Genomic DNA, 287,474 nt, shown 5'->3' with positions numbered 1-287,474 from the left:
ACTTTCTCACATTCATATTTCTTAAGTGTTTTTGGGGGCCAAAATACATGTTGCCCCCTTTCAGGGTTGGGGGCATGACCCCGTGGCCCCCTGGATCCGCTAGGCCGAAACTAACTAGGCCGTTTTCAAACGGTCTGATATTTCAGGTCATGGTTTGCAAACGGCCGGTGTTTTCAGGCTGTTTCATATGCCCTGACTGGGCCAGGCCGTTTGCAAACGGACAATTTTCATACGGCCTGTAACATATATTCATATTTCACCATCTGTCGCAGCATCAAATGCTGATGTGGTGCACTCAAAAGCCGGAATTGGTCCTTGGATGCCGTAAGGACCCTTTTAAGAAATAAGTGACCCGACTGACCCCTTAGAGATTGGCCTGAGTTCTGACCGGAATAAGTCTTTTACCGTTTCACGGGAAGGGACAAAAAGGTCCCTGATATGCTTCTTGTACAATTACCAAACAAAACAAGCTTTTCAACGCCAACTCAGTGAGTGTTCCTAAAAAAAATTATTGCGCATATTCCGTGAATGAAAAATTGCCGGGTCCTCATGTCAGGTCAGGCTGCCAGAGCAAGTTTGTTAACTTGACAGTTCAATCGATATGTATGCAATAAGACCTTCTCGGGTGACGACAAGACATGACGACACTTTATGAAGGAAGCTAGTAAACCCGGTGGTTTCTCCATAGGCACGGGAACCGGGGCAGTGGGGACAGCTTGCCCACCCCCCCAACTATGGGGCCGTGGGGGCGGTGCCCCCACAACTTTCAGACGGAATACCCCATTTTTTGCAAATGTTTTCTTTTTTTGTTGAAAAAAGCCAAGGGATGAAAAATAAGTGGCCCAAAACCGGTGAGAAAACTAGATTCGGGGGGACCCTAGGTTGATCTCTGTTATGGTGTGCCCCCCCCCAGTCTGAAAGTAGTTCCCGCACCCCTGAGTTTCTCTACGCTATTGAATCACGCCGGTGATTCTAACTTTTAGGTATCTACTACGCAACCTTCTCACATTAATTTTTCTTCAAGCGTTTTGGGAGGGGGGCCAAAAGATATGTTGGCCCCCCTTTCAGGCTTTTGGGGGGCCATGGCCCCGGTGGCCCCCTCCCTGAATCCACCAGTGGGGGGCGGTGCCACCACAACTTTCAGACGGAATACCGCCCTTTTTGCAAATGTTTTCTTTTTTTGTTGAAAAAGCCAAGAGATGAAAAATAAGTGGCCTAAAACCGGTGAGAAACTAGATTTGGGGGGACCCTAGGTTGACCTCTATTATGGTGTGCCCCCCCCCCCCAGTCTGAAAGTAGTTCCCGCACCACTGACTTTCTCTACGCTATTGAATCACGCTGCTGATTCTAGTAGGTATCTACTACGCAACCATCTCACATTAATTTTTCTTCAAGCGTTTTGGGGGGGGCCAAAAGATATGTTGGCCCCCCCCTTTCAGGCTTTTGGGGGGGGGCCATGGCCCCGGTGGCCCCCCCTGGATCCGCCAGTGTGCCGGCGCACGTTGCCGCTGTTTTGTGCCATCTTTCCATTACGCCACGTTCGACAATTAGCAGGAAGTGACGCATCGGTGCTGCCTCACATTCGCTTCTGTCGTGCGTGGTTTTTGTCTAGCGGTTACGGCACAACCCACAGCCCTTCCCCGCTCGGGCCCTGCCAGGGTAGCTACTCCAAACCTACCATCCCGCCTCCCCGCCGGGCTGTCGGGCCCGTGAACCTGCCGAGGGCCAGGCCCGAGGGCCGGGACTCCCAGACTCCCGGAAGCTCCCTCGGACTCCCGAGGACCCGGGTCGAATCGCTGCGCCACCTCCCCAGTCCCCACAGCGGGGCAGGTCAGATCATGACCGGACGTAACACTGCGGTGAGAATGCGGTGATGGTGCGGTGGAACTCTCACCGATTGCGGGACCCCGTGCTCGGTGAATCATGCGGCGAGGCGTTTGTATGTGTGTGTGCGTCTGTGTGTATAGTTATGGCGGATCTGCCTGCCACTCGTGGCAAGAGAAAGTTGAGGAGTTGACTGGTGACAGTCACTGCAGGGGTGAGCAGTTGCTGTAAGTTTTACAAACGTCAGAGCTTGTTGTTCGAAGCATTGTGATATAGGCAACAATGTAGCCTAACATTATGCAATAACTGTTGTAGTGTCTTTTTTAACCCTCGCCCGTATTGGTGTTTTTCCAGCCGCGAACGTATAAGGGGGGGGGGGTCCGTTGGACCCCTCCCTTGCCGTTTCGCCCCTGATCGAGCTAGAGCTTCGCGGAAAAAAACGAGCGTGTTGCCCGTGACGAGAGGAAGCCGATGATACCTAATTTTAAGGTCCTAGGTCATTGGTTGACCTTGCAGGTCAGGTCAATGACCCTAAAGTCGGGAAAATCGGGACCTGTTAGAACGTCGTAAAGTGTGGCTGCTATGGGGTTTTTCGGGGCGCTGATCACGAATATCATGTTAGTTTTGATCACAGATGATGTCTTTATGCAGTTTAGTCCAGGTCGGGTCAGGTCAGGTCAGGTCAACCAGTAGGGGTCCTGCCGGGTATTCCTAGTAGGTGTCAACCGCCTCTGACAGCTTCGTAACATGTTACGAAGGCACCAAAACTACTTCGTAAATGTTCATATGGTTGCTAAATTCGAATTCAGCTCCAAAAACTGGCCTAGAAACATGTAAAACTCGAAAAAAGTGAACCGAGGTCACCAAAGGTCAATGACCTGACCTGACCTTCAGGTGACCTTGACACTCACCCTAATGCATGGGGGCAACATCATATCACATGTTTGAACGCTTGAAACCACGAAAAGACTGCAAACGCGCGGCCAATGCGAGCCGACATACGCCGAATCGCGATTCCGGCCAAACATGGTCTCGAAAACTAGGTCACAGGTCAAAAGTCATTAGAGTCAGGGTCACGAAAATTTCAGGGTAGGTGTAAAATTGATTAACGCGAGGGTACTGAAAGTTTCGTTGCAATCGGCCGCTTTTTACGCGAGATATTCGCGAAAAACCATGGGGGGGGGGTCCGTTCGACCCCCCCCCCTATACGGGCGAGGGTTAAGTTTGAAAAACGTTTATAGTGATTGGTGAAGCAAATTTAGCTTTTCTCGTGATTGCCGAACGTAACAAGTTTGTTGTTTTGTATCACTAACTTTCCCGTCAAACCACTTCATCTATTGCTGGACTGGAATGATGCTGTTTTATCAGTGTCACTGTTTTGCCCCGGCTGCGGAACGCTGTCAGTGGTTTGTAGCTGCCCACAAACATTCCGTTTGCAGCTGAACTTTGAATTTTATGAACTTTGTGAACTTTGTGAGTGCAGAATCCATGACGGCTGCTGCGGTAGATCGTGACAGTGACTGACAGTGTGATCCGCAGCCCCCGGCCCTCGCTCTCAGCCCCAGGCCCTTCATTGGGCCGCAACAGTCATTTCCCTGGAATCCCCGTGCTCCATAGTCCGGGTGCTCTGATTGCTCGGTCAAACATGCCGTCCGAAAGGTGTGCCCACAACAAGCAGAGGGTCCTGGAGTTGCGGTTTGCGCTCAGTCATGCCGCTGACTCACGCTTTAGGTCACCCTCCATCCCCGTCATCTCAGTTCCGTTATACACGGCCATATCAGTCGGTGACACACCAGGGAAATAAGCTAAAATTAGAGTGCTCTATTTATTGCTCCCGCTACTTCACCGTCTCCCATAGGGTCCTGTGTTGAGCTGGTGTCGAGGCTCTAAAAATGACGCCGATTTTTGCACCCTTCTCACGAAAATCGCTCGGACCGCCTGGAAACCAATTGTTCCGCTCTAAAAATTTCATGATCGACGGGAAAATGAATGAGGAAAAGATTGGTCCTGAAATAATTCTGAACTCCCTGTAGAACATATCGAAATATGGCTGCAAACTAGGAGCATGTCAAAATCGACAAAACAATACAAATAAACTTACCGGGATTTTTTTATTTTCCATGCATCTGTGTATGAAATGAGTCGGTTTTTCGGAAAGATCATCTTCTGTTTAATTAATAATTCCACAATTGCAATCGAGAAAAAAAAAACATTTCCGCTGTGACAGCAGTTTTGGCATTGTGCCAGTAGTGTGGCGTTCGCGGTGCTGCGTGGTCGTCGGGACGGAGTTGTGAGTATTTTCGGTGTTTTAAATGGTTGATGGCCATTTGAACCAGCTTCATATTATTTCCTACACATTTTTGCATCAAATTATTGCTTTGAAAGACCATTGAAACCCCTTATCTCTTCATGAAACACGATCATATTCATCGTCGACGAAAATGGCGCGGGACTCCATGTGCATTCCGATCGAAATAAATCGTAAATTAAATAATATTCGATGATAAGTATCATATTCTAGTGACACATTTTCATAAAATAAGGCATAAACTTTGCAAGGAAGTCAACATTGGATAATTGGATTCTTATTTTGCTCACATATCCTTGTAGTAGTCAAATGGCTCAATTGTTAGATAGATGTAAGTATATGTTTTGGCTTGATGTTTGCTGTGAAACCACCCAGCCACTTGCAGGTTGAGTGATTTTCTGATAATTACCTGATAATCATTTCTCCTTTTCCTTAAAAGAAACTAAAATTCCTTTCAAAGTAATCCATTTTAAGGAATGGCGGCTTGCTCATTGGCATTTCATGTTCTTGTTTTGTTATTGCTGGCAGTATTTTGATACAATAATGCAATATGAATTTTTTGCAATAATAAAACCTAAGACAAACTCAGTTAATGCGTCAATCAAACACCCAACAGAAAGATTGTGAGTCCTTGTAATGTGAAGCATAATATTCTATGAATGTGTTATATAGAATATGCCAAATATTAAATTAATTATTATTTGATACTGATAGCTGAGCAGGTGAATTATGCCACAATATAATTTCATTTTCTGGTTTTGAAATAGCCGGCAGTATTTTACTTCAACAAATGTAATATACATGGAATACATGTTGTTATGTTACCTATGTTAAAAGTTTAATAACAGCCAACAGAAGGAGCTGTTTCAGCAGATAATGTTTGTACCTTATGCATTACCTTTCTTTTCTGCAGGGCCATGCTTCCGCTGGGTGGTCGACATTTGCCTCCTGAAGAAGTTGAGCAACATGAAGACCACCAGATGAGGTGTCTGCAGTTCATGTGGAACTCTGCAGACTACAAGTGTTATGCCAACCACAACCAAAGTGCTGTGATCATGGAGGCATGAACCTCATGACAACACTTCAGATTTGCAGTTGAACCAAAGTGTGATTCAAACCACCTGTGGCATCTCACTCAATGTGTGAACAGTGTGATTATTGTGCAGTGTTCAGCTGCAACTAAGACATTTTTTAGTGACTTGTTTGCAATTAGCCACCAAAAGCATTTTTGGGCTGGCTGCTGTAATTTGTTGTGCACACTGCACTGCACAATAGTGGTAGTGTTTTGTCACTTGTCAAGTTGTCAGTTGTGCATGTTGCATGTTTCTCTTCCCTCGGCCCTCATTATCAGTTAAGTGGTGAATTGGCATCACTCAGTCTCCCCAGATCTCCATTAGGCATTAACTGTCTGTCAACCACCTAACTTGAGATGGTATTTGCTAATAGTGTCAGAAAAGAAGTGATTGTAGACATTTTTAGGAATATGAGCTCCGTTTCATGCGTGTTCCAGTGGTCATTTTGTCACATGTCCCATAGTGTAATAAATGGAAACTGTTGTTCCCTTTTGAAGGTACTCGCGGATGCAGAAAGCGTTGGGCCTAATTATTAAACGCACCCTCCTATCAGCGACGCACGAAATCGACAAATATCATCCTTTTTAGAACAGGAGGAAACGAAAACTTGTGAACATAGCTGTACCTACAACAGTGCATAAGGAATTGAAATTCTGGGAGTTTTTGAAATTCGGAGAAACTCAAGTTGTCGACAGGTATGCCCCCGCCCCCCTTGCACGTCAAAGACCGCCTAAAAAACAAACGCCTACAAATGAAGGCATTATTCGTATGTTCGTTGTAATTGCAGCAGCCTGGCAACATGTATTGCGGTCCGATGGCGAATTACACTCGTGCTCAAAAACTGCCGGTAACTGCCAATGCACTTAGGTCATAGGTGAGGAGAGGAAGGGTTATGTCATATATCAACATCATAGAAATGGCTTCATCTGAGCTGTGCCTATTGTACATAATTCAACCAATATGTGCATTTCGTTTCTTGCAATCTACTCATGCTTTCACTCCAGCTTCAGAGTAATCATCCCATATGGTACGTCTTAAGATATTGATTTCTATGGCGGTTTGCAATTACTAGCCACGTCTCACCTCAGTTTGGTGGCCCCGCATCGGCCCACTCGGCCGCTCTAAAATTGACTTACGGAGGAGGATGGTGGCTTTTATTTTAGCTTCTCCGCCGACTGCGGGGAGCGCCGTCGCCGAGGTAGGAGCAATAATTAGCTTATGTTTGGGACTTATTTCCACGCTTAATTAACATTTTAATGTTATTTTAATTAATTCATGTTAATCTTTGACGCATTCTCTTTCTATTGATACCATCCACCGGTCTGAGAATTACTGCCTTGCTGCGTAAGGGCCGATAAAAGATCACGCTTTTAGGGGTATCTCTTCAACATGGGGCAGGAGCAATAAATAGAGCGCTCTAATTTTAGCTTATTTCCCTGGTATGTCACCAACTGATATGGCCGAGAGAAGTAGCTGAATCGTTCGTCCGCTGTATTGTCAGTCCCAGACTGCTACAATCCCCTAGCCGCCAGCCATTGAAGATCGGTGCGCTTGACCGAAATAGCAGACAGCAGTAGCTTTGAAAATTAACGTCGGAGATGTAAAGTTGAGGTCTTTCATAAAGTGTATAACATAGCCTTGGCCGAGACTGGCTGATCAAAGGCATTATTTTTTTGTCTTTTTACCCAATTGGCGGTCGCTTTGATCTAGGTCTTTGGTCCGATCCCAGTCTCTTCATTCTCCAAGGACTGCCGACCTGCCGACTTATACCTCCCTGCATCATTTTCCTTTGAGTCCACACGTGACATGAGCATTACCATACCTCGCTGCCTGCCATGGACCGGCTCAGTCGACTCGCCAGTCACCATGTTCACGATGACGACACAGGTGGCGCGTCACGGCCCGTCACTGCGTCACGTTCCGCGGCCGTGACGCAGTGACGTGCTGGGTCACACGGGGGTGCCAGAGGTGACCCCGTCCGTCACATGTGTTGTGCCCAGGCCACGTGGCAGCAATTAGGCTGGGCGACAGAATCAGTTGTTTGCGATGCTGATGTGGTTGTCGAGGGCTGCGGTGAAGACAGCACGCGTGTTTGGTTGGGTGTTATTGAACTGTGTATAGCTGTGGTGGCCAGTGACCCTCAACAGTGGCTGTTTTCGATGGTTGTCACGCACCGTCTATACCTTGTACAGCTATATTTACTACAGCCTTAGGTCTTTAGGTGTGCCGAATGCGCATCAGGTGCCGTTCTAAAAGCATCGTCTTCCCAAAAAAGCCACTATCTAACGTTGTGGCCAAAATGAATAACTTAAAACCTTTGTGTTAAATAAATTTTAAATGATTTGACCTCAGTGAGCACAATGCTTTTTGTTAGTCGAGCCCAGCAAGGACTATGTTTTTCAGTGTGCTGATTTAAGGATTATACCTTGCGTTTTCAGTTTAACATGCATCGATCGTTTCTGCTAGACGTAGACCTTGAAGTCTTTGATCCGATCATGACTTCTCTTTATGGAGACACGTATATATCTCGTTCGCGTTTTCATTATCGTGATCGGTATAGAACTATAGATAGGTAGTGGCTGTTTTCCTACCGGTCTTCTGAGTCACTTCAGATATTATCCGATCTGAAGGTTCTGCACTATAGTCTGCAAAACAAGGGTCTGTGGCACAAGTCATCATGACTGGGCACAATTACTTGTTTTCCTTTGTTGCTATTGCTTCTCATCCTTAATCCTTTCCGCTTCTCACATATTATGTTTATATCTGACATTGACTAGCCGTGGTCACCCAGTGATGGCAAAGAAAAAAAAGATGTAAGAATGATTATTCAAGAAGTTCGATACTAAGTTTGGACGCAGATCATCAATGACCGATCATGTGCGTTCAAACTAAGTACGTACCTATCGTCCTGTAGGAAGACGACCGAACCAACACGATTGATAATTTTTGCATCTATTTTTGTCAAGTGTGTGATGTGTAATGTGTATCCACTGCGTGTATATTTACGTCACCATGTAAAGGCCTGGCTACACTATGCGTTTTCTTCGTGCGTTTTTTGCGTGTTTGCGTGTTTTGCGTGATATCGTTCTAGAAAAAAGAACGATATTACGTTTTTGTGATGATTTTCACCTTAAATTTTAGTTACATAAGAGTTATATTAGCTTTTGTATATAACCAAAGTAAAAATTATATTGTTTATAACTTTTTTCCTAGAACGATATTACGCAAAACACGCAAACCTGCAAAAACGCACGCAGAAAACGCATAGTGTAGCCAGGCCTTAACAGTGTGTTTAAGAAGTTCTTATTGACTACGTGCATCACATAAAAAACTACCTACTACAAAGAAACATAAAAATATGCATGCAAAGATCGTCTGCATCCGTTCTTATCCCCAACCAAACATCACAGATAGCAGCCTTCGCCGTAAACATGTATGGTGTCCCGCGTGCCACAGGGCTGCACGTGCCGCACCGTCTCAACGACAACTCCAGCGCGTGTCTTACCACACCCGGCTGCCCCCGACTGGAACACGTATGGTCACGGACGGAAAAAGGCGCGTGGAAATGCCCCGGAAGTTCACTACCCCTGTGTGTCAGATCGACAGGTGCACTGCTATATCCGTGCTGAGAAAATCCGTGTCTTCGACGAATGGCACTGGAAAAAGCAGGCTATTTCTGATGAAGTAATGCGATGACTTATTGTCTGCATTTTGAAAATATGCATTGTCCTTAACATTTTATTGTATGGGCAAATCACAGCGATTCCAGAAGCCGATCTCATTGGTTTCAGTTCGCGTGACATTGTCGCTATCGCTGACGGCATTTAGACGGCATGTGACTCGATCACTTCGTGCAGTGAAGTGAGCACTCCAATTCAGCGAAGGGGAATATTATAAAAATATCTACAAGGCGATTTATGAACAAGGTGCGGTAGGCGGCTTCTCAATGCTTTTCTGTAGCTGTCGAGGCCTGAACAATTCCAGAATGAGTAACGCACGAAATTTTTCTCACCTCAATTTATATAAAGGGTGCAAAATGATCGCATTATTCGGCTCCAAACAACATGTTCTCGGTAGTTCTATTTTTTTTTGGGGGGGGGGGGGGGGGTAAACCACTTATCGCAGCTTGAATCTAGATATGGCATTGTGAAATAATTTAAGCCCTACAACTCTATACCTTTCCTGAATTATGGACAGTTAGTTGCTGCACATCTCCCTTGTTCACTTTTTTTTTTGTCTGTTTTGCTATGTCGAGACGTTTCCGATGACTGCTGGTTGCAAATGCTACCATACTCCCTAAGAGCCTCAGTGTCACTAATTACGCATTTCCTCCGTCACTGCCCCACATATGAGTTCCGACCATATGCCTTGCAGCGGTGAATGCATTATTGCATCACTTCACTCACACAACCCAAACACACGGTCCGTTAGCCTTTGTGAAGAACTGGGTGACATTGAGACCGGCAGCAGCACACGACAGTTGTGACCTTATCCACTAAATAATCCGTTAGCTGCACACACTACCAGCCCTCACCTCCCGCCCCCAGCCCTTGTCACGGACCTCTCTCTTCCTGACCTCTGTCGCCGCGGGGCGCTGCCGACGATATTGTCCCGGGTCGTCACCTGACCCTGCAGGTCATCACGTGACATTTGTTGGAACAATACGCCGGTAATGCGCCGCAGGGGGTGCAGGTCACGTGGCCGACAGCACGAGTCGCACGGTGTCGTCAACGGGTTCCGGGTTGGCGTTGATGATAGCGATAATGTTGTTTTTGTGGGGCGAACTAGAATGCCGTCAAAGGTCAGAGCAGTATCCCCTCACGGGACTCTTGCAAGCAGTGTAATCGGGTCGTCAGGCAATACAGAAGAAAAACTGAAAGTCGCACGACCCGAACAATCGGGCAACCTTCGCCGGTCCAGAGAAACGTTTGTGTGGCAGATAAAATTGCCAATTAGTTGGGGTAGCTGGGCAATGGGCATGGTTTACTGCTAAAGCCCCACCCAGCCGTCTGGCGGAGCACCGCTCGACAGCCCATAAAAAATATCTGGGTCGTTGACAGAAATGTTCACATTACTAGGTATTTACGGAATGCAGCCAGCTGAGAGTATTTAGTGAGAACACGATTTAGCTGTTTTCACGTCATACGTTCGGCAAATAGCCCGATCCTGACCGATCGTATCAGACTATTCCACAGTTCCCATGGATAGTGTAATATTCAGGTCCTTAGCAACAAAATGATCGTTCCCAAACTCGGCATCTTTGCACTCTTGGCACATTTCTGTAACTCGTCTCCAACGCTCGCACTGCCCGCGCCAATCTGTCCGCGACTGAAGCCTACAAGCCAACAGCGCCACCGACCCGAAACGCTGGCCGATTTCACATACACTGCTGAGTCATCCGTGAAGCACCCGACTCTCGACTCACAGCCCGCTCCTCCGTTTCAGATGATGGAGGGTGTCCGAAAACACAAGGGCGGCTGCCACTGCGGCAGGGTCAGATTTGAGGTCACCGCGCCGACCCAGGTCACCGTCTTCGAGTGCAGGTGGGTCGCGGTGTGCTTACAAGGGAGATGGAGGCCATTGGTCCGAATAGAAAAACTCTCCACAGGTGCGACAGGTTCCAGAATCTGGGCGTGGTTAGGCGATTTGTGGTTAGGCTCATTGTCGCATGAAATTGTAGTTCTAATCGCCAGCAGCTTATCTATTCTAAATAGTTGTTCGTCGAATCGGTAATGACGACCTCACGGACAAGCGTGAACAACCACCTTGTCTAAGTGTAACAAGGTGGACTAGGGGGCAGTTTTCGCTTGTTCCCCTAAATGTCTGCGACATGGGTATATTTTACCACATATCACGACTGACATGTTTTCTTGGCTAAATTTACAAAGCCTGCTTGGAAAACGTCACTCCCTGAACACCTCGCCCGCACCGTAGCCGCACTGTTTTCCGGTCCGTTACCTTGTTAGTGCCCGCGGCGCCTTCACGGTCCGTACCCGGCCACTTCCCCACGGGCCGGCGCGGTCAGGTCAGGGTCCGCCCGTGTTTATATAACCGCTGGGCCCACGGCACCGAGCACCAGGTCGCCGGCCGCTCGGTTACGTAATCGCCCTCCGGCGGTTCCTGCCCCGAGGCGACGAGCCGGTCACGGCTGGCTGCCCTGACTGGTGACCTTGACGGAGAGAGAGAGGGGGAGGGGAGGGAGAGTCACGGAGATGCGGTGACGCCGGTCGTGATATCTGGAGACACCCGCATGAGATGGTCGCCTCAGGCAACCGACGGCGAGGGTCATGGTCATTGTCCATTGGTCAGAGTCGGAGCGACGGTTGCGTCATTCTCAGCAGGTGGCAACTGTCGCAACAGGAAAAAACGGCTCGTTTGGATACAATGGAAGCTCTTCTTAGGCCGAACTGTTCTTTGGCGATACAAAGGAGTCCCGCGACCCCGTCATGCACAAATGAATTCCACGCAAGGAATTCGGGACGAGTTAAATGCCTTGCGGCACAGCATACGTTCAGGCGCGGAATACTAATGCCATCTAGCGGATGAATTGTCAGTTTGCTCACGTAAGGAATAAAACAGTGCCGAACGCCTCCAAATCCCAGCTGAAATTTTGACCTTCAGGTTTATTTCACGTCCTTTAAACTTTGATTTATAGGCATGACGAATTAATAACTTTGCTAGGTGCAAATTGCGAATTTTTACGATTCCTCACATAGGAGAGAGTGGGGTAAGATGCCCAGGGTGGGAAAGACGCCCCACCCCCTCTAGCGGCGAAACAAAGAATTGGACCCGGAAATTAATGTTCTTAGCGTAAAGCGGAAGCCTGCCTTGTTAACTGCACAAAAATTTGCGAAGCTCAGTTGGGCAGCGGCTGGCTGGTGAATGCATGTTTTTTATTGTCTGCTTTCGAAAAATATTTTGGTGTCAAAACATTGTAAATATCAAAGAAGGTAGATAATTTTTGCGTCCCTTGCTATAGTCGTGATACATTAACATGCGTGTACTGTGTCCCAAACAGTTTGTTTAAGGGTGTAGTCTTATGGCTAACAAATTGTACTGATTTAATGTTACTTTGGTACCTTGGGGTAAGGTGCCCCCTGTCCTGATGGGGAAAGACGCCCCCCTAAATCCGTAGGCTGTCCTTCAAGCAGCCCGTCAAATCATTTATTACATGCTTGTGATGAGAGACAAAAGCCGATCTGAGACTAATGAGAGTCCAATACGGTCGGGTGCTCCTCATGCCAGTCTCTCGGCCCACACAGCGACTTTTTGGGCGGCATCTGACTCTGAGAGCCCTCACGACGGCCTCGATGGGCCCCATTATTGGCTCCAGGGCCCCTCACGACATCCTTTGAGGGCTCCCACGTTGGCTCCACGGGCCGCGCTGGCATCTGAGGTCCCCACGATGGGCTCGAGGGCCCTCAAGCATCATGAAGACCTATAAGGGCCCCACAGTGGTCTCCGAACGCCACCACGGAAGCTTGCTTGGCCGCGCTGGACTATGATGACCCTAACGATGACCTCTGAAGCCCCTTACGACCACTTTTGAGGGCCCTTACGATGACGTTTGGTGTCTACTGCAGGCTCGAAGGGACTACTGATTCGTTCAGGCGATTCACGTGCCCATTTATGTCACTTATAGTGCAGGGGGCATCTTCCCCAACGCCAGGGGGCGTCTTTCCCACCCTGTGGGGTAAGATGCCCCCTTTGACTTCTTCAGGAAAATGCTTAATAGCAAAAACAGTTATCATAGTTCAGGCACGAAAGTGTGATATTTTTGGAGAAAAATGATGTCGGCTTCCGTTGAAACTCCAAGTTTTTGCTTTCCGATCGTCATTTCCGAATAATATATGACATAGTAAAATCCTGGGCATCTTTCCCCACTCTCCCCTACCTATTTCTCTTCTGTTTACAGCTGCGACATCTGCCAGAAGCGTCAGAGCCGGTACTTTATGGTGGATGCGGAGCGGTTTCTGCTTCTGCAGGGCCACGGCGACCTGAGCACCTTCGGCTCCAGCGAGGTCAAACACTCGTTCTGCACCACGTGCGGCGTACAGAGCTTCTTCATTCCCAGCTCGGGCGATAACACAGACTCAGTCGGTGAGTTCATGACCTCGGCCGTGATTCTGAGAAACTCCAGTAGAGCATTCTCCGAAAATTTGCTGAGGTCCTTGGGAAGCTCGCATGTTCCTATAGTTTATCCACCGGTCTAAAACGTATTACAATGCAGATGGGTGCGACCCTACCGGAGTCAGCTGTTGGTGTTTTGATCGAAGATGGCGTGGGAGTCACGATTCCCGGGGAGGAGCGGGCCGAGAGAGCGGGGGAGGGAGTGTGGTGCATGGCCAAGGTTTGCGGTCAGTCCAAAAAGCGGCACCGCTAGCTGAACTGGTGTGGGGGAGTGGAGAGGGTTTCTGGTCACGAGTGCCGACCGGTCGGCCCTGGACGTCGCGGAAACACCTGTGAGGCACGTCTGGAGCATATGGTCATACGTGGCACACCTCAGCAGAACAGTGTACTTACCGGGAATGGAGAGAGGAAGGTTCAGAATCGTGTCATCAGAGACTAGAGAGTTAGCTCTTCCGATGCAGACAATATATATTCTCGAGCATTCTCATTCTCGGTAACTCAGATAATATGCCTATATGCCGACAGCCAGGCCAGGCCAGCATAGATTATAGATGCACGGTTGGAGGGCAGCATCCATGCAAATGCTGTCAGCTTACGCAGAAAGGCACATAAAAGAGAAAACGCTGAAGGTGACATGCTCCCATCTCCCCCTTTAGCAATTAGCGGAGCCCGAGTCAATGTTCGTTCTTCCATTCCACCGTTTTAGCATATTTGTCCGACAAGTTATGTTTACGCACCGGATTCTAAGCAATGCGGGCGGTGTTGACAAATGTCAACCATCGGGGACCAGGCCCATTCGGGTTTGAATCATCGCAGCCGGCAGACCATGGCGAACAAGGTGCCTGACAGAGGTGTTACCTTATCGCCAGAACCATTGTCTCTCAATCCGTGGAAATGGCGGGCGGCGGAGTCGACCTCTGACCTTGGTCGGTACCTACCACGCGGGCGGGCGGGCGGGTCGGACGGGCGTGACCCACCCCTGCACCGGCGCCGGCTGTGCATGCTGTTCGTATTTACAGCCGGTACACGTGAGCTCCGTGCATGCACAGTCATCACGCCATAGACGTTGTTAGTCCCCGTGATCTCCGGCTGGGGAGAGACAGCGAGCTCCGACTGAGACGTGAACGAACAGGGCCCATAATCAGCGTCAACCCGTCAGTGCAACCGGTGTTAGAGGCGTGTCAGTTTTGACGGGTATTGCGCTGAACTGTCTGACATGTTTACGAGATCAAAACGGGTAGATGTATTGAAACGTATTTGACTGCTCATATTTGTTTTTTAAGTTCTAACAGTCCCAGTGTTTTGGTAGGACGGAATTTTATCGAAAGCAGCATGCTAAGTGACTGTTTTGCCCTTTTCAGGTATCATGCCGCACTGCCTCGACCCTGGAACGCTGAAGAAGATCAAGACCAAGAAGCGTAACCCGAAGAAGTCCAAGGAAAACGACGATCCGCTGCACAGAGCAATGGCGACCGCGTAAATCTAACGCCGGTGGTCGCCATGACAACGAAGTGCATCTCGAGCTGACGTTGTCCCATTCAACGATGTGAAGATAGTGAAGTCTACATATGGCAACAGTGATCCGATGATCGCTATTCGCTATGTGAGACACGTAAATAGGCTGTTAATCGGGGCCTTCCTGCCTTGTACTGTGCTGGTAAGCGTACGATGTAGTTTGTTAGTTTCGGTAGTGAGTTTACAAACTTCTACTGAGTTGTGACCATATTGTGTCAAATAGTTTGTCATCTACGATTAGATGTTTCAGTACCTAATCAACCGTAAGAGGATATATTTTGGTGCATTTTAGCACCATTTTATGTAGGTATAGGTAAGTACATGCATAGGTTCAGTTGTGTGTCTGGAGAGAGATTTTGTATAGCCAAGTGTTGGGTCTTAAGACTGCGTTTATGATGCCTGTCGTCTTCATGCTTTGTTTCATTCATTTTTTTCAAAATAAATTTTGTCACTGAAAGTACATTTGTGCCATGTAACATGGGGTGAACACTGAACTGTGTTAGTACCTACCTCTTTTGGGAGGAGGTGAACTGTAGGTACTCAGCCCTCTGCAAACTGCTACTTAGGTTATCACATAGCGCCCTGCCGTCAAGTCAGCAGGGCGCTATATGATGGGGAGAGCGCCGACAGGTCAGGAGGGCGCCGTATGGTGAGGAGGATGGAGGGCACTATACGAGTGAAGAGGGCAACTGGGGCATTCCACGTCAAATCGAACAAAAATCGGCTGTTTTGCACCTTACCATCAGCGATTTCATTATAAATTTGTGAGCGAGTTCCTGTGTGGCCCCAGACATTACATTGATGTTTTTTGCACATTCTGACCACAGGTCTTCTAAATATAGGGCATCAAATTTTTACAAAATGTTGCATCTTTATATTTTTGAACGACCATAACTTTGGTTGTACTTGTTTGATTTGAATGAAATAAACCTTACTGTTTAGGTAATTTCTTAAGCATTTGTTTAGAATTGCACCTACTTAAATATATGACCTTGAAACTTGCTTAACTTTGTTCTTAAGCACAAATATTGAAATAGCAAAAAACACGTCACCTTCGATTTGGCTCATTTTCATATATTTTATTGCCTACCATATTCTTAACAACCTGTGAAAAAATTAGAGTGGGCCATTCATAAGTTTTGAAGAAAATTGCACATATGCAAACGTATGTTAGCACGCGCAGTGGAGGGGGAAGAGCGAATTTCGCCCACCCCTCCTGTTTTTCGCCAATATCTCATAAGATTAATGCGAAATTAATTATGGCTACCTGTCAAGAATTGAATTGGACATCTCATCGTGCAAGCAATAAGAAAATCAGTTCACAACTGTTCTAGTAATAGCGGTGTAAAGTGAACATCCTGTCGCCGCAGCGACGCGGCGACTCGGCAGCCGGCGCCGACCGTTACGCGCCGCCTGAATTGTAGACTGTGCCGGGACGGAACGAAACGGTTCCGTCTTTACATCGCGCTCCCTGCCGCTGATTACGTTCGATTCGCGTCAAATTTTGTGAGAAGACTAAGAAATGTACAGGCAATCTTATGGTGAAAGAGTTTTGAAAATCGGTTTGTAAACAATTGAAATATGAACGTGTAAACACAAAATTGTGATTGCTGCGTTTCCAGCATCGGCCGAGCCCGCCTCAGCCGGCGACATGTTACTCTTAGCAGGCCTCTAACTGCCATATTTATTATTGGATTAACCCGCGCCCTGGTGTGGGTCTGAGCCACCTTCGCCCTGGTGGGGGGGGGCCAAAATGACCCCCCCCGTCTAACTCGAAAACGAAGAGGGCTAGGAAGACGCGGAAAAAAGCAAACGAAAGCCCATAACAAGTACGTTCGAAAGTATTTCAGTCATTTTTTCGCTAAGGTCAATATTGAGGTCGCTAGAGGTCATCATAGGTCAAATTTCAGTGTTTTCGGTGTTGCCGGACATATTCCGCTGTAGCTCGGAAACTAGAAGAGCTAGAGAGCCGCGGAAAAAAGCAATCGATAGCTCTTTTCAAGCTCTTTCGCCAAGGTTCGTCAGATTTGACCTCAGCTCAACGGTTTGGCCTACAGAGGTCATGCAAGGTCAACTTGGCAAATTTCGTTGAAAATGTTTTTAACTATAGCATGCATTCACGAGAAAATAGAGAAACGATTCATGCACCATCGTGCTTGGCTCGTCGAGACGCGTCGAATGATATATAGTTTGACCTCGAAAGGTCATTTTGAAAATTTGACCTCAGGTCAAGGTCATGACCTTACCGAAATAGGTCATGCTGCATATCATTCGATCCGCATTGACGAGACAAACACGATAAACGTCGAACGGAGTCTCTATCTCTATTCAATAACAAGTAAGTGCAGAAAAACCGCTGGTGACCTCTGGTGACCAGGGAGATGACCTAGCGTGACCTCAGCGAGGTCACAAGCAAATGGTTTCACATGGGCTGTGATTTGCTGACCCAAGACACTTCAATAACGAAATATAGGAACAATCACGCCCGATTTAGCTGAAAAACAACTACTTTTCGATTCTCCCATTGACTTATAATGGGGAGCAGCGATGACCTGACCTGACCTTAGGTCACATTTATAAAAAATCCGAGATAGCCATTTTGTAGAGCTGGGTGACATCTTCAAGTACTGTAAATTTTACATCGATCGGATAAAAGCTGTGCCTTTGAGAGAGCTTTGAACTTTTTTAGAGGTGGTGTCAGTTTTGGTGACCTTGTGACCTGACCTGACCTGACCCGAACCCCCCAAAAAAGGACATGATGTAAAAATGTTGAATAAACAGCTATACAAAGTTTCAGGGCGCTAACTCAAGTGGTTTCTGAGTTATCGCTGAAAAACCACAGGGGGGGGCCAAAATGGCCCCCCCCCACCAGGGCGAAGGTTAACTAGAAATTCCCCATACATACTAAAAAATGTATGTTCTTTCGTATAGTGAAGATCAAAAGACATGAAGATATCGTTGCGTGATAATGTTTTCGTTGAATTTACTTAATGATGCATTTCCACACGGCTCAAAATTCACCGCAAAATACCGTTTGCCTGAGACACTTTTACTATGGAACGTGAATGCTTGACTACGATGACTATGCATTTCCATTCTCGCAGAGTTTGGGATATCACTAATCAGCAATCATTCATTTCAGAAAGTGTGCACAAGCAAGCATGTCTTGACTCTGTCTTTCAAGGTCACGCGCGGTTGCGTGATGTTGATGCATGAAAACGGCGTTTGCCGCGAAAGTTATGAATGGCCCACTCCATTTTTTTTCACAGATGGTTAGGAACATTGTGACGGACATAATATGTAAAAATTACCCAAATCGAAGGTGACGTGTTTTTTGCTATTTAAATTTTTCTGTTTTAATTTAAGGTCAAATGCATTTCAAGGTCACTTCAATTTAATTTTATAATTAAAAAGCAAAGCCTCATCAATTGCCTATAAGACCCTGTTAATATCATTTTGATACCAGAAAAGAAACCAGAGTTATAGCCATTTAAAAAAATGATGTGTGGCATTTTTAGCTATATTCGATGACCTATATCTCAGCGATACGTTATCAAATTTCGAAAATATTATACGTAACTCAGTTTTGAACCATGCCCAGTCTGCCTACAAATTTTCAGAAAAATCGAAGGGGATGACGGATTTCGGTGTTTGATTTGACGTGGAATGCCCCAACTGACAGTGACAGGTCAGGAGGGCACTGTATAAAGAGAAGGGCGCGGACATGTGAGAAATCCTCCATTTCGTCGCTTCCATCCTCTGGATACTGAAATCCTTCTCCTCCACGTCGCAACCCCCACTCCGGGTTGGACAGGCTGAGACACCTTTATCTCATGCGGGCTGCTCCCGAGGGAGCGCACCCCGTAGCCGGGTGCAGAGAGTGTTTGGGGGGCTGGTCGGCCTGTCCATTCGGAAGGGCTCAGCCGGCAGCCCCGGCGACTCTCTAGGGTGCCTGCCCAGGCCAATGTCTCCCCCTAATCCTTTCATCCCCGTCCGGCTCTGAAATGGTCTTGTCAGACCGAAGGGGCCTAACCCCCCCAAAAAAAAACATGTGAGGAAGGCGATGTACGGTCAGGAGGGCGCCGACAGGTCAGGAGGGCCCTCTACGGTTAAAAGGGCACCGACTTGTCAGGGGGGGGGGGGAGGGGGAGGCGCTGAACGTAGAGGGCGCCGGTCTGGAGGGTGTTGTGTGGTTAGGAGGTCGCTTTAAAGTGAAGAGGATGGTGACAGGTCAGGAGGGTGCTGTACGGTGAGGAGGACGCTAAAACAGTGGCGCGGGAGCTACTTTCAGACGGGGGGGGGGGGCACACCTTAATAGAGATCAACCTAGGGACGGGTACCCCCGAATCTAGTTTTCTCACCGGTTTTAGGACACCTATTTTTCATCCCTAGTGGGTTTTTCAAAAAAAGAAAACGTCTTAAAAAAGTGCGGTATTCCGCCACAAAGTTGTTGGGTTTCCACCCCCACGGCCCCAGAGATGGGGGGGGGGGCAAGCTGCCCCCACTGCCCCCCCCCCCCGGTTCCCGCGCCCCTGCGCTGTAATAGGTACCGGATAAGGAGGGCGCTGCCAGGTCAGGAGGGTGCTGAGGCTGACATGTGTGGAGGGCGAGACAGATCAGGAGAATGCTGTGTGATAATGTCCATGAGGACTAAGGGCGCCGACTGGTCAGCCCGTAGGGAACCGAACAGGGGCGCGGGAACTACTTTCCGACTGGGGGGGCACACCATAATAGAGATTAACCTAGGGTACCCCCAAATCTAGTTTTCTCACCGGTTTTAGGCCACTTATTTTTCACCCCTCGGCTTTTTCAACAAAAAAGAAAACATTTGCAAAAAAAAGTGTGGTATTCCGTCTCAAAGCTGTGGGGGCACCGCCCCCACGGCCCCAGAGTTGGGGGGGGGGCAAGCTGCCCCCACTGCCCCCCCGGCTCCCGCGCCTATGGAACCGAATGTGAAAAGGGCGCCGACAGGCCAGAGAGCGCTAAAGGGCGAGAAGGGCGCCGACAGATCAGAAGGGCGCCAAACAGACAGAAGGGCGCTGATTACATAGGTGGAACCTTGTGCCGAGCTGGGAGGGTCCGAGGCCCGAGCCCTCCAAACTCGACGCCGGCTTGGCTTTGGAGCCGCAACAGACCGCGGAGGTCAAGGTCACCGCTAGGGCGGCGGCGGATTTGCTGCGCCCGGGCCCTCCCAGCTCCGCACAAATATCCACCCGTGGCGCTGAAGGTGAGGAAGGCGCTAGATGGTCAGGATATTGGGAGTGGATATCTGACTTTTCAGGATTTCAGTACAGCATCTCCCCCCTTGACTGAGCCCCTGAATTGATTTTACATTTTACACACTTCAGTCCTGTATTATAAAATATAGTAGCAGCGTCTTAGCAATCACCTTTGTAGCATTTTCGTTTTTTTTTTAAATAAAAATGTTTTCAATGAGATATTCAATCAATTTAATATTGAAGCTTTGCTTGAAAGTACGATTAAATAAAAAAGTGTTGTTGTTTTTGATGATATATTTTATTTCAAATACATTTTCAACGCACATGCTTCTTTTGTTTTACGACGTGCGCGGCGTTCTTTTGCGTCAAAATTGCCTCGTCGGCGTGCTGCAAGTTGACACCCAACGCGTTTCTGAAAATTATTTTTTGATTCTCATTGCTTCTGAGATAGAGTAGGTCTCAGAAAGGAATACTAGGATGAATAACATCGCTGGACAGTTGGGAAAAGCTCCAAAGGGTCTTGGGCTTGGTTTGAAGCTCCTTGGACTTGGAGGAGCGGCAGCCTACGGACTTTCACAGGCAACATACACAGGTAAGAAAATGCTAGAATTTGGTGTCACAGCAAAGTTACCATGATTGAAAAAATCAGTGTTTTCAATTGATTGTCTAGACGACCTAATAGACAGTGTGATCAGCAAGACTGAGAAAAATACAATACCGATCGGGGGAGGTTTGGTCAATCGCTGTCATTTTTAGCACATGCTATTTTTGGCACACATGCCAAAAATGACAATGATCTGCCATTTTTGGCAATGATGTGGCTGATTTTACTCCTTAGCTAGGAAATCACGATCTTGTCTAGCAAAAATAAATTCAAGGGTTAAGCCACTGCCTCAGGATTAAAGGTCTACTTTAATCCTGAGGCAGTGGCTGGTCAAATGGTCTACTTTTTCAACCAAGCATATTTTTTCATCAAAATCATGTTTACGATTAATATCAATCATTTTCAGATGCTTCAATTTTAAGTTCCAACTTTAGACCACAAAAAAGTTATGCCTCAATGTTGGACTACGGTAAACCGGGGAGTACCTAGCAGCGGAACACCTTCAATTAAGGGGGGCGCTTTTGATCCCATTCTTTCCATGCAATGCCCATAGGGCTTATGTTAAAATGGCAAAATCAAAGGGGGCACGGTGGCCCGGTGCCCTCCCCGTTCCAACGCCTAGGAGCGTGTGTTTGTAAATCAAACATAAACATTGCATTTTGATAATAATACCTTATCATTACAACCCATAATATGTCAGAATATTTTGTATTACCTAATACTTATCTATCGATTCATTAATTTTTCTGCTTTTTTTAGCTCAAATATTGACAGCAAGATGAAGACAATACCGGCAATGCCGGTCTGTCCTGGCCGGTTAGACGCAGTGCTGGAAATGAGGCCGCTTTCTGGTCCCGGCGTTTTATTCTCCGGTTGAGTTAGCCCCATCTAGCGCTTCGCCTTTCGGGACCCTCTCAGTGCCGCGGTTGTTTTCGCCGCTCGGCCCATTCGAGATGCAAAGTTGATAGTCGCACGAAGTTTATTTGGGGCTTCTGAATATACGACTTCGAAATTAATTGATTCTACAAAACCTTTTTCTTTCATCTATATGCATACATTTAACAGTAACTCCAGACTAGACTGGTTTGGCTGGCCCTAAATAAGCTTCGTGTGACTATTAACTTTGCATCTCGACTGAGGCGAGCGGCGAAAACAACCGCGACCCTGGCCCTGATCGGCGGCCGGCTAGTACTCTTGCCGGCGCTCACATACGTGCTGGTTGCCCCGGCAACGGGCTATTGACCAATGAGAAGCGAGGAAAGTGCAACGTCACTGCGATTTTTCATATACCTGTGCCCCCCGTAGCGCGCTTCTCATTGGTCAATAGCCCGTTGCCGGGGCAACGTGCACGTATGTGTGCGCGGGCTAGCGCGCTAGCCGGCCGCCGAACAGCGCTCCTGAGTGGGGCCCGAAAGGCTAAACGCTGGACGGGATTAACCCGCGAGGAGAATAAAACGCCGGGACCAGAAAGCGGCCTCATTTCCAGCACTGGTTAGACGTGTCAGGGAAATGCAGTGGTTGTGGTGTTTGCGTCACATTTCAATTAATTAATGCAACAGAAAATAATTGATTACCTGTTTTCGCTGGCTTCTGGCGATGGGCAATTGATTGACGTAGTTTCATTTGCAGATCGTGTTTCGCTTAACGGCCCCTTACTGCCAATGGTCGCGCAGTGTACGCAGGTGCGACCCATCATCTCGATGTCTGTCGTTTGAACCACTCACCTTTTCTGACCTTTCGAGTCACCACTGACCTGCCGTGACCCGGCCTGCCGCAGTGGACGGTGGTCACCGTGCCATCATCTTCAGCAGGATCGGCGGCATCCAGAACAGCATCTACACAGAGGGCCTGCACTTCCGCATCCCCTGGTTCCAGTACCCCATCATCTATGACATTCGGTAGGTGTCCGATAATTGGACCGCTGGGGGGGGGGGAAGGGGGGATGAATAGATTGTTGCGGAAAATGAGCGGTTTCCTGCCGTAGGTCTTTGTCCGTGATATAGCCGTGATGTCATTGCCTGATCCGGCCGTTCTCTGCAAAAAAAAAAAACCGTACTGTTAGGTAGCTACAACGAACAGCCTGATGCATTACGATTTGTGACTAAGTTTTACCTATTCAACTTCCTTCTTACTGCAACGTGAACTATCAGTACTGTCTAAAATGATTACGGAGCGAGCGAAGCGAGCGGAGTCTTACGTAGAATAACGGAAATTTCTGAGTATGAGCGGCCGGCCGGCCGGCCGGCCGTGCGGACGCTTTTGCGAGGCTTATATCTCAGCAACCACTTGACCGATTTACATGCGGTAATTTTTGTAGGGTAGCTTCATTCCTTCTACCAAGTATTGGACTATTCCCGATGCATATAGGTGACCCCTTATGCACGTGCCACGTGCAAAACGAAGAGGTGTCAGTTTTGTAATTGTTGCAATATCTCGGTAACTACTTGGCCGATTGCGCTGAAAGTTGGCATGTAGGTAGGCACCCACTAGGCACTGCATATCCATGTGCCAGAGTTGGGGTGCCGCTGCACGTGCGCACGTGCAGGGGTCGTTTCCAGATCTCGAGAACGGCTCGACCGATTGCGCTCAAATTTGGTACACATGAGTTAGGGACCGGTTACTAGGGTGCCGTGCACAAGTCATTTGGGACCCATTTTGCACGTGCGCACGTGCAGGGTGCCGCTTCCAGATCTCGAGAACGGCTGGGCCGATTGTGCCCAAATTTGGCACATCGCTAGAGACCAGTCAGTAGGGTGCCGTGCACAAGTCAGTTGGAGGTACCCCCTCGAAATTTCGCACGTGCAAGACTCACCCCCTCGCTCGCTCCGTTAGTCGCCCCAAAAGGCGCTGTACTGGTTAATATGCTAGCAGAAGCAGTTACTCGACACCAGACATACAAATTATTTGTTTGCAAATATTGGAACAGTGTGATGTCGGCTATTTCCCTCTTTCGAGGTCTTTTTCTCTCTTGACGCGGGCACGGCTCTCACTCCCCATTATTTTCTTTCAGCATTTTATATTGACACTACCCAGCCTCTTCTTCCCACCATCTCTGACAATCTCTCTCTCCCGGTACGCAGGTCGCGGCCCCGCAAGCTGTCCTCGCCGACCGGCTCCAAGGACCTGCAGATGGTCAACATCTCGCTGCGAGTGCTGGCGCGGCCCGATGCCCAGCAGATCCCGCGCATCCACCAGCAGCTCGGGCTCGACTATGACGAGAAGGTGCTGCCCTCCATCTGTAACGAGGTGCTCAAGTCCGTGGTGGCCAAATTCAACGCGTCTCAGCTCATCACCCAGCGGTCACAGGTGAGCCTCGTATACCATCCTGTTTTCTTTTTCCTAGGGAATGGCTGGGTGCGGATAATACGATGCTTGGATGTGCACTCAGTGCAGTGATGAACGGCAGGTGCTGTCGTTAATGTAATGTAGCTGTCTTGCATTAGGTACAATTTTTTTAGTTTTAGTCCAAACCTTTTGCAGTGAGGGATTCACAAGGACAAAGCCCCCGCTATGAAATAAATATGAATAGCCAAAACGCTTTAATTCTTCAAGAATTGAAGTGTTCGCATCAATAATAAGAAATTTAGATCCATAGTGGACATGTCCCACTGTCCCACAGGTCTTTCCGGTCGCTTATATAACTCTACTATTGCCTGCCAGGTTTCACTGCTGATCCGTCGCGAGCTGACCGACCGGGCGCGCGACTTCAACGTCATCGTGGACGACGTCTCCATCACGGACCTGACGTTCGGCAAGGACTACACGGCCGCCGTCGAGGCCAAGCAGGTACAGAAGCTGAGATTGTTGCATGGGCCTGGTCTGTGCTGCATATCCAAATAAGTGGAAGGGAATGTGTGGATGTGACGTCAAGGACGTGTGGAAGATGCAGCGTATCTGCTCGCAACTAGCAGATATGTAGATCCAAGTAGATGTTGAACAGTGAACAGTCATGCGATCTTTCTCTGACACTGAATGACTGCGTTTAGGTAGCCCAGCAGTAGTAGCAATAATTCGTGCTGCCATGTGTATCTGAAGCCGACGGGCTGTGATTTAAAAACTGTCAAAAGCGGCGGTGACCGTCAGCTGCCATCTGTCTCTGACACCTACTGTTTGTGTTTCACAGGTCGCCCAGCAGGAGGCGCAGCGGGCGGCGTTCATTGTGGAGCGGGCCATTCAGGAGCGGCAGCAGAAGATCGTGCAGGCCGAGGGAGAAACCGAGGCCGCCGAGATGATATCCTTTATCACACGACCGCCGCAGCGCGGGGCGTGGTGGCCGCATACCACCGTATTGCACAGCATCGCCTTGCAATGTGGGACAACGTTTTGTGCCTCAAAGGAAATAGTTGATCTTCCTAAGTTAGATAATTGCTTTTTTTTCTTATCGTTCGAGATCAGATTTTCATTATTGGCATGTAAAAGGGCGCCAAGTGGAGATGATTAAATAATGGTAGTCGATTTATCAGATGATTTAAAGATGCTACAATTTCTAATTTTATGTAGGCACTAATATAACAAAAGGTTATACGGAAAGGAAATTTATTTATGCATTCGCGATGATGAACTATTTCTTTCATGAGGTGCCAGATTAGGCATTCTGAGTTGATTCACTCTCCGAATGATGAACAAAGGCGAATCCGACTCTGTAGTCGTTCCGCCCCTCCCGGCTCTGCTCTGCCTACGTCACTATCGTGTGAAATCTTGGCGGTTGGCCTGAGATTCGCCCTCCGCTGTAAGGCCGCACGTAGAGTGTGACAGGACCGCCACATATCGGCCAGCTGGAGAGATACAGCTGCCAGCGCGGCCGTCCGATGGCGCCACTGTAACGTAACTGCCGGGGCTGATTTTTCTGTGGTGTCTGAGGACGGTCCGTGGCGGCCTGTGACATGGGGGGGAGGGGAGACGAGGCAGAACAGGGGACCGGGAGAGGGCGGTCGACTCGGGTGACGAGATCTTTGGTAATCTGACGACTGTCTGGTAGTGACTGGTTCGGTCTGGTTTTGGTGTTATGTTCCTTGACTCGGCCGCACGTTGGTAAGGCGATCAGCGAGAATCCCGGCTACCTGAAGCTGAGGAAGATCCGCGCCGCGCAGAACATCGCGCGCACGGTACGTTTGTGTTGCTGCGCTATCTATTTAACTTTTTGAGGCTTTTTTTATTCGATGGTTTAGTAGCGAAAGTCGGCCTCTCGCCTTTTTTTTTTTTTGCTAGAACCCAACATTTTGAGAAAAGGTACAACACCATGTGGATGGGAAGCATATTTCTGCCAATACGATTGAAAAGCTTTCTCGAGGACTCATCTATCGTAACTCGTTTTTAGATCCCATGGCCTGTGTGAGGCGTGTTCGGTTGGACTTCGTCTGATTTCACTCTCTGGTATTTCACAGATCGCCCAGTCACAGAACAAGGTCTACCTCAACACGGGCACGCTGATGCTCAACATCAACGACGACCAGTTCGACGCCAGCGCCGACCGACTCAAGAAGAAGTAAACCCCGCGCCCCGCCGCCGTACCAGAGGTGGGAGACGGTGCAGTGTGCCTGGGACAGTGAGCTGGCGGCGCGGGTTCAATTCCTGGCGCGGGCGGACGGTGCTACGACCGCGTGAACACGCCAGACGGCTGGGCCTCGTGAGTTGGGTGGTGCCAGTGGGTGAGCCGCGAGTGTAAGTGAGTTAGTGCTACACGTGAGAATGCGTCAGTCGTGGTGTGTGTGCCCGTTTTGGATGAGTTTCTCGGTGAGCGCTGAGCTGTGTCGGAGCTGGCGGGCAGACGCCGGGCGGCCGGCGCGTCCCGTCGATTAGCGTTGACCTGGAGCACGGGACCCGCGGGGCGCCGCGCGTCTGCCACCGCCCCTATACGTGATAGTGTCCGGAGTGCGCAGCGGCCGGCCGTTTACCGCCAGCTGCCGATGACCATATGAATACATTATTGTCATAAGTCAGTCAGTGCACTTTCGGTCCTAAAAACCTTAAAAAAGATGGATATTGATCATTTTAATCCTTTGTGAATTCCGTTCGTTCTGAGTTTCTGATTCCTTTAGAGACATAAACCATCATTTTGTTTCGTTGTCTTAGCCGCTGCAAAGTAATATTCAACCCTCGATTTTTGCATTATTTATTAAATATCCCCAGCCATGCAAAATACACTCACAATATGGCAGCTGAAGACGGGCACGATTTTGTACAGAGTTGTTTCTGCACACAAAACAGCCAACACGCTCGCTCAAACAAGTCATAGCTCCACACCCACGTACGCAGGGAGTTCCGGCTTTCTTTAGAAGGTGCAAAAACTACTGTTAGGTCACCACTTCATACACAGTTAAGGCCTGGCTACACTATGCGTTTTTTGCGTGCGTTTTTTGCGGGTTTGCGTTTTTTCCGTGATATCGTTCTAGAAAAAAGTTGAAAATAATATAACTTTTGCATTAGTTATATTCAAAAGTTAATATAACTCTTATATTAACTAAAACTGAATATAAAAACATCACAAAAACGTAAATACCGTTTATTTTTCTAGAACGATATCACGCAAAACCCGCAAACCCGCAAAAAACGCACGTAGAAAACGCATAGTGTAGCCAGGCCTTTACACCAGAAGCTGTTCATTTACGCTATGAGAGGTGGCTGTAGGGGATGTTTTACTCTGTATTCCTCAAAACAGACTTAGCTGTCGTAGCATGCATGTAGTGTCTTGACACAATCAAGTCTTGACAATTACATGGTATATTAATAACAAGGTAAATAGCAACAGTATCAATGCTTCTTCAGCCACACTCCAGACCAGTCTGTTGACCTCAGGTCACCGGTCACCAGAGGTCAACTCTTGGCGCCAAAACCGTACCACAATTGTCACGTGTGCGCCACCAATGTGCCATTGCTGCCACATAGGGAAATACCTTTATTTGGCAGCACCATGAACTCAACATGCAAACACTACATTCCCCTTCCCTTAGAAACAAAGCAAGAAACTAGTAATGAATGCCAACAGAAAACACCATTACAATGTGCCCATCACCTTATGCATCAATCACAGTATCACGCATCAACCACACTCCTCAATGAGCCTCTTGGGCCGTTTCCTTTCTCTACCCGATCTACGCTCAGGCGCGGGGTCATCACTCTGCTGATCACCCGACACCTCCGATGCTGCACTCCTGTTTGACACGTCCCCTGTTGAAGGGACTTCCTCGATCCTGCCGCCCGACGGGGTTACTTCTGCTGCTGGAGGTCGCATCATCCTCTCTTGTGAGGCTCCTGCCATCATCCTCGATGGCTGGTCCGCAGTAGATGAACCATCCTTGCAGACTGCTTCGACACCTTCCACCCTGTCCGCTCCTGCCAGAGGGGTTGCACTTTCAGACAAGGTACTTGAGCGAACTAGACGTTCTCCATGAACCAAGGTACCATCACTCAGCAAGAAGGAATGACAACCTCTAGCCTCCACAATCTCCAATGACTTTGAGAACTTGGGGCATCCCTTCCTGGGCTTAGGCATCAGTTTGTAGCGTACATAGTCTCCAACTTTGAAACAGTTCTCCTTAGCGCTGAACTTTGTGTCCCAGTATAACTTTTGCTTAGCCTGTTGTCTTTCAACTTTGGCTCTCACCTGTTCATTGGTCACAAACCAGTGCTGACCATCTGCTGCTGCTCGCAGAGGCGTGCGTAGCTGTCGACCACGGAGCAACTCTGCGGGACTCCGGCCGGTTGTGGCATGCGATGTCACCCGGTATTGAAGCAGATACTGCCTCACAGCTACCATCCAGTCCTGTCCCTCAAGAGTAGCTGTCTGTAGGACACCTTTAAGCACACGGTTAAATCGTTCCACTGCTCCTGCCCCTCTTGGGTGGTATGGGGTGACCCGAATATGTTTGACTCCAACTTCACTCAGATACTCTGTAAACTCATGAGATGTAAACGCAGTGCCATTATCAGATACCAGCTCCTCTGGATACCCTTCTCTCGCAGCCACTGTCTCCATGAAGTTGATTACTGCGCGGGATGAGGGGTGCGGACAGAATGCCACCTCCGGCCACTTTGAGTGGTAGTCTGTCATGACAATGGCGAATCTTCTACCTATTCCCCCTCCTTCTAGCGGTCCGATGAAATCGATTCCCAACTTAGACCAGGGTTTCTCCGGGAAGGGAACCGGTTGAAGCAGGATGTTGCGCGGCTTCGCACTCTTATCAACAGCGTCACATACTGTACATGACTTCACTATGTTCTCCACTGCCGCGTCCATACCTGGCCACCAGAAGATTTCCCGTAGGCGTTGTTTAGTCCTGACGATGCCTGGATGGCTTTCGTGGGCCTGTTCCAGAAGGTGTTGCCGTAGTACGGACGGGACGACGATTCTCTCGCCACGGAGTATGAGGCCTTCGACAACCGTAAGCTCATTTCTGAACCTGTAGTACGGCTGCAGGTCTGTTGGGCAGTCCTTCGAGCGAGCTGGCCAGCCAGACACGATCTGCCTGCACAGTCTGGTCAATTCCTCGTCCTCAGCGCCTGCCGCTCGTATGCTGTCTCTGGTTACCGCAGATTTACGCGCGATCCTGTCAGTGATCGCCGCCACCATCAGCTGGTCGTCATCCTCTGGGGTGTGTGTCGAGGCTGGCAGTCTGGAGAGGCCATCTGCAACATTTCTGGAACCACCAACATGCTCCACACTGAACGAATACGCCATGAGTCTTATTGCCCATCGAGACAGCCTCATTCCTGCCCTACCAATCCCCTTTGATGATAAGAGCGACTGTAGGGCTTGGTGGTCCGTCCGCAAGGTGAAGTGGGTTCCGAAAAGATACTTATGCCAGTGCTCAACTGACCACTTGGCCGCAAGGGCCTCCCGCTCAGTAACGCTATACTTCCTCTGGGTGTCTGATAGAGTGGCTGATGCGAAAGAAACAACTCTCTCACCTTCGGGGTAGATCTGACTCAGCACTGCTCCGAGGCCTACATCCGAAGCGTCTGATGTCACGACAGTCGGTCGATCTGGGTCGTACATCGTGAGCGCTGAGCTGTTGATGATCTTGGAGATAACTTCCCTGAAACAAGTCTCCAGCTCCTGCGTCCACTGGAAACGCTCTGCTTTCAGGGTGGCCCGAAGTGGATCCACCAGTGTGGAAAAGTCGCTCACAAACCTGGCGTAGAAGCCGAACAGTCCCAAGGCCGACTGTAGCTGTTTAGCCGTGCTGGGCGACTTCATGTCCCGCATACCCTTGACGCGGTTCTCGCTCACCTTGAAGCCGTTCTTCGTGACAGTGAAGCCCAGGAACTCTAGAGATGTGGTGCTGAAGGTGCACTTCTCCTCGTTCAGGGTTACCTGGTACTCCTTTAGCCTGGCCAACACTTGCTGAAGACGAGCATCATGCTGGTCCTGGTTCTCACCAAAGATGATGATGTCATCGACGTAGACTTGGACCCCCGACAGTCCAGCCAAGATGTTGTCCATCACCTTCTGGAAAGCTGCCGGGATAGAGGACAAACCAAAACAGCATCGGGTGTACCTTCTCAGCCCATCAGGTGTCATAAAGGCCGTCAAATTTCTGGACTCTTCATGCAGTGGAAGCTGATTGAAGGCAGACTTCATATCCAAGCTCGAGAACACTGCAGCCCCCTTAAGCTTATCGAGCATATCCATCATGTCAGGTAGCGGATACTTGCTGGGCATGACCGCTTGGTTTACCTTTTTCAGGTCGAGACATACCCGGATTCCGCCGGTGCGGCGCCTGGTGACCACCATCGGAGATATCCAAGGTGACGAGTCCACCTTCTCGATGACACCCTTTGCCTCCAGGTCTGCCAGGTGTGCCTTCACTTCCTCCCTGACTGAGTACGGCAGAGGCCGCATCTTCTGCTGGACAGGGGAAACACCGTCCCTCACCTTTACCCTGTGAACAAACCCACGAAGGGGAGGGAGACCGGGCTGGCTTGGCTCCGGTTGACTCCCAGGTGACACGGCACACACAGCATTGCCGTTCTTGACTGTGATCTGCAGACTGAGCTGTAAGTCACGCCCCAACAAAGGTACAGTACCGCCTCTCATCACATACAAGTCAGCGTCAGCTGACTTACCGTTACTGGTCACTGTGGCATGGATTACACCAACAACGTCAAGGCTGTGTCCCCCATATCCTCGTAATGCAACATCACATGCATGCAGTGGCAGTTGAGGGAGTCTCGCCTGGTGCAGATGCAAAGGCAGGAGGCTAACAGGCGAACCAGTGTCTACCATCATCTCCAGCAGAGTGCCATCAACATCCACATCAAGCATTGGACCAGACAAGCTCAGCAAGTCATGAACTGATGAGACTTCTACAGTCGAAACTCCGGGTGGGGCTCTCGTGGTGTCCGGTCTCTGTGATCTGGTCCTGCATACTCTGGCGAAGTGACCCACTTCATGACAAATGTGGCATTCCCTCTCCCTGGCTGGGCATCGGCTATCGCCCGACCTGTGACCACTGAAGCCACATGCAAAGCAAGTCTTCGACCGACGGCCATTGTCTGGGGATCTCGGTTTGCCAAACTTACCGGATGTTGCTGCCACCTCTTGATTGGCATCCTCAAATGCATCTTTAACTGGCCCTACGGCGCCGCAGACTGTGGTATGTCGCTCTGCAGTGATTTCTGCTGCTGCTGCAATCTCCTCGAGACGGGTCAAGGTTAGGCACTGCTCTGAACAAAGACGCTCCCTCAGGCGACTTGATGAACATCCCTCAAGAAACTGGTCCCGTATCATCTCATCTTCTAATTCCCCAAATCCACATCGCTGACTCTTCTCCCTAAGGTTAGCTAGGTACGTCTGGACTGTCGTGTTCCTGTCCTGCACGCACCTTCTGAATTGCACACGCTCAGTAATATAGTCATTTTTGGCTGCAAATAGTTCCTCAAAAATGCTACATGACTGCATGGCCAGTGACCTGTGCTGTGATTCATTCTCACCTTCAACTTTGGGCTGCTTCACAAGTCCTCCTGTTGGCAGCTTAGTCCTGTACAGCCTACGAGCTTCTGCACCCACACAATGAAGCAGCAAGGCCTGCTGGCGTTCTTCTGACCACTCACACCACCCAATAGCAAGAGCATACACCTCGAAATCAGCATACCACCCAGACCAGGGTACCTTTGGCTTACCAGCCGCCGGCAGGAAGGCAGGTGGTGGTTGGATCCCGTCCATCTTACCGCACCTCCCTTCCTCGATAACAGCTGCAGCCACTTGCCTCACTTGTACTCTACAGTCTACTTGTAGTCCGCCTTCTTCCTTGGCTCAATTATCAGAGTTAGTTTGACATCCTCGTCGCCAATTTATGTAGTGTCTTGACACAATCAAGTCTTGACAATTACATGGTATATTAATAACAAGGTAAATAGCAACAGTATCAATGCTTCTTCAGCCACACTCCAGACCAGTCTGTTGACCTCAGGTCACCGGTCACCAGAGGTCAACTCTTGGCGCCAAAACCGTACCACAATTGTCACGTGTGCGCCACCAATGTGCCATTGCTGCCACATAGGGAAATACCTTTATTTGGCAGCACCATGAACTCAACATGCAAACACTACAATGCATTATACATTTGCACGCGAAAGGTGACACCGAGGACAGGAAGGCTCTCTTTACATCAAATCACTGTACATACATACAGGGCAATATGCAAGCATACATGCTCCTTCCAATAATTGGGTTCTGCTTCGAACTACAACCTCAGCAGCAGGGGCTGGTCGGATAGCAGCAAGAAGTTGGCGTTGAAGGGACAACGGCGGTTCTGACAGGCTGACTGAGGTTCTGACATTCCAGCTGTTGATAGTGTTGGTTGTTCTATTAGGATTGTATGAAAACTTTCATACGGCACCCAACCACATTTGACAGACAAGACGTTGGGCTTATCGGGCGCACACACCTTGCTTAGGAAACACGCAATGCAACGTATTATTCTGGGTTAGGTGCTTGGTAAAGTTCTTTCGTTTAGAAAAAAAAAATAGAAAAAGAAGAAAAGGAAAAAAGGGGAAACATAGAAAGAAAATAAGGATCCATGGGATACAAATGAAGCTCTACCCGCATGAAATTCATGATCGTGAATCAATGGTGGTGCTGGATAGGGTTATTCACATCCTCTCAAATCAACCTATCGTTCACATAGGGGCTCCAGTCAGTCACCCGGCTTCTGGGGCAGTGTCATGTGATGTGCCGCATTTTGTACCCTCCCGTTGACCGCACGTATTCGGCAGTGGCTCAGGCAGTAAGGACTCGTTACGCCCCTATTGTCGTTTTTTGTGAGTGATTCATAGAAAGGCTAAGGCAATTCGAGGTCAAATTTTAGAGTCCGTTCTGGGTTGATGAATATTTAGGTGATGAGTAGTGGAATCCATATTGCTTATTTGGTGGCGTGCTCTGATCAAAGCTTCTCCGATGGGCGATGATTACAGATCAACGCTGGAGTGTTGAGGATTATAGTGTCCCGAGGATAGATCAGAGGGATCGGAGGTTGAAGTAGGATTACTTGTGAGATTTGAGAAGTCTATGGTCAAGATGATTGGTATTGTCGTTTTTAAAGTGTAGGTATCTGATTCGCTCTAAGATCATGTTTTATGTTTGATAACTATCCAGTTCCTATTTCTGGTACTAGAAGACCTGTTGTGCTAACAAGTCAGCACATAGTGTGAAGATGGAATCGTCAATTCATGTCACTTGAAAACAAAAACAAACAAATTCGTGCTGCCTCCGAGTGCTTCTCAATCCGGTGCACAGAGCCCGCCTGTCGGCCGACCCCATCACTCGAGCTTCGCTCTGCCGCCGCGCGATGTCGCTAGCAGACGGGCCTGCAGAGGCAGCGCGAGAGCGCCCATCACAAGGTGCCGCGGTGAGCAGAGTCGAGGCGCCGCTCCCGGCGCGACTTGTCTGAGGCGGTGTCCCGGGCTCGCACACACAGACTGGTGGGCCGGCCGTTCAGGGCCGAGGCCGCCGTCAGAGAGGTCGACATGGGCGTGGCGCTCCACTGTTTGCCCCGTAACAGGCGCTCCTGCCGGCGGGGTGGTTAGTGCGGTTAGTGGGCGGGTCATGCGCGTGCGGTGGTTAGAGGTTAAATGGGTTAGAGTGGGCTAGACTAGCTGATGCTGTGAAGGTGTCTGAGGGAGGCAAACTTGTTACTTGTTAATCATCGCGATCTCACACCCAGCTCACACCACCATCCTGTGGGGCGAAGTTAGAAGTCAGCTAGAAAAGAAATTAGTCTTGAACACAGCTGCAGTCATATTGAAAATGAGGACAAACTAGTATTAGTCGTAAGCCATCGGAAATGCTGGCTCTACCGACTGGCACGTCATGGTTGAAGTCGTCTTTGAAAAACATCACTGCTGAAAGCACGCTATCAACCCTGCTCAACCAACATTAGACTAATCGATCATCATCAATGCACTTGGTTCCGAATGGACGCTTAATCAAAAGTGGCTAGAGATAGGATAATCGACGCTGAGGACTTAGACACAAAGACACAAGCCATGCGGCCTTACCTCTCAATTTACAAAATAGGCATTTGATATTGCTGTTGCAGAGACATGAGCAAAGACCGTGATCGACATAGTATATTTGATGGCTAAATAGCAACCTCCTTTAGCGCAAAGTTGACACAGTTTTAGTCATTTATCAGCAATGTATGCCACATCGCATAAAAATCGCTTGCTTTATTAAAATTTTGACGCATATATTCCGACAAATATGGGCATTATGGCTACAATTATGGCGCAATCTAAAGGCCGACCGGCCTTTGACGGATTGAATCCAATCCAACGCAGGCGGAATGGATACACGTCGAGCATAAAAATAAGCCATGCGAACTATACGCACTTCTAAATATTTCTCATCACGCTGTGTCTACGAACTCAGTCGCTAATTATGGATGCCTGAGATCCTACACCTTAGCTAACACTAACTACCTATTCACCTATACCTACGCAACGATCCTAGTCTATCTGCATCCATAGGTAATGCAGAGTAGGTATAAATACATCGAGCACGCTGCTGCCCATAACACACGCTAAAAATAAATTGACACACTATAAACGTATGAAAATAGTATCGACCTCAATCGGTCGGTCGTCGTTTCGTTCGCAGCGTAAGCTCGCTCGTACTGCCATCTGTGATCAACCCAGGGAACTTCTCTATCAACACTTTGACCATTCAGCTCCAGACTTCGTCACTCTCCGCAACATTACCGAAACCTGACCGAAATCGCATCACTCCTGCATCAAGAGCCATGAAAACCATTTTCCACAACCTTACCGCCTCTCAGTGGCTTTCCCATCACTCAGGCCACACCGCCACCTATTGCCATCTTCACGAACTGAAACTTGTGCTGTCGCCTAGGAGCGGCGCCACGACCACCGGTCGGGACTCACCAGGCTGACACAGTGCAGCACGGCGGCGCCGACCGAGCTGCGCCGGCACGCCATCGGCGGCTCCTGCTTCCACCGGTTCAGACGGTCGTCGTAGCTCTCCACCGTGTTGAGGGAGGAGCTGCCGTCGTTGCCACCCACGGCGTACAGACGGCCACTGACGTGGATCAGCTCATGGGTGGACCTGACGGAAGGGGGAGGGGGAGGCACAGGGGAGGGCGATATAACTGTCAGTGGGAGTTTCGAACTTCGGTAGGCATAAAGAGCTTGTGTAGGCATACAAAAGCTCGTGTTACGAAGATGAACGGCAGTCGCAGAACATGTGCCAGAGATTGTATCTATATGAAGTATGCACGAATAAGTCTTATGATAGCTTACACAGTAAACACTAGTGGTGTCAAGTTCAGAAAACGTACCTATGTCCAAAGTCCGTCCAATGTCCAATGCTTGCGTCGATTGTCCGTCCAAAAATGTCCAAGCCAGCCATTTGTCCAAAGATGTCCGACACCTACGCAATAGTTTACACTCAACACTGTCATTTAATTTCCTTTTCATGTACCGTTACAAGCTCAAAAGTGTTAATCATATCGAAAGCGTAACTTTCTAATAGCCAATCAATGTTAAACACGACTACTTTTTAAAAATGTTGATGTGTAGCAAGCGATTGTCCAAAATTGTCCAAAGCCTGCTGCCATTGTCCAACCGAATTCCGAATTGGACATTGGACAAAATCGGAATTCCGAAGATTCAAGTTCCGATTGACACCACTAGTAAACACTGCCTTATCCTTCTACCATCTACAGCAGACACCCACTCCCCGGCCGTTCCCTCCGTGCGCGGTCACATCATTCATCCACTACCGGCGATAAGTCAGGCTCACGAGACATCCTGCCGCACCGGAGCACCAATAACACTAATGTCTCTCCGAGGGCGGATTGCGGCCGAGATTTCCCCGCGCACGCGAGGGTGGTAGTCGCTCCTTTCTGGGTAGTTCTCAGGACCGCCTGACGAACGGTCTCTGGACTGGAGCGCTCGTTTGGGTGGTTTATAGGGGGTTCGATCGGCGGCTACGATCTCATCACACGCCAGGAGGAGACGCCGAGGATGGATGTCCAGACGGAGGGAGAAGCGAAGGTTGTGGGTGAGATAAGAGGATCAAGTGATTGGGTTATGAAATGACACATATGTACTTGACTTGGAGGCTCCTGAAGATCTTGTGGAGCATTGCTCTCGATGGTTGCAGCATAACCATTAAATACAAATAAGGAAGGCAAGCATTGCCTCGAACCTTCATGTACACATCAGTTTCAGTTCGTGTCATATTCTGGATCACTTATCACGGGAATTGGCGATGCCAAATCGTACGTCAAGCCGGTATACGACATGCCAATATGTAGCACCCCTGTCCTCTGTCGGGATTTTAGGTCTCGTCGTCAGCGGGGTGATTATATGCGCCCGTCCCGCGAGAGCTCACCTGCGCGACTGCATGCTGGCGATGGTCTCCCATGTGTTTCTGCGGAGGCTGAACTTTTCGCCGGTGGCCTGGCACATTGTTCCGTCGTTACCGCCGACACAGTAGAGCCAGTCGCCCACCGTCTCCACGCCGCAGCTGCTCCGCCTGCCGAACGGAACGAGATTGCGATCACCATAAGACCTACATTATCAATGATATTATGTTTTATATCAGAAAACAACGCAAGGTGCCTGACCTGCATCCAAGAGATATGGAAGTGCGTACGGTGATTAGAAGTCGATGCTGTATGTTATTACCGACAGGTTCGGCTCTCAGCGCCACGGGCTCTTATTTGAAGACCTCGTAGGTATTAGCTTAGGACGTGACCTCTCTTCAAATTACAGCCTCTCAGGGACAAGCCCATTCTTACAAATCACAACCCTGCTTGAAAGAAATTAAATCGGCACAAAATCAGCGAGGAAGACGCCAAACTGCGATCTCTGCGGGGTTCATAGATCACCTGCCCCTTGGCCCTGAATTATGTGACTGAACCTGGGACAGTCATTAGTGCAACATTACTTTTAAATCGCACATTCTTACAAATCACAACCCTGCTTGAAGGAAATTGAATCGGCACAAAATCAACGAGGAAGACGCCAAACTGCGATCTCTGCGGGGTTCATAGATCACCTACCCCTTGGCCCTGAATTATGTGACTTAACCTGGGACAGTCATTAGTGCAACATTAGGGGAAGTTGGGGCAATGCCGGAGTTGGGGCAAAGCCGAAATTCGAGATATTTCGAAAACCGTAAGACATGGATGCCACCTGTCAGTGATGCTCTGAAGCTTAAGTGACTACAATTATCGCATGTTTGTTACGAGTCGTCATTCGGAATACTTCGGCTGTGAGGGCGCCAAGAGCGTTTTCAAGGTACGCGTTCCTTGTACTACATGTGCCTTTGAAGCTGCATTTCTTACTCATTATGCTACCGTTTGTCTGGCCAATTCGGTCAAGTAATCTTCAGCATGTCTTTGCATAAGTGTGCTGCCTATTTGAAATTTATACGGCACGTTGAAAAGTTATGGGCCTGCAAATGAAAGTATGGCTGGCTGGGGTAATGCCGAAAACGTGCAATTACGCACGTTAAAGCACGCTACATGGACTTTACTGCTGTAGAATAGCAACGCGAATTTTTAGTCACACAAATTACACTTTCAACCGACACAACGGCCTGTTACCTATAAGGAATTATTTACCTGGCATTTTCTTACTATATCACACAATTATAACTTCCAGTGTGCACCAAGCGTCCTCAAGCTCTTAAAACGCGTGTCAGCTTTGATAAATTCTGGATAAAGTTTGAGATAAAGTGGCAAAACATCAATGTCGGCATTCCCCGTAGATCATTTCTCCCATTTTCGGCTTTCCCCGCAGTCCGGGGCAACGCCGAAAAAATCACTTCTTTGATATTTTTAGTTTGTGCGCTTAACGGTATGCGAATTCATCAAATGCGCCTGGTATGTTTGAAAGGCAAAAGACTGGCCTCTCGAATGACGCCAGCAAGAATAGCTTATGTTGTCTACCTTGCGTGCTACGGGCGTCAGAAAAAAGTATTCGGCGTTCCCCCAACTTCCCCTACTTTTAAATCGCACCGATATCATCGATATGCATTATCGACGACGAAAGCATCCAACATAGCAGCTTTCAACAAGAAAATAATTGTCCTTGCATCAAGAATGCATCGCCTAATGTCTAGTCATTCACAAAAAGTTATCACAAAACACAGGAGTCCATTTGCTACGACACCACGAAGCAGCAATCACGCCAAAAGAACACAATTTCTTTGTGTGCTGGCGTGACACCAAGTTTTCCCCGTTTCGTGCAATACATCGCCGGCTCCCACGGGTGTTAATGGGCTTGCAACGCTGATGAGAAAGGTGCGTGACGGGGAAGGGGAGGGGGCGTCACATCGGTCACTGGCCCGGCGTCACCGCCCGTGACGCCCCTCGTCACCCCGTCACACCCCGTGACTAAACGTCACACAAAGAGCCTCCAAACGGGAGGATGACGCGGTCCGCCACGCCGGCGCGGTGGTGTGCTTTCATCCAGCGCCTGGGCAGCCTGGAGCTAACACCTTTAGTCCGTACGTGTCGATTTTATGTCCTGTAGGTAGTCAATACCCGTCTAAAGCTAACACCCTGCAGTGTAAGCTGCGTAACGCAGTCACTTTCTAAAGGAACTGTGAGAAGCGTAAAAGCAGACGCATAGCTCTAATGATGCAGCGTTACTACATGCCTGTGTTCGTTCGTACACGGCCTGACGCACCGCGCTAATGGGGGAATTGACTACTGTGGTGCTCTTTGACCAATATCGAACCGCAGTTACGTCCATAGATTATCACAGGTCATTCATGGTAGCAGTGGCGGATCCAGGGGGGGGGGGCAAAATGGGCATTTGCCCCTCCCAAACGGCATAATTTTAACATTACCCCTCGCATGTGTAGGGGGGGGGGTCGGATGGACCCCCCCCCATGGTTTTTCGCGAATAACTCGCGTAAAAAGCGGCCGATCGCGACGAAAAATTCAGTACCCTCGCATTGATCAATTTTACACCTACCCTGTAAATTTCATGACCCTGACCCAAATGACCTTTGACCTGTGACCTCTTTTCCGAGACCATGTTTGGCCGGAATCGCGATTTCTCGTATGTCGGCTCGCACTAGCCGCGTGTTTGCAAGCTTTTTGTGGTTTCAAACGTTGAAACATGTGATTTGATGTTACTCCCGTGTGTGTCAAGGTCACCTGAAGGTCAGGTCAGGTCATTGACCTTTGGTGACCTCGGGTCACTTTTTCGAGTTTTACATGTTTCTAGGCTAGTTTTTGGAGCTGAATTCGAATTTAGCAACCATTTGAACATTTACGAAGTAGTTTTGGTGACTTCGTAACATGTTACGAAGCTGTCAGAGGCGGTTGACACGTACTACGATTACCCGTCACGACGCCTACTGGTTGACCTGACCTGACCTGACCCGACCTGGTCTAAATGCTTCAAGACATCATCTGTGATCAAAACTAACACGATATTCGTGATCAGCACCCCGAAAAACCCCTTAGCAGCCACACTTTACGACTTTCTAAAAGGTCCCGATTTTCCCGACTTTGGGTCATTGACCTGACCTGGAAGGTCAACCAATGACCTAGGACCTTAAAATTGGGTATCATCGGCTTCCTCTCGTCACGGGCAACACGCTCGTTTTTTGCGCGAAGCTCTAGCTCGATCAGGGGCCAAACGGCAAGGGGGGGGGTCCAACCGACCCCCCCCCCCCTACACATTAGAAGCTGGCAAACGCCGCACACATGCGAGGGTTACGCCTATGGACGAGGCATGGAAAAAATCGATAAATTGTTATGGTTTGCCCCCCCAAAAAAAAACTCTGAGCTGGATCCGCCACTGCATGGTAGTGCTGAGCCAAGGGTCTGGGTCAAAATGTTGGAGGTTATCCGTGTGAAGAGAACGTTTTGGTCGGCGCTGAGTGCTGACTGGCGTCTAAACCTAGAAAATAATGGTACAGTGTTTAGCCTGCATGCTCCTGGCTCTTGCTCTTGCTCTACCTCAAACCCGGTCACAGTTCAGGGCTCACAGCCTTCCTTTCATTTCCCTCTTCCCATTATTTTTTTCTTTCCATCGTCAGTTTCCTAAACCACTAATCAATCCATTCAGTTCTGGGTTTTCAGCGACGATGTTTCCTTTAATTCCATCCCGTCCTCCGACTCGTGCCTCCGCTCTCCATCCTGCCTCTAACTCACCTCTAGCCCCTCCTGTGACCTCCTTCAGCTCCTACGACCTGCCCCCATCCCGCCTGCGGCCGACACTGGCGTGCGATAATGCTGAACGATGGAGCCATCGGAGGCAGGCAGACCGCATCGCTGCTGCCAAATCCAACTGGCGCCACGCCGCGCCATGATCGCCTAATGCGGCGTGCTGCCAACTCGTCTCTGACACCGTCCAGCGGCGGAAATGAGATGGGCGAAAATGGAACAAATGACAAAAACCCAATATCTGTTTATCGGACTGATCGCGCGTCCTGCCAAGTGCAGCGGCCTATTACGCTACGTATAGGCAACGTTAACGGTACTTCACGTACTAAGTAGATCAATACGTGCAAAGCCTCGTTAAAACTTCATCTAATTAAAACTTGCATTCTGTGCAGTTTCGGTCAAAGTCCTCTGTTATGAATCTCTCGAACAAGCGCGGTGCTCTATTTACATCTAGTTTCCAGGCACCCCATATATTGTCTCATGGTCTCTGGGTCAGTCCCTATCTGAAGACAAGCGATATCGCGTGTGGCAGACTGTTCATCTCGGGCACCGACCTGCTGGACATGGGCGGCAGGCTGGTCCACTTGTTCATCCTGGGATCGAGACGCTCCACGGTACTGAGGTAGGAGGCCGAGTCGAAACCGCCGATGGCGTACAAACAGTTATCTGTGAACGGGAGGAAAAGACAAAAATTATGTCCTTAAACGTTGGATTGATTTTAAAATCTTTGCAAATTGCAAAAAAAAAAAAAACTACAAAAAAGAACGATTTGAAGTAACACATTGCGAATAATGGTGCATCATAAATATACTCAGCGCTTCAATGTACAATTGGGGTGTCACGCGGGCTCGGTACTGACCCAGGACGGCGAGTCGGCAGTAGCGTCTGCGTGAGGTCATCTGGGGCAGAGAGGACCAGGTGCCGGCCAGGGGGTCGAACCGCTCTACGCTGCTCAGACACGAGGCGCCGTCGTACCCTGTAATGGACCACATGGTCAGACGGGTTAGGGTCTAGGGATTTACTTGGGAGGCGCGCCCTCTGACACCGTGGCAGCCCTCATATGGTTATACGGGTCGCTAGCGACACATGGGGTCGCGCAATGCATGTCTGTGACTATGAGATGTTTCTTCTGTACTTTGAGGTGATTCAGTGTGTTATACATGTATCTGCTTATTGCCTACCGACGTCATTATATGCATTCCGCTGCATTATTTGGCTTGACATTTGATAAAGAGAATCCCCTGAGCCCTTCCAAATAAGGAACATGGAGGACCGACTAAACCGGTGATATCACATGTGTAGTAGTCATGAACCGAATCCGTTTCTAATTAAATTGTCCTAATGTCCAATGTCCAAAGACCAGCTAGGTTTTCTGATGGCTAAGGCCTACTAGCACCGCGCCACAGTGCCACTGCCGACCAATCTGGCCGGATTACGGGAGTCCGAGTAGCGACACTAAACTGTAGTGTGCAGTGTCCATTGTCTCCCCTCCCGTCCGGTGCGCTATAAAGTTGGGCTATTCATCGTGAAGATGAGGCTGCCAGGGCTTTAATGGCTCTACGTTTATGAGAGACATCACCATTAGGCATCCAGCCAGAAAAAAGTGGTGACAATTCAATTCACTGCGCCCAGAGCCATTAAGCTGGACCACCCCCACAGAGTGATTTCAGTTTTCAACCATGTTTGGCTTCAATTCACGCTACGCTATTCCATTTCGATATTAAACTAGCCTAGTGTTGGGATTAGAGCTTGCTCGTAAATATTTGGTGTTCCGATTTCACATTTAAGCATACGAACTTTGGCATAAAACGACGGATGGATTGCAAAGTCATCCTTTTGTGACAACAAATCTGGGACACAAAATGTCTCAGCGGTCCGGCACAAAGGAAGAAATCGTCGGAATTTGGAAAGACAATGTAATAAATGGAATAACATTGAATGTCATCGATACATGTAAAAACACAACCTGTGAGTGTTGTACCTTTTCTCTTATTTAATTCAACACCGCACCATTTTTCGACCAAAGCAACACCCTTGCAACAGCCATCACCCTGCTCTCTGCCGCTCACCACCCCCGGGCCCCACGCCGCTCCGCTCTTACCTCCGCAGCAGTAGATGAGTCCGTTGAGGCCCGCCGCGCCGAAGCAGCTGCGTTTGGCGCCCATCGGCGTCACGTAGCTCCAGGTGTTGGAGAGCGGGTTGTAGCTCTCGGCCGTGTTGAGGTCGCCGCTGCCGTCGTAGCCGCCGATGACGTACAGGAGGCGGCCGTCGCTGGCCACGCCGGCCCGCGAGCGGCGCGTGTTCATACTGGCCACCGAGAGCCACCGCTCCAGGCGCGGGTTGTACACCTCGCACTCGGAGTGGACCGCGAACAGACTGCCGCCGCCTGCCGAGACGAAGGGACAAAGTCAGCCATAACTGACTTATTAAATTGTAATAAACATATATCTTTACAAAAATATAGCTGTGCCTTGGCTCTGATTTCTCCTAGAAGATAGGAACAAAACTAGTGGATCACAATAACTAGATCACAAACATTCAATTGGATAAATTCATAAATCTTTTTATGGTTGACATGAGTCGATACTTTTCCAAAAGCTAGTTGCTTTCTCCGTCCGTCTACCGAGCTACCTACGCGGTAGCTCGTTTATTTCGTCAGCATTTTGCTATTGCTGCTCCATAGCAAACAATGGGTGCCACCGACTAATACCAGGAAAACCAGTCACCGTGCTGGGTCAAAAAAAGTCCGACGAAAAAAGTGTTTATCCCGTGTGGTCTGAATGCTGGCAGCTGAGTGGAATTAATCTGTCTGCCGCGGGTCAGAGAGAGACAGAGACAGAGTCGGTGGAATGCAGACTGGGCATCAGGGTTCAGTGGTCGTTTATACGGTCGGTGATGGTAAATATCAAATAGGGAATACATTGCGCCATAATAATTGTTTTGGATGGGATGATTTGCGAAGAATAGGTTTTTATCCAGCAAGACAATGTGGTGTTTGGTGGGAAACATTAATCGCACTTAAGACCGCGACTTGAGTAGGTAGATAGTCGATTTGGCACATATTGTTTGCTGACCAAGTAATCAACAAGCAGCTCACATTCTTATGCCCGTAGAAATTGTGAAAAAGAAATAGCATTTCCAACATCTCATTTCATTTTAGCACGACCGTTTTTCCTCAGCTGATGCTGCCGAGACTAGCTCACTGATCTTCCCGTTCATAGATGGCGCTAGCGGTAAACGCCTGGAAGTATACTGTGTCGCACGGCTGAGACTGCTGCAGCGTTCGCGTCTTTGGACACGTCATCGTAAAACGTCCGATACACAAGCTAAACCGAGTAACTGTACAATATTCTCTAGCATATTTTATATGGAAGAGATCCCTTCATGTATGTGCTTTCACCGAATATTCATAGGACAGAATATACTTTTTCACACTGCCACGATAAAAAATGCCACATCTCTTCAGCTACTCAATCACTATCTCTCCTCTCCTCCATCCTTCCTCCCTCTCCAATTTCTTCTCTCCCTCTCCCTCCTCACTCCACCTCTCCATTTCCATCTCCCTCCCTCTCCCTTTCTCTCTCCTCTCTTCCTTCCCGAACTAACCGACAGCGAAGAGGTAGGGCGCGGCGGCGTCCGGTCGTCTGTCCGTGGTCCGTGAGGACACCATGGAGGCCCTCTGTTCTGGCAGCAGGTGGTACTTCAGGGCCTCCAGCAGCAGCTCGCGACACGCGGCGTCCTCTCGCAGCAGTGGCTCCTGGTCCACAGTACCGACTAGGAAGTCGCGCGAGAGCAGGGGCAGCTTCACGTGCGACATCAGCTGCGACATGTCCAGACGGAGGGAGATTTAGCGGGGAGGCTAGGTAATTAGAGGTTTTGGAGGTTTTGGTGATGTTAGTTAAATTACCGGGAGTGTGTTTGAATAAAACGATCTCGGTAAGTCACGCATATGGCGAAATTAAAATGGAGCATTCTTAGATTGCATTACAACAGCAACAGCACCCAATGTGCGCACAGCGCAAAGCATATTTAAACAGCCATAGCCTAAAGTCGAATGCCGTTGCATTGGACAATGGACATAGAACTTGGGAAGCGTGGCAAAAAAACCATCGCCAATCAATGATGCTGATTGATTGCGTTACTGGAGCGGACAATCAATCATCAGCGCAGGAATAATACATTGACATGCCCTGGCGATATGCCATTACTCACAAACGCTCACCAACCGTGAATGCTATCAATTTGTGCATATTTGTCATTGCGGAAAATACCGGGAAATGCTACTACCTTCTAAAAGCATCGAGCAGGCGTCACCATGGTTATTGATTTCGCGTCAGGACCTCTCAGCATGCAACGACCTAATCACTTATGTACAAAAATGGGTAGGAGCAGGCTCTGAGTGTTATGGGCCATAACATTCTATACCCCGCAGTTAAAAATGATAGCCGATCGGATACGAGTGGCCCCGGTCCCAGTCCCCTGGTGCCGAGTTCTGAGGACGCGGTGATAAACAGGGTGCCGGCACGCCACTGGTCGCCGCAGGAGAGTATAATATTCGTATTATTATCTGAGGGACAGTCGGAAATTCGGAATTCCTCTATCGCTGACCGTGCAGCCCCAGCGGAAATAGGCTATAAACTGATACGGGCTGATTTAGTATTGGGCGTGGCCATGTATTCAGATCAGTGTCATGAACAGCAAGGCGGCTTTTCTATCCGGAAAATATACTGAAAGATTCGCGCATCTGTCATTCCAGAAGAAAAGTAAGAACATCAAAGGGTCTGAGACTTGAGGGATTTCCAATGCTAAGCTGTTGGCCACTTCATTTAGCGACTAACCACGCTCCAACGCTAATTCATGAGTACGCTAGCGGAGGTTTTTTCACTGAAGTTCATCTCTCCCCGGCACATGCCACGTGGTTGCACTCACCTCTGCCACGTGCTGTTTCCTCTCGGCCTCGTCGTGCCGCACCCATTTGACCACGGATCGGAACACCGTCTCCTCGTCCGCCACGTTCATCTGGTTGCTGGCAATCAGCTCGTTCACCTGGGCACCAGGTGAAACGTCTCAGAAATCAGTCACAAAAAGACGTTTATTTATGAAATGCTGCGCTTGAGATTTACTAGTTTCTGAGAAACATCTCCAATCAAGCTAAGGTAAATATAACATCCAATGAAACAGCTATTGTTGTTGGCGATTATGAGACATATTTCAGCTGCCGCATCGTTATGTTTTCCAGGCTTTAGGCACAAGTCTGCATAGAAACTTGTTTCGTGTTCGGAAACTGGAAAACAGACCGTCACTCGTCATTTAACGCTTGAAGACCAGAGTCAACGTACGGGTTAGATGAAAAAGCATACAAAAACAAGCCTCTTAGAATCAATTCAGACATCTATGGAATGCCTACAGTTAGGTACAAGTTGTATAATAAGATTGTTATGGAAAAAATAATTATACCTACTGCGAAATGTACATACCAAGATATCAGAATGAAACTTTAAATTGCAATTTTGCCAAAAATGAATGACGAACTTTTCATTAAGTGATTGATTACGAGCGAGCGAGCGCAGCGAGCGAAGCGAAGTCTTTTCAATATAACGGAAAAATCTCAGTATGAGCGGCCCGGCCCGGCCCGGCCCGGCCTGTAACGCTTTTGAGAGGCTTATATCTCAGCAACCGCGGGACCGAATGGCCTGCGGTCTTTCTTGCTGGGTAGCCCCATCCCTTCTACCCCGTAATTGACTACTTTTGATACATCTCAGTGACCGCCGTGGCACGTGCCACGTGAAAAGTCAAGGGTGTTCAAGCAGTTTTGCAAAAGTAATGATTTTGAGAGGCCCATATCTCAGCAGCGGCTTGAGCGATTGTCTTGCGGTCATTTTTATAGGGTAGCTGCATCCCTTCTACCAAAGGTCGGATACTCTTCATCTATGTGAGTGACCCCCACTGCACGTGCAAAATACAACAATAAGAGGTGCCAAATTTGTTCCCATTTCAGTAACTCGGTAATTACTGGGGCGATTTCGCTGAAACTTGGCATACGGGTAGGCACCCACCAGGCAATGCATTCCCATGTGTTGCGGTTAGGATGCTACTGCACGTGCGCACGTGCAGGGGGCGTTTCCAGATCTCGAGAACGGCTGGGCCGATTGCGCTCAAATTTGGTACACGGTTGGGGACCGGTTAGTAGGGTGCCGTGCAAAAGTCATTTTGGACCCCGTTTGCACGTGCGCACGTGCAGAATGCCGCTTCCAGATCTCAGGAACGGCTGGGCCGATTGCGTTCAAATTTGGTACACCGCTAGCGACCGGTTAGAAGGGTGCTTTGCACAAGCCCGATGGAAGTACCCTCTCGCCCTTCTGCACATGCAGGGCTCACTATCTCGCTCGCTCGTTCTTCGCCCAAAAGGCGTTTTACTGGTAAGCTATATTGGTAATTCACTGTCAATTTTATTTCTCACGGGTTTATAACAAGGTCGCTGCGAACTGCGCCACCCTCGCTGTGTCCAGGCGGCTACCACGCCCAAAATAGGCTCCTTGTCTGGAGCGTGACTATCGGGCTCTGAAAAATTTAGCCCAAATCGATGCCGACAGACGAGTCTTTAGACGAGCTCGGCGGTCGTTTGTAAGTGATTAAACACGGTCCAATGCGGCTGACCTCTCAGGTTATTGAGGACACACCGCCCTACCGCGATCAATGAACGCTCTGATTCACGGCCCAAATTCGCACGCAAGCGCGCGGAAAGTTTTTAGGGCTCGTTTGACCGCTGTCAAGGGAGGAGCAGCCCCGCCCAAATTACCTGTTTGAAGGGCAGAAACAGGAACTCCTCAGTGCCGCACACTTCTTGGAAGTTCTGCAGCGCGAATTTGTGAGAGCGTATGTGAAGTTCGTCACAGGAATGGGTGTCTGAAACAATAAGATTCTTGCTAGGTGGTTTCAAGTATGTGTTAATGATAATTTTTACTTCTATCTACCTTAATTTAATTTATTTCTGTCAACTATTGATGTCAACCACAAAATGTTTTGTGATTGTGGTAAAGAATAAGAATGACCTCAATGTCTTTAGTTAACGTCTACAATCTTACTAAATCTTACTTATCTTACTAACAATCTACAATCTTACTTGCCTTTTTTGTCAACTATTGATGCCAACGACAAAATGCTTTTTGATTGTTATCGTCTAGTGTTGCGCCTCGTAACAATAACAACAAATCCGCTCTTTGTGGTCAAGGCTACGACCAATTACCTACACGGCTCTTCTAATCACGTTTTACCTGCGAAGCTGCGTATTCCGAGGCAGTTGGAGGGGTGCAGCTGTTTGAGCAGGAAGTAGCAGCACGCCTCCCTAACACCGGTGAGCTGCAGTAGACTGGAGGCGGGCAACAGGGCCTGGAACAGCCGCCGACCGCGACAGATTCGTGTCAAAGGTCAGCAGTCAGGTCCGAGGTCCGAGGTAGGGACTCAAGTTGGAGTGCAATCAGGGAATGGAGCCTTGCAAATTCAATCAATAATGCCTACAAAGTGAAGAAAAGTGGTTCTCTCCAAGTGAACAATGCACATCATCCTTCATATAGCACAGAAAGCGTAGGTAATTGCGTCGCTAAGAGCACGAAAGCCGCAAGACAAATAGCAAAGGCGAGTGCTATTTAGAGCTCGCAATTATCCATAACCTCACATGCTTACTGACATATTCCTAAGGCACTCTAACGTATTTCAATGCCTGTTGCTAAGCAACCTGTCCAAACATTTCCGCACACAAAGTCCCAAATGACCTTCCGTCGCACACCACAACTCCTGTCTGTGGCGAGTATTCACGGCACGAAGCTCTCTCGTATACGTGAGGCCGCCGCCAAGCCTTTCAGCGGTCGTTGACCCCGACCGTGACCTTTAGCTAGGCCGGGCTGAGTCCGTCCGGACATGTTTCGCCTAGCCAGTCACGGGGACTCAGCGCGATGGAAATCGGGACTCGCGAGGTGCGGGAATCAGGCATGGAACGCAAGGTAACCGTGAATTTAAAATATCCAGTACGGTAACAAACACCAAACTAGATTTGGAGCCAGGCACAGTGCAGAGCCAGTGCGAAACAACCGCGGAACCAGCGCGATATTTAATTCCAGCCACGATAACATGGGGTGATTACCAGACCTGGAACCAGTGCGTTAGCCAGACACGGAATCAGATATGAAGCTATTGCGGTAACCACACGCGGAAGTCACTCCCCGGCTGGCAAGACATGCGAGCGAGCTGCCACTGGCCATGGTGGTCGACCATGTTCGCTAGTCACGTAAAGGTCACTGGCAAAACTCAGCAGAGCGAGGGCTCAGGACTCATCCCACCGTGGCGAGATAATTGGAGACTAATCCCGCTGGTCCAGATCTGCTGATTCGCCATATGAGAAGAGAATTACGGGAGAGGATAAACCATGATTGGATTACTGTGTTTAGTTGGTTTGGTTAGAAAAGGTGCAGCAGTGTAAAAGATACTTTTTAAGTTCAAATACTAATGACAAGAAAACAACAAAATTTAGGCGCATTTTTATCGATACGTAGATGGCAGGCACCAAAATGAGCTACCATTCAAAACAAATCTAAATCGCATCAGGACGTCAACAATCAGGGCAGTATGCTGCCACGCTGTTCCAGCTCACACAAACAGATCCATTTTGATCCGGCCGTCGATTTTACTCCATCAACCCGCCCACAACAAACCGCTCTTAAAATATCTCCGCCCCGCCAGCCGACAAACAGCCAGGAGGCGACACAGAGACTGACAGACAGAGACGGCAAAAACCGACACAGTCGGCGACTCATTGCATCAGCGGACTCTGTCTGCCGGCAAAGGCTAAGTAGTTTCTTGTGTGCCATTAGCGGCGCGTTAGTCGCGCCAGTACTGCCGCAAAACAGCGTCCGGCGTCCATCGTGGCTACCGCGGCGAACTCGGCGGCCCCGTACGTCATATTCCTGTGCTGAGATCGATTGGAGCCGGGCTGCCGGCCGATCGCGGCTCGTCGCAGCTCTGTGGTCGGTTTGGGCTGGCTGGGTCGACCGGGCGCCCCCGGCTGGGTAGCGGGGCCGGCGCGGCGGGGGCGGCGGGGCTGGGACGTCCCAGGTGCCCGCACGCCGTCCGGCAGCTGCAGTTGGCAGCCAGGTATGGAGATGCTCACAAAGACGACCCTGGCAGTGTGACGAAGAAAACCTGGCGCGGCACCAGAGCCGTCTGACGCAGGCCGGCGGGGCACTGGAAATATCGGGGAGACGCAGTGCCGCGGACACAGGCACTGCGCAGGACACGGGCGGACCCCACACCGGGGCGGCCGGATGTTTGTCTGACTCGCTGAGGCTGGCCAACACTGTATGGATGCACACGAAAAGAAAACAATCCTCGCTGTTGTCTGATTTTTCTTGGAAGATAAATTTTATTATTTGAACATGTCATCATTACTTTTACCTGTACATGTTACCTATGTTTCGCTCATTTTATGAATAAAAATAGTGTTGTGTCTTAGGTAAAAGGTGCTAATCATCTAAATATGCAAGGCAGAGTTTCATTAGTAATCAGAGCTAATGAGATGAAAAATACTTGCAATACCAAAACGGAACAAATTTCTCACGCACCTCCACCCTATTACCAGTGAGGCGTCATGTGTGGTCTGTTCTTTTCTGCCATCGCTGACCGATGACGCCCGTTGCCATGGTGATCCATCACTGAGGACGGGTCGGGCGCGCGGCATATCGTGTCCACTGGCCGATGAGCACACATACATATAGGGCCGGCCGATCGGAACATGGAGCAGGGACTGAGGCGCCCAGGCGGTGATGTAGATGTGATTGGACATAGGGAATTATGGGAAAGATACATCTGCTATCTTTACAAAACCCATCGTGTACACCGTGTGACCATGACTAACGTAAAGCTCTATAAATAAAAAGGCCCTTTAAATGAACCACTTGATCCTTCCTTGAACCTTGTAGACGCATGGGAGTAATTATCTAACGTAAAATACTCTGGACGTAAGGTTACAGGTCAACGCCCTCTGCTACACAAAGTGTGCCGCCCTAGCAACGCAGCACCGCTGTGTCGCCACACAGACTGCACGAACCGACCGTCTAGCTGACTGATGACCTGAGGTGACGGGTCGCCGGCACGAAACACATTCAGCGACTGAAAAGGGCAGGAGGGAGGAGAGGTTACGTCTGTAGACAGTGCGTGCGGTAGTCTTTTCAGTCATCGTCGCCGTCATTTTTATCGACGTTCGTAACAATCGGCATCGTCGTCATCACGAGTGCCTGAGTGTCTGCATGCAGCCGCCACTGTCACCGGCTCTAGCACGCGACACTGGAGTCACAGCTGTCAGCGATTGCTTAGCAACAGGCATCACCGCCGCGACGCCGCATTAATGTGGTCACAGCTGCCTTCTGTGACATTGACATGGTACCATTGTAACATATCTGGTATTGGATGATGATGTAAATAATAAACCAAATTATTACAAATGCATTCAAATATATTCAAAATTACTACATCATCATCCAACCTGCCATGGATACTCAATATCTGGTATTTGCTTTTCGACTAAATACCACAATGTCATGGAAGACGTCATTTGTGGTTGAACTTTTGTCCGGGGCAAGGAATGAAATATAAAACAATGCTTGAAAATATTTTTGAACATTATAGGCGTGGAAAAGAAGCATAAGAACAGAAAGGCAACGAATGTCGAAGGTTACTTTTGAATGCGCAAACAATCAACGGTTTGCGATATTGAATGGTTCACCATGTTTCTGCTGATATAATTTACATGTCAGCTTTACCGAAATCGTTTTCGCCTTCCCTGCAGCATGGCCGTAACACGACCGTATAGCCTCAGGGCATTGTTGAGTTGTCGAGAGGCGATCGATGGTAATTTATCGTCCAGATAACCTACAGTAGCCGTGCCGGTGGCCGCCTGTGTCTCTTTTCCCGGTTATCGTCGGTTTCCATGGAAAACCACGGGTCATTGCTCGCCAGACATGGTGCCATTGAACTGGGCGGAACCACAGACATTTAGTGATTCATGCCAGACATATGCTGTCGCCAGCCAGACGTCTAGACGACCCCAGTTCCAGGGCTGCAAACAACAGTGGGTGATGATGAGGCTATCAAAATTCAGTCGAAACAGGGGCTACGACTTCTAACGATTTCTAAGGAACTGACCACCGAGCGGTGAGCTTTCACGGAAGAGAAAATCGCTTCCAAGAGGCAGTCACAAACAATCAGATCATCACTACATAGGGCTTCAACAACTTTAGCTCCTGCCGAAACCTTCTAAGACTTCACACACACGTGGGTCACCCCAACATGGTTGGATCATATTCTCGACGAAACCTTACCCGTTCAACGCCTGAGTGAAAATCTGCCACTCGCTTGAGCCTTCGTGACGAGACTCATGAATCCCGGCATAAAACGCGACTACGCGGAGGCGAGTTTAGCATTTCAGCAAGACAAACTGACAAAGCCATATTTTCTCAAAGTTTTCCGGCTGGGAAATCACCCAGTCCCGCTCGTCTGGGACGGCACTTGTTGCCGAATGCAGTGAGGCTCGCCAGTGCCCGTCGTCCTTGGCCGTATTTCAAACCGGCGTCAAAGGCGAATCGATACAGGCCTGCCGCTGACGGAAAGGCGGGTTTGGTGACTTGGGACAGACGCGGTTTGAACATACGGTGGCCGCGGAGTGAGGTCGAGAGGGCGCGATCGTCTTCAACTTCTCAAAGCTCACGACGGCTAAGCCGTGCCGGTCACGTTCTATTCACAATGGCATGAGCTGTCGTTTATTATTGAAAATCATCAACTACCCACACAGTCATTCACACAATTTCTTCTGTTATATTATTGAGCAGTTGAAGCTGCAACTCGAATCTCACTTAAGTTGATGGAAAATGCATTACCTAGATGATTCTGTTATCCGATGCTAATGTCATGCAGCACCAACGTCCCACAATAGTGTCATAATCAAACCAGAGTAACATTTGCACCAGCGTGGCAACACCATTTCATCTCGACATTTGAAAGACCACTGCTAGCCGAAGAGTATGCAAACTCCTGGGATTTACACAGCATGCTGTGAATATGATTTACAAAGTCCGTTCCAGTTATTGTACAGATACCTATGCGCCTAAATCCTTCACAGGTGGGTCAATCTTTTTTTGCAGTGATTTTTTTATAAGTCCACTCACTCGTTGTTTAGCAAAGTGTGCTTTTATTACGTAAGTGGTCCCTCTATCGAAGGCACGGGCTTTCCGTCAACGATCTCGCAAACAGCTCATTCAACAACAGCTCCGAAGTCAACGTCCCCAGATCTGAGGCCAGTTTTACCAAAAAATACCAGCCGGCCGCCGAAATAAAATATCCAGCCGAAAAAATAGACGCCGCACAGCCACGAGTTTCACCAACAAAAAATTCCAGCCGACTTCGGACGGAAATTATTTGTCGCCGCTAGTCAGCTGATATTCTGTTACGATATCAAATTACGATATGTCAAGGAGGTTTATAAATCATTTAAAGCATGTTTTCAATCAAATTGAAGCCTAGTTTCTAATGCAAATGCTATATACATTTCGAAATATTATTATCGTAAATTATTACATTATTTTCAAGAGTAATAACAACAAAGTAGAACATTATCAACTTTCCTATCTATATTAGAATTCTGGTGCCCAGCAAAAGCCGATACAATACAAAACTACCAAATTGTAAACGTAGGTACGTCATTCATAAAGGTGACGTAAGGAAGCTTGCATTTAAGGCAAATTTAAGATGGATCTTTTTTCCTGTCAGCCTATTATATTAATTTTTACAATACCTTCAACTTGCTATGTACCTTTTTGTCTGTTTTTAGTCGCACCTTGTAGAAAATCATCGTGTAGACCGAGAACGCAATGTGTGGACCTCCAGCTATGAGGTGGGGACAAGATGGGACCCACTCCAGTGACAGCGAAACACCTTCAATTAAGGGGGCACTGCCGACTTTTGGTCCCATTCTTTCCATGCAACGCCCATAGGGCTAATGTTAAAATGTCAAAATCAAAGGGGGCACGGTGCCCCGGTGCCCTACCCGTTCCGCCGCCTATGAGTCCCGCTCCCGAAAGATCCGGGAGCCGCACCTCTTTCCTAGCTTTCAAAAGAGCGGCAAACAAGCGGCCAACATTGCTCCCAGAGGCGCCACCTGAAGCTGGACGGACGACGGACAGTTTCGCTGCCGAGCGATTGAACTGCGGTGCTACGAGGCGGCTTCGCGTGCACTGCATTAGCACCTTCTAGCGGGAGTAAGAGGGCTAACGAACTCGCCAAGGCCTATATAAAGCATTGTGCCAAGGCGAGTGTCTTACCTTAGGAAAATACCTAGCCAGATTAACTGCACCGCGGTCATCGCAGGGCTGAGGGTGGTCGCTCGCTCTGCTTCGGCGAGGTGGGGGTCAGACTGCCCGGTTAGGTGGTTTTAGCCGATATGCAGGCCCCGTTTGCCGGGCCCGGTCGAGAAGAAGGAACGTCACACAGCAGAGAATATTCGCTCCGGGCCCGCTACACTGGTCCGGCTCGTAAGTCGTAACAAATTAACAGTACCTGCGCTAGCGTCGTCGACCGTCGTTCGACTGCGCCCAGTACCGCTCAGTGGAGAGTCCTGCCGAACTCCTCCGCGTGTGCCGAGATCATTCGTTGCGCGCGGACACAATCGTCCGACGGAGACCGCTCTGCATTATGATCGAGTGGTGACCACCTTGGTCGCCGGCTTTCACACCCAGCCGAGCCGTCTGGCTACGCCCCAAATGATCGTCTAAGCTTTTCGATTGGTTTGTAACTCGGGTCTAATATCGAAATGTTTGGGAGTTAGGACATGTTAAATCCGTGCTCATGAACAAATATACATTATGCAACTAAAACGCTTTACTTACTTTAGCTTTTCTAGGCTGATGAGTTGATGACAAGGCATAAACCTATTCATTGCAATATTTCTAAAATGTAAATAAATCATGAGCAATGAGCATAAAAAACAACAGCGATCCACCTAGAAGCTAGTGTGGAAATCCACTGACGTAGGTCGCCTCGTACTGGCGCAGCTCGTAGCTCGTCCAGCAGTGCCGGCGTCTCCCGCACCCGGCCGCCCGCCTTGCCCGCCTGCACCATCAGCCGCTGGAAATGGCTGCGCTGCCGCTCCAACATTAGCTTGACCGCCTGGCCGGCCCAGCTGATGCACGCCGTCCGACACACGCAGTGTACGTCTTCAACAGCGCCGGGATGTCGTACGACGAGAACGCGTCCACGGCGTCCACGTCAATACCGCGCGCCATAGCCTCGAGCACACCAGCGCGGCCATCTCAGCTAGCGCGCGCCGCCGCAGGCCCGCCGGCACTACCCCACAGAACTCAGTCACGCGCGCGCCCAGCACCGACAGCGGTAGCTCCAGCTGGTGCGCCGCCTCGTTCCAGTTGACCAACACGAGCGAGCGTCGCCAGTCGGGCTGTCGGAGCAAATGGTGCATCAGCAGCGGCTTCAGCGGCTGCGGCGCCACCACGTTGAACGACTCGCTCAGCTCGGCCGGCGTGGTAAACCTGCCGACGAACTGACCGGGCAGTGCGACGGCGGCGGCCGCCAGCAGTCGCGGCTGGAACAGCGACATTCGCTCCAGCTTCTCCGGCCTCCGGGTTCTGTGACAGGGTGGCCAAGAACGGCAGCTTCTGCAGCGGCAGGTGAGGCGCGCAGACGGCGGCGGCCGTCAGCCGGCCGGCGATGCAGGGCGGCGGGCCGTGGCCGCCGCCACCCGCTCCACCGCTTTCAGCCAGCCCGTCTCGGCCATCTCGATCACCCGGTCGGCTTCCACCAGGTAGCGCAGGTGCGCTAGCGAGAAGCCCTCGGCGCTGGTTATGTGATCCATCAGCCAGCCGGGAGTGCTCACCACGATCAGCCAGGGAGACCGGGCCGCGCGGCCCCACCGCCACCAGTTGGCGCCCCCTCGTGCCACTGTGTCTCCACCAAGCAGCCGGACGCAGAGCGGCGTGTCGGCGTCGCACTGGCGGAACACGGCGGGCACCTGAGCGGGCAGCGCCTGTGTGGGTAGCACAGTTAGCGCGCGCACCCGGCGGCCGGCGCCGCGCCTGCACCAGCGGCAGCACAAACGCCAGCGTCGTACCGCGGCCGGCCGGCGCCGAGATGCAGAGGTCGGCCGGTGGCAGCGGCGACTCTGCGGCCGCCAGCAGCTCGGGCAGCACGGTCACATGCACCAGGAACACCTGTTCGATGCCCTCGGCGGCCATCCGGGCGCGCATCTCGGCCTCGGGGCAGAGCGCCGGCAGATTGGCCGGCGCCGGCCGCCGGTCGCCAATCGGCTGCGGGTGCGCCAGCCAGTCGGGCAGCGCACGCGGTGCACGGCCTGTCGGCTCGAGCGCTCCACCTCGTCCAGCACGGTGAAATCGTCAGCGGCGGCGTCTCCGTCCGACTCGGAGGTGTCCTCGCTGTCGTTATTGGCGACGGCGGCTGCCGCTGTGCGCTCAGTCAGGTCGGCCATCACAGCAACACTCGCCGATGATTAGCGTCATCGAAACCGTCGGACGACGGTGGATTCACCACCGTTTTTGCAGCAGAGACTGGAAAAACCTCAGCAATAAACAAGGAAAAACCTCACAACATGCCACAGCCTGCAATTGTGCATATTGTCATTATATTTCTCACATGACATGACAGAAAATATTTGTTGCTTTATTCTAGGAACTGGCATGAAAAACATAAGCTAAATCAAGCTAAGTGAATTATTATTGTATTTCAACATGAGACTGGGAAAAAAAATCCTTGTCACTGTCAGCATGAGCAGTGTAACGGACGGGCTGCGTGAACATTTCGGCGCATGATCTGAAAACTCTGTGTGCAGAAATTTCAGCGCTGAGGTGAACAAATAACATTTTGGCCGCAATTTGCCTGGTGCCTCCACAATTTTCCAAAACTAGGTAACTCACAATACTTACAGCCAGTTTTAACATGATCCCTGCATGACTCAAGCATGCAAGATACACATGCATTCAATATCAGCACAGTGCACACACAACAGTTATGGATTCATTTACATTTTACAACATTACTATTATTTTCTTTTCCTTCAATATTGGCAGCATGACTTGCTGAGTTCAGTGGCACAAGCCACAATCTTATGACCAAGTTTGTTCGGGTTCGCAACCATGCAAACTTTGCACGTTTTGCTTCAAAAACAAGCCTTTATACATTTCTTTCATGCTATTCAATTTCTTTTTAAAAATTTATTGTCATTTATCTTGAAAATCTTGCCATTTCAGTCTTAGCAATGCAGTGGCGCGGGAACTTCTTCCAGACTGGGGGGGCTGAACCATAATAGAAATCAACCTAGGGTACCCCCAAATCTAGTTTTCTCACCGGTTTTAGGCCACTTATTTTTCAGACCTTGGCCTTTTTCAACAACAACAAAAAAAAACGAAAATATTTTCAAAAAGTGAGGTATTCCGTCTCAGCTGAGTGAAGAAACTACCGTTTTGGCAGCCTGGAGTAAAGGTTTTAATCTGCCAAATGAGTTGCCGAGCCAGTGAAATAGGTGGATTTTTCACTTACATGCTTTCTTCCTTTGTGACCCACAACCCCTAATTTGGGGAGGACAAGCTGCCCAACTTTTTTTTTTTTTATAAATTTAGCTCGAATGTTTGAATGGACGGATTGACAGAGCCGAAGCCCACGCTAAGCAGAGCTTGTTGCGTAGACCCCGACCCCTACCGTCCGATCGCGCAATTCCGGGTAACGGGAGAATTTAGATGCCAAAGTTTAACGTGCCCTTCAAAGCCGGACACGGCCTGTCCCACTCAACTGACTTCAACTGGCTGCGGCTGCTCCCACCAACCGCAGACCATCCCCGTCAGGAGTCTCAAATATCGAGCGCCGGAGCGTCTCGAACCCGGGCTCTCACTACCGGGAGTCCAATGCTCTACCAACTGAGCTACGGGACAGGCAACGGTTCCTGGCCTCATGAAACGTTGTGGGGCACCGCCCCCACGGCCGCAGAGTTGTGGGGGTAAGCTTCCCCCACTGCCCCCTCCCCCGGTTCCCACGCCTATGTATGAATCTATGAAATTATGTTGGTAGATTTCCGATTTCGATTCTTCCAGCTGGGGGGGCTCAAATACATTACGAGCCCCCCCAGCCAAAAAGCTGGGGGGGGGCTCAGCCCCCCCTAGCCCCCCCGGTTCCCGCGCCACTGTAGCAATGTCAATGCACCTTCCCTATTCCGCACAGCTCAAGTAAGTTCCACCCAAAAGTAGTAGTGGTATCAGTAGCTGGCGCATTGCCATGTAAAATATAGCTGAATATGTGAAAACAGTGACATATTTATTTAAAATCTTGAGTCCAATGAGCCTACCCTCTCTGCCTCTCCTTCCAGCATTTCTTCAAGCACCTTCAATTTTCGAAAATGACCTTCCATCATTATTTTCCACTTCCGTGCGAGCAATGAACTTGTAAGCTGACCACTAGTTAATGCGCTATCATCTTGCTGTTTGGTGCTTGTAGCAAAAAGATAATATAAACAAAAAAACTAACACCACAACACCAAACACCAGTCTTGTTGGTTCCTTTTGGTCCTGCCTGGTGACAAAGGCTCTTTCTTTACGCAATATCATCAGTATTCCTCTTCTAATCTTGAAGCCCAGATGCTTTACAAATTGGCCATGAATGATACTAAACTATTATATCAACTGAGAAGCGCAAATCACGATAATTAGTAACAAATGAGGCCAATTGTTCCAACACGACATCAAAAAAATAGACGGGGTCCCCCGTCTATTTTTTGGGCTGTTTTTCTACAAATAATGGCGCAAAATAACACTCCATTAATGCCGCATTTGCCGTTGGTGAAACTCATTGGCTATTTTTCTGGCTGATATTTTTTCACGCCGGCGGATATTTTTTCGCCTGGTTGGTGAAACTCGTCGGCTGGTTTTTGACAGAAAAATTGCGCCGGGCTGCTATTTTTCTGTTGGTAAAACTGGCCTCTGATCTGAATTCCGCCCGCCGAACGGTGATCTCTCCGCCTTTGTGAATCGCCGATCGGCCCACCGTATTCAGCCAGCAGCCGACTGGGAGAGTTAACAGCTTGATCCGGGATCTTCCACCACTATCCGGGATTTCTGGGCGCTCTGATCGGGTCTCGCGGCAGGGTATCGAACTGGCAGCGACCCGCACTCTCCCCTCCCCTCCTACACCCCTCCCTCTCGCCCCGGGCTGCAGAGTGACCCCGCACCCGCCTGAGCACTTGAGCCGCACACTTAGCCTGAGAGCACGGCGGCGATTCAGAGGGCGGTGACCAGCCCGGTGATGGACAGACTGGGTGGGGTCCGAGACTCCCTCGGACCCCACCGCTCCGTGAACAAATACGGTAGGGTGGTGGACTAGGATGAGAGGCTACCGGCAGAGATTACGGCAGCACACAGTGGACGGTTCTGCGATAATTACTGGGCAAAGCCTAAGCGCTATGATGCGCGGAATGACACGCGTTTGCGTATACCGTGACGCTAGTCGATCTGTGATGGGACTATATCCTGTTCTGCGGCGGGGCTTTACCCAGTTCTGCGGTGGAACAATCCCCTGTTCCGCGACATCTCGGCCGCAGCTGATCGAGTGCCCTGGGACGTGGTCTCCGCAGGATTGAGTTAGCGGACAGAGTGGAGTCGGGTGGAAACTGATGGCACGCCAGCGCCGAGCCTGGTGGGAGTAATATTGGTTTCCGGATACCTCGGTTAGATGGAGATATATGACCTTCATGCAGCTGGTGTATCAAGTAGAAGTATAGTCTGACAAACCCGAACTGGGAGGGGCTGCGAACTTAACCAACTTAAAAGTATTATCGCGACGAAACTGTTGAAGGTTCATGTGAACAAAGGAATGAAACACTGAATCTTTATGCAGTTTGGTGGTGGCGATGCAGTAGCTGAACACGAGTTCGGGAGTTTAAGACGCCAGAATGGCGTGATGTAAACATACAAATCGGATCATGATAGGATGATCCTAATTATATGTGACGTTGGCCCGATGCAGTTGTGGCATTGTTGCAAAACCGTTTGTTGGCTATTTTCTGAGGACGTTAATGGCAAAATATCATTCCATTAGCAGCGTTCCCAGGTATCTTCCGAGAATCGGCCCATCATTCTGGACATGATCGACGTGTGACCTTCCGACCTCTGACGAGCCACGGTCCGAGCACCTCTTTCCGGCACGGATATAAGCTAATCATTGTCGTGTATCCGGGATGATTACCGTATATCCCCACCACATCCCAACCCGCGGTCAGAAATGCCCCGTAATACCACCAGAGTCATCAGAGGGTCAGTCAGCAGAGGTAGGTCAGCGACCTCCCCATCACTGCCGGGGGCCGCGCGGTCAGCGTTGGAAGTTCGATCGGTGGGAGATTTGTGGATCTTCCGAGACGCGAGAACTTGGACAGGTTTCTGCTGACGTCAGGCCGGCGTAGCCAACACGTGGGTAAGCCAATAGCTGACCGTAGTATAAAAAAAAACTACTAGTCGCTGCGAGAAAAAGATGGCGGTTTGGTGGGAATGAATATGTCTTTCAGGGGCTCGGTCAAGAGAATCAGTGGCCTGAAACTGCCGTCCCATTTCCTCACCTGAACATTGTCCTCGCATATTTGCAGTTCTCCAGTGTAGGCGAAGTCTACCAGCAGCTGAATGGCATGAGCGTCGATGTCGTGAAGGGTGATCTGACACTGGCGCTTCTCCGCCAGGTCATCTGAAAAGGTCAGGTTAGGTCACGTTAGCTGGAGGAGGACGCCTTAGTCAACACAGAGCATGGCGCAGTCTAGGTAACATTTGTGACATGATTTCGCGTAGTAAAAATAAATAGTTATAAATGCCTAGGTATAGGTAATTATTTCACTACTCAAGCACGTAGCATTTGCACTTTTGTGCTATAGTAACTGTAAATATGTGTATGACCATTGCTTTCTACGGATTGTTACAACAGTTAGCAAGAGATGCAGATAACTTCATATCATAGACGTCCTTCTCATCCTCCTCCTGTGCCTTCCGTGTTCGTTGATATCCCGGCTGAGCTCGTACATCATTGTCATTTCCGTCTTCATGGCATCTTCGATTATCTAGCGATTCATTACCTCCCGCTATCGATGGATGACGGGGCTCTCCCCTGCACCACGATATGGCGCGTCCCTACTATCAGGAGTAATTAATTCCTCAGTGTCTGGGATACAATCAAACGATATAGCCAAGGCAATCAATTTTTTGTTTTAGGACTGAGATGTGACCATTGTTACATCAGCAATTTTTCACGGAATTCTGGTAAATACCGTCAAAACAATTCAAAGTTATAAAAGATAAGTTATAAAGATAAGATATAGATATATTTAAATATAAGTTATAAAGATAGAAGTTATAAAGATAGAAGTTATAAAGATACTCGTAGAAGTTAAAGATAAGTTATAAAGATAAAGATACAAATATTTTTTATATTTGTATCGTGAATTTCATAAGGTACTCTCAATACAATTCAAAGTTAGTTATCTAGATGCTACCGCAAAGCTGTTTTCAGATTAATATTGCAATGCACTAACTTCCATCTCAAGTTTCCACCACAACAGTCCCAAACGGGAATACCTACTCCTAGGACGTGGGGCGGAGGGAGGGGACAGGGGCGGGGCCTCCCGACGTCGGTGGCACAGCTTGTAGCCAGAGGGGAACGGGGTGGGATGGGGAGGGGTGGGGTGGGCACGCGGGTCTCCGAACAAAGGCCAGTTCCGAGCGGCTCGGCCTCGCTGGCGCGCTACTGCGTTGACCGACGAGTTACGCACGCGTCTACTCGGCCATCCTACCCCAACCGGTCGCGATGGACCGAATCGAAATGTTCGTCGAGACCGACGCGACATAGCCGACGGAGCCGACGGGACGGTCGGACGGGAGCTGTTATGGGTGGTCACAGAGACTGAGCAGGAAGTCACAGACGTCAGCGGTGATGGCTAGAGTGACGGTATGCGACTGTACTGAAAGGCAACGCGGAAATGGAGAGGGTGAAGAGAGGGAGAGAGAGAGAGAGAGAGAGAGAGAGAGAGAGAGAGAGAGAGAGAGAGAGAGAGAGGGAGAGAGAGAGAGAGGGGCTTAGCGATGCGACAGAGGGACGAAGAAGGGTTAAATCGCATACGGAAGAGGAGCGGTGGGGAGCGGAGCTGACAGGGGAGTTGCGATTGCCTTCCACCGGCTGTGCGCGAGCCACAGCTGCGGCCAACGGCCCAGCAGGGTGCCGGCTGGTCGTTTGTCGTGTCGGAAGGCTGAATAGCGCTTTGTGATGGCCCATAATACACAAGGCCGCTCGGACAGCGAGTGGAGTACGGCGTACGAGTGATGGCGACACGGAGACAAATGATCTCGGCGGCGGGGTACAAACCGCGTTCTGGCTGCTGGTAGCGTACGAACGGGACCGTGTCTCCTGGTGGTAGCGTACAAACGGGACCGTGTCTCCCGGCAGCAGCGTACGAGTCATGCGTTATGTATGCTCTGCCATTTTAGTGGCTGAAGTAAAATGACGGTCCACCACGCTGGAGATCTAGGAAATTGAGGGCGACATGCCGAGTGACGGTGGTGTCAAAATTTTATGACATTTCGCACGCGCGGTTGTCATCACTAATCTAGTTAATAGCGTGAGCGCTGCGTCCATGGTTCAGCCTGAAGTTATTTCTTTTTATCTGTCTGTAATCAAGCACCACAAAAACTGTTCGGTAGCTGTCAGCAGAAATTCGATTGTTAGCTTGACCTGACAAATTACTCTGAGCCCATAACGACAAAAACTGGGAGGAACTATCTAATACTGTGAGACAGGAGCTGAATGTTATGCTGTCCCGGGGCTAAACATCTGTGAGATAGGTTCTCATGAGAAACATTTGTGTACACTGTAGATTACGACAGCGCCTCGTGTCAACAGATGAGTTCCCAACGAAGCGAGCATGCATACATAATATTCATGCATGCATACATGTCATCTACAAGTTAGCATACTTCCTATTGCACATGTCATCCGAAGCACAATTATGAAGAAAAAATGTCAATAGGGACCTGACTAAGATTTTGGAATTCGATGCATTAATTAAAGTTTCTTATTCGGAAAGGCAACGTGATTGTGACATACCACTTAGCCACGTTAGCAGTGATGGTTACTAAATAGGCGATGGTTACTGAATTAACTTCATATCTTTTCTTCCATTGTCACCCATAAACAACACGTCATCTCCTCGGCGACAGCCTATTTAGATACGCGTGCCATTAAACAGCTGCAAAGTGGGCCGTGGCGAGTATCAACACATCGTCGCATTATCGTCTATTTGTCGGCACGCACCCTCATCCTCCATCTCTGCGTGACACATATCCGACATTATCTGTCGGCACTCCGCCGTCCACGGCAGAGGACGGGAAGACGCCGGCCGGGCTGGACCGTCCTCCGCGGCTGGGCCCAGCTCCTTTGTCCGACAGCTCCGACTCCAGCGCCGGGTGGGGAGTCGCGCCAGCAGCTCCGGCGGACCGGACGTACCCCACGTGGGTGCCGAGAGCTGGCCGACGCCCAACTACGTCAGAAGACGCGCGCGGGAACGGCGCGGGAACGGCGGCCGGCCGTGCTCGGTCACAGGAGAGTAGGACGGGGCGCCACAGGACACCGGCGGCCGGCCCGTGCTAATGGCACCGCGGCGCCGCGCTGGACGGCCTCTCGACCGGTCCAGATAGATCGGGGATCGATCCAAGGTTCGCCGGACCGACCCGGATCACCGGCCGACCGCCACGGCCGGGTCGTGATTAAGAGCGTATATTGACGGCCGGCTGATACTCAGATGGGTCTTTGTTCCGGGAACCCGATGGGCTGCCATCTCCGGAGACTTCTAGGGGATACAATAATCATCCACTTGTCATTCTGTTGCAAAGTCTACTATCTCACGGCTATATATAGGCCATAGCCACCGGTGCCGGTCACACCAACGCCACCAATACCACCACCGCCGTCGATGCCGCCACCATTGAGCGTGGCTCCCCGACCACGGCAGGATGATGACGCCGAGCGAGGGACGGCCCGGCGACAGCGGACTGCTTCCGGTCCACTTCCGGCCCGCGGCGGTCGCGGCATTCATGAGCTGTCGGCGCGTGCGGCGGTGGGAAAGGGACCGCCACCGATGCGTCAGTCACCGCCGAGCTGGCGTACTATGATGTCACAGCTGCCCGACAACAGCGTGCTGAGCAGATGCGGGTGATAATGGCGGCTCTGGGACATTGCAGAAGAAAAAGTATACGCGTTTCTGCAGAAACATTTTTTGTATATTTCTGCGCACGAGTTTTATTGAAATTAAGAATGAACCAGCACCGAATGCTGATGCCAACGATAAGCTTAAACTTCCCCAACTAGTGAAGTTGACCACTGGATGGAACTAAATAAATCTCCCGAAAGCCAAATCGCACCCAACTTTATGTCCCGTCTGCGAGTTCTAGCCGGCAGCTGACGACCCAGCGCCCGAGTATTGGTCGTCGTCAGGCGCTTCCAAGACCCGGCAGAGACGGCCGACCTGAGCCTACCAGAGGCTGTGACTCACGAGGTGGCCCGAAGTGCACTCAAAGCCGCTTGGGAGCTCCGAGCCCGAGCTGAGGTGCTTCCAGGGCCGACAGCCAGATATCTTGTTCCATTTAATACGCAGTATATAACCACCTGCGTAGTTTGGGGCTCGAGTCAGGGATGGAAAATACATTGAGGATATACGAGGGACGTTCAAAAAGTTCTCGGCCCGACCATGAAGGAGCAGAGATACGACGTCGACTTATTAGACCAAAAATGTTCATTTAGTCAAATAACCAGCGTTAAGACAAAAATATTTCGCGCAGCGCTTCGCGAGAGACCCCTAGGTCTCCATAGCCAAGTGGGTTTTGGACGCATCTGGCACGTCCAAGACGGCTGCTTTTGTCTCCTTGCTGTCAGCGAAGTTGCCACTGCTAAGCAATTTCCTTATGTTGGGGAAGAGGTGGCAACCTGAGGGTGCAAGGTACGGAGAAAAAAGTGGCTGTGACAACAACTCGAAGCCACAGCTCACTGCTTCGCTGATCGTCACCCTGCTCATGTGTGCTGGTGCGTGGTCCTGGATCAGGCGCACACTTTTAGTCAGCTTCCCTAGTCTGTCCTTGATAGCTGCTGCTCGTTACTGTTATCGAAGGGAGGTGTAGCATTCATCATTAATTGTGCGCCCCTGTTTTAGAAAGTTGACGAGCAGAGCCCCGCCAGCATCCCAAAATGCAACCACTGTCACCTTGCCGTCTGACTTAAACACGTCGCACACATTTGATGGCCTTTACTCAGTGTGCTTCCACTTGTGCAACTCGGTCACGCCCTTAGGGTCAACGTGTGACACCCACAATCCCTCCACGGTAACAAGTACCTAGTTCAATGAACTCTTTTCGATCTTTGATATAGGGGCCAAAATTTTCGCGTTACGCCTCCTTTCGAGTTTGCCTTTCCTCTGGAGTCAGCAAACGGGGGATGCATCTTGCAGAGATCTTAAACATATTAATACGCTGTCGAAGAATGGCTTTGAGGAACCTGATAGACACCTCTGCTTCTGCTGCGTTGTTCCAGACCAGAACATTTGTCATTTTTCACAAAGAAGTGCTTATTTTTCATATTTTCTTGAGTCAATGCTGTTGATGGCTGGCCACTGCGGGGTGACCATTAATGATCTGTTGACCAAAATTGAACAGAGATGCCCACTTTTTGACGCTACTGTAAGAAAGACAAACCTCAACATGTGTTGGCACTAGCTTTTCGTGAATAACGTTTGGCGCATTTTTCTGCAATACATGAACCAAATCACCATGTTCTCTTCTGGGTGTCGTCCATTCTGACCGGGAATGGCAAACTATGTTACGATTAATTAGCAGCCTGAACCAATCACAGGGCAGATTGGTTAATGGCTATGTAAGTGGACATCCCAATAACACATCATTGAACACACCGCGTTGCAGGCCGAAATTCCAACTCCTTCATGGTTGGGCCGGGAACTTTTTGAACGCCCCTCGTATCCTGAGTTAGCTGAAAATATATAATGAAATTACTCTCATCTTGTTAGTTACTGCACTGCACGCAGTCCATTCCAAAGTCCATTCCATCCGCGCGTAACATGCAGCGCTGCTCTGGAGACGCTGGTAGGTATACTGTGCCGCACTACATAAGCGCTCGGCGGGCCAGCCTACCACTGCAGGCACGTCTTGCGGGCCGGGCTGGAAGGAGCTGGCAAGAGGAATAGTGAAGAAAAACGGATGTGTGTGGAGGAATGGAGAGGGCTTGTGAGTGTTTTTAAGATATCATTTGATGCAAGGTTTTGGAGTTTTGTGATAGTCGTTATTGTAGGAGCTTGCGCTTTCCAGTGCTAACTTATTATGTGACTTAGCGCAGCGAAATCCGTCGATTTATATTTCTTTAAAACGGTATATTTTCCGACAGTAAACGATCTCGCAGGAACAAGATATGAACTTCTTCAAACAAACGTAACAGTGTATCAAGCAATAATATATAAAACTCAACACAATTGCTCTTATCCAGAGCCAACGATGACCAGATAATTTTTCGACCTCCCATGTGTCCTCTCTGCAAGACGTTTGGCACCCACTCGTCCCATACGGTCAGCGGTTCATCAGTCCCATCCCAGGGCTCTCTGACAATGGTCGCTACAGCAGGGTGTCCGCAGCAGTGACCATTAACCGCAGAGTAACGCCCCAGGGCAGCGGGCCGTGAGTCATTTCCTCGTTGACGGCCTTTCTGACCAGAGTGTTCTTGTCCCGCTTGACCACAGCAATAAGCGGAAGAGATTCCGGGAGTTCTTCCCGCTGTCAGCGACTCCGTTTGATTGCCAAAGCCGCGGAAGATATGGTGGTGATGTGTGGCTTTGGGTGTGACTGGGGTGTCGCTGGCCGGCCGCCCCGTCACCCCTCTCCCTCCCCCGCTCCTCCACAATAAGTGTGGACATTAGTTGGCGCGGCGCCGACGGCGACACCGCGCCGGCCCCGTCGATATTGACATTGTTTTTGTCACCAAGCTGAGCGGCTGGCTAGCCGGAGGACGGCGGTGGGGTTACTGACCTGAAGCCCATCGCCGCGCCGACCGTCGCCGACTCTCCGCCCCCTCCCTCTCCCCCTCCCTCCACAACAGCTCGGCCGTCCATCTTGCGTGAACGACTCTGATTCAACAGCTGGAGGCGGTCGTCGGTTTCTTTGTCTTGAACGTCTCGCATTGGATTAGACCGGCCCGCCGCGGTTCGTCCTTCCAGTCATTAATTTCCGTGGGCAAGCGGTCGACGTTAGGAAGTTGGTTTACGGTTGCGTACGGATATATGGATGGCGTACTGACTACATGCAGAGGAATTTACACGAGTCGAAGTTGTACCTGTGGTTGTTTGGTTGCACAATGCACACAAAAAAGTTGGATTGATGTTTGCTGGCGCATGTCTGTGATCGATGTGATACACTTTGCTGATGTGATAGCGCATGTCTGTGCTGCTATTTATCTACTTAAGGCCAAATAAAAGTTATTAGCAGAATTATTTGCATAGTTATGGTGGCGTGACTAATCGCGTAAGCTACAGTATGCTTGGATAAAAAAGCGACGCTGATTTTCCATAAGACGCTCGCTGACGCAGACCAGCCGAGCGAGACAAATTCATCCGGAAACGAACAGAAAGCGAGAGGAATGGAGGAACGATGTGACCTGGATGCTCAGCCGAGCGACGGAAAGGCGAAAACAAAAACAAGGTTTGGACGGGGAACTGACGACGTCATGTCACGTGACACTTAAAAACGGCACGTGCCAACAACAGCTATAATATGTGGCGAGGTAAAAATGAAGCGTGCGTGCGACGCTTTAGTTCTTACTTGTGAACATGGCGCTGAAATAGGGACTGCAGGCCGCCAGAACGATTCGGTGCGCGTTGATCTTCAGGTCGCCGACAACAAACTCCACGTCGCACAGCTGAAAGTGAAAAGTGTCTGTAAATTTCTTACATTACTCGTGCATAGTTGATAGTGTACGTATGGGTTGTTAACTGTTTTCATAGTGAATGAAATGAGTGAATTTCATGTCATGCAGTTGCATATTTTAATCATCCGATAACAAAATATTGGTGGAATAATTCCATGGTGGAATTACTCCGGATAACAAAATATTGCCATTATATAAGTGGCAACATCAGCATTTATGCTCCGTCCTCTTTTTCATGATGTGGTGCATCAATAAGAAAGTAGGAAACCTTTCTCACCTGTGAGTTTGACCGCATCTTGTGCATGACCTGAAGCAGTGTCTTCGAGTGTTCCGGTGCTGAGAAAAAGCTGTTTTCCAGCGGAGTCGTGGGTGAGCCGGGACTCGGCTGTGTGGCCCACGAGGCGACACTCATTGTTGCAGGTTGTCAGCAACAGCTTCAGCAGTTCTGTGGTCTCCGATGAATGGTTTCTAGAGGAAAAAGGGAAGTTGTGATGTGCGCCTCAAAACGGTTTAAATAGATACCTTTGAGAAAACAGATATGTATGTAAATGCTTTGGAGTTATATAATCCAAATCTACATACACGTATTATTGTAAAAATACTTGTCCTGAAAGATGACCGAATTTTCAAACAACGGGATTTTTCAGCTTCACCTACACATCAATCACTTTAATATCTTGAAGTACTATCATATGGCATATGACCTATATTTAGGCGTCTATTTTTATGCTATGTATAAACATATAAGCTTACAAAATTTAGCGGTATTTTCGCGCGCCAAAAAAGCTAACTACCTCGGTAGGCAGAAACACATCACTGGCCTAGTCACGTGCTCAACGCCTGTTTTCAACATCAAGCTCTAGTGCCTTGCGTAAATGAGGCGAACCGGTCCGGATTGCACAAGGCCCTGGAGTTATATATTGTGGAGTTTATATTATATACTGTGATTCCTACCACAGTATGTGTACTGATCACATATATTTGAATGCATACCGTTTTTGTTTGTGTAGCCTATGAACCCTTGTAATGATATTGTTTCTAGTTCTTGCGCGTGAAACTTTGATATGGTAACAGTAAATACCACACTTAGCTGAGTTTCAACTATTTGAATGTGTACGCATTTCATGCAAGGGATAAACATCGGGTCTATAGAATCCTTCGAGGGCCTGGCATGCCTTCATATATGGACTACTGCCTGGAATGTCAAGAAGACAGATTTCAATAACTGTAAGTATGCTTATCATGGCTGCATATATCATGGCTGCCGTAAATGTAGCCGTCTGTATTTTTGCCTTTAATATTTTTCTTACATACGCGTCAAAATTAAGGCGCAAAATAACATGAGGCAACTTATCACTTAGCTGCATTGCCATTATCACTTGCGCATTATGCATATGGAAGAAGGAAAAGGTTAAATCCGGAACTCGTTATTAATTAGCCTTATTTTGTGCTTATTTTATTGCTTTCATTTTATCGTCAAAGGATTCCCATGTTTTTCTGTACTTATGAAATGCAGTAGCTTAATAACAGCAGCTGAACGATTAACTGCCTTTCTTTTTTCTCTAGGAAATTCATCGCTCCATTGAATTCAGCAAGTCCGTTGAAGATGTGGAAGCTCAGCGACTCGGAGCGTCGGCTGGCTCTGATCGTTCCCAAGCTTATGTCACGCCATCAAATGAATCCTTCAATCAGAATCGCCTGTCCATCCCTGGAGCCGAGGCTCTGGCAAGCAAGCCGGGACTCAACGCATCTCAGCACGTCGGATTTGACGCCGGACAAAATCCCGCCAAAGTCATCGAGCGGGCATCCCAGTTCTTGCTACAGGATGATGTCACTCCAGCCGAAGATCAGCAGGACACTGGTGTGAAGGCGGATGATACACTCATGGTCCTTGCGCATCCGATGATGGACCCGGGGTCGGGAACTTGCAGCTATATTCAATGGGCCTTGAAAAAGGGCCTGGAACACATAGCACTTCGTCTTATAATCGCAGCGATGATCATTGCCGACATAACTCTGATCGTGATAGACCTGATCACACGGGACATGGATCAACACTTTTACTTCATCCAGTGCTCTTTCGTCTTCTCATGGTGTTTTGTACTTGAGCTTTGCTTGAGAGCATTTGCATTTGGGCTCTGCTTCTTTCGGTTCTGGTACAACATACTAGACATTCTCATCATTGTTGCTTCAACTGTGGGTACAACATACATATTGGTAGATAGAGTTCAAGAGGGAGAGTACTTCTTGCTTCAAGACAGACGTTCACCTGGATTTTGGCACTTCATATTTGCGCTGAGATTCTGTAGGCTGGCTCACTTCCTCCGGCTGCATTATGAAGCCGAAAATATCAAGCGTGCTGCAAGGCAGCTGGTTTCACAAAACAAGAGGCGTTACAACATCGATGGATTCGACCTTGACCTGACTTACGTCACCGATCGTGTCATAGCCATGAGCTTCCCTTCCTCAGGTCACATGACCTTGTACCGAAATCCCATTACCGAGGTTGCTCGGTTTTTCGAGACCAAACACGGTGGTCACTACAAAATCTTCAATCTCTGCAAAGAAAGAGGATACGACACACGGATTTTCGACGACCAAGTGGAAAGATTTTACGTTGAAGACCACAACCCGCCCACGTGCAAAGACATGTTAAAGTTTGCTAAATTGTCATCCGAATGGCTGGATCAAGACGACAAGAATGTGATAGCCGTGCACTGCAAGGGTGGCAAAGGCAGAACAGGCACAATGGTCTGCGTTTACTTGGTGGACAACGGACTCTTCTCCACAGCAGAAGACAGCTTAGACTACTTCGGATCCCGTCGGACGGATACCACTCAGGGTAACAACTTCCAGGGCGTTGAAACCCCTAGCCAGTGTCGCTATGTCGGATACTACGAGGCCATCCGCAACCACAAGCACAAGCTTCCCAATGAGGTGGAAATGACGCTCAGAAGTATCCGCATCTGGGGAATGTCAACGGTCGGAAAAGGAGACGGATCTGACCTAACTCTACTCATCGAGTCAGCAGAGGAAGGCAAAATCTATGAGAACCACTTTGGCAAAGGATCTCTGCGCCTCTACGACAAAGACGTAGACGAGCTGTTCGTGACGTTCCAGTCGGTGCCGACCTTCAGAGGCGACATCAGGTTCAAGTTCAAGTGCAGCTCTCGGAAAGTGCCAAAGGGCTACGAGAAAACGGCGTGGTTCTTCTGGTTCCACACTGGCTTCATCAACCACAATCGTCTGAAGCTAGAGAGGTCCGACTTGGACAACCCTCACAAGAACAAGACGTGGGATGTGTTCCGAGAGAACTTCAGTGTGGAGTGCTCCTTCCAAAAGGTGAAGAAGGAGAAGGCTGCTCCCCAAACTCGACATGGCAACTTCAGCAAACGGCTGTCGAGGATGTTCACCATAAAAGTGAACCCAGCGAAGATTACCAAGCGCAAGGATCGAGGAGGAAAGTGGTGAGTCCGTTCACCCGTCAGTGGTATGTGGAGTATCAGGCTATGTGTGTATGAGTGTTGAACGTGTGAAATACAGGACCTTCAATCTGTATTTTGTTCATTTTTATAATCACCGCGAATGAAGATGTTGGCCTATCACGCGTTGTTACCAAGAAAAGCTTAAGCTAAATGTTATTTTCAAATTTATTTGTCGTAACATTTTTCTGATAATCTTTAATTAAATTATCCTATAAAAATCAGTAGGTACACCGTACAACAAAAAAAATTATTTTAAAATTTAACTTAGTCTTTCAGAAATCATAATCTATCTTTCTAAACTTCCCCAGACCATCGCCCTCCCTAGGTAGGTAGGGGTCCGTGAAGTCTCGGCAAAGCGCCATTCCCCGATCGGCTGAGGGACGTGCCGTCCTGGCAAGACCGTGCTCGGCTAATTGAGACCACCACAGGGCCCTCTGGTCAATCGATGCGCGGCTTTACGCCCTCCCCACCCAGCTATCGTAACAATAGCGCCGGTCAAGAGACCACTTACCGCGGGATAACGGCGGAGGGTGGCAGTGCGCTGAAGGGGAGCTCCTGAACGGTCATAACCGGTGAGGGACGACTGCTCTCAATGAGGTGTTAGTTCAGGTATATGGTGTGATTTAGTGCGAGTCTCGAAAAGATCCTTCGCGTCTCGTGTCTTATCAATCTTACGATGTGAGCTACTCGTGTCTCATTCCTATTCTAATGGTCCCTTGTCGACTATTATTGGACCAGGAACGACAGCCCCCATGTGCGTGTGGTACGCGTGCGTTGCGTGTCTGGCACCGTCTGTGGACCGATTACCAGAGAGTCTGTTCGGGACGTATCGACAGCCGTGAATGGTAGCCAATCAAACTGTGATTGGAACACTGCGATTGGCCCGGGGTGGATATTGCGTACGATGAGAAAACGCTAAATAGTAGAGAAGGATCGGTTTCAAATCACAGTTGTCATGAGCGCGCCAAACATCAATATCACGCCTTACATATAACTTGAAGTTTGAACATCGGGCACCAAACCAATCTGTACGAGATAATGACAGCGCGACCACGGATCTCGGCCATCTACGGATCTCTGCTAGTCCGTAACGTCATACAGCACACAAATGAGTAGTTTTTACGGGACGGCAAAAACTCTTGGCGACAGGCACGGGTTGGATTGAGCCACAGAGAGCCGAACAGCCAGCCCTGTCAGTCAGCACATCACTCCCAGTTCGACAGCTGACGGTCGTGTTCCGGGCGGCAGCAGGGCTTCAGTCTGCCCGCCTGGCAGCAGCGGGCCGGCGCACACCTGTGTCCCGCGCCAGCCGACTCAGGCAGGGGTGGTAACCGTCTGCTATCGATCCCCGTCTGGGTCATGTGTGCCGAGCCCCCGACCCGGCGACCCGCCGGCCAGCCCTCCCAGCCGCCGGAGCCGGCGCCATCCGCGCCACAGCTTTGATAGCAGAGTACACAGCACTGGGTGACCCGGTGGGCATCTCATCACGGCGGCTGTTTTAAACTCTCACCGAGTGTCAACATCGAAAGGGCACGGCCGGTGGGCTGGCTGAATGGTAAACAATGCGGTGATTAGAGGACAGTGGATTTGATTGAATACTTACGAGCACTAGCACCAAAGGCAAAATAAAAAATCACAAACTCCTTTAAAACCACCAACCCGTAAGTAAAAGAGCATGTGTGCGCATCCCTCTACATCAAAACTCTACATACCGCTAAATACAACAACATTATTTTATCTCAAATTCAGCACCATCGTTCGTGGCGTTGGTCACCATAGGTAGCACTGTTAACTGGTCAGTTTCGATGACATTTTCCTTAGTTGCGACGTAATTCGTTTCAACTTTCATTGATAGTGGCTGAGATATCGTTCATTGATTCATTTACGACCGATTTCCAATGCTGTTCCCTGAGATTGGTTGCAATACCTGCGGAAAGACCTAGCCCGCGGTGCTAAATGTTTGATTGGGGCCTATCACCACCAATATCGGTGGCAATTTATTATTTACGTGTCTTGTCTGTCAAATTTACGTGGGTCAACATGCTTTTCTGATTTTAACAAAATAGTGATCTAAGGGGAAGTTTAAAATAAAACTCCGCCATTCGATGAAATTTAGCACGATTTATCTAGCTTTCAAAATGCGTATCATTATCTTAGAGCGTAATCAAGCATTTAAGATCAAGTATTAATTTTTTTCATTCCATAATCGAATCCAATCCAAATCTAGAAAAAAGTGTGATGTTGCAGGTACATACAACAAAAGACAGGTACAGAGATAAAATAAGGCATCATTCGTCAAAGCACTTGTATGAAAAGCGCATCTTTTTTCTCGAATATACATAAGACATTGGATTAGAAAATATTTGACTGTACGTCGCCTGAATTCACTAAGCCTGCCAAATACCAACAGGCAACATAACCATTTGTTATGACACCAGCAGGCGCTTACTGTCGGCTGAAGAAACACTTGATGTAGAACGCGGAAGGTAAATATTTGCACAGTCGATCCCCTCAACGTTTTCCTCATATCACGCGTTTTTGTCTGTAGGAGGGTCAACGATGTAGCTTATTTCCGTCGGCTGCACCTTATGTAGTTGTCACCGTAGATTGGTAGAGTTTTATAAATAATTATCTTTTACATAAAAGTGTGCTTGTTTGGGTTTACGGGTCCAAGCTTAAGACAAATGTTAGCGTGAGGTTTCTATCCTGGCAGACCGTAGGATGTAGACTCAAGACTGGCTTACAAATATTAATTTTAGATATTCCCTTTCAGGACACGAAAACACCGCAGAACGACGCAAACTATATTCGTCAATTTATTGTTAAATGCTATTTATTCTATTTATTCTATTTATTCTATTTATTCTATTTATTCTATTTATTCTATTCATTCCATTCTATCTATTATTTTATTCTATTTATTCTAAAAGCTTTTTCGACCGTCTCACATTAGGTACCGGCGTGATCATAAATATAATCCCATTCTATCCCAAACACAACACCAACTGCACCCCCTTCCTCCCCGCCACCTCCCTCCCTTCGACTCACCTCACACCCTTCCCGCGGCAGCTGCACGTCCCGGTTCGTCCGCGGTCACTCCGCTCACCGCCCGACACCGCCCGCACCGCCCACCGCTCTGCTCCGACCGCCCGGCGGCGGCGGCGGCGGCGGTGGTGGCGCACGCGCGTCGGTCGCCGCCGGCTATTGGTCAATAGCGGGCGGCTCACTATTCAAATGGCCTGCAAAAGTGGGTCGCCGACCGTGATGATGGGTCAGTGGATCTGATATAAAGTAAGGTGGCGACGAGATGGGGCGGAGGGGTTGATATTATTTATCCCGTAAGAAAATAATGATAGGCACTGTGGGGCGATCGCTTCGTCAGAACTCATAGGTACTCAACAAAAAGTAAATGCTTCATAACGACGTCAGTGCATGCTTCTATTTCTCTACTAGACATTTGATAAATGAATATCCCCCGTTCTCTGAGACTGAGCTCCCCGTGCCTCCTCGGTAGCTAATGACCATGTTCCTATTCCGTTCTCGACTGTCGTCCTTTCGTCCTCTGACTTATAATAGCCATTTTCACGACGGGCTATCCGGCGAATGCACCTGATTTGACCAAATCTGCAGCTATAATTTCTTTTACAGCAAATATCTTCATTTTATGAATTTATTTCAGTGTTTTAATCGATGATGCTCTCTGATAATATGACAAAGTAGGCATATAAGCAATTAGTGCAACCCTAGCTGATAGCTGCTAAGAGACACACTGAACCTAATTTGACCAAATCTGCACCTAATCTGTACCAGATGTGCACCAAATGTGTAAGTACCAGATGGCCGTCGTGAAAACGGCTAATAGAGAGTAGAGACAATGCGCAGCAAATGGCACACAGGGGATCGTGATAGGATAAAATGGCTTCAAACTATTCGGCAGCAATAGCTGAGATTCACTTAACATAGGAGAAAGATCACATAAGAATATTGCTCAAAGCGAAGTCTTCGCCAACTTGGGAGACACCGAGCGACCAAATTGAGATTATGCAGGCACGGGGCAGCAGCGGACCGAGCGGCGAAGGAAGCCGCGAGGCTGTACCGCAGCGCAGGCGTGTCCGGCGGTACAGTCTACCTTCCGACTCGCCGGCCAGCTCCGTCCAGGAGGCGTCAAAGCCGTTTTCCTCTGGATATCATATTATTCCAGCGAGAAGGACAGGATCAATAGGATCAATAAATTTGTTTTTCTCTCGCATTTCCTCGACCAGCAAAACAACATCTATTTCATGACATTTCTCGCCCATATGGGGAGGGGGGGGGGGGTCGAACACGAACACCCCTCGGTTTTCGCGAAAAACTCGCGTAAAAAGCCGCCGAGCATGACGAAACTTTCAGTACCCCCGACTCCCGAAGTAATCAATTGTACACCTACACTAAGAATGCCATGACCCTGAACTCAATGACCTCTGACCTGTGACTCATTTCTCTCGAGACCATGTTTGGGGCCGGAATCGCGATTCGGCGTATGTCGGCTTGCATTAGCTGCGCGTTTGGCGTTTGCAGTCTTTTCATGGTTTCAAGCCAACCGTTCAAACATGTGACATGATGCTAGTCCCATGCTTTAGGGTGGATGTCAAAGTCACCTGAAGGTCAGGTCAGGTCATGGACCTTTGATGAACTCGGGTCACTTCTTCGAGTTTTACATGTTTGAAGGCTAGGTTTTGGAGCTGAATTCGAATTTAGCAGCCATTTGAACATTTACGAAGTAGTTTTGATGCAAGTTCGACGTTCGTAACATCTTATGAAGCTATCAGGGGCGGATGACACATACTACGAAATACGAATACCTATCCGGCAGGACCCCTACCTACTCATAGGCGCGGGAGCCGGGGGGGGGGGGCAGTGGGGGCAGCTTGCCCCCCAACTCTGGGGCCGTGGGGGCGATGCCCCCACAGCTTTGAGACGGAATACCACACTTTTTTTGCAAGTGTTTTATTTTTTGTTGAAAAAGCCAAGGGATGAAAAATAAGTGGCCTAAAGCCGGTGAGAAAACTAGATTTGAGGGCACCCTAGGTTGATCTCTATTATGGTGTGCCCCCCCCCCAGTCTGAAGGTAGTTTCCGCGCCCCTGCCCCTACTTGTTGATCTGACCTGACCTGACTCGACCTGGCCTAAATGCACGAGGACATCCTCTGTGATGAGAACTAACATGATATTCGTGATCAGCATCCCCCCCCCCCAATAGCCATACTTTACGGCGCTATAAACAGATCTCGATTTTCTCGACTTTTAGGTCATTGACCTCATGACCTGGAAGGTCAACCAATGACCCAGGACCTTAAAATTGGATATCATCGGTTTTGTCTAGTCACGAGCAGCACGCTTGTCTTTTCCGCGAAGCTCTAGCTTGATCAGTGGCCAAACGGCAAAATGCGGGAGCGGGGAGAGGGTTAAAAGTTCGCTTCGGAAGATCCATGTGTTACGGAATCGAATCATAAGACTTTGTTGAATTATACGACACGACCGAAGATTGAAATTTTCAAAGCAACCGCTCAGTCAGCGCAGTCATCGAAAACAGTTTTCTTTCATTATGCTGTCATTGACGTGGCCTGGCTATCGCATCGACTTGGAACTAAAATGTTCACGAGTAACGTGTGCTTGCACCAATAGTTCAGGGGTGGTGTTCCACATTTACTGTATACGTGTGAGCCAGTGATGCATATCTTCAGACTGTCATGTTTCACCTAGGCAATATACCACAAAAGGCCAACGAGCAACCAACCGAAGAATGCCATTCGTCACAGATGATCTGCATCACAGAAGGGTATGTATTGGACGATTGGGGAAAACCACACGAATCATGGTCATCGCATCGAGCCCCCAGAGCTCGGTCAGTTCAAGGGAGGGGTCGGCAAGTCAGGGTGCACACAGGACCAAAATACAAAAACGTCGTCAAGGCACGTGCTCCACATACTCCTGCCCTTGACATCAGACGATACCGAGGCCACAAACAACATGTGACCCGAGCTTGAAGCCTACTTCAAACACTTGTTTTTATAAAACCGATCCCTAGTCTATGATTGCTCCCCCGCCACACAACTCGGCTGATCCTACCCAAACATGGCATAACACCACACACGACACCAAAATGCAAATAACGGTCACAGAGCGGCGCACGGGAATTCACTGCACACACACTGTCCCCTTCCACTCCCTGCAGCAGCCCCTTCTCCTCGAGTGGGGACCATTCATTCACTTTTTCAGTTTCTGAGCGCGCGCCGGTGGCGCCACCTGTGACAGCAGTCCGCCGGTGCGCCAGAGTCCAGCAATCAGCACCAGGTGGCAGCAGTGTAGCGCCGCCGAGCTCAGCGGCGTCGACGGGTAGGTGTTCCAGCACAGCTCGATGACGCCCAGCAGGCAGAGCCGCGTGACGGGCGCGAACGGCGCGCTCCAAAGCAGGTACGGCAGGCTGTGGTAGTACCACACGTAGAACTGGTAGTGCAGCGAGCGCGCAAACGCCATGCCGATCAGATTGGCGGTGAAGAGCGGCAGCAGCAGCAGCTGGCAGCTGATCTCCGGCCCGCCGGTGGCCTGCAGACGGCCGAACGCCGACAGGAAGCGCCGCCAGCGGCCCTGCGCGAACAACGCCAGCACGATCAGGTGCAGCGCTAGCAGCAGCACGTGCAGGCGCCGGTCGAGGAACACCTCCTCGGCCAGACAGCGCCAGTTGACCGTCCATTGGTACTGGAACACCCGGCCCAGATCGAACGCGCCGCGCAGGTAGGCCACCGGCGCGGCGGCGAGGAACGGCGCACCGAGCGCCACCTGTACGCCGCCGCAGATGGTCAGCTGTTTGACAGTGCCCCAGAACCCGAGCGTGTAGAGATAGGCCAGTAGCAGCGCCGGCGCGAACAGCAGCACACTCATCTTGACGGACACACCGAGCGAGAAGAGCAGACTGCCGAGCGACCAGCGTGCGTCCATGAAGCAGTTGATGGACGCGTACAGCAGCAGCATGGCCACCGGATCGTTAAACAGGCGCAGTACGTAGATGGAGTGGACGCGGTACGAGGTCAGGCTCATCACTGCCAGCACGTAGGGCGGCACCTTCTTGCTGCGGACGTACAGCCGGCTGACCAGAGCCCAGTTGGCCAGGTAGATGGCCATGAAGATGTACTGGGCCAGCCGCATGTTGGCGCCGCCCGAGGTGATGTGGTACAATCCGAGAAAGATGTACACAAAGCCGGCCGGGTACACGAGCGGGCCCGTGTCGCCGCCCAGGCGCGAGTAGTCGAGCGTGCCATTGTAGACGCCCTCCACCTCCTGCATATAGGCGCGCCAGTCGATCTCCGTGTATTTCACGCGCTCGATGACAGCCACGTTGATAACGCACTCGGCGAGCAGCAGCAGGGCCGCCATTGGCGCGCAAAGCTCCGGGCTGAACAGACATTGTTGCAGTCGGTCCACAGAGACGGCCTCCCGCAGCCGCCGCCAGCGCGACGGCGCCGCGCGCCGCACAGCCATACCGCCGCCGCAGGGAACCGAGTCACACCCTGCCAGAACACAGAGTGCAGCTGAAGAATGGCAGTTCGAGGAGTGATAAGCTTGGTGGCTTGTTCAATGCTTATTCAGTGTTCAGATTGTTTAAGTAACTGATATAATACAAAAAAATCCAGACAAAATAACGTGACATTTTTTTACTCGGTAGGTATTCTGATGAAGAGCTGTGCTAAAAAAATTTACAAGAAACAAGTGTATTGCTGAACCTTTTTTTATACCAGGATATGGTCATTTAACTTACACCATAGCCGATTCCGACTGATCCTTGACAAGACCAGGAGCTTGATGAAAACGGGTACCACAGCCCACAGGCTCTATGCCTAAAAAATCCTGATACCGTAAAGTAAGGTAAGGAAAGGTATAAACAAATTTTATCACACAAATTCAACTTGAATGTTATAATGATAGCATGGACAGAAGCAGCTCTAGATGCGCAGCCTGGGATCAGCGATCTCAACAGTTTCAAAGGGCAATTCCAGGTTATTTCGGTAGCAAAAGGATAAATGTTTTATAGCTTAGCATAACCTTCAAAATTTGACACAGCCTGTGCTAGTCCAAGTCAACTACTGGACTTCAACTGCCTGTAACTGCTCCCATCACTCATCAGCCCCATACAATTCAAATTCTCATTAGAAGTTGCATATACCCCATGCACCAAGGCGACACAGCTGTGCTCTCAACTTCAAGCATATTCCTCCCTAACCTGTGTGACTTCAGCCGGACAAATGAACAGAGGGCAACCAAAACTTATCGGTTCTCACAAATATAATGAAAATAAAAGTATTTTCATAAAATAATCGAAATAGGTACAGTTTAACCCAGGGCACTAAGGTTTAACCTATCGACCTATTGGCTTGCCGAGCTTGCCCAAAAAGAAATTGTAAACAATTTTTGTCCTTTGTGCGCCATAAGCAGAACATATAGCTGCTGCCAATTTTCGCAAATTCTATTATTTTGGAGTGAATTAGGTTTTATAGGAAGAAATGTGGTGAAGGGAAATTGAAACTCACGATATTTGCTCGGTGAAAATGGTGAAATGCTTTTCAAAATCACAGAAATGTATATCTTTGAGCAAATAAAAAGTGAAAAGTAATAGTGTTGATGAAACTTATGCTTTACAAGAGTGAAACAATGTGATCGCTTCCAAATTGGCAGCCAATTTGGTACCAAAATAGTGGACCAATCATAGCAAAGCTTTTCTGCAAGCACCATGGCAACGTGCCTGCGCCATGTTGGACAAGATCTAGAAGAGGGGGAACGCAACCACCGCGGGGCTAATCGGAACATCTATTTCCATCGCCAGCCAACACCATGGCAGATTCTAATAAGCAGCCTGACCAACAAGAGGCTGTAAAAGAAAAAGAACTAATTGGTAAGCCCCAATTCGCTGTGTATTTGCTTGTAATGCGATTAATTTGTCTGCGCCACTTTCGTATCGCGCCAATCTCAGGCCACGCGGTTTATTTACTCAATTGTTTTAGTTAATTTTTCCTTGTGAGTTGTGACCGGTATTGACTAAATTAACTCACACTGAGTTGATTCTGAATGCTATGCAATAGTATCAAATTTGTAAATAAAGGCAGAAATTGTGTAATCAGCAGTGCATTGAGTGAACCAACGCATGCCTTCATGTTCATTGGCTATTGCTGAGCCACCCATGGATATTGGCTAAAACACTTATTACACAGTTACAACACATGTGCAGTTATCTTTGCAGTTAGCGGTACAATTTTGGGGCAATTTCTTTATCAACTCATAATCCTAGCCTGGGGCAGCATATTGATATAACTCAGCTTCCATAAAATGGGGTTACTTGATTACCATGAGGGGTAACTTTGACAGGCCTGTGTAACTTTGGTTGAAGTAATCAGTAAGACAATGATTAAAGACAAGAAACTAGGCACATATCAGTTGGTGACATACCAGGGAAATAAGCTAAAATTAGAGCGCTCTATTTATTGCTCCTGCCCTATGTTGAAGAGATACCCCTAAAAGCGTGATCTTTTATCGGCCCTTACGCAGCGAGGCAGTAATTCTCAGACCGGTGGATGGTATCAATAGAAAGAGAATGCGTCAAAGATTAACATGAATTAATTAAAATAACATTAAAATGTAAATTAAGCGTGGAAATTAGTCCCAAACATAAGCTAATTATTGCTCCTACCTCGGCGACGGCGCTCCCCGCAGTCGGCGGAGAAGCTAAAATAAAAGCCACCATCCTCCTCCGTAAGTCAATTTTAGAGCGGCCGAGTGGGCCGATGCGGGGCCACCAAACTGAGGTGAGACGTGGCTAGTAATTGCAAACCGCCATAGAAATCAATATCTTAAGACGTACAATATGGGATGATTACTCTGAAGCTGGAGTGAAAGCATGAGTAGATTGCAAGAAACGAAATGCATAGATTGGTTGAATTATGTACAATAGGCACAGCTCAGATGAAGCCATTTCTATGATGTTGACATATGACATAACCCTTCTTCTCCTCACCTATGACCTAAGTGCATTGGCAGTTACCGGCATAGTTTTTTAGCACGAGTGTAATTCGCCATCGGACCGCAATACATGTTGCTAGGCTGCTGCAATTACAACGAACATACGAATACTGCCTTCATTTGTAGACGTTTGTTTTTTAGGCGGTCTTTGACGTGCAAGGGGGCATACCTGTCGACAACTTGAGTTTCTCCGAATTTCAAAAACTCCCAGAATTTCAATTCCTTATGCACTGTTGTAGGTACAGCTATGTTCACAAGTTTTCGTTTCCTCCTGTTCTAAAAAGGATGATATTTGTCGATTTCGTGCGTCGCTGATAGGAGGGTGCGTTTAATAATTAGGCCCAACGCTTTCTGCTTCCGCGAGTACCTTCAAAAGGGAACAACAGTTTCCATTTATTACACTATGGGACATGTGACAAAATGAACCCTGGAACACGCATGAAACGGAGCTCATATTCCTAAAAATGTCTACAATCGCTTCTTTTCTGACACTATTAGCAAATACCATCTCAAGTTAGGTGGTTGACAGACAGTCAATGGAGATCTGGGGAGACTGAGTGACGCCAATTCACCACTTAACTGATAATGAGGGCCGAGGGAAGAGAAACATGCAACATGCACAACTGACAACTTGACAAGTGACAAAACACTACCACTATTGCGCAGTGCACAACAAATTACAGCAGCCAGCCCAAAAAATACTTTTGGTGGCTAATTGCAAAACAAGTCACTAATAAATGTCTTAGTTGCAGCTGAACACTGCACAATAATCACACTGTTCACACATTGAGTGAGATGCCACAGGTGGTTTGAATCACACTTTGGTTCAACTGCAAATCTGAAGTGTTGTCATGAAGTTCATGCCTCCAGGATCACAGCACTTTGGTTGTGGTTGGCATAACACTTGTAGTCTGCAGAGTTCCACATGAACTGCAGACACCTCATCTGGTGGTCTGCATGTTGCTCAACTTCTTCAGGAGGCAAATGTCGACCACCCAGCGGAAGCATGGTCCTGCAGAAAAGAAAGGTAATGCATAAGGTACAAACATTATCTGCTGAAACAGCTCCTTCTGTTGGCTGTTATTAAACTGTTAACATAGGTAACATAACAACATGTATTCCATGTACATTACATTTGTTGAAGTAAAATACTGCCGGCTATTTCAAAACCAGAAAATGAAATTATATTGTGGCATAATTCACATGCCTAGCTATCAGTATCAAATAATAATTAATTTAATATTTGGCATATTCTATACAACACATTCATAGAATATTCTACTTCACGTCACAAGGACTCACAATCTTTCTGTTGGGTGTTTGATTGACGCATTAACTAAGTTTGTCTTAGGTTTTATTATTGCAAAAAATTCATATTGCATTATTGCATCAAAATACTGGCAGCAATAACAAAACAAGAACATGAAATGCCAATGAGCAAGCCGCCTTTCCTTAAAATGGATTACTTTGAAAGGAATTTTAGTTTCTTTTAAGGAAAAGGAGAAATGATTATCAGGCAATTATCAGAAAACCACTCAACCAGCAAGTGGCTGGGTGGTTTCACAGCAAACATTAAGCCAAAACATATACTTACAACTATCTAACAATTGAGCCATTTGACTGCTACAAGGGATATGTGAGCAAAATAAGAATCAAATTATCCGATGTTGACTTCCTTGCAAAGTTTATGCCTTATTTTATGAAAATGTGTCACTAGAATATGATACTTATCATCGAATATTATTTAATTTACGATTTATTTCGGTCGGAATGCACATGGAGTCCCGCGCCATTTTCGTCGACGATGAATATAATCGTGTTTCATGAAGAGATAAGGGGTTTCAATGGTCTTTCAAAGCAATAATTTGATGCAAAAATTTGTAGGAAATAATATGAAGCTGGTTCAAATGGCCATTAACCATTTAAAACACCGAAAATACTCACAACTCCGTCCCGACGACCACGCAGCACCGCGCACGCCACACTACTGGCACAATGCCAAAACTGCTGTCACAGCGGAAATGTTTTTTTTTTCTCGATTGCAATTGTAGAATTATTTATTAAACAGAAGATGATCTTTCCAAAAAACCGACTGATTTTATACACAGATGCATGGAAAATAAAAAAATCCCGGTAAGTTTATTTGTATTGTTTTGTCGATTTTGACATGCTCCTAGTTTGCAGCCATATTTCGATATGTTCTACAGGGAGTTCAGAATTATTTCAGGACCAATCTTTTCCTCATTCATTTTCCCGTCGATCATGAAATTTTTAGAGCGGAACAATTGGTTTCCAGGCGGTCCGAGCGGTTTTCGTGAGAAGGGTGCAAAAATCGGCGTCATTTTTAGAGCCTCGACACCGGCTCAACACAGGACCCTATGGGAGACGGTGAAGTAGCGGGAGCAATAAATAGAGCGCTCTAATTTTAGCTTATTTCCCTGGTGTGTCACCGACTGATATGTACCCCTGGCCCCTGCACTGGAACATGATTTGGTTGGAATTTCAGAAAATATCTTCAACCATTCAAAAGTTCTAACCCAAGAGCTTTGAAATTGGTTTAAAGTAAAGTTTTTAAGCACTTAGGTATCATTCTGTCCAATATATTAGTATTCAAGTCATGTTGATGTTTTATTGTGGGATAGGTTTAGCTGTGACACAGGGGCTCTTAGTATAATGTACTGGGTATTGCCCAGCTTAGCCTTGCAAAATTTACTAATAACTAATAATACTTATAAGTAGGTAGTTAAGAAAAGGAGGCTTTATGCTTTAGGTACCTGCTTCATGTCATTATCCATCTCATGATTGATCTATGATCCATGATTTGGTTGGATAGTTAGTATATCTGAAATTCTGAATCTTTCACCTCATCCTTTGAGCTAAGAGTTATACTTTAAATGGCAGGCTACCATTAAGGTATTTTCTAGGAAAGGCAGGCACTTACTACCTTATATTTTTTGTCTTTCTTCTGGAAATTTGTCATTTATGTAGGTGTTATGTAAAAATGTTTAACTGAAGTGCCTTGATATTACAGTTATCATTATTTTTTTTGGCATAATTACAACACTTTTTTTAGATGAGGCATGCATTTGAATTCTCAGCAAGACATTTTTAGAAAGGCATGGAGTATATTCCTAGCTCACAGGTTAAACCCACAGTGGATAATAAAGTTTTTGAAGAGAAACTCCTGCTTTAACTGCATGTTTTTCTGCTTTAACTGTATGTTTGTGAGGCACTGTTATTGCCTCAGAAAATTCTGTCATGCCTTTGAAAAGCTTGCTCATTTTGTGTGTTGTGACTACACTTATCAGCAATCACAATATTCACACTGTAATCCAGAAACCAAACTGGCCATAGGCCATCAGGCTTTAGTGGTGAAAGCTGTGGTATCATTCTTTCTGGCACTAGGATATGTGACTTTAGCCTTCCATAGTCAGGCCATGCTTTGCTGTGTGATCATTTTATTGTAATTTTCATTTTCTTTCATGTTGACTACCAGAAGTATCAAACCATTTTTTTTGTGTGGTATAGATCCTGTACAACAAGCTCTGTTTGTAGCCAACTCTGGCCCCCTCTTTGTAAGTCTGCTCTTTTGAAGCATTTGGATATATTAAATGAAAGTACGCCCTCACTTTTTCCATTTGCCAGCATTGCCCTGAACTCTGAAGCATGTTCTCAGCCGCACTTCACATTGAGAAGTAAATATACTGAGAGATAAGGAACATAAGATAAGAAATGCTTGACCTCACGGTGGAGGGTCACTTTTGCTTGGACCCTTGAACTGTGCGCCGACCACACTCACTAAGCCGAATGGTCGGCACTGACTTTTTTTAAAACTTCATTTTGAAAACGACATTAATTTCCTAAGTCGAGGTTATTTCCGAATTTGACCACCAAAACTGTAAGCCATTAAGTCATTGAACGCTTATCAACAACACTATTGTACCGCAACTGCTCGAACCGAGCGGGTAACACCGTGCCGTAAGTACGGTTCTCCAGGGTATTAGTCGTTGGTCGCTCGGCGAGCGGGAGGGCAACCAGTTCCGCCCCTGTATCGCGTGACCCCTTGCTCCGCCCAGTTACGCACGAGCGTACTCCACGCCGCGTAGTAGCGTGGGGAGGGGAGGGTTAGAATGGTGGCATGTGTAGAGGCTAGAACCGGTCTCCACCGCCATGCCACCGCCCAGCGACATGGAGCGGGGTCGGTGACCAGGGCGCAGGGAAAGGTCAGAGGTCGGCCATAACGTAGAGCTTTGTGTCTCCCTCCCCTCCGCGTGTAACGACCGCACGACAGCGGCCGGCCGCCGATCAGGCTAGACATGTCAAGATCACCCGCAGTCAACGGGCTCAGAGGGTTGGTCGAGTGCGCGTCCGTGGCTGACGACAGTCTCGACCATGTGCTATGGTGCCGATAGACTAGCGTGGGTAAAAAGTTTTTGTTCAGGCTGCTGGGGTGTGTCATCTTCATATGATGCTTTGTAACATGTATGATACGCAACCTCGCTGGTTGTGGCCGAGAGGAGGGGGGGGGGGAGGCGGGTGCCGCCTACACATGTTTATTTTTGTTGATAGCTGCGAGAGCTGAAATTTGGCAAGCCTGACCTTTGGTTCAAGCTGAATTTTTATGACAGCAGCTGTATTTTCACCCTCGCCCATATTGGTGTTTTGCCAGCGTCTATCGTAAAGAGGGGGAGGAGGGTCCGTTGGACCCCTTTGCCGTTCAACCCCTAATCGAGCTAGAGCTTCGCGGAAAAAGAGCGTGTTGCCCGTGACGAGAGGAGGCCGATGATACCCAATTTTAACCCTCGCCGACACAGGGGGGTTGATGCAACCCCCCCCCTAAGGTTTTTCGCGAATAACTCGCGTAAAAAGCGGCCGATCGCGACGAAACTTTCAATACCCTCGCATTGATCAATTTTACGCCTACCCTGAAATTTTTTGACCCTGACCCAAATGACCTTTGACCTGTCACCTCTTTTCCGAGACCATGTTTGGCCGGAATCGCGATTTGGCGTATGTCGGCTCGCATTAGCCGCGCGTTTGCAAGATTTTCGTGGTTTCAAACGTTCAAACATGTGATTTGATGTTGCTCCCATACATTAGGGTGGGTTTCAAGGTAAGCTGAAGGTCAGGTCAGGTCATTGACCTTTGGTGACCTCGGGTGACCTCGGTTCACTTTGTCGAGTTTTACATGCTTCTAGGCTAGTTTTTGGAGCTGAATTCGAATTTAGCGACAATTTGAACATTTTTGAAGTAGTTTTGGTGCCTTCGTAACATGTTACGAAGCTGTCAGAGGCGGTTGACACGTATTACGAATACCCGTCACAACCCCTACCGGTTGACCTGACCTGACCTGACCCGACCTGGTCTAAATGCTTAAAGACATCATCTCTGATCAAAACTAATACGATATTCGTGATCAGCACCCCGGAAAACCACATAGCAGCCACACTTTACGACTTTCTAACAGGTCCCGATTTTCCCGGTTTTTGGGTCATTGACCTGACCTGGAAGGTCACCCGATGACCTAGGACCTTAAAATTGGGTATCATCGGCTTTCTCTCGTGACGGGCAACACGCTCGTTTTTTTCCGCGAAGCTCTAGCTCGATCAGGGGCCAAACGCGAGGGGGAGGTCGTTGTGCCGTCGAAGGACACAAAATGGCCTGTGCCGGCGAGGGTTAAGGTCCTAGGTCATTGGTTGACAGGTCAATATACAAAACTCAAAAGTCGGGGAATCGGGACCTGTTAGAGCTTCGTAAAGTGAAGCTGTTACAGGGTTTTGCGGGGTGCTGATCACGAAATTCAAGTTAGTTTTGATCACAGATGATGTTTTCGTGCATTTAGGCCAGGTCGGGTCAGGTCAGGTCAGGTCACATGTTACGAGTGAACCAAAACTACTTCTTAAATGTTCAAACGGTTTCTAAATGCGAAATCAACTCCAAAATCTACCCTAGAAACATGTAGAACTCGAAAGAGTGAACAAAGGTCATCAAAGGTCAGTGACCTGACTGATCTTCACGTGACCTTGATACCCACTAGAATCCATGCGATCAACATCCTTTCACATGTTTGATCGCTTAACCCGCGCGGGACTGGGGGGGTAAATTTTACCCACCCTCGCGAATTTTTGCAATAACTCAAAAACGGCGGCGCGCAGCGCCGCCAAACTTTCAGTACCTTTTTTTACATCAATTTGACACGTTCCCTGAAAATTTGAGCAAAATCCGTTGGAAAGTTTTTGAGAAATTGACGTTTTAGTGACGTCATGTTCGCCATTTTCGCCTCAAAAACGGCAAAATTTCAAACGCCGCTAACATCTTCCATTTTTAAAGGAATCAAGACGTAACAAAAAAGGTTATACGTAATTCTACTTTGTCTATCAAATGGCTATCTCGGTTTTTTGAAAATTTTGGATTTTGGCCAACATTTTTTAAAAAAACTGACTTTTTTGGGAAAATAATTATAAAATCAAAATTTTGAGTGTATCGAAAAACCGGAATATATGTCAGGGATGTGGTCTATGTGCACCTACATACCAATTTTTAGAAGAATTGGTTCAAAAATGTGGGAGTTATTAAACATTTCATGTCACGACACACAAAAATTTAAAAAAAAAATGATTTTTTTTAGAAGTTCTAGACCTCGTACGGAAACAAAAATAGCACCATTCGATTAGCCGTGAAAAACTGCATCAGATAGACACCTTTTTAGGCCTTAACAACCAACTTCAAAAATTGACCTCACTTGACCTGACATTGACCTGACCTCGACCTGAAATTCATCCAGATGTGGTCCATATCACCTATTGAGTGTGCCTATTGAATTCTATGCATAAAATTACCCATAAAAGATGTGTCGCACATGCCCTTTTCTACATTTTGTTTTTGGTGACCTGACCTGACCTGACCTGACCTGACCTTGACCTTGACCTCTGAATGAAATTGTATGCAGCGAATATTGTCTTGGTAGCCTAAAAACACGTTTTGGGCAGTCAGTCTCAGTCCATTCTTCGGCAACTACGGTGCAAGGCCGATACTGTAGAAACTTGCAATTTGTACCCTTGACCTGACCTTGACCTTGACCTCAAGGCTCAAACTTTAAATTAAGTACATGTTTTTAGTTGTTCGTGATGAGATCTTTCGATTGGTGTTCGAATTTTCCAAATCGGACCATTAGTTCGGGAGATAACAGGGGGGGGGGTAAAATTTACCCACCCCCAGCCCCGCGCGTTCGGCTGGAGACCCAGCCCCGCGCGGGTTAAAGCCACAAAAAGACAAAAAAAAAACCGTTCTACACGAAATACGCCAAAACGCGATTCCGGCCAAACATGGTCTCGGAAAACAGGTCACAAGTCAAAGGTCTTTTGAGTCAGGGTCATGCAAATTATAGGGTAGGCGTAATATTAAATAACTCGAGTGTACAGGGTGGGGCAGCATAATCGGGAATAAATATCAAACGGGATTATTTGGTCATGAATTTAAAAATATAGCTCCAAGCACTATTTTAACAACATCCCATCAATCGGTCACCTTTTACCTATCCCTCATCCTATTTGACCGCCCTTCGCGTCGATGACCTTCTCAAGGCGGGTCCAAAAGCACGCGCATGCACGTGCAACCTCCTGCTTGTCCATGATCGCCCATCAGCTTCGTACCTTGCACTGAAGACCGTTTTTACTGATGATAAGTTGTTCATTAAACTTCTACCAAAAAACGCTCCATATAAAGAATTTGGTCGGATTTAAATCGGCGGAGTTGAAGGACCAGAAGTTTTTGGTTCATCTCAGGTGGAGGTGCCCTACACAATAACATGTCGTCCTCACTGCAGTACCAGCACGGACAGAGTCCTCGTAAGACGTGATCTGGACCGTCAGTGATCCTCTCTTCCGACGACTCCACGTGAGTCTGCCAGAGTGTGGATGTATTTACCAGAGGTGCTCGTTTTATCCGGGCTCGATGAAGTAGGGTGCACCACGTGCACCTCCCTTGAAGACCACCCATAGGTCCATCACCTCAACAGGATGTTTACTTTGCATGACCGCTGCAATATTCTCGATACAATCCCCTATATGGCATGCCATTCTTTTTTATCGTATTCCAGTCGGTGATAAGATTTTTGGTCGCTGAAGTTTTGAACATTGTTTCTTTTTAATATGCTCAAGAGCTTCTTCCTTATATTCAAGTGAGTCATCTTGTATGTCCTCTGCTAAGAGTTATTTTACGACGATTACGTTAACTTTTTGTCCTAAGTATCCCCACACAATCCTTATCGTCCGTGATAACACGTTGATCTGTCCAGCAACCTTTACGTGGAATGGCATTGTTTTAAACAAAATGTTCTTGTTTTACTCGTTTAACATTAGTGTCTATGGGCGCGCGCAAAGCACTTGGAGCACCGTCGAACTATTTTGCTGCTCTTTTCCAGGAAGTTGCATGCTCATGGATGTAGTCATGTCAGATGATGCACAACTTTTGGGCGTTTCATTGCCATGATATAATTTATCAAAATAATGCCATGCCTACTCATGACCAGAGCCCAAAAAGCATTCCCGATTATGCTGCCCCACCCAAGTTTCGCCGCAATCAGCCGCATTTTGCGCGAGTTATTTGCGAAAAAACTGAGGGTAGGAGGTCTGTTCGACACCCTCCTACAAGTGCGAAGGTTAAGGTCAGGCCGTTGACCAATGGCGTCAAAAGTGAACCTTTGTAAGGACCCAAAATGTCGCGACGTCGCAGCACCCTTCGTGCCAGGGGACTTTTCAACGGGGAATGAAGCTTATATGATCTAGTACTATCTCCCAGAGGCCTCACAACTTGTATGTAGCTATCTCGTATTTTTCTTAAGAGTCACCTGAAGTCAGGTCGGTCACGCAACCTCACGATTATTAATCAATTGGGAAATATGAAAACTGTTATTTTGGCGCCGGGAGCCATCTAAAGCTGTCTCAAGCGCATGAATTCGCGATTTTATACAATTTTTGCAAGCCCCAGCTTTCACTTTTCCATTCTTAAAGTTAGGCGACTTCATTTATGACGTCACTAAGGTCACAGGAGATTTCACCAAAAAGTCCCGATCAAATTGAGCTAGCGAGTCGGGAAGCCACCAGTGGACTTGTAAGGACCTACCGCATCGAAGAAGCGACATGACCTCCTTGAGTCAGCCTCGTGGCCTGAGTGGCTCTGCCCTGACATGACCTGACGTAAACACCTTGAATTGACCTCAACAAAAACAAAGCGTAAACTATTCGACGCGTTTGAGCATGCAAAACTCTTGGCTCTGTAACCACTTAACCCTATTCCTGGCGGGCTCCGCCGGGACAAGAAACTGGCGGGGGGGGGGCCGATTCGGCCCCCCTTCAGATCTCAAAAACTACACATCGCAGCGACAAACGGTAAACGGCATCGGATACGCACGGTCAAGATCTACAATTTTTACTCAGGTCATTTTCAGGTCAGGTCAAAGATGACGTCACAGGGGTCGAAAAAGTCAAAATGGCGGCGCTAGATAAGGAGAGAGTTTTTCTCGAATAACTTTCGAATTAGTCAAGATAGGAACAAACTAAGGGCATCATCGTGATCCTCTCGTCAATCCGCATCGAATGATATATATATATATATATATATATATATATATATATATATATATATATATATATATATATATATATATATATATATATATATATATATATATATATATATATATATATATATATATATATATATATATATATATATATTGACCTCGAAAGGTCAAGGTCAAAGGTTGACCTCAGGTCACGTGACCTCGAGGTCATCATGTATATCATTCGATGCGTCTTGACGAGCTGAACACAATGAGACCATCCACGCGTCTGTATCTTGTTCCTGTACGGAGTTATTGGCCAAAAACCTTTGGTGACCTTTGATGACGTCACATGACCTCACAGCTGCCCAACAGCAAAACAGACCTCAAGGTAGTGAAGGTTGATCGTATATGAAGTCATGTATGGTAATGGTATATGGGGCCATTCCGACCCGTTTTAGTGGTAAAAACAGGGAGTTGATTTTCCCCCCCATTGACTTATAATGGGGAGGTCGCGAAACTGACCTGACCTTAGGTCACCGATATCAAAATTCCGAGATATACAAATTGCACACACTGGTACCCTAACTAAAGCCTGAAGAGAAGAAATTGATCGGTCAAAAACTCTAGCTCTGGCGTGATTGCAAACTTTTCTGAGGTAGGGTCACCAAACCGCCTCTGGTGACCTGACCTGAGGTCAGATCAACTCAAAATTTTCAGACATGTTGCGTAGAAGCCTTTTAGGAAAAGTCAGAAAATTTGAGCTTCCTACCTCAACGCGTTTGGGAGAAATAACCAAAAAACCTCAGGGGGGCTCCTGAGGCCCCCCCCCCCCGCCAGGAATAGGGTTAAGGTGAAGTTGTTTACCAAAAACCGATCCCGCGACTTGGAGCACTTATACTGACCTCAGAGTTTATCGGTGGACCTGAGACATTCAACTCGGGTACCAGTTGCTGCATCTCATACGACGCACGCGCTCAGTTTTATCCGCAAGGCGCTAGCTCAATTAAGGGCAAAAAGACGGAGAGGGGTCGTAATCGCCCCCCCCCCCCCTCGGCCGGGGTATATGCAGAAAACCCAAAATTCCGTTGAAGGTTAAGCACTGAAGTGATATATTATGATGCGAGAAGGTATAGGTAAAAACAAGTATGCACACGAGCGGATGTGAATCAAACTGTGTTTGAGGTATGCCTTTTTTATTATACATTCGATTTGCTTTAGTTATTGGTAAGAACAGATACAACCAAGAAGAGCGCCCCTGAAGAAAAGGTGGCGCACCGGACGGGTGCGATTTTAAGGTCCAAGGTCAGTCGGGAGCCTCTAAGTTCGGATCAAGCGCTGCATGTTAGGGTTAAAACTTAATAAATAAAAAAAATGGGAGCAAACAAGCATCCCGATTTTGGCAGCATCGTCATGCTTTGTCACGGCACTCATCCACTCCCTCGGCCGAAATATTAGTTCATTTTTGTATGAGTTCTGGCATAATCCCGCACATTATGCTGCATGTTGTTTGCCATGAAAAAAGCATGTTCAGCTACGTTCTACGCAGTACGCACTAACCTAACCACCATCCCATCATCCACCACTAGCCACCATCCCGTTCTGTGATCCGTTCCACCCCACACGAATCAGCCGAGATACTAGTCAGTCGGGCTAGCGCTATCCTCCCCTCCCTTCCTGACTGCACAGCGCTAAAACCCAGAGCCGAGACTTCCCGAGCGCGACCTCTGACCCCACGCGGTCCGAAGGGTCGGCCGATGCCTAAGGGCGCGCCGCGCGCCGGCCACCCGGATAGCCTCTGCCGAGTCTCCCTTCCATACACCGTTTACTACGCGCTCGATTCATTCATGATTCTGTGTTTCCGCGTCCCTCTCGCTAGGTGGCACCATGGATGTCATAGGCGATCCCAGGAAGATTGCGGCCAGAATACCCCAAACGGCAGAAAATGAGGTTTTTGGTGGATATCTCGGAAAGTATTTGGCATACAACGATGAAATTTCACAGTCTCGTGGTAAATGTGCATACACATAATCCGGGTTGATACTTATGCATTTAAACATTATATAGGACCAGATATGTCCGAAAAAGCAAAACCAACAAGACTTTTACTGGAGAGCCGTACATGTTTTGCTTTGATCGCATCGGTCAGTTGAGGTGTTGTCCGTTTTTTGTTGTTGCCGCTGAGCTCCCCGTTTTCCCGTTTCAGCCACCAAGGTCACCGGCACCGTCAAGTGGTTCAACGTCAAGAGTGGCTACGGCTTCATCAACAGGTACGCCGGAGCGGAGGCTCGGCGCCCTCTTTCCTCACGTGAGCTGCGCGGTACCGTATTTCCTTACACGCGGTGCCGTGGGGCGGTATGATGACTCATGGGATGCCGTAATGGGTGTCGCCGACGCCCTACAGGTCGTGCGGGGTGACCCGGGCGGCAGACGCCGTCCCTGCCGCCACCCGATCGCGGTACGACGGTGTGCGGCCCGCCGTTCTGTTTTGCGCGCGTTTTACTACCGCCCCGTCGGCGCCGGCGCCTGCCAAAATAGCCTGGCCCGTCGGAGGAGAGGGAGGCGGGCCCGACCGCCGCCCGCCGCCGCCCCATGCCTAACGTACCCCGCCCCTGCCCCCGCCCCGCCCGACCGCCAGAAATGACACCAAGGAGGACGTGTTTGTGCACCAGAGTGCCATCACGCGCAACAACCCGCGCAAACTGGTGCGCAGCGTCGGCGACGGCGAGATCGTCGAATTCGACGTTGTGGTGGGCGAGAAGGGCAACGAGGCGGCCAACGTGACCGGCCCGTCGGGCGAGCCCGTCCAGGGCAGCAAGTACGCCGCGGACCGGCGCCGCCGCTACCGCCGCTACTTCTACGGTGAGGGGACCGAGTCGGGAGCGGGCGGGGACGCGGGGGGGGATGCCGTATAATGAGGTGAGCTGAAATGTCCTGGGGTTACGCATTTGATTGAATCTTTGCACTCGGTTTTCCTCACGGGAATTTAATCGTTGCAAGATCAGGGCTATGAAACGGGTGGGAAGATATTCTTATAGTTATTTCCCGGGTGCTTCAGTCGTCTGCGATGGTTGCGTATGTGGTTGTCAATATCCTGATGTCTCGACTCTTCACGTGGCTTTGCTTGTATGGACAAAGTCGGCCGATTTAGTGATGAATCACGAACCTAAAGACAACGGACTGTAGACTTGTATGTAGACTTGGTTTTGCTCTTGTACGTTTTGTTCAAAATAAACATACAAGTCGTTTCGCTAAAAGTAAATGCTCTCGATCTTGCATGAGTTAGTTGTCATGAATAATTCCAGATTAAATATGTTTTGTCACTTTCTTTCATTCCCTTTTAGTATTTTAACGAATAATACGGTACTGAGTGCTAACGTAATCGTAGGTGCCTTAGCGACTGGCATTTCCTTTCTCCGTATCTTTCAAAGCACTGCTCAGTATCTGTTTGCTCGGGCTTCTCCTATCAGCTTACCAGCCATTATATTGCTTGCCGGCGGGCACATTCGCCCCTCGGACGGCCGATCGGGCGCGATCACATTCTAGCCGAGCTTCGCTTCCACCGGCCGGTGGCTTAGCTGGCCGTCTGCTGCTGAGTCGCATCCGGCGCCGGCTGTCAGTGTGGGCTCTGTGCCGTGCGGGCCGCCGCTGCCGCCGGGCGCCGCCGCTTCTCTGACGCTGATCCGTGCCTGTTGTCACTGTTCTAGAGGACGGCGAGGAGGGTCACGAGTACCACGGTTAGTATGGGACACGGGCGGGGCGTGATGATAGCACGGGAGGGAGTGGGTGTGTGGTAGTGGGTGTGGGGTGATTAAAGCGACGGGGGTTCACTTGGCGATAGGGGTGTTGAATGTTGTGTGCACTGCTTGGGGTAGGGGGAGATGGGGGGGGGGGGGGCAGCTATGCAGTATGCATCCTTCATGACGTCTTCGGATCAGGGGTGCCCACGATTAATTGCTCGAGTGGCGTGGCAGTACGACTGTTGTCACCTCTAAACACAGGTTGTGGTAGCTTGCCAGGTGGTTTGTCTTATTTCATTTGTTTTCTGCATGGTCGTTTCACGTGCCCCGTTTGCCGCACGCTGAGGCCTGGCAGGGCAGCTGGACGTACGGCAGACCACGGGTAACCAGAGTGCAGCTTTGGCCGTAATCCGGCCGTGCGCTGACTCTGTAGGTCTTCCCTGCGCCAGAGATTGTAGAGCTTCCCATCGCACAGGGAGTGAACGGATTGGCGTCCTCATTATAGCGGAAATGTTGTGGCTTGATTTGTACCGTCAGTATGTAACTTTCAAATTGCGGAGCCTGAGATTGTGATTTTGTGTGCGTATTTAAAACATGGCTAAGATTAATTTGAACCTCGATTTCGGTTACACAAAAATTGGCATGTGATACGATAAGTGAATGCAGATTGCAATGGCAGGTAAGATGCTCGATCCGTTTATATTTTCCGGCATGCTGGACGCTGGTGCTTTGCACGGCCGTCCTTCGCTGGATGGCATTTGAGTCTTTGACCGTATCATATCAGTGGCTGTGTTAATTGTCCATGTCTGTTCTTATCTGTGTCTGTTCTTGCTAGTCTTCGGATGTCTGACACTATGTCCGTGCCTTTGTGAGTCTGCGCTTGTTCAGAACTGTTTCCGACCGTGCGGTGCTTCTGACCGCTTCTGTATCGGTTTTTGTATCGGTGTGTGACAGTGCATGAGCATATCCTTGCTACTTTCTGACCCTTTACCTACGTGTGTCTTTCCTTGTGTTTGTCTTACCGAGTTGTGCCTGTCCGAAACCCGGTGTCGTTTCGGCTCCGTTGACAGTCGGTGTCGGTGTTTCAGATGACGAAGAAGAACTCGAGGACGACGGCGACCGCGAGGGCGGCGGTGACGGCGCCCGGGGCCGCGGTCGGGGTCGGGGCCGCGGCCGTGGATACCGGCGCTACCCGCGATATTTCCGGCGGCGGCGCGATGACGAGGGTGACGAGGAGGAACACCTAGAGGGTGAGGAGGAGCCGGCACCGCGACCCCGCGGCCGCGGCAGGGGCCGCCCGCGCGGCTACGGATACCGCGGCGGCGAGCGCGGCGGCGGCCGCGGAGGATACCGGCGCCGCGCCGACGAGGCAGCCGAGAACGGCGACTACGACGCCGAGTACGACGAGGACCTGGACCGGCCGCGCGGCCGTGGCGGCTACCGCGGCCGGTCGCGAGGCCGTGGCCGCGGCGGCCGGGGTCGCGGCCGTGGCGCCGGCCGTGGTCGCGGCGCGCCCCGCTCCGGCTCCCGCGAGGATACCGGCAAGGTAAGTACGGAGGGAGATAGGAAGGAAGTAGAGGGAGGACGGCAGGGAGAGGGAGGGAGAGTGCCAGACTCTGAGGTGAGCCGCGGGAGGGTAGCCAGGCGCCGGTTCCCGTGTACATTGGCACGTGCATGTACCGTGGCGGCGCCGGCTGCTGGGCCACCGGGCTCACGGCCGGTGCCGCGCCCCTGCCTGTGCCCGCTCGCCCGCCGTCTCGTCTGTGTGTATTTAGTGGCCGTTACCCTTCACAGGGAGAGGGAGACGCCCAGGAGAACGGAGGAGCCGCGGAAGAAAAGGTGAGAGTCCGCACCGGACGGCCAAACTCGGCACAACCCCATCCTCCCGGCACACTTCGCTCCTCCGTCCAGAAACCCAACCACCTGGCGCATGTCTCTGTCTTGGTTCACGCTCGGTAGTTTCTCCGCGCGTCTGCCTGTGACCTGCCCGGTCGGGTGGTTGTCGGGTGGGTGGGGGCGCACTGTATGTGTTGTGTGGTCTCTGGACCCAGCTCTGCGGCCCGGGTCTGTCCCAGCCTGCACGCTGAGCCTGTCCTGTGTGTTTGGTGTTCGGCAGTCGGCACCGGCCCCCGCCGCCGCGGAGACTGCTCCGGCCAAAAAGGAGGCGCCCGCACCGGCCAAGGTCAGTACGGGGCACGCTGGCACACATGCACAGCACATGGGGTAGTGTGCAGAGTGGGGTTATGGTGTGGGGTGGTGTGTCTGGTACCAGACACCGTCAGATTTTTGGTAGTTTCACTCCTGTGTGCTATTTGCGAGTGGGGTTCTGTGGAGTTTCAAATGTATCGGTCTGGTTTGGTTGCTGGGTTTTGCTGTGTATCTGACTCGTTGAACGTGATATCTGTGCTCGTCCCGTGGTTCGTGGCTGTAATTGCCTTTGCACTTGATACCCTATCTTATGAGATGCCTTTGCTGCTTCGCTGAAAGCCTGGCGTGACGTTTTGTATCTTGTGGGTTCACACAACACGTAAGAAAGCCTGCTCTTTTGATATGAAGTCTAACCATGTGATGATGATTGTTATTTAAACCAATTCTACGGTCTTACCATCGAACGTTTGAGCTGGTGCACTTTGTTGTTGTGTGGTTTAAACGTCTGTTCTCCGACTGAACTAACCCCCAGTGGTGTGCTGTGATGTGTCCTCCAATGTGCCCCTATCGCCCCCTGTGAGTCGGTGTGTCGGCGGGCGCCCTCTGTGTGTGACACCTTACTCGTCTGTCGGCAGTCTGACGCCCAGCCCGTGGAGAACACAACCTCCGAGAGTCAAGCCTAGGCGGGCGGCCGGGCTCCGCCGCCGCCGCCGCTGCCGCCCGCCCTCCCAGACACCGTCAGATTAGCCCTGTTCCGCCGGGCGGCGCGGCGGCGGTCGGCGCCGGCCGCGCGGCCAGCGGTGGCCGCTCCATCGGCCACCGGCCGCCGTGTAGATACCAGCTGGAGCCACGGCGCCCTTGTGAGCTGCCGCTCCGTGCCAGCGACAACACCTTTCCTTTTATTGAGCGAGAGCGCGAGTACTGAGATAAAACTGCTTGATTACACAAATCAGAATGGCTCCCACTAAAAGGAGAGAGTGCGCCGTCGCTGAGACGAGTTTTGTGAATAGCGTGTTTTCGACAGCATCATCGCACACGCACGCGCGGGGCGCCGCCGGCCGCCGCTGCCGACCATCCGTCACCAAACGAGGCGGGCCGGCGCCGCCCCAGGCCATTCTGATTTGGCGCGTGACGACTTTTTCACGGCGGCCGCCGGGCCGCTGTGCTGGCCGCTCCCACCTTGCATGCCGTTTGCCGCTAATGAGTCAGTCCGAGTCCGTACGTGCACATGTTGCGGGACATCACGAGTCACCGGCCTGAGAGTCCGCAGGTCGGCGGCCGCGCGCCGCCGGCCGCCGGGGCGCTGTCCACCGGCCGCCCCGGCGCGGGGCCGGCCGCCGCGCGGGGACCGACCAGCACCCCCGCCGCGCGGTCGGCCCCCAACACCACACCACATGTACTGGTCATAATACAATGCGAGTACAAAACTGAGTAATTTCAAGTTTTGGCCAGTGCAGAAATCTGTTACTGCTGTCTCTCCGTTTTTGTTTTTGGTGAGAATCGGCCCCCGGGCTCTGTCTCGGTGTTGACTTTTGTACTTTGTTACGAGTTTTGACGCCAAAAAGATTGTGAGTTTCAAAACATGTGCATTTCAATAAACTTCTCATTGACTGTGGCGTATTGGGTTTTCATGGCGGTTGACTGGATCAAGTCTGGAACCGAACTGGGGTGATCTGTGATGGATCTAGTTAGCTCGGATCTGCGGTCATTGGGGTTGACAGGGACCAGGAGGACCAGAGGCTCATGAAAACTTGCCTTTGTTTTGTTTATCCGATGTCCTGGGGCTGACTTCAGACGGTCGGCTGGTGTGTACCTGAAGGCCTAACATACACCACACCATAATGCTGGGATGATAATGTCCTTAAAGAACTTAGAAAGTTCTATAGTTCTGACTCGTTCTGCCGGTGGTGGCTGGGGACTGATGTCCTTCGCTGAGGGTGACGTGGAATAGTGTCGAGCTGTGACCTTGACCCACCCAGCTTCCTCAGTCCCCGTTGGACAGCGGTGGTGACCCAGCTAACAATTTGCCGTTGTTACAACGTCGTTTAAACGTTGTCAAATGGTTACCACAACGTCCCGATTTATCGTTGTGACAACGTAATTTTGTAGACTCCAGACAACGGCGTGACAACGTCATCCGACCATGCATTTGAATGTCATCACAACGTTTCTGTAACGTGGCCGTGACGTCCCAAAACTGTTCTTACAACGTCCCGCCAACGTTATGAAATGTTTTCTGTAACGTACCAACAGTGTTTCTGGAACGTTGTCACCACGTTTCCGCAACGTGACTACAAGGAGTATAGAACGCTTTGGCAACGTCTCTGCGACGTTTTTATCACGTGCGCACCACGTTGTCGCTACTTCGTATTGCCGTCCCTGCGACCCTGAGTAAACGTCCTAAATATTTTCGCAACGCCCTCTCAACGTGTTCGCAACATACTCAGAATGTGTTTCCGACGGGAAGGCTTCCCGTTCTCCAGACTTGTAAAAAAAGGCATGTAAGAAGTGTATATTTCAATACATCATACAGGTCAATTTACAACAAAAAAAAAAAAAAAAAACGACGGCGGCGGCGGCATCGGTGATGGGGCATGGGGCCCAGGGGCGCCCCCATGGGGGCGTGGGACGGAATTGGGTTCTACCGGCTCTGACGCTAGCCGCTATAGCACGCCAGAACTGGTGGAAGTTCACTTCTTCACTAACCCTCGCTGGGAGGATCACTCGGCGGACCGTTAGGCACCGGCTCATTTGCGGCCTCGATGTCCCTAGGCAGCTGGCAGTGCCTGACTGGACGGTCTGCGCACCCCCCGTTCCGGTCGCAGCTTCCGGACAGCCACTTCGCTACCGCATTGCCGACAGTAGGCCTGCCACAAGGCGCGCTGACGAGTTGCAGGACGTCTGCGGGAAGACATGAGGGAAAATCAGACATTCAATTCATGAAAAAATCACAAAAATACCTGCACCACTTTCCGTAACAGTGCGACAGGCTAGATCAAACATGTCAACACCTTAGAGGCTAGAGCTACAATGAACTATAGCCTAGACCGCACGATATTATAAGGCACAATCTTGCAAATGCTACTCGTAAATGGTACTTTGACTTACCAGTCAATCGCATCAAACGCAGACAACTGGCACTATCTTTCATCTTCCAGCTATCTCAGCCGCGCCCGCCGCCGGCCCTCACTGCTCGCTCGCGCCGCGTAGACTGCGGCTCGGCCGGCTGGCTCTGAACGCCGGCCGGTGACACTGACGTCACGGCCCCTCAGGCGAGGTCAGGGCGCGAGCCACCGTTCGCCTGAGTGGCGGCCCGCGTGGCTTGCTGGCAGCCGCGGATAACAGCCGCGTTTACATAGGGATAGTTGCAAGCCTCTAGCTCCGCCTGTGATGTTGCAAAACATGCCAATGACGCTTTGCAATTTACACATGTTATATATTCGTAAAAGAAGGAAGCAAGTTATTCAATTCAACGAAACGCGTTGAACTTAAGGTCATGTTTTGGATTTTATTTAACTATGTATTGATAATGAGTTTTGAAAATGTCATCTTCGAACATAACACCGACGACCGTAAAACGATAAGAGCGATAGGGTCTCTTAGTAAGAAGTTAACGAGTGCCAAAGCTGCGATAACATGTCTATATATATATATATATATATATATATATATATATATATATATATATATATATATATATATATATATATATATTCAGAATTTACTTGTAAAAACACCGCTAATTATTCAGTACCTCTACCTAAAATGTCAAGGTTGTGAAAAACCGTTTTAACAACGTGTTGGCGACCACCAGCTGACAACGTGAACAGTCCAAGTGTTAAAACATGTCAAATTTAACGATGAAAACTGAATATGCGCATTAAAAGTCAAAGGAAATGCATTATATGGCCATATATGTCACCATGCAGTATCAAAATATAATGCTGCAAGTGCGCGGTTGCTGCAACGTACCAATAAAACGTTGTCACGACGTTTTACCACGACTTTCGGACCAAACCATGGCTTCACAACGTTCAGAACGTTGCTACAACGTAATTAAAACGTAATTTCGCAACTTACCGAAACACGACGTTGTGACAACGTTGTAGTAACGCATAGTAACGTTTCCTGTTAGCTGGGGACCGCCTGCCGGCGCGGGCTGCTTGCGGCGTAGACAAACGCAAGCCTTTGTGGTATCTTCGGACATGTCCGTGAAGTTAGCGTCAGCAACAGCATCGAATACAGCGTCGGATTCAGAATCGCTTCAAAAAGTGCCATTAGGTCAATTGGGGGACGGGGAACACGAATATGACATTTATTTTGCCCTAGCTCCCTTCCTTCATCCCTTAATCGTCCCTTAAAGGACGGGGCGCGTCAAAAGTGCCCCAAGGCTTCGTCTGATCAAAAATAATGGTCGCAATCGATTCCTCTGGTCAATATCTAACCTCAGTCGAAGGTTCCAGACCTGTGGCTCCTATCACTCATCCCTTAATCGTCCCTTAAAGGACGGGGCGCGTCAAAAGTGCCCCAAGGCTTCGTCTGATCGCCTAAATAAGGATCGCAATCGATTCCTCGGGTCAATATCTGACCTCAGTCGAAGGTTCAAGACCTGTGGCTCCTATCCCTCATCCCTTAATCGTCCGTTAAAGGACGGGGCGCGTCAAAAGTGCCCCAAGGCTTCGTCTGATCGCCAAAATAAGGGTCGCAATCGATTCCTCGGGTCAATATCTAACCTCAGTCGAAGGTTCTAGACCTGTGGCTCCTATCCCTCATCCCTTAATCGTCCCTTAAAGGACGGGGCGCGTCAAAAGTGCCCCAAGGCTTCGTCTGATCGCCAAAATAATGGTCGCAATCGATTCCTCGGGTCAATATCTAACCTCAGTCGAAGGTTCCAGACCTGTGGCTCCTATCCCTCATCCCTTAATCGTCCCTTAAAGGACGGGGCGCGTCAAAAGTGCCCCAAGGCTTCGTCTGATCGCCAAAATAAGGGTCGCAATCGATTCCTCGGGTCAATATCTAACCTCAGTCGAAGGTTCCAGACCTGTGGCTCCTATCCCTCATCCCTTAATCGTCCATTAAAGGACGGGGCGCGTCAAAAGTGCCCCAAGGCTTCGTCTGATCGCCAAAATAAGGGTCGCAATCGATTCCTCGGGTCAATATCTAACCTCAGTCGAAGGTTCTAGACCTGTGGCTCCTATCCCTCATCCCTTTATCGTCCCTTAAAGGACGGGGCGCGTCAAAAGTGCCCCAAGGCTTCGTCTGATCGCCAAAATAATGGTCGCAATCGATTCCTCGGGTCAATATCTAACCTCAGTCGAAGGTTCCAGACCTGTGGCTCCTATCCCTCATCCCTTAATCGTCCCTTAAAGGACGGGGCGCGTCAAAAGTGCCCCAAGGCTTCGTCTGATCGCCAAAATAAGGGTCGCAATCGATTCCTCGGGTCAATATCTAACCTCAGTCGAAGGTTCCAGACCTGTGGCTCCTATCCTTCATCCCTTAATCGCCCCTTAAAGGACGGGGTGCGTCAAAAGTGCCCCAAGGCTTCGTCTGATCGCCAAAATAATGGTCGCAATCGATTCCTCGGGTCAATATCTAACCTCAGTCGAAGGTTCCAGACCTGTGGCTCCTATCCCTCATCCCTTAATCGTCCCTTAAAGGACGGGGCGCGTCAAAAGTGCCCCAAGGCTTCGTCCGATCGCCAAAATAAGGGTCGCAATCGATTCCTCGGGTCAATATCTAACCTCAGTCGAAGGTTCCAGACCTGTGGCTTCGATCCCTCATCCCTTAATCGTCCCTTAAAGGACGGGGCGCGTCTAAAGTGCCCCAAGGCTTCGTCTGATAGCCAAAATAATGGTCGCAATCGATTCCTCGGGTCAATATCTAACCTCAGTCGAAGGTTCCAGACCTGTGGCTCCTATCCCTCATCCCTTAATCGTCCCTTAAAGGACGGGGCGCGTCAAAAGTGCCCCAAGGCTTCGTCTGATCGCCAAAATAAGGGTCGCAATCGATTCCTCGGGTCAATATCTAACCTCAGTCGAAGGTTCCAGACCTGTGGCTCCTATCCCTCATCCCTTAATCGTCCCTTAAAGGACGGAGCGCGTCAAAAGTGCCCCAAGGCTTCGTCTGATCGCCAAAATAAGGGTCGCAATCGATTCCTCGGGTCAATATCTAACCTCAGTCGAAGGTTCCAGACCTGTGGCTCCTATCCCTCATCCCTTAATCGTCCCTTAAAAGACGGGGCGCGTCAAAAGTGCCCCAAGGCTTCGTCTGATCGCCAAAATAATGGTCGCAATCGATTCCTCGGGTCAATATCTAACCTCAGTCGAAGGTTCCAGACCTGTGGCTCCTATCCCTCATCCCTTAATCGTCCCTTAAAGGACGGGGCGCGTCAAAAGTGCCCCAAGGCTTCGTCTGATCGCCAAAATAAGGGTCGCAATCGATTCCTCGGGTCAATATCTAACCTCAGTCGAAGGTTCCAGACCTGTGGCTCCTATCCCTCATCCCTTAATCGTCCCTTAAAGGACGGGGCGCGTCAAAAGTGCCCCAAGGCTTCGTCTGATCGCCAAAATAATGGTCGCAATCGATTCCTCGGGTCAATATCTAACCTCAGTCGAAGGTTCCAGACCTGTGGCTCCTATCCATCATCCCTTAATCGTCCCTTAAAGGACGGGGCGCGTCAAAAGTGCCCCAAGGCTTCGTCTGATCGCCAAAATAATGGTCGCAATCGATTCCTCGGGTCAATATCTAACCTCAGTCGAAGGTTCCAGACCTGTGGCTCCTATCCCACATCCCTTAATCGTCCCTTAAAGGACGGGGCGCGTCAAAAGTGCCCCAAGGCTTCGTCTGATCGCCAAAAAAGTGCCCCAAGGCGATCAGACGAAGCCTTGGGGCACTTTTGACGCGCCCCGTCCTTTAAGGGACGATTAAGGGATGAGGGATAGGAGCCACAGGTCTGGAACCTTCGACTGAGGTTAGATATTGACCCGAGAAATCGATTGCGACCCTTATTTTGGCGATCAGACGAAGCCTTTGGGCACTTTTGACGCGCCCCGTCCTTTAAGGGACGATTAAGGGATGAGGGATAGGAGCCACAGGTCTGGAACCTTCGACTGAGGTTAGATATTGAACCGAGAAATCGATTGCGACCCTTATTTTGGCGATCAGACGAAGCCTTGGGGCACTTTTGACGCGCCCCGTCCTTTAAGGGACGATTAAGGGATGAGGGATAGGAGCCACAGGTCTGGAACCTTCGACTGATGTTAGATATTGACCCGAGGAATCGATTGCGACCATTATTTTGGCGATCAGACGAAGCCTTGGGGCACTTTTGACGCGCCCCGTCCTTTAAGGGACGATTAAGGGATGAGGGAAAGGAGCCACAGGTCTGGAACCTTCGACTGAGGTTAGATATTGACCCGAGGAATCGATTGCGACCCTTATTTTGGCGATCAGACGAAGCCTGTGGGCACTTTTGACGCGCCCCGTCCTTTAAGGGACGATTAAGGGATGAGGGATAGGAGCCACAGGTCTAAAACCTTCGACTGAGGTTAGATATTGACCCGAGGAATCGATTGCGACCCTTATTTTGGCGATCAGACGAAGCCTTGCGGCATTTTTGACGCGCCCCGTCCTTTAAGGGACGATTAAGGGTTGAGGGATAGGAGCCACAGGTCTGGAACCTTCGACTGAGGTTAGATATTGACCCGAGGAATCGATTGCGACCATTATTTTGGCGATCAGACGAAGCCTTGGGGCACTTTTGACGCGCCCCGTCCTTTAAGGGACGATTAAGGGATGAGGGATAGGAGCCACAGGTCTGGAACCTTCGACTGAGGTTAGATATTGACCCGAGGAATTGATTTCGACCCTTATTTTGGCGATCAGACGAAGCCTTGGGGCACTTTTGACGCGCCCCGTCCTTTAAGGGACGGTTAAGGGATGAGGGATAGGAGCCACAGGTCTGGAACCTTCGACTGAGGTTAGATATTGACCCGAGGAATCGATTGCGACCCTTATTTTGGCGATCAGACGAAGCCTTGGGGCACTTTTGACGCGCCCCGTCCTTTAAGGGACGATTAAGGGATGAGGGATAGGAGCCACAGGTCTGGAACCTTCGACTGAGGTTAGATATTGACCCGAGGAATCGATTGCGACCCTTATTTTGGCGATCAGACGAAGCCTTGGGGCACTTTTGACGCGCCCCGTCCTTTACGGGACGATTAAGGGATGAGGGATATGAGCCACAGGTCTGGAACCTTCGACTGAGGTTAGATATTGACCCGAGGAATCGATTGCGACCATTATCCCGCGCCGTGCTGGGGGGGGGGCGTTTTTACGCCCCCCCCCTCAGGTTTTTCGCGAATATCTCAAAAACGGCGGCGCGCAGCGCCGCCGTTTTTGGTACACGTGTTCCTACATCATTTCCGCACATGTTGTGAAAATTTCAGACCTAGGCCGTTCAAGGTCAGGTCACCAGGTCACGTCAAGTGACCTTACCTCAGAAAAAGTAAAGGCTCGCTATAGCTACACCGACTGAACGATCACTTTGAAACTTTCAGCGATTGATATGAGTAACAGTATGTATAAAATGTATATCTCGGATTTTTGATATCTGTGACCTAAGGTCAGGTCAGTTTTGCGACCTCTCCATTATAAGTCAATGGGAGAAAATTGAAATGCGCCTCTTTTGGACGAATATCGTTCAAAACGCTCTCAAACATCGGTTCATAGGTAAACATGACACACTGAATAGGAAAAATGCACCTGTGACCCCTCTGTGTGCCCCTGAGGTCATCTCAGGTCATGAACGGTCGCCAGCAGTTTTTTGGCTATAACTTTTGATAGAGACGTGCTAGAGCGGTGAAAACACGTCAGATGTGTTCAGCTCGACGATACGGATCGACTGATATGCAACATGACCCTTTTCGGTCAGGTCATGACCTTGACCTGAGGTCAAATTTTCAAAATGACCTTTCAAGGTCAACAAATAGTTCATTCGACGCGTCTCGACGAGAGGAACACGATGCTGGCAAAAGTAATGTCATGGCGCTTATGAGTCAAAAGTTATTGACGAAAAAACGTTTTTCGTAAAAACGGCTATTTTTGGAGTTTTTGCCCTCTGGAGGCTAAACCGTTGACCTGAGGTCAAATCTGAGAACATTACTCAGAAAGGTCTGTAAAAGGGCTATCGAATGCGCTTTTCCGCGGCGCTGTAGCTCTATCGGTTCCCGAGATAGCCGTTGGCAGTTTCCAAAATGTTGAAATAGTCAACATTTTACCTTTGGTGACCTCTGGTGACCTGACCTTTGACCTGACCCAAAAAATGACCGAAGTGTTTTCGTCCTTATTTTTGACACTCTTTCGATTGCCGCTTACCGCGTGTCGCTACGTGGCCCAGGAGCCGAGTTAGACGGGGGGGGGGGCGTGAAAACGCCCCCCCCCCCAGCACTCGGCGGAAAGTTCAGGCCACCAGCACGGCGCGGGTTATTTTGGCGATCAGACGAAGCCTTGGGGCACTTTTGACGCGCCCCGTCCTTTAAGGGACGATTAAGGGATGAGGGATAGGAGCCACAGGTCTGGAACCTTCGACTGAGGTTAGATATTGACCCGAGAAATCGATTGCGACCATTATTTTGGCGATCAGACGAAGCCTTTGGGCACTTTTGACGCGCCCCGTCCTTTAAGGGACGATTAAGGGATGAGGGATAGGAGCCACAAGTCTGGAACCTTCGACTGAGGTTAGATATTGAACCGAAGAATCGATTGCGACCCTTATTTTGGCGATCAGACGAAGCCTTGGGGCACTTTTAACGCGCCCCGTCCTTTAAGGGACGATTAAGGGATGAGGGATAGGAGCCACAGGTCTGGAACCTTCGACTGAGGTTAGATATTGACCCGAGGAATCGATTGCGACCATTATTTTGGCGATCAGACGAAGCCTTGGGGCACTTTTGACGCGCCCCGTCCTTTAAGGGACGATTAAGGGATGAGGGATAGGAGCCACAGGTCTGGAACCTTCGACTGAGGTTAGATATTGACCCGAGGAATCGATTGCAACCCTTATTTTGGCGATCAGACGAAGCCTTGGGGCACTTTTGACGCGCCCCGTCCTTTAAGGGACGATTAAGGGATGAGGGATAGGAGCCACAGGTCTGGAATTTTCGACTGAGGTTAGATATTGACCCGAGGAATCGATTGCGACCATTATTCTGGCGATCAGACGAAGCCTTGGGGCACTTTTGACGCGCCCCGTCCTTTAAGGGACGATTAAGGGATGAGGGATAGGAGCCACAGGTCTGGAACCTTCGACTGAGGTTAGATATTGACCCGAGGAATCGATTGCGACCATTATTTTGGCGATCAGACGAAGCCTTGGGGCACTTTTGACGCGCCCCGTCCTTTAAGGGACGATTAAGGGATGAAGGAAGGGAGCTAGGGCAAAATAAATGTCATATTCGTGTTCCCCGTCCCCCAATTGACCTAATGGCACTTTTTGAAGCGATTCTGAATCCGACGCTGTATTCGTTGCTGTTGCTGACGCTAACTTCACGGACATTCTTCGGACGGCCTCTGGTAAGCACCACACCCTATTATTATGCATTTATTGTCATATATGGCTGCATCATGCAATGCTTTGTGGAGTGCTGTTTCAGCGTGATGGCTAAGAGCGTTTAAGTGGTTGCTGTTGTTCCTGAGCCATAACCTTCGCAGAATTGTTCTCACAGTCAACCGGTACTTGCCGATAACGGACTTCATAGAGCTTTCATTGAACCGTGCAGCGCGCTTTACACTACCGTTTGATGAGCTGATATATTGTCTTTATTTGGGCATGGGCAGATCACAGAAACAAGTGCGCAAGAAGTATATACATAAGATCGTCTGATTCGACTGGAATATGAGTGGCCGGTCTCGGCCGCCGCCCGACGTCCGTCCGTCACATGTCTCAAAACATCCAACCGCCCTATAAGGTCAGTCCGCAAAATACTCTCCCTCTCAGACGGAACCCACTCTCTCCCAAACCTCACACACTCCTCCACTCGGCACAGGCACTCACGGTATAAACAAACACTCGTCCAAAGATAAAACCCGGGTGCCTGTGCGTCGCACGTAACAATCATCAACGCCCCACTCGCGCGGCCAGAACCCGCGCGCTAAAAGTCCGTCACCTGTGAGGGGGCGCGACACCGAACGGCGTTCTCGCTCTTCCCGACTGGCATCTCGAGCGCGAAGGTGACGCCCCGCTGCGGCGAGCGCGGGTGGGCGGCGTTCATGACGCGGTTGCCGTCCGCTCCGACACCGAGCAGGGCCAGCACTCGGTCCTTGTTTCGCGACACGAACTCCTCTAGCATCCGTGTGGGAAACTCAGTTTGCGTCTCCTGGTCACAGGTGGCGCGCGCGGCGGGCTGCTGGGCCGTGCGAGCCGTGAGCGTCTGTAAGAGCTGTACGGCCGTCTGGACCTGAAACATGGAGAGGGTGGTTACTATCGGTCCGCATGGATGAATACTGGGTCGGTATACACAGGGCTGGAGTATACCGACAGGGCTGGAGTGTAGCTAGACCCCAGGCTCCTCTTAGAGCCTGGGGTCTAGCTTGTAGGAGCCGAGAGCCGCGCCTTTCAGTGGTCCCACTTTCCTTTGCATTCAGAGACTTTGAAGCAAACCGAGCTTGCCGAGTGCGGAGGACATTCGCCAGTCTCAGAGGGTCCACAGCGGTTTCTGAGAGCCCTATCCTAGTTCGAAGGGACCTGCGCCGGTCTAAGATAGCTCAAGGTTTTGGTAGGTATAACTCTGTAGGTCGCGCGGGCCTCGGACCTGACAATCGTCACAATGCGTCCACCTGGTCCCTGTTGTTTGACGACTGCTTTGGAAATATGTGTATTTTTTATTGATATGAAGACGGATAAGACAGACGAATGGAAGCTTTTGTGGAAACTTCCGGCTCCCAAGACGCTGCCTGCGGGCGCAGTTATGTCTCCGATCCACGCGTAAGATGACAGTAAAACCGTAATACTGGACATTCGTGCTGCAGCAGTCACCGCTAGCATTATTAGCCCGTCTTCGCACTACATTTTAGGATTAAGCGAGCGAAATATTTCGAGGGCGTGCATCTGCATTGATCCTATGCATGAGTCATGCGACGGGGCGGGACTTACAAAAACGCGAGTCAATGGAGTAGGACTTGTCAGTTGAACAAGTTCTTCAGAAAACGAATAATAGAAACCAGCCTCATTTGTTCTAGCCTCGAGATTTGTGCTGTTTACGCTTCCCTATCATTAGATTGTCGAGTTTCATCAGCCTAATAGCCACGCTCTACAACTGTGCATTTGAAGAGTCTGCCTCACTGGATCATAAGCCGCGCGACTAAGCCGTTGGCACTTGATATAACCGTTTAACCGGTAAAGAGCCAACTAACTTCCTCACACTAATATCCCAATTGGTAATGCTAGCAGTCCCACTCCAATGTTTCAGCCTCTTCAGTGCAGTAACACCGCTCGAGCCATTTCGCTCCAATAAAATAGTCTGAGTCGGTCGTCAATTAACTCGGCTGGCGGCTGCGGCGGACGACCGGCGGTCCCCGGGGCCCGGCCCGTGGGAGGGCGCGACTCGACTTTCCGACGAACCCCTGCGCCCTTCATCGACTGGCCAGCTGATCGGCGCGGCGCGGGGCAGGGCAGGGCGCGGGCCATGAACGGGGACCATCACTCAACCGAACGGCTCCCCGGAGTGGCGGCTGACGGCGCCGTTATTGCGCTGCAACGACAGCCGCGGAGCTCATCTGCATCTGCATACTGGCGGGTATACGGGCGACAGGAGACGGGTGGATCGGTCGGACAGGGGAGAGTGGTCCTCATCCAGGAAGCTCAGTGAACTGAACCAGAGCTAATAACTTTACACCGAAAAATGGTTAGGAAGGTTAGAAAACAGTTCGTCTCTCCGAGTTGTTAATTCGTGCAGGGGTTTGAACTATCACTCTAGCTATAGAGCTTTACAAATCTGCTCGTTCCAGCTCTTAGCAACCCATTCCGTCGCCGACCGCCCGAGGGTCAGTTTCTCCTCCCCGGCCCTGTCCAGCCCCTCCCTTACCTGGTCGTGAATTTGGTCGACCTTGGCTCTGCTGTCGTCGGGTGGCCGGTCTCTCTCCCGCGGCCGGTCGGTTGCCATGTTGTCCAGGGAGCCGAGCCGTCGCAGACGGAGCACCATCGGCGACAGGGAGGTGGAGTGCTGACCGCCCAGCGGACTGCGCTCGACGCCCCGCCGCGGCCGCAGCAGCGGCTCCGAGTCCTCACTGTAGGGGGGGGGGAGGTCACAAACTAGAAAAAACGGGTGGAGAGCACAGCGTCGATAAGTTCGCTATGCATATTTCGTCCGTTCTCTAGCCAGTTTGATAATGCCGCCTGAATGATGCTGTATCGCCCGACAATGAAGCTGATATTCCCGACGACAGATGGTTCTGAGTGTCTGTCGCCTGAAGGATGCTGTGCCGCAGTACACAGTAGTTTCTTATCCCGCCGACAGATGGCCCTGAATGTCTGCCGCCTGAAGCATGCTGTGCCGCAGTACACAGTCGTTTCTTATCCCGCCGACAGTTGGCCATGAATGTCTGCCGCCTGAAGCATGCTGTGCCGCAGTGCACAGTAGTTACTTATTCCACCAACAGGTGGCTCTCAGTGTCCACCGCCTGGGACATGCTGTGCCGCACTACACGAGGGCTCCTGCGCGCCGGCCGGAGTCGCCTTGCATCGAGCGGCATCTCTCAACCACTAGGCGGGGATTGTATGTGCTGAGTTCGATCGATGAAAATTGCTTCATTCACAAATGATGAGATGGTGTAAGCGAGTATTTTGATGCGGTAAAGTTTCAGCTGAGGTAAACGCGGACACTGATCCATCTCTGATGTTTACATCTCCAGCACATTAATCTACCCTGTACCCCCGGTGGTACAATTTGACGCTGGTCGGACGGACCGGACAAACATCCTTTTGTCTGGCGCGGGTCGGCCGACCGGCATCGATCCCCAGGTAAAAGCAATCATCTAACACACTTCGGGGCCGCGTCGGCGTCGTATGTTGCCAGCTCTCCTTTCTCACAATGGAGAAACTATTTCCATCAGCGGCCGCGCACCGCTGCGCCGCCCGGTTTAATACTGAGCGAGTGAGACGGACGGGCACATCACCCCCGTCCTGGCCTGGAAAGCAGCGCTGTGACAGCCGGCTTTCACGGGGCCGGCCTGTGCGTGACAAGGCATCGAACACCGGACCGATTGCCGAGTGCTGTGCGGGACGGGAGAGCGGGCCCGCTGATGGTACGGTCGGGATGGCGCGGCAGGAGTCCCAGACGAGCGCCGGAATATTGGTGCAGAGAAATGCTGGTGCTCTGGTAAATATCGAGCAGTACAGGGGTGAACAGATGTTTATTTAGTCGAGGGTCAGGATAGACGTTCCGATTAACCTTCGTCCCAGTGGGGGGCATATGTTACCACCCTGTAGCGTTTTTTGCATATAAATAAAAAACCGCGGCGCATAGCGCCGCGCCGCTTGGGGTAGCTTTTGGTACATCAATTTTGGACAATGTGTGAAATTTTTGACCCCAGGTCATGTCAGGTCAGGTCACCAGGTCAGGTTAACTGACCAAGCCTAAAAAAGTTTGCAATCATGTCCAGCCTGCAGTGTTTGTCAGAAAGGTTTTAAACTTGGTGGATTGCATGATGTTACGGGTGCCTACAATTTGTATATCTCGGATTTTTTTTATATCCGTGACCTAAGGTCAGGTCAGTGGCGTGACCTTTCCATTACAAGTCAATGGAGAAAAATGAAAATGTCTCTAGATCCGTGTGTACGCATAGGAACAGTCCAACTATTTCAGAATCACAATGATTTGGACCAACCGTGATGACCAGGGTGTCATTTTTGCTGATAGCCTCTAGAAAGGTCATCCGAGGTCATTTGAGGCTACAAACAGATTTTTGCCAATAACTCGCGATTGGAAAGAGATAGAACGCTGGGGATGGTCTCATTGTGTTTGTCTTGCCGAGACGCATCGACTGATATGCAACATGACCTTTTCAGGTCAGGTCATGACCTTGACCTGAGGTCAAATTTTCAAATTGACCTTTCAAGGTCAAATTATTGTTCATTCGACGCGTCTCGGCGAGAGGAAAACGATTCTGGCAATAGAAATGTCGTGGCTTTTTGTTGTCGAAAGTTATTGTCGAAAAACACTTTTCGTAAAAACAGCTATTTTTGGAGTTTTTGCCTTCTTGAGGCTAAACCCGTGACCTGAGGTCAATTTTGATAATGACCTTTTCAAAAGAAGAGTTCAAGAGCTATCGATTGCTTTTCCATGCGTTTTTCTAGCTACCATAGTTCCTGAAATAACGGAATGTTTTCTGAAAAATATAATGACCATTGGCAAATTTTGACCTTTGATGACCTCTGGTGACCCCAATATTGCTCTAAGATGAAAAATGACTTAAATACTTTCAAACGTACGCATTGAGAGCTAAGCTATCGACTGCTTTTTACCGCGTCTTTCTAGCCCTCTTAGTTTTTGAGTTAGAGGTGGGTGGTAACATATGCCCCCCCCCCCCCACTAGGGCGAAGTTGGCGGAGACCGCCACTGGGGCGCGGGTTAAATTATCATCCCCATATGCCGTAAAACACAATCAGTGACAAGACAGGACTTGTAAAGCCAGTTCAAAACGAGGAGAGAAAAGGAAAAAGCTCTTAGATCTTAACTTGTTAAAAGTATTGCTCCAGTTTCCTGTTTATTCAATGGCAATGACGTTCTTCCAAAATGTGTTAAATTGAGGATACATTTTACCTGCGTTGGTTGTTGACGCATACCAGCGACGAGTTATTTTCCTATAGCGCTGCTAATAGATTCAGCTCAGCGAATGCGATCATCACACCCAGTTCAGCGAACTTTGCGGGGCTTGTTAGGCCGGAATGTTTATATGATACCTTCATTTATTAGCATAAATTGCCCTATTCATTCCTGATGGCGCCATTTCTTCACTAACACGGCCGGTTTAATTAGTGTCGAGATTTAGTTGGACATCTCATTTGGCGCAGTGCAACAGAGACAAAGTGGCGGCTAACCAGCTCTGCAAAAGGCGGAACTCGTTGGTTTGTTCGAAACTTTCAGAAGCAATTCTCATAGTTTTGTTTGTAGTGTCGCACCTTTTGAAGTTCGTGACCTTTTTAAGTCTATTTTTTTTTTGTCGAAATCACTGGGGTGTTTATGCATAGATGCGATGATCTCTCATGCCTTTGGACCTAATTCCATCGCTTCCGGCATCTAGTTTCAACAGCGCGCACCTCCCAAGACCGCAGTCGACATGAATTGGTTAGTGGCTAAAGACTGGTATAACAGCTGCCGTCCCGCACATTCAACCAGGCATCTTCTCACCGCAACGGGCCGTCCCGGGGGAAATTAGTCCCTCAGCCATGCACCGGTCAGTGCCCGCATGTTGTACTGTGACCGAGTTCAGCAATAAGACGCGACTACGGCACTCTGCGTCGACTCTGCGTCGAACCTTCCTGACACATGGACTGCCGGCTATAATAAGGCCGATAAATCCGGCTCAACGGGACGGAACGGTATCGGAAAAATGCGACTCTTTGACAGTGAACGTCCGAGGGACGCACTTAGCGGACTGGTGTCCTGCCTGGCGGACAGGGACGGCTTCATCAAGCTGTGAAATTCTATCGCCGAGATGGTACGTACCTTCGGAAGAGACGGTGCTCTAAAGTGACTAAAGAGAATAAATAAAGTAAGTAAATAAAGTTGAAGGCATCGCATCGTGCCATTTTGATCAATCATGATCTCTCTGAACTTAACCTTCACGGGCAGTGACAATGGAAATATAGTGCAATGTCCAGAAATGTGTCTCACAAATCACAAGTAACTAACTGTGATTTCACGCCACCAGCGTTTCAAAAGCATATGACAATTTACGTCATGTGTACTTTTCCAGTGAAGCGCTACTAATTAATTCTGTCCACCTCAGCCAAGATATGAGGGAAGCAAATCTCAACATTTGCTCAGCGCGGTCGTGTTTGCATTCCCAGCGGGGCGCGTCATTTGCCAGCTGAAGTGCCTTTTCTGAGACCGGGCGGCCGCGCTGTGTCCGCTTCCGCCCGCCTCTGTCCCTGGTGACTGGGCCGAGAGGCCGAACAGCTCAGCTGGAGCGCGAACACCCCTGAGCGCTCCAAACACTTCAGCCCAGGACACTCTATACACTCCAACATAGAAACTCGGGACACTCCACACTTGCGACAGCCCAAACACTCTAACCGGGACTTCCAAAGCTCTCAGACTTTGAACACTCAAGGCACTCCACACTTTGAACACTCCAACTCTATGCACTCCAAACACTTCAATCCTGAACGCTTCAAGCCCTTTAAGCTGACTTTCTCATTCGTTGCTGTCGGCTTTCGTGACTATCACCGTAATTGAGCTTGAAGGCGAGGGCGACAGCTCGCGTCGCTCTCATGAAAAACTAACCAGCTTCGCCGCAGGCCAAAGCTCCGCAATCTCTTCACACGCCTTCAGCAAATATTTAGAGCGTCACTTCGCACTGTTTCAATTTGACGCTACGAGCGTCGGCGCTTCGGCTGAACGAAATCAGTCCAAGAATACTCTGGTATGATGCCTTTCTCATTATGGCTTCACAGTTTAACCTGTTCTGTTTCCCTGAATGGTTCACAAGCTAACCAACTCTACGTTATTGTTTGACCCTCGACTCAACTGGTCAAGGGTACTAGACCTGCGGCGGAAAAAGCCTTGTTAGCGCTGGTTCGTCGCTCGATAGTTCGGTCAAGGCCTCAGGGCAAGGGCAGTGTGTGGTTGGTGGGAACTACCACAGCTGTCTTGTTTGTGGGGATAAGTTGAGCGGACCTTACTTCTTGTTTTGAGCATGATATTTTGCTCATGATATCCACAGATTATGCTTATACCAAAGATGCAGTAAGCGGTAAACGGGAAAGGGCACAATGTACAGTAACAAAATAAACAAATGAAACGCAACAGCAGCACGAATCCGTGCTGCTAAGGCACACCCAAACAGAACCACATTACATTTCACAACAATACACCTCTACATTCTCACTACAGGTGTTTCGACACCACACTTACCAGAAGAGTCTGCTGTTGCCATTGCGGCGCATGTTGGGCGATTGTGGCGAGAGTGGCGGGTCCTCCACCTCCTCTGCCTCCTCCACTGCCTCGTTGTCCTCGCTGATGGAGGGCAGAGTGTGACCGGGGCCGACGCTGTTCTCCGTGTCCTGGTGACGTGGAGTGCAGGAGCTGGTTACACGCAGGTAGGCAAATTTATACGGAAGGGCAAGGGTGGACATTTTACGGAACGTAATATTTGACCTATGGAAATGAGGTTCATTATCAAATCTGAGCTGAGGATGAAGTATAGTTTGAAAAAGAGATCCGAGCTAGCTTTATCGATGAATAATTTCATGAAAAGTAACTGAGTTATCATTTGTCTCTGTACAACGTTGTTGTATAGACGAAATGTTGCCTTAGGGTCAAATGTTCTCGAGTTTTAGAACTCGGCGGAAGTGTCTGAAGTCGTTTTTGCGTGCCAACTCCTGTGTCCTGCAGTCGCGCTCGTCTATTCAGCGCTGGGTGGTTCGCTGGACCGCGCTGAATGGGTGTTTTATGGGCCGATTTCACGGACCGGTGCGATCGTCCGGCCAACACAGCGGCAAAGGCAAACTTCAAAGGAAGGCGCCAGGGTGAGAAAAGGCACGGAAACGAACCACACAGAGACCGTGTTCCCAGAGTGCGCCGGCTCAGAAGAGCGAACTCGAGTAGTATGAGACTTTGATAACCCGGACTAACAAAGGGAAGACATTGTCTCAACGCAAAAGCATTGTTTCGGTTTACAGCTCTATCATCCAACATCTGTTTTTCTGCTTTATCACAAAATGTTTCTGAAATAGTTGAAAAGCTGCCTCGATTTACAGGAAGTGTTTTCGCTAACTAACCCGCGCCCTGCTGGGGGGGGGGGGGGTGTTTGAACACCCCCCTTGTGGTTTTTCGCGAATATCTCAAACTTATCTTCACTTATCGTTCGTTCACTTATCATACATCAATTCTACACATGTTGTGAAAATTTCAGACCAAGGTCATTCAAGGTCAGGTCACCAGGTCACTTGAAGTGACCTCACCTCATAAAAAGTTTCAATGTCTGTCATAGCTACACCGAGTGACCGATCGCTTTGAAACTTTCAGCGATTGCTAAGAGCAATAGCATGTACAAAATGTTTATCTCAGAATTTTGATATCGATGACCTAAGGTCAGGTCAATTTTGCGACCTCCCCATTATAAGTCAATGGGAGAAAATTGAAATGCGCCTCCTTTGGACGAAAGACATTATAAACACTCCCAAACACTGAATTACAAGTGGTTTAGACACACTGAACATGAAAATGGTGTCCGTGACCCCTGTTTATGCCCTGAGGTCATCTTAGGTCACGAATGGTATCTAACAGTTTTTTTCGCAAATAACTTTTGATAGAGGCATGCTAGAGCGATGAAAACGCCTTAGATGTGTTCAGCTCGACGATACGGATCGACTGATATGCAACATGACCCTTTCCGGTCAGGTCATGACCTTGACCTGAGGTCAAATTTTCAAGTTGACCTTTCAAGGTCAAGTTATAGTTCATTCGATGCGTCTTGACGAGAGGAACACGATGCCGGTAAAAGTAAGCTCGTACAATGCTTGGGTCAAAAGTTATTGCAGAAAAACTGTTTCCGAAAAAATCGGCTATTTTTGCAGTTTTTGCCCCCTGCAGGCAAAACCGTTGACGTTAGGTCAAATCTGAGAGAATTATTCAGAAAGGACGTTAATAGGGCTATCGAATGCGCTTTTCCGCGGCGCTGTAGCTCTATTGGTTCCCGAGTTATGCGTTGGCTTCTTGGAAATTGTCGACATTCGACCTGGAAATCGGCGAAATTTTGCCTTCAATGACCTCTGGTGACCTGACCTTTGACCTGACCAAAAATTGACTGAAGTGATTTCGTCATTATTTTTGACGCTCTTTCGAACGCCGCCTTCCGCGTATCGCTACGTGGCCCAGGAGCCGAGTTAGGAGGGGGGGGGATGTTCAAACACCCCCCCCCAGCAGGGCGTGGAAATCCAGGACCCCCAGCCGGGCGCGGGCTAACACAGCTATCTGATGGACAAAGTCTGTCTGTCAAATATCTATGACAAGTAAAGTTACCCTACCTGCCTGGTATCGGTCTGTTTGTGCCGCTTTTGTACGAAGTAACTACGGCTCAGCTTTAACAAGCTTTTAAAAGTTTGGCATTAACAACACCTTGACACAGTATTATATCTGCATTCCCCAGTCCGAAAGTTGACATCGTAAAAGCATAGAATTATGTTATCTATGCTAAAAGTAAAGCCAATAGCACAATTTAGTCTGCGACCCACTCCACCTAATTGCAAATCACTATTGGGAAGCCGTGTCTATAGATGCAGTTTCACCCCATGACCTTCTAGCAGCATTGTGTCATTGCTATTTGACCCTGTGATCAGAGTACACGGTATGGTATAGCTTTCTTGACCCCGAGAGGAACAGCAGTCAGCCAATGGTGGTCAATGGTCACCACTCTCGGCCAAACGGCCACTGAACCCCACAGCACCGCAGTGGGACAGTTTACGACTCGAGAAAAGCCTTCGACGCTGACATGTGCAAATTGATTCAGGAAGAGATGGAAGAGAGAAAGAGAGAGAGAGAGAGAGAGAGAGAGAGAGAGAGAGAGAGAGAGAGAGAGAGAGAGAGAGAGAGAGAGAGAGAGAGAGAGAGAGAGAGAGAGAGAAAGAGAGAGAGAGAGAGAGAGAGATAGAGAGAGAGAGAGAGAGAGAGAGAGAGAGAGGGAGAGAGGGAGAGACAGATAGACAGACAGACAGACAGGCAGACAGACAGTCTAGGGAGAGATGGTCGGAGGATGAGGGAGGGAGGGATGGGAAAGAGAAGTAGAAAGAAAGAGGGAGTGTATAATTTCTGGAAAAATACCGACGGAAAATATAGTTTTTTTTTTCGTCGGTATTTTATTGCATTCGCCAACATCGTAATGTAACTAGTATAGACCAAATTGGGTATTCCATTTGAAAGGACCATGCAAAGTGCATTTGCTACGAAGATTTCACTGGAGCTTCGGACTAAACAAGCGTTAAAATTTATTTAAAAATATTAGTAAGCGCAAAGCACTTCATGACAGATAATCAGCAATCAACGACCTACGTAACGGTGACAAAGAGCCACTTCACGGGATTTATAGCATGACTAACGACCAAATCTTTCAAACGAGCGCGCTCCCGAGAATAGCGCGCGCTGTTTAATTCAGATGGCTGGGTCGGCAGCCACATACTAATGTCAAATCACATTACGATACATCGATTTCTAAGTACAGACCGCATTCTGTATTCAGCTGTAGTATGCATTCCTAGCTTTTTTCAGGATGACAAGTCGGTTTCTCAAACTATCGTTAGAAAGAAACCTTGACGAAATGTCAGCGCCAAACGGTGTGTGAGGTTCTCATGGAGGGGATGGTCGGGGCTCTCCGCTTGCGCTGCTCAGGATCTCACCTCACCCACGAACCATTCAGTATCTCACCGAGGAGACGCTCGCGCTCACCGATGAGACGTCCGCCTCGTATCCCTCGCGCAGGTTGTAGGTGAGGTCGTGCCGGATGTCGTTGCTGAAGTCCTGCTGGAAGTCCTGGTACAGTTTGAGCACCTCCACCAGTCCGCCGATGTGCAGACACTTGAGGTCACAGTAGGTGAGCGCCCGAACGTCGCTGCTCGACTTGACGACCACATCGCTGCCGTCCTGCAGGTGACGCTGGATGTCGCAGCCCACCAGGTCACCCTTGCCTGTCGCAGGGAGAGGGAAAGGTCAGGGTGGGTCAACCTTGCCTGTCGTGGAGACGGAAAGGGTTAAAGAAGGTCAGGTACAGGGAATCATCACGGGATACTTCACTGCACATGATTGACCGTGTTTCGCTTGAAGAGCGATGTCACGTTTCCATCTAAACTGAACACGTGGATAGGACGCATACCACTGTCATAGTTCTTAAACGTTTATTACCGAATGGGTACTTCGGACATTCTTGTAGAGGTACTTCCTGCAAAGTTACCTACAAGGAGAATGCCGTTCAATAATTTCATTCCTTTGCCGAGTACCTTGTGTGGCATGAGCTCATAACACGGTGGGCAGTTACGATAAATATTTCACCGTTTGACTGGGCCTGTTTCGGCTGCAGTGGACAGGTCTCAAATGGAACGGCCGGCTGACCTGATGAGGCCCATCGATTGCTGGCTGCACGGACCACTGCAGGGTCACCTGGGGTTCCGGGGCCGACCGCACAGAGTCGGACGGAGAGCGAGGGAGCCAGCGGAACGAACCAGAGCCGGCGAGAGGGGCGGGATCAGCGGGCTCAGATCGTGCCGAAGCTAGTAAGGACGGTGTGGCAGGGACGGTTCGCCAGCGGCACCGGGGTCGGCCAAATCGACGCAGTTACTAGCGATAGCGGACGGGATCCCAGGGCTTTAAAAGAAATTGAGCCAGGCGCTGAAAGCGGGTGCTATTGTTATCATAGCTGCTGCGTTCTTGAAAGAACATTGGAAAATTATTTGAAAAAGGAATGCATTGACACATGGACTCATTGCATTTTAGGCCTAAAGGTAGTTAAATGTGAAATTAATAAATGCACAATGCTTGAAGTTTAGTTATGGATTGAGTCTTTCGTTGTTAGCGAAGAATGCACAAATGGCTACCATTTTTCATTTTCAACACAGGTCAACTCACAATTTCTCTTATTCATCCTTCTCTCAACCCTTTCTTTTGCTTTTCTCTTTTTGTCCAATCAGGGATAGGGACAGCCTATCGTCGATTAGGGGCTCGATTAAAGTGAGCAGACGGGGGTGACACAGAACGAGCAATCGAAAAGAACATGGGCGGTAGACGGCGGGCGGCGACAAGAGGAGGCCGGCGCGGAGAGCGAGGTGGCCTGAGACGGGACAGGGGCGCTGGGCCGGGCCGCGCCGAGATAGCGCACGACAAACAGAGGGGATGGAGCGGAGGGGAGGGGAGAGAGAGAGGAAAACACGTGGGGTGACACAGTCGGCGACGCGAGCGCGGAGGTGAAGGAGGGTGTAGAGAACGCGTCGGAGTGACAGACGGCGAGAACGGAAAAGTGTTTAAGCGGAAAAGCGTTCGAGGACTGAGGGCAGGACACACGTGGAACGGACATGACCGGTAAGTCATCGAATTTTTGGTTCTCCTACGTCGACGTACTTCCAGCCACATATGCCTGAATCGTGTGGGCCCTTTCATGCGCCGGGTACGCCTGCGCTGTATCGGTGCAACAATTCAACATGCCTGAACCATGTTGACACAGTAAACCCGCCGTTCGTCAGGTATGCCTGAACTGAACCATATCGAAGCAGCGCCAAGCCACACATGCCTGAACCATGTGGGCTCTTTTATGCGCCGGGTACGCCTGAACCGCATCGGTGCGGCAATGCAACATGCCTGATTCATGTTGACAGAGTAAAGTCGCTGTTCGTCAGATATGCCTGAACCATATCGAAGCAGCGCCAAGCCACACATGCCTGAACCATGTGGGCTCATTTATGCGCCGGGTACGCCTGCACCGTATCGGTGCGGCAATTCAACATGCATGAATCATGTTGACACAGTAAAACTCGCTGTTCGTCGAATATGCCTGAACCATATCGACGCAGCGCCAAGCCACACATGCCTGAACCATGTGGGCTCATTTATGCGCCGGGTACGCCTGCACCGTATCGGTGCGGCAATGCAACATGCATGAATCATGTTGACACAGTAAAACTCGCTGTACGTCAGATATGCATGAACCATATCGACGCAGCGCCAAGCCACACATGCCTGAACCATGTGGGCTCATTTATGCGCCGGGTACGCCTGCACCGTATCGGTGCGGCAATGCAACATGCATGAATCATGTTGACACAGTAAAACTCGCTGTACGTCAGATATGCCTGAACCATATCGACGCAGTTTCAAGCCACACATGCCTGTCCCTGAACCATGTGGGCTCATTTATGCGCCGGGTACGCCTGCATCGTATCGGTGCGGCAATGCAACATGTATTAATCATGTTGACACATTAAAACTTGCTGTTCGTCAAATATGCCTGAACGATATCGACGCAGCGCCAAGCCACACATGCCTGAACCATGTGGGCTCATTTATGCGCCGGGTACGCCTGCACCGTATCGGTGCGGCAATTCAACATGCATGAATCATGTTGACACAGTAAACTCGCTGTTCGTCGCATATGCCTGAACCATATCGACGCAGCGCCAAGCCACACATGCCTGAACCATGTGGGCTCATTTATGCGCCGGGTACGCCTGCACCGTATCGGTGCGGCAATGCAACATGCATGAATCATGTTGACACAGTAAAACTCGCTGTACGTCAGATATGCATGAACCATATCGACGCAGCGCCAAGCCACACATGACTGATCCAGGTGGGCTCATTTATGCGCCGGGTACGCGTGCACCGTATCGGTGCGGCAATGCAACATGCCTGATTCATGTTGACAGAGTACAACTCGCTGTGCGTCAGATATGCCTGAACCATACCGACGCAGTTTCAAGCCACACATGCCTGTCCCTGAACCATGTGGGCTCATTTATGCGCCGGGTACGCCTGCACCGTATCGGTGCGGCAATGCAACATGCATTAATCATGTTGACACATTAAAACTTGCTGTTCGTCAAACATGCTTGAACGATAACGCGCCAAGCCACACTTGCATGAACCATGTGGGCTCATTTATGCGCCGGGTACGCCTGCACCGTATCGGTGCGGCAATGCAACATGCATTAATCATGTTGACACATTAAAACTCGCTGTTCGTCTGATATGCCTGACCCATATCGACGCAGCGCCAAGCCACACATGCCTGAACCATGTGGGCTCATTCATGCGCCGGGTACGACTACCCCGTATCGGTACGGCAATGCAACATGCATAACTCATGCTGACACAGTAAACTCGCGGTTCGTCAGATATGCCTGACCCATATCGACGCAGCGCCAAGCCACACATGACTGATCCATGTGGGCTCGTCTATGCACCGGGTACGACTGCACCGTATCGGTGCGGCAATGCAACATGCCTGATTCATGTTGACAGAATAAAAGTCGCTGGTCGTCAGATATGCCTGAACCATATCGACGCAGCGCCAAGTCACACATGCCTGAACCATGTGGGCTCATCCATGCGCCCGGTACGCCTGAACCGTACTGATGCGGCGATTCAACATGCATGAATCATGTTGTCAGTGAAATTCGCTGTTCGTCAGGTATGCCTAAACCATATCGACGCGGCGCCCCGCCTGACTTAGATGAAGCCAATGACGCTATTCGTTGGGTGCCGGGTGACGTCACCAGAACAAATGCACACATCAAAGCATTGTCGCCGTGATGGCCGCCGGGGAGTGCCAGCTGTGTTTTCGCGGACGGGGCTACCCCCACCCATTCCGCTGCACGCGCCCACCGGTCGGGCGGCCAACACTCGGCCGTCAGCAGTAATAGAGCCGTTACGTCACGTCGTGACACCGCCGCCGGGCGTCGCGGCGTGTAAAACCACCGCCAGTTCACGAGGGGGAGGGGAAGGCGCGGGAGGGACGCAGGGGTCACCTCTGTGGGGCCAAGTGGTTGACCTTTTGTCCGATAACACTGGGAAGGGACCCACGACTCCAGCAGTCGGTCGGGAGTTATTTGCACAGGATAACCCCTCACGCAGTCAGGGAGGACAAATGGACGCAGCGCCGTCCTGGGAGACGGGGGGGGGGGGGGAGGGCGGCCGGCCGGCGGGACACTAGGGTACCGGCGGTGCCCATATAAGGAGATATACGAAACGTTAACGATGTTTACCCGTCTGTGTGCACAGAACTACGGCCGCTTAGTGCGGCCAGCGGCGAACAGGCGCACATAGACGCTCGGCTCCGCGCCGAATTGGACTGCGCCCTCGCCGGGGGAATGGCCCCACCACAAGGATTATGGCGACCACCAATGGACGGCACACCACATCCGGCACATAATATGGCGGCTCCAGCGCCCGCCGCGCCGGGCCACGCACCAGGACCCGTGGCTGCGCAGCCACAGGCGCCTGCACCAACGACAAATGCGTGGACCGGAGCCGGCGGTGACCGGGGACCGACCGGATATGGAGGGGAGCAGGCATGGCAGGGCACGGGACCAGGAACAGGCGGTGAACACACGGTGTATAGTCGGTCAAATATGTATCTTTCCCGGCCGGCCCTCCCCAAGCTGGGCAGGTCGGTAACTTGGCTGAATCCGCCGGCCGCTGCGAGTACTACGGAGGGGAGGGGACAGGTTGTGCGGTTGCCGCGTCGGCCAATGAGCGCGGACCTGGCGAGCGGGCTGGGGCCACGGCGTGTTGACCTAATATGGTCAAAGGTTCATGCCCTGCGGGTATGGTCTGCGGCCAGCTGGCCCACTGATTGAGCCACAGCACCGGGTCGCGGAAAGGTTTCGATAGGTATCTGAATTGGAGAGTGGAGACCGTTAGCTTGAACTTGAGTGTAGTCGCTCTAGGTTTGAGATGCCGTATCACTGCACCGTTTTTGAAAAGGGGAGAATTATTCAGTTGAGTGATGAGGGTAGAACGGTTGCAGAAATCTTTAGGAGGGTTGGTTTAGGAGGTTGTTTTAGGAGGGGGCGGTTTTACGCCCCCCCCCCCACCCGTCTAACTCGACTCCTGAGCGTCGTAGAGACAAGCGGTAGGCGGCGTTCGAAAGAGCGATAAATTCTGATACTTTTTCTTAAATAGCTTTTGATCCAGACAAGATAAAGGATCGATTCGAACGTCATCGTTCTTAGCTTGTCAAAGCGCATCGAAAGCTATATCATGTGACCTCGAAAGGTCAAGTTGAAAATTTGACCTAAGGTCAAGGTCATGACCTGACTGAAATAGGTCATGTTGCATATCATTCGATCCGCATTGATCAGACAAACATGATAAACGTCGAACGGAGTCTCTATTTCTATTCACTCAAAAGTTATTGCAGAAAACCCCCGCTGGTGACCTCAGGTGACCTCGGATGACCTAGCGACACCTTCCAAAGGTCACCGGTGACATCCTTCGGTAGAATGACCACCAGGGACCTGCAACACCATGATCCTGAATATATTGTGTGGCTCGGGTGGCATTCAGATGAAGTTGAAATTTATCCCATTGACTTATAATGGGGAGGTTGTGAGATTGACCTGACCTCAGGTCATAGATAAAAAATCCGAGACATACATTTTGTGGATATTGTCACCCTTACTAACTCCTGAAAGTTTGATATCGATCGGTCAACAGTTGTAGCTTTGGTGCAAGTTCAAACTTTTTGTGACGTTAGGTCACTCAAACCGACCTGTTGACCTGACCTTAAGTCATAGGTCAAAATTCGCACACAGTATGCGCAATAGATGGAAAAACAGGTATGCAAAATTTGGTGGCGCTGCACGCCGCCGTTTTTCGGCTATCTGCGAAAAACCTGGGGGGGGGGGGCGCAAATCGCCCCCCCCCCCCGGCCCGGCGCAGGTTAAGATTTTCAGTAGATATGGCTTAACGCTTTCCCGTTAATGCCAAAAAAAAAAAATGAAAAAAGTTTTTGCTTTATCAAAAAATAACCGGTCATAATTCGATTAAATATTTCTCTTGCGCTAATCATCATATCACCAAGCATTCAATCGTATCAAGAGCAACCATCTTAATTTTTAGGTCAGCGACCCCTGTTGAAACACCAGATAATCCTTTGATAGCTCATAGCACTCAGTCTACAATTTACACGGCGCATGAAAGCACAGCCATCATTAGACCATCGCGCTGCCCTCACATTCGTTAGATTCCTAACGCATCCGCTTGCTCGCCTCTCCCGGCCAGACCCGCCGGAGCACCCGGCGGCGAGGCCGTCCAGTGCTGGTCTGCGGTCACTCTCCAGCCGGCCGCTGTGTAGCTCCGCCCCCCCGCGCGTGACGTCACAGGGCCGCCAGAGCCGCCAGGGCAGCTGGGGTGTGGGCTCAGCCAACTATCGAATCCAGACCGTAGCGCCACTTGGCGGCCGGGAAAGATACATATTTGACCGACTATACATTCACGCCACTGCCAACCGGCCGCCGCCTCCTCCCGCTGGAGTCGCCGGCGGTCCAGCGGTGGCGCCGCCGGCTCGGCCGTGGCAGGACCACGACGGCCGGGAGCGCAGTCGCCGCCGATCTAACCGCAGTGTCAGCCCGCCCCGGCGTAAACGGCGCCGTGACCAGTCGTCATCGTCGGAGTCATCAGACGATGATGACACGGCAGACAGACGGGAGGAATATCGCATGACGCCGCTGCGGGCGCGGGGAGGAGCGGCGCCGGCCGATCTGCGCTTGCCGGCAGTCACAACCAAGGCAGCGAGGCAGCTGCGGAATCGGCGGAACTACGTGGCGGTGCGTGATGCGGCCGATCCGGTCGAACCAAGTCCCAACAATGTACTAGAGTACATCGGTCGAGTGGCAGCGATCGTCACACATACCACATACTACTTCCCACAGTGTGGGCTACAAGCAACGAGCTACCTGACGTGGCTAATCAGCCGGAGCGCCGGCCGCTCCCTGAGAGACGTCCAGACGGCGGACAGCAGGGCGAGGCAGGCAATGGCGCTGCGTCCCCGGGATTTCCTGACAACCCTAGATCTCGATCAGTTCTGGCCTACACGTGTAGCTTCAACAGCTACAACAGCAGAGCGAGCGGGGACGAATCACAAAGAGGTGTGTTTTCAGCACGTGCGCCGGAACAAGTGCACCACGCCGTGTCGCACGGGTCGCATCCACCCGCCATGCCAGACGTGCAATTCGACCCAGCACGCGACCGCCTTCCATGCCGCCTTTTCACCCCGAGGCACCGCCGGGTGGACGGCCGCTGACCAGCAGGGCGACGCACAGCGGGGCCGGTCATGGTTCGGTCCGCGATTATAGTCGGCGAGGGGACAGTGTGGACGACAGGCCCGTCCCTGCTGATACGGGCGTGAACGTCGAGCGCCTTGAACGTTTGTTCAGTGATTGTCCAAACATACGGAGAGAGGTCGGGGACCTAGTGGTACGGCGGTTCCGGGAGGGAGCGGACATTGGCTACTGCGGACCAGGCCACGGACGGTTCACAACCAACAACCGCTCGGCCACCTCGCGAGTGATGGGAGTGTCCGCCGCGATAGAACGAGAAGTGCAAACGGGGTGCACCCGAGGCCCATTTGAATCACCGCCGTTCGAAAATTTCACGGTGAACCCATTGAGTGCTCGGGACAAGCCAAACGGGGACGTGCGCCTCATACTGGACCTCTCCCAGCCAGTGGGCAGTGCTGTGAACGAGGGGATCGATCCAGCGGAGTTCCGAGTGGTGTACACCTCAATCGACGAGGCTATACGGCTCATTTATTTAGTCGGGGGCAAAAATGCCCAATTATTCAAGGCGGACATTAAAAACGCGTTTAAGTTAATACCGGTGCGGCCAGATCAGTGGCGACTGTTAGGGTTTCAATGGTCAAATGCGCTGTATTACCAGGTATGTCTGCCCTTCGGCGGTCGCAGCAGCCCACGGCTGTTCAATGACTTTGCAGACTGCCTGGAAAAGTTATTTCAGGCGAACGCTGGCGGTGTATTTGTGCGACACTACCTGGACGATTTTTTCGGTGTCGGACCCGCGTTTTCAGCGGACGCGGCAGAAACGTATGACAAGATACTGACTTTGTGTCGCGAGTTAAATGTGCCGTTGGCGAGTGACAAGTGTCTGCCTCCGTCCAATCGCATGGAGCTGTTGGGCGTAGTGCTCGACACGGACCGCATGACGGTTGCCCTGCCAGATCGGAAAGTGGCCGACCTCCATCAGGCGCTCGGAGCGCTGGCGGGCCGCCGGAAATGCACACAGCGGGAGTTACTGTCGTTAGTGGGAAAACTTACGCAGGCCAGCAAATGCGTGCCGCCCGGGCGCGCATTCACACGGCGATTACTAGATGCAGCTTATGCTGTGAACGGCTTGCAGAAACGCATACGCGTCAATGCAGCGATCCGGGCTGACCTGGACTGGTGGCGTTGCTACCTGCCGCTCTGGAACGGCAGCTTCCCTATGGTGCCACCTGCAGAAGTGGAGACCGCTACCGTGACCTTACACACGGACAGCTCGCGCTGGGGGATGGGGGCGTGTCAGGGCGGCGAATGGTGGTCAGCGGAATGGCCCGACGAGATCAAACAGGCGACATCTCTGTCCATGACGTGGCTCGAACTCATCCCGGTCATGATCGCATGCCTCGTCTGGGGAGACAAATGGGGAGGAAAACGGGTGCGCATTTACTCAGACAATATGGGCGTCATAGGAGTGTGGGGTAGGGGATGGTCCGGGAATGCACAGATAATGTCTTTGATCCGCCAGCTCCTATTCTGGACAGCATACAAGAAGTTCATTATCGACATCGCGTACGTCGCCACAAAACAGAACGGAGCGGCGGATGCGCTCAGCCGGAATGACGTTGCGCGTTTCCGGCGACTGCGCCCCCATGCATCGCAACGACCGGTCCCGTTGCCGTGCACGCTGCGCTCGTACTTGGCAGACCCCGTCGCCGGCGCCCATCGGCTAACAGGCTTTCAGCTCTAGAGTGCTGACCCCTGCTGTGTAACGGGGCGCATGTCCCCACCAGCCTCCTGCCTGGAATGTTGTTTTGCCTAGTCGAGAATACACACCTTTTCTGTATATCCGTTTATACATTCTGCTCCGTTGGCGTGTTTGGCGTATTGTTACCGCTCAGGACACGAGCGGTAATACGAGTCGGGTGCAGACGGCCATCAACAGCCAAAGGTAATGCATGTGATGAGCGAACGGCATGAGACACCCTAATCAGGGATAGGGACAGCCTATCGTCGATTAGGGGCTCGATTAAAGTGAGCAGACGGGGGTGACACAGAACGAGCAATCGAAAAGAACATGGGCGGTAGACGGCGGGCGGCGACAAGAGGAGGCCGGCGCGGAGAGCGAGGTGGCCTGAGACGGGACAGGGGCGCTGGGCCGGGCCGCGCCGAGATAGCGCACGACAAACAGAGGGGATGGAGCGGAGGGGAGGGGAGAGAGAGAGGAAAACACGTGGGGTGACACAGTCGGCGACGCGAGCGCGGAGGTGAAGGAGGGTGTAGAGAACGCGTCGGAGTGACAGACGGCGAGAACGGAAAAGTAACCCACCCTCCATCCCCATTTTATTGTTACTTTGATGATGATGATGACTATTATATTAGGTAACGCCTCCTAGCATCATTCGTCGTCGGCCCGTATTGTTACCGCTCAGGACACGAGCGGTAATACGAGTCGGGTGCAGACGGCCATCAACAGCCAACACATCGTTACCTTCTTTCTGCATCTCCTCTTCTCTCGCCCCCTCTTTTCACCTTCTATCCCTCCCACCCTCCCTCCCTCTCTCTCTCTCTCTCTGTCTCTCTCTCCCTCTCTCTCTCTCTCTCTCTTTCTCTCTCTTTCTCTGCATTCTGAAGACAACTCCGTTCGATTTTTTACACTACTGCTGACGCTGCCTGTCGGCCTGGCCGCCCCTCCCCGTTCCCATCGTCGCATTCTGCAGACAGCAGATGCAGAGCCGATTGTGAGAGTGGCAGGCCATGTCCCCAGGCGCTGTGCTCTCCTGAGACCGGGCTGAGACGCTGGGAGGGCGAGCACAGCCGGCGGGGACCCAGCTCGGGGGCGGACCCTCCCCCCGAGATTGACTGAGGGAAGGGATTCCCTGGCGATAATAAGAGGAGACGACCAGGCAGCATTGGCGCTGGGCAGTGTCTGCCGGATAGAAAAAAAGGTTTTTGGCCATTGTGATCAATTGAGCGTTGTAAGGCATCAGCAGCGGTAAGGAAGAGATCCAGTTTCTTTAAATCGAACACTTATGGACGAGCCGCCTGCTTTTATGAAACCGAAAAGGACGCTCCAACTGCATCCTACAACAAGCGGGGAATAATGCTGACAGTGTAATTGCTAAACTATCAGTAGTAGCCCGAAGCACACTCGCATGGTGCTTTTTGAACGTTACAAAAAGCTTCACGAGAGCCTTAACTTTCCTAAAAGTGACCTATGCTATCGCAAGGGTTTAGGAGAATTTCTCGCAACTCTTCGCCGCGCCGCTGCTGGAAGACAGGTAGTGCCATTACGGGGCACATGTCCTCTCCAGAGGGAACTTGGCTGGCCGTCTAATTTGTTCGGGAAGGAAAGAGAGCGCCGGCGCTCGCCGCGAAGCAGAGCACCTAATGCCCGAGCCGCAGAAAGGCACAGAAAACTTTGCCATATGGGAAAGTTGGTAAAAGTTAGTCTGATGAAAGCTAACGCAGGGACCAACTCGAACAAAGTCTAATCAGCTGAGATAGGAAAAATATAATCCTCGATTAATATTCAATGCAGCATGCCATTTTTTTTTTTTTTGTGGCGAATGCCTTATGCCACAGACAACACAAGAGCTGCAGATGTCATTCTTTATTCGTTGGGAAACATGCTGGAAAGTCATGCACAAAGTGTATTTGTGTGCTTACTATGTAATCCCATATACATATGACTGCACCACTGCACTGTCTACATATGGGACAGACGGATGACTTTAAAATCGATTGTCTATGGAGTTTGAAATCATAATATCTAACCAAGGCCTGATTACAGTTTTTGATATTTTCCCGAATGATCTTATATCGGAATTTCCATCTTAGAGATGACTCAGGTGTCTGCTCAGATCCATTTCCTCTCCACCGAACTTTTCCACCCTAACTGCTCTTAAGAGCCAATATCCGCGCGACAGCTCGCGGGCGGGGGCTGAGAGCGGCCTCTGCCCCTGGGGGCGCCGTGGAGAGGGGGCGGGGGGCGGTGGATCCGGGCAGGGTCAGCTGGGTAAAGGAGCGGCCGGTGGCTCCGCCGGGACCGAGCGTCGCCTGCCCGGCCACAATCTGCCCCCGCGAGGCTGACATGGCTTGCTCGTTACGAGAGCGGGCGCACCGGCGTCGGCGGCCGTCACCGGCACAAGGCGTCATCGATCGGTCCCCGCAGGTCTCCGCACCGCCGCCGGTCCTCACTCGGCGCGCCGCCAGCTAGGTGTGTGTGTTTCTAACAAAAATGTGTGCTCTAGATAAATAATTTCGTTGGTTTTATGGCAACGCATTGGAGCTAATTATTGCTTTACATTTCGATAACATTAGACTTAAATTCAGATTGTGTTAATGACATCAGTTTGGGAGGGGGGTGGAATAATGCTCGATATCTGTAAAAAAAAAATCCAGCGTCCCATCTAACATGAAACATCCACTGTGAAACGGTACAAAGTTAAAGCTCTGGCTTACCCATATCGCTTATATGAACCGTTGAACAATGTCATTGGAGTTGAGCTTTCAATACTCACTAAAATGCACATGGTCAATAATGGCGACACTATGCTACAATATGCATTTGTCTCACCCACACACGGGCATGGGCTGCGTCCGAGAGCCAACCCCTGTAACGCTGTGCGGCGTATGTCGGGGTCATATGGTGTCCATATGTGACTGAGTGGTCACATTAGCCGTGTCAATACCACGGCGATAACATGTCAACGATAATGGCGCACGTTGGCCGCGCCTGCCTCGAGAGCTGATAAGCACTGCCCACGCCGCGCCCACCTACTGCTTCAACTTGATAACTCCTCAGCATATGGTGCCGACATGTCCTTTCACAATGGTAATGCTTTAATTCTAGTGCGGTAGAACTTTACCGTATGCACAATATCCCGTATTCAGATGGCAGCTAAAGTTTCCCACACAGTTTCCACCTTCCTTGTCAAACTCCCCCGCCTCACCTAAGATGGCGACGACCATGTCGGTCTGTACGACCTCCATGCTGCCGTTGCAGAGGTAGTAGATGTAGTGCAGCGCATCTCCGCAGTGCACCAGGTACTCTCCGGGCGCACAGAAGCTGTCCTTGACGTGCAGCGAGAGCAGCTTCTGGCAGCCGGTGGAGGCGGTGACGAAGATGGGCAGCTGCAGCAGCTCCCGGTGAATGTGCATCGACACGTCGCCGCGCAGCTCCTCCGGAAAGTCGTGCAGAATCTGTGGGAGAAAATGAAATGTTGGCGAGCTAGTGAGTGGTTAATATCCGGGGATCCCAGAAATTCAGTATTTTCATTTACTTAACATTTATCGATGCATGGTTGTGGATCTGCTCACGCTTGACCATCAGCCGTCAATCTAAAAATAGGTTTCTCCTGAGCCAATCATCCACTTATGTGTAATTTCCTTCCCTCTGTTTTGAAAGCGAACACGCTATTTGCTATAGCCTTGACCTCATCAAAGCACGGGACTGCACGAGCTGTTCGGTGGATGCGGTCAGCAGCTAACGAACCGGCAGCACGGCCAATGGCGAGCTGCGTCATCGATACAGTCGGCCGAGGAAGGAGAATGGAGAACAGGATGACTTGTGTGTGTGCATTAAGGGAGAAGTTACCAAGCTGCAAGTGCACCTGGTATTTGTTAAATGTGGAAGTGATGAATGGCTTCGTCTGATGAAAAGAGCAGATCCTAATTATGTACAAAGTGCAATATTCAAAGTTCTGCTAGATGGCTCTACTTATTGCCAAACTTCAAAAGTGTTCACGATTAGGAGTTGGTGGAAGTCCACTACTTTTAACAAGACGACCACTTCTTGTTATTGAGAGTGGCGTATTTCGAAATATAAATGTGCGTCTAGGAACGGCAAGGTTTTGTCCAACTATCAAGTACCACATTACTCGAAGTGCTGTACGCTCACAGCGACGAAAATGACGGTTCTATTTTTTGTCTTTATTGATTTTTCTATTATATCACGGGAAATCTATCGACACAAGACACAGCAATGCCATTAATCTGCGTGGGTTATTCGGTTGGTCTGGCTGAGGACAGGATCAGCGGCTTCAAACCGAATAACATTCCAGTAAGCCAGCAAATTGGAAGGTTAATAAGAGAGCCCGGAACAGCACGATAGTAATTGGTAGCTTACAATGACACTAATGCGCTATGTATTTTTAGATGAAATAGTTAAACACGTAGCACGCACTGATTCTGAGTGTGGCTGCGATTGATAGGTATGAACTGTGCATGCGCCATTACTACAAAACTATTTGGGATAAGCTTTACTCACAATTAGGAAATTGGAAGCTTTACCGATAAAACAAGACTATTAACCAGCTTTTCCTGGCAAAAGTGTGAATTACTTCTGTGCTTTCAGGATCAAGGTCGAATTTTGTCCGTCCGTTCACCGGGCGGGCTCGCCGACACATGCTATCCCGCCGGACACTCATGTAATGCGGCACAGCATGCGTCAGGCGGTAACAGACCATCGTGGAGGAGCCCGCCAGCCAGCCCTCTTGGCCCGCCATCTTACCTCGCCCATGTCGATGCCGTGGTTGAGCGACCACATAGTCTGGAAGTAGTCCTGTATCCGCTGCTTGAGCTCCTTTGGAACCTGAGGAAGTAGACATTTGAGGGTCGTAAACACAACAAAAACCGAATATCAGCAAACAGAACAACAAAGAAACCAAACTAAAGGAGTATTTATTCAGTAATAGAAATCTAAGTCAAATGAATAAAACACCACGACAAACTTCATGTGGATATTTAGGTCTTATTTTCCACTGTCATAACATCCTATTATTGCAGCAATCATGCAAATACTGATGCGGCTTTGTGAAATCAAGATTCAACTTACTTGGTAGAGTGTGAGAAAATCATTCAGGTCATTCCACTTGGAGTCATACAATGAGCGTTTAGCATACATTCTTTGTACTATTGCTGTCACATTTCCGAATACTGCTGCGTGCATCAGAGCTGAAATCAGAGAGAATCATCCAAGTCAAGCTTGTGTTCGCATTTCTCACTAACGCCACTCAGCTGTGCTTTTATTTCTTCGGGATGGACATTGGACAGTAGTTTGTCCTCTTAAGCTGTCCTTATTTTCAGCTCATCAAAACTCCAGCATCAAGCGCAGGCTTCCTATTTCCCCGGCTGGGCCGCAGCCCGCGCTATATATGCACACCTTGAACCGTACCCCAGCCGCAGCCGTAGGTAGTCAGCCTATACCTTAGGCGGTGATTGGTCCTGCCGGAGCGGCGCTGCACCTTGAACCGTTGCCGCCCGGCTGCTACCGTAGCCCGCGCTACACCTTGAACCGTTGCCGGTGAGCGCCCTACCTATAGCCCGCGCTACACTTCGAGCGCTGCCGCCCGTCCGCTATTCCGTAGCTCGCGCTATCTCCTTGAACCGTTGTCGCCCGGCGCTACCTATAGCCGGCGCTATCTCCGTGAATCGTTGTCGCCCGGCGCTACCTATAGCCGGCGCTACACACACCTTGAACCGTTGCCGGTGAACGCCCGGTTAGACGGCTGGCCTTATTGATCGGCCGGCCGCCGGTCTCGGCTCGGCAAATCTCCCCCTCCGGGCGACTCTCCGGGCGACTCCCCGTCCCTGATCCGCTCACGGCTGTCGTCACAGCTGTACTCGCTAAGCCCCGACAAGGTAAACAGAGACAGGTCCGCGCTCAGTGGGGGAGCGATTTGCCCGACGCTTCACTCGCCCAGGCGCTGCCCAGCGTCGATGGCTCGCAGAGGAGAAAGGCTCACGATGTAGCCGGTCGGGGCTTTCTTCCGCTAGTTAGTCCCACAGTAGTCTCATCATTTCCCCATAAATATGCCATCATATGCAAGTGAATAAGCCAGCTATAGTTTTCTTAACCCTCGCACGACCAGGCCATTTCTCATAACACGAACGACCAGGGGGGGGGGGGGTTGTTACGACCCCCCCCTGGCGTTTCGAAACGGAAGGTCGTAGAGCTTAGCGGAAAAAACCAACGGATTGCTCTCAACGAGATCTCGCGATTGGTGGTATATTTTTTGGTCCTAGGTCAACATTTGACCTACTTTTGACCGGTCAAAGGTCAAATTTTCGGAAAAATAGACTTTTTTCAACTTTCGGCGGCGATTGCGGCAAAACGGTGGGAGATATCGACTTGAAACCTTCACTATCGTGTTCCTTGATCAATTTTCTATCGTTTGGTATGTATTTCGTTTCCCTAGCTCTAAAAATGGCGCGTTGGGAGCGCCGGAAGTCGGCAAGGTCACAGTCGGCGGCAGAAATTCGAAAAATCAAAATTTAAATTTTTGAAATCTGATTGTATTTTTGGATTTGGGAGGTCCATTTGCTCCCTATAGAAGCTAATATTGCTGCATATTCCCATTGAGGTGACAAGAATTAGCAAAATAGTGGTTCGGGCGCTTTTCAAAAATAGTACCGGACGCTGTTCCTCTTGTGACGTCATATCTCCGTGACCTGACCTGACCCGGTCAAATTTCTTATACCATATGATAGCCAATACTTGCCCCAACATGCATGGGAAGTTTCATCACGATCCATCAACCGATGTCCGTACCACCGGCAGGAAACCTCGGGCGTTGGCACTCAGTTTGTGAAAATCTGGCCGGAGGCTGTACCTCTTATGACGTCATAACTCCGTGACCTGACATGACCCGATCAATTTTTTTCGGCAAAAGATGCGCAAAGGTTGCCCCAGAGGGTATTGAAAATTTCAGCCCGCTACGACAAGCCGTTTAGCGTGCACTTTGAAAAAACCTCAGGGGGGGGGGGTTGATACAACCCCCCCCTAGGCGTTCTAGGGTTAAACTTGCTCTGGATTTTGACACATAAGGCCATAGGCATGATTTATTAGATCCCCGCCCCATAGAATTGGAATGTCTGGCATTAGTAGCATCGCCGACATATTGCATTCCTATTCAGTTTCAGGATATCAGAACCGGAAAACTTAAAACGCTGCCATTATTGGGAGTTTCAGGCTGACAACTCGGCTACGGAATGTGATCAATTTTTAAAGAAGAAACGGAATAATAGGAAACCAAACCAGTGTCGCTTTTATTCGAAAACAGAAGCTCAGAGGACCTAACGTCAAACCCCACCATATCACCCACGGTGCATTTGGACAAAACATTTCTTTCCACCTCTTAGTCAGGAAGCATTATCACTTTCAAGGACACTAATGCACTTTGCATTTCTCGTCGACGAGCCCGACAGCTATCGACCGTCCGCCTGCAGTCGGACTGAAACCACCACCAAATGTGACGGCCGTCAGTCCCACCTGCCGGGCGCTGGACACGTTTCACGCCGGCCCTGGCCCGCGGCGGAGCGGCCCCCGGGGAGCGGCAGCGGCCTGGTTACGCCGCCGTCACCGGAGACAACGCCAGAGCAGCTCCGAGAACGGCCCGACGCCGACATGAATTTTACATCAAAGCCCGACCGGCGCGATGGCGGTGTTCATTATTTCATGGTAATGCAGCTCCGATGGACAGGTCGCAGGTTCGGTGGTGAGTACTGCTGATGTGATACTAGTCAGTAAAAGGTTAGCGCTGCATAACACATCACGGTGCTCTGCTGTGTGACACCGCTGGGGGCGAGAGTGACCTATGTAGGAATTACTGATTCCTGGAGATTTGCCAGAGTGTGGTAGGGGGCGGCGTTCGCCTTTACATGTGGAACTGTAAAGGAACTACTGTGGTTTGAATTTGATGCGATTGGTAATATTCGATATACCATGATGATATTGTCCATCAAACCGACAGACAGAAGTTTTCATAAATTGCATACAAAACGTATGCGCAACAGGAGCAAAGTAATTGTAAAACAACGTCAATCTGACCGTTTAGCTTCTGTTTAGCCGAACAAGCGCTCTGAGTAACGACATTTAACGGCCAGTTAGCAGCTGAGACGGCCAATTATCGCCATCACACTGCGTTAAGCGCTGTCGGCTCTGGTAATTATCACAGAGACCTCACCGGGCTGCTCGGCGCTCAGCGCTTTTAAAGTTTGCCAAAAATTATTATTTTCATATATGCACATGCAAGGATGACTAAGCACCTCGAGAATAAAAAGGATAAAACTAAAATTTCTGGAAATGCTCTTGAACTTTTCACAAAATATCAACATATCAAAGACATTTCTTTCTTTTTTCGATTAAATGTAGTATCATGATACCAATGAAATTACTTTTAACATTCAACACATCTAAAAAGCATAAGTAGTCCTCTGGCACGTTCATCTCGGCCCTTCTCAGTGCGTCATCTCACCTCCGACAAGCATCACGACGACGCTGAAGATTTTCTCCGTGTTGGTGTTGGCACTGACGTTGCCGAAGCCGACGCTGGTCAGGCTGGTGCAGGTGAAGTAGAGAGCCGTGATGTACGACATCTCCGTGGTCACATTGTCCACAGGCAGGTGGAGACGCTCCGCCAGCTGCGGTATCCAGCCTGGCGAGACAGCGACAGCAGGAGAGTCACGAGCTAGAAAGACTCCGATGGTCTCTAAACGGGTATGTCAGGACGGGCCCGTCACCCAACGCGTCTGGGGTACGAGTTTTGATAGAATATAGATAAGAAAATGGGCGGTAACACTAGGAGCATGAGTTGCTTTGGAAATGGGTCGCTACCGGACTTTGGTCAAAGCTAATGAAATCCCATCTCAATGTACGAACATTCATTTCGAATACTGATGCGCCGCTCTTCGGATTTACAGCATGAGACCAGAATCTCTTATGACCGTATGTACCTACTGTGAATAAGAATTCAGCGTGATGCTTTGTACTCCCTTTATACTAGTAAGTGCTTGACAGCCTTAGCATTGCCAAGCTCAGAAGTTCTTATGTAATTTTAATGGCTTGTTGCTGGTTGATGTTATAGCTGCAGACAAATTGGTATTCGTCGCCAGAAGAAATGTTTCTAAAAGTGTGCCAGAAAATTGCCCAGTCCGCAGTACCGCTAGCTAAACGAATATCGCAATATTTACAAGGAAGCGTAAACAGATACCACATATTTATTTATCTTTTGCCCAGTAATGCTTAGCCTTTTTAAGGAAATAAAGAAAGGAATTATTTCACAAAACCAAATTCCATTCACTTTCGATAACGTTGTTGTCAATCAAGCGCAGCCTCATTTCGTTTCCTGTTCATCCATTGGCCTTCACAGAACCCAGCTTCAATCAATACGTCCATGGTCCAGATTGCTGATGACCCTGAACTTTTCGAATTTTATCTCTAATCGATCTCGCTGTCCCCGCCCGCTGGCGGCGATAAAATGTCGTCATAAACCCCGCAGCATGCATATATGCAATATGCACCATTAATGCACGCAATATGCCCATTGCCCACAACATAGTGGAGGCACGGCTGGTGTTATTTGGCGTTGTTTACCACCGCTGCGCGAATCATAGCGCCAGGCAGGCCGGAACGGACGATCAAATGTCATTCAGCTGATGACCTGAGCAGTCCATATGAGCATGCTCCGCGCGTGTGCGTAATTCCCAACAATCCTCCTTTGTGGGCGGCTCGTTCTGTGAGTCAGTCGGAAGCAGAGGCGAATTGAGGCAGTCCCTGGCACTAGCAGAGGGAGCTCATCGTAGCGAGAACGGAGGCATATCAAGACTCTCCATGACGAGAGCGAAACAAATTAACAAACAAATCTACATGATTAGAGGCAAATTTTGACTCATCGTGTCCGAAGCGGAGACATGTCGAAGCTTCAGTGGCGTACTTTGAGACAAACCATCGCAATACCTGAGACAAATCGAGACCGTCAGCTTGGCGACCGTCAGAGGCACAGCGACCCACCCCGTAGGACTCCAATAAGTTGGCAATGCGAGGCGTCTGTCAATATCTGAACCGAGCCAGTCTCGCTAATTACAGACAGCTAAGCGACGAACCGCGTTCTGTATCCGCATCGTGACAGAAAATGTCGCGGGAGCTTCTGAGATCGGAGTTTCATCCTGCAGAGGATGAAATCCTGTCGGATTTCGATTTGTTCTTGTTTGAAGGTTGCCGGGCAGAACGGACTCTCAAAGATAAACGTTCAAAGGTACAGCGAATGATTGTTGTGACAGCCTTTGCTTGCTTCAGCCGACTGATTCAGTAGAATTATTGACTGATGAGATACTAGATGAAGATTTGAATACCGGTATTGATTGAGAGACTAACAGGAAAGGCAGGTGTTTTCACTTTTCTCTGATGCGTTATGGGTAACATTGCACGCTGCTTCATGCTGAAAAAGTAGTTTGCATGCAAATCATGATCTCATTTCTAGATTGTGTTTGTTTGTTAAGCATCTATGGTAGCTTTCTACATTACATTCTGGATGTTTTCCATTTCTCATTACCACTCAAACCAGCCTGCGCAATCGGCCGAAACTACCTATGTGCTATATGTGCCCTCATTTTGTCGCGGTCCACGTGACCACCGGGCCAAATGGGGCTAGAGCTCGCGTTATCGCTCGAGCGGCACCTGAAGTTTACCACGGTCGATTTACTCTCTGCTCAGGCCGTGAAAATGACCTCTGCTGAAAAGCGTCGCCCACCAGTGGTGTCTGAACTAATGGGAAAAGTTGTGTGAGGCCGGCCATGGGCTGTCCCCATGAGTCTCGATGACCTACGGTCGGCGCAGTGGAAAACGGTGTGGGACTGTGCTTTGCTGCTGGAGACAGCGGCAGCGAAACGGCCACCTCAGTAGTTTTAGATGAGGTTCGGGATAGGCACGGGAGCTCTGCAGGGTGTCTTGAGAATCCGTTGTCATTGCCATTACACGTGCAGTGCTGTCTCATGAATGAAAAGACGTGATGGGAGAGTGAATAAATGTGAAATGGCACACGGTTAGAAGGCGGGACTTTCTTAGCCCATCAGACCATCAGCTCTGTTCTTTCCAACCTCACACATACCCGGGGAAGTCGTTTATCAAAGGAATGTCCTTATTGCCTCGAGTTTACTCGTAGAGCCGTGACCGTCACAACATGTGGAAATGACATCTCTTTCGTCAGGGCATCACCCAACAAAGCTGGAACCATATCACAAATATGAGAACAGTAAAAACGATACAATGCACATATTATTTTTCTATAAAAAAGTTGCGTTCCAACTCCCGACTGCTGCCGGTTCAGTAATTTCATCACAAGCTTTTAACACGCGCACTGCAGCGGGTCTGAGCCGAACACGAACTGCAGGGGGGGGGGGGGGGGTTGAAAACAACCCCTCTGAGATCTCGAAAACGGCGCAACGTAGCGACAAGCGGTAGACGGCGTTGGATAGGTTGAGATGTGATCTACAAGAAATACTAAGATCATTTTTGGGTCAGGTCAAAAACGAGGTCACCAGAGGTCACCGAAGACAAAATGTTACGATTTTCACAACAGGAATTTCGCGGTAGTTTTTCTTGAATAACTTGTCTTGCACACAAGACAGAGGATCGATTCGAACGCCATCGTTCTTAGCTCGTCAAGGCGCATCGAATGATATATAATATGACCTCGAAAGGTCAAGTTGAAAATTTGACCTCAGGTCAAGGTCATGACCTGACCGAAATAGGTCATGTTGCATATCATTCGATCCGCATTGACGAGAAAAACACGATAAACGTCGAACGGAGTCTCTATCTCTATTCAATCTCAAGTTATTGAAGAAAAACCGCTGGTGACCTCAGGTGACCTAAGATGACCTGGAGATCACCTTCCAAAGGTCATAAGTGATATGTTTCGGTGAAATCACCAACAGGGACCTGTAATACTATGATCCTGAGCGTATTGAAGTCATAGGATGGCATTCAGAGTAAGTTGAAATTTCTCCCATTGACTTATAATGGGCCGGTCGCAAAAATGACCTGACCTTAGGTCATCGATATAAAAATTCCGAGATATACAAGTTGTAGCTCGTGATGACTTTACTATTGCCTGTGGGTTTCAAGATCATATATCAACAACTGTGGGCTTGGTGGGATTGCAAACTTCGAAATTTACGTTTCGAGGTAGGGTCACTTGACCTGACCTGGTGACCTGACCATAGGTCACCTGGGGTCAAAATTTTTACTCAGGGTGTGCAAAAATTGGGAGAATAGGTATGCAAAATTTGGCGGCGCTACGCGCCGCCGTTTTCTCGCGATTTGCGAAAAACCACAGAGGGGGGGGGGGTTGAAAACAACCCCCCCTGCAGTGCGCGTGTTAACTCTTTTATTGGAGTGGCCCGAAATTAACTCAACATCACCCTGGTGTTCGAACAACGGTGTATCATGACATCGCCATCGGCGTCGATGACGCAGTATCATTTGATGACGCCGATGACAAAACTACCACCATGGTGTTTAATCGAGCGCGAGCTGAGTCTGGATCGTCTCAGAGGCAAACGGACAAAAGTTACCGCCCGGTTGAGTTCTCACGGATCTCTCAGAGCGTTCTCACGACTCTTCTCTGAGGCGATCGATCGTCGCTGAAAGCCCGGGAGACACAGATACCAAGGATTTCAGGAGGAACTGAGACACGGTCGCCAGATGACGACTGATAAAAAAGAAAGAAAGAAAAACGTCGAAAGGTGATGCGAAAAAAGGGGTGCAGGGTTCACCTAATGAGTGCTTTGTTAGCTATGTGAATCATGACATCGAAGTGTAACTAAGTGGTGTAAGTAGTGGCATCGGTAACTTTAACCAACACAAGATAGAGGCATCAGACAAAAATATTCGCATCAGCCATCAAGTACCGCGTCAGACCTCAATTGAAACGTCATACTAACGACGCTGTCAGCGTCCGGCCGTCAATAATTCTGTATGATTATTTTAGAAAAGTTACGAGAGACTGGAAGATGACCATCAACGTTATTACTGATGGCGAACTAAAAACGAACCGAGATAACTTAAGGCCGCCCCACACTGGACCTCGCATGCGGGTTGCGAGTTTGCGGGTTTTGAGTTTGCGGACATAATACTAATTCATAGAGTGATTAGACCTTTCCCTCATGGTAACTTCATGATTGCAGTGAAGCCGGCACACCTTCAGAAAATTACATATTGTCGCAATACCAGCGTAACGAACTAAAATTCGACTCCAACGAAAAACCCGCAAACCTCGCAGAACTCGCAGACCTCGCAGCGAGGAAAATCGAAAGTTGACTCAAAATCAACTTTTGGAATGCGATGCAAGGTGGCTCGCAAGCTAAGAACATGCAGACTCGCTTGTTAAACCCGCGCCGTGCTGGGGGGGGGGCGTTTTTACGCCCCCCCCTCAGGTTTTTCGCGAATATCTCAAAAACGGCGGCGCGCAGCGCCGCCGTTTTTGGTACACGTGTTCCTACATCATTTCCGCACATGTTGTGAAAATTTCAGACCTAGGCCGTTCAAGGTCAGGTCACCAGGTCACGTCAAGTGACCTTACCTCAGAAAAAGTTCAAAGGCTCGCTATAGCTACACCGACTGAACGATCACTTTGAAACTTTCAGCGATTGATATGAGTAACAGTATGTATAAAATGTATATCTCGGATTTTTGATATCTGTGACCTAAGGTCAGGTCAATTTTGCGACCTCTCCATTATAAGTCAATGGGAGAAAATTGAAATGCGCCTCTTTTGGACGAATATCGTTCAAAACGCTCTCAAACATCGGTTCATAGGTAAACATGACACACTGAATAGGAAAAATGCACCTGTGACCCCTCTGTGTGCCCCTGAGGTCATCTCAGGTCATGAACGGTCGCCAGCAGTTTTTTGGCTATAACTTTTGATAGAGACGTGCTAGAGCGGTGAAAACACGTCAGATGTGTTCAGCTCGACGATACGGATCGACTGATATGCAACATGACCCTTTTCGGTCAGGTCATGACCTTGACCTGAGGTCAAATTTTCAAAATGACCTTTCAAGCTCAACGAATAGTTCATTCGACGCGTCTCGACGAGAGGAACACGATGCTGGCAAAAGTAATGTCATGGCGCTTATGAGTCAAAAGTTATTGACGAAAAAACGTTTTTCGTAAAAACGGCTATTTTTTTAGTTTTTGCCCTCTGGAGGCTAAACCGTTGACCTGAGGTCAAATCTGAGAACATTACTCAGAAAGGTCTGTAAAAGGGCTATCGAATGCGCTTTTCCGCGGCGCTGTAGCTCTATCGGTTCCCGAGATAGCCGTTGGCAGTTTCCAAAATGTTGAAATAGTCAACATTTTACCTTTGGTGACCTCTGGTGACCTGACCTTTGACCTGACCCAAAAAATGACCGAAGTGTTTTCGTCCTTATTTTTGACGCTCTTTCGATTGCCGCTTACCGCGTGTCGCTACGTGGCCCAGGAGCCGAGTTAGACGGGGGGGCGTGAAAACGCCCCCCCCCCCCAGCACTCGGCGGAAAGTTCAGGCCACCAGCACGGCGCGGGTAAATGGTAGTGTGGGTCACTCAGCATAGATTGTATTATTTAATTTTGAAGAAACCCGAAAACCCAAAAACCCGCAACCCGCATGCGAGTTCCAGTGTGGGGCGGCCTTTAGGCAAACTGTTTTTATCACATTAGTTCTCATGCAATCGAATAAAGGAAGAGAAGGGATTTGCACAAACTTATCCGATGAACGGAGAAAAAACAACGATGCAAAAAGAAAAGAAAAAATGAAATGCTACGAGACTGAACGGTGAGAAGGATAAGCATGACTTAACGAGTGGTACTGAATGGACGCACTTTTGTTGTGATGGTCACCCGGATGGCCAGAGTTATTCGGGTCTGGTTCAGTGCCAGTGGCAGTGGCACTCAGATCAGGGTCCAGTTAATTGTCAGTGTCATGTGGGTCGGTGTCAGTGTCACCAAGGGTAGGCTCAGTGTCAGTGTCAGTGTCACCGAGTTAAGGTTCAGTGTCAGTGTCAACAAGGCTAGGCCCAATGTCAGGTTCAGTGTCAGTGTCAGTGTCAGTGTCAGTGTCAGTGTCAGTGTCAGCCGACTCACCGATGTCCCAGTCGGCCATTTGGTCAGTGTCAGGGTCTAAAAGGTTAGGCTCAGTGTCAGTGTCAGTGTCACCGAGTTTACGTTCAGTGTCAGTGTCAGTGTCAGTGTCAGTGTCACCGAGGTTAGGTTCAGTGTCAGTGTCAGTGTCAGTGTCAGTGTCAGTGTCAGTGTCAGTGTCGGTGTCGGTATCTCTCGACTCACCGATGTCCCAGTCGGCTGGGTGCTGCTGTCGCTCCCTGTCTGCCAGCACGTACCACACACAGGCCAGCCAGTGTGCCGCCAGCGAGAACAGCACAAGCAGCAGCGTCAGGATCATGCTGCTGTACTGCGTGTACCGGTCGATCTTCTGCAGCAGTCGCACCAGCCGCAGCAGCCGCGTCAGCTTCAGAAGGTGGATCGGCGTCTCCTGAGGCCCAGAGGTCAGTCAGAGGGGGTGGAGGGGGGTCTCCCACCGCCCAGGGTGGGTGGGTGAGACTGAGGGGACAAGCGTGGACGTTGAGGTGACCCATCAACCCGGTTTTTGGCCCTGTCATATCGACAGATTAGTGTTTAGCTGGCTCAGTGCCCCAATGCTTTCAAATTCTCTTGGACTTCCAACCGTTTCTCTCCAGCGCCAGACCTTTCAGGCCAATCGGACAAAATTAGACAAATCTATAGATTTTGCGGTGTTGTCCGTAGCTGCATCGCAAGAATTTTCATTATTAGACGGCTATGTAAGCCATTGGATGTGTGTTATTATAACGTCCCAGCCTCCAGCATTGCTCCTCTATATAGATAAGTTAGAGAAGTGCATGGTAATGAACTTACCGTAGCATTTAATTTGATGCCAAGTTAGATCGAGTTACCGAGTTTTGGCCCTACGGGAACCGCATGGCTAGCCTCTCAGACCCTCTACAGCCGTATCGACAATTGCCAAGGGCACGTAATCATGGAACAAACTACTCCGGATGTGAAGTCCCAGAAGAGTTTCAGTCCTAGTCAAAATGTCGGTACCGTGACAGCTATGGCTCTTTAGTCGGTAACTACCCGGTATCTACTCTTAGTTTGGATAGTCCGAGACATGAACTTCCCTATCCCCTTCCAGTTCCAGCTGATCAATATCGCACACAAAGGAGCCAGGTGACACTCCGGTCGGCTGGCGCACCGCACCTGAGTGTGATTTGTGCTCCCCGAGGAGGCAAATATTTCCCGTCAGTGGCGAGACTTCATTCCGGCGAGTGGCACCGGTCATTCGGCGTTACCCCTGGGCATTCTCGGAGCCGAGCGGAATTAGAAAATGCAGCCAACTCTTGGCGTCACTGAGGAAATGATGCGGGATTTCATCCGGACTTCCGGGCTCCGAGTACTGAGCCAGTCACATTAAAAGCGCGCGTACCCAAATGCTCCTGACCCTGATAATTTAATATTTATGGGCAAGCTCATTCAATTTCAAAGTTCTTGTCAACCTTAGGTACAACTGGTGCTTACTTTATTCCGTAATCCCTTTTTTCATTGTTACATTTACATTACAAATCTACACCTAGTCTACAGTATGACCTCTTCAACATCCATGTTTATGCGCCTGTTTTTATACCCATGTTTCGTTTAGGGGAAATGGACTGTTGCGGCGGCGGTGCCATGTCCCCGCTGCGGGGAGACCCTGACCCGGGCTGGCACGGCAATCACCATTGAGTGGCCGACGTGGCTCCGCGCTCCCACTGCCAGATTGACTTCAGTAATCAAGTTGGCGACGAACGAGCCAACTCGGATGGCACCCATATCGAGCCGCCGGATGACGGCTTTCGAATTGCCCCTAATTGGTAATCAGGCTACAGCCTAAAGCGAAAGGCTAATTTGGACGGACAATAAATCGTGGCCAATCACATTTAAAGCAGTCACAGCTGGATTTATTAGGTCAGCCAGGCAGGGTCATAGTTTGACCTCCGAGTAATATCTAATGATTAATAAATGAATGAATTCAAATTGCTAGCTTTAACTATTTCTATCCACCTAGGAACAAGCAGCACACGCTGAGTTTGATTCTCAGAAAGACGATACGGTACTTACAAAACGCAACAGAACAAAAGCTGCTATCACAAAACTGGGTGCCTTCATTTTGGAACAGTATGGACTGTGGCATGTTTCATGCATTAGTTGAATTGCATAAGCCATGCGCCATTTCCATAAGCGAACGCAATACTTTACCGTCTTGATGAGGCACCATTAAGTAAGCACTAAGCAACGTCTCATTCTACTTAGTTCTTTCATTTTGAAATGCATTTTCAAAAGGACTTTGTAGCACAAGGTGCTCTTCACCGAAATATACAACGCAAAATTATCTTGCTTTTCAAGTTTCGAAATACTTTTTATAAACGGATGAAACCTTCATTATCCTCTACATTAACAATGCGTCGAATGTATTGGACAACAGGCATTGAAAATTGATACTACTGCATTCCTTAAGAAGCATTTAACTGTTTGCCTCCATTAAATGTCGTCTAAATGAAAAAATAGTTATTCCTACTATGATATGGACCTTCTCACTTTTGTCCTTATTTGATAGGTGATGAAATATGCATCCACGTCCTATATGACTGATAAAAACTAGGCATGCATGACTCGCGCTCTAACATGCAGGAAGGCCGCAAATAGCCAGCCACAATGCGTTCGGTGCAGAGCTGCATCACATGAACTTATGTTCTTAACCCTCGCCGGATCCATTGGTTTTCTACTTACGCGCCGGCCGAGAGGGGGGGGGGGTACAACCCCCTCCCTCGCCGTTTCGCCCCTGGTGGAGCTAGCGTGCCGTGGTTCCGTTTTTGGTGAATAATTTCGCAAAAAAAACCGGCCGCAGAGCCGCGATTTTGGCAGCATCGTGCTCGTCGCCTTGCTCAGGTGCGTCGAATGATGTACTTTTTATTTGGGTGAGGTCAACTTAGGGTGCTGACCTCAGGTCACGGTCAGGTCAGCACTCCCAGGTCACGAAATTGGTCAAAGTAGGCCATGTTGCATATCATTCGATTTGGCAGGTCTTCCTGAGTCCATTGCTGGCTTGTCCGACTCGCTAGCTCAATTTGATCAAGAGTTATTGACGAAAAACTAATATGACCCTAATCACGTCATAAATGACGTCGCGCAAGGTCAACATTGCAAAAGTGACCCATGTAACCTTGCAAGGAGTGCACCAATTCACGATTTTGTGTGCTTGAGATAGTTAGAGATTGTTCCCGGCGCCAGAATAGCAGTTTTCGTTTTTTCCCATTGACGTATAGGTAATGGTGATGTCACGAAAATGACTTGACCTCATATGACCTTTAGGAAAAATCCGAGAGATAAAAGTTGTGGAACTCGTAATGGATATTAGATCCTGCAAATTTCATTTCCCTGTGAAAGCTCCTCTGGCAGTGAGGGCGTTGCGAAGTTGCGACACCTGAAGACCGTGCAGAAGCTCACTTATGACATCAGGTCAGTGACCTGACCTGACCCGAAAATGCGGTTGATGTCAAAAGATCCGGCTTGAATAATTGGTCAGGTATGCCAAGTTTCAGCTCTCTCTCGCCAGCGTGTTCGGAGCTATCGCGAAAAAAAACCTAGGGAGGGGGGCGGCACCCCCTCGGCCGGCGAGGGTTTTAGTTTAGTGCATTTCTTCAGTTCAGTTAAATCGTTATTCTAGTTGATAAAAGTAATCGCCAGTGATATATCTCATGAGTCAGTTTCTGTGATCACCTAAACAATTAAACCAGAAAGCGTGGATAATTTAAAAACATACTGACGAAAAACAGTAGGGCGATTGGAAATTTCTCGTTCATGTTAAACTTCATTTGTTATCAGCGATATTGAAAATGAAAGTATTTTCCCACTCTGTGATACAAAACACATTGGTATCACTCTTTCTAAACAACGTTTTTCGTTAATTGAACTGATGCAGCTCTGGTGAAACGCTCCAAAATTATAATTATTTTTGTTCGTCACTCTCAATGGTCACACCGTGCGTAAAGTACCTTGCCTTTCATGTTAAGAGCGCGCCATAGCTGAAAGAGGGAACACATATCATGCAGATGAATAAATAGGACTAGGCCACACCACCACAACACTGAAGCACAGCACGGGAGCCCAATTAGGATCAAAACTACAGCGAAGGGTGCTTGGCGTGCCTTCTAACAAATGTCACGGTATAAATTTCAACGTTGAAAGTTCGTTTTATAATAGCGATCAATTTTCCGTTTAAAAACTGATTAGACTTGAGCAGGTTCGTAACATTCCTTTATAACAGGCAAATCACAGCTATATTATATGTAAAGATGAAGCATCAAACTTGGCAGTATCATCCTCGTGTATAGGCTTGCGCCGTAAATGCGATGAGCCATACACGGTCCAACGTCTTTCGGTCGTACCCGCAGAAATCTTAGAAGAGAGCGTAAAAATGCCCCACCACGTAGGTACAATGCTTTGAACAATTTTCACCATGTCGTCTGTGTAGCGCGTACTTGTCATTCAAATAAAATGTGATAAATATCACAAACCACGTCAGTTATCGCTATGTAAATTTTGCCGTTTATAAATTTTCCAGAAGAGTGACACTAGCACAGTGGATGAGATCTAATAGATTCCCACAGAACGCAGGTGCTACGACAGACCCTTGAACAGCCCCTGTTCGCTGACAGACGGCCAGTGCCTCCTTCTCACCGAGCTGTAGACGTCGGCTGCGAACAGCAGGTCGAACGGCAGTGCCGCCAGCAGGTCCACGATGAACCAGCCCTTCAGGTAGTTGGTGGCGATGTAGCGCGGGTTGGACACCACCTCGCCCTTCTTGTTCACGTATGTGGTGCGAAAGTTGAGGATGATATCTAAGAAACGAAACACAGCGAGAGGTGAGAAACCCGGAAAGGGCTTGTGATTTTTGTCTTACACAGCTCGGCATCTTTTTTCATCTGACATCCAAGGATATATACAAAATGTATTTCCTTTTGGGAGAGAATGTCAATAAGCTGAAAGCATGAATTCCCATAATATGCGTCATTATATGACACAAAGTCACAATAACAGATTTTATTAAACACCCAGCGAACTGATATTTAAATGCTGCTGGCCGTTGGCATGCAACAATCTTTATCTTGGTCTAAGTCACGTTCAGGTATGAATGCTGGATCATAAACTACTATCTATGGCTGAATAAATTTGAGTCTCAGTTCTGTTTATACCAGTGTGAAAGACAACCTTCAATTTATAAGGTAATTAACTACAACACCATCTCAGCAATCATCACGCTGACCTTGTCAACAAGGACTTAAAATCTAATTTCGTTTTCCCGAAAAATGAGCGTGGCGCTCTCACGAAACCGTCTCCGGTTTTGTTGAGTGCGCGTCTTTCTGCGTGACGTGCGCTCGGGACTCCGGTCACGGATGATGCCGTGACCCGGTTCGGGCCACTCTGAATCGGTCGTCGTGGGATTTCACTGGTCACGCACCGGCCCAATCAGGCGGAACGGTGGACTGTTTTCGCCTTCAGCCGCCGCGGCTGGATCGATTGCCGAGGTAGAGGATAGATACGGGACTTAGGCCGCCTGATGATACTCGGGGAAGGGCGAACAACAACCGGAGAAAGGATGATGGTGATTGGTGACTGGTGATTGGTGGATTGGCGATAATAATTGGTGTATATTGATTGGTGATGACAAATAGCAGGATACGAGTGACCTGCTCTTTGCGAATGCCGACTTGAAGCTGGTGATGGAAAACTGATTGTTGATGATAAGTGACGATTATTGATTATTTCAGGAATACTTGTTGAATTTGGTATTTAGTAGTTCATTTTAGGCATTTACTCCTAGAGTAAAGAACACACGGTTATGGCGAGGCATATTGCTGAAAAGAGAGATATCTCTCTTTCTTTCTCTCTTCCTCTCCCGTTTCTCACCGCTGCTTCAGACTGAACTGCGCTGCTTATAGATAGCACATCTGATAGACTGTTCCCTGGCCCTGACGTCCCTGACATGCGAATCTATTCTTCTGAAAAACAGATATTTCTGCAAAAGCTTTATATCACCGGAGCTGCTTTTCCATTGGCTTTGAAGCTTGGACATAAAAAATCGTAAAAATGCGGAGAACGGTCACTTTGCTTCGTCCCTCTCCTCTCCGTCGCTCTCCTCGCCTATGAGAAAGAGCTCACGATCGTTCTGCTCCGTCCTCTCTCTCTCTCTCTCTCTCTCTCTCTCTCTCTCTCTCTCTCTCTCTCTCTCTCTCTCTCTCTCTCTCTCTCTCTCTCTCACCTATGAGAAAGAGCGCCTCGACGACGACGTCGCTGACCACGGACGGTCGGTCCCGGTCCATGACGAAACTGGCGTTGTACGGCACAACCACGGCCACGTAGAAAGTGGCCACAAGTATCAGCCAGTCCCAGCACGACTTAAAAATACCTGCAAACAAAACACACACAAAGGTGAATACAATGAATGTGTTTCATAGATAGTGGATGTTGGGTGGATATTTTCTTCAACTGCAACAAGTTTCATACACTATGGAACAATGCATTGTTCCATGGTCCCATGGAACCATGGAAGACCCATGGGTCTTACCTCGTGCTTTGGCAAATCATATCTTTTCCTTTAAACATTTATACACAAGTTCATACGTGGTGGGTATATAGCATTATACCTGGTAAGTACATAAACATTCATAAGTGGTGGCCCGGTGGGTATATAAGCTTTACTTGATCCGGTCTGATCTGTCATCCCACTACTGGCCCAAACAGTCCTCATATCGCCCGGCTAATTATAACGTAAGACCTGTTTTTCCCACAGAGGCTTATCTCTTTTGGATAATGCCTGCGCGTTTAAAGTGCACCATAAAAGGGCCATAAAGATAGATAAGACTGCCCGGATACTTGGGAATTACTCTCGTTAGTCTGTTGGTAAAATTTGGCCCGCTATATAAAATGGTAGAAATTGGAAAGAAGTGTGCAGGTGCATAAAGCTACTGACATTGGAGCGTTTTAAACGTCGCCGACCTTATACCGAAGAACTCTCTCTCTCTATCTCTCTCTCTCTCTCTCTCTCTCTCTCTCTCTCTCTCTCTCTCTCTCTCTCTCTCTCTCTCTCTCTCTCTCGCTCTCGCTCTCTCTCTCTCACTCACTCTCTCTCTCTCTCTCTCTCTCTCTCTCTCTCTCTCTCTCTCTCTCTCTCTCTCTCTCTCTCTCTCTCTCTCTCTCCCTCTAGCACCTGTAAAACACATCTGCACAAGCGTAACAAAGCTGCACTGAATGTGCTTATTACTTCAAAAAGAAAAACAGTCCAGGCTTTTCTTATCACGGGTAATATTATGTGAATGCTTTTAATACTATGATGAGGCATTATGAGAATATTAGATATACATTAGGTACTTCCGCATAATTTCAGGAACTGTGGTATTTCAACTATTACTTGCTTATTTATCATATCATATTTCCTACGTCCGAATTTGTTCTGTTCTATATTGACTAAAAGATACGTTTGAATTCACGGCACTTACCATAATGAGACAGAACAAACTTGGATCTCTTGGCAGACACAGTTTTGTACTCGGGAAGTGGCGCCGTTGATCCAGGCTGGAGCAGCGACTGCAAAAAAGGCGTTCGAGTTTGCATCCTTCCTAAAAAAACACCCGCATTCGAGAGGAAAAAGCGGATGTGTAGCATCTGAACGCGTAATGCTAAATTAGAAAACAACAGTAGTAATTCAGCCCCTGAAAGAAGAATGCAATATAGTGTATGCAACAGTTACATACATTTACCTCCACTGGAGTAGCGTAAGTATTACTTATGGGTACTTAACCCGCGCCCTGATGGGGGGGCCATTTTGGCCCCCCCTGTGGTTTTTCTTAAATAGCGAGAAAACGGCGGCGCGCAGCGCCGCCAAGTTTTGGGTACCTTACCGGGCATCAATTTGACACCTTCACACAAAATTTCAAGTCACAGGTCACCTCAGGTCAGGAGTTATTGAGGTCAAACTGAGGTCATGTTCGAGTAAAAATGAGCAAAAAACATGACATCTTGAAACGCTCACCAATTCTACAGTTAACAAGCAATTTTAAAGTTCTTTATGTGGTTGTGTAGACAAAAGACGGCGCTACAAAACTGCTATCTCGGATTTTCGAAATTTTGGGATGTTGACCCCAAAAATAAAAAAATTGATTTTTTTAGAAAAACTCAAAAATTTTCCAAAAATTTTTCGAATTTCGAAAAAACCGGAATATATGTGATAGTCCCTGCGCTCTTCGATATACATACCAAATTTTAGCTCGATACCTCTTTTTTGGCCAAGTTATAGCGAAAAAAACTGTTAAAAATTGATGACGTCAAATTTTTGAACTCAATTTTTAGCAATTCTAGACGTCGTAGCGCAAAACGGAGACAACCATTGAACTCCCCGTGACGAGCTGCATCGAATCGATACCCATTTTATGCAAAAATATCAACTTTGAAATTTGACCTAATTTGACCTGACCTTGACCTGACCTTGACCTGACCTTGACCAAAACGTGACCTAAGCTGGCCCTAAAGTCTGTCTGACCCACATAATCGCATTTGTCATGTAAAATGGACCATAAAACATGTATCACATGACACTTTCATATTGTGACCCCCCAGTGACCTGACCTCTGTGACCTGACCTGGTATCAGTGACCTCAAATAGCAAAATATGTGTTTGAAGAACATTTCCCCATCGATGATTTTCAATGAAATGCATTTTACACGATTTTACAACGCATTTCTTGAAATGCCTGTAAACGGTGAAAATTCGACCTTTGACCTGACCTGTGACGTCATCGGTTTGACCGAGGTCAATGAAATTGGGTCACAAGGTAGTTCCCCGTTGGGGCTATCCAACACCGTTTACCGCTTGTCGCTATGTTGCGTGGTTCTCGAGATCTGAGGGGGGGGGGCCAAAATGGCCCCCCCATCAGACCGCGTTGCTCGGCAGACCCCATCTGGGCGCGGGATAAAAGAGTGCATTAATGAAAAAAAACATGTTAAAATGCTAGTCAATAATACACGTCTAACAATTGTACCGTTTGGAAAACATCTATAGCTTTTGTTTATCTTCTGATGATTGTTCTGCAAATACCCTTAGATAGTTCCTTTTATCCTTGATACAGAAGTTCGCTCCGATAAATCTTACCCTCTGAGCACCACTGCCGCCAGGTTCAAAGACAACCCGACCCCACTCCCACTAGCGCCGCCACTCGAGTTATGTGTGTCGAGTGCGGTACTCACGTTATTGAGCTTTATTTTGGACTTTCTCTCCTGCGTATAGTGGCCGGAGAGCTGGTAGAGCACGGCTCGCGAGCGCCGCCGCTGGTAGTTGATCGGGGGCGCCTCAACGTCTAGCTCGTTGCCGTTCGGATCTGGGGGGGGGGGGGGGGGGGTCAGGGGTGACGGTCGGTAAGGGGCAACTGTCGGTCAGGGCGGTCGGTCAAGATGGTGCATTGGTCAGAGAAAGTGACCGAAGGGGGTTGGTCAACGATGGTTAGCAGAAGGCGATCAGTCAGGGGCGGTGACGATGGGAGATGACGAGAACTGGAGTGATAACAGAATTATATCTCAAAAGGTCCTGCCTTTTGACAAGACAGCTTGGTTTATTGAAAGGTTCAAAGAGAGCTCAGCATCAATAATCAATATTCTACTATCGTTCCTGGCATCCTGGGCTTGCGTATGATCTCAGTAACTCAACTTGACAACAGAGGAGCCGGCTGAAAGGACACGACCGGTATCACAAGTATAACACATTGAAGGAATCTTTAAAGAATGCCTGCAGCAGATATGAAAGCAGCAATCCATGTCCAAATTGAACGTGGGAGTGCTATAGATCTCCGGTCTGCCGCTTTCTTCTGTGCCATATATGTAGGAGACAAAAGTATTGAAGTGTATGATTCAAAGCCAAAAGGTTTGTGAGGCCCCGCGCTCAGGGGAGATTTATCGTCCTGGAAACGTCAAACTGACACCAAAAGAAATCACTTCGACGATTTCAGATGGAGTATGCCGGATAGATACTACAAACGTCGAAGCAGATGTGTCTGTGCCTGCTGACATCAAAAAGGAGAGAATCATTTCCATTCCCCTGCTGAATATACGTACTCTTCGAGCCGGAGCGAAGTCCAACATCGCTTGTCATTTAAACTTTATCCAAGGAGAATATGACAAATTAGAATATAATTGATTGAACAGCGGAGCTCGTAACAATTTATGAAGATCAGACTCAAGGCATATATTAGTTTGAACTGGGAAGTTAATCTTGCGATAGAGTATGCTTTATGTAACGAGAAACGTGCCAAGCGAACCCATAATGTCAGAAATGTAAAAGAAAACGCAACGAAGTTATATTCATTCGTACAAAAGCTTACTTTTGCAATAGAACTGCACTATAAACAAGGCTTGTTGCATAAAAAAGCAAAATGCTGCGGTTATACAACAGAAGATCCACAAATAATTGTTACACAAAACAGTATCTAAGGAATATGAGAGAACTTTCAGGAAAGGAGTATAGCACGTATAACGCATGCCACCTGCACGCTTGATTCACCGTGACTTCATGCACTCAAGTCTGCATACAAGTTCAATACTTTTGCATAACGGTTCGGTAACGAAAACACTGCAATACAAACTTTAGCTCGTGGCAGGACGATAAAAACAGGCCATTTTCTGCAGCGACCTGACGCGAACGATCGGCGTTCACCGAAACAATACGCGGGCGATCATCCGTTGCCGCCAGGGCTCTCCATTTCGCCGCCGGGCAGATCAGTATTCTGGTCCGTGCTCCCGGCTGGGGAGCCCGCTGATTTACGAGCGGTTCGCCGATCCAAACATCGACACCAGGCTCCTCCGGTGACGCCCAGACTAGCAGAGAGGGCACGTCCGAACAACCGGTGCCAACCGGAACATGTAACCAGATGATGTTGGACGAGCAGGGGACAGCAACACGGCAAACTGGTGAGCTGGGGAGATAACTGACTGACTTGGACAAACAGGGAACTGATGAACTGACATGGCTGAACCAGAGTGACCTACCGAAATGGATTAGAACATTTGCACTATCTTACAACGTAGAAAATATGTGTAACATTAAATCGTATTACGCAAAGACACATCTCGTAAGAGCAACGTAAGAGGTTATTCAATTAAGATCAACCAACCGCGAGAGAAGCCCAGGAGAGCACATTCCAATTTGTCGGATGTATAGAGCCGACCTTTGGCAACGCGCGAACCAATTTCCGTGGCTAAGGCGGCAGCTAATCAGGCGACGCTTTCCATCTGCGGTGTAGATTGGAGGAATTTGATCGCCAGCGCTCCTCACTAATGATTAAGCTTGGCAACAGTATAGCGTGTGGGTGACACTCTTCCATGAATGTGTGCGTGATTGCCGCCTATTCAAGCTCAGAAAACAGCTATCGTAGAATGAATGCCTGCGATATTTCTGGTGCCATTACTACTTCTTTTCTATAATACGAAAAAAACGCATAGAGCGGCAAGCTTATTAGCAGCTGTATCAACAACATTTGTGATTTGTCGACAGCCTTTATCGACACTTGGCAAGTAATTTTCGCGTCGGTCAAATCGCAGTTTGCTTTATTCGTTACGCTCAGCATTGTCCGAGCCCAACAAAAAGCAAACTACACAACCAATGATGAATACTGATGACGTTAGGACGGGTGGTATTCTACCGCCCGGCCTAACAGGGGCACGGAGACCTACCTCGCTCTCCGTTGTCGCACAGATGATCGTCGTCCTGATCCTCGTACGACAGCGTGGACATCTGCGCCACTTTGGTCGGCGTTATGTCTTTGTGCGATGCCAGGAACAGAACCACCTCCCTCTTCTCGTTCTTGATCGGAACAATGTCCAGTAGGCACCAGAACGGAGAGCCTGAGACGGGAAAAATCGATATCAGTCAAATCAGCATAGCTTCAACCAAGGCAACAAGACATGTTTTTGAGTTTTTCGATTAACTGAGACATGAACGCTTAAATCAGTGTAAACCTTGAAACAAACCAGTCTTGTTCCATCTTATGACGGTTGAACCAAGATAATAAATTAAAACATGCCATGTCTGCTGGCCACTCACCATTTTTCCTGTAGAACATGACCTCCAGTTTGAGCTCGGTTTTCTCCTGCAGGGCCAGCTCGATCTGTCGACGGTGGTCCTCGGCCGTATCTGCGCCGTACAGAAACCGGCACGCGCAGCCCTTCTGCATGATCTGGGCGCGCGCGAACCCCGTGAGGTCGCAGAACCCGTCCGAACAGTAGACGATCGGAAATGTCGCCGACACCTTGGCATTTCCCAGCACAAAATTGCTGTCTGAAAAAGAAAGATGGAGTGGTTAGGGACTTTGCTAAGGCTGTAGGCATGTAACTTCTCAAGCTCTTTCTAAGAGGGTGCATTGTGGGCAGGCTTGACAAATGTTTCAGACGGCGTTTGTGCTTACCATACCTATGTTTGTGACCATACCTAAAAGCAGCCTGTGTGCCATAAGTGTATTCATATTTACAAACCTGTAGTTTTTTTTTGCATTTTACAACTTTTTGACAGTCATGTTGGGCGCTCAAATACAGACACGGTTGACAAATCATGACATGCATATTGCATAACTCTCCTTATAAATATAAAGGTCAGTGGGTTACGACATGTGTTGTTGTAAAGTTTGATGACGCATCCGCTGAACGACTCTCTGGCACGGAAGAAATTTCAATAAAAGCTTCAGAAGTTGCTGCATTTCACCTTTGGGGGACATCCCTTGATGATGTAAAATTGCGGGGCTCAGTTTTAGGAACTTCATTAAAGCAATTGGGCAGTAAACTGTAAGCATACAATTTGACCGTGTTTATAGAATCAACAGAGATAATAAAATCAAAACAATAGGCAATAGCATAAATGAGCTAACGGGTGGTCATGCCATTTGGCATGGCTTTTAAGATCTCCTGTATGTGTTGTTACTGAACTTACCGCGCTCACATTTAGTTATGTATATTAACTGTGTCAAAATGTTCGATATTGACGAATGTATAATGTATATGCCAGCCTCCAGCAACAACAGAAAATTAACGTGTATCGGAGAACAATCACCAGTGGGAGCGCCAATCAGCTTTCCGATATCCAATATTCATTCATTTACAGCAGTGGCAGGGGAGAACAGGCACAGAAGGTGTAGTTGATTATCCACTAGGTAAATAGACAAAAATACACATGGTTACAACATTATTCGTGTTCGCTTCTTCTAGCTGTTTCTGCAAGAAAAAGAGCTGACTATGTAGATAAGGTAAAACACAGAAGGTAGAAAAGAAAAGACCGTTTACCGATAGCCTTCAGAAAGATATTGAGATATTTTGATCTGTCCCGCTTTGACATTCGATAAGAAAATCCGAACGGTAATTCAATACGGTGCAGTCTGCACGTTCTATGCATCTATACATTTACGTTGCAAAGTGGTGCATGGCTATTAATTACTATAGTCATCGCACTGTCTCCATGGTATACTCAATCGATTTCAATCTTCCAATAAACCACTTCCCACATTCCTCGCTGCCTCAATATAGCTAATGACATAACCTCGGTCGTGTGTCCCCCGTGCCCCTCCCGCCCTGCTAACCATCCGCCCAGTTACAGACCCGCTTTACAGCGTTCGATCGGCGTTTGTCACCGGTTGGATCGATCCGGCTCGGGGTCAGTCTGCGGGCCGACTGACCACCACTCAAACGCCACTGGTTGGCGTTCCGGGCTGGACTGGACTGGCAGCACCCACTGGCTGGGTGACGGGAGCGCAGATATTGGCCACGAGCTGATGGACGAGCCAGGGGAGTGGACCTGCTCCCCAGGGTGAGGACAGGACGCGAGACCCGCCGCTGGGCGGGGACAGTCGACAATCTACACTGGGGCAGCGGTGTGAGTTTTATCCATCACAGGGTGGTAGGATGTTCGATAGATATGACTTATAGGAAAATGACATTAAGAATTCAAATTGTAAAGCCATGCGTGACTTTCAATTATGTTTTATAGCTCCGCAAATCACTCTCGCTGTGAGTGTTATGGACGATTATCAGCAGCCATTTTAGGAATCATGTCAAATTTCTAAGTTCTGAATCGCTACCATTATCCGTCTGGCAATATCTCTGTTGGCCATTACAACCAAAACCGCGATATCTATAAGTGCAGCCCTGCCTTATACTGCTTCACCCCACCACACCCAGTGGTATCCAGTCTCCCCCAGCCCTTGTCTCAAGACTGGCTCAGTCTCTTTCAAAGGCGACCAGTCTTTTCTCAAGATTGGACCGGCCCTTCTCGCTCCTGTGTCGCCTGCAGTGCGTCGCCGTCGTCGCCGCGGCGCTGTTTTCGCCGCGCCGACGGTTATCGGCGGTAATCTTCCGCCGATGGCGTCGCCAGCGACCATCACGGCCGCCATTCTCGACGGCGGCTGTCGACGCGCCGATGGATATAAACGACGAGCATAAAGCAGGCCGACGCGGTAAACAGAGCTGGCCATGCGCCGGACACGGCCGGCCGTCTGGACGGCCGTGACCTGAGGACCTTCTGCACGGCCGAACGAGCGCCGACAGAGCGGCCGAGGGCGTGATCGGCCGCCGGGCAGCGCCGACCCGAGTGGGGTCGGTATTGAAACCCATCCGGCGTGCCGCGGACGATGTGAGCGCGCCGAGATGACGCTATTGTGGGCGCGGCGGCGGCGCTGACCCGCGCCGCGATAATGGGATGCGAGTCGGGGCAGCCGGAATCAATCGGCCGGTGCGGCCCGCGGGGCCGATAACGGGGATGGCGCTCCTTGGTATGCCGACGGGATGGGCGCCACAGGCCCGGAGGCCACCGGCCGCCGCCGTAATCCGAGCCGGACCGAATCGGACGCCGGCCTCCGGGCGGAGTGGCGCTAAGCCCCGGCTTACGCTCGCTGCGCCAGGGTTATAGGTCACCCGGTGCAGGTCAGAGGGTCGCGCTGGACACTCTCGGCTGGATATGGGTAGGTATTGAGCAGTCGACCACGCAGCGTTGAACTCTTAAATCATAGGTGGCGGAACGGGGAGGGCACCGCACGCTGGGCCGGCGGACCGGAAAAGCGCTAGAAATACCCCCAAGAGTGACTTTCCACAATATGAACAAAATATGCATCATTCAATCCCAAATTGATCAAAACATACGATTCTGATGCCATTTTTGCCCTAAGGTCGAAATTGAGGTGGTCAGTTGTCACCAAACACAAGACTATTTAGACCCGCTAGTGGCCACCACATTCGCCGATTTTAATGCCAATCTTTAGTTGATATTTATTAGTTGACCAGTTGTCGTTTTGAACGCAATTTTCTGTCAGACTAGTTCAGGGCACTGTTGTTCACTGTACACTCGGGGGCAGATTGATGTTCCACAACTCTTTATCCACCGGGTTCCTATGGCTCAGCATTGGCAGCAGCCGCCTGGTACCGGTAGACTGTGCCGCTTCACTTACTTGTCAAGCGGCACAGCCTACCCACCCGTATGACACCGGTCTGGGTCGGTGGCTGGAAGGTGATGTGGGCCGCCTGTGACGTCAGCGCAGCGGTGAGGGCCGAGCCCGGAGGCATGGCTCGGGTCGGCGCGGCGCGGCGGCTGGCGAGGGCTGGGGAGTGAGGTGGGGTGGGAGCACGGACCATCGCGCGGCTGAGCGAGTGTAGTTAACTTTCGCGCCTCAAGGCGCCAATTATTCTACCTAACAATTGTGCTAAAGCAGTTGTTAAGATATCCTATCCCCAAGACAGCGCCTATCATCATACTTGCCATGCACATTACGACACACTTAAGCGTGGCAATGGGACAGCCGATAGAACTTATGTCACTCGTGCATCGAGGTGCGGAGCTATATTTTGTATATCATATTAGTATTAAGGCCTTGATTGAGCAGATTGGTGTCTATTGTTTCGCACGGCAATCGTCCAGAGACGTGGGAACTGGGGGTTATGAGTAGTGCCGCAGCCAGCGCCCCAATTTAAAGCGATTATTACTGTTGCTCTAAAATGTGGTCGCAGCCCCCAATAGCAAACCGTTCTAACTAGGAGGTAAAAAGTCGGCCACTCAGGGGGGTTCGAACCGGGCTTCTCCCACCGGCCAATTCACGACACGAGCGTTCATCCACTGAGCTACCGAGAATGGTCCTCGTCTGCACAAAACAAAATGACATTGACCCGCTGACCGCCAATGACAGTATTGTGACATTTGATCGCGCTTGACCGCGGCGGGTGGTCGCTGGTCTCAGCAGCTCAGTGGATACACGCTAGCGTCGTAGGGTGACCGGTTCGAGAAGCCCGGTTCGAACCGTCCCAGGTGCGCGACTTATTTGTTCCTAGTTGGAACGGTTTGCTTTTGGTGGCTGCGACCACACATTAGAGGAACAGTAAGAGCTGCTTAAAGTTGGGACGCCGCGCTATCCAAAAACCCCAGTCTCTGGACGATTGCTGTACGAAATAATAGACACCAATGAGCTCAATCAAGGCCTTAACCCTCGCCCGCACAGGGGGGGGGGGGGTGGTTGCCACCCCCCCCAGGTAGTCTTTCTGCTCTGCACTCAACATTTTTAGAGCTAGAAGGCTGATTTTTCGTATAGCTGCTCCTCTATCCTTTCTTGATGTCCACTGAAAATTTCAAGTTTCTGTGATTTTTGGTTTCGGAGATATGACCTTGTTTTTCAGGTCATGTCATGACCCAAATGGCCAATTCTCAACATCTTGCGTTTGCCATGGGCCTTATGAGCTTTTGACACCCTGATTTCGGCCTTTTTTGCCAGTCTTACCTCCTACCTATCATGGAACATGTTGTTCGACGATGTACAGGGGTCAAGGTCAGGGTCAAGGTCAACCTAGGTCACCTAAGATAATTGCGTTTTAGGCAAGCTGAATTTACTTTTTTGTAGTTTTTTGACTGCATTTTTGGTAAAAGCTTCTCAGATCATGATTTCATGTAATATGGACCCAAAAACAATCGGAACACACATCAGTATACACACAGACACACACAGACATACAAACACATATAATTGAACTTGACCTAACTTGACCTGAAATGACCTCAGCAGCAAAATTCTGGTCGGGTAGTGTGACAAAGAGGTTCTAGCTGGCTTGGCACCAGAAAACAGCATCGTCATCGGTATTTGATAAGCAGCACACTTGATATCCAACGGTGACCCAAAACAGCAACATTTTTTAGTTTGACCTGACCTGGAAGGTCAATGACTGACCTGAGAAGGTAAAACTGGGTATCATTGGATTTGTCTCTTCCCAAAGAATCTTTTTGGTCTTTACTGCTAAGCTCTATCTCCAACAGGAACGAAATGGCGCGGGGGGGGGGTGGCACCCCCCCCCCCCATGTGCGTTCTAGGATGGGAAAATGGCATGTGCGGGCGAGGGTTAATACTTATCTGTTATAAACAATGTAGCTCCGCAACTCGATGCACGTATGATATAAATTCTACCGGCTGTCCCAATGCCAGGTAGAGCAATGTTAGGTAGAATAATTGGCGCCTTGAAACGCGAAAGTTAACTACACTCTCTCAGCCGCGCGATGGTCCGTGCTCCCACCCCACCTCACTCCCCAGTCCTCGCCAGCCGCCGCGCCGCGCCGACCCGAGCCATGCCTCCGGGCTCGGCCCTCACCGCTGCGCTGACGTCACAGGCGGCCCACATCGCCTTCCAGCCACCGACCCAGACCGGTGGCATACGGTATGGGTAGGCTGTGCCGCTTGACAAGTAAGTGAAGCGGCACAGTCTACCGGTACCAGGCGGCTGCTGCCAATGCTGAGCCATAGGAACCCGGTGGATAAAGAGTTGTGGAACATCAATCTGCCCCCGAGTGTACCAACAACATTGTTACATATTGCATCGCTTTTCTGCAAGATAAGCTAGCTTTTTGCAAGCAGCTGCAAGACCTAAATAAAAATCATATCTAAATTTTTAAATAGACTTTTATAAAAAACGTTATTTCGAGCAGCTAAAAATGAACATCTTATACTAGCCTCTGATTACTCATCTTTCGTTCCATATAGGTGCTTTGCTGCTTTTCCCTGCTACTTTTCGAGATATGCGCCAGTAAACCACATGATGTAGGGGCAATTGTCACCTGGCCGCTCTACTGACGGCCCGGCGCTCTTTAACCCGCGCCGTGCTGGGGGGGGGCGTTTTTACGCCCCCCCCTCAGGTTTTTTCGCGAATATCTCAAAAACGGCGGCGCGCAGCGCCGCCGTTTTTGGTACACGTGTTCCTACATCATTTCCGCACATGTTGTGAAAATTTCAGACCTAGGCCGTTCAAGGTCAGGTCACCAGGTCACGTCAAGTGACCTTACCTCAGAAAAAGTTCAAAGGCTCGCTATAGCTACACCGACTGAACGATCACTTTGAAACTTTCAGCGATTGATATGAGTAACAGTATGTATAAAATGTATATCTCGGATTTTTGATATCTGTGACCTAAGGTCAGGTCAATTTTGCGACCTCTCCATTATAAGTCAATGGGAGAAAATTGAAATGCGCCTCTTTTGGACGAATATCGTTCAAAACGCTCTCAAACATCGGTTCATAGGTAAACATGACACACTGAATAGGAAAAATGCACCTGTGACCCCTCTGTGTGCCCCTGAGGTCATCTCAGGTCATGAACGGTCGCCAGCAGTTTTTTGGCTATAACTTTTGATAGAGACGTGCTAGAGCGGTGAAAACACGTCAGATGTGTTCAGCTCGACGATACGGATCGACTGATATGCAACATGACCCTTTTCGGTCAGGTCATGACCTTGACCTGAGGTCAAATTTTCAAAATGACCTTTCAAGGTCAACGAATAGTTCATTCGACGCGTCTCGACGAGAGGAACACGATGCTGGCAAAAGTAATGTCATGGCGCTTATGAGTCAAAAGTTATTGACGAAAAAACGTTTTTCGTAAAAACGGCTATTTTTGGAGTTTTTGCCCTCTGGAGGCTAAACCGTTGACCTGAGGTCAAATCTGAGAACATTACTCAGAAAGGTCTGTAAAAGGGCTATCGAATGCGCTTTTCCGCGGCGCTGTAGCTCTATCGGTTCCCGAGATAGCCGTTGGCAGTTTCCAAAATGTTGAAATAGTCAACATTTTACCTTTGGTGACCTCTGGTGACCTGACCTTTGACCTGACCCAAAAAATGACCGAAGTGTTTTCGTCCTTATTTTTGACGCTCTTTCGATTGCCGCTTACCGCGTGTCGCTACGTGGCCCAGGAGCCGAGTTAGACGGGGGGGCGTGAAAACGCCCCCCCCCCCCCAGCACTCGGCGGAAAGTTCAGGCCACCAGCACGGCGCGGGTTAAAGCGCTGAAATTTATGAAAAACGAATGTTTATAATCTGAATAAAATATATGTCCCTGAGCTCAGAATTGATCAACGCACACAATGCTGTCAACATTTTTGGGCCAAAGTCAATAATTAAGTCATTATGAACCCCCAAACACAAGTCAGTGATAATCAACAACAACTTGCTCTTTAGTTAGACTTTTTGAGAAATGTTATTTCGAGCCGCTAAAGATGAGCAATGAGCATGTCATGCAAACAACTAGTCAATTGTCTGCCACGCCCCATTGACGATTATTGCCTATTACTGCTACTTTTCGAGATATTGTCTGCTTAGTCACCTGAAATAGCTGCTATGCCGCGGTAGGGTGGCATGTACAGGGTGTCCCATAAGTTCGTTCTCACCTAAATTTTACGTTTTTAGGCTCTCTTGCTTAAAGGCACGCTGAAATTGGTTCGTAACTGAGCTTACTTGGTTGCCATGGCTGGTAGAAATATGCTCCACAGTAGCTAATTTCTGTAGACAAAATAGTTTTTGCTATAGAGCCCGCTTCCTACAGAGACGGCTAACGCCGCAACACAGAGGTCTCCGATACGGGTACGTCTCAGTATTTAGTCAGCACGTGACCATTCGCGACGATTGAGGGTGATTGAGGCCTACCAGTCTGTAGCCAATGTCCATCGCTAACTGGACGCACAGTCAGCAAGTGACACCGATGATTTGTCGGGAGTCAGTCACTGCAAGTTTATCCTCTTTCCAGTCAGCCCTCAGGAGTGAGCCAAGTGGCCAAAACTGTGTGGCGCCAAAGTGGCCATCAAAAAGGTCAAAGGGTTACAAAGTTTGTAAGCAGACTTTTCAGGATGGATTACCAGCTGTCTAAGAGTGTTCTTTCGGGGTACATAACTCAAGGTGACTTAACCCTCGCATGTGTAGGGGGGGGGTCGGATGGACCCCCCCCCCATGGTTTTTCGCGAATAACTCGCGTAAAAAGCGGCCGATCGCAACGAAACTTTCAGTACCCTCGCATTGATCAATTTTACACCTACCCTGAAAATTTCATGACCCTGACCCAAATGACCTTTGACCTGTGACCTCTTTTCCGAGACCATGTTTGGCCGGAATCGCGATTTCGCGTATGTCGGCTCGCACTAGCCGCGTGTTTGCAAGCTTTTCGTGGTTTCAAACGTTCAAACATGTGATTTGATGTTACTCCCGTGTGTGTCAAGGTCACCTGAAGGTCAGGTCAGGTCATTGACCTTTGGTGACCTCGGGTGACCTCGGGTCACTTTTTCGAGTTTTACATGTTTCTAGGCTAGTTTTTGGAGCTGAATTCGAATTTAGCAACCATTTGAACATTTACGAAGTAGTTTTGGTGACTTCGTAACATGTTACGAAGCTGTCAGAGGCGGTTGACACGTACTACGAATACCCGTCACGACGCCTACTGGTTGACCTGACCTGACCTGACCCGACCTGGTCTAAATGCTTCAAGACATCATCTGTGATCAAAACTAACACGATATTCGTGATCAGCACCCCGAAAAACCCCTTAGCAGCCACACTTTACGACTTTCTAACAGGTCCCGATTTTCCCGACTTTGGGTCATTGACCTGACCTGGAAGGTCAACCAATGACCTAGGACCTTAAAATTGGGTATCATCGGCTTCCTCTCGTCACGGGCAACACGCTCGTTTTTTCCGCGAAGCTCTAGCTCGATCAGGGGCCAAACGGCAAGGGGGGGGGGGTCCAACCGACCCCCCCCTACACATTAGAAGCTGGCAAACGCCGCACACATGCGAGGGTTAAGCTTTGCTTACCGGAGGACTCAAAACAGTCAAAAACGTCTTAAAATGGCCAAACATGAGTTTCGTTATGCCTGAGGCTAAACAAAACAGAGGGCTGATGACATCAACTAGGTCATCAGGACTAACTAGTCCACGTTCGAAAGGAAACACCCGTCCAAACCCGAAAACAACCCCATAAGGGCGAATGAGGAGGCCTCCGTTTCGTCCCGTTATGTTCCTATGCAAAAGGTCAGGGTCACTGTGTTGTGGGATTATAGGCGTTCTGGAGTTGACCAAGTTGCAAGTGGCAACCCAGAAACAGTTTTGGGAAGCAGAATGCTTTTCCAAGAACATCTAGGAGGAGTTTCAGCCCTCAAGCTGAACTCGAACCGCGAGTATGAACATATTTATAGAGGAGAAAATGGCATCCGGAAGGTCGTAGGCCCATCTTCAGGCAAGACAGTGCATCAGTGCACAGGTCAAGCAAAGCTTAAAAGCGGTGCAAGGAGACTGTGACAGGCATTTGTGGCAAGATCACATGCCAGGCACCTCATTGGATCAAAATTTCATAAAAATTTGTTGGTTATGCTGAAATTGAGGCTCGTCGAAGCGTAGCGCTGTTCCAGCCTCGAGGAGCTCACGGCGCATGTCAAGTCAGTCTGGGTTAACTTTAAGCCTACTATGCAGCCAAACATGCCGGTTGGCATGCTGCAGCATGTATTCATGTGTTTGCCTATTAAATGAGAAGCCTATTGAGGGGTCATAAATATATTAAAACGCAATGTACTCTGTTTCACATGCAAACATAATGTGAGAACGAACTTATGGGACACCCTGTATGTAGGCTGCTATGCCCTACCGCGGCATAGCAGCTATTTCAGGTGACTAAGCAGACAATATCTCGAAAAGTAGCAGTAATAGGCAATAATCGTCAATGGGGCGTGGCAGACAATTGACTAGTTGTTTGCATGACATGCTCATCTTTAGCGGCTCGAAATAACATTTCTCAAAAAGTCTAACTAAAGAGCAAGTTGTTGTTGATTATCACTGACTTGTATTTGGGGGTTCATAATGACTTAATTATTGACATTGGCCCAAAAATTTTGACAGCATTGTGTGCGTTGATCAATTCTGAGCTCAGGGACATAAATTTTATTCAGATTATAAGCATTCGTTTTTTATAAATTTCAGCGCTTTAAAGAGCGCCGGGCCGTCAGTAGAGCGGCCAGGTGACAATTGCCCCTACATCATGTGGTTTACTGGCGCATATCTCGAAAAGTAGCAGGGAAAAGCAGCAAAGCACCTATATGGAACGAAAGATGAGTAATCAGAGGCTAGTATAAGATGTTCATTTTTAGCTGCTCGAAATAACGCGTTTTTTATAAAAGTCTATTTAAAAATTTAGATATGATTTTTATTTAGGTCTTGCAGCTGCTTGCAAAAAGCTAGCTTATCTTGCAGAAAAGCGATGCAATATGTAACAATGTTGTTGGTACAGTGAACAACAGTGCCCTGAACTAGTCTGACAGAAAATTGCGTTCAAAACGACAACTGGTCAACTAATAAATATCAACTAAAGATTGGCATTAAAATCGGCGAATGTGGTGGCCACTAGCGGGTCTAAATAGTCTTGTGTTTGGTGACAACTGACCACCTCAATTTCGACCTTAGGGCAAAAATGGCATCAGAATCGTATGCTTTGATCAATTTGGGATCGAATGATACATATTTTGTTCATATTGTGGAAAGTCACTTGGGGGTATTTCTAGCGCTTTTCCGGTCCGCCGGCCCAGCGTGCACCGGGGGCACCGTGCCCCCCCCTTTGATTTTGGTTTTGGCATTTTAACATTAGCCCTATGAGCGTTACATGGAAAGAATGGGACCAAAAATCGACAGTGCCCCCCTTAATTGAAGGTGTTCCGCCGCTACCATGCCTTAAATGCAGTCAGCAGTTTTACGCCACCCAACTGCCTTCTCTATAATATTGCGATCTCGGCTGTCGATGTAGGTAAATGCTTTTGGTTGTTGCACACAATTCATTTCTAAGGCAAGTAATCACATAAAGACGCATTTAAGAGGAGTTTTGATGCCACTCGAGCTATTAAAAATATGAATTTTACATCGTTTATGCTGCACTTATATCTCCTGCTGACATGTGTTCAATAAAATAAAACAATCTTTACCCAGAGTGTTCATTTTTTTCTGTGACGATATAAGTATGCAGTATGGACATTTTTACGGCTATAAATCTTGCAGGCGTTCTGGCGATTTCGTTATAAAAAACTTGCAGGAAATTCATTTAATTACTTTGCCTGACAGGAGCGCCACGTTCTGACAAAATACGCTGCTTCTTAGCAACAAAAAATGCAATAAAAGTGCTATCCTTGTAGGAAAACTAGTAGATTTATTCAAAATAGCGTTGTTCCTACGGATCCCTAAAGACCAAGGAAGCCACATTTTTGCCTTTAAACGAACTTAAATTAACAGAAACCGGCGAGCATTCCAGACAAACAGGCAGTAGGGTCTGCGCTATGGTCGCCGTGGGTGCAATGATGTCGGTCAATTCCCAACAGTGATTCAGCTGTTGTATAGTGCCTCAGCCACGATTTCCGGCCTCTCCAGCACAGTTCATCACAGCATCGGGGAAGCTATCTACAAGACCAAGACCTGTCTGCATGTCCAAGACCTGTACATTTTTCAACTTGAAAGAACAGTAGGACTTCAATAACGGAATGAATAATCCGGGAATACAAATGTAGGTTGAAGGAGAAAAATCAGCGATGGCCTGAAAAATGTAAATAATTTATGCCGTACTCTCAGCATCCATAGGCTTTGCGTCTCCTGCTTTCTGGTCTTGGCCGTGCTTTTTAAGAGAAATAGAGACATTGTCAGCGTCACTCGTCTACTTAACAAGACGTTGAGCGCTGAGCTACGAGATTGGCCTAGGAGGCGACAGTGAAAAATGTGCGCCAGAAATTCATACGAATGCTGCTTTTCTGGACCGGAGCATTTCGAAACAGGATTTGAAAAGATGCCACGTGATGACAAAAGAGTGGAGATGCATTCGGACATAGATAACATGAATCGTTATCTATGATTCGGATAATATCATCGAAAACTGAAGCCATGTCGTGTTGGCTTGTGCGCAATAAATAAGCTCTAAAATGACAAAGTTCAGAAAAACTGTGCAATAGGTATTAGGTATGACTTGTGTGCGAGAAAGGCATTAATGTTCAACAGCACCAATCCTTGCCTCTGATTTGTGTTATAAATATTTAGTGAAACTTACCTATTGTAAGAATGAAATACCTCAAAGTTCAATGCATTCATCGGTCATCATGCTAGTCCCGTTTGTAAAAAAAAACCTGCGTCACAAGACTTCGTCCTCCTTCGTTTTCTTTTCTTTTACGTCCATCCCTAGTGAAGCGCATTTGTTCCTGTCTGGCGGCACATTCTTTGTCGGGAACAAGTTCAATCACATCTCCGCTAGCCAAGGTCGGTCCATCCCGCCTCTTCAGCGTCGAGGCTACAGTAGGATGCAGTGTAACATCCATCTGATCTCTTAGGTTTTCCCGACTGGCTCACTGTTTTTGTTGTGAAAGTCGAGACCACGCGAGACGGAGGCGAGGCGGCAGTGACTGAGGGGAGCTGCTTACCAGTGCAGGACTCGGCTGCTCTTATCCGTGGCTCCATTGGTCTCCGTCATCTTAGCGGAATGGAAATCTCAGACTGGACAAATGGACCCTTAGGGTTTTGCACTCTGCATGAAACACCGCGGTGGATTTGGACTAATGCAGTACTCAGCAGCCGAGAAATCTGAGCCAAAACGCGAGAATGGAGACGGCAGTCACGCTAATAGCCAAATGAATGGCATGGCAAGAGGCATGTGGCATCGCAATATCCATTATCCATCTTGTTCCGACAACAAAGAAAACAACTTATGTAATCATATGCCAAGTTAGTATCGGATTTGTTGTCGGTATAAAATTATAAGATGTAAGTTATAAGTTGTAAGAAGTAAAACGCTCCAACTAGCATGGTAAAAGTTAATGAATCAGCTGTGCGTGGATTTGAACTCAGTATCGTATTTACATACTCTCTTCATAAATGCACCACTCAAACCTCCACTAGGTACAGCATGTGTTTACGTCTGTTAAACCACTCTGATGAAAAACATCGGGGTAGACCGGTCGTGTCATGACATGTCGGCGGGGGTTTATCGTCGCCTTCAAACCACACTGCGACAGAGCTTTCAGACAGGTCCTGACAGCACTATAACTCCTCGTGAGGCTTCCGTTCTGACATACAAAATCCAGGCCGGAGTGGAATTACGGCAGAACGGCGCCATGTGAACTGAGCTTTAGAACGAACTCCGAACCGCTTCACAGGCATGATGAATGGTCAGGTCTGCTCTATTTTAAACGAGGTAGGGTCCGTTTATCTGGACTCAGACAGTTACATCGAACGACGTCTATTCAGGTGTAGTGTGTAAATGAGGTAAATTATCTATCCATACATCAGTCAGAGCAGGAACATAGCGGATAACATTGGCCAGTGACAGGCACTCGCATGCCGTCGTAATCATAATATTACATCAACCTTACAAATGCCAATATTAATCGATGGGAAGCACAACAGTTGATTCTAAGAAGTACACCGCTTGCAATCATGCTGGAATCATAGCGACTAATAATTGTCATATCAACATTTGTTTCTTTGCTGACATTAATTTAGTTATTAAAGGATACCCTGCACATCGGTTTCTGAGCGGGAAGCGGAACACACCACCTGCAGCTGGCACACAGAGCTGTATCGACCGCCGAGCGGTAGACCGGCGTCGTCTCCGCTCTGTTCTGGCCTCTGAACTTCCTCCTCGCCCCGGCCCGACTGTTGACAGGCAATCTGGCGCTCACCGTTATCAAACACGACCCCGGCTCTCGGCTCCCAGGGGCGCGCGTAACAAGGTCATCGATTCTAGATCGCGTCATCAGAAATGCTGCACTATTCACAGCATGTAGTTATGTGGTTTTATTTCAAATGCTGCTAATAGTTCGCAAGCTATACCCGTGTTGAGGCTAGTGCTGTGCCGTTTCGTAGGCAGAGCATAGATGCTACGTTAATGGTTATGATATAATAAAATGAAAATTTTGAATAATATAACAAATAAAATGAATTGTTGTTCTGTTGATGAGGCGTGTGCAATAAGCAAAACACAGGCAATGCATTCAATGCTATGATTGATGCCTTAGCACATAGGGTCTAAACCTAACCAGTAGCCTCATCATTATTTTTCAAATCATGTTTTTCTCACTATGAAAAGACGCCGAACTTTATCACATATCTCGATCGTTCTTTCAGTGCTCTTGTTTTGAGTTCGTTCAAGATATTTGTTTTCTTTCAAGGTTGAATAAAGTTGTTTCCTTGAGCTAGACTCAGATAGAGTACGTCTGCCTTTCGATGGAGCCATCGAAACGTCATCATCCCAAAAAGTTTCCTAAAGAAAAGTTGATTCGAAGAGATTTAGCTTTATGCCGTAACAGTTGGCCGGAGAGGAGAGAGAAAAGATTGGAACTGCGTCTGGACATTCATCAGCGCGACCTCATTGCGGTTTTGTGGCTCTGTAGGCGAGTTGAAGGGTATAAGTGAGGAAGACCTAAGTGATCTGGATTGGAGTTGTCATGTCAGGCACATGCAAATAAAAATTTAATTAGAAAAAAATTAATGCAAAATAGCCTTCAACTCACGGAGACGGGCCTGTGCATCGATGTGCATTTTCTAATCTACCAACAAATTTCAGCGGGCGATTTCTTACATTCTCTTATTTCCAAAGAGCCCACTTCCCAGCCTCACAATTAATGATGATTCTTATTGTACGCAAGTGGTGAATCAGCTTCTAAACATAAGCCTGCTTGCTCTATCGCCTGCAAGGCGTATCGCTCAGCAAGTCAGTACGGCGTCCGGCTGTGCCGCTGAACCCAGCTGTACTGCGGTGCAGTCTAACCGCCTGAGTCGAGCGACAGGCGATCGCAGTGTGCGGCCTCACCGCCTGCTTTTCGGGCGTTTGCGGCGGTTGATTGAGGCCAGTGAGGTGATTTCCAAAAATACCAGGTTCATCTCCAGGCTTACTTGATCCTGTTGAGTTTTTATTTGTCAAAGACACATTACTTTTGATTAAAATTAAAGAGAAACCAAAAGAAAAACAAGAAACAGCCAAATCATCATAACCAGTGTTTGAGGCTCGACGGAAAACCATACGTTGGGGAGGGGAGGGCTCGGGCTGTGACACTGGCCGAGCCACCCTGGTGTTCTTTCTCGGGGCACCCCGGAGAGGCGTGTTTCTGCACCACTGACCAGTCACACTCCGGGCAAGGCCGACCAGAGCGCGGTCACTCGTGCGAAAAATGCGGCGCGAAAAACATCGACAATCACTCGCGCCCGACGACTGTTTGCGCCAATGGTTGGTGTTTTTGTGGCGATTCGCGCCAGGTTAGTGGTGGTTTCAGTCACCCAAATGGACCGAACAATCGACTGGATGTTTGTGTGCTCCCTGAACTTGCGGCGTATACATACTCTTTCCCGATACCGATTACCGGGTGCGGTTGTTTGATGAAACAGTGGGTTATACTTATAGTATAATACTTACAGTGGGTTACTATGTGCTTGAACTGCTGATACTTTTGCTATTGTTGGTTGAAGCTATTAGCTGCACAGTCCGTATATTTATCATTCATTACTCTATGGATTTGGATAACCAAAATATATTGTACAATTTGACCTTTACAAACATTACAGATATCCTCGCTACCAGAAGCACCCTAGTCCTGCAAATGCCAGGATATGTGAGGTGCTGCAATCGACCATTATCGTCAGTATTGGGATATTTTATGTTCGCGCTCTACTGTGAATCCAGGTAATATCCCGAAGTGCACATAAAACATGTATCATCCAATGATGAAAAGTGGTTGCCAGTAGATCAATCCTCAGCGAAAATCCCAGCAAACCGAATTTCAGAGGTGCGCGGTCGGTCCTTCCCGCGAGCACGGGCGTTGCATAGTAAACGGGGCCTCTCATCTGCCGAAGTGGAAATGACGCAAAGGCTTCGGCGTCGCGTTGTGTAAAACAATCACGTCCGAGCGACGTCCGTCGCCCAGTTATTGGTGCCGGGGCCTTCAGAAGCGCCCGGGACCTGAGCCCACGCTGCTGGGAGCGTCGTAATAGCACGGCCAGGCAGTTGGCGACCCGGGTACAACGAGGCCAGGAAGGCGCTGGCTAATTCCATTTCCTGAGGGTGCCATTCGAAGCATGTCTTATTGGGGTTGCCTGAAAAGAAATGAAAGTCGATATGCCCCTAGAAATATTTTTATTAGAGACGGTGTCATTTTGTTTTGTAATTTATCGCAATTTCAGCCCATAATTAATTTCTTCAATTTAATAAAATTTACACACAAAAACAAAGAATGCCAACAGATTTGGTACCAACAAGCATTAAGTTTTTATTTATTTGTATGATTCAACATAGAGGTCTTTGCTGAGGCACGGCGCTACTATTGTAAAATCATTGCTCGTATTTACCGGGCGCATAGCACACCCCACTGCGTAGAAATAAACAGAACTGTTTTCCAGAACAATCAGGGGCGTCGTTTTGTATAGGCCTGGTAGGGCCCGAGCCTTACCAATGTTTATTTGGGCCCTACCAATGTTCGCTGAGCCCTACCAATCTTTTGTCACTTATCAGTTGATAAAAAATCAAAATAAACAGATAAGCAAATATTAAATAAGCACATATGCAAGTACATAAATAAGGCTCTAGCCACAGTAGGTGCATGTAGCTGACAATGAGGTTTCACGTGTCTAGGACTCCGGTCCTTAATGGATTTTAAGAGGCTCGAAAACGCAATTGGTTATAGAGGTCCATAACTGCCTCTGAGTCCCGCATACCACGCGACCGCCCCTAATAGACCCCGATCCGTCTCCACACCAGCCGCTGGAGGCCCTACACCGACTTCGGAAGGTGCCGCAGTGCTCCAGAATAGGCCATAGGTATATTGATTTGAGTGGGTGATGCAGCCTGATTCCCCAGGGTTCAACGCCAGGTCATTACCGCATCAGACCCCGAAAACTGAAGCTCGTAACTACGAGGGGCGTTCAAAAAGTTTCGGGCCGAACAATGAAGGAGTTGGAATTTTGGCCTGCAAGGCGGTGTGTTAAATGATGTGTTATTGGGATGTCCACTTACGCAAATTAAGTAAGTGGCCATTAATTAAGTCTCTTCTGTGATAGATTCGGGCTTCTATTCGTAGCATAGTTCGCCATTTCGGATAGGATGGGCGACGCCCAGAAGAGAGCAGTGATTCGTTTCATAGTAGTTAGTGCAGAAAAGGCACCAAGCGTTAACCCTCGCCCTGGGCATTTTTCATAACACGGCCTGGCAGGGGGAGGGGTCGATGCGACCCCCCTCCGCTCGTCAACTTTCCAAAACAGGGGCACACAATTGATGATGTGCGTCCATTCGATAAACATCGAACATCGAGGAGAGGCTATAGGGAAGCTGACGTAAAGTGTGCACCTGATCCGCGACCACGCACCTGCGTACATGGGCGGGATGACGAACAGTGAAGCGATGAGCTTCGAGTTGTTGTCGCATCCACTTTTTCTCTCCGAACCTTGCACACTCTGGTTAGTGGTTGCCACCTCTTCCCCAACATAAGAAAATTAGCAGCGGCAACCTCGCTAACAGCAGGGAGACGAAATCAGCCGTCTTGGACGTGCAGGATGGGTCCAAAACCCACTTGGTTATGGAGGCCTTGAGGGCTCTCGCGAAGCGCTGCGCGAAATGTGTTTGTCTTAACGATGTTTATTTGAATAAATGAACTTTTTGGTATAATGAGTCGATGCTGTATCTCTCTGCTCCTTCATGGTCGGGCCCGTAGCTTTCTGAACGCCCCTCGTACTGTCATCCTTTTATTTTGGCAAGCAGGTCTTTCTAACTATCGTTGTGTTTCCAGTCCTCGTTAGTTGTCGAACCCTTCAATTGGCGTGGGTCTTCAAAACCGTTCCTGGCCCCGCAGCCGTCTTTTTTAGTCGGCTTGGGCCCTCAAAGCTGTTCCTGTCCCCTTTCAGCACAGCCGTCCTTTTAAGTCGATGTGGGACTCTTTCAGAATGGCGTGCATTCCTCCGACACTATTGCCTATATAACTGCACGTTTTATGCATGGCGTCCGGTGTGGACCCAGATTTCCAAAGTTTTTTTTTGTGTTTTTTTAGATTTCGGTTAGTCTTGTCAATGACCAGGGCGAAAAATAAGTGGCCGAAATCCGATGAGAAAGGCAGATTTGGGGGTACCCTACCTTGTAAGCCCCGTCATATATGGCCAGCCGCCGCCTTTGGGCACTACCAATCATTTTCGGAAAACGACACCCCTGAGAACAATAGTCAAAACAATTTATTATATAGTCCCAAATCAATTCATAGTCTGTTCGGACATGAAACTATAAACCAGTCGCTCAAGCTGACCTTTCGCGCGACCATAAATATTGCTGAGAACAAGGCCCTAAATACAGCTAAGATATTCTTGCAAGGCATAAAACTGTAAACATTTTCCATACACACCAAGTCGACGCTTCCCACCAAGATCATCCGTCCGATTTGAGTTCACAGAGCTCCCCGGACCGCGGTCTCTGTGGACCGCCGGACAGTCGGCCAGCTGGCGACACGCAGTCTATGATGAGAGTCCGGAGCCGACCAGACCCGGAAATAACCCGGCCGCAGTGGGCCGGAGTGGCCGGGCGGGCCGGACCGGCCGGGGTGGACGCCGACCGATCGATTTAATGTGGTCCGGCTGAGTCACCCGGCCTGTCCGGCTGGCGGCGCACTGAAGGGGACTGTGGAAGTGAGGGACTGCAGGACTGTGGGGGACTGTAGGACTGCGGGGGACAGTAAGGGAATTGTGGGACTGAGGGTCTGTAGGACTGTGGGATTGTGGGATTGTGGGACTGCGGGGACTGTGGGGGACAGTGGGACTCGGTAGAATGTGGAGGCAGGGACAATGGGACTGCGTGGGACTGTGGGAACTGTGGTGAACTGCATGATACTGTGGGGACTGTGGGATAGACGGGACTGGGTGAACTGAGGGACGCCTGTGGAATGACTCAGCACTCCACAGCCTTAGTCACATTAGTTGTGTGACTGTGAAGCTCAGACCAAATGGCTGATTGTATCCAGGTGCAGCATTGTGGCTAAAATAAAACGGGACTTAAATGAAAAGATCAAATGTTTTTATGCTATCGTAAGTTCAGGAAATGACACAAGATTCAGATGATGTGCAAAACTGATTAACAAGTAGTACGTCTTTTCCTTTATGCAGTCACTTTCTTTTCCCAAACCAAGCATGAAGTTATCGGAATCATATTCGATATTTGTGAACTCGTTCAGGGCGTGGTGCTTTGAGAGCTTAAAAGGTAATCTCCAGTTGAAGCATCTACAGACAACTGGGAATCAATATCACCTGAATGGTATAATCAGGTGCCTTGTTAACTTAAGGGTAATGCCTCCTTTTTGACTGGAGAAGACGAGCGCTGAACCTCTTACTCTTAAAACTCCAGAGAGTTTCAAGTTAACAGCTAGTTTCAGCTCAGATCGCTAATGGAAATCCATCTTTAAAGCGAGTCGCTGATCAAGGTCCAGTTTTGCTTTTAGCTAAGGCTAGTCGACATTACGTTGTGTGTCAATTATCGTCAACAGGTTAACCCTAGAACGCCTAGGGGGGGGGGGTGTATCAACCCCCCCCCCCCCCTGAGGTTTTTTTCGAAGTGCACGCTAAACGGCTTGTCGTAGCGGGCTGAAATTTTCAATACCCTCTGGGGCAACCTTTGTGCATCTTTTGCCGAAAAAAATTGATCGGGTCATGTCAGGTCACGGAGTTATGATGTCATAAGAGGTACAGCCTCCGGCCGACAGTTACCAAACGTGTGCGCCGAATCCCTAGGTTTTCTGCCGGTGATACCCACATTGTTTGATGGATCATGATGAAACTTCCCATGCATGTTGGGGCAAGCATTGGCTATCGTGTGGTGCAAGAAAATTGACCGGGTCAGGTCAGGTCACGGAGTTATGACGTCATAAGAGGTACAGCCTCCGGCCGGATTTTCACGAAGTGTGTACCGAGTCCCGAGGTTTTCTGCTGATGCTATCCACATTGCAGTGGATAGGTATCCACATATCTTTTCTGAGTCGTTACCTACAGTATTTATAGCGGAGCAGTGGTCAACAGCCGACGAATCGGGACAAACACCGGAGGGTGATGTGACACCATATCACTCATCAGCAATAGGCCTCTTACTTTTAAAGGGTAAATACACCAAAAACACCATATATGATGCAGAATTGAGTGGGGAATACGTTGTTGAAGGTTTGAAGTTAATATCTCTCACCGTTTTGCCGCAATCGTTGCGCAAAGTTGAAAAAGTTTGATATTTTCGGAAAATTTGACCTTTGACCGGTCATAAGTAGGTCAAATGTTGACCTAGGACCAAAAAATATACCACCAATCGCGAGATCTCGTTGAGAGAAATCCGTTGTTTTTTTCCGCTAAGCTCTACGACCTTCCGTTTCGAAACGCCAGGGGGGGTCGTAACAACCCCCCCCCCCTGGTCGTTCGTGTTATGAGAAATGGCCTGGTCGTGCGAGGGTTAAGGACGGATTACTAATGAGGCGTCATCCTTACCGAAGACGATAAGGAAGTGAGTGGATAAGGCCGTATCATTACTAACGAGCTGATGTTCCAATTTGAGTCGTGTGTCCCAATTGTAAAGCAAGGCTTCGTTCAAAATACGGCAAATACGCAAGCAGTTGAAATTTAATTGCTCGCGTTAGCCACGCAATTTCTTCGTGACTACAGTTATTTGCTTTTTCCAACAAGTGATGCTTCAAAGTTTATTTACAAATGCTTCATCAGCTTCTTTTTTGTCATCATCTCATAAAATAAGTCAGACACCATTGACTGGCATACCGTCAAACAGTCTAACAAACAGATATAAGTTCATATCATGCGCTCGGATGAATCTTGGCAAAAACTAAATTTAGTCATCCAAGCTTAGGTCATCCTACTCACAGCGCCATCGAGTGTACTCACGGGTGCCATCGAATCGGGTGGCGATGGTATCAAGAAAGGTGTTTTGTGGAGCCAGAAGGCCCTTTCTGTTGGGCATCCCGATGGCCGGCGTGATGACGGACCGCCCGCCGGCGGTGGCCGCGCCGCGGGGTCAGCAGAGGTCACCGCAGGTCACCACAGGTCACCGCAGGTCACTGCAGGTCACCACAGGTCACCGCGGCTCACCGGGTGCCGCGACTGAGCCGGTGGTGGGCTATATTGTCCGATGTTGTTGTCTTGAAACAGCAGATTGCCCGTCTTTCATTGTGTCTGGAACAGAACATGTTGGGGATGATTTAGTAATGAAGACAGGTAAGAAGAAATAGCAGGACTGCTGAAAAATTTTGGCGTGCCACGGCAGGTGGGACATGAAACCTTTTTTGCAATGGTACTGATTATGCGTTTCATGAGTTAAAAATACACATTACATTTGTATTGTGACACCATGCGATTATTCGAGATATTTTTTAATGAACAGTATCTGAAGTATGGAAGGTCAACAACTACATCCATCTATTAACTTGCATTTTCAAAGTACTTGGGAGGTACAGTCAATTATCCGTCGGCATTTTCAACTGCCCAGCAATTTTATTGGGCGTCATCGCGTCCGTATTTGCAATGAGTCCATTTCACCGGTCGTTGGAGCTGGTGTCTGTGCTCTGACCAAATGAGGTCTCTGGCCAGCGCGACCTTTAGCACAATTGGCACCGTCTCTATGGCAGGTGGATTGGCTGTCGTTCCTGCCAACGGACCAGTTGTGGGTCGACATTGCCCCGACGCCATGAACGGGTGGCTACTACCCCAGACCTGATGGAGCCCGGCTCGTATGGGCAAATACGCGTGAGTATGTAAGTACATTCGCTGGAAAGTTGACTCATGCGGAGAGAACAGTGGACACTTCATCGAAATAATATGGTTTAATGCTACTACGAATAAGGTTTTTCTAACCAGTCATTAGAAGGCAGTCTGCAAGACATACATATCACCTATCAGTGCTTCTATCCTCAGGATGCTGAAATCCTTCTCCACCATGCCGCAACCCCCCTCCGGGCTGGACAGGCAACTTTATCTCATGCGGGCTGCTCCCTTGGAGCGGCACCGCTGCTCCCGAGGGAGCGCACCCCGTAGCCGGGTGCAGTGAGTGCCTTGGGGCTGGGTGGCCTGTCCTCTGGACGGGCTCAGCCCCGGCGACTCACTAGGGTGCCTGCCCAGACCAATGTCTCCCCCTAAATCCTATCATCCTTCCGGCTCTGCAATGGTCTTGTCGACCGAAAGGGCCTAACCCAACAAAAAAACAAAAAAACAAAAAAAAAAACATACATATATCGTATAAATGACTCATCTATTTCAAACATAATTCTTTATACAAAGATAATCATTACAATTTCTCTATGCCAATAATGTTTATCTATTCTACTCAAGATTAAAACATATAATCGGTCTGTTAAACGAAAAAATTTAAATTTACTGCTTGTATCACGATAGGAATTCTTCAGCTGTAAGCGCAAATTGCTAATCTGATGTCAGAACGCTGTAATTAGTTTAGAATTAGCATCTAAATTAGTGCTATGGCCTGCATCCAGTCTCTTCATGCTCGGCTGAACATGAGAGGAAGCTGAAACCTCTCTAGCCGAACTCTTACGGAGGAAAGGAAAATACTGAGACGGTGGTATTACGTAAATCATTTCGAGCTGTCTATGAGAATGTCAAGCCAAGTGATTACAACGACACGATGCTTTTCCTGTTCAGCAGCAGAATATCCAACGATCTATCGTCTTTAGGGCGATACCTGGCGCCGCAGCTATATCACCTGGCAGCTGGGTGTCCGTCTGACCGTCTGACCGTCTGACCGTCTGACCGTCTGACCGTCTGACCGTCTGATTGGTCGCTTTGGCAGCTGTCGTCCCAAATGGACCGCGAACTGGGGTCTCGGCCAGCGGCGGGTCGCGCCGCCAGCGGATCAGTCATCGGCTGAGAGGTGGGGTGTAGGACAGCGCGCCCACGTGCTGACACGGCCAACGGCTCCAACTGTCAGCCCGCGGCCTAACCGAGCGGCGCCGGAACTACTGGCTCCCACCGCGGCCGGCCGGCCGGTGAGACTAAAAGGGGAGTGGGCGCACGGCAGGGGGAATAGATACGTAGGTACAGTTTAGAATATTAGTGATGATGGGAAATAGTTTCTGTGAAAAGGTTGCTCGTCAAGGAACGCGAGTGAAAACTAAAACCATTTTACAAAAATGTGATCCTATATCACTGAGATAGACAATAGACAATGAACCTGCGAATTTTCCACGAAAAAGTTTTTCCATCGTTCAAAGGTCCTCCTGGGGCCAGACTTCATGTTCAGTTAGTGACAAACACTACAAAAGTTTCACTTAACGCACCAAACGCCACACTGTTCCACCTGAACGAGTCCTGGAACAAGATTACCTCTGGCTTTGAACTTGCTGCAAAACAGCGCTGTTATGCTTTCTTTCGCTGGAACCTTTGAGAGTCGGGGCTCGACTGGAATACAGAACCAACTGCCGTTTGCGCTCAGCTCTGCGGCCCGGTCCCCACTGCGGTGGCATTGTTACTGGGGTCGTTAGGTGCGTGATGGTGCCTAGATGAATACAAAACTGAGCTCGGATGCGGCAAAACAGCAGCGTACTTCCACCGGAATGGCGCAGAAAAAGCGGCAAGGTGGTACTCACAGCGCCTTCCGTTTCAATTTACCGTGCGTGTGAGTAGTTTATGCATTCACCAGAGAAAATTTCATGCCACTGTATAATACGTAGATTCTTATAATCTCCTTCACTACGCAATCAAACAATTGAACGTCTGTGTGGATTGTGGATAGGAATAAAAACAAAATACCTACATACGTCATCAGGCATGACATAAATACATGACGCATCCCATCTCCTCAGACTTATCTTCCTCTTCAACCCAATACCCTCATTTACGGATTTATCCGCTCCCCTGTCGTCCCTCCCTCAAACCCGACAATGCTCTCTCCCTTATGAAGACGCCCCGAGCGATATATGAGGTCAGCCAAGGGGCCGCCCGGAGGGTTATTGGTCGGCGGCTGAGGTGAGGGCGTCGGTTGAGTGGCATGGAAGGCCACATCGACACCCAGTCGCCGACAAAGAGAGGGGTAATATCGCAGATCGGAAGACTCTTGAACACAAACGTTGTCAGTTGATAATTGATAATGCCCACATTATTAGCGATTCTTTCATTGTGCCATTATAATGACTGTGCATGTTCGCATGTTTGAATTATGATGACTGTGCAATGTGCATGTTTGTATGTTTCCATTATAATGACGTTGCATTATACAGAATGTATGCACTTGTTTTCGCGCAACAGTGTTCTGAATGATAATAAAAGCTAGTTTGGGAACTAGCATGTTCTGTTTGTCTATCATTAGTTGACCCCAAATACAGAAGTCTATCAGCAAATTACTTATCGCAGCTAAGCTCCAATAAACATGTTTATTTTGTTTATTTCACACTTTCAATCAAAACCCTATCCATGACAAACAAAAATGCAGCCATATTTCCCCGGTGATTTCTGATCTCCCTCACTCAGCCTGTCAGCTACAGTGGCGGGATCCAATCCCTCCAAATTCCATTCGCCATGAATAATAGGCCGACGGTTCGGCACCCGGGCACAGCGGCGCTCTCTGGGACGAGATTGCCGCTCTGATGCATGACCTCCAGTCGGGTAGGCCAGGTGTCGACAGTGGTTCCACGGTCCCCGACCCGCGCCAGCCAGTCAGACACAGTGCATGTCGCGGAGGCTTCACACAGTAGTGCCAGTGGCGCGGCGGCGAGTCGGAAAGGCCGCAGGTGCGCACCGTTTGTCGATCGTCGGTATACGTCTAATAGGAAGCGCAAAGCTTGTCGTGGCGGGCTGCGGCCGAGGGTAATAAAACAGGGGCGCAGGTGCCGCCAGGAAAACCTTGTTTACTTGCTGTGCGTGATGTGCTTATTCGTGTTGGAGGTAAGATGACGATGGTGAGAATGCGCGCAAAAAAGGAATGGCAAGGAAATATACATTCATATAAAAACCAAATTGGACAACAGCTTATAATTGTGCCTCACAAAGCCCGTTACGAAAAATAACAAAGGACGTTGAATAATAAATGTACCTAGGTACTTACATACACTGTGTGCAAAAATTATTCACCATCTTAAAACTTACTTCAATGGCGACAACACCGGCTTTGTTTATGCTGTCCCTCTGCGTCTGAAAGCAGCTAAACCTAATTTCCTACTCTCATTGGCTTTCTCTGTTATTCTCTGTTACTATGGGATTTATGCTACACTATCAGAAGTAATCACAATGTAAACATGCCGTGCCTATTTAAAAGATTGTTTCTTTGATGGCCTGTCCTGTAATTTCCCGCCGCATTTCGCATTTATGAGCATCAGCTCAATTACTGAACGGCAGGCTATCTGTCCTAGCCTCTAGGTACGGCATAACTGACTACTGATGCCCGTCATTCCCATAATCCAGATCAAACAGGTCATTATTGAATATTCAACACATTTGATCCGATACTGCGAGGCTAACGTCGTTGAACATTCGCATCAACTTTGTCATTATAGCCGGTAAGCAGTGCCAATGTGGTAAGCATCTGACTAAAAACGCCACGCAAGAAGATGGCCGGTCATTTCGCAACTTATAAATGCGGAAACGAATAGTTCATGAAGCTAGTTCGGTTCCTCATGCCACTCATTTTTTTTAGGCCATTTCAACATTTACCAGGCAGCTGTATCTGCCAGGGTAAAATCTTAAAGAAGATTTATCATTGTTTCAGCCATGCCGATGTATGTATGTATGTATGTATGTATTTACGATCGTGGGCGATCCACACATGGCGTGGCGATTACTGTCCCGATCAAACCACGATGCATTTTCACATATGTAAAATGCAAATACTATAGTATTTGCATTAATAAAACCACCATTTGTTAGCACTAGCTACAACAAATGTATCGTCAATCCCTAACCGTCCGTTCTGCGCTTACGATCTCTGGCAGACAGACCATCGATAGACGTCGTCACACAAAGCGACCGTCGGCGGCGTCCATTTGTGTCTCTTCCCCTCTGGCTGCGGGACGGACGTGCTACATTTGCATCTCTGTGACCGTAACCGACCATCTCCGTTCCCGGAGGTGGGGGGGGGGGGGGGGCGTCCCATCAGCCGCCCCTGCTCCCTTCCGCCGTCCGCCGCCCGATCACCGCGCCACCGCCCTTAGACTATGGTCCCCCGCCTACCATCGCAATCCACCGCCGCCCACCGCCCGCCTCCGTCCACTGCCCACTGCCCGCCTCCATCCACCGCCGCACCACCCTCCTCCGTACACCGCCCACCGCTCGAATCCGTGTACATACCGCCCGGCGCCGTCTAATATACCGCCCAACCGCTGCGGCACCGCCACTGCCTTCCGCCCACCGTCCACCATCCACGGCCCACCGCCCGCCTCCCCGCTGCACCGCCGCCTACCACCCGCCTACGACCACCGCCCACCGCCCACCGCCCACCGCCCACCTCCGTCCACCGTCTACCGTCCACCGTCCACCGTCCACCGCCCGCCTCCCACCGCCCGCCTCCGTCCACCGCCACACCGCCGCAGTCTCAGTGCTGAGCACGCACAAGCATGGCTTCCCAGGTCGTTGTCGGCCCGACCGTCTTATAGCTAGCCGTCTGTCCGAGCGACAGTCTCTGGACTGACCATTACTGCCCCGGTCTCCGGAGGGCCACTGCTAACGGCTAAACGACCGAGGGGACCCACTGCGGTGGTGCGGTGACTGGCAAGAAGGTCCTGAGGGCTCACAGGTCGTGCAAGGAAGTCACGCTCGCAGCGCTTTTTGTCCCAAAGGTGTGGGCCGGTTTGATTTTGCTGTTGCAGAAGGCTAGTTAGATAAGAGGCCTGCAAGTGGTCCGACGTTTGTAATTGAAGAAATGTTTGATGTTGGTGCGCGTTACGTAAAAGACCATAAAGGCGATGTAATTGTACGCGGCCGAAAACGGCATGTGAAATACGACTTTGTTTGTTGCGCTGTAAGTACATCGATGCCCAGTTTGACCTTCGTCTAGCTGGAAAATATCGATGACAAATTCGTCGTGGCCTTTCACAGCGATGATAGCTCGGTAGAGCGTTCGGTCACCCAGGGCCAAATCAACTGGCACAGAAAACCGCCCGTTCGATGACGCCGAAGCATTTGTAGCAGGTGGCAAATAGTGAGAAAAACAGGCGATCTAATCTTATTTGGTCTGTCAGTGTAAATCACGTTACGTAATTTATGAACAGCAGTAATGAGAACATTACACTAGTGCTGGAAATAGCGGTGTCATTTATTTTCCGGCGAACGTTAGCTAGAACGTGGCAAAATACACGGCCGAAAAAAGAGCTGACTAGCAGAGTATAGATTTAAGGTCATATTTGGGGTGAAAGGTCAATGTTAATCATGTGTTAAATGTTAATTAAATGTTATCGAATGAGCGAACCATCCAAGCGGCCGCGGCAGGTAGGAAAGGCACCGCTACTTTTCCAGTTGAGGTGGGCTTCTGTTAAACTCAAGCCGAAGCGTGCACAGGTGCCGTATCCTTTCGACTAATGGTTGGACATACCGCTCCAGACATTGAGTTGGAAAACCTGGGGCAGACTCGCCGCCGCTGCCATGGAGAATGACCGCGGGACGGGGTCAGTCAAAGGTCAGCGGTCACTCGACATCGGGTCGACTTCAGTCGGCTGTCTCATTGGTGTCCCATGGCAACATATAGAGCTGACCGTTGTGGTGGACACTGGACAGGCCTGAGAATGAGCCGAACCCATCGCGACTTTGGTCATCCAGCTAACAATTCACTGCCATTATTTTGATGAGCTTGCGTGAATGTGCTTGGATCGTTTTGCTGTTGCGTTACCTATATTTTTAGTTATATGTTTCAATTTGGTAATATGTACATTATAAAAGTCGACAATTCGGCATATTGACTCACGCTAACGCCAACGCTATTTATCCCTCGCCCGTATTGGTGTTTTTCCAGCCGCGAACGTATAAGGTGGGGGGGGGGGTCCGTTGGACCCCCCCTTGCCGTTTCGCCCCTGATCAAGCTAGAGCTTCGCGGAAAAAACGAACGTGTTGCCCGTGACGAGAAGAAGCCGATGATACCCAATTCTAAGGTCCTAGGTCATCGGTTGACCTTCCAGGCCAGGACTTTTGGTCAATCCAAAAGTCGGGAAAATCGGGACCTGTTAGAAAGTCGTAAAGCGTGGCTGCTATGACTTTTTTCGGGGTGCTGATCACGAATATCATGTTAGTTTTGATCACAGATGATGTGTTCATGCATTTAGGCCAGGTCCGGTCAGGTCAGGTCAGGTCAACCAGTAAGGGTATTCGTAATAGGTGGCAACCGCATCTGGCAGCTTCGTAACATGTTACGAAGGTGCTAAAACTACTTCGTAAATGTTCATATGGTTGGTAAATTCGAATTCAGCTAAAAAACTGGCCTAGAAACATGTAAAACTCGAAAAAGTGAACCGAGGTCATCAAAGGTCAATGACCTGACCTGACCTTCCGGTGACCTTGACACCCACCCTAATGCATGGGAGCAACATCATATCCCATGTTTGAACGCTTAAAAATACGAAAAGACTGCAAACGCGCGGCTAATGCGAGCCGACATACGCCGAGTCGCGATTCCGTCCAAACATGGTCTCGAAAAGTAGGTCACAGGTCAAAGGTCATTAGGGTCAGGGTCATGACAATTTCAGGGTAGGTGTAACATTGATTAACGCGAGGGTACGGAAAGTTTCGTCGCGATCGGCCGCTTTTTACGCGAGTTATTTGCGAAAAACCGAGGGGGGGGAGGTCCGTTCGACCCCTACGGGCGAGGGTTATACATATATATATTATTATATATATTATGTAAATGATTAGCTTATTTATTTTTACTGCTTGTATGCGAACACACCTTCACATTTCTGGGGATCTCTTTAGAGTTAATGGCAATAAAACGTTCGAGAAATAATTTCGTAGAGGACCAAAACATGTTTACACCACCCTAAAATCACCGGATGTGTTCAGCAAGCCAAGCACTGAGCTCCTTCACCAGCCAGACAAGCTGAGCCGGTCGGGCGGGATCCGGGCGCGGCCGGCCGCCCTCCGCAGCAAATTAGACCGTAAATCCTCTTCAAGCAGCGGCGACACTCATCCGGCACCAGCTCCAAGCCACCTCGGATGGGCTCTATACTCCCCCGGGCTATTTACCGTTGGGTATAGCAGCTGACCCTGCGAGGAGTGGTCAGCCGAACGATCTGCGCCGCCTGGTGTGGGTGTAAAACCCGCGGACGCCGTCTCCTGTTGGGGATCCGCCCCGTCGGCCGATCTTTGCCTCGGCGACGGCTGGAGGGATGCGCTAATACGGAATTTCCGGAGACGGCCGAGGCTAGACCACCCACGGATGGGGGTAGGCGGTGCACAGACCCCATGACAGAGTAAGAGTAGGTCGAGGCTTCTAATGGGCGCATGTGTGACACATTAATCTGACGAAATATGCTTGTTTGATATCAATAGAGCTTCAAAGCTGGTGCCGGTTGCCGGAAATTGGCTGATGAGTATTGAGCGTAATGCAGGAATATGTGCCTGTGCTGTGGGGGCGGCGCACTGCAGGCACCGAGGCTCCGGTATTGATCGGCCTCGTGAAGCGCATCCTTTAGCGGTAGCCAATCATTAGTTTGACGTCACGGCTCTTCCTGAAATGGTGCTCGTCTGGCGGCTGGTGTGTCTGCGCTGTGCCATGGGACCGGCGGGCCGCGCCGCTCAGAAACCCCCGCCGGCCCTCTGCCCTGTGCTCACACCGCCATAGATAACAAAGCCCCAAACTGTGGGATTAGTGGCGCGACACGAGATAGCTACAGGGCGACACGTGAGACGGAGATAATGGCACTGTATGCAGGTGTGAGGGGGGACACTGTCAGTTTGGGCGCAGTGGGGATGGGAGGGGGCGGGAAGAGGGGAGGGCGGTGTGTGCGTAGGGATAGCGAGTGAACGATGTTTACGAGGGACGGGCGCGGGAGACGGTGACGGGAGGGGGCTGACCAGTGTGAGCAGCGACGGCCATGGTGACGGACGTAGAGTGAAAATGGTCATCATTTGGTGTTCGTGCTTATAACTATTTATGGTGACAGTGATGGTGGGTTGGTGACAGCGCCCGATACCTGAGGTGTGGCCGTGACCTTATAGCACTAGCGGGCGCCTTACTACAAGCGTGTAGCTGCGTGCACGCTGAGGTTTGCCGCATCACCGACTGCAGCGACATGACAGGTGGGTGCGACTGACGTCGGCAGTGGTTCCCCTCAGTATGATGTGCGTGTATGTCGGCCTGTTGTCGACGCGTCGGAGCCAAGGTACAAGGCAGTTCGAAGGCACACGAGAGGCCTGGTTTTGATGGAGATAGAGAGGGAATGGGAGAGAGAGAGAGAGAGAGAGAGAGAGAGAGAGAGAGAGAGAGAGAGAGAGAGAGAGAGAGAGTGGGGGCGAGGTTGGTAACCGGCGTGGTGCATGTGTGTGGGCGCTCGGGCCGAGCCGAGACTTCCGTCTATAGACAAAGAAATATTCACAGCTTGCCTGGTATGCTGCTGCGCTCAGGTTGAGAGGGAAGAGTGGCTTGCCTGGTATGCTGCTGCGCTCAGGTTGAGAGGGAAGAGTGGCTTGCCTGGTATGCTGCTGCGCTCAGGCTGAGAAGGAAGGGCGCCTGGCTCTTACCCGGTAGCCGTGTGGCCGAGGGACTCGTATCCGGGACTTGCCTGGTATGCTGCTGCGCTCAGGTTGAGAAGGAAGGGCGCCTGGCTCTGTTAAACGTCACCCACCAGCATCGTACCTTGGGTGAGTTGGGTCGGAGTGGTGGTGTGATGTAAACTCGCTCAGCAGTCCAATAAGGGCATGTCACGGGGCTGTCGCAGGTAACGATCAGCGGAGCGGCAGCGGCACCGCGTCCCACTCGCTAGCAGGCGGCCGGCTGTGTTGGGGAGGTGGCGCACAGCTGTGCGGCCCGGGGCGCCGGGAATTAGACCGGGGAAGTGTTTACACAGGCGCCGAGTGGGCACTCTGGCCACCAACACCCGGGTTCGGTTACACGAGGACGGCCGTTGCCGGGGAGGGGAGGGTGGGGAGACACGCACGCAGAGGTCGGATACCGGGGGGAGGGGGAGGGGGGAGGGCGAGATGGGGAGGGGTGCGGAGGGCGGGGCGCCGGGCGCATGTGAAATCAGGGCAGTGTGCGGCTAGCGGTGACAGTGCTCGCTGGGTGACAGTGACATTGGTCCAGCATGGGCAGTGAATGTCCGGGTTTTCCGCGTGGCGGTGGACACCCGTGCGAAGGCGACTACCAGTTACTTAACGTCACGCAGGCCCTGCTGCGCAACAGCATTGCACCGGGCACACGCAGGGCGTACCGGACGGGGCAGACGTGTTTCATTGAGTTTTGTGAGCGGTACGGCTTGAGTGTCGTGCCGGCGACGGAAGCCACACTCACGTTTTTTGTGGGACATATGCGACTGATGGGTTTATCGTTGGCCAGCGCGCGACAGTATCTCGCCGCGGTCCGACGCCTGCACCTTCAATCTGGCTGGCCGATGGCCGATGCCCTGCCGCCTTACGTCACAGCGGCATTAAGGGGCTTTGAGCCGCGAGGCGCACAGCCGGCCGTGCGTGCGCGTCATGCGCTCACCGTGCAACATTTACGCCGGTTGAAAATACGGCTGGCGGCGACACTGGCGTCTCCATGGGACCAGCGATGCGTGTGGGCGGCGTGCACGCTGGGGTTTTATGGTGGCCTGCGCAGCAGTGAATACCTGGTCACCGGCCTGGGGCGTGGTGCGCGCCGGGAGGACGTGCTGTTTACCGCGACCGGGTGCCGTATCCGTGTCGCTATTCAGAAGAACCGGCAGCATGGTCCCGCGGTGTACATCGACTTGCCGGCCACCGACACATCTACTTGTCCGGTGAGAGCCTTGTGGTATTTTTGCCAGGCTCATGACGGGACAAGGTCGGCTAGCTCTGCTCTGTTCCGGCTGGAGTCGGGGGCGCCTCTCACACGGCGGCGGCTTAACAGTCTGCTTCGACAAGCCCTGGGACCTGGTTTCTCATCGCACTCACTGCGCATAGGCCTGGTTACCACCGCGGCGGCAGCGGGCGTCGGGGACGACGTGCTGCAGCGGCTCGGACGCTGGCGTAGCGGAGCCTATGAGGGCTACGTGCGGGGACAGCGGCACACTGTGACGGCGGCGCTACTGGCCGTCGCGAGGTGTTAATTGGCAAAATCGACCCGCCGAGCGGTGTAGGGCAAGTGACAAGTCCCAGGGACACGAGACGACGGTTCGCTGACGATTGTGCTCTTTGTTCACACAGACATTCGACCTCTCAGCGGGGCCAGCGACGAGCAAGCTCGCATCGACGCACGTCTACGCGCTGAGCTCGACGGCGTCCAGCCGGGAAGCGCGGCGCCGGTGCACCCACACGGACCGCCTGTGGCCGGTAACAACAGGGCACCGAGCAGCTGGGCCCCACCGGCAGCTGCTCTACAACAGACGGCTGGCAGCGCCTGGTGGCCCCACGACCCGGCGGGCTTGGGACCGCCGGGACCAGGGCCCGCCGCCGGGCAGTACGGGTCGGGCCACCACGTGGCGGCACTGCAGACCGGTAGCCAATGGGTCCCAGTCCCAGGAGGAGTTGGAGCCGACAGTAGCTACCAACCACCATTTGGCGCGCCACAGATGACGGCTGGCGCTCCACCGAGGCTCGTCGACCGGACTGGCGGGGCGGGTCAGGCACCACCGCACCAGACCACCCACGGGCCGGGCGGGCCACCGCCGGGCGACCGCGCGCCGGCTGGACACGCGCCGGCTGGACACGCGCCGGCTGGACGCGCGCCGGCTGGACACGCGGCGGCTGGGCACGCGCCGGTTGGACGCGCGCCGGACGGGCCCGAGCCGTGGCATCTCTCCGGAGGCATGGCGGCTCATGGCTGGGGCGAGCCGGTGGCGATGCCTGCGTTCGGCCAGAGACTCAGCCGGTTGGAGCAGGATCGCATGACCCCGACAGGCGGCGACAGGAGGCCTCCGGCGCCGACATCGGGTCACGGGCGGACCATCACCCACAACAGGCGGCGGCGGCGCCGATCCAGCAGCGGTGAGAGTACGCCGCGGCGAGGGCGCCGCCGGGACCGATCCTCCTCACTTGATTCGTCATCAGAGGAAGACGACGGGGTTGACAGGCGGCAGGAGCTTCGGGCGGCCCCGGTCCGTTCTCAGGTCGCTGCAGCACCCGCGGACCTGCGCCTGCCGTCCGTCACGGCTCGGGCGGAGCGGCGACTGCGCAACAGGCGGCGTTTCGTCGCGGTCGCCGACGCCGCAAACGCCGCGGAGGGGACTCCGGGCACCGTATTGGAGTACGTGAGCCGCGTGGCTGCCCTGCTGACACACACGACGTTCCACTTCCCGCAGTGTGGATTGCAGGTCACAAGCTACCTGGCCTGGCTTCTCAGCCGCTGTGTGGGGCGGAGCCTGCGGGAGGTGCAGGCGATGGATAGTCGGGCACGCCAAGCTATGGCGCGGCGGCCGGGCGACTATCTGACGGCGCTGGACCTGGACCAGTTTGTCACACCCGCGGCGGTCGGCGCTGGCCGACTCACGACGGGTGAGGGTGGCAGTCGCACGCAGCAGGACCAATTGTGCTTTCTGCACGCCCGACACAATGCCTGCTCCTGGCCCTGCAAGAACGGCCGCTATCACCTACCGTGCCGCTGGTGCCATTCATCAGAACATGCCACACAATTCCACGGACTGGCGGCGGCCGGTCGCGGCCGTGGGGCCCGGTGGGTCGGCGGAGTCGCAGGCGGCGGGGCGCGGTACAGTGGAGGCCCGGCGGCCCGGGGACTGGGACCCCGCTGAGCCGGCACGCAGTGATGCGAGACAAGCAGGTGCGGAGACGGGTCCGGCTGACACCGGCGTTCGTGTAAATAGACTCGAGTGTTTGCTCGCCGATTGTGACTCTATTAGCCTGGAGGACAAAGAGTTAGTGGTGCGGCGGTTTCGCGAAGGGGCCGATATCGGTTTCCGTGGTGCCGGGGGCGGACATCGAGTGGACAATAACAGGTCCGCCATGCTGCGCGTAGACGGTGTGTCCAAGGCCATTGATAAGGAGGTGAAGGCCGGTCATACCAAGGGGCCTTTTGACTTTCCGCCGCTGCCCGGGTTGGTGATAAACGCTCTCAGTGCCAGAGATAAACCTAATGGGGACGTCAGACTTATACTGGACTTGTCCCAGCCAGCTGGTGGTGCAGTGAATGATGGCATAGACCCTGACCAGTTCCGAGTGTTGTACACGTCAATTGATGAGGCCATACAGTTGATTTATGCGGTGGGCGGCGCTGGGGCGCTTCTCTTTAAAGCAGACGTGCAGAATGCTTTCAAACTCATACCGGTTCGGCCCGACCAGTGGCACCTTTTGGGTTTCTGCTGGTTGGGACAGTTTTACTATCAGGTTTGTCTGCCATTCGGTGGTCGCAGTAGTCCGAGGATTTTTAACGATTTTGCTGATTGTTTACAAGTGCTGTTTCAAGGTGGCACAGCGGGGGTGTTTGTTCGGCATTATTTGGATGATTTTTTCGGTGTGGGCCCTCCAGGCACAGATAGCGCAGCAGTCGTGTACGACCGACTAAAAGCGATATGTACGGAAGTGGGTGTTCCCCTGGCCGCGGGCAAATGTTTCCCTCCTTCTACGCGACTCGAGCTTCTGGGTGTTGTGTTGGACACTACGACAATGTCAGTGGCGCTACCTGATCAGAAGTTGGCCGACTTGCGCGAAACTTTGGGGTCAATGACCGGACGGAAAAAGTGCACGCAGAGGGACCTGCTCTCTCTGGTCGGGCGCCTGGTGCACGCCAGCAAGTGTGTGCCGCCGGGACGCGCGTTCACCCGGCGTTTGCTGGACGCGGCTCACTCCGTGAGTGGCCTGCATCGGAGGGTGCGGATTACTGCGGCGGTGCGTGCGGACATGCAGTGGTGAGCGACTTTTTTGCCCCTGTGGAACGGCACCTTCCCGTTGGTTCCGTCGGTCACGGAAACGGCCCCCGGCATCACTCTGTGCACAGATAGCTCTCGTTGGGGCATGGGGGCGTGGTTCGGCCGCGAGTGGTGGGCGATGGAGTGGCCGGCGGAAATCAAGGACGCGACAGCACCGTCCATGACTTGGCTGGAGCTTCTCCCTGTTGTAGGTGCCGTACGCAATTGGTTCTTGGTGGATTTTACGCCTTATTTTGACAGTTGACGAGGGAAGGTGTTTGGCAAGTTTGTGTGGCCCACTTGGTTATTCATGCATCAGCAGTTTAGGCATGCCCACTTTTAGCAGCCCTGACCTATAAGTGTCCGAATAGAATAGTGTCCTGGCGTCCAACACGATTTTATCACTCATCCTAAGCACTACTGGTTGGCGTGGCGGTATTTTAACATAAAACATGTTTCATGTTAAAAGTGTTATGTTATAAAATGTTTTAACATAAAAACGGGAGACATAAAATATACTCGAATGAGTCGAATTCCAAGCAGCAATTCGCATTGGCATGTGAGGCCGAAATGATTAAAATATTTGTTACTTGTTACATTAGAGAAACTAATAAAATCACATTTGCAATGTTCCGCAACGCTTACGTGACTACCACATTTGCAGCGGTCACTGAATATCCCGTTTTTTATCAAGGACACACATTTCTCATCTCTTTGCGGTTGTCTTATGTGCGCTGTGTGGAATTTGTGAGTGGTATCATGGCTGCATCATAGGCTGCATCCATCCCTTCCCACTCCCCAGAGTTGTCGATGCCAGCCAGGGTCACGCCAGGAGTCTGCAGTTACCATGGCAACGGCTTAGGTGCCGCCGCGAGACAGGCGGCCTCGGGGCTTCCGGCCGACGGCACGTCACCGAGCACCCACCGTCCTATGACGTCATTGGGAATATAAAAAACAGCAAACGCGTGACAAATCCTGTGCTGCGAACAAAATGGCGAATGCATGTATACGCGTTTTTCGGGCTTAGCCTAACCAAATAAAACGCCGTTTAATTTACCCTAACGAAACTTAAGCTAACATTTTTGATCGTTTAATTGCAAGTTAGCCTAAATCTGGCTTATGCTGATATGAAGGGAATATGAAGGAGCCGTTGAAACAGAGCCAGAAAACTTCGCCACGGTTATCATGCGACCAGCTGAACTTCCCGCAGATTGGGAGACACTGCTACGGAGTTGAAGAGGCTAGTCCACGGGCGTAATTCTTTTTTCCAATCAAAGGAAGGCGCTATACGGAGTATATCCCAGTGCGTCATTGTCAAGTGACTTACAACACCTTTATCCGGCCAGCTGTCTGCGAGGTGTAGTGGTTGGTTAGCGCACTCGCCCCGTGTTCAGAGGACCGAAGGTTCGAATCCCGCCGGCGGCTGAAATTTTTGGCGCGTTGTAGGTTTGTCAAGGCTGTAGGTTAGGTCAAGTTAGGTTAGGTTAGGTTGTTAGTTTTTGTTTGGTTTGGTTACAAAGAAGCATCTTCAGGTACAGTGCCTACCTTTGGTTGGAAAAAAGAAACACGCAGTCCATGGATGGCTCACGCCGCGCTACATTTATGAACAGGCATTGGTGACGCAGTTCTGAGTCCACGGGTCCGGCACTAACATCAAATTCGGTTGATACGTTCAGAGCATATTCCCAGGAATATTCACCGCGGACGGTAAATTTCCCGAAAATGGCCGTTCGGAGTCGTTCCCGGATGTAATAGGTGCTCTCTATGTGATGCCACAATGCGTGCGTGGTCCTCGGCATCAGTATTTCGGCACGTGGGTCGTTCACATAAATCTGAGCGAATGAGGGTGGCTGGTCTCCGTTGGCTTCGAGTGGTTCAAGTCGGTCCCGCAGTCCGCACCACATGTACACGGCACGTACCCGCCAGTGCCAGCAGGCTGTGGCACCCGTCACGGCTCACGCGCAGACATCGACGACAGGGCCAGCGCCGAGTTCAGACTTCAGATGCCTGGAAAACTGACGGAAGGTACGCGCTTCCACACCGTCGCCAGCCCAAAGATGGCGCAGCACAGGTGGCGGGGCCGGCACGGGGTCAAGGAGGACCATCCCCCACCCCACCCACCCCACAGCAGAAGGTGGCACGTTCACCCAACCACCGTAAGGCCGCACGCGCTACGCCAGCCTGCAGCCGCTCCCCTAGCATCATAGCATTAGTTTGCAGTAGAACATACAGGGTGTAACGAAATTATCCGGACATCTATTTTTTCGCCATATCTGCTCGCACAGTTTCTTGCTTAATGTGGAAGCTGGAAAATTGGATGAATGCATATTATCACAGACGGTGTCTCGGTCCAAACTGTATTCGAGCCGGCCAGGTAGCCCCCGGGTCACAGAGGCAACGCCACCACGGTTCACATACGAGTGTCATGAGCGCATGTCACGAGCGCAAGTACGCGTGCACCGGCGCGGCGGCCGCCAGCTCAGCTCCATGACACTCCTCCACCCCGAATACTTGCACAGCATGGACAAACAAATAAATATGCACCTCACAGAACAAATAACAACTGAAACAAAACGCCTACTCATAGCTCGCCACGCATCGGTCTGGGGGCCGCAGGGTGGACCGGTCTCTCAGCCGGTACCGCGGCGCGCTGGGAGAGGGTGCGGACGGCGGGACGGTGGTCACACCCGGCGCGGACACCGCTCCGGTCAGCCCTGGCGGCGCCGGAACAGGCGGCCGGCCAGGAGCAGGCGCTCGATCAGGAGCCGGCAGCCGGTCGGGAGTGGAGGCCAGTAATTGTCCGGGAACGGGAGCATGCCGTGCAGATGCAGCGGCGCTCTCCGTGACCGGATCAGGAGCAGGTATCGGTGTCACTCTGGAACGGAGAGGATCGTTAGCGACATGCGGAACAGCTGAATATCGCTCACGAAACTGGTCGGCGTGCCGCACAATCACCCTTCCGTCATTTAGCTCCACAGTGACCTTAACTCCCTCTACGAACACTACACGACCGGGCGCCCACCGACAAAGCTCCAATCCCTGCAATCTATCGACAGCAGGCACATACACAGGGTCACCCAGGTTCAGACATCGTTCACGGGCATTTCGATCACGGTACGTCTTTTGAGCCTCCTGCTGTCTCCGTATACGCTCCTGCCTATCTGGTAGCACACCATCTAAATGAGTGCGTGGCACACGACCCAGAAATAATTCGGCGGGCGTACATGAGGTCGTAGTATGCGGTGTTGTGCGGTACCTAAACAGAAATCGAGAGACCTTGGTCTCAATGGACTCCGAGATCTGTTTGTACAGCCCGTTTTTGAAGCTTTGCACGCTTCTTTAGGCTAAGCCGTTTGATATGGGTGATAGGCTGGGTGTCGTTAAGTGCCTGATCCCATTTACACTGCAAAACGTTTTGAATTGCTGTGATACAAAACACTGGGCGTAGTCTGTCACTAGCACTGTTGGCACTCCCCAGCACGCAAACGACGCTCGTAATTTCTCAATCGTGATCAGTGAGTCGGAGGAACGAGTTGGGTAGACGTCCATCCATTTTGAGTGGGCGTCGACTATCACCAGAAACATCTATCCGTTAGCCGAGCAATAGTCTACATGGACTCGCTGCCAGGTCGAGTCGGCCACTGCCAAGGATGCAGTGGAGCGTCAGGGGCCCTGCCCTTCAGTTCCTGACACTTCACACAACACTTCACGATATCACGAATGTCGTCATCGATTTTTGGCCACCAAACATACATTTTAGCCAACATTTTGGTTCTACACTCGCCAGCATGACCTTCATGTAATAACTTTAACATGGCACCCCGTCCCTGCGGCGGGACCACCACTCGTGACCCCCACAAAACACAGCCATCCTGCACACTCAGTTCACCTATACGGGACCTGTACGGCTGAAAATCAGGGCTGAGGGAAACACTATTGACATCCGGCCAGCCATCTCTGACATATCGATGTACCGCTGACAACACGGGATCCAGAGCGGTCCACCGCTGTATCTGGGACACATTCACTGGGGATGAGTCGATGAACTCAAGTAAATGGACAGTCTCAGCCGGAATTGGAACGCTCGAACAAGCCTTCTCGCACGAAGGCAGCCTGCTAAGCGCGTCCAAGTGGCCTTGCTTAGATCCTCGCCGGTACTCAAGGTGGTAATCGTAGGCCCCAAGCATCAGAGCCCAGCGGACCATCCTAGGTGACGCAATCACGGGCAAAGGTTTCTGCTCTCCTATGAGGCCTATGAGAGGCTTATGATCTGACTGTATAGTGAAAGTTCGCCCCGCTAGGTAATAGTGAAATTTCTTAACGCCGGTCACTACAGCTAATGCCTCTTTATCAGTCTGTGAGTATCTAGTTTCGGTGTCATTCAACGTGCGCGAATAGTAAGCCACAGGTCGCTTGCCCTGTGACGTCCGCTGGCTCCACACACAGCCAATGCCGACCGGTCCCGCGTCACAAGCGAGAACCACCGGAAGGGCGGGATCAAAATGGGCTAGTACAGGAGGGCTAGCTAGCATCTCTTTGGCTTTCCGAAAAGCAGACTTCTCTGCCTCAGCACACTGCCAGGGCTGATCTGCCTTTAGAAGACGATAGAGCGGAGCCAAGACACTCGCCAGGTTCTCAAGGAATTTCCCATAGTAGTTGATTATTAGCCACTTACGCAGTTCCTTAGCATCCCGCGGTTCCGGGGCACGGACAATCGTGCCCGTTTTCTCGTCGGTGGTCTCCACACCACGGCTGCTTATCTTAAGCCCCAGATAGGTCACGCTGCTGACGCCGAAGCTACACTTGGCCTTGTTGACCCTAAAACCCGCTTCCTCCAGCCGTCTAAGAACCTGCCCGAGGGCCTCGTCATGCGCAGCGGCATCGACACCCGCAACTACAATGTCGTCCAAGAAGACCCCAACGCCAGAGATACCAGCCGGGACAGTTTCCAGCGTCCGCTGGAACAGCGACACTGCACTCGAATAGGCGAAGGTCAACCGAAGGGGTCGAAGAAGACCCCTCGGGGTATTTACCGTGAGATACTCGCGGGCCTTTTCATTTAGCGGAAGCTGATTATACGCGTTTTTCAAGTCGATCTTTGAAAATATGGTACATCCCGAGAGTTTTGAGTACAGTTCCTCCACACGCGGCAAGGCATACTGCTCTGCCTTAGCAGCCCTGTTGACGGTCAAGCGGTAGTCCCCACACACCCGTATTGACTGACCCCCAGCCTTGGGGACAACCACCAAGGGAGCCACCCATTTGCTGTGCCTTACCTGTTCCCAGAGTCCGCCACGGATCTGGTCCTCCAGCTCGGCGTCCACAGCTTCCCTAAAGGCCAGCGGTACGGTGCGAGGCTTGAAGGAACGAGGCTGGACGTCCGGGTCTACGTCGATGCCGACTTCCCCGCCTCGATAGCAGCCCAGCTCCTCCTTGAAGACGTCAGCGAACTCGTCCAGGATGGGCTGCACACGGGTCTCCGCAGTCACTCAACAGATGGAGGGCCAGTCGAGCCTGATGTGTCCCAGCCAGTTCCTGCCGAACAGCCAGGGCCCGCCACCTTCGACTACGATGAGAGGGAGTCGCTGAGCCTGTCCGCCGTACTGAACGTTCACTGCAGCCTGCCCCATGACTGGCAGCTGCTCACCGCTGTAGGTCTTCAGCTTCACCGAACACGGTTCCAGCTTCGGCCCTCCACAGGGCCAGGGCTGCCGAAACCCGGCGTCAGAGCAGACCGACAGAGTCGGTCCAGCTCCATCTCGACCTTCTGACCGTCGAGCGCTACCGGCACCATCAGCGGCGGTCGCCTGACACTGAGGCCGGTCCGGACGGTGAAAATGCTGTACACCTCCTCACCGGTCCCGGGACTAGAACTCCTCGGTTGCGTAGTGCCGTCCTCTCTGCTACCCTCCTGCGCGTCCGACCCTTGTAACGCGTCGCCATCAGCCGAGACATGGCGGAGGTGCTGCTGGTTCTTCCTGCAGCCAGCTCGGACGTGACCCCTGAGGCCACAGCTGTAGCACACCTTATCGATGAACGGGCACGTGTCCGGCTGATGATACCTCAGGCACCTGAAACAGCTCGCCGCCGTGCTGTCACCTGGCCCGGGCGTCGTCCTGTCACGCTGAGAGCGCAGCCGACCACCAGCTCTGGAGTCTGCTACGCCGCCACCGCCGTCCCTGTAGCCGGCAGGAGCGCGGGCAGCACCGGCACCCCTGGAACTGCTACGCAGCCGCAGCGGACCCCGGGCACCAGTCAGCCGATGAACGGAGGCTCCATCTGCTCGCTGCTCAGCACCGCCGCTGAGCTCAGCCGCACTCGCTGCCGCCGACTCGTGTGCCTGGGCCAGCTGCTCCGCCGACTGGAGCGTCAGCCCCGGCTCACTGAGAAGCAAGGTTGCAGCAACTCGTTCCGTATGCCACAGACCAAACGGTCACGCAGCATTTCATTAAGGACATTAGGTGCGAACGAACAGTCTTTAGCCAGCTTACGAAGCCGCGCTAGAAAATTAGCAACTGTCTCACCGCCATTCCTGAAGCACGAATGAAACCGGAATCTGGCCACTATTTCAGATTTATCCGGCTCGAAGTGACTTTGCAAAACGCTGACCAGCTGAACGTATGTTTTCTCACTTACAGTGGCTGGAGCAATAAGATCTTCCAGCAGACCGAACGTTTTTGCGCCGATCGCACAAAGCAGCACGGCCCGCTTCTTTGCTTCTTGATCACTCCCGATATCTTGCGCCACAAAGTACTGATTTAACCGCCGCGTATAAGCACCGAAGCACTCAACGTCCGCATCGAACTCGGGCGCCCTGCCCGCCATCGCCGCGTATTCGAGCCGGCCAGGTAGCCCCCGGGTCACAGAGGCAACGCCACCACGGTTCACATACGAGTGCCCCCAGCACGGATGTCACGAGCGCAAGTACGCGTGCACCGGCGCGGCGGCCGCCAGCTAAGCTCCATGAGACATATCTCTGGTATCTGCTCTCAACTCAGCAGTGACCTGACCTTGCGAAATGACTCTTGCTCTGAGTAAGAGTCGAGTCGCCAACGGTTTCATTTGATAGTTTTCGTTCAAGGAAGTGGAGAGAAGGGAGTACAGTCTCTCGTTTCGTAGTAAGGCTAAGTGTTGGTGGCATGGTGGCATGAGCCAGGAGCTGGTCTTTCAGCAGCTGGACATCAGCAGCAGCCAGTAGCACATCTGCCTGAGGCGTAACAGACTGGGACTTGGTGGCAGACTCAGTCCGGCCTCGATCGCAAAAGGCGCCCTTTGCCAAGTGGTGAGAAGAGTTGTCAAGATAGCGACAGGGAAACGCAAACAGACTCGAATTCTTACCAATGCAGATAATAAGAGGTCCCACATCATGATTCACCATTACCCGCCCTTTAGCTTGGTTTTACTGCCCTTCAAACTGAAAAAGACAATGAAATTGACGGGAAAACAACCAGTCCACCACCTTTGGACTCAGGCCAGGCCCAGGGCGTGTTCACTGGTCGAAGGAAGAGATGAATGAGGTGGCCTGGTCGGATGGGAAGCCGTTCGAGCTGCGATATCCGTTGAGCCGTCAAATTGACCATGGCTGCCAGCAGCTCGAACGGCGTCGCACGGCGTCAAACATCCGGCCAAAATCTAGACCTGAAGCATGTTCAGCTGCTGTGTAATATTCAAGCTGTTCATGACGCCACAGAAAATCACTATCAGTGATAAGTATTACCGGCGCAACATCCTGGCTAGTGATTGGTTAGAGTCACTCAACCAGGCTGCACAGGTGGGCTCAGTTCCTGAACGTGTACTGATGCCTGATTCAAGCCGCGCAGTTTTCATGCGGGGCGGCGCACCACCATGAAGTCCCTAGCAGAATGATAAGTGATGCCGAGAGGACCTATTTTTCTATTCAGCTTCACTGGGGGGGGGCCAGCGGCATCACTGCGGGGGCTACGCCCCCCCCCCATAGCATCTCAGAGGAAGTCCTGGGGGCCAACCATGTGTTTTGCCCCCCCCCCCACACCCACTTTTTACTCGAGGCCCTCTCGTCTAGGACGTGGTCACCTTCCAGAATAAACAAACTCGGTAAAAATAAGTTCCACGAATCCCCACGCACAGAGTCCAAGGGACCCTTGTTCATCCAAGGAGGCCCTCTATCCATACTCGTCAGCGGAGGCCCCTGGAACTGATGCCCTGAGAGGCGCTAGTGGATCTGAGGAGGCCACAATATCCACACTGGTCTGGGGAGGCCCCTGACACTGGCGGTCTGAGAGGCCCGTCTGGCGTCTATCCACACTAGTCAGAGGAGGTCCCTGAGACTGGGAGGCCCCTCCATCCACACTAGTCAGAATTGACCCCTGGACATTGGTGGTCTGGGATCCCCCTACCCTCACTAGTCAGAAGAGGCCCCTCTATCCTCAATAGTCAGAAGAGGCCTCTGAGACTGATGGTCAGAGAGGTCCTAGTGAATCTGCGGAGGCCCCTCTATCCACACTGTCCTAGGGAGGCCCCGAGACTGATGGTCTGAGAGACCCTTTTATTTATACTAGCCACAGCTGCACAGGAGCCCCCTGAGATAAATGGTCTGAGAGACTCTTCTATTTATACTAACCTAAGGCGCCCCTGGGATTGATGGTCTAACAGGCCCTTATATTTATACTGGCCGGAAGAAGGCCAATGAGACTGATGGTCTGAGAGACCCTTCTATTCACACTGGCCAGAGGAGGCAATTGAGACTGGTGGTTTGAGAGGACCTACTATTCATAAAAGGCAGAGGAGGCCCATGAACTTAAGGGTCTGAGAGCCCCTCCTATTCATACTAACCAAGAGACGACCCTGAAATTAATAATCTGCGAGGCTCTTCTATTCATACCAGCCAGAGAAAGCCCCTGGGATTGATGATCTAAGAGGCCCTTCTATCTATAGTTGCCAAAGGAGGCCCCTGAGACTGACGGTGGCCAGAAATGGCCTTTGAGACTGATGGTCTGAGAGGCCCTTCTATTCAAACTAGGCATGGGAGGCCCCTGAGAATAATAGTCCGAAGTCTCAGATACCTCCTCTGACTAGTGTGGACTGTGGATAGACGGGCCTCTCAGACCCTCAGAGGCCGGTATCCCTCAGAGGCCGGTATGGGATATTAGAGCTCAGTGAGAGCTTGTGTGGTGCCTTCAGTGGCCTTGTGTAGCCGTTAGTGTTCTCTGGCGCCGGTGTGTCCTCACTCCTCAGTCACCGGTGTGGGACATTTAGAGCTCAGAGATACTGGTGTGGGGCCCTTAGAGGTGTCGGTGTGGGTCCTTCAGATGAACCTATAGAGCCTTGAGAGTTGAGATGCACACGTGTGTGGGCCCCAGAGGCGCTGGTGTGGGGCCCTCAGAGCCACCGATATAGGGCCTTGAAGGAAATGGTTCATTTTCCTGAAATTTGTATTTTACTACAGATTAGTGATTTTCATGATCATAATTATCAGAAAATAAAATAAAACCTTTTTGTATGAAGGATTATTCTCCATATTTTAATCTAGGAAGAACTATATTCTATATAAAATTATGTTTATCGCGGAACCTTACAACGCGTTGACCAATCATATTGTGTAGTTCAAACCTACCCATGCTGATTGGCTGACGATGAGGTGACTGCATTCCTCTGCAAGGCGCGCATTCCTCTGAAAGGCACTCTTTTTGGAATGAGAAATGGAATATCTTCGTCTAGGGTGATTGTTGAGCCGTAAAAGCCACAAAGAGCCAATCATCTTTTTGCTAGTCTCAGCTCAAGCTACAAAGTACAAAACTGCTATTCCAGTTTAAAAAAAAAAAACATGTGAAAAGTGAACTATTTCCTTTAAGAGACACTGGTAGGTATGACCTTCAAAGGCGCCGGTGTGTGGCGCTCATAAACACTGGTGTGGAGCCATTACAGGCGGGTGGAGCCGTTAGAGGCCGGAAGGGGCCCTTAGGTGCCTACAAGGAGCCTTCAGAAGCTGGTGTGGCACCCTTATGGGGATAAGCGTGTCTTCTTAGGAGCCCTCGAGGTGCTCTCACGAGCTCTGTGGGGCCCTACCGAGCCGAAATATGGCCATATTTTTTTCTTTTTTAACGGCCAGTTGCCGCCGCAGGGGTCTTAGGACTTTTATTCTCAGGGACCTCCTCTGCATAGTTTGAATAGAAGGTCCTCTCAGACCATCAGTCTCGAAGGCCTCTTCATGCCACCATCAGTCTCAGGGGCCTCCTTTGGCAAGTACAGATAGAAGGGCCTCTCAGATCATTAACCCTCGCCCGCACATGGGGGGGGGGGTTGCCACCCCCAGGTAGTTTTTTCTGCTCTGCACTCAACTCAAGTCTGTGGTTTTGGGTTTAGGAGATATGACCTTGTTCATCAGGTCATGTCATGACCCTAATGACAAATACTCAATATCTTGCGTTGGCCATGGGTCTTGTGAGCTTTTGACACCTTGATTTCGGCCTTTTTTCCCAGTCTTACCTCCCCTATCAGTGAACATGTTGTTTGACGATATACAGATGTCAAGGTTAGGGTCAAGGTCAACCTAGGTCATCTGGAAACATTGCGCTTTAGGCAAGCGGAATTTACTTTTTGTGAAGTTTCTTTGACTGTATTTTTAGTAAAAGTTTCTCATTTCTTGATCTCATGTAATATGGACACATAAACAATCGGTGCACACATCAGTATACACACAGACCCACACAGACATACAAACACATATCATTTACCTTGACCTAACTTGACCTGAGATGACCTCACCAGCAAAAACCTGGTCGGATAGTGTGACATAGAAGTTCTAGCTGGCTTGACACCACAATACGGCATCGTCATCGGTATATGATGAGCAGCGCACTCGATATCCAACGGTGACCCAAAACTGAGAGCAGTGGGACACGAGACCAGGAAATGCAGTGTGCAAGGCTTGAGGGCAGAGTAGGACACAGGGCTGATGGCATGGGACAGCACAAGGCCTGATGACAGGGCAGAGCACAGCAGCTTAGTGCGAGGGCGGGGTCTGAGGGCAAGACAATGCACAAGGCTTAATGACAGAATAGGACAGGGTCTGAGGGCAGGGCATGCACATGAGGCCTGGTAGCAAAACATGACAGGACAGGGCCTGAGACAGGGCAAGGCATCAGGCTTGAGGAAGGACGCTGGGCCGGGGCATGAGGGCATGGGAAGGCACAAGACCTGATGGCAGGACAGGGCACAGCACCTGAGGGCAAGGCAGGGCACGGGGTCTGATGGCAGGACAAGTGTACAAGGCTTGAGGGCAGAGAAGGGCACAGGGCCTCAAACTAGGGTAGGGCAGGGCACGGGCGTAAAGATGGGAAGACAGCGCATACAACTTCAAGGCAGAGTACATAAGGTATCGGATTTGAGGGCAGGACAGGGCGGGGTACAGGGCCTGAAGGAAGGGCAGGGCAAGGTACAAGACGTGAGGACAGGACACTGGGCAGGGCACATACCCTAGGGGTATAGTAGGGGAGGATAACAAGGTGTACGACTTCAGGATAGGGCAAGGCACAAGGAATGGAGAGGGCATGTTTGTGCTTAGGTACATAGTAAATCAGGGCACAAAGCAATCGAAAAGCAGCATCTGTTACACAGTAAAAGAAATTGAACGTCGCGCTCATTGGGAGGTCGGATAGACCCATCCATGACCCTCAGTTAAAAAAAAAAAAAACCGTAAAAGGTGGCCGATCGCGGCGAAACTTTTCGCATTCACGAGCTAATCAAAATTACACACATCATGACAATTATAAGACCCCGAACCCCATGACCCTTGACCTATGGCGTGTTTCTAGAGACCATGGCATGGCAGAATCGCGATTCTGCGTGTTAGCGCACATTATCGACGCGTTTTCAAACTATTTGTGTCTTTAAAAAAAACGCCAACTTGTGGGATGATTGTAATACCATGCCTTATGGTAGGTGTCAGGGTCGCATTAGGGTCAGGTGGTCAAGGTTACTGAGCTTAGATGACCTTGCTTCACCTTTTCAAGTTTCAACATGTATTAGTGTCCTTTTTGCAGATGTCGAATTTAGGATCCATTTTCAGGAGAGGTTTTGGTGCCAAAAAATATGTTACGAAGCTTCCCATGTTACGAAGCTCCCTTTCAGTGGTGATTGAGATTGACACCTACTTTGGCTACCTGGCATGACACCTAGGCTAGCATACTGGACACTGGTTGACCTGAGCTTACCTGACCAGACCTACCCCCAGGCCCCAAATGCTGAAAGGGGATTCAGGTTCAGCGCAAAATTTTGAGCAAGATAGCATTAAAATTGGGAGGTTTGTATTTCCTTTGTATTTCATTTTTGTAACCACCTGGTCGGGCAATGTGAAAGGGCACCCGCCGCGCCACAGGAGTCACAGACGGATCAAAAACAGCCCGCCCCGGAGCCCGAGACGGAGCCGGAGCCGCAGCCGGAGGCCGGGCGGTGGTTTTACGTGAGTGACACGCACGTCACAGAGGTGACTCTGGACAAGGTGCTCAAGGCGCAAGCTTACATACTGTTCTACGAGCGAATTGTGTAAGCGACTGCGGTAGCTTGGGATGGTGCTCTGTGCACGGGGCTGTGACGGCGCGCGAATCGTGTCCCTCAGTCTGACCGAGGTGTGATTTCGGAAAGGTCGTTTTTGAATTTGCTTTAATGTGTGTTCATATGCTAATAAATGTGAAAGGATGACAAATAAATATCAAAGCATGGATAAGATAGGCTACTATTTTATTTTTATTAGTTAAGAAAAGATCATCATGTCAGGGCTATGACTAAAAATAAGTGGCCTAAGTCCGATGAGAAAACAGGATTTGAGGGAACCCTAGGTTTGGCTCCTTGAGCCTCTCTGCCCCCCCCCCCTCCATTGAAAATCCCTTACAGGAGGCCCTGTAGCCCCCGGCCCCCCACCTCAAAAAGTAGGTGGGCACTTGCCCACCTGACCCCTCCTGTTCCTACGCCTATGCAATTTTGTTAATAGCCAAACTATCAAAAACAAAACACAAACTAATGTTTGTGGAATCAACAGTTTGATTCTGACACTAGATCGCCTCCATAAAAATCAATTTCCTGATTGTCTTTTAGCATGCTTTGCATGAAAAACAGTCATTATTTTGGCTGTATTTTTTGTGTGTGGTTAGCTTCATCATTTTTCTTTGCCACCAGCTAGCAGCACTGCCAATCAGTGTTTTACAAGAAGCATGCCAATTGGGGAAACTATGAGGCAGAAATAAAAACATTGATCAATCAATAAATGGATCTCATACCTATGACAATATATGGGCATAAATGCAGCCCCCGCTATGACGGGGTGCATTCAGTGTAACGGGACAATACTTGCGGTATTGAGTACACCCACTGAAGAGAAAAAGCTTCCATTTACCAAAGGAATGATAGTTAACGAGTAATACTTGACAATAGTACGCACATTCACCCGAAAATGACGATATTTTTTGCAGGTTCTGGGCGTCCACTTTGGCAGACAATCAGCTGGCCATTCTATAAATGAATCGGCACTATGAAAAAAGTTTAGAAATTTATTTTTAAAACAATAAACACAAAATAGTAATATTGAATAATAATTAATTTTGCTATAATTGACAATATTGTAAACAAATTAATACAAATAAAAACTATTTACCATCTCTTAATTACTCACTTTTTCTGGCACGTTTCTTTCGATCAGCAATTGCCGTCAAACGTCGGTTGGCCTTGAGTCACAACTAACTTCATTAGGACCGCCAGTTAATTGTGCGCTGAGTGAGTACAGGCCTTGTGTGAATCACAACTTGCTTATGTCTTATTTTTTCATTTGAAAGCTAGGATGCACAAAATCACGTCCATTTTTTTGTTACATGGTCATGGCCCTGCCCACTTTAACCTTTCATTGGTCAATCAATATTTGGATTTGAGCCTCCTCCTTTACCCAACTGACGCACAACCTAACAGAACAGCTTCCAACAAAGTATGGTTAGTTTTACAATTGTAAGGATGCCCTGCTCCTTCATTTCAAAATGAAAAGTGATGTAACCATTAACAACACATGAGCCTAGTATCCACCATCTTCACACAACTATATAGCCGCCAAGATAAAGCAAAAAGGGACACCGGTATGGACTCTAATCATGTCATGGCAGGCACAAGCTACCTACAGGCAATTTTTGCAAGAAGGTAGGTGGAAAAACAAAACAAAACAAGGAGACAAGTGACAACAATATGGGTGGGTGGAGTTCTTCTGGCTGTTTACTTAACCTGATCTATCATATATTAGGGAGAACAATATTTAGCTTACCTGTTGTAGACACACAACGACCACCATCCTTGAAACTGCATGTGCAACAACAACAATGACGCTCAAAGATATTCCGGCGTGCAAACAGCTGCGCCGAAATTGTATCTCAGTCGTGCTTCCAAATCGACGTGGCACATCGCTGCCAGATCTTTTACTGGACGAGGAAGGCCTTTGAGTATGAAGCAAACCCTGGTGGATAAAATATGAACTAACAGAATCGTTTAATTGGCCGGGTTAGGGTAAATCTGGTTTAGGCTAACGTGCTCCAAAGTTAGTATAAACTCGGATCTGGGCTGTTCCTATCAAAATACACTAGTTTTAATTTATGCTATCCAAAAAGTTAGGGTAAATTAAAATAAATTGAAAATCGGGTTTAGGCTAACGAAAAGTTAGCCTAAACCCGTTTCACAAAAGCATATTATGTTTTACATAAAAGGAGCGTCAGATTATAATCGCATGAAAAACAGAATTACTAATCATTCTGGCTAAAGGTCCTACTCTGACAGCATCGCACCCAAAACGCTACTGTAACTGCAGTTGCATCCCAAAAACGAACATATATTACGCCGAGAAATCTATCTGAGGATCACAGCCACAAGCGTAGTAACTACTCGTAATACTCGACGTTCTTGCTGTGCATGCTCACCGAGCCCCACATGACAGCCAGGAGAGGGCTATCACCAGTGGCATGTTAGTACGACTGCAGTGACGCCGACCACTTGTGCCGAACAAAGGGCGTACGTCGAGTGGCGACAACCGACAGCTAGGGCTCTACACAACACCTGTGCTGCTCTGCAGGTGCATCTTCCGTATTCAACAGACTGGTTACGGAGTGGAGCGGGTCATTTATGTCGAGAAATGGGACGCAGCTGACGTTAATGCTGCCGATTGTTTGGGTTGAACGACACAATCGGGAAAAGTGGGATGGCTAAAGCTGTTCGCGCGAGTACGAATATCTGAACAAGTGTTAGGCATTTATGTATTTGGCTTGGTGCATCGTGGTAGGATACCGTTCATGGGATAACATAAATGTTCTCCAAAAGCACCAGTGCATAGGCTACAAATAATAGGCGCCTTCGCTCCGAGAGATCTACCTATCGACGACAACCGCCCATTATTTCCAGTAAAGAGCATTTACGACAGTTTTGAAGCGTAGCTTTTCAGCTCCACGTGTGTCAAAAACAATATTTATCCCGATCTTGTAACATCGCTCGCTCAGGATGCATTACGGACAGGTTACAAGACACCTCTGTGGTGACTGAATAACAAACAATGGGCAGCCGGTGTGTGGGTCACCAAAATAACATCCATGCGATTAGCAGGGTCATGTTCTACATAAATTCAGTGTATATTTCCCGTCAAGAGAAGCCATAAATAAGTCCACATTGTCTGTCGCATTTATTTGTGCAATGTCTTGTCAGAGCCAGTTTGCAAGTTACCTACCATAGCAGTCGGTTGGTCTGCTGGATTTACGAGCATTCAGTGCCTTAGCCATCCCATGTTCACCCGGCTATGACATTACTGGCCCTGTTTGAATGTGACTCTGAGGGCTGGCATAGCCTCAGACGGTTCTGTGTTAGAGGCTGTCTGTCATGAATTCATCAGCTCTGTCAGACATGAGACATCTCAGCAGTTGGGATAGGACAAATGGCTCCTGTTTATAGGATAGGCCCATCCGTAGCTCTTTCCACCTCTTTTCGCCCCCTGTACTATTGTTCCAGTCATAAATCATTACACAGCTCGCAATACACCAGCGGGTATCTATTGCACCTGTGAATCAGGATAAGTGCTTCATGGTAGAGATTATTAGGGTGCGACATTTATTTATCTGTGTTTTGAAAGGTGAGTGGATAATCGCCTCATTTTCGTTCGCATCTCACCGGTTGTGTTCCTTATTTGAACACATACTTATCAGTTTCCAGGCATCCATGAGTCAGCTGTGATGTAGCCGGCTCTATTATTTCCTCGCCATGATTTCTCCCGGCGCGGCGGTATAGCGCCACTGAGGACCGGCGCCGGGCTCTAACCGCAGCTGCGACACTCGGCCGCCGCCCAGTGTTTTGGTTCGTCGAGAGGCGACACCCAACACAAATACACAGACGCCGCGCGGTGTCACGGCGCCTGTGGCGCACAGACGGCGAGCGTGGCGCTCTGCTGTCCAACCCCGAGCGCCGAACAGAATATCCGAGCTCGGCACCCCTGGCAGCCCTGCCTGCAGGCGATCGATCCGCCTCCAGGTCGACGACAAATCCCGGCGCAGAGCGGCAATGTGTGGCGCGGTTGAGGCGATATGCGGCGCGCCAGACGTCATCTGTGCGTCGGTGCGCCGTTAATTCGCCGCGTGCGCCGCGGTTGTCGCCGGCCAGCTTCATTAGTCGGGGTCTCGTGCCGTCAGGAGAGACGCGAGGGAGGGGACAATTGCCGCCGGGTTTCCGGCGGGGAGGGGAGGGTGGGGGAGGGTCTGGTGCGTGGAGGGAAGGGTGGGGGAGGGGCCTAGTGCGTCGAGGAGGAAGCGGAGGCACTGACCAGCGGTCTGCCGTTGGCCAACCTGCACCGTCTGTCCGAGGCGCTGCTCTTTTTGCTCGTTATCTGCGCCCGCCCGAGGCCGAAATGGATCTGTTGTGACTGGGGCAGACAAAGTGTTGTCGGTGAGCAAAGAAATAACTCCGATGCTGAACGAGCCGTTTCAAAAATCTGTAACTTAATAGGAAATCTTCATAAGAAACAAATACACTGATAAAATGGTAGGTATTATGTCAATACCAATGCTGAAGCGGTTGTGTTCGCAATATTAGTGCTGCAATGCTAGCTTACATATTAGAAATAACTCTTTAAAAATACTCGCGATTTAAACTGTTAGCTGTTAACTGTTAGCTATTATGCATGACATATAGACATATTTTATAGGTACCTAAGTTGACCCAAACGGACACTGAAGGTTTGTATAACTTTTGCAAATTGCAATGTTTATGAGGCACCATAAATACACTGTAGCTACAGCATCTATGCTTCATTTTTTCCAGACCTAAGTGTTACTGAGTTAAACCTCTCACTAAAGCACCTGTCCTGTGAAAACACGCAAAGATGCTTAGGCGATCGCTTTACGCATATATCCCATCACATAAGCCCAGCCCATAGTCATGAGTGCTCATGAGTGTCAAAGCTCGAGAGTCCGGTACACACAGCTGTATGTGAGTACAAGGTCACACTATAATAGGCATACTTTGTACAACGCCTTGACACCCATTGTTGGATATTCATAGAACCAACTGCGCAGCGATGCAGCAGGAACCAACTAAAAAAGAACAGCATAAGCGCGGACTTTGCTGTTTTGTTTGCCCTGGAATGCAATCGTGCGAGGACAAGGACAGGCGGCATTGATCATATACGTCTATTGTTCAATAGGTGAGTATGTCGACAGTTGGATAAGAGAGATGGCAATAATTATAATAGTCAATAAACAGCGTCTTCTTGAGTAGTGTTACTGCACTCGGTGGAGCGAGACTGCCCATCGGTATGCGCGCTCAATCAAAAGCAACTGCCAATGGATCGCCTTCATGCATCCAAGTGTTTCAGTTGAACATGACTGCATGAGCACTGAGCAGTTTAGCAGTCTAGAGCACAACATGCCTTTTGTGCTCGAGTCGTACAGTACGGAGTCGAAATCTTTACAAAGTGTGGGGCTGAGACAAGCCTAAGATCTCAGCAACGGCACGCACAGCAAACTTGGGAAAAGCTGTCAAATATGTGTTTGGACAGCTCTGGTTATTCCACGTCAGTAAAAACGACGCCACCTAGGGCAACTGTCATTGAACTGCAACTGTAATGAACTGCTGATTTTTCTTGACAGTCTTTGTGAGAAAAAATATTGAACAGGAAAAACCGAGGAGTGAAAAAAGAAAACCGATCGCACTTTCAATCGAAACGCCGGTAATGATGCATCGTGATGAGGTGAGTTCAAGGTAAAAGTTATTTTGATATTTGTTGGACATTTATGCCTAGAAATATTTCTTTTTTAACCCGCGCCCGGCTGGGGGTCCTGGATTTCCACGCCCTGCTGGGGGGGGGGGTGTTTGAACACCCCCCCCTTGTAACTCGGCTCCTGGGCCACGTAGCGATACGCGGAAGGCGGCGTTCGAAAGAGCGTCAAAAATAATGACGAAATCACTTCGGTCAATTTTTTGGTCAGGTCAAAGGTCAGGTCACCAGAGGTCATTGAAGGCAAAATTTCGCCGATTTCCAGGTCGAATGTCGAAAATTTCCAAGAAGCCAACGCATAACTCGGGAACCAATAGAGCTACAGCGCCGCGGAAAAGCGCATTCGATAGCCCTATTAACGCCCTTTCTGAGTAATTCTCTCAGATTTGACCTAACGTCAACGGTTTTGCCTGCAGGGGGCAAAAACTGCCAAAATAGCCGATTTTTTTTCGGAAACAGTTTTTCTGCAATAACTTTTGACCCAAGCCCTGTACGAGCTTACTTTTACCGGCATCGTGTTCCTCTCGTCAAGACGCATCGAATGAACTATAACTTGACCTTGAAAGGTCAACTTGAAAATTTGACCTCAGGTCAAGGTCATGACCTGACCGGAAAGGGTCATGTTGCATATCAGTCGATCCGTATCGTCGAGCTGAACACATCTAGGGCGTTTTCATCGCTCTAGCATGCCCCTATCAAAAGTTATTTGCGAAAAACTGTTAGATACCATTCGTGACCTAAGATGACCTCAGGGCATACACAAGGGTCACGGACACCATTTTCATGTTCAGTGTGTCTAATCCACTTGTAATTCGGTGTTTGGGAGTATTTATAATGTCTTTCGTCCAAAAGAGGCGCATTTCAATTTTCTCCCATTGACTTATAATGGGGAGGTCGCAAAATTGACCTGACCTTAGGTCATCGATATCAAAATTCTGAGATATACATTTTGTACATGCTATTGCTCTAAGCAATCGCTGAAAGTTTCAAAGCGATCGGTCATTCGGTGTAGCTATGACAGACATTGAAACTTTTTATGAGGTGAGGTCACTTCAAGTGACCTGGTGACCTGACCTTAAATGACCCTGGTCTGAAATTTTCACAACATGTGTGGAATTGATGTATGATAAGGTGTACCAAAAACGGCGGCGCTCCGCGCCGCCGTTTTTGAGATATTCGCAAAAAAACACAAGGGGGGGTGTTCAAACACCCCCCCCAGCAGGGCGCGGGTTAAGAAAAAGTTGGGCTATGACCTGTTAAAAAGGCATATAAAACTATTATACGTGTTGACTGCCACAACTCACCTGGTCACAGTGTTTATCCAACATCTGACAACAAACCACGCTTCTTCTTTCAAACGCAAACTGTCACTCTGCCCCCTCAGTCACCGGCGGGGTCACGGATGGGTTCCTTTACCAACGCACTGACGGCGGTGTCTTCCACACCTCACCTTGGTCACTTGTCACTTTTCAGACCTCAACTCTCTCCTCACTTCACATCGCCGATCTCTCTCCTTACGCGTCACCTGCTGCTCTCTCACTCTTTATCACTTGCTCTTTCTCCTTCCCTTCCCAACTTCACGCCTCTCTCCACCGCACCGTCCTGCCGTCGTCGCCGGCGCGGACCGACGTTTTCGACGCACCCTCCGCGCCGACGGCCGCAGCTCGACTCAGAACGTCGGGAGCGTCGGCCGTCGACGCCACTCAACAGGTCGCGCCGTCGCCGCTGCCGTCGCGCGCGTCGATTACTTTATCGCAGCCGACGAAACCGACGGGGCTCGGTGGAACGCGCTGCGTGAAGGTACGGCGGCACATGACAGAGCGAGAGAGAGAGAGAGAGAGAGAGAGAGAGAGAGAGAGAGAGAGAGAGAGAGAGAGAGAGAGAGAGAGAGAGAGAGAGAGAGAGAGAGAGAGAGAGAGAGAGGAGAGAGGGAGGGAGGGAGAGACACGGATATGTTTGCAAACTTGCTTATGAGAAAGGAAAAATACCCATTCGTCAAAACCCTTTCTTCTTTATAACATGACATCGTTATAGAATAATCAGGTTAAATCTGCAATGGCCGTTAACCTGTTGCCGTGCTGTACGCAATTTGCCGGCCACTGGATGCTCTCAGCTGGACTCTTCACATGGCGAAAGGGTCGAGCGCATAGTTAGGTTTGCGTGTAGAGTGCAAGGCTCGCGTGCGCCGCGCAGTGAGGGCGCCATGCCGGCTGCGACTCGCCTTCCGCCCGGCACGGTATACATTAACACTGTCATCGCATGCGTTTCTGCAGCGTTTCTGGCATGCGCTTATGGTCAGTGTTGATAAAAGAAGCTATCAACTCGAACAGTTGCTCTCATACCAAGGTATGTACAATATATTTGGCTTCGTTGTATAAATATATCAGACGCACTGGATGGGCTTCCATTTTTTTCCAAATGCAAGGCAGTGCAAGTCTCTGTTGCATCCTGCAGAACTGGATAATCACACGTGTTTACATGTTATAACAATTTTACTACATCTTTATGTTATAACATGTAGACACGCGTGACCATCCGAGTAGGTATAGCATAAAATGCTGGGCACAAGTGTCTTACAAAAAAAATGTGTATACTTACTTGGCCGGCCGCAGGCTGTCCAGTGTCCACTACCCGACAATCAAAACACCTCTCGTTATTTATTCTAATTTCTAATAGTTTTTATGATTAATCGCAAGCTGTCGCATGAGGAATGATTACTTCAAAGCAGAAGAAGATAGCTGTAGTATATAGTTAGAAGTTCTGATATCAAATGCGTCCGCATTCGCAATACCACGAGCCCACGAGCAACTGCACATCTCCTCCATCTCGAGCGCAGTTAACGTGTTCGTCGAAATAGTCAGGGCTTCACCGATTCTAACGCTAAGTAAGTTTCCCAGAACCACTACAGTCTGCGATATTTCTCCGTCTCATCAATATATTGCGGGCCATCTTTTACAGTGATTTTATTGTGCAATGTTGTCAAGACGAACGGGAGATATCCGATGCATTTGCTTATAATGAACATGTTAAAATATGTATGTACATACTCTCACCTTGGATGTTTCACCTACTTAAAGGGACCATCCCACCTTAACATTAGTTTTGAGTTGAGATAGCCAAGTTTGCGGCCAGGCTCAGAAACCACCATTTATCCTGGTCGCAACCCTCGCAGCTTTATGGTGTTCAAGAAATTTCTTCCCTTTACTTGCAGGGTGGGACCAGCTTAGTCCCTATCTCTTAACCATTAGCGGTTTGTTGATGACGTCAGCAGTCATTTCAACGCCCGCCATTCCTTGAACCCGAGTTTTGCTGACCTTGAGCTCCCTTTTTTATCAACGTGAAATCCGTCGTCGGCGCTGAGAAAGCCTATTGCTTTTCATTTTAATTTGAATATTAGAAGATACCCACCACTGGAACTTGGACTGATATTATACCAAGGCCGAAGATGATCAAGCTGCCTGCTATATCTGGAGCTTGGTGTTCAACTTCAACATGGAATGAAAAACAAAATATCAAAGCAAACTGGATATGGTACTGCAAGTTTAAGTCCAAAGAAATTTGAAGAGCTGACAATTGACATCAATTCTTTTCCCGCAAGGTTTCCATAGGAGATCACACCATGAAGAAATATTTTTGATGTTAACAGTTGAAAGGGGATTGATCTTCCAGTTTTGACGAAAGACGCTGCTGACTGTCTTTGGAAAAGGATGTCGGCATGAGGTGCAATTGTGCTTGTGAAGTGGTTTGGTTATAACTGGTCTTTTCACAGTGTTAAATTAAATGTGCCATTGCTGCCAAGTGTGTTATTATGTAAGGTAAAATCAAAACTACAATGTTGGTTTTACGAGCATTGAGAAGGCTGGTAGGTAACACCTGCCTGTGCTCGTAAATCATGCTGCCAAAGTATTCTAAATTAATTTTATCATACACTTTTGTTGTCCAGAATGGTTGCACTATTGTTTGGTATCATATTATTCCATGTACATATGGTAGTGTTAAGTCCGACCAACATGTTACCAGATTTGAAGCTGTTATGTTACCTAAGTACCTACCTGTTTTTTTTACTGGCGTGGTGAATGTCGCCTGGATTTTGTTTTGAGGTGCAGACCTAGTAACTCTGACTACATGGGTTTGAAGCTATTATCTATTCTGTTTTTACTGGCCTGGTGAATGGCGACTGATGTTGTCCGTGGATGGCACTGAAACAAATTTTGAGTGTCAACTGCCATGTACAGTGTTTTAATACAATGCTGACTGCTGAGGGCTGAAAGTTGTCTTGTTTAGAGTGGTGAAAGTTCAGGATATGCCAGCCACCATGGTGGGTCAGAGTTAATGTGTTGCAGTCAGTTCGGCTTCGGCAAGCACACGGATGGGCATACGCATCAAGACCTGCTCTGCCATACTTTCAGCCAATTTTACCTAGCAAGTCTTTTCTTTTTTTCTGCCAAAAGCTATGACATTGTGAATTTCAGTGCTGTGGCCTGTGTGTAGCTTTCAGGAAAGCAATTCTAAATAAAGCTCTGATAAAGTGCATGAAATCAGCAATGCAGCCCTCTATTACATTTTCTACATCTTACTTGTTCCTTGCATGGAGAGAAAAATGCAATGTTATGAATTCGTTTATTCACATAATTTGACAAGCATGCAGTTACCTGCTACTATCACTGCACAAAACAGAGCAGAAAACATCAGTTGATCAAACACAAGACACAACAGAAGTTTACAACATAGGCCTGCCGAACCTGCTTCCTCCCACCACAGTTGATGCCATTTCCTAGCCTAGCTTGATGTGAGCACTGAATAGCTGCTTTGTCTAATTACAGCTCACTACCATTCAACTTAAACTACTCTCTTTAAAGTAAGAGTGAGAGCGTTCAGTGTTCATAGCAGCTCGACAGACGACAGACAACAAACATCTTGACAAACCAACCAGTATTTGATTTGGCTAATGATTTATGTGCCTGTTGTATCATGGCCAAACTACTTTAACAGCAATAATCCCTGTTTCATCTTGATCTTGCTTTTAATTCCATTTGAACTCAGATCTTGAAACAATCATCTGAAGTGATATCAGATACTGGCTTCTGTTTCTCTTGAAAGCAAGTTAAAACAACAATGATAAACTAAGGCAGGAAATGTGAGTTGTGGCAGTAGTTTTTTGATTCAACATATGTCAACCTTATATTGCTTGAGACCTCTGTGACAGACAAACAAATATTTATAGTTTTTTGATAGTTTGGATTCTTGGCTTGATTTAGCAGATCAGCTGTGAACCTTGACTTTGAAATCACATAAATGTCATGGTACCCGAACGAATCCTCGCATGACATTTCTTCGTCCGCATTTCTTCGTCTACAAATCTTCGTCGGTGCATTTATTTGTCCATCAATGCTTACTCTTGCATATATTTGCGTTGAAGAAGAAATGCGAGCCGATTTTCATATACCCTGATGCGAGACAAAGTAATGCGATACGAATAAATGCCCTGACGAAGATTTGCAGACGAAGAATTGCGATACGAAAAAATACCATAAGAGGAATTGTCCTGGAATCCTTTGTTGGCCATCATATATTGACCTTGATAAGATAAACGCATCATTCGCGCAATATTTGTCGCACTTTGATACCAAATTATTGCTTCCAAATGCCGACGTAAAGAAAACCTTTATGTGACGTCATAGAAACAGCGGAGTTCCCAAAAAGTAAACAAAAATAAAAGTCTTATATCTCGAAAACGGTTGAATATTTTCCGGTAAAATTTGGTAGATGTTCATTTTCGCTCTTTGTGATTCACGCTACATCACTTTTATGCCAATTCATGAACTTTTTTGAAGGTGGGAGGGTCCCTTTAATAAGCAAGCTTACGCTCTCGTCTCGAGAGGGCCTGCCATCTCAGCCCCACAGCAAGCTGACTCGAGAAGGCTGTCTGGGTGTGCCGCACTACATGGGTGCTCTGCGGCACAGCATCCCTACGAGCCGCAGGCGGCTGCTGAGGCTGCGCGCTGCTCAGCCAGCCATGGGTGCTCCTGCCGTCTCTGGCCAGACTTCTGCAAAAGCTTGCAATAGATGCTGGCGTATTCGATTTCATTTTCCACCGTTCTGGTAATCACAATTAGCTGCTGGACTGCAGGGATGCACTCCCCGAGATCCCAGCGAGTAGCGAGGGAAAGAGAGAGAAACAAGGGGAAACGAGCACCGGGGGAGGCGGCACCACGGACTCAAACTCCTGGAAAACAACAGCGCCGCCGCAATAACAGCGCATCGGCCCGCCATCCGACAGAAGCTTATTTAGTGTTGAAGGCATTTGTTTTAGTTAGGAAGGGAACTACGAGTCGTCTGGCAGACGATATATGTGGTATTAAATGCATATCAGTGTTAATTGCCCTCGTTAACATTTCGCCGAGGATGGGCCCGTCGCCTGCATACAAATGGTGGTCCTGACGGACCTGGAAGGGTGGTGTCGTTCCTAGACACATTGTAGGACAGGCTCTAAGATATTATGCAAAAAAAAAATGATTAATCAAAGCGTGGAATAATACTGATTTAGTTGCTATGCAATTCCTTTTATTGGAAAAATACAGAACTAGCTAAAATCCAAGACATCCAACAAACCATTCACACCATTGGTTTGAGACTTAGTCCCTAAACAACGAATATCTCCCAACCATACCATGGTTCAAAATGATACGGCGCTGACATTTCTGCGACCGCAGGGCTATCTCTCCGCCGTGGTCGAGGCCCAGCAGGCAGCAGACTAACCGTAATTACTACCGCCGACGTCACCACTCGTGCCTCTAAACGGGGTCTGTCAATGTCAGTGTCTCTAACTGCGTCTGGCAGTGGTGACGTCAGCGCAGTCGGGCCCCCGCCGACTTCACTTCAGGCGTGGCACGGTCTCTGCTCGCTCTCCACTGACGCGAGCGAGGCGGCACGAGCAGCAGGTCCGCCGTCCGCCGGGTACACCCCATATCGACCGGTGGACGTCCCCTCCGTCACTGGTTCCCGCGCTACTCCTACCTTTGACGTCCCCTAGTCGGGCGTCGCCACCAGCCCCCCCCCCCACTGCCCCTCTCACCCCCCGCGGGGAGGGCGCTCCAATCTCGCTCGTCGGCCAACACCCATCAATAGCGTCCGCCGCGCCGGCCGCCTCAATCGGCAGGGACTCCCGGCACACTCAGCCGTTAGGGGAACTCCCGTGATAGAAGCCAGAAGGGAGTTAGATACGAATGGGTTGGTGTAGGTATTGAGCATAGGCAATGTTTTGAATGTAGAGCGATAGCTTTATCTATGTATTTGTTTACTGTTCCTTATTTCTCTACAGTCAATCCAACGAATTTGGCAGGCTTTCACTTCCGTTATTGCTCTCGCTCCTATGTATATGATAGCAGTAAGGTGCTTTTAGGCTGCTAAGCATTTTACCTTTTCGTTGGCATCATTGTATCACAGTATGGTAGCATATCCAGTATAAAGGCTTTCTTCTGTCATGGCTAAGGCCTAACCTAACATATCTACTATGAAATATGTTGTCTGAAATATTATGGTCGGTTTTTCTCCTACTGTTTCATGCATGTCAGACAACAACGGCAGCACAGAGGTCGCATTCATTCCGCCATCCCTCTTCCCCACAATCGCTGCTCAGTCTCTGGCGCCACGGGATCTAGCACGCGCAGTGGAAGGGTTGCGAGTACTACGCCCAGTGGAAGGGGGGGGGGCGGATGTCGCCCCCCCTAAGATCTCAGCTCCCACTGGAGCTAGAAAGACGAAATTTGGAGGGTAGGTGGGGGCCATGGGGAACTATGTTGTGTGTGAATTTCATGACCCTAGGTCAATATCTTCAAGGTCAAATGAGGTCAAATGTGGTCAAATTTGCCATATTAGCGACTTTTTTGCGTTTACACGCCGATAACTCAAAAAGTTACCGGCCGATTTTTTAAGATCTTTCACTATACGAAAGAGCAAACATTTGTGAGTATGTATGGTGAATTTCTAGATAATCCAACAATAAATATGGCAGTTAGAAGCCTGCGAAGGGTAAGATGTCGCCGGCTGAAGCGGCATCGGCCGACGCGGGAAACGCGGCAATCACAATTTTGTGTTTACACACTCATAACTCAAGTTGTTACCGGCCGATTTTCAAAATTCTTTGACCATATGATTGCCTGTACATTTCTCAGTCTTCTCACCGAATTTGACGCAAATCTAATATAATCAGCGGTAAGGAGCGCGATGTAAAGACGGAACCGTCCCGCCCCGGCACAGTCTACAATTCAGGCGGCGCGTAACGGCTAGCGCCGGCCGCCGCGCCGCCGCGCCGCCGCGGCGGCAGGATGTTTGACTTTACACCGCTATTACTAGAAAAGTTGTGAACCGATTTTCTTACTTCTTGCACGAGAAGATTCGCAGTTCAATTCTGGACAGGTAGCCGAAATTTCACATTGATATTATGCTTGCGGCGCGAGTTATTGGCGAAAAACAGGAGGGGTGGGCGAAATCCGCCCCCCCTTCCACTGCGCGTGCTAGCATATGCCAGATGAGAGCCACTGTCCCAGTCCGTCATGACCTTCATGCCAGCGATAACGACTCGCTGTGTCCGGTCATATTCGCCGTGCTGTCGCAAACGACGCGTCGCTAACGAGCCAGGCCGGCCGTGTAAGCGACACAGCCGACACAGCCCGCGGCGATGGCCGGGAGACGGCAGAGCGACGGATAACGGGAGATGGAGGACCCCTGGCCGCCGCTGGGCCTCTCAGAAGGGGGCAGGGAACAGGGGACAGCTATCAGCGAGCTGCATATCGAATAAGTGTCGTAACTGAATGCGCTGAGGCCGTAAAATAATAACATGGTGTATTGAGGATCGTTTGTCATATTGCCTGACTATAAACGGCATACATTGACTTTGTAAGTGATTTCATTTTAGTGAGCTAAGCGCATTCACTGTCAGTGATGCATCACATCTGCTTTGCCACATTCTGCCCCATGAGTGATTTCTTATCAGCTGCTTTGATTAGCTATATGCAAATTATGCACGCAGGGTTGTATACCAATCAAGTCGATTGAATTGATTGATTTGTTTCAACGCGTATTTTGAGTTGATTGGATTGAGTCGATTGACTTTTCGAGATGACTGGTTGACTGACTCGTTTGACTTTAGCGACTGGTTGACTGATTTGATTCCCGAAAATTAGAGTGACTCGTATGATTGAGTCGATTGAATGGAAAGTTCAAATAAGTTTTAGTTGACAAAAAATAATGACACCAATTGATGACATCAAAGATCACAAAACTACACTGAAAACTGCTTGTCATTACAACTGCAATATGGGGTAGATGGCCAAATAAAGAAGAGGGCCTTAACATGAACAGCCAACTTTGACTTTCAACTGCAATAACTCATAACTGCTCCAATCCTGGTGATAGAACCTGGCGATGCACCTACCTACCTTTCTGCGCTCAGCAGGAAACGTTTTTTTTTTAATCCAGATGATAAAGTGCAAGGCCCTATATACTAATAAAGTGTGATTAATTAATAATTCACATCTCCACATCTCCTCAGAAACAACCCACTGAACTCTATAAATATCTGAAACCCCTACAAAAATAACTGAAACAAAAGCGCCGTTTTCGTCTCGCTAATTACGTTTACTTACCTAATTTGCTGCATTGTTTAATTTGCAGCAGAACGTTTGTTGATCCTTTTCTCCTGAGAGACTAAGCATAACATATTTAATATATTTCATTTTCCTTAAAATATTTTACCGAATATTATTAAGTGGTTTTATTTCAAATGAAATAATAATCAAAACGAAATTGGTGTTGTACCTACAACCGATTTATTTTATGATGATCTACCATACTGCATGATATTCAATCACGTCATCTCACCAAAAAATCAAAAGACGTAGAACAAGGATTTATAAAAGCTTAGCATACTTATTAGCAAAACCGGCAAAACGTTTTCTTTGCAGTAGCACCATGCCGTTTTCGCGTTTTAATTTTCCTTGTTCCTACTTCCTTTGTCCTTAACTTATCCTGTGGTTCCAGAGTCCCTGTCCTCTCCATTTCCTTTTAAATATATTTTTAATACTCATCCTTATCCCCCAGTCCTAACAGTTTCAAATTGTATTGCAATAAAATGTTTTGAATTCTTCGCATAGGTACCTAACATTGACATGCCACGTCCAGAGTCGTGGACCGCTAAATGCTTCAAATATCTTCCTTCCCAATCTGACAACATCCCACGTCTCAAATGCACATTGTGTGGAAAGATTTTTTAGGCTGCCCGTCAGTCTCTGTCTAACCGAAACCGTCACATGCAGGTAAGATATTTATTTCTATTTCCCTATGGTTAATATGTTATTGATGCATATTATCCATTAACCCGCGCCCCAGTGGCGGTCTCGGCCAACTTCGCCCTAGTGGGGGGGGGGGGGGGGGCATATGTTACCACCCACCTCTAACTCAAAAACTAAGAGGGCTAGAAAGACGCGGTAAAAAGCAGTCGATAGCCCTCAATGTGTACGTTTGAAAGTATTTCGGTCATTTTTCATCTTAGAGCAATATTGGGGTCACCAGAGGTCATCAAAGGTCAAAATTTGCCAATTGTCATTATATTTTTCAGAAAACATGCCGCTATCTCATGAACTATGGTAGCTAGAAAAACGCATAGAAGAGCAATCGATAGCTTTTAAACTCTTCTTTTGAAAAGGTCATTATCAATGTTGACCTCAAGTCAAAGGATTAGCCTCCAGAGGGCAAAAACTCCAAAAATAGCTGTTTTTACGAAAAGTGTTTTTCGACAATAACTTTCGACTACAAAAAGCCACGACATTTCTATTGCCAGAATCGTGTTCCCCTGCGTATTTACAAATTGCAACCGAGCTCCGCCGTGGGGTAAGGTGGGCAGGGGTTTTCGCACTACGGCTGCGGTTGAACTACCGTCTGTGGTAGAAACTTCAGGACGATGGCGCGTTTCATACGAAATCTGGCGCAATGTTTGTTTGCTTCTGAACTTGTCACCATGGAGGAGAGAATACTCCTTCCTCCATGTTGTCACTGAACTCTATAATGTTCTGTTGTTGTTCTGTTGTCTGTTCTGTTGGAACTTGTACTGTTGCTGTGAATTCTTGAAGTGGGAGTGTTTCAATAACAATTTGTGGATTATTTGAGTTTCTTTATATACCTAAACATAATACTGATATGATCAATTACTTAGTTTGGGAATTGATACACATTTTGTAGATTCAAGATTTGTGCGAAAGCTTGTGACTGAAGAACGAAAACAGTTTGATATGATGGCTCAAACATGGAAATGGAGGACAAAAGTAGAGTTTCAACATTCCAGCATGTGAGAATAACTTCAGAAATTCATAGTTCTGTAGTATTGCATTCTTCTTATGTACAGTTATAGGTTGAGGTTTTGTTAGGGTATTTCAAATTCATTGCGTCAGTTGAGATATAGCTGGATTGCGGATTTTTTTTTTTAGAATCATTGCATGGTAGCTAGGTACTTGTTCGGTAAAAAGGTATGTGATGAATGCCATGAGGTTTTTTATGATTTAATATGTGGTCGTTGTTGTACCTACAAAAATGCAAGCTTACTAGCAACTAGTTTCTGAATCAAATCGAAAGTATTTGCCATGAATGTAAATATGTACCTGCAAAGTATGTCAATAAATTTGTGTGATGTTGACCAGAGAGTTTTATCATCTGGGCATTTGTGTCGCTTCTTACATTAGGTGTTAAGCATAGTAATTACGGATGAACTTTGTGCCAATATCTTCAATGCACAATGTATGTAGCATGTCTACAACCCTCACTGATCCTGCTATAGCTATAGGCATTTGGCACCAGCTTGACCAAGGGCATGAACTTCACAGTTGCACAACCTTTTGTCATGTACCACCAGGCACTTTTTTACTTAAGGTGCACATAGCAGTGCACACAACAATGTGCACAGGGCCTACACAAAAACAACATGATTAGTGTGCACTATGCACAGCATTGTACCCTGATTATTTGAATATTTTGACCACTCAACAGTCAACAGTCAGGAGATAATTATTGAATATCACATTTATTATACATCACTTGTCAAACAAGAGCATGATGACACACATTTTGACAAGCAATCATGGTAGTATTCCAATAAGTTGGACAGTCACCTCCCTGGGCGTCATTTTTCCAGGAAGGTACCTCTGCAGGTGTTGTGGTGGTAGGCTAGGTTGAATTGGGTTAAGTTAGGCGAAGTAAGGTGGGAACCAGGTCAGACCGTAAGGCCTGGTCAGGTTGATTTTAATCTTTCATTCTGATTTGACATAGATACCTATTACCTATGTTTTTGCTCCAGCCTGAATTTCATTAGGTAATGAGTTAATTTTGCTTTGTTTTTATCTGTCTTGTTTTGTGTTTTTGTCCCTTATATTTTGCCCCATAGGCAAAGGTGGAGCCTTTTCAGGGAAGGTGGTGGAGCATGATTGGAGGCGCTCAACTAGACGGCATAGGAGGGCACGATTTCTGAACGCGCACTGATGCCTGATTCAAGCCACGCTGTCTTCATGCGGGGCGGCGCGCTACTTAAAAGTCCCTAAAAGAACGGGAAGTGATGCCGATAGAACCTTCTTCAATCATTCTGGGCTAACGCTTATGACTTGGAAAAAGTCGCGATCCCAATTCAATCGAAAACCTGTGGGTTCTTGTTCAGCAGGAGGTGTATGAAGAGCCACCCGCCATAAGCACTGCTCAACCGCAGGCACAGGTTACTTTAGACGGCGTTGGTCCGCATCGAAGCCAGTGTGCTGGAGAATTCATTGGCTGAAATGCTCCAGAACATTCACCACTGTGTTTTTATGAAAGGTGGCTACAAGCTCAGTTAAAAGAAAAAGTACCAGATTGTTTTGCTTTTTAACCCGGCAGTTGCTGGTGTATTTCGCCACCCACCGTTTGCGGGGGGGGGGGCGTTAAACGCCCCCAGCTGATAACTCGAGAACCAATAGGCGCAGCGAAACGCACGAGGCGGCAAGCGAAAGAACGCGACGAGACGCTTCAGATGAGTACTTTAAAGTTGAATTTTGAGGTCACAGGTCGGGTCAAGGTCAGGTCAAACACCTGAAATCGGGCTTTCAGTAGCATGGACTTCAGGACTTCGCAATGGGCGCCTCTCGTCAAAAGCTCTGTCAAAACGGTGCACAATCCATCATATAAGGCCTACAAGAGTGTCAGCTCCATGTAGGGGTCAGTCAAGCATAGGTCAGGGTTAAGGTCAGGTCAACCGGGTAGGCACATATCCCCGAAAATCAAAACTGATATTCGCAGCCCGTGACACATGTTTTATGGGTAATTTGGGGCGTAGAACACGATGGTGACATTCATTTTATCATATGTGTACGTGTTTGGCTCAAAAAGTTCAATTTAAGAAATGCATGTATCATGGTCGTGAAGTACCTAGTCACAAGAAATTGCCAAGATTCAGTTCAAGATTTTGGAAAATGCGGAACGATAATCAATAATCGAAGATAGCCATTTGATTGTTCATGGTATTGGCAGTCTAATGGCGTTTACTGCATGTCTGTTCTGTGATTTTATATGATTTTTTAAACATATGCCGTTTTTGGTCGAAAACTCAGAAATCATGACGTCACTACAACCTCGATATCTCAAAATTTTTAGGACCGATTTTTTTGAAACTTTGTCACAATAAACTTCAATCAATTCCCTACAGGTACCTAAAATTTGGCGCGCCTGCGGCGCGCCGTTTTTATGCTATGGCCCGGCGAAAAAAGTGGGGGCGTTTAACGCCCCCCCCCCAGCAACTCACGGGTTAATTACAGCGGGAAGAAAGGTGTCCGTATAATTTCGTTACACCCCCTGTAATGTTCAAATGGTTGCTAAATTCGAAATCAGCTCCAAAAACTAGCCTAGAAACATGTAAAACTCGAATAAGGAACCGAGGTCATCAAAGGTCATTGAGCTGACCTGACCTTCAGGTGACCTTGACACCCACCCTAATGCATGGGACCAGCATCATATCACATGTTTCAACGCTTGAAACCACGTGAAGACTGCAACCGCGCGGCTAATGCGAGCCGACATACGCCGAATCGCGATTCGGGCCAAACATGGTCTCGAGAAATAGGTCACAGGTCAAAGGTCATTTGGGTCAGGGTCGTGAAATTTTCAGGGTAGGTGTAAAATTGATAAAATCGGGGGCATTGAAAGTTTCGTCGCGATCGGACGGTTTTTAAGTGAGTTACTCACGAAAAACTGATAAAGCGCACCCAAAAAGGCAGAAATATACACATGCGATATCCTATACTACGAAAAAAGTGCATCATTTTTTAACGTCGCCGACAAATTGTAATTACCCTAAGCTCAGGCAGATGTATGGTAGAAAATCCCCCAAGTGAAATACACTACGGCGGAAATAAAATACCCTACGGCGGAGCTCGGTTGCAATTTGTAAATACGCTGTTCCCCTCGCCGAGACGCTTCGAATGAACTATAATTTGACCTTGAAAGGTCAACTTGAAAATTTGACCTCAGGTCAAGGTCATGACCTTACCGGAAAAGATCATGTTGCATATCAGTCGATGCGTCTCAACAAGACAAACACAATGAGACCATCCGCAGCGTTCTATCTTTTTCCAATCGAGAGTTATTGGCAAAAATCTGTTTGTAGCCTCAAATGACCTCGGATGACCTTTCTAGAGGCTATCAGCAAAAAAGACACCTTGGTCATCACGGGTGATCCTAATCATTGTGATTCTGAAATAGTTGGACTGTTCCGATGCGTACACACGGATCTAGAGGCATTTTCATTTTTCTCCATTGACTTGTAATGGAAAGGTCATGCCACTGACCTGACCTTAGGTCACGGATATAAAAAATCCGAGAGATACAAATTGTAGGCGCCCATAACAGCATGCCATCCACCAAGTTTGAAACCTTTCTGACAATCACTGCAGGCTGGACATGATTGCAAGCTTTTTTAGGCTTGGTCAGTTAACCCTCGCCGGACCTATTGGTTTTCTACATACGCGCCGGCCGAGGGGGGGGGGGCGGGTACGACCCCCCCCCTCGCCGTTTCGCCCCTGGTGGAGCTAGCGCGACGCGGAAAAAACGAGCGTGTGCGCCGTTACGAGACGCAGAGATTGGTACCCGATTTTAAGGTCCTAGGTCATCCGGTGACCTCTGAGGTCAGGTCAAGTGCCTCAGGGTACGGTTCAGTTTTTGGTGAATAACTTCGCAAAAAACGGCCGCAGAGCGCCGATTTTGGCAGCATCGTGTTTGCCTCGCTCAGGCGCGTCGAATGATATACTTTTTGTCCGGGTCAGGTCAACTTGGGGTGTTGACCTCAGGTCAAGGTCAGGTCAGCACCCCCAGGTCACGAAGTTGGTCGAAAGAGGTCATGTCGCATATCATTCGATTCGGCAGGCCTTCCTGAGTCCATTGGTGATTTTCCCGACTCGCTAGCTCAATTTGATCAAGAGTTATTGACGAAAAACTAATTTGACCTTGATGACGTCATAAATGACGTCACGCAAGGTCAACATTGCAAAAGTGACGCATCTAACCTTGCAAGGAGTGCATCAAATCACGATTCTGTGTGCTTGAGATAGTTGGAGATCGTTCCCGGCGCCAGAATAGCAGTTTTCATTTTTCCCCATTGACTTATAATGGTGAGGTCACGAAAATGACCTGACCTCATATGACCTTTAGGAAAAATCCGAGATATACAAGTTGTGGGACTCATAATGGATACTAGATCCTGCAAGTTTCATTTCCCTGGCCTGTGACATCTCCTCTGGCAGTGAGGGCGTTGCGAAGTTGCGACATCTGAAGACCGTGCAGAGGTTCACTTATGACGTCATAGGTCAGTGACCTGACCTGACCCAAAAATGCGGTTGGTGTCAAAAGATGCGGCTTGGATTAAAGGTCAGGTATGCCAAGTTTCAGCTCTCTATCGCCAGCGTGTTCGGAGCTATCGCGAAAAAACCCTATGGGGGGGGCGGCACCCGCCCCCCCCCCCTCGGCCGGCGAGGGTTAACTTGACCTGGTGACCTGACCTGACATGACCTGGGGTCAAAAATTTCACACATTATCCAAAATTGATGTACCAAAAGCTACCCCAAGCGGCGCGGCGCTACGCGCCGCGGTTTTTTATTCACACGCAAAAAACGCGACAGGGTGGTAACATATGCCCCCCCCCCCACTGGGGCGAAGGTTAAAATAGACATGGTGTAGGGTAAATGGCCAAATCACGAACACTGCCAAAATCCGAGCAGCCAACTTTCAACTGCAATATCTGATATTTAGTGTAAATGGAGTTGGAATATGGCCAAAATTAAATTGACAACTTTTAGGTGAAAGGTGGTGATTTGGGTTAACCCGGCGGCCGCTGGGCCTCCGCGCCACCCGCCGGCCGCTGGGGGGGGGGGGCATATAGTTGCCCCCCCCCCCATTACTTCTGCGACGATATCGTCGCAACGCGAAGAGATAGAGAAGCGAAACTTTGCACACATCTTCCTGAATACCTAGCCGAGGTTGTGTTTAAATTTGGTGTTGATCCCATTTGAAATGACGTCACAGTGACGTCATAAGTGAAATTATAGATTTGCGATTCTCATATTCCTCACGATACATCAGATATATGGGACCGAATATAAAGGGCCGATTATTCGTCAGAAACTAGATGGAAGTGTAGTTAGATGTTTTAGGATGACAGCAGGTGCTGTCTAGTTCATTTACAGATGAGTTTCATGCTTAGCGTCATCAGAAACGGTCCATATCGGAAAACGACAAAACTTTATGACGTCACTGTGACGTCATCTTAGGTGCTAAAACCAATAAACTTTCCTTCAACATTGCCTAGGTATTCATTTGAAGCTATGCCAAGTTTCACGTTCGTAGCTCATCAGGTTTCGGAGATATTTTACAAAACGTAAAGGGGGGGGGCAACTTTATGCCCCCCAGCGGCTCGTGGGTTAAGGGGCGAGTCAACTACTGGGTTATTTTGCACCCATTAAATGAAACTCTGCTCCAATTCTACCCATTGAACCTCAATATCATGATCCACCTGTCCATCACTAGGTATCCATCCTTATTGCATAGAAACTTTGGATGGCATGGCAATTTATAATTTTAAATGACAATATTTTTATGTTTCTTCTGTAGGTAGGTAGGTAGGTACCTACTAGGTAGGTAGGTACACCAGACTGCTATGGACACTTTTCCAAGTTGGTGGGGCAAAAAACCTAATGTATGTTTTGGTTTGAGTCGTTTGATTGAGTTGATTGATTCCTTTCATTGTCGCGTTTGAGTCGATTGAATCAATTTCCGAAAACTGCTCTGACTTGATTGATTTGATTGGTTTCCCAACTTTGTCGTGATTGAATTGATTGCTATTGATTGAGTCGTATACAACCCTGTATGCACGTCATGCACGTGAACACTGCACAGTGCACAATGCGCGTATCTCTAGTGCATATATCACAGTGCGCGTCCTCCGACCGTATTGCTAGCACCCATCCAATCAATTTACAGCATCATTGAGCTCATTGTGCGAAATGGTTGACATTTTACAGAACATTTCCTGGTCATTCAGCTTCCATTTATTGTTGGCAATGTGCCGTCAAAGTGAGCTCTCTGTCGCCAACGTATCACAAAATCTAGCTTGAAATGCACACATTCTAATAAATATAGCAGACTTTCACATAGATGTGAGCAAAGTTGATAGTGGATTTTTTTAGAATAGTTCCATTAAAAATGCGGGAAATGACAAAACGTAGCTATTGTTCAAATCAAATGCAAGCAAAATGCACTTATATCGTTCAACATCCTCATTGTTCAGTGCCCATAGGGAATGCGTACAGATAGGAATGACATCCAAATGCGCGTGCGTTAGGTATATCTCGTCCATACAGGACAGGTCATGTATGTAGAAATTAATTCCCTGGTCTGAGCACACCATGCTATGATCCATCCAACTAATATAACCGTCTTTCCCCGTGAATAAAATGCAAACCATATGACTTCATGCCTCTACGGAATGCCAGGAATTACCTATACACGTGGTCTTGCCCCTGCCAGCATGATTGAAGCTTCCAAGCTTCCGGTGTTCAAGTGAGCTTGGTTGAAACGCAAAACATATGTCGTTATCTCAAGGGTCGACTCAGCCCCACCATCATATTGAGAAGTCGGCGACCACCGCAATAAGCTCCAGCAGGTGGCTGACTCGGGCCAGAGTCGCAAGAAGGTCCCCGCAGGCCACAACACAAGTCGGCTTATCGGCTACACACACATAACACACACACACACACATCACAAACGGTAGCGAGCCGGTTCATTTGCGGCCGGATTCAGCGTCGGAGGGCTGAACCGGATACACAATTAGACTGCATGCATTCAGTTGCGGCTGCACGGCGATGATAGAGTTCAGTCTTTGCCCGGGGGCCGGGCTAATGGTTTGCGGCTGGGCACCGGTCCCTGGTGGCTCAAGCTCCGATCAATGGTAGTACTTACCTAACCGAGATGGTAACAGGTTCCGGTAAATGAATAAACTTTCCTGAGTGATAGTTCTTGAGTGGAAATGGAATCTATAGCCCATTGAATAGGTTGACAACACTTCGACATTATTTTACATTGGTTGAGTAGCCGGTGTCCTAACCATTCCTCGGTGACTTATGCTGAACTTGTTTGTGTTGTAGATCACTCATGCCTCACCTTTATCATTGATACAAATAGCTGAATAAAATTTCATAGAATATGTGACGTGAGGTATCAGCAGACATATCAACGTATCGACAGCCTAATCAACTTCCTGTTTCCTTTTCAGCACATAAAACTACGAGTGCTAAGAGCTTGTTTTCTTCTAGCTATCGCTTCTGAATGATGTCGAACTTGGAATGGAAGTCCTATAAGTGAATTCAACTCGCTGTCAGGGTACATTGGAATTGGACTTCGTTTCCACAGAGGCTGCTGTCGAAAAACACAGACTAGTAGGGAGAAAGAAGACCAAACAGCGTCGGCGGGATAACATAGTGGAGCGCGGGCCGTCGGCCACACACAAGTTACACATCTCGGCTGGGTCGAGGTCCGAGCTGCGGCCTCCTGTCCGCGGCCGGACGTTTTTCTCCGCCGGGTTTTTGTTTTGTCTCCGCTGTCTCCGTTTGTGATATTGGGATCCCAATGTTCTGTCTGTCGTGTTTGTTCCCGTGTGAGCGTGAGCGATCGTTGGACAAGAGGCCTTGGAGCTGCACTCTGTTGGGGAAGAGCGAGAGGCCTTGGGAAAAGTGGAAGGCAGCCCTGCTGCGCCACTGGCTTTGTTCGCGATGCAAGCGGTCGGCGTTCTTGCTCGCAGTCGATTCTTCAGTGTCCACTGAGCTGAGATGGTGAGTAACCGCTGACCTTCAGCATGGCCCACATACTAAATTATGGCTCAGCTTTGTCACGATGATAAGAGCTTCAACATGCCAGGGTGTCCAGACTAATCTTTGTTTTCCAAAGCTTATTAACTTTGGTCAGCTTCACGTCTTGTGTTTTTTTTTTTCAACAATAAAGTTATTGTGCTCGACTGCAATTTTAAGTCAAATGTTGAACACTGGCTTGGATTTTTTGCATTAGTTGTTTAGGTCAACGTCGCACTGCAGAGCAGAAGCATAAATCCCCAAATATTCATGTCTTTAACCACTTTTTCCCTTAGGATAAATGGGGCACATATGACGCACGCAGCGTTGACGTCATTCCTCATGGCTCCAAGTTCGCACGCATGAAAGAGTCCATGCAGATACCAAATAAGCCTTCAAAAAAAAGGCTTCTGTACCACCCACTACCTCAGCAGGTCAGTCCACGCCGATACGACTACGTACAAAGCCCGAGGCCAGTACTAACAAGACCCGTAATATAACCCTCGGATCGCTCGAGGGAATCCCTCTCTGTCCCATCCCCTCTATGTTGCGGTGGTTGTGGATCATATGATGCGCGCGCCCGGCTCAAAATGTGGCGTCGGCTGGCTCAAAATACGGCCCAGCCGTCGCCACCCTCGGCGGTGTCAGCCGTCCTCCCCCCCTCCCCTCCCTGCCCCCACCTGTAACGGACAGGCCGCCGGCGGGTACACGCGTTGCATGGCAGATGGGTCGCCAAAGGTCAGGTCAGGTCGGCGCCCGCTGCCGCCCCCGGACTGGCAGTAATGGATGAGCTGTAAATCTCGCTAACGTGAGGGATGGCGGGGCGTGTGCTGGCGATTCGGGTCAGAGTCGGGGATAATTTGAGCCCGATGATAGACACCGAAGGTGACTAGAGGTGCTCGAGGTTTACCGATATGGGGCATCGAACAAAATGCACAACACGCTGAATGAATCAACACGCTTCTGGTCCTAAGGTATTAATTACCAGGTGACATATCTGGTTTTACGATATCAGGCTAACGCACAACATTCAAAAGTCTTTGGATGAGCCATAAGTTCTTGCAGTGTACGACTCCACGATCACAGGCGCTATAATATAAATACCTAGATAAAAACCAATTACCAGCGGGTACCGCCTTAAAGCACTACAGCTAGTCCACTCAAACATGACATGATGAATATTGCAGGCCTCGTGGTGCATTACATTGGCAGGCATACTTTACTTATATGTTCCACTTCCAGGCATATTTGGCTGACTTGCGTAGACCACGCTGGCAGAAATGATTCGCATTATTGTCTGGTCACGTCACCGTACCCCAACATGTTGCTCGTTAGGTAGGTATTTGTCGAGAGACGCCACGAAGAGATGAGAAGCTTATCCAAAAATGTCACCTATCTATTACAAATACCTACATACCTACCTACAGTTTGCATGCTAAAAACAATGTGGTCGAAACTGAGTTGCCCTTACCAATGCGTCAAAAATGGCGATCAGGATCATTTTTATTTTGATGGTTGGTAGGACCAAAACTTATTTGGAACATGTTATCAAACTTCTTTTCTTTTGCCTCTTTTGACTAGCTGTGACAAACTCAATCAGAAAAGGAAGAAAATTTTGCAAAGAACTAGGAATCTTTGGTTGCCTTCCTCTTCATGACCTCATTTTTACCTTACTTTGTACCTAAATCAGACCGTTTTTGTTTCTGAAAACGGATATTTGCCATTTTCCCCAGCGGAGCGCTCAACACCAAGCCATTACCCCTGTCAGTCGTTAGTAGAAACAGTAGCAGCTCTTACTGATTAATTGTTATTTGATAGCATGCTGAGAAACCAGAATAAGTGTTTTTGCAGTGTGATAAGAAGAAATGGTAGAAAATATGCTCGCCCAACTTTTTCACAATATATGTATTTATTACAAAACAAAACACACATGACATAATGGCAACAATATCAAGCTCGAAGTTTTGATCGAACGCTCGCAGAGGGTTGATCAGTGCAAATGTCTGTCGTAGATATTACAGAGGACAGTGGTGTCAGACGGTGCTGTCATGGATTCAGTCGGTGTCAGTTGAGATCTGCCGGATCCAGTCGGTGTCAGACGTCAGTTAAGGTTCTGTCGGATCCAGTCGGTTTCAGTTGAGGTTCTGTCGGATCCAATGAGCTTAGTTGAGGTTCTGCTGGATCCATGGTCATTTATTGTCAGTTGAGGTTCCATCGGATCCAGTCGGTGTCAGTTGAGGTTCCATCGGATCCAGTCGGTGTCAGTTGAGGTTCTGCCTGATCCAGACAGATTCAGTTGAGGTTCTGCCGGATCCAGTCTGTGTACTGGGCGACGCGCGTGTACACGCCCGGCTTGTTGGGGCCGGCGCACGAGTCGCCCCACGACACGAGGCCCACCAGCTGGAAGGTGCCGCCCAGACGACATGCCAGCGGACCGCCGCTGTCGCCGCCGCACGAGTCGACACCGCCCTCCAGGTAGCCGGCACACAGGGTGCCCTCGGGGAAAAAGTGCCGCTTGGCACCGTACACCTTGGCCGAGGCGCACACCTTCTCGGGGATGACGGCTACGCGCGCGGCCAGCAGCGAGGAGGCCAGGCTGGCGTCGTCGGCCGGGTCGGTCAGGCCCCAGCCGGAGACGACGCACTCGGTGCCGTCGGCGGGCCGCTCGAACGGCGCCGGCAGACACACGGGTGACACGCGCGCGCTGTACACGGACTTTTTGTTGGAGCCGGCGCGCAGCCGCAGCACGGCCAGGTCGTGCCGCTTGCCCGGCTTGTCGTACGCCGGGTGGATGACCAGCTTGTCGATGGCATACGCCGCCTCGTGCTCCTCGACGGCGTCGTTGGTGTGGTCGCCCAGCACGACCAGGTACTGATCGCGGTCGTGTGTGACCATGCAGTGGGCGGCGGTGAGCACGTGCTGCGGAGAGACCACGGCGCCGCCGCAGTGGTGCACCCAGTAGCCGCCGCGGCGCACCTTGATGTGCGCCTGCCACGGGAACGCGCCGTACGGGGCGCCGCTGCCGCCCACGATCCGTGTCGTGGCCTGCCGCTTGCGGGGAGGCATGTAGAACACCGGCTGACTGCCGCACTGCGCCGCGCGGGCCACCCGGGCAGAGCGACGACGGCGCACTGGCGGGCTGCTTCTGAGAGACAGATTCACCTCGTCGGCTGCAGATGACGCGGCAGTCGGCTCGGGCAGGTCAAACAGGTAGCGGGCTCCTCGGGTGCCGTTGGTTTTGGCCGCCGTGCGCTGGTAGGAGGTCCACTGTGCGCCGAGCGTCTGCTCGGTGCCCTGGTCTGTGTGCAGCTGACAGCGCCGGTACTGGCCGTGCCAGCTGAAGCCCTGACAGCGGGGCGTGTTGTCGCAGAGCTTGGCGCAGGCGGGCACCGTCAGCGAGCTCCAGTAGACGCGGCTGCCGCTGCGAAGCGGCGCCTCGGCCGGCCGGTAGCCGGGCAGCGAGGGCTCGCAGCCGAGCTCGTCCCAGCCGGCGGCGCAGTCGGCGCGGCCGTCACAGAAGCGGCGCGGCGACACGCACCCGTCGCCGGTCGAGTTGCCGCACAGGTAGGAGAGCGTGTCCTGACACCGTGTCACCGCCGGCGTGTCAGTCGGTGTCACGAACACGGCCAGCTCGGTCTCCTGGCTGCCGACACAGCCGGCCGCCAGCAGCCACACGGCCCACACCGCGCTAAGACTCAGCATCGTGCTCATAGTCGGCTGACAGGGGATGTTCCAGCACCACGTCCGTTCCCGGCTGTATTAGTCTAACTAGTTGTCCGACTCCCGGCGCCGCTGCACCGTTTCCACAGCAGCACCGGGCGCGGCTGTGAGTTCCCTGTGAGCCAGAGTCCCACTGCGCTGTGTTCATGGTCACGGTCGGCGTTATATACCGCCCGTCGGCTGCAGGGGCTCAACCCATCTCTGGGTCAGTCAGGCGCCGCCGGTAGTGACCTTGGTGCCCCGGCGCTACCCATTGCCACCCCGTCCCTCCCCGGCGGCAGGATGAGCAAGGCTGAAACGAACGCAGGAAGTCCGCGTTGGCTGGACGTTTTGCGGTTGGCTGGGTGAGCACAAGTGGTGTTAGCTTTGAGATTCCCGAGATAAAGCTCGGCAAATATGCTGCGCCTGCTTTGTTGTCAACCAGTTGTGGTCTGTGAGAAAAGAAAAGCCGATATATTTTTGAAGTGCGCATCGCTGGACGCCGCCGGCAACGTGGAGGAAGTCACATCAATTTGGGTCAAGGTGACGTTTTCTGAAGCTCAAGGAATCGTTTCTTTACCGAAGAGTGTCAGCTCTCTACCCGGCAGTGGTTTAAATAGCGCCGGATAATAGTCGCTCGACGTCTTGTGGAGCACGTGGTGTTTGTGATGATTCCTCAGAACCGGTTTGGGCGATTTTGTTTTTCCGTATTCAGCTATGCGCCGTCTGCTCAGACGGCAGTTTAAAGTCGGTGCTTCCATACGGCTTGGTCTCTGGTCATAATGTAAGAGGAAACCCGACTGGGAGTGGCACAGATCCCAAGGAGAATTAAACCCATTTACGCGGATGACGACTTTAATTGGAGCCATTGCATGGAATGGCAGGCTTATATCTAGACAACATGTGTTGGAGCAGCATTGCCAAAAGTCCGTCTTGTGATCATATCTTCATGGAATTTTTTTCGCACCGATTCAGCTTGAGCAATTTTGTTATCCATTCGCCTAACGATATGGAGAAAATATGGATACCGATACCTACATATGGATCACTTTTCCTCCATTACCAGGCTCTGGAACACCGGCGAATTCACTAACGGATCACAGTCGATAAACCCAAATCCCCCCGCAGCTCAGACAGCCTTCGGAGTGGCTCCCTACCGCACAGCAGAGTACGTAACACCCGGTATGACGCTGGCCTCACCCCCTTTTCAACCGACCGACTAATTGTCACTAATCCGACCGGTTGCACAGCGTTCTGATTGACGCGTCCGTTTGCAGGCGGCCGTCCCCCTTCGCTCCCCGCTAAACTATCTGCGCAACTGGGTCAGGTTCATCAGATAACCGTGTCGAGGACGATGGCAAGGTTATCGACCGGTCGACCGCGCGCTGCGCCCCAGGGCGGACTGTTCCGTGTCCCTCAACAGGGAAACATTGGAGCAGAGAGGAAGGGAGAGAGCGAATTGCGCAGCGGGTCTATACCGGAAGGCAGCCGGCCGGAAGAGTTTGTTTTGTTTTGTGCGTTCACATAGTTTCCTGAGCCTGGACGACCTTGGATGAGGTCACTTGTCTGTCCAAATGTGGGCGAAACAAACAAATATTGTGGTGTAAGATTATTTTTTAGCATAATGTTCGTAACTGACGTTAACCCGCGCCCTGCTGGGGGGGGGGTGTTTGAACACCCCCCCCCCCCTTGTGGTTTTTCGCGAATATCTCAAAAACGGCGGCGCGGAGCGCCGCCGTTTTTGTACACCTTATCATACATCAATTCTACACATGTTGTGAAAATTTCAGATCAAGGTCGTTCAAGGTCAGGTCACCAGGTCACTTGAAGTGACCTCACCTCATAAAAAGTTTCAATGACTGTCATAGCTACACCGAGTGACCGATCGCTTTGAAACTTTCAGCGATTGATAAGGGCAACAGTATCTATAAAATGTATATCTCGGAATTTTGATATCGGTGACCTAAGGTCAGGTCAATTTTGCGACCTCCCCATTATAAGTCAATGGGAGAAAATTGAAATGCGCCTCTTTGGGACGAAAGACATTATAAACACTCCCAAACACTGAATTACAAGTGGTTTAGACACACTGAACATGAAAATGGTGTCCGTGACCCTTGTTTATGCCCTAAGGTCATCTTAGGTCACGAATGGAATCTAACAGTTTTTCGCAAATAACTTTTGATAGAGTCATGCTAGAGCGATGAAAACGCCTTAGATGTGTTCACATCGACGATACGGATCGACTGATATGCAACATGACCCTTTCCGGTCAGGTCATGACCTTGACCTGAGGTCAAATTTTCAAGTTGACCTTTCAAGGTCAAGTTATAGTTTATTCGATGCGTCTTGACGAGAGGAACACGATGCCGGTAAAAGTAAGCTCGTACAAGGCTTGGGTCAAAAGTTATTGCCGAAAAACTGTTTCCAAAAAAATCGGCTATTTTTGCAGTTTTTGCCCCCTGCAGGCAAAACCGTTGACGTTAGGTCAAATCCGAGAGAATTACTCAGAAAGGGCGTTAATAGGGCTATCGAATGCGCTTTTCCGCGGCGTTGTAGCTCTATTGGTTCCCGAGTTATGCGTTGGCTTCTTGGAAATTTTCCATATTCGACCTGGAAATCGGCGAAATTTTGCCTTCAATGACCTCTGGTGACCTGACCTTACACCTGACCGAAAAATTGACCGAAGTGATTTCGTCATTATTTTTGACGCTCTTTCGAACGCCGCCTTATGCGTATCGCTACGTGGCCCAGGAGCCGAGTTACAAGGGGGGGTGTTCAAACACCCCCCCCCCCCAGCAGGGCGTGGAAATCCAGGACCCCCAGCCGGGCGCGGGTTAAACAATCTATGACAGTCATTCGCAATTGTTTCATTCCTCGACAAGTCTTATGTCATAGCCAATAGCCATTACATAACGCCAACAGATTCAAACTTTCAGTACTGAGGCTGCAGTGATCGAACTCAGATTATACGTCTCAGAAACAAGTTTTAAGCTGGCTGTCCGCTGGTAAGGCACGTATTCGACGCCTAATCGCTGAGCGCTTATTACGCACGGAAAAGTTGAAATATTGCAACTCGTCAGCCCTGGGTTCGGCGGCACCTACTCAGGATGGAGCCTAAATTGCCTAAGTGGATGCCTGGAGACCTTTAATGTTTTACTCAGGCTTATATTGAATGTAAACAATAATCTCAGAACTGGCTAACGCAGGCTTCCGTCCGTTAACCCGCGCGGGGCTGGGGGGGGGTAAATTTTACCCCCCCTCGCGAATTTTTGCGATATCTCAAAAACGGCGGCGCGCAGCGCCGCCAAACTTTCAGTACCTTTTCTTACATCAATTTGCCACGTTCCCTGAAAATTTGAGCGAAATCCGTCGGAAAATTTTTGAGAAATTGACGTTTTAGTGACGTCATGTTCGCCATTTTCGCCTCAAAAACGGCAAAAGTTCAAACGCCGCTAACATCTTCATTTTTAAAGGAATCAAGACGTAACAAAAAAGGTTATACGTAATTTTACTTTGTCTATCAAATGGCTATCTCGGTTTTTTGAAAATTTTGGATTTTGGCCTAAATTTTTTCAAAAAACTGATTTTTTTGGGAAAATCATTATAAAATCCAAAATTTTGAGTCTATCGAAAAAACCGGAATATATGTCAGAGAAGTGGTCTATGTGCACCTACATACCAAATTTTAGAAGAATCGGTTCAAAAATGTGGGTGTTATTCGAAATTTTATGACGTCACGACACACAAAATTTTTGAAAAATGACTTTTTTGGAAGTTCTAGACCTCGTACGGAAACAAAAATAGCACCATTCGATTCGCCGTGAAAAACTGCATCAGATAGACACCTTTTTAGGCCTTAACAACCAACTTCAAAATTTGACCTCACTTGACCTGACCTTGACCTGACCTCGACCTGAAATCCATCCAGAGGTGGTCCATATCACTTATTGAGTGTGCCTATTGAATTCTATGAGTAAAATGACCCATAAAACATGTGTCGCACATGCCCTTTTCTATATTTTGTTTTTTGGTGACCTGACCTGACCTGACCTGACCTTGACCTTGACCTCTGAATGATATTTTATGCAACGAATATTGTCTTGGTAGCCTAAGAACACGTTTTGGGCGATCAGTCTCAGTCCATGACTCCATTCTTCGGCAACTACGGTGCAAGGTCGATACTGTAGAAACTTGCAATTTGTACCCTTGACCTGACCTTGACCTTGACCTCAAACTTAAAATTAAGTACATGTTTTTAGTAGTTCGTGATGAGAGCTTTCGATTGGCGTTTGAATTTTCCAAATCGGACCATTAGTTCGGGAGATAACAGGGGGGGTAAAATTTACCCCCCCCAGCCCCGCGCGTTCGGCTGGAGACCCCAGCCCCGCGCGGGTTAAACCTCGAGAGAGGGTTAAATCACAAATGTACATTAACATTTTGAATATTTCAGATACCTATACAAATATTCTGATATCTTCCTAAATGTCTTTTTTTAATAGTTGCGCGAGATAGCTTCGGATTTTGTTTATTGCTAAGCTATTATAAGCATATGCGCAAGGTAGTCCACCATACGATGAGTTCAAAGGATCCATTCCTAAGAATATGTCGAATAACTAGTCAGGGCATCTTATGAAGGCCCAACTCTAATTGATGTAAACATGCTATTTTTTACCTTCTTTTTCGTAGTGCTCAGATGTTATGCAAGACATCCTTGAAAGTTAAGAATGCAGATAGCAGAAAGAGCGTCATTGGAAACGTAGTGGCCCGCTTCGAGAGAATCGCATTTTTCTTAACCCTATTCTTGGCGGGCTCCGCCGGGACAAGAAACTGGCGGGGGGGCCGATTCGGCCCCCCCCCCCCTTCAGATCTCAAAAATACACATCGCAGCGACAAACGGCAAACGGGCGTTTGATAGGTCGTTTAAAGATCTACAACTTTTACATAAAACATTTTCAGGTCAGGTCAATATTGAGGTCACCAGAGGTCATCAACGATAAAATGTTTTGGAATTAGTTACCTATATAACTTTTAAACTAAGAAACATAGAGACATAAAACTAATACATTTTTTGTTGCTCTCGCCGAGGCGATCCGAAATAAGTATGTGATGACCTTCACAGGTCAATTTGAAATTTGACCTGAGGTCAAGGTCAGGTCATTCATCAATGAGGTTGTGGGGTATGGTCATGCTGCATACCAAACGACGCGCCATGACCAGGCGAGCAGTTTGGTACCACTTACAAGTCTTTAGCACCATCATGTCGTGATTTATTGACAGAAAAACGATTTATGACGTCACATGACCTCAGATGACCTTTGCCGGTGCCCCTGTCAATTAGCGGCACCAGGATCATCACCGATGAGATAATTTTCCATAATACTGAGAGAATTGGGTGGCTTTGACTCGTTTACACGAAGCAGGAGGCGTTTCAATATTTTCCCATAGGCTTGCAATGTAAAGGTCACGATCTGGCCTGACCTCAGGTCACAAATATGAAAATTCTGAGATATACAAATTGCACATACTGGTACCCTAACTAAAACCTGAAGAGAAGAAATTGATCGGTCAAAAACTCTAGCTCTGGCGTGATTGCAAACTTTTCTGAGGTGGAGTCACCAAACCGCCTCTGGTGACCTGACCTGACCTGACCCGGCAACTTTTTTTTGTCAAAATGTGTGCAATGAATGTTTTAAAAAAGTCACCGAGTATGAACTTTTAGTCTTGCGGCGTTTGGCAATGGCACAAGAAAAAACTGAAGGGGGGGGGGGCCTTAAAGGCCCCCGCCAGGAATAGGGTTAATAATTCATCATTTCATCCGTATTCTGCAGAACACTCGAGAGATCCCGCATGCAGAAAATAATGCGTATCAGCCTATATGCGGATAAAATCACAATCCTTTCAAAGTTGGTTTTTATCCAGGGATTTTGAGACACTGAGCCACCACAAGTCTCCAAATACCCACGAAGCTCATGCATAAATATTGCCATTTGAGCAGATAAACAATGAATACGGAAGCCAGGAGATACGGCGTTGAGCAGAAGAACCAAGGCCGTTAGACGATACCAGAAAAGACGGAAAGCCCGTCGATGTGTAAGCTCCTCATGAGCGCTAAATGACATCAAGCCATAGCAGACTGCATCCGCAGATTATAATGCTATTGGTGCTCGTGGCTGGCACCGGGTAGCTTCGCCTCGCATAGCAACAGAGTTTCGAAGGGACACTGCTACTGAGCTGGAATCCACTAATTCGCGTAGCTTTGTTGCTCAAGTTTGAGACAAATTTCTTCGAACAAATCATTGTTGCATCAATCAGAAATGTATCATTACGCAGTAATAGATTATAGCAACAGAGCAGTTCGGTGAAACCATTGCAAATAACTGTTAAAAAAAGATTCAACGACATGTCCGGAACAAATAATTATGATCCTTTCCTGACCCGTCATCAATTGAATAAAGTTGGTGGACATCAGAGGACTCGGCGATTCGATATGGCAAAAATACATAGGGACAGGCATGGTGATAAATCACACTAACAATTATTCACACGGTTATCAGCAAGCATTGTGCAATTCAAAGTATATTTCAGTTAAGCTGTACAATAATAGGCTGTTTGGTCAAATCATACCGCATACATGCAGCTCTCTCTTATCAACACACCACCGCGAGGTTTCTTGGTAAGCATTTAAAGCAAGGTGCTGACTCATCATATTTGAGTGGCAAGTAATAAAGCTAAATAAAGCTCACCGAACTGGCTTCACCGTTTCACGAATTGTGTTTTCACAGTACGATAATCATTCTAACTATTTCCTGCTTAGCAGCCGAAACGATTCAGTAGGCGAGTTTACCGCCTATAGTCTAATTCTGTATCAAGCTCAACCATTGCGGTCGGAGTTCCTTCGGCAGTTCACTTCACTCATCCGTCGCCGGGCCATAGCATAAAAACGGCGCGCCACAGGCGCGCCAAAATTTGGTTACCTGTAGGGAATTGATTGAAGTTTATTGTGACAAAGTTTCAAAAAATCGGTCGGAAAATTTTTGAGATACCGAGGTTTCAGTGACGTCATGACTTCTGAGTGTTCGACCAAAAACGGCATATGTTCAAAAATCATATAAAATCACAGAATAGACATACAGACATGCCGTAAACGCCATTAGACTGCCAATACCATGAACAATGAAATGGCTATCTTCGATTATTGATTATCGTTCCACATTTTCCAAAATCTTGAACTGAATCTTGGCAATTTCTCGTGACTACTTCACGACCATGATACATGCATTTCTTAAATTGAACTTTTTGAACCAAACACGTACACATATGATAAAATGAATGTTACCATCGTGTTCTACGCCCAAAATTACCCATAAAACATGTGTCACAGGCTGCGAATATCAGTTTTATTTCGGGGATATGTGTCTACCCGGTTGACCTGACCTTGACCCTGACCTATGATTGACTGACCCCTACATGGAACTGACACTCTTGTGGGCCTTATATGAAGGATTGTGCACCGTTTTGTAGAGTTTATGACTAGAGGCGCCCATTGCGAAGTCCTGAAGTCCATGCTACTGAAAGCCCGATTTCAGGTGGTTGACCTGACCTTGACCCGACCTGGGACCTCAAAATTCAGCTTTAAAGAACTCATCTGAAGCGCCTCGTCGCGCTCTTTCGTTTGCCGCCTAGTGCGTTTCGCTGCGCCTATTGGTTCTCGAGTTATCGGCTGGGGGCTTTTAACGTCCCCCCCCCCCCCAGCAAACGGTGGGTGGTGAAATACCCCAGCAACTGCCGGGTTAAATGTGAGACCGAAATCACGCATTGCTTTAACCCTCGCCGGCCGAGGGGGGGGGGGTGCCGCCCCCCATAGGGTTTTTTCGCGATAGCTCCGAACACGCTGGCGATAGAGAGCTGAAACTTGGCATACCTGACCTTTGATCCAAGCCAGATCTTATGACACCAACCGCATTTTTGGGTCAGGTCAGGTCATTGACCTATGACGTCATAAGTGAACCTCTGCACGGTCTTCAGATGTCGCAACTTCGCAACGCCCTCACTGCCAGAGGAGATGTCACAGGGAAATGAAACTTGCAGGATCTAGTATCTATTATGAGTCTCACAACTTGTATGTCTCGGATTTTTCCTAAAGGTCATATGAGGTCAGGTCATTTTCGTGACCTCACCATTATAAGTCAACGGGGAAAAATGAAAACTGTTATTCTGGCGCCGGGAACGATCTCCAACTATCTCAAGCACACAGAATCGTGATTTGATGCACTCCTTGCAAGGTTAGATGCGTCACTTTTGCAATGTTGACCTTGCGTTACGTCATTTATGACGTCATCAAGGTCATATTAGTTTTTCGTCAATAACTCTTGTTCAAATTAAGCTAGCGAGTCGGGAAAGCCACCAATGGCCTCAGAAAGACCTGCCGAATCGAATGATATGCAACATGACCTCTTTCGAACAACTTCGTGACCTGGGGGTGCTGACCTGACCTTGACCTGAAGTCAACACCCCAAGTTGACCTGACCCGAACAAAAAGTATAGCATTCGACGCGCCTGAGCGAGGCGAACACGATGCTGCCAGAATCGCGGCTCTGCGACCGTTTTTTGCGAAGTTATTCACCAAAAACTGAACCGTACCTTGGGGCACTTGACCTGACCTCAGAGGTCACTGGTTGACCTAGGACCTTAAAATCGGGTACCAATCTCTGCGTCTTGTAACGGCGCACACGCTCGTTTTTTTCCGCGACGCGCTAGCTCCACCAGGGGCGAAACGGCGAGGGGGGTCGTACCCGCCCCCCCCCCCTCGGCCGGCGCGTATGTAGAAAACCAATAGGTCCGGCGAGGGTTAAGCAGAGCACTTCGGCCGCAAGCTTGACATGGAAAAGACGATAGTACACGTTAAGGCTGAAACAGGACTCGTTACACATCAGGAAATCGCATGCGAGAGCCTATTCAAATATATTGCAATCCTTCCATAGGCGGCGGAACGGGGAGGGCACCGGGGCACCGTGCCCCCCCCCTTTGATTCTGGCATTTTAACATTAGCCCTATGGGCGTTGCATGGAAAGAATGGGACCAAAAATCGGCAGTGCCCCCCCCCCCACCCTTAATTGAAGGTGTTCCGCCGCTACTGAATCCTTCCCGCATCAATCGCATGCGGGAGGTGCGATACGATTGATGCGAGCGTGAGTTAATGTATTTGAATAGGCTCTCGCATGCGATTTCCTGACTGCGCGGAGAGAGTCTGTTTCAGCCTTTACCGTCGTTGCTAGGCCGTTTTGTGTTCCGTGTCTTTTCTCGTGTCAAATATGTATGATCGTCTCAACCGTTTCAGCCGATTGCACCGTTTCGAACCGGCGGCAGCTGGGTCTTCGCGCCAACCGCCAGCCGCCTGTGGGCGGGGGAGGGGACACTTTTTCTCTTCCGACGATATCGTCGCAATGCGGAGAGATAGAGAAACGAAAGTTTGCACAACTATTCATGAATAGATATCCGAAATTGTGCCTAAATTTGGTGTCGATCAAATTTAAAGTTCTGGGATAGCTGACGTCACTGTGACGTCAAAATGACGTCACAGTGACTTCAGCTATCCAGTTATACCTAAATTGGGGTTTCTTAAGTTTCCAAACAACATATCCGTTATATAGGATCTAGTATATCAATATAGGACCGATCACTGGTCAGGACCTGGTCGAAGGTGTACTTATATGTGTCAGGATAACAACATGTGCTGTTGGGTTCATTTACCGTCAGGCGCTGTATTCATGTATCCATTCATTTAAATATTATTGTGTTCAATTGTTTGGCATTTATTTGGAAGTTTTACAAAAAATCCCTCCTAATGGCCGCATTGTAATCGAACCGTATTGTGTTGTAAAATATATAATTTTCATACAAAATATATGATACATACCGCTGTAATTTTTATACTGGTCTGATCGTAGCTCCTCCAGCTGGGGAGAATAAGCGTTTTGATGCCCCATCATAATTAACAATCGGTTCCTAACAGTCAAGACAGATAAATGAGCTGTACCTCTTTCGGACGAAAACCGTACAATTTTTCAAACAAACAATCAAACATGTCTTTTTATTAGCATCCTTGACACCATCAGCCACCTCGTGGCCTGACTTAGGGTCATTTTTTATTATGAAAGACTTGCCTATACAGCCCTCCTACATCAGCGTGCCAGACAAACTCAACGAAGTCTGCCTTTATAATAAGCACTTAGATACATGACCTAATGACACGATGGAAAAAGAGCTTGTCATATCTGGTCTGATCTTTAAGCTTAAAACAAAACACCCACTACCCTCCCACATACATATTCCGTGCCAATATTATCAAAACATGTCAAAGCCAACGCGGACTTCCTGCGTTCGTTTCAGCCTTGCTCATCCTCATGCCACCGGGGAGGGACGGGGTGGCAATGGGTAGCTCCGGGGCACAAGGTCACTACCGGCGGCGCCTGACTGACCATGATGATGGGTTGAGCCCCTGCAGCCGACGGACGGTATATAACGCCGACCGTGACCATGAACACAGCGCAGTGGGACTCTGGCTCACAGGGAACTCACAGCCGCGCCCGGGGCTGCTGTGGAAACGGTGCAGCGGCGCCGGGAGTCGGACAACTAGTTAGACTGGTACAACAGGGAACGGGACGTGGTGCTGGAATTATCCTCTGCCAGCCTCTATGAGCGTGATGCTGAGTCCCAGCGCGGTGTGGGCCGTGTGGCTGCTGGCGGCCGGCTGTGTCGGCAGCCAGGAGGCCGAGCTGGCCGTGTTCGTGACACCGACTGACACGCCGGCGGTGACACGGTGTCAGGACACGCTCTCCTACCTGTGCGGCAACTCGACCGGCGACGGGTGCGTGTCGCCGCGCCGCTTCTGTGACGGCCGCGCCGACTGCGCCACCGGCTGGGACGAGCTCGGCTGCGAGCCCTCGCTGCCCGGCTACCGGCCGGCCGAGGCGCCGCTCCGCAGCGGCAGCCGCGTCTACTGGAGCTCACTGACTGTGCCCGCCTGCGCCAAGCTCTGCGACAACACACCCCGCTGCCAGGGCTTCAGCTGGCACGGCCAGTACCGGCGCTGTCAGCTGCACACAGACCGGGGCACCGAGCAGACTCTCGGCGCACAGTGGACCTCCTACCAGCGCACGGCGGCCAAAACCAACGGCACCCGAGGAGCCCGCTACCTGTTTGACTTGCCCGAGCCGACTGCCGCGTCATCTGCAGCCGACGAGGTGAATCTGTCTCTCCGAAGCAGCCCGCCAGTGCGCCGTCGTCGCTCGGCCCGGGCGGCCCGCGCGGCGCAGTGTGGCAGTCAGCCGGTATTCTACATGCCTCCCCGCAAGCGGCAGGCCACGACACGGATCGTGGGCGGCAGCGGCGCCCCGTACGGCGCCTTCCCGTGGCAGGCGCACATCAAGGTGCGCCGCGCCGGCTACTGGGTGCACCACTGCGGCGGCGCCGTGGTCTCTCCGCAGCACGTGCTCACCGCCGCCCACTGCATGGTCACACACGACCGCGATCAGTACCTGGTCGTGCTGGGCGACCACACCAACGACGCCGTCGAGGAGCACGAGGCGGCGTATGCTATCGACAAGCTGGTCATCCATCCGGCGTACGACAAGCCGGGCAAGCGGCACGACCTGGCCGTGCTGCGGTTGCGCGCCGGCTCCAACAAAAAGTCCGTGTACAGCGCGCGCGTGTCACCCGTGTGTCTGCCGGCGCCGTTCGAGCGGCCCGCCGACGGCACCGAGTGCGTCGTCTCCGGCTGGGGCCTGACCGACCCGGCCGACGACGCCAGCCTGGCCTCGTCGCTGTTGGCCGCGCGCGTGGCCGTCATCCCCGAAAAGGTGTGCGCCTCGGCCAAGGTGTACGGCGCCAAGCGGCACTTTTTCCCCGAGGGCACCCTGTGTGCCGGCTACCTGGAGGGCGGTGTCGACTCGTGCGGCGGCGACAGCGGCGGTCCGCTGGCGTGTCGTCTGGACGGCACCTTCCAGCTGGTGGGCCTCGTGTCGTGGGGCGACTCGTGCGCCGGCCCCAACAAGCCGGGCGTGTACACGCGCGTCGCCCAGTACACAGACTGGATCAGGCAGAACCTCAACTGACATTGACCATGGATCCGGCAGAACCTCAACTGACACCGACTGGATCCGATGGAACCTCAATTGACTACCGACAGATCTCAACTGACTATACGACTGGATCCGACAGAACCACAACTGACTATACGACTGGATCCGACAGATCTCAACGACGTCTGACACCGACTGGATCCGGCAGATCTCAGCTGACACCGACTGAATCCGACAGAACCTCAACTAAATCTGCCTGGGTCCGACAGAACCTCAACCAAATCTGCCTACACCCTGCCTATAGATCTGACAAAACTAAAAGTGATTCCTATCCAACTGTGCATCCAACTGAGCCTCAATGAGTAAGTACTGTCGGTGATTTGTATGGTGATATAAAGGGCATTGTTATGAATCCTACGGGTTGTATAGCGGTAAGCTATACTGTTTGTGATATGATCGCTGCTTACAAATGTGCGTATGAATTGTATAATATATGTACACTGTACAGTTATGTGTTAAAAATGTAGTTATGTGATGTAAAAAAAACACTCGTATTCATGATAACGCGACTCCCTTTATTTTAAACAAAGTGCAAACACATGCCACTTAACACTGCTCTTGTTCGATACGATCGGTAGTAGGCTATGCAACATAAAAACATGTCATTAGTTTACACGCTTCCTACAACATTGTTACAAATTCACACATGTTTACGTCACTGGTAACTAGTCATACCCGTCACAAAATCAATTCAGCCTATGCATATTATTTTATAGCGCTAACAAAATTGACTCGACAAATTGTCGAACACAGCTCTGGCGCACTCAGCAGTCAACGTGTCATTATTGTCACCACGAAGCCCACCTCACCTGACCTCAATCACTGCCCTATAATTATCTTCCATAGGCAGCAGGTAAACGGTATCACACATTCGCTCATTCATACTCGAGATCAAGATACGGCACAGCTTGAAGGGAGCCACCCTTCACCTCGCCTGCGCCTCATCAAACCCTTACGGCGTCCTCTATACCAATCTCAGTCATGTCTGCGCTGATATAGGTGACGCTGTAGTCGCACTCTCTGCTTTGACTAGCTCAGCGGACCTCGGTCGTATCGCTTCAGTGGGATCCGTTTTGACGTGGCTCCAGTGGCTGGCACTGACGGCTGCGATGAACTTGAGGTGGTGTTTGACGCTGACGTACAGGCCCGGGTACTCGGGGTTGCCGCAGCCGAATCCGCTGGAGATGACGCCGATCTGGTGGTAGGTGTTGGTCGCCTCGTTGTGTTGGACCAAAGGTCCGCCCGAGTCGCCCTGCAGAGGGAGACAGATAGGTAGTGAGACGAGCTGCGCTGATGCCACTATTGGTGTCAGAGTCATGCACGAGCGTTCCTTCAACTTGGACCATTTGTTTGTTGCGCTCTCGGAAATAAACAATTAGCTGGTACGGTTAAACAGTAAATTAACAGGGTACTTTATGACTTATGATGCAATAATTACGATAATGACAGAGCAAAACAATTCATTTCATTTTGTATAGAAGGCAATAAACAGTTTTTCAACCTTCAAGGTTTGAATTGAATTTCACCCACCTGACAGGCATCGACGCCGCCCTTCTCGTCGCCGGCGCAGATAATGTGACTCAGCACACCGCTCGGGTACTTGTCAAAGAAGGCCCGTCCGAGACGGGCGTAGGAGGCGTTGCAGAATTTTCTGCGCACCAGCTGAATCTGCGCCTCCCGAAGCTGTGCCGATAGCTCTCCAGCGTCTGTGGGAAACGATAGTGGTTAAATTAATGACGATTTGAAACGGTAAAAGCGGCCAACGCACTGAGGCCGGAGGCGAGGAAAGGCGAGATGAATCGATAAAACCAGGCCGAGAAATAATAAACGAAACCATAAATGCACACCACAGTTCGCAAAAATGCGTCTAGGTATAAGGATGCGTCGTTTATAGATAAAGTTTTAGAAGTAAGCATAAAAGTGCACTATATTTACGTTATTCGGTAAATCAGGAGCAAATACTAAGGATAGTTTCTTTTTTTTACTATAACCGTAACAATTAGCTGAAACATCAAGGTTAAGGTTGTAAGGCGCAATTCGCTGACTACTCCAGCTTAAAACCGCAACACTATTTCTATTTTCTACCATATCATGCCACGTTTTAGTTTACCTTCATACAAGTAATACGTTGTCGTGTGTTTTGTCTTATTTTTTTCAATACTCACGATATATCGTGACCAATTTGCATGCCAACATTTGTGCGGTCGCAGCGAAGCAGCCTAGATTCCCATTCCCGTCAACAGGATATTTGTATAAAGACATGTTATTTTGACCCGGTCAGGGACAACATTACCGGAATTAATTAAATCACTACAGCGACAATGCGGTGTGCCGATTATTTGGTACGGCCGCATGAACAGATTTCGACGTGTGGCCAGTTTTCCTGCAGTAATTACATGGATGTCGTACTGTTATCGAATCGTCATAAAGTCACTTCCTGGTTCAGGAAGAATCGATTACAATCTCAATTAAAACCTAATCTTAAATCTACGGCATCAACAGGCAGCCTTGCAATGCAGCTCTAGCTTTGAGAGCTTGAAGGTGCCGAATTATCTTTACAAAAAATTCATCCTCGTGTCCGTCTTCAAGACGGTCAGATACGAAATATAGCGTCTCATTTACCCAAATCAACTAAATTGCACACTAACTGTGGTCAAACTTTGCAGAGAAAAATACTGACCAGGTAGCGTGCCACTGGGGACTCATAGCATGCCTAAGTAAGGGGAGATCTGCTCTTCCGAGAACAATCGTCTGTCTCCTGCTGTCCACAAGTACCGCCCTAGGCTGCACGGTCACCCGGGGAATCGAGCAAAGCTCCTCTGCTAGGTAATTTGTTCAGTTCCACAAACATGAGTCATTCAATGACGACAATAAACACGAAATCCTGTTTCCTTCTCGCCTATGATAATCTGATTATACCCAACACCAGCGGACTCGTGCCATGGAGCGCCATCTTCCCTCTCCCCTCTCTCTCTCTCTCTCTCTCTCTCTCTCTCTCTCTCTCTCTCTCTCTCTCTCTCACTCACTATCTCTCTCTCTCTCTCACTCTCACTCTCTCTCTCTCTCTCTCTCTCTCTCTCTCTCTCTCTCTCTCTCTCTCTCTCTCTCTCTCTCTCTCTCTCTCTCTCTCTCTCTCTCTCTCTCTCTCTCCGGCCCTCCCTCTCTCCCCGACCATCAGTCTACATACTTACTAAACTCCTGGTATCCATGTCCGGTGATTTTAGCCGCCATACCCCGGCGCAGCTTCAGGTCTGGCGGCGGAAGGCAGATGGGCCGCACGAAGCGCGAGTAGACCAGCGCCCGGCGCAGGGTCACTATGGCGATGTCGTGGTAGGAGCGCGGAGGGCGGTACTGCGGGTGCAGGGTCAGCTTGGCTACCTCGTGTCGCTCCGAGCGGTCTCCCGAACGGAAGTCCAGCTCAATGTTGTGGCCACCCACTCGGACGATATTGGGCCTGGAAGAGGGACAATCGTTAATAATGCAGCGGCAGTGATATGCCTACCAGTGTGAGCGAAACTGTGCGCAAATGTGCAAAACAGGGAAAGTTAGTTGGAACTCAAGAAATTCAAACGTGGTGCACTTCCAATGCCGGGATCCGATAAGCGCATTAATGCATTCATTGCGCTTTGCGGTTTTCGCAAATTTCCTCGTTGTGCGGTTCTTGGCTGTCCACAAAATAGACTAAAAGATACTACTGTGACTTGAAGAGGCAGATCGGGTTTGTATCTCGTAGGCAGTTGCAGCGACGCATTGACAAATACTCCAGTTTGCTAACTAAATTAGCAAAGAAGAAACATCTAACGTGCAAAGCGGCATCTCAGCCACGAACAATATGACACTTTTACTTCATGGATTGATGAATATATGTTAAAACTTAGCATCCAGTACCATTCAGTATCATTTGAAGTCCTCGATAAAACCTCAAACGAATTTCGAAATATTTTTTACGAATAGGTATGAAAGGGAATAATTTTCCGAACATGCAGGCGACAAAGACACAAGAATACAAGACATATAATGAGCTTGGTTTCATCTTTGTGAACTGTGCCTGGGATTTATTCTTACAAGAACGTATGCGTCGTAAGTAAATGTGGTGAGCGATGGGCGTCTTGAGTTGAAAGTTGGCACGGCAAAACCACGACGGTCGGCGAGCATTGCCGGAATTTCCCCCGCCTACCTCAACAAACGGTGAACGTGTTTGAACACCGCACCGTGATACTTCGAAAGGAGTGCGAGAATGGCACAAACTATGCAGCAAAGCCGTGTTTACGTAAAAATGAATTACAATTTATGTAACAATGATGAAAGTGATCGTTATCTTTTTATCATGATTATCCGTCCTAAGTACCTATCTCAGTCAGTAGAATAAACCCAAGCTCCGTAAGTACAATGTATTTGTCGGAATCGTATGCAAGGCCATTCGTTTGCGTGCAGGGGGTATTTTTACTGGGGCTCCAAACGCTAGGTTTTAAGACAATAGGAAGACATTAAGCTAAGCGATTCTGCGATTCATCATTTAGACATTGCGAGGTAGTTCATTACCGTCTTCAATTTAGCGCTAACGACATAGATAGCCAATCCCCTAAATAATGCTAATGGGAATGGATGCCTGTCCTTCTTCCTTTCCAGACACCAGCGTGTTGCTGATTAAATGTAAAGTTATAGGCATTATAGTTCTACGATCTATATCACTGAATGAGTTGTAAATCGTTGCGTCGGCTGATTTGAACCCACCTCTCGAGCGCGCAGTGTGCGGCCGTTAGGATGTGGTACTCGTCAATGATGGAGCCGCCACATAGCCAGGTGATGTTGGAGGACTCCAACTTTCCCAGCATCGCCTGCCGAGCGCAGAAAAACGGTGAGTTGGCGGTCAGGAGGAAAACGGAACTCCTCGCGTCACACGCACAAAATTCCTCCGCTTATGGTGCTGCTTATATAGAGAAGGCCAGAGTCCAGACTGGAAATTATTGACATGAAACGCAGGATGGACGACTATGTAAGATGTGTAGAAGCATAACACACATAAATTGCTGTTTCGCTGCTTACCATCCACGGCCACCGTCCCTGGACACTGGCGAAGCCGCCGGTGACGCGTGCCTCCTTTCCGAAGGCGCCTCCTGGCACGGCAAACACCGGCTTCACCTCCGGGAACGCCTCCCGAAGAACCTGAGCTGACAGCTCGTCGGCCAGTACCACCGGGTCAGAGCGACCGCAGACTGTGGGAGGTCAGGTCAGGTCAAGTCAGGTCAGGAATTAGAGCGGCCGCAGACTGAGGGGAATCGGGTCAAATCAGGTCAAGGCACAGAGTAACTGCAGCTTGTGGGAGAGTTGGTTCAGGTCACGTCTAAGCGACTACAGAGGATGGAAGGTAAGGCGAGGTCAGGTCACGTTACACTGACTGCAGAATCTACAGTCAGTCTGCAGTGCAGATAGAAGACAGGTCGGGATAAAGCAGTTCAGTGACCGCAGGTTCGCATTGGGCCAATCAATAACGCTCGCATGATACAATGACGGACAATAGAAGGCCGTTCAAGGCTACTGAATCAGTTGCTCTCAGTCACCTGTCGAGATCAGACCAGCGTCTTTCTCACGCTATCTTTCCGCTGCACCATCCCTCATCAACCGCAAAGCTAATCACCGGAGATCTGTCACAGTTCCAGGCGATCCCACAGCCCTCCCTGGCTGCAGATGATATCAGCAGGGCGAGGTCACGCACAGACACCTAGAACCACAGACATCCAAAACCACGGAACCACAGACACCCAGAGCCACAGAACCGCACCGAACCACTCACCTCCGTCAGTGGAGTCGCGGCTCTCGGGCGAGTCGGACGGTTTGGTAACCCCCTCCTTGTGGTTCATGGGGAACGGATCCAGAGTCGGCATGTCCTTCTCTGCCTCCACTGGAAGCTCCTCCTCCTCTTCCTCCTCCTCGACGAGGCTGACGTTGACGGCGACGGCCGGCGGAGGAGGAGGTCGGAGGCGTTTGGAGGGGACCGGCACGGACTCGGCCCCCACCAGAGACTGGTCGCTGGGGAAGGTGATGCTGGGAGACGGTGGACGCGAGGTCGGTGGACTGGTGGAAGGGGAAGGTGGGCTGACCGTAGGTCGGTGGAAGATGGTGGGAACCTCGGTGGTGGTGGTGGTGGTGAAGGTTGGTGGTTCCACCGGCGGGGTGGCGGTGGTGCCCGTCTCGAGGCCGTCAGTGACGGTTTTTCCGCGAAAGAAGCCGTACCAAAAGCGGCGCTTCGCCGATAGGTCTATCACTGAAACAATGCAACGCATTGGTTAGGTCATGACCATTGGGGGCTGGACAAACGCTACCAACAGCTCTACTATATTGTAAAACATGGTTGTGCGGAGGATTGTGCTACCAAACAATGGGGAATGAAGGAAAGTCGCACACCACTGCACCCGACAATACATCACGAGTCAGCGAGAGACAATGGCAGACCGACCGTTACCGCGCTGATAAATACTCCTCGCACGCTACGAATAGGTTAATCCTCCTGTTTGTATATGGCCTAAATACCAAGGTCGTTGTCTGAATGCTGCTATTGCTAGCGAATCCTGCCGAGGCTGTCACCTACCTGGTTTTGGGCAGCAGATGAAGGGCTGTCCACTGCGCCAGTAGCAGAGTCGGGTGCGGACCGCGTGCAGGATGGAGTAGCTGCTCACCAGGCCGCACTCCTTGATGGTCTGGCAGCTGCCCACCGCGCCGCGCGGGGACCAGCACTTGTGGCCACCGGCCGAGGCCGAGCTGAACCCGTGGCCAGCTGCGGTGAACAGAACGGGGTGGTGTCAGCGGAACAGGGGGCGAGAGGAGGCCGCGGCAGAATGACGGCTGATGCCAAGGAATCACAGGGACGGTTGGATACACTGACGGACTGTTGTCACATTCGTAACGACGAAACTGTCCGTTATACTATTGCGAATAAAAGTGCGACAGCGGTGTTGTGGCTGTGCACGTTCCTAAAACGTCCCAGATAATTGGAAATTCTTTCAACTCGATGTTATCTCAAACCTTTCACTTCCAAAGCTTAATAGCATGCCCACAAATCGCATGCCTTTAGATTAGAAGCAGACTAATCTTGACATTTCGCATTATGTATGACTTCATATTCCGAAACTGTAATAATGGCGCAGCGATATCCTCAAAATTCTAAATATAAATTATGTCAATCAATGTTGCGGTCGTAAAGGAAAGTGTGAACAGCTAAAATCTTCCAAAAATATCGCGATGTCATGCGGGACCCCTCGATTCTCATGTCTTATGCAGCCATTTTCCTCCAATGTGCTCCAAAAAGCGGGCGCATCGGGCCGCCTTCTGTCAGCTCTATTTAAAAATAGGCAGCTCCCTGGATCATGACAATCGACAGGTCTTCAGCTGCACCAATACGGCCTTGACGGTGTCGTCCTTTATTGTTCTTTACAATCACCATCGGTTAGCATCGAAGAAGTAATGGTCACGCGACAGCCCTGTCAAATTGTGTCACCGATAAGCTGCGATGCCCTCCTACACGTGTGCAAATATTTTTGTATCTAAGGATATCACCAGTCTATGGTAGCATCACAAATGCGATGACCCGATCGAGATAACCAACAATCATTACCCTCCGCTCTCCTCTTAGTCACGTGTCCAGAGCACCTTACGGGTTGATGAGTCACCACCCACAAAACCTGTTCTGTGTTACGCGGAACAGCGGCGCTCGTCCACCGGTCAGTGGTCTGTGAGTGGCTGTCTCACTCTCAGTCTGGATCGGGACGGTGTCTACTCTCGGGCCTTCGTCATCCCTCGGTCATTGCACAGTGCCCTCGGCGACTGATTTACTGGGGACGGAGCTGCAGTGGCCGGATAGCGATATGGTGACTCAGCGGCTTATAGTCAGGGTGGTCCCGGTCACACGTCTGGCGTCGGTCGGTCTAAGGCTGCTTTTTCATTATGTCAGCTTTTTAAAGGCGTTATCACGCAGACTAAGCATTGCATTTTGAATGAAGAGCATTCCACCAAGGTTTAAAACTGGATCATGGCAGTGTTGAATAATTTCGTAACCTTCAAATTGCTAATTCAATGGCCTTTCTTGTATAATCTCGCAGCTCTTTGACCTCGGAAGAATCTGTCACTATTGTACTACACGTTCACTATCTTTTTAAATCACCACAAAATCTACCACAGATCCTCCTAATCCCTTCACCCGACCACGCCAACCTTTCACCGGCCGGTTAGCGGCACCACGGCCCTGGACGTACCGCCCACGCATGTCACTGGCACACTGGCACCGCCCACCTCTTCATCAACGGTGTACCGCCCCCGCACCTACTCCGGTGCCGCTGACACAGCTGACACTTGACACGATGACACAGGTAGCCCGGGGCGTGTCACGCACGGGCACCCCGGCGGCCGACACCCTCAACATCCGGCCAAATTCAAATCACTGGGAAATACGGACACGGTCCACCCACTGATCAACATTTCGTCCGGCCTTTCCGCCTGAGTCTTCACCGCTCTAAGTCTGGACACTCCTGTGTCTGTCTTAGTTGTGCTGCGGGCGATAAGTATTATCCAGCTCACTTTAGTCAGGTCGTTAACAACTCTCCAAGCTCGCCTATGCGCCGTATAGCCTCGGTTAGCATGTGATTTCGTGATGGCCTGCGGCTGAGCGGCATGTGCTCTGGAAGTGCGACCACAGAGTGCATGTTTTACAGCCAGTCGTTGTGGTTACGGTTGTAAGCTACAGCTCACCATTTAAATACACACGACACGGGTTAAGTGTCATGCGATGCTAGTGGAAAGAAGCTGGCATAAAGGGCTTCCTTCGCCTTATCGGTTAGTGTCATTAGTGTGAGATCTAGCTGGAGAACAATTTGCTGTTGTGTGTCTTCAATGAAACTAAAAGTACCTTGTTGAGCCAGCATAGGAAAATGTTATTCGGGGGAACTTTCAGAACAGTTACCAAGGCTTATACAGTTATATTCGGGATAAAAAATCTAGAGCTTTTTTGGCCTTTTGGAGAGTGCAATTTCCTAATTCTAGTTGGCAATCGTGGTGTGATATTCAGGCAAATGTCAGCCACGTAAAAGAACAGCATTATTCTACGTCAATTACCGCAATATACAATTATTTGGTTGCAGATCTGCAACGCCATTAACAGTCGAGGTCGTTCATGCTTTCCTCCTCGCCGATATATGTAGTGCAGCACCGCGCGGTGCAGCAGCAAACCTAGGCGGCTGTGCAGCTGCACAGCAGGATCCGACCCCCTTCCAGAGGCATACGAAAGTGCATATCTACTGCAAGCATTAGCCAGCGCCATAGACAAGCACTAAACATCTTATCATTATCTGAAGCTCCCGTGCATTACACATTTTTTAACCCAAACGCGATCATCATCTTATCATGATTCAGACAACAAACTGTCCGCTGGCATCTTATCCATCGGCTTTTCTCATCTCCAAAGCGCCGCTATTGTGGCCAAAGGTCAAAACATGCATCACGTTTGCGGAATACCGTTGACGTTTGCAGCGTTTGACGGCTGTAGAGGGGACCTGCAGCGGGGGCGGAAGGCTTTCCAGCCCCGCGGTGACAGCTCTGAGCTGGAGTGGGCGTCGACGTTCCAATATGGAAGGTCCGGTCCGGCATCGGCTGACCGGAAACGATCTGGTTTTCCACGTCTCACTGCTGCTGGGAAAGGAAGCGGCCAACGCTGGTGGTCGCTGGATACGGAAAGGAAAGAATAGAGAGACAACGGCCGATAGCTGCTGTCCTGTTTGTTATCTATTTCCGCGGCGATTTTTACAGATACACGCCAAAACAATAGCCAAATACAATACAACGATTCTTCTTATCAATTTATGAATATGTTTTTGGCCACTTCACCACTACATGTGCCTACCATAAAAATCAGCCAGTTTCCATTGTCCACATTTTGTTTTTGTTTCATAGTAACTGACTGTCCGTATATTTGTGGTCGTTAGGTCATAAATACCCAATCAGGTAATTGCATCAGTAGAGAATCAGAGATTGCTTCATGGTGAAGTCATATGCAAAAATCGATGATTTAACATTCCTATCAATGCCGGAGCTGCAAGTAGAGCAACTCGCCCGCAGCCGCCCCCTGTCGTTGCTCGATTATCTCCGTGTCTGGGGTAAATACCGGTCAGGAGGGAGGGGTCACCGACTTGGACACGTCATCGGCCGGGTGGGGGGAAGGTCGGTCGTCCGGCGGGCGCACCGCACCGCTCTGCCCCAGATAAGGCGTGTTGCGTGCGGCCTTTGGGGAAATTTCAGCAATGCGCCCGACAGCAGCCGCAGCCGGCACAGACCACTCGCAAGAAATCACGATAAAAGTGCAGCGGATTAAATCGGTGCTCATGACTTATCAATTCAGTTAGGTGACGGGTTTTCAGAGAACTTTACTTGGTTGTCATGGACTATTCAGGACTGCACAGGACAAATACCACTGCACCCAGTGTTTGCCCGACTTTGAGGGATAGTCTTTTTTAAATGCAAGGCCTTCGATACATGTCTTGACCAATCAAATACAACAGACATGATTATCTTTACGAGCACTGAGTGGTGTTACGTAGGTTCATCTCTTCTTCAGAATGAGCCGCTGAAATGAATTTTTTATGGCTAAAGCAAAACTAATGAAAGATAAAATGATAAACGAACACTTCTGACTTATGCGGATGACGAACATTTATATAGTGATTAATACTGTCGGGCAAGCTGTTGAAGGGTCATCAAAACTGGCCATCCAAATAGGTTTGGATGCTCTTAAATCTAAGAATATATGTAAAAAATGATGTAACTTGCACTTGGTGATGTTTCTTGTAGCCTGTAGGTACGAATATACAATGCCGATAAGACGAACGCAATAAACACAATTTATTGGCCTGTCTGTGTCCTTGTGAATCAACCATTTCCGTTGATGGAGATGTCAAGTGCGACCGCGAAAGGTCCAGACTCTGCGTCACATTGGGACTCATATGACGTATGTCGGATCCGGGACAGACTCCGGAGACGAAATTAGCGCACTCTGTGTGTCACTTCCTATCCGGATGAAGATACGATAGCCGGGACAAACAGCAGTGATGCTGCACTTTTCAGTGATGAAATGCAGAAATAACCATACGTCCTACTACGTCTCACTACTGCGTTATGATCTTACTGTGTTTGAGTACAGATCATTGCATCTTTGTAACTCATTAACCGGCCCACGTAATGCTAATAAGAAAAATAAATTTAGGTACTGACATACAAGTATGTGCGAGCTCCATTAAAGTGAGAGAATTATGAGATCTCGGAACTATGAGATATCAGTTCCGAGCAAAATAGAAATGAAATGAAACCCATCCTGCACAATATTTTGTCTAAAAGATCGATTTGAGACAAATGGAAAGCACCTCTCGTGATTTTTACAGGTGGGCCTTGCTATGGCTGCAACTCACATTAAAAGCTTGGCTTGCAATGTTGCAATAAAACTGCAAGAATTATTTCTGCATACACCATTTTCCGCCGCCATTGGAAGCAAATTGGAAGCATGAGCAACCACTGCACCAGCCCATTTGTAATTACTGCAGATACCAGTAGCATAGCCGTTTGACTGTGCACTCCAAAGTCCCATTGCAAGGTATTATAGCCCCTTGCAATGTTCACATTTTGTATTGCGCCAACACTATGATAATTACTGGCCAAGGCACACCCCAAAATCACGCTGTGATTGATTTCTCCTGAGGCGTGAATATCGCAGTCAGACCTATGTGATACTGGAACTATTGCGCTCCGAAACAGATCGTAAACCCTTGACTGCAGAGGACGGTATGCTGAGCCACATATGTGATATGTATGTATAGTCGACTACATAATGATGTTCCACTTTTCACAGGCAATTATTTGCCTGGAGTGGTAGGCTGTGCCGCATCACACGGGCTGAGTTCACAAATTATAGCTTTGTCCCAATGCTCACAATCGACACGTTAATTGCGTGATAAACGGCACAACTTAGCGCTCCAGTCAACTGATAGCTTCTGAGGAGTGGAACATCATTCTGTAGTCGACTATACATTGTACTGTGTAGCGTTTATATCTGTACGCTCATCTCAAGTTTGGTAACAAAACCAGCAAATTTAAAACAAAAACATTACCTCCTTCATTTGCCACTATTATTCGACATATACCTATGTAATATCAATAGTCAATACATTACGCACTGCACTCTCTCTTACTCTCTCAGCTAAATTGGTGTATTTTTCATCGTCTTGTTTGAATTGACAAAAACAAACACACGACTTTTGCATTTGGAAGCAAAGTTTTCTCTAATCATTTATTCTCACAGCTGACTTCTATGGAGTTGCTATTACGACGCGGAAACAAATATAGGTCACCACTGTCCACCTGATATCCTGACTGCTGAGGTAAACTGTAAACTGCAGTGGTCGGATGTGCGATCAGACCAGTTTTCCGTTTTCCTCTCTTGGTTAGGAAGTCTGTCACAGAGCCGGCACAATTGATTTCGATAATTACGCGAATATATAAATGAACTTTTATCGACAGGATCCAACGTTTTGCCTAATTCACGAACACCTGACCGTCAGCCTTCACAGGTCGTGTGCGGGGCGCTCGTATAGTAATCGGCCGGGCCCATGGTCCAGCTGGGTGTAACATCCAATCACGAGGGCCTGCGAGGCTCTTGCCAAACTCCCTAATAAAAAGAGAGGCGTTGCGAAAATATACAGCGAGTGCCAAATAAAAGTTTCGGTTAGACGTTCCTAAAAACCTTAGAAGTTTTGACCTCAGGTCATTTTACAAGCCAATGTCAAGGTCAAAGTCAAGACCAGCATTTGGTTATTCTAAATTATACGCTGATACAGGGAAAGCAAGACACTCAAAAACGTACAAAACTTCTGGAGCTGAAAAAAGCATTCAGGGTAGTCCGATGATGTACTCCAAGTCCAAATGGCCTTTGGCCATTTGGCGTTTGCCTTGCCCCCCCCCCCCCCCGCTTCAGCCCAGGTATGAGCTTCCAGTGCACTAATCTAATCGGGTTAAAAAACGTACAAAGTAAATCAATTTATTCAAACTCACCTGAAGTAGTTCCAAGCGCCGCGAGCATTGTCGCACTCCACAGAAACATCCAGGTAGCCATTCTTGCAGCTCGACTCTCGGTCCTCTCCTCCTCCGCTGGCTCGCTGCCTCTCCGACTCTCACGACTCTCGTGACTCTACCGACTCACCCCGCCCGCCCGACCAACTCCTCCCCCGGCGACACACTCTTTGGACAGCGCCGTCGAGTCATGTCGGAGGGCTTATATGCAACTGAGCGCTGCCGCACCTGACGAGCCAATCAGAGGCGCCGCTGGCTGACACGTGACCTGCAGAACGACAGTCGCCCGGTGGATCCGCCGTGTGTACTATACCGGCACCGTTAGGTCATTGAGCCGGGAGGATCATCAGATGGTGGCACGTGGCTGGGTAGATATGGGAGTGATTTCGTGAGTTCGGTCACGACAGGTTTCCGATTGACTGCACCAAGACTGCACCTTCACGTGTGTGGGATGAGGGCATGGGATGAGGATCGGAAGTGAAATAAATTTTTTTAGCTGTTGAATCGAACGACATTCCCGTTCTATCCCAAACTCATTTTTTTTCATTCCTGCATTTTAACCCTCGCCCTTACAGGGGAGGGGGGGTCGAACGGACCCCCCCCCCCTCGGTTTTTGCGAATAACTCACGTAAAAAGTAGCCGATCGCGACGACACTTTCAGTACACTCGAGTTGCTCAATTTTACACGTACCCTGAAAATTTCATGACCCTGACCCAAATGACCTTTGACCTGTGACCTACTTTTCGAGACCATGTTTGGTCGGAATCGCGATTCGGCGTATGTCGGCTCGCATTAGCCGCGCTTTTGCAGTTTTTTTCGGGGTTTTAAGCGTTCAAACATGTGATATGATGTTGCCATCATGCATAAGGGTGGGTGTCAAGGTCACCTGAAGATCAGGTCAGGTCATTGACCTTCGATGACGTCGGTTCACTTTTTCGAGTTTTACATGTTTCTAGGCCAGTTTTTGGAGCTGAATTTGAAATTAGCAACCATATGAACATTTACAAAGCTGTTTTAGTGCCTTCGTAACATGTTACGAAGCTGTCAGAGGCGGTTGACACCTACTACGAATACCCGGCAGGACCCCTACTGGATGACCTGACCTGACCTGACCCGACCTGGCCTAAATGCATGAAGACATCATCTGTGATCAAAACTAACATGATATTCGTGATCAGCACCCCGAAAAACCCCTTAGCGGCCACACTTTATGACGTCCTAAGAGGTCCCGATTTTCCCGATTTTTGGGTCATTGACCTGACCTGGAAGGTCAACCAATGACCTAGGTCCTTAAAATTGGGTATCATCGGCTTCCTCTCGTCACGGGCAACACGCTCGTTTTTCCGCAAAGCTCTAGCTCAATCCGGGGCGAAACGGCAGGGGAGGGGTCCAATGGACCCCCCACCCTTATACGTTCCCGGCTGGAAAAACACCAATACGGGCGAGGGTTAATCTATTTTATTGTAAACCGTTAGGGGCTGAGTCTGAGAAAATAGCACCTAGGTATCCTAACAATTTGATTTTGTTAGCCGCGCTAAAATATGTTACGCAGTGTAGGACACACACGAGTCATTAGTATTTAGTAGTATGATATAGATGCACAGTATGCCTGGGACTGTGCGAATCACTGGATTATTCCAGCGTGCGACGGTATCCGCTAAGGTTTTATTGAAGCGTCTCAAAGCTGTCGTCCTTGGGATTGCCGATGTCATCGCGACTTGGGAGGTCGTTGCAGTACCCGGTTCCGTTTCGCGAAAGTCCCAAAAAGTGTACAATAAAATACCCATTGCGCCCGTCAGACGCCTATAAATCAACCTATGGCTATAAAAGTCCTATCCGTAGGAAACTGGACGCTAAATATTCCAGAGCCTATTTTAAGGGAATTTGACTGGGGGGGCAACCTGGAAAATTGTCTTTAATAATCCATTAACCCTCGCCCGTATTGGTGTTTCCAGTAGCGAGCGTATAGGGGGGGGGTCCGTTGGACCCTCCCCCTTGCCGTTTCGCCCCTGATCGAGCTAGAGCTTCGCGGAAAAAACGACCGTGTTGCCCGTGATAAAAGGAAGCCGATTATACCCAATTTTAAGGTCCTAGGTCATCGGTTGACCTTCCAGGTCAGGTCATTGACCCAAAAGTCGGGAAAATCGGGACCTGTTAGAGCGTCGTAAAGAGTGGCTGCTATGGTTTTTCGGGGTGCTGATCACGAATATTATGTTAGTTATGATCATAGATGATGTCTTCATGCATTTAGGCCAGGTCAGGTCAGGTCAGGTCAACCAGTAAGGGTTTTGCCGGGTATTCGTAGTAGGTGGCAACCGCCTCTGACAGCTTCGTAACATGTTACGAAGGCACCAAAACTACTTCGTAAATGGTCAAATGGCTGCTTAATTCGAATTCAGCTCCAAAAACTAGCCTAGAAAGTAGAAACATATAAAACTCGAAAATGTGAACCGAGGTCATCAAAGGTAAATGATCTGACCTGACCTTCCGGTGATCTTGACACCCACCCTAATGCATGGGAGCTACATCATATCCCATGTTTGAACGTTTGAAACCACGAAAAGACTGCAAACGCGCGGCTAATGCGAGGCGACATACGCCGAATCGCGACCTCGGCCAAACATGGTGCCATGGTGCTAGGCTGCCGGTGCATCTGAAAGAACTGTGGTGCCCCTGACAAGCCTGAAGTTCCAACGACAGGCCCGTGGTGCCCCTGACAGGCCCATGATGCCTTTGCGAGGCCGGTGGTGTCCACGTGAGGCCGGTGGTGCCCGCCCCTGGGCCCTGACAGGACTGTGGTGCTCCTGACAAGCCTGGAGTGTCCCCGACAGGCACGTGGTGCCACTAACAGGCCCAATGTGTCCCAGTCCCTGCGAGGCCGGTGGTGTCCCTGCCAGGCATGTGGTGTCCATACTAGGCCTCTGGTGCCCCTGACAGGTCCGTGTCGCCCTTGCTAGGCCTATGGTGCCTCTGGCAGGCCTATGGTGCCCCTGGCGGGCCTGTGGTGGTACCCCTGACAGGCCCAAGGTGGTGCCCCTGCGAGGCCGGTGGGGCCCCTGGCAGGTCTGTGGTGCCCCTGGCAGACCTATGGTGCTCTTGCTAGGTTGATGGTGCTCCCAACAGGCCTGTGGTGCCCCTGACAGGCCGGTGGTGCCCCTGGCAGGCCTGTGGTGTCCCCGGGCCCCAAGAGGGTGGGGGGTCATGACCCATATGACCCACCCTTAGATACACCACTGGTCATTACTTACAGACTGACTCATTTGACATCCATTGCAAAACAAGTCACAGTAGTTACGTAGTATGTTTGTCACCCTGTTCCTTTATGCCCATTTTTATAGTGGGCAAATCTCGACGACTAGGGGGGCAATTCTGTTGAGTGCGGGGGCATTTGCCCCCCCAGTTAACATGTTAAAATAGGCCCTGAAATATTCGGTGCTTTAAATCAACTGGTCAAGTTGGGCTGACCAGTAGCGGCGGAACACCTTTAACCCTCGCCCCGTTATGCCCCCCCCCTGTGGTTTTTCCTGAATAGCAAGAAAACGGCGGCGCGCAGCGCCGCCAAATTTTCGGTACCTTTCCGGGCATCAATTTGACACCTTCACATCGAATTTCAAGTCTTAGGTCACCTTACGTCAGGAGTTATTGAGGTCAAACTAAGGTCATGTTCGAGCAAAAATGAGCAAAAAACATGCAATCTTGAAACGCTCACCAAATCTACAGTTACCAAGCAATTTAAAAGTTCTTTATATTATCTAGTAAACAAAAAGCGGCGCTACAAAACTGCTATCTCGGATTTTCAAAATTATGGGTTTTTGACCCCCAAAAGTTCAAAAATTGATTTTTTTAGAAAAACTAAAAAAGATCCAAAAAGTCCCGAATTTCGATAAAACCGGAATATATGTGATAGTCCCTGTGCTCTTCTATATACATACCAAATTTCAGATCGATATCTCGTTCTTTGGCCAAGTTATAGCGAAAAAAAAAACTGTTCAAAAATGATGACGTCAAATTTTTGAACTCAATTTTTAGCGATTCTAGACCACGTAGGGAAAAACAAAGACCACCATTGAACTCCCCGTGACGAGTTGCATTGAATCGATACCCTTTTTATGCAAAATATCAACTTTGAAATTTGACCTAATTTGACCTGACCTTGACCTAACCTTGACCTGACCTTGACCAAAACGTGACCAAAGCTGGCCCCAAAGGCTGCCTGACCCACATAATCGCATTTGTCATGTAAAATGGACCATAAAACACGTATCACACGACATTTTCATATTGTGACCCCCCAGTGACCTGACCTCTGTGACCTGACCTGGTATCAGTGACCTCAACTAGCAAAATATGTGTTTGAAGAACATTTCCCCATCGATGATTTTCAATGAAATGCATTTTACCCTAATTTTACAACGCATTTCTTGATATGCCTGTAAACGGTGAAGATTGGGCCTTTGACCTGACCTGTGACGTCATCGGTTTGACCTAGGTCAATAAAATTGGGTCACAAGGTAGTTCCCTGATAGGGCTATCCAACACCGTTTGCCGCTTGTCGCTAGGTTGCGTGGTTCTCGAGATCTTAGGGGGGGCAAAATGCCCCCCCAACGGGGCGCGTTGCTCGGCAGAGCCGAACGGGGCGCGGGTTAATTAAGGAGGGGGGGGGAGCACTGCCGACTTTTGATCCCATTCTTTCCATGCAACGCCCATAGGGCTAATGTTAAAATGCCGAAATCAAAGGGGGCACGGTGCCCTCCCCGTTCCGCCGCTAGTATCTAGTATAGTAGTATAGTAGTAGTAGTATCGCTAGTATATTAGCGCGATTGTATCTTTTTGTTAGTGACTTCATGACCTCAGGCAATCCACGCGTGTTTCATTCCTTCTTTAGTTCTTATTTTTGTTACGTTTTTAGTTTTTATTTTGATATCACATAACATTTATATTTAATTCGTTCATTATTTTACATATTCATTATTTATTTATTCATTTTAACGGCGACATAATTAGCAGCATTTGTAGGCGAGTTCCGGTGAGCCATGTAATAAATTGAATGATGGTGCGAAGGGTTTCGTCCTCAGGCGAAGACTTCGACAAACATCATTGCCCTTGGCATCGCCTCGGGCAATAAAATATGTTTCGGTCTTCATTCTGGGCAAAAGTTATCTAGCAAAATAATTTAGGTATCTGGGTCGTCTTTCCCAAGTCTGCCCTGATAATTTACAGACGATCTGATTTTCCTGTTTTCTCATGTGTTCAATGAAATAATTACCTTTACCCACGAATATGCTGGTGCCGAAACTTAACCCTCGCCCTGGCAAGGCATTTTTCATAACACGGCCTGGCAGGGGGGGGGGGTCGATGCGCCCCCCCCCCTCGCGATTGGCTCCTATGGCACCTAGAAACACCAAATTTGGTAGGTAGGTGGGCCCCCCGGAGTTCTCGCCCCTGTGCAAATTTGGTTGCTCTAGGTCAATATTTAGGGGGGTTTTGGGGGGGTATAAATGTAAAAATTTCGCTAAAAACAGGTCAAACGTTTTTCGCTTATAACTTTTGATCTAATTAAGATAGAGCAAAAAGAAAAGCACCAGTTAACTCAGCACGTCAAGGCGCGTCGAATGATACACTTTTTAGCTTGCTTAAGTGTACTTAAAGTTTTTCTTAAATTTTAAGTAAACTTAACTTAATAAATTAAGCTCAATTTAACCAAATTGCATCATATCGCATGTCATTTGATTCGGCTCATCACCAGGAACACAATGATACCATTTTTTAAGCTCTAGCGTCATTATGTGCCAAGTTATTGGCAAAAACGTCATTTGACCTCAGTTGACCTCATTTGACCTGACCCATGGATAAATACACCAAACAAAGAAGCACCAAGTGACCTGCTGTTAAGTACCGTGGTTTCAAAGCACAAAAGTGATAAAACGAAGCGGATATCTCCAGTATTTTCCGAATTTAGTATTTTCCCATAGGCTTAACATTACGACGCAATGACCTCTAACTGACCTCAGGTCAGTGACCTAAAACAAAAACGGACTATATATTATACAACTCGGTGAACTTAGCACATCCTGAAAGTTTGAAGGAAATCAGTCGAAAACTGTGAGTTGGACAGGTGCAAACAGAAAATTGAAATTTGACCATGACCTTGTACCGGTTTTTCTGACCTGGTGACCTGACCCAAGGTCACCCGGACCTGAAATTTTCAGGTTATATGTAACAAGGTTGCCCCATAGGCTGTGCCAAATTTGGCGGCGCTGCGCGCCGCCGTTTTTGCGCTATCTTCGAAAAACCTTAGGGGGGGGGGTCGCACCGACCCCCCCCCCTGCCAGGGCGAGGGTTAAGAATAACACTTAAAGGGACACTCCCACCTTAACATTAGTTTTGAGTTGAGATAGCCAAATTGGTGGCCATGGCCTGCAAATACTGGTTTGGGCACTCACAACATCGAAAAATGCTTTAATTCGAAGATATGGAATTTCAAACTTGCAGTTTTCGGATTCTAAGCGGCTAATGCATTGGAATGTCCCCTTAGAATTTGTGACGTCAGCGGGGATCTAACGATTTTTAAATCTTAGACTAAAACCATCGTTAACACGTGGTGGTATACGCTGCTTTGCGCGCAACGTCTGCCGCACTTTAAGGCTGCCAAATTATTGCTTCCAAATAAAGTCGCTAGTAACAGGGGAGATCCCAAAAAGTAAACAAAAGTAAAAGCCTAATATCTTGAAAACCAGTGAATATTTTTCGGTGAAATTTTGTAGATATTCGTTTGCGCTCTTTCTGAACCAAGGGACATCACTTTCATGCCAATTCATTAACTTTTTTGAAGGTGGGAGGGTCCCTTTAATTCATTAATGGACGTTTTCTTTGTACGTACTTACGCCTGTCATAAAAACCGGATAAATTCCTGACGTGCACATTCGGCAAGCATCATAGAAAGTACCAACTGACAGTTTCTTGTTTCTTCTTAGCCAAGACGATAGACGATTAGATAAGCAAAGCAGGCAAATTATGTCCAGAAAAGGCTTCTGGGAAAAAAATTCTTAAACTGCCACGGACCAATATTGTTTCAATAATAAATGACAATGCTTCATAAACTTACCAATTTTGGAATCATTACACAATGCTATGTGACGAGAGCTCACTGCTTGGTGCTCGTCACTGCTTATTTCCCACGTGTGGGTATCTCCTGTATGAAGTCAAATGTCACCGATCACATCCATCACCTGCTGTCCGCGCTCGTGACGTGACGGTGACATTGCGACGCTGCAACGATCGCATTGCGTCACGCATTCATCACGGGATTGACGTGATGAATGGTGATGGCTGATGTCCCGTGATCACAGCACGTGCGGTTGTGCCGAGACAGTCGCACATGTTCAGGGAAGCTGCAGCTATCAGGCAGCACTCGAGCAATCACCGGTAATCTGCGTGCTGAGTAAATTAGATATATCACGCAAAGCGCATTGATCCCGACGAAGACTCAAATTGGAGATGTAGGTGCCTGAATTTGAATGTGCGTAGGCTTTACCTATGCAGATATTTAAAGGCTGTAAAGTAAAACCTCTTAACTTTAACCCGCGCCCCGTTGGGCTCTGCCGAGCAACGCGCCCTGTTGGGGGGGGGGGGCAATTGCCCCCCCCCCAAGATCTCGAGAACCACGCAGCCTAGCGACAAGCGGCAAAAGGTGTTGGATAGCCCTATCAGGGATCTACCTTGTGACCCAATTTTATTGACCTAGGTCAAACCGATGACGGCACAGGTCAGGAAAGGTCCAATTTTACCGTTTACAGGCATTCAGGGGCGGATCCAGGAAAACTCCAAGGGGAGGGTCATGAATCGAAGTGGTGCCCCCACCTATACCCAAAATTAAAAACTCATCGGATTTCGGCCACTTCATTTTGGTGGTGCCCTATTTTCATTTTTTTTTGTTTTTTATATTATTTATTTGTGTGTTTTGCCCCTGGCGGGCCTGTGGTGCCCCTGCTAGGCCGCAGGTGCCCCTGACAGGTTTGTGGTGCCCCTGGAAGGACTGTGGTGTCCCTGACAGGCTTGTGGTGCCTCTGGAAAGACTGTGGTGCCCCTGGGCCCTAACAAGCCTGAGGTGCCCCTGACAGGCCCGTGGTGCCCTTGCTAGGCCTGTGGTGCCCCTGGCAGGCTTGTGGTGCCTCTGACAGGCTCAAGGTGCCCCTGCGAGGCCGGTGGTGCCCCTGACAGGCCTGTGGTGCCCCTGCAAGGCCTCTGGTGTCCCTGACAGGCCTGTGGTGCCCCTGGAAAGACTGTGGTGCCCCTGGGCCCTGACAAGCCTGAGGTGCCCCTGCCAGGCCCGTGGTGCCCCGGACAGGCCCGTGGTACCCTTGCTAGGCCTGTGGTGCCCCTGCTAGGCCACTGCTGCCCCTGGGCCCCGACAGGATTGTGGTTCCCCTGGCAAGCCTGAAGTGCACCCACAGGCCCGTGGTGCCCCTGACAGGCCCAAGGTGCCCCTGCGAGGCCGGTGGTGCCCCTGGCAGGCCTCTGGTGCCCCTGGCAGGTCTGTGGTGGCTCTGGCAGACCTGTCGTGCTTTTGCTAGGCCGATGGTGCTCCTGACAGGCCTGTGGTGCCCCTACAGGTCCGTGGTGCCCCTGCTAGGCCTGTGGTGCCCCTGGCGGGCCTGTGGTGCCCCCGAGCCCCAAGGAGGGGGTCATGACCCATGTGACCCCCCCCCCCCTTGGATCCGCCACTGCAGGCATTTCAAGAAATGCGTTGTAAAATCGAGTAAAATGCACTTCATTGAAAATCATCGATGGGGAAATGTTCTTCAAACACATATTTTGCTATTTGAGGTCACTGATACCAGGTCAGGTCACAGAGGTCAGGTCACTTGGGGGTCACAATACGAAAGTGTCGTGTGACACATGTTTTATGGTCCATTTTACATGACAAATGCGATTATGTGGGTCAGGTAGCCTTTGGGGCCAGCTTAAGTCGCGTTTTGGTCAAGCTCAGGTCAAGGTCAGGTCAAGGTTAGGTCAAGGTCAGGTCAAATTAGGTCAAATTTCAAAGTTGATATTTTGCATAAAAAGGTTATCGATTCAATGCAACTCGTCACGGGGAATTCAATGGTGGTCTTTGTTTTTCCCTACGTGGTCTAGAATCGCTAAAAATTGAGTTCAAAAATTTGACGTCATCATTTTTGAACAGTTTTTTTTTCGCTATAACTTGGCCAAAGAACGAGATATCGATCTGAAATTTGGTATGTATATAGAAGAGCACAGGGACTATCACATATATTCCGGTTTTATCGAAATTCGGGACTTTTTGGATCTTTTTTAGTTTTTCTAAAAATATCAATTTTTGAACTTTTGGGGGTCAAAAACCCATAATTTTGAAAATCCGAGATAGCAGTTTTGTAGCGCCGCTTTTTGTTTACTAGATAATATAAAGAACTTTTAAATTGCTTGGTAACTGTAGATTTGGTGAGCGTTTCAAGATTGCATGTTTTTTGCTCATTTTTGCTCGAACATGACCTTAGTTTGACCTCAATAACTCCTGACGTAAGGTGACCTAAGACTTGAAATTCGATGTGAAGGTGTCAAATTGATGCCCGGAAAGGTACCGAAAATTTGGCCGTTTTCTTGCTATTCAGGAAAAACCACAGGGGGGGGGGCAATTTGCCGCCCCCAACGGGGCGAGGATTAAGATCTTAGGTCATTGGTTGACCTTCCCGGGTCAGATCAATGATTCAAGTCGGGAGAATCAGGACCTGCTGCTGCCGGAACTTTGTTATGAATATTATGAATGTGTTCTAATGCAATGCTACTTTCCTTCACATTAGTTACGGTTTTCCTTTATCAAGCGCAATGTTTTTTGCGATTTGGTAGCAGAATGCTGAGCCTTTTTATACGAGGTTTTTACAAAGCTGGCGCACATTCTCTGACTTTTTGAATCTTTTGTTGAATTTTGTATGAAGTCAAAGTAAAAGGTTCTATATACTCTGAGTAAAAGTACCTATGGTTGTGTATTGGCGTCGTCGAGTTTCCGGTTTCAGAAGAATTCAGATCCTGTTTTCATGTATTTTGACAATTTAATTGAGTTTTCAGTGTACCTACCGTTGATGTGGTTGTAAAGCACCAACCAAAAATTTGGGTTACTGTTGGCTTAGGTATTTTAAGTCTTTTCTGTCGCTGCAATTTAAAGGGAAGTTGAAGTCTAAAAATAGGTAGGTAGGCAGTTATGTGACATTTTATGAAAATTGCATGATTTTCATTTAATCACTTAAATCAGCCATGTATCAAGGTATATCAATATGATCAAACTGAAGACCTTCAAATCAAACTGAAGGCAACCCAGTTGGGGAAACTATGAGGCACCAAACTAAAATTTTAGCAACCAATCAATGGCTGCAGTGGGCGGGGCAATGACCATATATGTTCACGAAATCAGAAAACTTCATCTTTTCCATGCATCCTAGCATTCAAATGAAAAAATGAGGCATAAGAGTGTTTTTGACCACAGAACAAGAAGGCCTACACCAACACTCACTCAGTGCACGATGCACTGGTGGCTCTGAATCACAGAGTTGCAACTTGAAATGCAAGGTCAAAAAGTGATTGGCAAATGTGGCGGATTGAAACGGATGGTGTTGGAAGCCTTTTCTCTCTGATTAGGGGACGCGATACCGCAAGTACCGGCACATTATACCGTTTATCACCCGTAGTAGCGAGGGCTGCATTTATGCCCATATATGGTCGTCAAAAGTATATTTATTGACCGGGCAATTTTTTGTGGATCTTTGCCTCGTAGTTTCCCCAACTAAACCTGAACAATGTAACCCCTGTCCCCTGAGGCTATCCACACCAGTGGGTCCACCAGTGGGTAGAATTGGAAAATGGCGCCAGAGGGCATATTAGTCAAGTGATTGTTGAGAAGTCCTCTCCCTTCCAATGGTGCCTTACTAACAACTCAAACTGGATAAAATCAGCTGGCGTATCATAGCTATTTTTATTGATACCAGTAAAACGCCTTTTGGGATAAGAACGAGCGAGCGAGATGCTGAGCCCTGCACGTGTGGAAGGGCGAGAGGGTACTTCCAACAGGGCTTGTGTAAAGCACCCTTCTAACCTGTCGCTAGCGGTGTGCCAAATTTGAACGCAATCGACCCAGCCGCTCCTGAGATCTGGAAGCGGCATTCTGCATGTGCGCACGTGCAAACGGGGTCCAAACTGACTTTTGCACGGCACCCTATCAGCCGGTCCCCAACGGTGTACCAAATTTGAGCGAAATCGGCCCAGCCGTTCTCGAGATCTGGAAGCGCCCCCTGCACGTGCGCACGTGCAGTAGCGCCCTAACCGCATCACATGGGAATGCATTGCCTGGTGGGTGCCTACCTGTATGCCAAGTTTCAGGGAAGTTGCCCCAGTAATTAGTAATTACCAAGTTATTGAAATGGGAACAAATATGGCGCCTCTTCTTTTTGTATTTTGCACGTGCAGTGGGGGTCACTCACATAGATCAAGAGTATCCGAGCTTTGGTAGAAGGGATGCAGCTACCCTACAAAAATTACCGCAAGACAATCACCCAAGCGGCTGCTGAGATATGAGCCTCTCAAAATCACTACTTTTGCAAAATAACCTGAACACCCTTGACTTTTCACGTGGCACGTGCCACGACGGTCACTGAGATGTGTCAAAAGTAGTTAATTACGGGGTAGAAGGGATAAGGCTACCCAGCAAAAAAGACTGCAGGCCAATCGGTCCAGCGGTTGCTGAGATATAAGCCTCCCAAAAGCGTTACTGGCCGGGCCGGGCCGGGCCGCTCATACTGAGATTTTTCCGTTATATTGAAAAGATTTCGCTAATCGCTTCTCTCGCTGCGCTCGCTCGCTCGTAATAAACACGGTAGTATATTTTCGCAGCGTGTTGATGACGTCACGCGCACGTGCAGTGGCGTGTTTCGAGTCCGGGGGGGGGGGGGGTGGATGGTTCGCACGTGGCGCGATCAAATCGCCCCAGGCACCCTTTTTTAAATTCCGCCCACCGGTGTGCCTGCTCTTGCAACCTGCCTTACGGTGACTAGATGCAGTATGCACCATTTAGGATCATGCCATGTGTATCATTTCAATTTATGAATCCTGATCCTGGCCTTTTGTGCAGCAGTTGCTGATCTAGTTTTAAAAGAATAGCATTAGCTTCATCATTTATCATATTACATTTAGACCCTTAATAATGTTATGACTGCCCCAATGTATACCTACAAGATACAATGACTGAAGGTGAAGGGTAATTCAAACAACAGACTGTACATTATGGCTTGAGTTGTAGTGTTGAAACTAATTGCTGATCTCACTACTGATGTCATTGCTGACTGCTGATATTGATTTACTGTTCTGTTTTCCTCAGAATAGAGCAGCTGCAATGGCGGTTCTGAATCCGTTTGTGTCTGAGGCTCTAATGCGGAAGAACCTGGGCAGCTTGTCCAGACAGTCGGCCTTCTGGATCATGGTGAACCTATTCCTGGCCATCTTTGTTGCTCTGGAAATGTAAGTTCATTCACATACCTGTGTTATTGTTTAGTCTGTATCTATCTTTCATTGAAATTATGCTATTCTCATTTATAAATTTATCTTTGGAAATGCTGTTCAATGCTGATACTGATCAGTTGCTCACTGTACAGGCAATGATGAGGCAGCCTGAGCAGATTACAATAAATTGTAAATGCAAATACTGGTCAACGTTAACTATAGATAAAACAGGGGTTTGAAGTTGAACCATACCCTGATCCTGGATGTCTCATTCTGTTTTGTGATTGTCAGACTCCATTTTCATATTATCAGCCTACCAATACAACCAAGTCTTCATGCTCATTACACTCTGCCCTGGTGTAGTGTGTACTGCAGGGTACTGTTGATCAAAGTCACACTCCCCACCCGCCAGCTGTGTAACTGTGAGTTGGAGTGACTCTCCACACCCCTGACTCCCCGCTGACCTCCCTCCCCTGCACCAGGTACTACGGCTCCGTGCTGGTGTCGGACCTGTTCGGCGTCACGCCGCCGCTGGTTCGTAAACTCGAGCTGGCAGTGCTGGTGATTACCTGTCTGAATCTGGCCGTGCATCTCACCCGGTACCTGTACCCAGCGCTGGGACACAGCGTGCTAAACCTCACGGACGGCCAGCGGCGGCTGCTGACTGTCGCTCAGAATGGTAGGTGGGCGGTCACTGCTCAGTCTTGATGTGGGTGATTGTGAATTAATTGACTGTAATTCTGCGCGAGATTTAACCCTTTCCGGACCTAGCTATCAGTTTTTACATGTCAATCGGTTTTGTACGGGTGTCTATTGCCGTGGGGTGGGGCTGGTGACCCACACTGATATGCGTACACTGACACACCTTTTCCCACTCCCTCAGACCCCGCTATCGGCTCGACCCCTCGCCCCAGTCGCTCGGGCGGTGGCGGCGGCGCCGCGGCCACGCCTATGAACCTCTCTGCGCTCAGCTGGCTGAGCGACGCGTCCGCCGGCCGCAGCCACGCGCTCTCCACCTCTGCCTCCTCGTGGGACTACCGGGACGGCTCCGTGAGCCACGCGTTCACTCCGGACCGGTCGGCAAGCCGGCACTGGGGGCAGCGCGGCTCGCCCTACGGCCAGGTGAGCGGGAAAGAGGAGAGAGAGAGGGGAGAGAGGGAAGAGAGTCAGCGGAAGAGGGAGGAGGGTCAGGGGGAGAGGGAGGAGAGAGGATGAGAGTGAGAGGATGTGGAGGGAAGAGTGCGAGGAGGTTAGAGAGCAGTGTGATAAATGGAGGAACGAGACTCGCTGGTGCCGTGAGTGGTTGTAGACATATTTGTCCGGTTTCAAGGCTAGGCAACGATTTCATCTCAAACATTAGTGTCTATAAAAAGGACTCTGGTCAATCATGATCGTGTGTCAATTACACTGACCTCTGTTTATTCTGTTCCCGCCCCCAGGGCGGTCTGGTGCCCCCCATGAGTCCCCTGGGGGCCACCTCGAGCCCCGCGCTGTCGGGGCTGCCGCGGGTCAGCACTCCGGTCAACCGCCCAAATGTGGAGATCACAGACATGGACAGTTTCCACGAGTACATGAGCCAGTACGAGGACAGGGAGCGCAAGTACAGTGCCCGTGAGTACTCCGGAGGAGAATTAGGACAGGGAGCATGGAGGTTTCAGTTTTCGGGAGTGCAGTTCATATGGTGAATGAGATGCTGTGCATTATTTGTTTGTTTTGCTAGTTTCCAATAATGCTCTGTCGCTAACATTTTACGATTTAATCCACAGTGAACGCGTCTGCGGATGCATCAGTCAACCAGAGTGCCAGTTTCTGGAACCAGAGTCGCTTCTCGTTGGCGGATTTCTTTACCAACTCGCCGCAGAAACACGTCTATCAGGTGGGATATACGAGTTCTGGTACCATAATGTCCTGCTGAACATGTCAGTGACGGGTGATAGCACACTGCACAGGCAAAGAAAGATATGTTTCGCAGTGTCCGTTTACCAACATCTCAATTAACACAGCACATATATTTTCACTGCCATTGACTTCTTGCTACGGTTGACGGCTGGTCTTGTCATGACGCAAAGCAGCTGACCTTTGCTACCACTATGACTTCCTGCCTCTGTCCTGTGCTGGCGGAGTAACCTGCCTCTGTCCTGTACTGACATTGTAACCCCTCCACCCCCGTCAGCTGTCGATCCGCAGTCCGTCTGAGACCGAGGACGGCCCGGGCGGTGACAAGGAGAAGGACAACACGCTGAGCTCCGGGTTCGACCCCGTCTGGCTCAAACTGGATGTCAGCAATGACACGCTGTTCAGGTGGACGGAGAACATCAGAATCGTGAGTACTCCACTGTGCGGCATCGTATGCAGTTTGGTGAAATGGAGAGTCGAAGGGGAAATACGAGGGATGAAGTGAACAGTGAACGGCATTCATCAGCAATCGTGGTGAATTGGTTTGAGGTGGTTAATATTAAATTGGCTGGACCGTGCTGATCCCTGTCGACACTGGATGTGATACATCACAAACGGCCTAGTAGATGGCGTCGGTGGTATCGTCCGTTGGCATGTTACACGAGTGGCCGTGCGGTAAAAAGGAGTCTGTGCATATTCCGTAGTGTGAGGTGTTTGAAGTTTGCTTTGTGCGACGCTGAGGAATTATCAGCCCTGCAGCCGCGGTCGGTAGTTCACTGAGAGTATGCAGTTTTTTTTCGGTCTGTTATGCAGTCGTCTGATCTTTCTGCGAGTAAGACGGGAACCTCATGTCTACGTTTTCCACTTTTCAATTCGACATGTGGATGCATGCGTATATTTTTCTAGTTTCGGTGCACATACCGTAAATGTTCGCTAGTATTTATGTACTATTTTCACCTGTTTCAGTGGCTGTGTCAGACGATCTTCGTGCGGCTGGTGAAGGAGATTGACTCTGTGAACGCGGCGCTGCGGCGGCACGGACTCTCGGAGGTGCAGATCGGTAAGTACCGAGTATCCCCTCCCCTAGGGGTGGTACAGACTCTCTGGGTGAGTACCACGTACCCCACTTTTCCCTGCGGGGCGGCGCGGGCTGTCGGAGACAGATCCATAACGTGGCTAAGTTCAGGCCTGGGTAGGGGGGATGGGGGGGGGGACATTGTTGCGCCCATTGTGTTTAACGCTCAGATGTACCATGCCATTTTTTCTAATCCTGATTCCGAGTTCTAACTCTTTAAAGACAGGATTCCGAGTGGAGTTTGCTATGGGAAAGCCCGCGGTTGGATATGTTCCTCGTCAGTCTCCTTGCCTACGTCGAACACCCTTTGAGTATTATTTACCACACCTCCGAAGCCGACGTTAGTGTTGCTTACCTTTCCCCCTAAAGTATCGTCTGGTGCCCATCTTCGGTTGATATTTTTACGTGGTTTGTCCTCTCCTTGAAGCTAGCATTTTTCAGCATACTTGTCGAATGAGAAACTGCAGGTGTCTTGAGCAATTCCCGACATTGCTGTATCATGAGTCAACCTATAAGCTGTCCTTTTTTGCTACACCCGATCAGTTGTTGCCTTTAACGGTGCTCCCAGTACCGTTGAAGCGTGCTGTTTATGTCTGTGCCCATGGAGACGCGTTGTTAGCGGCAGTAGCCGTGTTTGCTGGTGATTATCTAACGAAACGATGTCACAGACGGCTTCACAAACCTTGTTTGGCGTGGTTGTTAGTGTTGGTACAGAGACTGAACGATGTAAACACAGACAAGCATGTAACTGGGATGTTGAAGTGTATCTGGTGAGCAAATACTCGAATCCACTTGGCTGAGCTTCCAGAATTCCACAGTATTGATAGTTACATTTCTACGGCAGCGCGCTTTTCAAGTCAATTACGGCAATGCAAATAAGAGATAGATACTGACGTTTTCACACAAACATCCACCGTGCATAGCAAGCACTAACTGGGGCGGGACTGTTGCTTTGTCAAACCACATTCCACAACAATCGATTCTGCAGCGATGCAGCGCCAGTATTTAGCATGGATGAAGTAGTGCCATGAAATAGTATGGATGAAGTGGGTAGTAGGTAATCCATGTATTTAGTAAACAGGCCTTTAATTAAACAGGAGCAAGTTGTGGCCTCATTAGAAGCGCAAATGGTGGGCTGTCGGTCACAGGTATAAGCCAGGTGTTTACTAGACTAGCGTGTCGTAATATTTTGGTATAGCTGTGTTGTCTTTCACAGGCGAGGTCGGTCTGGACAAGCTGAGGAAGACGGCTCAGATGGTGCAGGATGTGCCGTCGCTGAACGCCGTGCTGCACTTTCTGTCTGTGTCCACCCATCAGGAGTACCTGGTCTACAGGATCAGAGGTAAGGGGCCGGGTACCAGGAGTAGGTACCTGGTGTACAGGATCAGAGGTAAGGGGCCGGGTACAGGAGTACCTGGTGTACAGGATCAGAGGTAAGAGACCGGGCACTAGGAGTACCTGGTGTACAGGATCAGAGGTAAGGGGCCGCGTACCAGGAGTACCTGGTGTACAGGATCAGAGGTAAGGGACCGGGCACATACAGGAGTACCTGGTGTCATGCAGGATCAGAGGTAAGGGACTGGGTACCTGGAGTACCTGGTCTACAGGATCAGAGGTAAGGGACCGGGTACCTGGAGTACCTGGTCTACAGGATCAGAGGTAATGGACCGTGTGCAGGAGTATCTGGTCTACAGGATCAGAGGTAAGGGCCGGTTACCGTACAGTGTACACTGTACAGTGTCAGAGGTAGTTGTTCTCAGGATCCGGTACCTGGTCTACAGGATCAGAGGTAAGGGGCCGTGTATGTACCAGGAGTACCTGGTCTACAGGATATTCAGAGGTAAGGGACCGGGTACCAAGAGTATCTGGTCTACAGGATCAGTGGCAAGGGACCGGGTACCACGAGTACCTATAAGATCTGCAGGGTCAGAGGTAAATGTACTCAGTGCCTGATTTACAGGATCAGATATGAGTTACTGGTACCGTATCAGTACTTGGTCTCAGGATTATAGGTACACGTTAGTGGCTGTGTGCGGTATTCTAGTTTGCTGTATCCTGTTGTGCAATGGGAATCGGATGAAAATTGTTTGCGCGTTTATGGGGACTACGCTGAGGTTTTTCGTTGATGTCAATTACATAAACGGATACTACTGGGTACGCTATGATTTAATGGCATTCCATTTAAACCAAAGTGCGGCTTTAGTCATTACCGCGCGACATAGGATCGCGTTTGCGCTATTTAGAGTTCAACTTTGTTCTGTCGCTAGTTGCTTCTAGTTCATCGGGACACTGACCGTTCTCATTTAAATCTGTCTGAGTGTCGCCGGACTTCCCGCATACCGCGTTGCGTGCTTTATAAGGCGTTTATGTCTCTGAGCGGCCAGCTAAGCTGAATACTGAATCCTGTTGTAGCCTGGGTCCCTATGAGGGCACGCAACGCCACGTTATGTCTCTCCTAGCCCCACTGACCCAGTCATTGGGTGCATTAGACGGAGCTGTATCTCTGCTCTCCTAAAACTCCGACATCAGCCCCGCTTCCCCTCCCGTGTTTCAGAGCTGAGCCGTGGCGGCTGTATGCAGGAATTCCGGTGGAACGGCGGTGGTACGTTCAGAGGGAAGGACTGGGACGAACACCTGCCCACCGACTCAGCCGTAAGTGACGGGGACGTACTCTGAGGGGCGCCCGGATTATAGAGGACGCCGGTGGGCGGGCTAGAGATGAGCTTCGTTCGTGGGTATTGTGTGGGTGGAGCGTGTATGGAATCGTTCAATTCCGTATGCTGATTGCGGGGCTGGTCTATGGATACCATAACTTATCCTGTAAATGGTGGCATATTTAAGTTTAGTTTCAATTTTACCGTCGCAATTTCATTGAAAATAGAATAGCAGACGTTTATTTAATGCGTATTCTGTATTTTGTTGCGAACATGTGTCATTCATTGACATGCTCCTAATTAACATTTCTGGCTCATTAATCAAAATGAATTTCCATGAATTGCATGAACCCCCCAGTTTACAATCCAGCGCTACATTCTTCGTAGGACTATACGATTCAAAGTCCCATTCCTCGCCGGATTTACCCCGGCCCCCGGTGTGTATCGGCAGATTGTGATGCATATGGTGGCCGCTTACCTGGACGGCCGGCTGCCGCCGCACCCCTCCCACCCGGACGGCCGGACGTTCAGCAGCGAGCACCTGAGCAGCGCGCCCGACAAGCCGGTAACGGGTCCCGGCCGACTGGTCATCCACCAGGCCGAGATCATACCGCCGCGCTTCTGTCTCATCGACGGAACCGAGATCGTCGAGCTCGCCAAGGTGGGTCGGGGAGAGGAGGGAGGGGTAGGGAGATGCGAATGGCGTAAATGCATACCGACAGAATGATATGAAGTTTGGAACAATGAAAACTAAAATAGTCAGGCAATTTTCACATATTGGGATTCAAATATTACCGTATCCCAAATAAACTGGCACTTGGGCAGACATACAGAAGAAAACTGATCTTGATCAAAGAAACAAAATTAATCCTGTAAATACCAAGAATTGTAAACAAAGATCGAATCATTTGTTCCCGGGAAACTTGGTAGTTGCTAATAAACCCAGCGAAGCTGTTATCTCTCCCACTAATTTACGAACATTTGTATCAATTATTCAGCATTCAAAAACCAACATGGTAATTGCTGTTGTCCTACCCAGAATCGACCCGTCTGGCGCGGCGGTTACGAGTGTGGAAATGGGGAGTTATGGGCGGTTGGTGTTCGGCCGTTGTGAGGGGTGGGGCTGGCAGGTCAGGGGTCAAGGTGTGGAGGGTGGGGGTGACTCATGGATGAGGACTGGGGGAGGGGCGGGGGTGGGGTTTGATGGAAGGTGGAGGGTGGGAGGGTGTCGGGAGCGGATCGTGGGGGATCAGTTGACGAGCGAGGGTGCGACCGGAAAATTGCCTTCCGAACTCGCTCCATGGAAAACTGTATGCTGTTAGGCTACAAGATCTAGTATTTTAGTACAAGCGTCGTAACAGCAGTTAAGTAAAAAGATTACAACTAACCGTTTTATGATCGTTCAGCTGCTAAGCTATCAGTCAGAAGTTGGATAGCAGTAATATTGCAACCGATGGGTGCGCCGCCGCTCGGGCCGAGCTCATTCGGCTGAAATTGTCGTCAGCAATAAGTGTTCGATCAGCCTAAACTCCCGAAGAATGTCTGCCGTTCGACGTCTGCCCCGTCCACACACTTAGTAGTGCGGTAATCCTGGGCTTAGCGAGGCTGCGCCGAGCGGTCGCTGCGGTCACCGCGGCCCGGCCCCTAAACCTCTGCGGTCGCTAGGCGGGTGGCGATGGTGACCTACGTGTGTGTCACCTCGGTAGAATGGTGGGTTTTTTGACCTTTGTGACTTTGTTAAGTTGACCCAAGTCTGATCCTGGCTAACTAATTGGAATCGGGTGATTTTGTCCAATGGCTCCTTGTAAGCCCTTATTGACCCTATGTTTAGAGTATCAGCGTTTTTTTTTACGCCAAACCTTCTTCTTTCCCCACGTTTTAGTCTTGTGTGACCCTTACGACCTCCATCACACGATGACCGTCGTATGTGACCTCAGTAACACCGTGACCTGTCCGTGACCTCTGTGTACCGCTGTGTTCCAGGGCCGTAACAATCTGTTCCACACCCTACTGCTGTTCCTGTACACGGTCCGTCGCAGCCACGGCGGCATGCTGGACCGAATCCACATCGGCCCGGCCGGACTCAACGTCGAGTGGGTCATCCAGTGACGTTAGCAGGTAACCGTGACGTCACCAGACACCCGTGACGTCACTCATCACACACCGTACTTCAGTCATGCTGAAATTCATCAGTGTAGAAGCGGTACCATTCATTCATTGGGTAGAAGTGGTGCATCCGCCCACCAACTCATGACGTCACATTTCACCCACCAAGAACGTTATCAACCAGCCAGTAGTGAAATCAGAATTCACCAGTGACGGCATCATTCACCGGCGACGTCATTATTCACCGGTGACGTCATTGTTCACATGTGACGTCATCACCTGTCAGTGACGTCATAACTCAGCACCGACATCACGTCACCTTGCGGAAGTCCTGCCTGCCATCGGCCGCTCCTCTCGGCATTCTCGAGGTCCGGCACGGGTCAATTTAGGAGGATGTATCGCAGTAGTGAAGCATGTTTCACCGGCCCGACGAGGCCTGAGTCAGCCAGGACTGTCAGGAGGATGACGTGGCGGGCTACTGAACTGTGTGCCGGATAGGACTGTCACTCTGTGGTCAGAGGTCGTGGCCCTCCTGGCCTCCGAGACTGCCGGTGCCAGCTGTGGTGATATCACCCAGGTCGTCTCGGGGTCGTTAGTGCGTCTGCCGGGTGCTGTTATACTGCTGTGGTGCGCTGAGTGGAGAGGATGGCTGAAGTTTGACGGGGCTGGATGTCTGAAGGCTGACCCGAAGACAGTGTCCCGGCGGCACAGTGCAATGATCTCATCACGTTACGTCACTGAGGGCAAACGGCGTCACACGGCATCACGCGCGTCACTTTCGTCACCCGGCGCCTTCCGTTAGTCTAACAAACAGCGCTGCTCTCCGCTCAATTCGGTGAACAGTGACCGCGCTGGCTTTCCATGACGCAATCCAGCGTATCCCGCTAGGCTGAGTTTCACACTGGGGCATCTCGCCAGCCTCCTGAGATACACATAGAAAAACAAGATTACAGGTGCGACGCCGGACGGTTTTGGAAGTAAGATTCTGTTCTGGGGTGCTCTGGGATTTCGCTGCAGGTGGGAATGGGCTGAGACTCATCGTGAACATTCAGACTTGATGCTGAAACTCGTGAACATTTTGACGAGGAAGGCCTCACACAGTGTTTCAGATGTGTAAAGTGAACGGCTGGAATGTGTGATGTGTGTGTCGTTGCGGCTGGCGTGATGTGAGAGATTGTGCCCGAAAGACGGTGGGACCGTTTATGTAATGTGTGTGCATCGGTACTAGAGTGGAAGTGGTTCATGCCTTGCGCACGTGAGTCTGTGTGTTCGTGGGGTCGATGGCAGTCTGGGATGCCGTAGGGTCTGTGATACAAACATTGTCCCCCTTTCGGTGTCTGAGGATCTTCGGTCCAAGCATTGTTGAATTTCAACCGTTTCCCAGTTTTGTAATATATGACCTGAAATTTCTGTTTGTTCTTTTTTTACTGTCCCGACAATGACTGTTTCACGAAAAGGCTAGCGTGTCAGTCAGTTCCTCACTGTCTGGACGAAGATCACTTAATTATGCAATTCAGCCCGATTACGATAGATTTTTGAGTGAGCTAAATGCTGACTTGCATGTTGATTCATCACTCCAGTAACTTATTCAAATGCATATGAACTCCACTATTCACTATTTTGCAGAACGTGCATTCTTTGAAACCCGCAGCTTTTCCGTTTGTTTTGGTCGATAAAGCATCTACTCTATTCCCAAGTCTGTATGTGTCACGGAAGTCTGTGTATTGATAACTTTGAGACTAGTTATCCCTTCCGTATTACCGTATTTTAAATTTTTGCTCAATTTGTCAACGCTTAGCCTCCGAGGTAGCCATTTTCACAACATGTGCCACTGCAGATGACCGGCCTGACCGTCGTTTGCTTTACAAGACTAGTTGTCCGTTTCCACCAAAAATTAACTGTGGCTCGGAGTACATCAAACTTCTTGCAACCAATCTCTGTCTCTTCCCAAGCAATCTCTCTCAGTCGACCTCAATACCCCGTGCTTTTCCTGTTATGGCCTTTCTCGGCACCTTGCTTGCGATTGAAAATGGACGAAGGGTCGATGACCCTGCATGGTCGCCTCCGAAATGGCCTGCGATGGTGAAAAGGGTTGCCTGTGACACGAGGCATACTAAGGCTAATGGCAATAACGGCATCGTGTTTCTCGCTGTTCTCAAAGCGGTAGAAATGGGCAACAATGTAAAAAATATAAGGTGTTTACTTATGGGACAACCTGTAAGTGCGAGGGTTGATATGTGAGACGCGGGTATCTAAGCTATTGATTCCGTTTCTAAGCTATTAAATTGTTCAATAGTTAAGCTTATTCTGTTACTCGCCGCTTACATCGATGAAATTCGTCAATACTATGCTGTCATACGCTAGTGTGTGCGCTTGTGAAAGGAGCATGCATCACAATACGATTTCCACTTTTCACTTGCTTGCTTTGGGTACTGCCAGTTGCCACTTCCTTGTTCGGTTTTGCAAGTAAACGCCCTTGACTTGGGCTTGCATGTTAATTCATAAATCGAATAATTATGCGAGGTGCATCCTTGACGTGGCGATGGGCCCCTGCCGTGTCAGAGGACAAACTAGGATTTATCTTAACCCTCGCCGACACAGGGGGGGGGAGGTTGATGTAACCCCCTAAGGTTTTTCGCGGATAACTCACGTAAAAAGCGGCCGATCGCGACGAAACTTTTAGTACCCTCGCATTGATCAATTTTACATCTACCCTGAAAATTTCATGACCCTGACCCCAATGACCTTTGACCTGTGACCTCTTTTCTGTGACCATGTTTGGCCGAAATCGCGGTTCGGCGTATGCCGGCTCGCATTAGCCGCGCGTTTGCAAGCTTTTCGTGGTTTCAATAGTTCAAACATGTGATTTGATGCTGCTCCCATTCATAAGGGTGGGTGTCAAGGTCACCTGAAGGTCAGGTCAGGTCATTGACCTTTGGTGACCTCGTTTCACTTTTCTGAGTTTTACATGTTTCTAGGCTAGTTTTTGGAGCTGAATTCGAATTTAGCAACCATTTGAACATTTACGAAGTAGTTTTGGTGCCTTCGTAACATGTTACGAAGCTGTCAGAGGCGGATGACAGGTGCTACGAATACCCGTCACGACCCCTACCGGTTGACCTGACCTGACCTGACCTGACCCGAGCTGACCCGACCTGGTCTAAACGCTTAACGACATCATCTGTGATCAAAACTAGCACGATATTCGTGATCAGCACCCCGGAAAACCCTTTAGTAGCCACACTTAACGACTTTCTAACAGGTGCCGACATTCCCGATTTTTGGGTCATTAACCTGACCTGGAAGGTCACCCGATGACCTAGGACCTTAAAATTGGGTATCATTGGCTTCCTGTCGTGACGGGCAACACGCTCGTTTTTTTTTTCGCGAAGCTCTTGCTCCATCAGGAGCCAAACGCGAGGGGGGTCGTACCAACCCCTCCCCCCCTCCTTGTGCCTTCGAAGGACTCAAAATGCCTGTGCCGGCGAGGGTTAAGTGGACTGTGGAACTGCTGGTTGCTCAATGCCGAGCCTTTCGTAAATGCACATTTGGTAGCCTACTTTGTAACCATAAGGCAAGACCTATGTTAGTGAACTATGAACTTCAGAAAACTAAAAGGTTGAAAGGAAGGTCGAAAGAGGCAATGAAATATTACATACAAATGATTAATGATGCTGCATGTTTGGATATCTGGTTGGTAGACCGGACCTTTTGGCTTTTGCACTTATCTACTCACGGTGTCTGAGTTAATAACGGATCGCCTTCGGTGCCCAGACACTGTCCACTCGGATCGCATGGAGAAACGGTGCCCGGGGTCGGGATAAACCGGTACTCTGGCCGGTCTGTCCGCATTTTCAACTCGCCCCGATTGCTGCCGATTAACCGATTTCGGAATGCTCCGATCGGTTTTAATGAGCATATGCATCTGCAGGCTAGACAACGGGAATATATCGAACACCTTGACATTTGCCGGCGCCAGTCGGAAGAGCGCCTGCACCCGGACTGTGGGTATTTGGACAATGGGGTCTCCGATGTCGGCGGATCTCGGTCACCTATTCTGCCGATTGGGCTACTTCCGAGTTTGACGTCATTAGAGGTATCCACTAATTGTGGACGGACGTGCAAGTGTGCCGTGAGAAACGTTTCCCGTTTTGGCTGCTGGCTCAGCAACTGGTTTGCTTTGGAGGGTGGGTACTGCATAGGTGCCCTGATTGTGATTCCGAAGCTATAGCCCACTGACAGTAAGTCCACTCTAACCACTTGCCATTGTCACATTGGACAGCATACACAGTTGTAAACATCTTTCTTCCCAAAATCTCTATCCATAGACGATTATACGAAAATACAGGTTTCACACTTCACAGTTCTGAACAACACATGATTTCATAAGATTACTCCTGCGTCGTTTTTCGAAATGGCCTCTCAATCTTCCCGTGTTCTTCTTCGAACCACGCACAGAGTTGATGGCCGGGCTTTGTGAGTTCGTTGCCCCTGCTGCACTTCCTTCTGGGCGGCGCAGCTGAAGAACAAGATGGGACAAAAAGACAAACCTCCGTGACTCGACGCTCATTAGATCTGCTCATGGCAATTTGGTTTACCGACGCGGCTTGTTTCGGGGTTTATTTGCTGCATGGTAGTGTGGTTATGGAGCCGTCCTCGTCGTCCCACAATGTTACTGCGCCGGCCGCGGGCGGTCCCCGGCCCGCCGGTTATTGCGGCCATAAATAGTCGCTCTGTGAAGCGCCATGGTACGGCGCCGGCTGTAAAACGAGCCGAGCCGAGGCGCCGACGGGGCGCGCCGCGCGCAGTTCCCCGGTAGACTGTAGAATGGCTGAAGGAAGGGCGACGTGATAGGAGCAAGAAGAGTCGGACCCGCGACTGGAGAATATAGACAGTGGAATAGCCCGTGTCCGTCGGTGGCTCCAAATAGAAAATTGCCTGGATGGTGGCCATTGAAGCTGACACCTAAGGCGGCGCTGCAACAATTCAGCTGAAGCAGCAACCATGCCTCGGAGTAAACGGCGTCAGAGCGGTCGGCCGATCCTATCGACCGTCGTCGGCAGGCAACGGGCTTGTGAAGTCTCAAGCAGCAGCGGCTTTGATGTGGTGCTGAACCTCGATCAAAGTCATATTCACTGTCTATCTTCCCAAAGTTATATGTCACATATCCACCATCCCAGGTCAATCTCGGACTGCAGGAAATGCGATCACTCCCCCGACTGTCGTCGTGCTGTAGCTGCTAAAAATTGCTGTGGCTCTCCTGACCCGAGCCGGTCTCGGCTTCCGCCGGTTCATCCGTGAGACAGTGACGGCGCGGAAAGTTTGCCAGCACTCCGGCTTTCCGGGTCGGGTCGCGAAACATTCCGGGGTATGGCGAGGCTCCGATACAGAACCAGTTGCCAACACTGTGGCGGGCTGGGCCTGTAATTATTGACACGAGCACGCTCCTCTGAATGCAGCCCAAGACTCAGATTCATGCAGAGAATTCACACCCTGTGACCAAACCGGCCATTCCTGTAAAGAAATTCAACATCTGGATCAAAACTCTGGGTCAGTCGAACAGGCGGATAGGAGAAAGCAAGATGAGGTTTGCAAAGTTAATAGCTTGCATATCTGAGCACAAGATCGCCCCGGTGACATTATGCTAATATGTTGTTGGATGTCTACCGGATATGTGCATGGTAGCTTCATCAACATCATGACTCGTGGCAAAACACGACGAAGGCTGTGCGAAGCGTCGGTGCAGTTTCTGCTGGCTCAATAGCAAACAAGACCAGGCTTGGCAGCCTCTGAGACATTGCACCCAGTCTGTCGCGTTATCGGGCGGGAAACAAACTGAAGAAGTCTCCCGCCTTCGCTGCAGCGCGTCACCCGATCCGGGGATAGACACCAACTCCGGATTGAAGTCTCCGCCCCACCATCTCGCTATCATACGTAGCTGTGCTTCAGAGCTAAACGGAGCTGCTTAGTGCTTACGTCCGTGCTCCGCTGCATGAATAATGTCTCTTTTTGTGTATGATGGCATGCACAAAAAGCTCGATAATTTTTTAACGTCTCATTATGCAACCTTCTGTATTGTCGCTCGCTAGTTGTCAAATTAAAACAAAATAGTTATGTGGGCTTAGATTCATCATTTCACGAATGTCATATCAAAAGCAGCCCTCATCAGTCGTCTCGAGCTCATCTGTGCTTGTAGAATGCATAGTGCATACTTTGTAAATGTAACGGGATGCAAATGTACACTTCGTAGTTAGTACAGTCATCCGTAGCCAGTCCATTTGCATACCTCTCCAGTGTTCACAGCAACACTAAAAGGCTGCTTCTGGGGATGGCATTTGGTCCTAATGGACAGGATCAGAACTGACGCATGTTAGGCTGGCACTAGACAGTGTGCTCTGACAGGAATGTCATATATCGGTTCAAATATTTCTAAATTTGTGTCACCGGTATGGGATAACGTGTCGGGAGTAACGGACCCCGGCGGATACCTCAGCTGCCGAGCGGACGGCTCTTAGCGGCGGCGGCGGTAGTAACTTTTCTGTCGGAACCGGTCGGCGGTGACATGAAGTCACCGTTTTATCGGTCAGCCAGGCTCTTATGTGACAATGTACGGCGCATTTTATGCTACCCGCGACAATGATAGTGATCTGGTGTTACCGGCGTGACCGGTAGCCTGGAGGGTCACGACTGATTGGAATTTTAGCACTGCCGGCATTTACAAATTTATCGGGCATGATTCAGACTTCTTTGCGAGGATTAACCGACTTACAGATAGCGCTGATCTTCTTAGCTAATCGAACCTTCGACCCGTCTCCTTGTGTGACTCTATACTATAGCCTTCATGTTTCGGTTCTACATGTTTTATTGCAGCAATTGAGAGCACGTCCTTGGCTCTTTTCCTTCCTTCTCGGGAGGCCACTGAGTTCAACAGTTCTCTGCGACCTTTGTCCAGCGCCCCGAAGGTCGATGGGCCCATTCTTTCCGCCCGGCAGCTCCTTCGCCGAATGATGACCCCAGCCCTCCGACCGCTGGCGTGAGTTTTATGCTTCAAGGCCCTTGCAAAATGGCATGCTTTTGTTCCCTTCATGCCTCAGGTGCAAGACTCATGCAAAACGCCATGCTCCTGGGGCTTTGAGGTTCAGGGCACTTCATATGGATCTGCTCTCATAAAGGCATCAATGCCCCCGCTCATCAGAATTACAGCTCCTTGGTACAGCTTTGTTCAGCCACCATTTGCGATAAAAACTCGCACAAGTCATTGCCACTCTACATCATTAACATGACTCACGACCTGTCATTACCAACCTCCTGCTCGCTCCCCTCTTCGCTTCACCGGCGCCTTCCGCTCCGCCGGTCAACGCTCTCGTGGGCAGCAGTTCTTTAGCGGCCCGCGGCGCGTCCGCGAGCCTGGCAAGGCCGTCTCGCGCCCGCAGGGGTCGTCTCTCACGGCGCGCCCGGCGCTGGACAGTTAGCTGGCGCGCCGCGCCGGCCGCGGCCACCGCAGCGCGGCGTCACCTGCCGCCGCCGCCACCGGATATGACGGCGCCGGCGCCGGGGCCGGCACGGGACGGCACGGTGGCGGACGAGCTGGTCCGGCGGGCTCCCCGCCGCCGGCGGATCTGGAAGTCGGCCACGCGTGGCCGATAGAGGATGACTGTGGTGGACTTCTGAATTGGGAGCTTTGGGTCCCTTGGGCTTGGCTTCCCGGGTCTGATTGTGATGCCGGCGGGTTATGCGTGGTTTATAGATTAGGTTCGGTATACACTCCGGATGATATTGTTGGTAGTTGATTCATCTCAAATGCATGGGCTTCGCTTCAACGATGATAACCGATGAACACTGAACAGTAAACAGCCATGAGACTTCATATCACCACATTCATCAGAAGCGGCTGACATTGGATGCAACTGATACCAGCTGTGAACGGTCTGCTAGTTGCGACCTTGATCCCATCCTTATCACATTCAACCAACCGGCAACCGCCACATCGCGAACGACCTTCAAGGATGAACGCGAAAATACCGTTGTCCAATAAATGTCCATCAGCCGGGCAGCTCCCACCGCGGGGCGGCCGGCAGCTCTAAAGGCCTCCCGATCTAATCAGCGACACAATCCGGCGTGCAATGAGGCTCGATGGTGGCTCTCTGATGTGCTGCTGACCGCTGACTGTGCTGACGGTGCGAACCGCGCTGACATGCCGCCGCCGACCGGCGCCGACCGCACCGGGGCGGGCCAGTGACCTGGCGACAAGGCCGCGCCGCCGCCGCCGCCGCCACCGCGCCGCCACGTGTGTTCTTCGGGCGGTGGCCGGTCGGAGGCGATTTCGCAAGGCTGCCGGCCGCCCTGCGGGCCGTAGCGGTGTCGTCAATAGACGGCCGTCCACGGCGCGTGGCGTGACGGTCGGGTCTGTGTGTGTGTGAGTGGGATTTGTAGGTCATGGCCCGAGGCGGCCGGACGTGAGATGGTCCGCTCTGAACTCGGCTAATAGCGGCGCCTGATCTGATCTCACCGTCACACCGTCACAAACTGGTCGGACGGTTTAACTTCTCGATGTGTTCGTGGCCGCTGGTTCGTGGTTCATTGACACTGTAAATGAATGATATTGTTTGCTGAAATCTGAGTCAATCAGTGCCCGGGTAATATTCGATGTTTTTTATTTACTTATCCTGTTTTTGTTTGTCTGGAAACCAGCAGGCAACAATGGATCTGGTTGGACAATGGACAATGGCTGTCGCCGGTGTTGATTCTAATTCAGAATGTCAGACGACGAGCATACTGGTTATCGGTGAATGCGGTATAGAACGAGCTAGAACCCTGTCAGCCATATGGGATTGACCTGGTTCTTAGATAAATTGATTATAAAATGATTCATATATACCAGTCACTTGATCCCTCGTCGGCTCAAGGGGAGGGGGCTCAAAATTCAAACCGTCCAAAGTTTTTTTTTTCGTGAATATCTTGAATACGCTTAGGATTGGGCTAAAATTTAGTATGACTTCGTGTTTATCTTTCGGACAAACTGCCACTTCAATTTTGGCTTACTTTCAGTGTCTGGTTACTTGGTAATGACGTCATATACCACCTCATGTTTGGCTGAAATCAGCGGTTTTGTGATCTGTCTGAAGTGCCTGCCTTTTAGTGCGTGCTTCTGCGTTAGTGGCGAGATAAATGGTAGGCATGTTCAGATAAATAGTTATGGAACCACGATAAGGCTGCCTCAAAGTCAATGCCATGTGTGGTCATGTCATGTAGTAGAGCCTTTGCAACGGTTGGGGGGGGGGGATTGTTACGGGCCCAAATAAGTTATATAGGTACTATGTATATCTATTCTGAGCCACATGATAGTTGCTTAGCGAGACATTGTTTCGCAGATTAGAGATCATCCCTTCGACTGAAATTTATGTAACTTGGGTACCTTTTGTTTGCTCTTTTACCATTTATTCCGACGGAGCTTTTTGTGAAACTCCGCTCATTTAGGGCCAAAACTCGGAATTAGAAAACCAACACATCACGGCGATACATGTCTTTTGATTGAACGTTTCTCATTCGTTCCTCAGTCTTTTTATTCAAGATGATTGATATGAATGACTGTAATTTTGCCCTCATGGCAACATCAAAGAGCTTGAGTTGATGCATTACTCACCAGGTATTCCACCATATCCACCTGGCTATGGGGGATATGATGACGTCGCTCTGACGTCATCAACAGACGGCCGTGAGCCAAGGTCGCGTAGTATGGACGGGTGAATAGCAGTTTTCCGTTGGCGGCCCAACGTGGCAGCTTTGTTAGCTGGGCCGTTCGCTGCCTTTGATGCTGCGACTGACTGTGGATTTTGTGTGGAAGGAATGTACACTGAACACTTCCTTGATTAGTATGTCTATGCTAATTTCACAATTCGGCAAATTTTACAAGGCGCAGGATTTTACAATCTGCGTAATTTGGTGATAGGAACTTTTAGCTGAGGGACCATAAGCTTGGGTTCAACTTCAAGACTGACCGCGGTGGTGGAAGCAAGCGCTTCACCAAGGGAGGGTATGCTTCGTTTTCAGTACCTAGTTTTTAGCTTCCTCTTGGTTGCTAGTTCATTTAGTACCTATTGTTTATGATCCAGATGGCAAAGAAAATTTCGCTCGGCTCAATTGTGCTTTACTCTGAAAACGCTTCCCTACTGGAGTAACGTCTGGCGACTGTAAGTCAATCCAAGGAAATATCATACGTCCAGGTAACATCAGTGATCAAAGCCTCGTGATGTCAGCTCCCCGGACCTATCTAGTTGTGGGTCTCGGCATCTGCTAGACAGGAGACACCTCAGCAGCCATTGTCTGAGGAGGGTGTCTGGGAGGGTGCAGCCATCACCCCTCACACCCCCCGGGTGCAGGCAGGTTAGTCACCGTCGTTCCGACCAGCGCGGGCGCCGCGGGCACTCCAATTCCGTGACGTCACCTCCAACCGTCAGTCCTATGAACAGCCAAGGCCGACCCAAGGCCGCAGCCGAGGAGCGCCTCCCGGAACCGCGCCGACCAATCACAGCGCGGCGCTGAGCTCATCTTTGTGACGTCACTGGAGACCCGGCCGTTAATATGCATGCCGTGTGCCACAGATAACCTCTGACCTGGTGGGTTGGCTCGCTGCTCCCCGCCGCGGTCGCCGGGAATTATTGGGAGGTGACGGGATGCCGCGCCTCCCCTGTCTGCCTCTACAACGAGCGGCCGTTGTCACCAGACCTTGGGACGCTGAAGAGTCACCTTGCGCGAGCTGGCTCTCAAGTTCATCTTCAGATGCTTTGTCAAGTTTTATGTCTAAAGGGTAGCTTAACAATGTCGGCCCATTTTAACAAGCGGAGGAGGTAATTCCATCCTCTACAGAGGAAGAAATGAGATGAGACAAAATACATGAATGTTACGCAAATCTAAAAAAAACGCACACCTACCTCTGTCACTTGCCTTAAAGGGCAAGCGATGTATTTTTTCGCTTAACCGAAGGTAGGCAGCAAGTAGTTCAATCTATAGCCGGTTTTTAGCCCAGTTGGGACTTTTTAGCCTGGCGTAACCAGTTTGAGTAAATTGGACATTGTAGTTGTTTATCGCTGTAGAGTTCTTTAGCTATA

The 287,474-nt window shown here is 49.4% G+C and overlaps 12 protein-coding genes across 27 annotated transcripts in view; 6 read left to right on the top strand and 6 right to left on the bottom strand.

Moving 5' to 3' along the window:
• Nucleotides 1–15,279, top strand: part of LOC122393955 (centromere protein V-like) — an 18,758-nt gene extending 3,479 nt beyond the window's left edge. The window contains exons 2-4 of the mRNA XM_043390458.1: nucleotides 10,651–10,748; nucleotides 13,121–13,305; nucleotides 14,697–15,279. Coding sequence (XP_043246393.1) covers nucleotides 10,651–10,748; nucleotides 13,121–13,305; nucleotides 14,697–14,815 — 402 coding nt within the window. The 3' untranslated portion in view covers nucleotides 14,816–15,279. The remainder of the gene's footprint in view (nucleotides 1–10,650; nucleotides 10,749–13,120; nucleotides 13,306–14,696) is intronic.
• Nucleotides 15,280–20,386: 5,107 nt separating this feature from the next.
• On the top strand, nucleotides 20,387–26,612 carry LOC122393954 (prohibitin-2-like). Of its 2 annotated transcripts, XM_043390457.1 has the most exons (7): nucleotides 20,387–20,661; nucleotides 22,451–22,571; nucleotides 23,754–23,979; nucleotides 24,334–24,459; nucleotides 24,797–24,904; nucleotides 25,701–25,778; nucleotides 26,058–26,612. In XM_043390457.1, exons 1-7 carry the CDS (start codon nucleotides 20,547–20,549, stop codon nucleotides 26,160–26,162), a joined length of 879 nt encoding a protein of 292 aa, XP_043246392.1. In that variant the 5' UTR covers nucleotides 20,387–20,546; the 3' UTR covers nucleotides 26,163–26,612. The 2 variants fall into 2 exon arrangements, 1 of the variants encoding a protein (XP_043246392.1); XR_006258781.1 differs by having other exon boundaries at nucleotides 20,423–20,661; nucleotides 24,797–25,778.
• A 1,185-nt stretch (nucleotides 26,613–27,797) lies between these two features.
• On the bottom strand, nucleotides 27,798–31,919 carry LOC122393943 (uncharacterized protein K02A2.6-like). Its single transcript, XM_043390426.1, has 3 exons — nucleotides 31,606–31,919; nucleotides 28,623–31,306; nucleotides 27,798–28,005 (listed from the first exon to the last, which is right to left on the bottom strand). The coding sequence occupies exons 2-3, from the start codon at nucleotides 30,935–30,937 to the stop codon at nucleotides 27,798–27,800; spliced, it is 2,523 nt and encodes an 840-aa protein (XP_043246361.1). The 5' UTR covers nucleotides 30,938–31,306; nucleotides 31,606–31,919.
• A 74-nt stretch (nucleotides 31,920–31,993) lies between these two features.
• Nucleotides 31,994–74,005, bottom strand: LOC122393951 (kelch-like protein 17). Its single transcript, XM_043390450.1, has 14 exons — nucleotides 73,916–74,005; nucleotides 67,660–67,850; nucleotides 67,277–67,373; nucleotides 59,989–60,110; nucleotides 47,600–47,714; nucleotides 47,125–47,231; nucleotides 45,255–45,371; nucleotides 43,932–44,145; nucleotides 42,427–42,711; nucleotides 41,185–41,301; nucleotides 40,880–40,991; nucleotides 36,527–36,670; nucleotides 35,056–35,236; nucleotides 31,994–33,680 (listed from the first exon to the last, which is right to left on the bottom strand). Exons 2-14 carry the CDS (start codon nucleotides 67,792–67,794, stop codon nucleotides 33,507–33,509), a joined length of 1,920 nt encoding a protein of 639 aa, XP_043246385.1. The 5' UTR covers nucleotides 67,795–67,850; nucleotides 73,916–74,005; the 3' UTR covers nucleotides 31,994–33,506.
• Nucleotides 68,234–70,940, top strand: LOC122393953 (phosphatidylinositol 3,4,5-trisphosphate 3-phosphatase TPTE2-like). The gene is made up of 2 exons (XM_043390456.1): nucleotides 68,234–68,609; nucleotides 68,949–70,940. The coding sequence occupies exons 1-2, from the start codon at nucleotides 68,583–68,585 to the stop codon at nucleotides 70,851–70,853; spliced, it is 1,932 nt and encodes a 643-aa protein (XP_043246391.1). The 5' UTR covers nucleotides 68,234–68,582; the 3' UTR covers nucleotides 70,854–70,940.
• A 2,666-nt stretch (nucleotides 74,006–76,671) lies between the features above and the next one.
• On the bottom strand, nucleotides 76,672–79,307 carry LOC122393952 (lethal(2)neighbour of Tid protein-like). Of its 4 annotated transcripts, none has more exons than XM_043390455.1 (3): nucleotides 79,125–79,282; nucleotides 78,663–78,741; nucleotides 76,672–78,414 (listed from the first exon to the last, which is right to left on the bottom strand). In XM_043390455.1, exon 3 carries the CDS (start codon nucleotides 78,383–78,385, stop codon nucleotides 77,114–77,116), a length of 1,272 nt encoding a protein of 423 aa, XP_043246390.1. In that variant the 5' UTR covers nucleotides 78,386–78,414; nucleotides 78,663–78,741; nucleotides 79,125–79,282; the 3' UTR covers nucleotides 76,672–77,113. The 4 variants fall into 4 exon arrangements, with proteins under 4 accessions (XP_043246390.1, XP_043246389.1, XP_043246388.1 ...); XM_043390454.1 differs by having other exon boundaries at nucleotides 78,663–78,751; nucleotides 79,125–79,275; XM_043390453.1 differs by lacking the exon at nucleotides 78,663–78,741 and having other exon boundaries at nucleotides 79,125–79,307.
• Nucleotides 79,308–79,614: 307 nt separating this feature from the next.
• Nucleotides 79,615–97,979, top strand: LOC122393950 (Y-box factor homolog). 3 transcript variants are annotated; one of them, XM_043390447.1, is made up of 8 exons: nucleotides 79,615–79,793; nucleotides 92,683–92,746; nucleotides 93,115–93,338; nucleotides 94,184–94,213; nucleotides 95,305–95,762; nucleotides 96,011–96,055; nucleotides 96,333–96,398; nucleotides 97,000–97,979. In XM_043390447.1, exons 1-8 carry the CDS (start codon nucleotides 79,733–79,735, stop codon nucleotides 97,045–97,047), a joined length of 996 nt encoding a protein of 331 aa, XP_043246382.1. In that variant the 5' UTR covers nucleotides 79,615–79,732; the 3' UTR covers nucleotides 97,048–97,979. The 3 variants fall into 3 exon arrangements, with proteins under 3 accessions (XP_043246382.1, XP_043246383.1, XP_043246384.1); XM_043390448.1 differs by lacking the exon at nucleotides 94,184–94,213 and having other exon boundaries at nucleotides 79,620–79,793; XM_043390449.1 differs by lacking the exon at nucleotides 96,333–96,398 and having other exon boundaries at nucleotides 79,620–79,793.
• A 9,180-nt stretch (nucleotides 97,980–107,159) lies between these two features.
• On the bottom strand, nucleotides 107,160–209,458 carry LOC122393947 (potassium voltage-gated channel subfamily H member 8-like). 2 transcript variants are annotated; one of them, XM_043390435.1, is made up of 17 exons: nucleotides 209,092–209,458; nucleotides 175,454–175,741; nucleotides 154,322–154,555; nucleotides 153,952–154,122; nucleotides 151,477–151,607; nucleotides 149,733–149,820; nucleotides 148,496–148,642; nucleotides 146,914–147,074; nucleotides 142,450–142,654; nucleotides 135,599–135,778; nucleotides 132,178–132,296; nucleotides 131,854–131,934; nucleotides 130,295–130,544; nucleotides 118,027–118,265; nucleotides 114,499–114,647; nucleotides 109,447–109,648; nucleotides 107,160–107,820 (listed from the first exon to the last, which is right to left on the bottom strand). In XM_043390435.1, exons 2-17 carry the CDS (start codon nucleotides 175,527–175,529, stop codon nucleotides 107,515–107,517), a joined length of 2,739 nt encoding a protein of 912 aa, XP_043246370.1. In that variant the 5' UTR covers nucleotides 175,530–175,741; nucleotides 209,092–209,458; the 3' UTR covers nucleotides 107,160–107,514. The 2 variants fall into 2 exon arrangements, with proteins under 2 accessions (XP_043246370.1, XP_043246369.1); XM_043390434.1 differs by having other exon boundaries at nucleotides 118,006–118,265; nucleotides 209,092–209,456.
• LOC122393949 (transmembrane protein 209-like) lies at nucleotides 184,764–277,776 on the top strand. 9 transcript variants are annotated; one of them, XM_043390437.1, is made up of 12 exons: nucleotides 184,764–184,792; nucleotides 268,514–268,653; nucleotides 269,118–269,314; nucleotides 269,519–269,757; nucleotides 270,075–270,246; nucleotides 270,402–270,511; nucleotides 270,809–270,958; nucleotides 271,498–271,591; nucleotides 272,823–272,948; nucleotides 274,161–274,258; nucleotides 274,712–274,921; nucleotides 276,244–277,776. In XM_043390437.1, exons 2-12 carry the CDS (start codon nucleotides 268,529–268,531, stop codon nucleotides 276,367–276,369), a joined length of 1,647 nt encoding a protein of 548 aa, XP_043246372.1. In that variant the 5' UTR covers nucleotides 184,764–184,792; nucleotides 268,514–268,528; the 3' UTR covers nucleotides 276,370–277,776. The 9 variants fall into 9 exon arrangements, with proteins under 9 accessions (XP_043246372.1, XP_043246374.1, XP_043246378.1 ...); XM_043390439.1 differs by lacking the exon at nucleotides 184,764–184,792 and adding an exon at nucleotides 266,031–266,096; XM_043390443.1 differs by lacking the exon at nucleotides 184,764–184,792 and adding an exon at nucleotides 266,036–266,333.
• LOC122393942 (serine protease 33-like) lies at nucleotides 229,480–230,898 on the bottom strand. The gene has a single exon (XM_043390425.1). The coding sequence runs from the start codon at nucleotides 230,896–230,898 to the stop codon at nucleotides 229,480–229,482; it is 1,419 nt and encodes a 472-aa protein (XP_043246360.1).
• LOC122393941 (serine protease 33-like) lies at nucleotides 241,584–243,002 on the top strand. Its single transcript, XM_043390423.1, has one exon. The coding sequence runs from the start codon at nucleotides 241,584–241,586 to the stop codon at nucleotides 243,000–243,002; it is 1,419 nt and encodes a 472-aa protein (XP_043246358.1).
• On the bottom strand, nucleotides 243,524–256,304 carry LOC122393948 (serine proteinase stubble-like). The gene is made up of 8 exons (XM_043390436.1): nucleotides 256,113–256,304; nucleotides 249,619–249,804; nucleotides 248,824–249,294; nucleotides 248,076–248,245; nucleotides 247,764–247,867; nucleotides 246,221–246,483; nucleotides 244,560–244,735; nucleotides 243,524–244,281 (listed from the first exon to the last, which is right to left on the bottom strand). Exons 1-8 carry the CDS (start codon nucleotides 256,171–256,173, stop codon nucleotides 244,009–244,011), a joined length of 1,704 nt encoding a protein of 567 aa, XP_043246371.1. The 5' UTR covers nucleotides 256,174–256,304; the 3' UTR covers nucleotides 243,524–244,008.
• Nucleotides 277,777–287,474: the final 9,698 nt, after the last annotated feature.

Source organism: Amphibalanus amphitrite, unplaced genomic scaffold (assembly GCF_019059575.1).
Source record: "Amphibalanus amphitrite isolate SeventyFive unplaced genomic scaffold, NRLGWU_Aamphi_draft 000565F_arrow, whole genome shotgun sequence".
Taxonomy (NCBI): domain Eukaryota; kingdom Metazoa; phylum Arthropoda; class Thecostraca; order Balanomorpha; family Balanidae; genus Amphibalanus; species Amphibalanus amphitrite.
Note: the sequence above shows the minus strand (reverse complement) of the source record. Positions and strands in the feature narration are given on the sequence as shown.

Coding starts and splice junctions, on each gene's coding strand:
- LOC122393950 (XM_043390447.1), top strand. CDS start 79,733: ATGGCAGATTCTAATAAGCAGCCTGACCAACAAGAGGCTGTAAAAGAA. Junction 92,747..93,114: donor GGCTACGGCTTCATCAACAG/GTACGCCGGAGC, acceptor CCCGACCGCCAG/AAATGACACCAAGGAGGACG. Junction 94,214..95,304: donor GGAGGGTCACGAGTACCACG/GTTAGTATGGGA, acceptor TCGGTGTTTCAG/ATGACGAAGAAGAACTCGAG.
- LOC122393954 (XM_043390457.1), top strand. CDS start 20,547: ATGAATAACATCGCTGGACAGTTGGGAAAAGCTCCAAAGGGTCTTGGG. Junction 24,460..24,796: donor CCGCCGTCGAGGCCAAGCAG/GTACAGAAGCTG, acceptor TGTGTTTCACAG/GTCGCCCAGCAGGAGGCGCA. Junction 25,779..26,057: donor CGCAGAACATCGCGCGCACG/GTACGTTTGTGT, acceptor GGTATTTCACAG/ATCGCCCAGTCACAGAACAA.
- LOC122393953 (XM_043390456.1), top strand. CDS start 68,583: ATGTCAAGAAGACAGATTTCAATAACT. Junction 68,610..68,948: donor GAAGACAGATTTCAATAACT/GTAAGTATGCTT, acceptor TTTTTTCTCTAG/GAAATTCATCGCTCCATTGA.
- LOC122393947 (XM_043390434.1), bottom strand. CDS start 175,529: ATGCCCAACAGAAAGGGCCTTCTGGCTCCACAAAACACCTTTCTTGAT. Junction 154,556..175,453: donor CACCCGATTCGATGGCACCC/GTGAGTACACTC, acceptor TTTCTTTTTCAG/ACAGCAATTTTGTGCTGGGA. Junction 151,608..153,951: donor GTGCGACAACGGAGAGCGAG/GTAGGTCTCCGT, acceptor CCCCCCCCCCAG/ATCCGAACGGCAACGAGCTA.
- LOC122393951 (XM_043390450.1), bottom strand. CDS start 67,794: ATGAGTGTCGCCTCGTGGGCCACACAGCCGAGTCCCGGCTCACCCACG. Junction 60,111..67,276: donor TTTCAGCGCCATGTTCACAA/GTAAGAACTAAA, acceptor TGACCTTTTCAG/ATGACCTGGCGGAGAAGCGC. Junction 35,237..36,526: donor GCCAGCATGCAGTCGCGCAG/GTGAGCTCTCGC, acceptor CCCTTCCGTCAG/GTCCACCCATGAGCTGATCC.
- LOC122393942 (XM_043390425.1), bottom strand. CDS start 230,898: ATGAGCACGATGCTGAGTCTTAGCGCGGTGTGGGCCGTGTGGCTGCTG.
- LOC122393952 (XM_043390453.1), bottom strand. CDS start 78,385: ATGGCTGTGCGGCGCGCGGCGCCGTCGCGCTGGCGGCGGCTGCGGGAG.
- LOC122393949 (XM_043390437.1), top strand. CDS start 268,529: ATGGCGGTTCTGAATCCGTTTGTGTCTGAGGCTCTAATGCGGAAGAAC. Junction 269,315..269,518: donor GCTGACTGTCGCTCAGAATG/GTAGGTGGGCGG, acceptor CCACTCCCTCAG/ACCCCGCTATCGGCTCGACC. Junction 274,259..274,711: donor ACCTGCCCACCGACTCAGCC/GTAAGTGACGGG, acceptor GTGTATCGGCAG/ATTGTGATGCATATGGTGGC.
- LOC122393948 (XM_043390436.1), bottom strand. CDS start 256,173: ATGGCTACCTGGATGTTTCTGTGGAGTGCGACAATGCTCGCGGCGCTT. Junction 248,246..248,823: donor CCGCGACTCCACTGACGGAG/GTGAGTGGTTCG, acceptor GACCTCCCACAG/TCTGCGGTCGCTCTGACCCG. Junction 244,282..244,559: donor GCGGCGTCGATGCCTGTCAG/GTGGGTGAAATT, acceptor CTCCCTCTGCAG/GGCGACTCGGGCGGACCTTT.
- LOC122393941 (XM_043390423.1), top strand. CDS start 241,584: ATGAGCGTGATGCTGAGTCCCAGCGCGGTGTGGGCCGTGTGGCTGCTG.
- LOC122393943 (XM_043390426.1), bottom strand. CDS start 30,937: ATGCTTGATGTGGATGTTGATGGCACTCTGCTGGAGATGATGGTAGAC. Junction 28,006..28,622: donor ACAGTGGCTGCGAGAGAAGG/GTATCCAGAGGA, acceptor CCCCTCTGGCAG/GAGCGGACAGGGTGGAAGGT.